Source organism: Mustela putorius, unplaced genomic scaffold (genome assembly GCF_011764305.1).
Source record: "Mustela putorius furo isolate JIRA1106 unplaced genomic scaffold, ASM1176430v1.1 tig00000129_pilon_pilon_pilon, whole genome shotgun sequence".
Lineage (NCBI taxonomy): Eukaryota > Metazoa > Chordata > Mammalia > Carnivora > Mustelidae > Mustela > Mustela putorius.
Window position 1 is genome coordinate 32,423,649 of NW_025421290.1, and position 215,580 is coordinate 32,639,228.

General features: G+C 41.1%; 1 protein-coding gene and 1 long non-coding RNA gene across 11 annotated transcripts; one reads left to right on the forward strand and one right to left on the reverse strand.

Annotated features, from left to right (window-relative positions):
• Positions 1 to 2,661: 2,661 nt before the first annotated feature.
• On the reverse strand, positions 2,662 to 144,305 carry LOC101681947. 10 transcript variants are annotated; one of them, XR_006604264.1, is made up of 9 exons: positions 144,158 to 144,305; positions 139,925 to 140,003; positions 139,514 to 139,655; positions 137,481 to 137,581; positions 136,369 to 136,443; positions 75,237 to 76,172; positions 73,420 to 73,545; positions 17,432 to 17,553; positions 15,107 to 15,224 (listed from the first exon to the last, which is right to left on the reverse strand). It is a non-coding gene; the product is annotated as an uncharacterized LOC101681947 (long non-coding RNA). The 10 variants fall into 10 exon arrangements; XR_001180023.2 differs by lacking the exons at positions 15,107 to 15,224; positions 17,432 to 17,553 and adding an exon at positions 2,662 to 3,039 and having other exon boundaries at positions 75,976 to 76,172; XR_001180025.2 differs by lacking the exons at positions 15,107 to 15,224; positions 17,432 to 17,553 and adding an exon at positions 2,662 to 3,039.
• Positions 144,306 to 144,512: 207 nt separating this feature from the next.
• Positions 144,513 to 198,160, forward strand: SEL1L (SEL1L adaptor subunit of ERAD E3 ubiquitin ligase). Its single transcript, XM_004739121.3, has 21 exons — positions 144,513 to 144,706; positions 150,263 to 150,300; positions 151,128 to 151,359; positions 167,298 to 167,465; positions 169,108 to 169,213; positions 170,140 to 170,302; positions 172,681 to 172,734; positions 172,830 to 172,889; positions 174,432 to 174,513; positions 174,874 to 175,028; positions 178,175 to 178,231; positions 181,221 to 181,289; positions 182,701 to 182,778; positions 184,081 to 184,143; positions 185,405 to 185,492; positions 185,818 to 185,966; positions 186,732 to 186,897; positions 187,473 to 187,547; positions 188,504 to 188,676; positions 192,583 to 192,711; positions 193,949 to 198,160. The coding sequence occupies exons 1-21, from the start codon at positions 144,637 to 144,639 to the stop codon at positions 194,156 to 194,158; spliced, it is 2,385 nt and encodes a 794-aa protein (XP_004739178.1). The 5' UTR covers positions 144,513 to 144,636; the 3' UTR covers positions 194,159 to 198,160.
• The last annotated feature ends 17,420 nt before the right edge of the window (positions 198,161 to 215,580 follow it).

Consider the following 215,580-nt stretch of genomic DNA (forward strand, 5'->3'; position numbering starts at 1 on the left):
TTGCAGATGTTTTTACATAAGAGAACTGCAAGTCTTAGTGAAGCTAAAACAAAAACTTCGCCCTTTTTATATAAGAGAACGTTGTGACTGGTGCCCCTCGGTAAATTAGGAGCTTTGATATGTGCTTCTTGCCCTCTGAATTGTTTTTCCAACAGGAGGAATAGATTTTCACTAAGCCTGCTATATTTTACTCAATCTCTGCTTTTGATCAAGGTCACACATTTTTAAAAACACTGGCTAGGACTCCTTGATGCCTTGTCATTCTAAGCCCAACTCGGACACTGGAGGAGAAATGTTAGTTGTAAAAGTCAGCACTGACTTCTAGAAGTCCATGCCTAAAGCTAAACATTCAGCCTCACAAAGACTCAAACGCCTTTTTACTTTATTCTTGTAAGCGCCCTCATCTTCCCCACTGGAAGTCATAGGAAAGGGGACAATAAAAGATGAATTTCCATGAAAACAATAATTATTGAGGGCCATCATTTGGTGCCTGGACCAGACCCCTGCCAAGAATTTGCTTGGAGTCCGGGAAGAAGGGCTCAGGTAAAAACCACATAGCAGATGATCTAAGAAGGATATTTCCATCTAGTTTTCTAAAGCCAGGTGGAGAGGCACAAAGTTAGACACCACTGTGTGAGACTCCCATTACCTTAGCCTCTTGCCTCAGACTCCAGAGCCCACAAGAGTAGATGCGTTGGGTACTGGGCAGCTGCCAATACTGACAGCAGCAAAATGCACAGCCACTACTACAGAAACCCCTCTGTTTAAGATCTCTGCTGTTGTCTCCCCCACCACCGCGACTCATTTCCCTCCTATTGATGGAGCATACCCTATGCCGCAGCCACTGCTCTTGTCAACGGGAACACAGCTATGAACAAACTACAGGTATGCTCCCTGCCCCCATGGCATTCATGTCCTGGCGGGGAGCACCAGGAAATAAACATCAAAACCGAGAAATTAGATTACTGCAGATCATTCCTATGATGGAAAGGAAACTGCTTTGTTCTTCGAAATGGAGGTGAGGGGATGGGCTACTTTCGACTGGGATGGTGATGGAAAGCCTTTCTCGTGGATGACTAAGCCAAACCCTGAACAATGAGAAAGAGCCAGCCCTTTAAGGACCACATGGATGAGCTCTGTAGGCAGAGGGAACACGGGACAAAGGCAGAGACACTGAGAAGGGGAGAGGTCCAGCGGCTGAAGCTTCCTGGAGATGCTGGGGGCGGGGGTTGCAGTGTGTAGAGCAAGGAGGGGAGGACAGAGAGGTGGGTGGAAGAGAGAACATGCAGGGCCCCAGGGAGGCTGCTTCATTACCACCTACATCCTTTCATTATTATACATATAACAATATATTATAAAAGTTAATTTACTCTTCTCTCTCTTTGAGTAGATGGTGAGTTCCTTAAGTACACCATATCTTATTCATGATAATAATTATAGCTCCCATTTATTGAGGAATAGCAGGCACTAGGCTAGCTACTTTGCATACATTATCTCCAATCTTCACAACAACCCTGCAAGGTAAGTATTATTAGCATAATTTTAACAGATGAAAAAAACCCAGCTAAGTGATTTGCCCAAGGCCAAACAGCTAGCATGGGGCAAAGCAGGCATTTAAATCTCCCTCTTGTCTGGCTCTGAAATCCGGGGTCTTCTTAGTATCTAGCCCACATTGTCTTCACGTCCATGTGCTTATTCATCTTTGTAGCCCTGGATCCTGGCACGTTGCCTGGCACATTCGGAAGACTCAGATAATCCAGAAACGTCTGCGGCACTGAAGGGGAGTGAACTGAACGTAAGCCCGCAGAAGGGGAGGCCGCAGGGCTGGGGAGACGTTACGGGATGGTGCATCTTGGTAAAGGTAGTCTTCTGTCTCGGGACAAATGGGAAAAATGATAGGAAGTGGCAGAGAGGAGACTGCACTTAATAAAACTAAATGAAAGCGAGGGGGTTTCCTGAAAGTGAAATGTATGACACACGGGCACAGCTGCATATCGTGTTCAGAAAAAAATTAATGGGATTTTAAACAGAAAGGCTGCTCAATGTGCTTGCAAAATGGAGATACAGAAGAATGCGCCCCGATGATGAGAACAGAGCAGGGAGAGAGGGGGATGGCACCATTGTAATTGCCTGTAATTCTCACCCCCTCCTCCTCCTGACTTTAATTAGGACACTTGCGAGACACACACATTTGTAAGAGTGACAGAGCTAATTGAAGAAAACCACATGTCTCATCAACAACCAAATCAGGAATAATAATCAAAGCAGCAGAAGCAAAATTGGAAGGCATGGAGCTGTCAAAAGCGGGAGGAACTCAAATACAATGAGGCATGTAATTTAGAAAAAGCGAGAGGGTTCTATGGAAGCATTAAAAATGGGACATGAAATAAAACAGTTAACTTGACTCAAACTGAAACTTTCACTCCCCCAATCTGGTCACAATTAAATCTGGTCAAAATTCATCTAGTCCTTTCAGCCTGTGTTCTGGGGATGGCTGCATTATTCCGTTTCACGGGCTAGCATGGTCCAGGTGAGTGGAAGCACCCACTCTCTCCCTGAGCTACTCACCACTACACTCCGCTCTCCTGTGCTGTCCTGAGGGCAGATGGAAAATGACAGGTCTGTTCAGCCTTGATTTTTAACACTGCTTACACTCAGAGGTCATTATTAAGTCATTCCTCCATCTTTTATTTGCAAACCTATGGTAAAAGTTGAATTAGCAAGTTCAGTCGAGGAGGAAGCCTCCTCACTCATCCCATTTCTTAGCTGGCTGGACATCTGTTGCTTGCCTCCCCGGTATCCATACTCCCCTTTCTCGGCAGTTCGGCCCCTGGGGTTCCATCAGCAGGCATGATTCAGTACATGAGGGCAGTTCAGGGTGGGCAAGTGACCCAAGCCAGCCGATCAGAATCTCAACACATTCCTGATCCTGCTGGGACAATGATGCCTGCTCTTCCTCACGATCTGACTCTTCCAACTGTTCGAACAATTGCAGAGGAGGACACTTCTCCCATACGGTCTTAGGTTCTCCAGCCGAGTCTACAAAATAAACCAAAAGCAGACAGATGAACAGAAGAAAAGGCACACACCTTTATTTGATATTAAAAATGTTGCACTGTGCAAGGGGACTTCATAGAAAGAAGAGAAAATTCCCGAAGAAACAGCTAGGCTCAGAGGCTTTTATACCATTTGGATGAAAAAAAAGACAGATTTAAAGAGCAGTAGCAGGACAAAGGAGAGGGACTTCGAAGCTTCTGGGGGCAGAAAATCGTACAAAGGCAAATATAAGAGAAAACTAATGGTAGATAAGGGCTAACTAGTGGGATTTGTTTGTGTGGACTCCTTCTTGGTGCCATGTCATTGTCAGGGATGAGGTTGGTATCCTCGTCCTGGCACAGGGAAGACAGAGGGAGGCAGAGACACCTTCATGAGGGGAATTTATGATCTGCTTGGGGGCAGATAGAAAGAGCGCAGAAAGGTCACCCTGCATCAGCTCTTCTTCTTATTTGTCTTCAGCTCAAAATAATCCATATGCCAGAGTAGCATATTTTGGGGTGGCATATTCTGCTTCCCTATGAAATCTTACCACCATGTGGAGATTGAGAATGAACTAATTGTATCTCAAGCAAAAGTGGGGAGGCCATCTTTGTTGCATTGTATGAACCCTGGATCAGCCATTCCTGAAGTCCGATCTATCCCTGAATTTCTCAGTTTTATACACATATAAAACCAGGTGCCTATTGGTTTTCATTGCTTGCAGACAAGAAGTCTAAACCTAATTTATTTGTGTACTAGTAAACATGGCAATAAGAGTGATGGAAATAACAGCTGGTACTATCAAGTGCCCTTGAGGTGCCAGACGTGGGGTCCTCAGTTCTCCCAATACATCCAGTATATATCCTTATTCACATTTTACCAGCACAGAAATTGATGTTAGAGAGTTTATGTAATTCTCTAGGGTAAGCGATGACATTAAGACCCAGGATTTTCTTTGGAAGTAAATATTTTCAAAATCCATTGCAATGGCAATAAAAGAAGTGAGCAGGTCATAATGTCAATTCTAAAGTTCTTGTGTTATTCAATGAAAAAATAGAGAAAAGCAGCCTGCCTTTCTTTTTGCTTTTTCTCAGGATACTTCTACATATCCCTGATAAATTCCATCAGGCTTTTCATCATACCTCTTTCCTCACACATATCACAGATTTGCTGATGTTTTCCTTAAGCACAGTTCCACACAAGAGAAGCACACTGCAGAAATTGGAATGTTTGTCACCACTCACGTTCACAACCACCCAAATGGATGTGTATAAGCAAAAGTCACACTCCCAGAGACAGAGCTGCTGAATTTAGAAGCTGCTCAGTAGAAGGAGAGAATTAACCACTGCAGTATATACGAGTTCCCTGGAACTAACCACACAGACATAGCAGAGTGCTATTGTCTAGTTCAGGTACAATATTCTGTCACGTTCCAATTCCATTACTAGAGTCAGAAGTTACCAGGTGGCAGGGCGCCTGGGTGGCTCAGTAGGTTAAAGCTTCTGCCTTCAGCTTGGGTCATGATCCCAGCATCCTAGGATCCTGAGATGGAGCCGTCATGGGGCTCTCTGCTCAGCAGGGAGCCTGCTTCCTCCTCTCTCTCTCTGCCTGCCTCTCTGCCTACTTGTGATCTCTTCCTGTCAAATAAATAAAATCTAAAACAAACAAACAAACAAACAAACAAACAAACTTCCCTGGTAAGGGAAGTTCCTGACTTCCCTTACCACTATATGGCTGTTATCTGTAGATTGCTACTTATACTTCCTTCCAAATCCATCCCACTTTCTTTTCATTTTGTTCCTCGGTGCAGGTGCATCAGCCCTTCTCACATCCAGCCCGCCACTTCTCAAATGTGTGGCGCCAAGGAGGTCAGTCAGCACGTGAGCTAGAACAGCGAGCACGGACCTTATTTTCCTCTTTGCAGTTCTGACCAAAATGTTTGAGTTGATGTAGGAATAACAGATACTTGAAGTCATATAAGAAAATGAACAAGGATATCTTCATGGAGTTTGAGAACATTTTCACATATGCAGCACCAATGGGACATACACTGAAAAGCGTTTGACTTCCATGAACGGTAAGTGAGGAAAATAAATAGGGGAAATCCCAGAACTAACAACATTCCTGATGTGGAAGTTGCTAGAAGGAGACATGGGAACCCATGAAAAAGATGAGGAAAGCTCATGTGGCATTTCTTAAGCCACCATAGCTCAGTATCATTTAGGGTAACTGTAAGGTAGGCTTTACCCAGTTTACTGCCAACAGAAGCATGGAAGCATCATCAGTCTTGCCCTGATGTGGCACGCTCCGCACCAGGAAGGAAACAGAAACATGGAAGTCCTCCTATGTAAGGGAAACTGTGCAGAGAGAAAGTCCCCTCCTTCTTCCTTCGTACCGATGGATCACCAAACTGGTAGCCAACCCTACAGCTTAAAAACAAAAAAGATCTTCACAACATTCTAGTGGAAAATAAATAGTACATCTTAAAAGAAAATGCCAGATCTGAGATAAAACTCTAGTCATTCTATGAATATAAGTATATATATATATATATATATATATATATATATATATATTATATATCAAATAAAAAGATTCTGTAAAATAAAGAAAAGGGAACATGCATTCAAGATAGAGACAAAATGTGTGTTTGAAGAAGCATAAATAAGAATTAACATTTACTTTTTGCTTACAATAAAATAAAATGACATTCTACAAAACAAAAGAAAAAGGGATGAATATCCTCAATAGAAATGAAAACAGAGCTGAATGAGGGGCAGCAGGTAGTAAAATGAGAGCCAAGTGGGATACAATAGAATATTGGTAAATTAAAAATTATAGCAGAATTGAAAGTGGATTCGAAGTAGTAAGTTGACGTTAAGGGAAATAAAATCAGTAAAACAGAAGACAAACGTATTCCTCCAAATCCAAAGAAAAGAACAAAGAAATAAAAATGACAAGAAAGATGATGATAGCTTTGGGCACAGAATAGAGATGCAACTAGGAATTTCCCAGAGAAGAAAACAAATGCACTGAAAGAGAATCAAAAATCAAAGATACATTGGGAGAAAACTGTCCTGAGATAAAATATCTGAATCTGTAGATTTAAAAAGAAAAACCATTAGTATATGGCGTTGAGTTTAAGTAATTGCTATAAATATGGTTACAAAATATAAAGTTAATGTCGTAAAGATTTAAAAGGATATATAATTAATATTTTAATTTAATTCTATGAAACTAAGAAGTGTTGCCACAAATCGAGGTTCAGATTCAGCAACAATTCTGTGGCAGTCTCAAAATGAGTTCCAGCCACTCCTCTTTCCCAACCACAACCCAACCATAGTCTACCTCCTCTGAGAAAAATACCAACCCAGGGTGATCATGGAAAGGGGACTTATGCCTGAGGTTCTGATGCGAGTCCCAGAGGTTAGCTCAGATACAAAACATTTTCCCTCTGAGGTCAAGGGAATCATGCAAACCTGAAGTCAAGAGCCCTGGAACTGAAGAAATCCACAGAATCCAAAGAGGAAAGGGGGTTCCATCTCCTGTGCATGGTCTTGGGAGAACCTGCTGATTTCCCTGTTGTATTAAGGCACCACACAGGTAGACTTGGTTCCTCCTTGACTCTGAGACTTGGAACCATAGCAACCAAAGTTATCAGAGAGCAAAGAAGCTTCTCCTGGCATTCATCAGAAGACTGACAGCTTGCTATTTCCTAAATCCTTGACCCACAGGGAAGAGGCAGGTGCTGCTGTGCCATGCATCACTCGGGGGCTTGTCACCTCTCAAAGTACTCATTAGCTTTACCCATGCACCAAGGATAAATAGAGCACAGGCAAAGGAAATTAACAATGTACCCAAGGGAACCCCACAATTCAAAAGTGGAAGAAAACAAAGAAATTTCCAATTGTACCTTTAAGAGAGATAAAATGACTGGAGGATAGAGCTAAATTTTTAAGAAAAATTCAGTGAAATAGTATTTAAATAAATCAATTTTAGCACAATAAAAATATTCTGCAACTAGAAAACATGGCTTCCCTATTTATAAAGTGAATATATTGAAGAGAGGAAAGGATCGTCATTGCTGGAAACTAAATTAGTGACCTAGAAAAGCAATTGGAAGAAATATCCCACGACCTAGAGGAAAAATACTTAGAGATGGAAGTAATGAAGGAAAAATAAGATTCTTAAAAGATGGACATGTAATGGGAGTTTCGAAAAGAGAGAGAGGAATAGCTAGAGGACAGCCAAAAATAGCAAAGGAAAACAATGTCCCTGGTTAGAACACTTGAGTCTGCAGATTAAAAGGGCTGAGTTCCAGAGTGATGAGGAAGGGAAAGGGGGAAAGGAAGAAAAAGAAATGGACTTCAAGGGAGGGAGGGAGGAAGGGAAGGAGGAAAAGGAAGGAAAAGAATAAAACAGTTAAGGGTTGACTTTAGTTACCCCAAATCCATACGGTGAAATTCTAACCTCCAGCACTCAGAATGGGACAATATTTGGAGATAATATCTTTAAAGAGGGAATTAGGTTAAATGGCATCATTAGCATGGCCCCTAAACCATTATAACTGGTGTCCTTGTGAGAAGAGGAGATGAGGATAGAGGCACACATGGAGAAAAACACATCAAGACACGGGGAGAAGACAGCAATCTACAAGCCAAGGAGGGAAGCATCACACGAAATCAGAGCTGCTGACACCTTATACTGTACTTGTAGCCTCCGGGATTATGGGAAAATAAATGTCTATTACGTCTGCCACCCATTCTGTGGTACTTTAGGCCAGCCCTAGAAAATTAATACAAAAACTAACACTAGGGGCGCCTGGGTGGCTCCGTGGGTTAAAGCCTCTGCCTTCAGCTCAGGTCATGATCCCAGGGTCCTGGGATGGAGCCCCACATCGGGCTCTCTGCTCAGCAGGGAGCCAGCCTCCCCCTCTTTCTCTGCCTGCCTCTCTGCCTACTTGTGATCTCTGTCTGTCAAATAAATAAATAAAATCTTTAAAAAAAATTAACACTAAATTTTTCATCTGTAATTTTAGATGCTAAAAAACAGGAGAATGATATCAACTGGTTAATGAGAGAAAAGGATTACAACAAAAGAATCTTATATCCAGAGAGTGGAAAGGAGTATATTTATAGATATATCAAGGATTTGGAAAGCACATCACCCACAGAACCCAACTGAGGAAAATACTTAGGAAAGGACTCTAATCAAATAAATGAACAGAACAGATGGCAAGATAAGGACGAAGACAAGGAGAGAAGACAGCAGGAGGCAATAAACTTGAATGGCTATAATGATAGAATCATTAGGAATTTGTAATATTAGAATTCTTGAACTAGCTGAAACCCTCAATAGTGTGGAACTGAAAATAATAAAATATCTCAGCAAAACTTTTGACGCGGGAGGGAGCAGATCACAATCAACATTTTTATGGCACACTCACACGCATGGCATAGGCTCTGCTCTAGACCCTTTGATTAAATCCTCACAACAACCCTCTGAGGAAAATGATATTATTATCCCCACTTTATATATGGGAACACTGAGGCAAAGATGCCCAAGCTGACACAGCTAGTCAATCACTCTAGAGTCTGCTTTTTTCACTGCTGGGCCATGATGCAGTAAAGACAGAATTAAAGGCACTCTAGTGGGTGTGTAGATTGAAAGGGAGTAGGGAGGTCACAGTGATCTAAAACATTTAATTTATTATACTAATCACACACATACAACTTACTATACAAACGGGGACAGTGTTAGATTAAAGGGGCACAAATCCTAATTATGCCAGGAAAGTAAGAACAAATCAGGATTAGCACCAGCAATCAGGATATATCATCACCCTGTTACCTTTAATAATCGGTAGCAGTACCTAACCTTGGTTGAGGGGTATGGTTAATATCTTTATTTCATATAATAGTAGAGAAATACAGGGATACCTTGGAGATACTGCAGGTTTGGTTCCAGACCCTGCAATAGAGCAACTATGATAAGAAAGCAAGTCAAATGAATTTCAGGGGTTCCCAGTGCCTACAAAGTGACGTTTACGCTGTATTGTAGTCTATCAAGTGTGCAATAGCATTATGTCTAAAAAACAATATTTGTATCTTAATTTAAAAATAAAATTAAAAAAATTAATAAAAATGCTAACCATCATTGGAGATTTCAGTGAGTCATAACCAATGGTCGCAGATCACCATACAAATATAATAATGAAAAAAGTTGGAAATATTGTGAGAACTGCCAAAATGTGACACAGAGACACACAGTGGGCAAATTCTGTTGGAAAATGGTGCCTACTGACTTGCTCCACGCAGGGCTACCACAGAACTTCAACTTGTAGAAGTATCTGCAAAATGCAATAAAGAGAAGCACAATAAAATGAGGTAAGCCTATATCTATTCAATTAGGTGTATCAGGAATAACAAGATTGCATTTGGTAGAAGACAAAAGTACCAAGAAACTTCTAAAACTAACACGAGTAAAAAAGGAAACACACAAAACTTGATCAAAGGCACAAAAATTAAAAATGAGAAAAAAGAAGAAACAAAGTAAGATGGAAAAGAACAAAGCTAAGGATTTCAATTCTTAAATTAAATGTAAGCCACATACATTTTCTTATCAAAAGACACTGTAAGATTAGGTAAAGAACAGTGAACAAAATACATAAAACAAAGCAGAAAACAGAAATTTTAAATAAAGGTATAGCACTCACAGAGAAAGAAAAATTGATAAAATGATCTCTGTCAAGATTAAAAGCTTCTGCTCAACAAGACATCATTGAGAAAATTTTTTAAAATTTATATATTATTTTAGAGAGTCAGAGGAGGGGCAGAGGCAGAGAAGCAGACTCCCCCGCAGAGACCAACATGGGTCTTGATCCCACCACCATGAGATCATGATCTGAGCCAAAAGTCAAGAGTCCTTTGCTTCACCAACTGCATCACTTAGGCACTCCAACATCACTGAGAAATTAATAAGCAAGCCACAAAGTGGGAGAGAATACTGACAAAGGGCTAATATCTAGAATCATAAATAATTCCTACAATTCAATAAAGACAAAAGTACAGTTTTAATCATGAGAAAAGAATAGGCCTTCCACAAAGGAAGATATCAAATTGTCAATAAGCTCATGAGAAAGTTCTCTTCATAATTAGTCACTAGGAAAAGCTGAAGGAAGTCCACAAAGAGATACTGCCACACACCGATTAGAATGGCTAAGATCAAAAAGACTGACATAGTCCAATGTCAGTAAGGATACATTGGGGGTGGGGAGGATGGTAAAATCACTGTGAGAATCATTCCAGAAGTTTCCCATAAAGTTCAACACACACCTACTCTATGAAGAAGCATTTCCATTTCCACTCTTGGGTATTTACCCAAGAAAGAAAATGAAAGCGTATGTCCAAAAAAAAAAAAAAAAAAAAAAAAGACTTGGACATGAATGTTCACAGGAATTTCATTTATGATAGCCAAAAGCTGGTAACACACCAAATGTCCATCAATAGAGAATTGACAAATCGTGAGTGAGTCACACATGGGATGCTACGTGGGAAAGGAAAGCAATGAATTACTAATTTACTGACACGGGCTACATGGATGAAGCTTCTTTCTGAGAAAGAAACCAGACACATGTTCTAGTTAAGTTCTACAAACAAAACTATCTGTGATTAAAGAAATGAGAACATCGGCTGTCTTTGGAATAAGGGGTAGGGACTGACGGGAAGGGAGCACAAGGTATCTTCCTGAGATGAGGTTCTGCACTTGGTAAGAGCATGGGCACTTGCTAAGCACTTTGAACCATGTACCTACGATCTGTGTGCATTGCACTGTACGTGAATGTTCAAGTTCTGTGAAACTGTACCTTATAAAGTCATAGGCAAAGGGTTCTTAGGAAAAGAAAACAAAGCAGAAGTGGTAATCACTGACATTCAAGGAAGCAAGTTTGAAAGTACTAAACAGAAAACAATTGTACAAAAGTGACTGGGCCTGTTACAGAGCAGAATACAGAGGGTTGAAGGTTGCAGCAGTGAGAGAGAGAAGAGTATGTGACTCACCTTCCCCGGAAGGCAGGAGTTTCATCATTACATTCCTAGGGAAAATATTTTTTGGCTCCATGCATCTTCAGAGAAACTACTAATTGAATGAAACATACTGTTTTCTTATTTATGAAGAAAAGCAACTTAAGTCCAGAAAACAAAGAAGTATCAAGACAGTGTAAAACCACAGGAAGCATGAAATAAGGTGTTTGCACTAAGATTTAGCAGTGGGGATAGGGAATGTATATGAGTTTTGTTTGGTTTTTTGGTTTGGTTTTTTAAAGATTTTACTTATTTATTTGACAGAGAGAGATCACAAGTAGGCAGAGAGGCAGGCAGAGAGAGAAGGGGAAGCAGGCTCCCCACTGAGCAGAGAGCCCGATGCGGGACTCGATCCCAGGACCCTGAGATCATGCCTGAGCGGAGGCAGAGGCATAACCCACTGAGCCATCTAGGTGTCCCGGTACATGGGGTTTTTGATGTGGGGGAAAAAGAGAGGATAGAGGATCAAACTGTCAAACTCTTGTCTAATTGATAAAAAGGGAACAAAGAATCAAGACAAATAAAGAAGGATCTAAAAGATAATGCTTCTCTGTAGAGCTACATGTCAGCTCCATCTTCTCCACTGTTTTGGGGGAGGGGAGCGGATAGCCAGACCCAGAGACAGGGGTGGGGAAAGAGACTGGCTAGCGAGCCAGGGTAGCAACCTCTGCCCAGACCAGGTCACTGTGAGAGGGAGAGGGAGGAATGGAGACGAGCAAGGAGCTGGGTTTACTCCAAGGTCTCAGGTCTGCCTAGGAGGCAATGCTATTCAGCCCCACCACCTTATTAGCAGCAGGGAGTAATTGAGAAGGGGAAGAGGCTTCAGGGAATAGAGAAGAAGCCTAATAGCCTTGTAATCAGATCATCTCAACTCAGTTCTCAATTTTGCTTGAAGAATTACAAATTTCCACATTAGAAATATGCATATTTTAAAATTAAGAAGTCTATACTATTATTCCAAATTGGCTTCTACTCTTCAAAGCCATAAGTAGGCCAACAGTCCTTGTTATTTTAAGTCTAAGCATCAAATTATTACCAAACCCAAATGCTGAATAATTAATTCATATAATTAATACATAATGGAAGACATTCCTGGTTGATCAAAGCTATTAAAAGTCTGGCAAAACATACATTGTTCATATATAGATATGATTTTGTTTTGTACCCAGGGTACATACTATAGAAATGGAAAGGACAGTTTAATGATATAAAATATTTTCCACTATCCTCCACCTGTGGGTCTGGTTCTGAGACACAGCTGACAGCAGTGCAGTCTGTCACTCGGTTTCCTGTTTCAAATCACCTTAAAGGTTTTTATAACTACATGTGTAGCAAACTGTTCATCACAGGACTGATCTATTTTCTGCCCCATTGCCTCTAACTGATGAACTGAATATTTTTAATGAAGCAAATTTCTTTGAAACACAAACTATGAATAAATAAAAATGTTATCCAAGAAAAAAAGTTGGGGGAAAAAAAAAAATACAGTCTGACTTATAGGCCTTCAAGCCATTGTGCTAGGCCAAGATCCAGAATATAATTTGATTCTTAAAATAAGTAATGGGTCAAGGTTATGGTCACCAACTCCAGGCACTACCTCTGAAATACAGATTTTTAAATCTGGCAATGATGGGAAGAAGGTGGCCAAGAGGCTTAATTTTGAGATTTAAAGATGGGATAGGGGATAGGTAAGGATGATTGCTATTCTGGGTTGGCATTACGAATATAGAGAGCTAGCCTAGAAAATAAAAGCTTTATTTCATAAAGAAATTTTGCCAAAGGGGCTTTTGAAGATAACATTCATTAGAATTCCAACTAATAGAGAATGAAAGGAGAGACTATGTGAAAAAGCAAAAGAGAAATCAAACACCATCAACTAAATTTCCATAAATATAACCTATAAGGGATTATATTTTTTGTTCCCTAGAATACCAAAACCACCACACTCAGCCATCAAATAGAGATCTATCCTTGTTTGACTTGAGGTTTGCTATAACTATTAATCTTGGACAGTTGAATAACCCCACCCCATAAGGGCCCAAGATATGAGGGGAGATAAATAAGCAATTACTAAGAACTCACCAGCTCAGTGCATTCACTTCATGATGAAGAGAATCTGCCTGAGGGCAAGAAGTAAAGACGTCCCCATCCAACAAAAAGGACACAAAAAAAAATACAGATAAACTGGATGTGATTATTGGATGCATTTATTATTTGGCAAGAACTCTCAAATTTAATGTTCTTGCCCACATGTGAATATAGACTATCCATTCAAAGCACAGCTACTTCCCAGTTTCATCCCAAATGGAAGTCCTGGGATCCTAGAACTTGCAACTGATTCAAAACCAACATAAGCCGGGCGCGGTGGCGCGCGCCTGTAGTCCCAGCTACTCGGGAGGCTGAGGCAGGAGGATCGCTTGAGCCCAGGAGTTCTGGGCTGTAGTGCGCTATGCCGATCGGGTGTCCGCACTAAGTTCGGCATCAATATGGTGACCTCCCGGGAGCGGGGGACCACCAGGTTGCCTAAGGAGGGGTGAACCGGCCCAGGTCGGAAACGGAGCAGGTCAAAACCAACATAAAAGCAGGAAGACCCTTGTTAAAACTTATTACCAACACTTTGGTGTCTGGATTATTTCCAAATACTAAGATGATAGCTGAAGGTTGATTTTATGTTGGTTTGTTTGTTTTTATATTCGAAAATCCAGATTAGTAACCTACAAAGGGTAACCATATCCCGGTTCCAGACTAGACATTCTAAATATGGCTTAGGTAGGAACATTAAAATCTCAATGCAGTATTTCACTGTTGTCTCAACTCTTTCAAATATAACAAAAAAAAAAAAAAAAAGAAAGAAAGAAAGAAAGAAAGAAAAAAAAGAAAAAGAAAAAAGAAAGACGGAAAAAGAAAAAGGAAAAGAATACAAAAGAAGTTGCCAGTTACCATCTTCTTCATTTTCAAAAAGATATACATTCATCCTGAGAGGTTTCCACGCCCTATTCTACAAGCTCAACATCTTTGATATCTCTGGAATTCTGTGTCAAAAGGCGAAATGAATACAGAAATTGCATAATCTGACTAGAATGTAAATTCCAAGAAGGCAGGGAACATTTCTGTATTTCACACTAATTTCCCAAACCTCATGCATATCAAATGCTCAATAAATTTTTGTGAATCGCATGAATAATCAACTAAAGGAAGTATGAAATCCAAATGGACCAAAGAAGAAGGTTTTCAGGTTATCACTTAGACCTCTGTCTAACTGACAAACCTTCAGTAGGTCAAAGGGAATGCTGCAACATTGGTCAATCATGAAGCATAGTCGGGAAGAAATCTACTCTAGAGAGCTCTGAACACTAGTGCTGCGAAAGCTCCTCTGATTCTCATTAAAGTCACCCTGAATATATAGAAATAAATACCCACAAAATCCTGGTACTGGGCAAACAACAAGATAACCTTTTCATGAGAGCCCCCCTGGACATTGGCAGAGATGCTTTGGATTGCAAGAATAGACTACCAAACCAAGAATGGCTCAAGCAATAAAGACATTTCACTTTCTCACATGATGGAAAGTCTGGAGTTAGGTGGTCTAGGCTTGGGAGAAGTGTTTAGCAGCACTGTCAAGGACCTAGGTTCTTTTCTGTCCTTCTAAAGTCTCTCCTCAGCATATTGGTTCTTCATCTCTAGTCTTTTAGTCTCATGCTTTCAAGATGGCTGCCATAGCTCTAATCATAAAACCCTTTCACACCACTTGATGGCAGAAAAAGAGAACCGGGGCGCCTGGGTGGCTCAGTGGGTTAAGCCGCTGCCTTCGGCTCGGGTCATGATCTCAGGGTCCTGGGATCGAGTCCCGCATCGGGCTCTCTGCTCAGCGGAGAGCCTGCTTCCCTCTCTCTCTCTGCCTGCCTCTCCATCTACTTGTGATTTCTCTCTGTCAAATAAATAAATAAAATCTTAAAAAAAAAAAAAAAAAAAAAGAAAAAGAGAACCGGCCTCACCACCGTCTCTTGTCTTACCTGAGAGCAAAATCTTTCCCACATCGCCACAAGAGATTTTCTTCTGTGCATCATTGCCTGGATTCTGTTTTCCTGTTCACCCCTAAAGCAAGCACTAGCAAAGGGAATTAGATTATGCTTCCTGCCTTACACAAAATATGATTTATCTTCTGAGGTCGTGAAGTTGTCTAGTTTTCATGGGGGAAAAAAAGTGAAGCTTTATAAATAAAGAAGGATGGGGTGAGGATCAAGTTTAGATGAGCCACTAAGAGTAACTGCTTTGATCCTGAATTACTTTTAGAACCTTGGGTGGCCTCTATGTAAACCTTGGCTCCTTTCCTCCGTGAAAGATTTCCATCTCGGGGGCGCCTGGCTGGCTCAGTCAGTGGAGCATGAGACTCTTGATCTCAGGGTTGTAAGTTCAAGCCCCACATCAGGTAAAGAGATTACTTAAAAATAAAATCTTAAAAAAAAAAAAAAAAAAAAAAACATTTCCATCTCTCTCATTCTCACCTTGGTCCTTGAGTTAGGCTGAGTGAGCCTCAGGCTTTTATCATTACCAAATAGCCTAACCTATATTTTAGGGAAAGGGAAAGGAGCTATGTTTTTTAATACATGTATTTATTTTCAATGCACATTTACATATATGGTGGAGGTACCCATACACAGATATGGGGGATGTCTATGTATCTATACACACACATAAAAGTTTACATTGACATCTATCTTTAAAGCTGAGCTTAGAAAATTATGGTGAACCTTCTAACAGAAAAGGTTTCTCTTGTTATATACTTACTCAAATATGTGATGGACGGTGTGATGGCTTCAGTCTATTTGCCCAGGGATTTCCCATCTATCAGAAAATAATTACAATTTCATTTAAATAAATGCTAACTACCCCAAAGCTAACAAAGGGTAGAATTAAATTTGATTTTGACATCCTCTCTTTCAGTTTGCAAAGAGCTGTTTCCACCGATGTCCACCGCCTTGGAGGCTCTCATTTGCTCCGAAAGTCATTAGACTACAGCTATCAGCTAATGAGGCAGTCAGTGTTTGGAAGCAGCCTGAACTACTTTAGCATGTCCAAGTTAAAATAAGGCAAATTAGTAGTGAAATCAAATTGGTTTAAACTGTGAAGTGAGTGTGAAAACTATTCCCTTGAAAAGTAGTATTGGGTCAAATTGCTACACTGGGACATTGAGAATGATTTCAACTTGCAAGAGAAAAAATTGTTACTTTTAATGAATTTCATTTTTTAGAAGGCAGTATATCTTAATTATCCTAGAAGTCCAAAAATTTTATTCACGGAACAAAAATGATGCCCTGAGAGGTAACAGTACATGGTTTCCCCATCAAAGAGACAAAATGTATTAACACTGGGACACACTGATGGATATTAATAATTGCACTGGAAGAGCAGGTGTAAAATCGGGTAAATGTATGGTCGCTCTTAGCATCTGACCCCTTTAGGAAGGGTGCAAAAACATGATGACAGAAGAGAACTTCTACCCCTAATACTCTCAAAAATCGAGAAATTGACTTCTTTGGCACACTTTGAAGGGAGGGAAAGAATGAGGTATTACTAAAGTTACATGGTACTTGCTACAATGTAAGTGTCACATGAGTTACACGGTACTGAGGACGGGGAAACTAAGCTCCCTGCACTTTCTCCTTCCTCACCTACACACAAAACATTCAGTTCTTCTCTTAAGCAAATGGTGGACTTATGTTAACAGATATGCAATATATATATATATATATATATATATATATATATATATATACATATATACATATATGTATGTATATATATTATATGTATTATGTGTGTGTGTATATATATATAATCATATATATAATATATATATATATTATATATATATATTATCAAACTTCAGGGTTGCCTGGGAGGCTCAGTCAGTTAAGCATCTATCTTTGACTCAGGTCATGGTTCCAGGACCTGGAATCAAGCCCCGCATCAGACTCCACGGAGTCAGCTTCTCCCTCCGTTCGGGTCCCCCTCCCCTCCACCCTTCTGCCCTGCTCCTGCTCTCTCTCCTCTCTGTCTCACAAATAAATAAATAAATAAAATCTTAAAAATATATATTCAACTTATTTGAATTTTCAATAAGTTCATGAACTTAATATGTTATTATATATTAATAAGTTATATTATATAGTAATATATACCTGTCTCAAACTTGTGTCCCTTTAGCTAAACCTGGCCCAGAAATGTGTTTTGTCTCACTTCAGAGGTCACTCTTTTCTTAAAAGTGGAATTACTTGCCAATACAGAAAGAAAGATTGGAGTATTTCACTTACACATTTACATTTCCAGCTTGTACACCACATCTAGAGCTGGCTAGTTGCTACCCCTTGTCTTGTCTTGATTGTCTTAGCTTGAGATGGGGTGTTGTGAGCCATGGGTTTCCTGGAGGTACTCACTGAGAAAGTAAGAAAGAAAGAAACTGGCAGAAGGAAAAGTGGCCCATAAGGCATTTGTTTCTGAGGCCTCGGGGCAATCCTATGCAGGATCTCTGGAGTGGAAACAGACCTTTAGGATTGCTGCACCCTGAGGCACAGGAGTCAACCAACTTGTGCTCCCTCATCTGCCAGAATTTGGCCACAAGCCTCCCAGGGACAGCGCATAACCTTGGATGAGGTACTTCCCTGTGGCTGAGGGCAATGCTCAAAGAATGCCGCTGTCAACCATTAAAAGTCAACATTTCCAGGGCGCACTGTCCTTGAGGATGAGGATCTGGGTAGAGCACTACAACATCCGTTATACCCGCCTGAAACTAGCTTGCCCTCTCCAGTTCCCCGAGCCTTCGCGTGTCCCATGCCACTCGTTTCCTGGTACCTTCGGCATTGGTATTTGCAACCCCCTCTCTAAAGGGATCCACCACAGCTTCCATTCTCTGCACATACTTCCATGAGCTCCCCTCACTCCAGCTCTAGAAATGGAAGGTCTCCAAACCACCTCCCACTCACCTGCTTTGCCGTTCCTCAAGTTTAGGTGTTTTCATTCTGACTTTCTTACGCTGTCTCTAAACCTCGATTTTCAGTGTCACTTAGATCTTTGGATGGTCCACGTGATACAGTTGCTATTCCTGTTAACTGACCCTCTGGCTTCATACACCAAGACTGCGATTAAGGCGGCCAGGTGTTTTAGGACCAAATCATAGTTTTCACCTATCTTCCTCTCCCACCTGAGAGGGAAAGAAAATAAACGTTCCTCAAGTAGCTCAAAGCATATTTCTCCAATATTCTAGGTGTTTGTTCCAGAATGAGTGACTTAGAGCATAGATGAACTACAAACCTGGACTATATTTATTATCTATTGCTATGCAACAAATTACTCCAAAAATCAACAGCATAAAACAGCAAACATATTACCTCACAGTTTCTGTTGATCAGAAATTTCATCATGGCTTCCCTGGGCACTTCTGCTTGTAGGCCTCTCACAAGGCTGCCACCAACGTGTCAACCAGGGCTGCCTTCTCATGTGAAGGTTCACATTCTCTCTCTTCTGAGAGAGAAGCTGCTGGTGAGCTCACTCAGGCAATTACTGTTAAAACGCAGTTCCTCACAAGTGGTTAAGCTGAGGGCCCCATTTTTTTCTCTGGCTATTGACCAGAGGCTTGCCTCAGCTCCCGGCCAGAGCACAGCTCACAACATGGCGACTGACTTCCACCACGTGGAACAAGGAAGAATGAGCCAGACAGTGCTAGCGAGACAGGAGTTAGGAACTTTTTGCAACCCAATCTTGGAAGTGACATCCTAATACTTTTGTCTTATTATATTCATTAAAAACAAGGAGAAGGGATTATGCAAGGACATGACTATGGGGATATGAGGCACATTGGAGGTTATCTCAAAAACTGTCCACCACCTGGACCTTAACAAGAAGTGCACAGTCTAGTTAGAGCGATAAAAACAGGCTATGTATTGGTGTTGATATATGTTATATATAACATAACATGTATATGTTAATGATAAAACTAGATGAAAATACAAGTTTCGTTGATGAGGCATTTATAGATGAATGCCAAGTGAGACGTCATGGCAATTGGTACCATCCGAGTGGTTCAGATGAACCACGTGCTGGAAGCTGGGATAGTTGGAAAAGCTGCACGCTCATGATGTGCCTGGATATGAGCCATCAGAGTGGGTGATTACAGTCATGGGGTCCCATAACTAGAAAGTTAGCCATCAAGTACCCTTTAATAACATTAGGGAAGATGAGACATGAACTGTGACACAGACATAAGGTATATGGTTAAATGCCAGAAGTTAGTTTAGATATGCCTCTGATTGCAACCCCCTCTTCTTGACATAAAGCCTATTAAGACTCCTTTAGAGTCCCCCCCCCCCCAATAAGCAAAGGACTGAGGAGTAATGCAAAGAGAAAATGTTATGATAGGGAGAGGATCAAGAAAATGGAATGAGAGTGATTTTCGAGGGCCTTGATTTTATGCACAAAGCATGGTAGCTTCAGAGTGGGGACTCTACAGATTTATCTCCAAAACGGCATAACCAGTCCTGAACCTGCCATAACTTAAAATCAGAATAATAAACATTGAGAGCTTGCTATGCATCAGACACTTAAGTGCTTTCTATCTCATTTCAAAAGTGAACCAACACTTTAATTTCTCTTTCTTCCCATCCAAGCAAAAGGATCTTTCTTCCCTTAATCATTAAATGCAAGCTCAAGAATCCAGACTCCAGGCACTCACACCTCAGTATTTTCTGAAGTCACACCTAAGGTACTTTCATTATGAACCTTATTACAGACTTCTAAATGAAAGGTCTTTTTCCTATAAAAGACATTTCAGGCATCAGTGGGCACACAGGAGCCATATTTCCCTTTTGGAGAATCAAGGGAGTGGTATTTCATTCCCTGAAATGAAACCGTATGAGGAGTTGCCTACTCATCAGGCTGGCCTTGGACTTGACCCATGTAATGGGTATTTGGTTAATAAATAGGGCCTTTCAGTCATATACACACTGACCTCCTGATCCAACCCAAAGGGGCCACTGTTTTCCATTCACTAATGAGGTAGACGTTGGCGTCTTCCTGCGCCAGTTGCAAGTGTGTGATATTTTGTTTCTCTTTAAATCCCTAAAATCTGAGAGAACAAAGTTGTCAGAAACTCCTGCTGCTAAGTATCGAAGACAATCTCAGCCATTAGAGAAAAAATTTGTTTTTTCTCTTCCCAGGGAAGCTGGTGAGGATAGTGTAACAAGCCAGCTAGAGGTCTGGCGCGGGCTGCAGCCGCCACCAGCCTCCTGCCCATGGCTTTCCCTGTCAAACGTGCAGGCTTGCAGCAGGGGCTGACATCAGCTCTCAAAAGCCCCCACTTCTCCTCTCTAGGGAAGAGGGACCCACTCGTCCGGGTCCCCACCAGGAGTGTCCACGGTGCAGCTTTTGTCTTTGAAAGAAGCTTTTCCTAGAAGAGGTTGGAAAGAAAGCCAAAAAGTCTACTTTTTATCAATAGTTATCTCTGAGGCTTTACATTTACACGTATCACCACCTTTAACAATCTTTTATGAACAAAGGATTATTATGTTGAATACTTGTTGTTGAAGCTTTTTGTTTTATCACATTCCTGTTTAAGGCTGTGTAGGTAGCGGACAGAAGTCAGAGTAGCATCTTTAAAATAAGAAACCTGTCCAACCACACACCGTCTCTCTTATGGGCACTCCCAGTGGCACGAAACTTCCATGGATAAGAGCTTCTATGCTTCTTTTAAGTTCTTAAAACCCTGCAAGAGTTGAGGAATTAAGGCCTGGTCTATGCTTTGGCCAGAGCAATGGTCATGATATGCCTGCTTAACTCACAAAATGCTCTTTTAATTGGATTGTGCATTTCCAACTTGGAAAATTTAAAGATCGCTAACTCCAGTCTACATAGAATGCGAAGAAGGAAATCACGCATTGGGTCTTGTGGGGTGGATCACACCATTTTGCCATCTAACATTTTGGATTAATTCCTTTCTGTGGGTTCTCATATCTCCCTGCCAAAATGGTTCTAGAACCTAGACATACACATTCACACCCATAAACTTACACACATGCATCAACGCCGTCATTAATCAGCAAGACTCTTCACCTTGGCTTGTCTAACATTTTCTGGGCTTCCACCCAAGAAAAAAAAAAATCTTACTCCACTTATAACAGCAGGACTTCTTCACACCTCTGCAAAAGCTAAACATCACACAGTTTATGGTATGAGCCTTAAAAAAAAAAAAAAAAAAAAAAAACCTTTGTGTTTTTCTGACTAAAGGGAAAGAAAGGTCGATATAAATATTGAGAAGGAAGAAATTGGTTCTGGCAGCCAAGCAAAGTGAGAAAAAGGAGTTAGCATTTGCTTAGTACCTACTGAGTGCTGAGCTTTATTTTTGTGTCCTCATTTCAAGAGAATTTTTCATTTTGGGTTTTTTCAGTTTTGTTTTATTTTGCTTTGTTTTTGTGTACTATGCTCTGCCTCTGAACACTCAAAGGCCCTTTTCTTAGAGCAATATGGACCTACATGTCCACTCAAACTAATGTTTCTGCCTCAATTGTCTCATTCGGTGGGAAGAATGAATTCAAAATGTTAGTGCAGAATTTATCAGGCTAGGAGATTTGTAACCACATTTTAACCAGAAGGAAAAAGGGAACTGGCAGTATCTTCTCTTCTGTTAATCATAAGGTAATGAGGTCTTCTTTCAGCAGAAGTTCTCATTTCTGGTTCTGTTCTAGCATAAATTAGATTTCTAACATGGGAAACTAGGCCACAGACTAAAAAACATGAACCTGTGAGAAGACTGGATCTCTATAATAGTCTGTTTCAATTCCTCATTTATCAAGAAAGACACAATTCGGAGTGCCTGGGTAGCTCAATGGGTTAAGCCTCTGCCTTCGGCTCAGGTCATGATCCCAGGGTCCTGGGATCAAGCCTCGAATTGGGCTCTCTGCTCAGCGGGGAGCCTGCTTCCCTCCTCTCTCTGCCTGCCTCTCTGTCTACTTGTGATCTCTCTCTCTGTCAAATAAATAAATAAAATATTTTTTAAAAAAGAAAGAAAGAAAAACACAACTCAAAGCAATTATTTGTAATCCAAAGAAGGAATCTAAGAGACACTGTAATACAGAGTAAGACTCTTTTTCTAATTTCTGTATTTATCAAACATAACATGAGGCACCTGGGTGGCTCAAATGGTTAAGCCTCTGCCTTCAGCACAGGCCATGATCCCAGGGTCCAGGGATGGAGTCCCACATTGGGCTCCCTGCTCAGTGGGGAGCCTACATCTCCCTCTCCTTCTGCCGCTCCCGCTGCTTGTGGTCTCTCTCTTTACCTAAATAAGTAAAATCTTAAAAGTAATAGTAATAATATAGTGTCAGACACTGCTTGAAGCATGTCAAAAATAGTATTTTGTGCCTCATCTTATAGATGAGGAAACTGAGGCAGAGATTAAGTAAACTGTCCAATGTGTCACAGCTGCTCGGTGTCTGAGGTGGGATTAGAACCAGGCACTGAGGATAAAGAATCCACACTCTCAATCACTGTGTGATCTGGCCTCTGTTCTAAGATGATTCTAAGATCAAGAGCTGATTGATTAAAAGCCTTTTGTATAATGAGAACAAAGCTCTAGATGTATATAGCTCTGTGTATTTAAACATGAGGCCATGGATTGAAACAGAGACCCGCAGGCCAGGACAACTAGCCAGGACAACCAGTCGGGTGCATGAGAAAGAATCCTGGCAGTCCTGAAAACAAAGACCAAGTAAGTGTCAGATTCCCCCCATGAAATGAACAAAGCACTGTGCAAAGCCACAGAGAGCCTGACTCGAGGACATATTTGCTATTCTGGTTTTCATGCTTCATGAACAATTAAGGACTTGAACAAAGCTTAGAAAGGGTTAAAGAGAATGGTGACTTTATTTCTATAGATGAGCAAGGAAGATAAGACCCCCGTAGGCTAGAGAAATGGAGGGCAGAAATCAAATTCGTGTTACCTGGATGAACACTCCAGACAAGTAAATCAAGGTTGTCGTTTCACAAGAGTTCTAGTTTGTTTGACTTTCTGGCTTAGAGGATGACATAATCTAAAACTCTAACAACAATTTGAAAAAAAATCTAATGAGAGGAGCTAAATTCAGAGGTGATACATTAATGGTGAGTTACTTTCTATATCTCACTTTCATTAACCTTTTATAGTTCTAGAGTTAAAGAGATCTGTCCTGTCATGAATCCATCTGCTGCCTCCTTTAGAACTTCTCTTGTGTTCCATGAGGTCCCACACTGGGCGATAAGCACCCTGAGAGCATTGACCCCATCTCTAACATCCTGGAGCTCCCCCAAGCATGCTCAGGCATATGTACATGAAGTGCTCAGAAATAATTATTTAAAAAAAAGATTGAATGAGAATTCCAACCCAAAGTTAAAGCATTGGACTTATGTTCAGAAATATTAATTTCATTTTTGGGGCACTTGAGTGGCTCAGTAGGTAAATCATCCGACTCTTGATCTCAGCTCAGGTCTTGATCTCAGGGTCATGAGTTCAAACCCTGTATTGGGCTCCATGCTGGGCATGGAGCTTACTTAAGAAAAAAAGAAAGGAAGGAAGGAAGGAAGAAAGAAAGAAATATAAGCTTCATTTTTATTTACCTACTGACTTGCAGGCCTATAGGCCGTTCCCATGATATATGATATTTGATATATTTCCCCTGAAATAAAGCTTATCCTATTTCCTACCAAATATCCAACTCATGCTTATCCATGAGCATGAGAGAGTTGGTGGATTATCCCTAAGAACAGACCAGAAAGATTTGAAATTTTAAAATTCTATAGGAAAAGTAAGAAGGATTTGAACCTGGGTCTGGCAAATCCTAAAATGTCTGCTTTTGAAGTTTCACCATGTTGTCTTTCTTAGAATCCTTACTAAACTGTACCTCCATTTAGAGTTCAAGCCATGCCTTTCACTTCTAAAGATTTTTATTTATTTCTTTGACAGAGAGACAGAGCCCAGGTAGGGGGAGTAGGAGAGGGAGAAGCAGGCTCCCCGCTGAGCAGGGAGCCTAATGCAGGGCTCAATCCCAGGACCCCAGGATCATGACCTGAGCCAAAGGCAGACACTTAACCAACTGAGCCACCCAGGTCCCCCTACCAAACCTTTCACTTTTACCACCTATCAATCCACCTCTTGCCCCTCCCCAGGAGCACCCACAGTGTGCATCAGAGCTCCCTGCAGGTGGATGAGGTAGGAAAGAAATAAGGCTGGAAGGATCAGTCCACAACATAGTCAACTGTGCACGAGCGAGGCTGCTGCCCTTGGAAAGGCCTGCTTCAAGGCTGACCATTGACTGATATCCAGGAAGTCCAATGGGGTAGGATCCCCACAGTTTCCAAGGCTGGTAAGAATGGCTCACTGCACCTGAACAAAGGATCGTTTCTTCTCAACACCTGTTTTTATGCTGGGAGTCTGGAACTTTAACCTGCCAAGCAGAGGATGTCTAGAGGACCTGCCCTCAATTACAAACCTTAGACATAGAGACTCTAAGAAGCTTCCCTGGAAGACAATGTTTCACACGTGTTGTTACGATTTGTTGCTGGGCGGGGGGGGGGGGGGGGGGGCGGGAATTAAGATCCTCCCAAATGACCCCACTGGGAGAGGCTTGCGCCTGGTGTCCTCCAGACTTCGCACCACATGCCTTTTTCCCTTCGCTCATTTTGCTTTGTAACCTTCCACTGCAATAAATCTTAGCTGTGAATGCCGCCATGTGCAGAGTCCTGCGAGTCCTCCTCACAAGTTATTGAAACTGAGGGGCGGGGGTGTTCTTGGGAGACCTTCAATAGTATTCGTTGCAACTCTGCGGAAAATTTTCTTGAGGGGAAGAGAGAAGATAGAAGAATGAGTTGAAGTTTGAAGAATCTGGAGATTCCTAGGTCTGTGCTGCCCCCTTTCCAAGGGTTATTCTGGAAGTCTATTGCCTACACTCTGCTATTTAATATGTTTACGGGGGGAAATCCAATTATCCTCAAAAGCATGACACATTTTCTTAACTATAGAATAAGCAGTTGCTGGCACTGCAACATGGCCAGAAAGCATGGGTACAGAGCAGCCCCCAGGATCTGTCCTTAAGGAGACAGGCAATGTGAATGCTCTAAAAACAGCTTCAGAGTGTTTACAAACCAGGATGTCCTCTGGGATGGAAAAGCTCTCTGTAAACAAAAGGTGACTTGCCCAGGCTTTGTTCTCAAAATAAACATGTTTTTGATGAAAATATGGCCTTTCTTGTCAGCAAAAAAAAAAAAAAAAAAAAAGTTCGGGAAAGTTTCCTTTCTCTCCCTCCCCTCTGATTAAAATAAATACATATCTGGAGTTCTGGTGACAAAAAAGATGCGTGGGGCCACCACCAGTATCTCAGTCCTTGGACCATTTCCTGGGGAGTGAAGCAGGACAAACGTGACTACGTCAGAGAATGCTGTGAAGCATGAAACTATCTTCACAAGGAAGAAACTCTTCACAAACTCTAGAAACTTTTTCCCGGAGAATATTAGATTGGGAGAAGCAAACAGATAGATCAAAGAAAAGTCTATAATCTGAGTTCAATTTTCTTGATGAGTGCTGTTGAGTTCGTTGTTTCATGGAGGCAGGTTGGGTTTTTTTTTTTTTTCTTTTCTTTTAATCGTTTTGCTGCAATGCAATAAGGTTTGCATGGATTTTATCCAAACCAGGCTAGGGAGCTAGGGCTCTCTGCATCTACTGCCAGATTAGATCCTCGCCTAATAAATGAGTTTTGTGAATCTTGACTGCAGCAGTTTACTCCAGAGAATTCCCTGCTGTCAGTTTCTCTGGCGTGGGGAGTTGGGGGAAGGGAGAGGGAGGAAGGTTGGGGGCTGGGTTTATTACTCCCAATATGCTCTGTGCTGTTGTGCCTGGCTGTGCATATGCCTAGGACTCACGGCATATGGCCCAGGGGCTGCCAGTGGCCCGCTTAGCAGCTGTCTCCAGCATATTTTGACATAAAAGCCATTATATTTTTGGCTGGCTAATTGCTTTTTATTAAACAATTGTTGGAGGTTGGCTGATAAGTTTTATGAATTTAAAATGAAAGTCTCGCTGAGAACTTTTGAACGCAAACAGTGCCCAGTCCACCTGGGAAAATTTGAAAAGGCTGGCTTTCCATCTGTCAAAGAGAACTCCTATCAGGCACAGCGACTGAGAGCTAGTGGGTCTCAAAGTACGAGGTTCCCCTGGAAGGCCACTGGATGGCTTTGGGAAAGGACACACAAAACCTTACCCTCTTCAAGGTCTGTGGGGGCAATACGATTTAAAAAACAAAATCTTCCAACCCAGAAATCCTCTCCACAAAGGTAGTAGAAAAGGAAATCACTTCTAATTCTTGAATGAGCATTAAGCCAGAATGGGAAGTAGGTTACAGGCAATTCACCAAGAGATTGCAAAGACAGAAGGAAATCCAACATTTTATAGAGCCAAGCAGACACAACCCATTGTATATGTGTTTTCAAGAGAAATCCTAACTAGACCTCAAGTAAGGGAAGTGGATAGCACACACAAGTTCATCCTGACTTTACCTGGTAATTGGGGTGACAATCTACGTGGCTCAGCGACTTTATCTAAAAGGATCAGGGTTCTTTATGACAGTCTGTAGTTTTACAACTTGGAACAAAACACTCACTGAAGTTCATCCCCTATCCTCCCAGAGACACAGGGAGACAGGGGCTCTATTTCCCTTGGTGCTTACATTTCAAGGAATGGCCATTTCCAGGTCCTTCAGAAAGATAATCCTGGGTCATAAAGTTAACAAAGGCTTATTTCATTTCTAAAAAACAATTTGAAAAATACATTTCAAAGTGACAGAGAAAGTACATTTACAGTTTTCTAAGGTAGATGTTCTGACAAGAAGGGAAGGAAAGTGTTTCTCTTATTTTCTACAGAGCGAGTAAGCCTCTAGTCTTCCCTCCTGTTTGTCCTCACAGGTCTTATTTTCCCATGACATACATTGGGATTTCTCTAGGGACCTATGCTCTTCCTCAGATTTCCAAACCACTGAAGACAAAATTACATGCAGTGAATAATTTTATTAGTTGTATAGCTAAGTCCTCCTTCGGAAAGAAAACAACAGAAGGCAGCGAGGGATAAAAGAAGACTGGGGAAAATATAAAGAAGATAAAAGAGAAAGAGCCCAGTAGTTCACGATCTTTTTTCAAGTTATTGAGTTGTTATTATGTCAATATTTAACGGAGAGAAGCAAACTAGCCTTTAAAAAGAAAAAAAAAAAAAAGAATGAAGAAATAAAGGTTCTGTTGCCATCGGTTTTCTTCTGTTTTCAGGCTATACACGGATTCTGTCCTTAATTGCAGTCTGAGCTCCCCCAAATGTTGAGCACAGGGGGAGGCAGGAACGACTCTGGAGCAATTCATCACAAATCCAAGAAAAACTCTTCAAACCGCAGATCCTCTGGGCTCACCTCTCCAGACATGCTGAACTTTCCACTCCTACAAGACACCAAGTCTTTCTTGTTAGGGCCTCCCTCATGGACCCCTTCACCTGAAACACTCTCACCTCCTTGCCCACTCCATCTCCACCTTGACCCAGTTAACACCTTCTCATCCTTCATGTCTTAGTTTCAACACCATTTCTTCTGAAGTCCCACAGGTTCTGTCCCCCTCTTCCATGTTCCCACGGTCCCTGTGCCTCCCCTTCTGGAACACATCACACGTCTGGAACACATCACGAGTAAGGCAAATTCAAGTGCAACCAGGGGCCAGGCAGTAACGCTGTGGGGCGGGGAGAGGGGGGATCTGAGACCAGAGCAGCAAATGACCACATAGTGGCATTCAATTCACTTTCTTCTAAAACAGGCACCAGCCAAAAAAACCTACCTGCTGGTCCAATTCCACTAAGTGGTTATGGAGCTATGGCCAAGGAGGGAGAGGTCAAACGCCAGATCATATAGCTAGAATTGAGGGATGAACTTTATTGGGGAACTTGCAAGCAGAGGCTCCTCCAAAAGAAGTTCATTGTCATTTTCTCAGCACCTCTCAGAAAGCATGCCCCAGGGAAGGGGAGGCTTGTGGACACAAATATTTCTGTTGTGGAGGGACACGTATGCTCCTGCAACTCTCTGTTCTTACAGTGCAGGCAGGAAAGCAGCCTCACCAGCCAAGAACACAGAGACAGGAAGTTGGTCCCGGGCAGCAGGGAAAGGGAGGGGGCACCTGCAAAGAATTGTCTGAGTGCCAGCTGCCGGCACCTGACCACTTTGGGAGAAGGTAGATGTCGGCTGCTGAGAGTAGGGACGCTGTCCCTCAAGAAATTGTGTTTGGGGGAACTTGCCTGGGTGGCTCAGTCAATTAAGCCTGTGACTCTTGATCTCACTCCAGTCATTATCTCAGGGTTGTGAGATCAAGACCCCTCATGGGGCTCCATGCTCAGTGGGGAGTCTGCTGGAGAGTCTCTCTCTCCCTTTGCCCCTTCCCCTGTTCATGCTCGCCCTCTCTTTCTCTCCCTCTCTCTCTAAAATGAATAAATAAATCGAAAGAAAAAAAGGAAGGAAGGAAGGAAGGAATAGAAATTGTGTTTCGGTCTAGTGCCTCCCACTGGAGGAGGAGAAGCTAGGAGCTTCCGGGATCATTCAGCAGGCATCTTTACATAGCTATCTTCTTGGAGCCCCACGCACTGCCCAGCATGCGCCAGGAAAAAAAAAAAAAAAAAAAAGGTATTTGTGGAAAAAATGAAGAATCAGCTTTATAACAGCACAGCGGCCCGGGACTGCAATCCAGATGTCCTGCTCTCTCAAAAAACGGTAACTTCGGAAGCAGGGAGGAGAGTGTGGGCTGTCAGCGGGCTGTTCTCATTCCCTCCCGCCCTCCTCCTTTTAGTCAAGGCTCCTTTATTCTCCAGGGCTGTGCTATACCTCATTAATGTTAATATCTTATCTAACCTTTCCGCGGCTCACCGCCGTGATGGCACTTCCATTCCACTGCCTAATCGCTCTTACTCTTCATCTTTCAAAATGTCCACCCTAAACTTTCTCCTTTAGCTGCAGGCCATTTCATGCCTCTTGTGAGACTTAATCATCTTTCTCTTTGCCTGGTTTAGCTCAGAGAAGTGGACTGAAAAATACAGAAGGGCTTCAGAAAATAAAGGAGAAATCCCGTAGCGGGCGCATTCCTACAAGCAGTAAAATGTTCGTCCATCACTTATCTCCCTTCCCACTGGGAGCCAAGGTCCTCCTGCAGGAGGATTGGAGGTCCAGGCACGGGCAGGGGAATGAATAGATCTGCCTGCCAACCTGATCCCGGAATAAAATCAGAGCTGAGAGCTTGCAATTTCCTCTAAGTACCTACACTGCCGGCCAAAGACCAGCACTTTCCTATCCAGGCCACCCTCTCTTCAGGTCAATAAGCAGAGGAGATCTCGGATTTTAAGGGTCCTTTTGGGCAGAGTTAAGACCACAAGGGAAGCATAAGAAGGTGAGAGACTTAAGACCTGAAGTTGGCAGGCAGTTAGATCTCAAATGTTTGTAGATAGAATGCAGGAGCATTCAGCTTCCTCGGGCTGCCCCTGGATTCAGGCTATTTGAGTCCACGGAAAACTATGAAGCAAACCATCAAAATAGGACCATGGCCATTACCACAACCCAGGTGCCACCATTACTGAGCACTTTGAGGCACCTGGGGGCGTTGGACAATGGAGCTCTGTAGGGAAAGCAATCAGCTGTGAAAATTTCAGCCTGGGAACAACTTCGGATTGCTCACCCTCTGATTAAGTGCTCAAGAATCAGAGCTCTGACTTTATATTCCATCCCTCATTCTGAGTCATGATTGCCCTGTAAAATGTCCTTATCAAGCATGAGGGGAAAAAAATTAATAAGCTCAAGGAATGACTGGGATCACTTCAGCCAAAGAAAGAAGGTAAGAAAGTAATTTCTCGGATGTAACTATTAAGGTCAAGGTGGGGATTGGAGAGCAGATAGCGACATTCTTAATGATATTCAAAATGCACAGCCTCAGGAAGAGAGGCAAGAAGTCTGGCAAGAAGCAGTAGAAGGGCAGGGAGCAGAGGGAACTGAAGTACTCAGAAAATAAGCAGTGACTCTCAGTTTTGCCTAACAAGTCCATGTCAATAATCTTGATAAACTGCATAGGAGGAGATCGTGGGCATATGCTGTGACTACTACATGTATTCTTGTTTTTCCCTTTCTCAAAGAACACCAATGGCAACCCTCTGAGCTCGCCTTCGAGAAAGGCAACATCAAAAGGCAATTTCAGAACAGCAGGGCAGGGCTGCTGAAGTGTGATAGACAGCCTGAACGCATTTTACCTTATCAGTGCCTCTCATCCCAAGTTCCTCATTTTCCCGACCATCTCTTGCTCTCCCTCAACTCCCTGATTCCTGCCTCGCTCATGGAAGATTTTCACAGAAAAACATGGTTTTTTTTATTAAAGTCTTATACAAAGCATCCCTGTGTCCCTTGACCTTCCAGCAGGTGTATATACCACTTCTCTTAGGTGAGGAAAAGAAATCAGTGGCATTTTGTTCCATATCTAGACACCAAGATAATTAAACCGAGTATCTACCTGTCGTCAATAATCAGCATGGCTTGTTTTTCTTCTTCGGGCTCTTTGAATGAACACAGTTTCAAAATTATATCCCTAGAATATTATCTTCTGTAGAAAGATATTCCAATATGAGCCAAATTCAACAGAGTTGAGAAAAGAAACGAAAACCATGGGCAAGGAGCTTCAAAAGAAATTGAACTCAGGAAATAATGAAATTATCCAAGTAATTCTGGCCCGCCAGCAAATCAGGGTGGGCCAAGAAGCAAGATAATCCTTTGTAGGTTATCTGATTTGGCGACATACATCCATCAAACACAAGGGAGAGAGAAAGAGAGGGAAATAACTGGTAATTGTCAAATTAATAAACTGTGCCTAGAGATTCATGTATTTTCCTACTGTTTCTTCAGACTAAGGGTTAGCTTCATTAATCCCTGCCATGGCCATGACTGAAAGACAACAAAGCAAAGCAATATTTCATTCGGCATGATGAAGATAGATACCATGCTATCGCTTCCTACTTTAGTCTCAGGGATGATGGAAGACAACGGATACATATAAATGTTAAGAGCACAGGTTTTGGAGTCAGACCACTAGGACTCAAATCCCTGCTCTGCCTTTTACTACATGTGTCAGCGTGGACTTTGTAAAGTCACCTTTCCAAGGCTTAGCTCTTCACACATGAGGTTAGATAGTAACAGTTCCCATCTCCTGAGGTGCAGTAAGAATTAAATAATAGATTAACCCATGGAAACCCTTCGCAGAGTCACTGGAGTACACACATGGCCACATACACACATCACCACTCGGGGAGGGCCAGCTGCCGCATCCATCATTATTAGGGCTTCTACTCTTAAAACATCTTGGTGAAAATAACATAACAGCGGGCAAATTGAATAAAGAGATTGCTGTAGAGAGAGCAGAAATGTCTCTCTACACCGAGTGTACACGTTTACTAAAGGTGAATGGCGTTTTTCAAATTTAAGGCATGGATATGTACGTATCACTCTGAGCATTTTTTCCCTCCATAAATGTGTCGAACAAATAATTCCTTCTAACAGATCCTCCACATACAAAAACATCATTTAAGCAAGCAACAGTATCAGGTAATGACCCATTTGTGGCATAAATGAATTTTCCAAGTGTGAAGAGGGGAAACTGTTAGGTAGAGAGGCCGGAGGTAGCAGTAGAGGTCTGGTGTGTGGGGGGGGGGGGGGGTGGGGAGAGGGAACAGCAGGGCCGGATGGAGGAGGATGGTTTTAATGGAAATCATTTTTTAAGGCAATCAATACTCACATGGGTTCTAAACTGTAACCTTTCCTGAATGACATGTCACGAATATCAAAATGAGCTATTGCTCCGTGCTGGCTCCTATTTTCCCTAAATAGAAGTGTTCTCACTGCATGGTACAGTAGAGTTTAAAGAACTCTCTTCCTCTAACTGCTACCCTTTTTTAAATCCTTATTTCAACGCCGTGCGGTTCTCCTAGGTCCCCTCAGCCTCTGAGTCTCGTAGGTTTGTTTATTTATGATGCAGTCGGGTTTTATTGACTATCTAGTGTCAGGGACTGTGCAGAGAATGCAATGATAAATAGGACCCCATTAACTGCCCTAAAGGAGATTTCAGTCTAAAGGAATATACAAACATCGGTTATTATATCTTACTCTACATAATGCGTGTGCTCCCTCCTCATTTCTCTCCCTACCACCCCCGCCTCCCTCCCCCTCCTGCTGAAGGCAAAGAAACCAATTAACCAAGCTGGTTAAAATTATATTTTTTAGGGGAAGCAAGTACATTCTGAGTCGGGGGTTCTCCTTTTTGTAAAATTCATGAAAATTATTTGTAATGACCTTGAAGCATCTAGTTCAGCTGTTTAGAAGCCATTTGTTTTACTTCTTTATTATTTTCTCTAGTGTTCCAAATAGATGAGGTTGCCCAAGTAATGACCTCTGGATAAGTGAGAAATTCATGTATTATAGTGAATAAAAGCCTATACAGTTAGCCAACACTTCCAAATGAGACTATATCATAAAGGGCGAATAAGGAATGTTTGTGGTCTTTCTGTAATAGCTTTAGCAACAAAGACTGTCCTTCAAATTCTCACTTTAAAAATTGGTATCTAAGTTTAGAACAGTCATTCAACGCAGATCATACACACATACATTTTTAAACATTAGCATTTGAGGGAAAATAAAAGGAAGTATTACTTCAAACAACAAGAATATCATATTAACTCATCACCCCAGAGACTATATGGGCTGCACATAAAAATAGGTTAATAAACAACTTGGGGATAGAAGGCAAGATGGCAACGTGTCTAAGGTTTTGGATCTCTCAAAAACAAGCACAAATGAACAAAAACGGACAATGCTAATGAAATACCAAACAAGAAAAACTCCATAAATAAAAAAAAAAAATTTCCCATTTTAAGGATGTTTAAAAAAAATTGGGTCTTTAAAGCAAAAATAGTGATAATAAATTGTAAGGTTTATGAGATAGGTAGAAGTAAAACATAACACAAAAGATAGATGGGAAAATCTAGATATATACTAGCATAAGATTTGTCACATAAACTACTATAATATTTTTGAAGGGAGATTTAATGAGTGGAATGAGTTAAAGATGTATATTGTAAATCGTAGAACAATCACTAAAAATTAAAACTAAAAGGAATACCTAATAAGCCATTAGTAGAGATAAAATGGAAGCAGAGAAAAAGCTCAGTCAATACATCAAAGATAGGAAATGAGGTCACAGGGAACAAAGAATGGGTGGAACAAAGAGAAAACAAATAGCAAATACTAAATTAAATCCAACCAGACCACTACATGAGGTTAAAAAAAAAATCAAGATCCAGCAATATCGCTATATACAAGATATCCACTTTAAATATAAAGATATAGATAGTTTAAAGGTAAACGGATGAAAAAATATATGCCATGCAGATGCTGGGATGGTTCTATTAATACCAGACGAAGCCAACTCCAGAACAAGCAATAAATCAGGATAAAGAGGAAATTTTTATGGGGATGAAAAGAGAACATAAAAATCCTAAATGTACCCATTTCTAATCTACTAAATAACAGAGTTTAATATATATGAAAAAAATCTTATACAACTGAAAAGAGATTCAGACAAGTAATTATACTGGATGCATACTGCTCTGTCTTTGATTCATAAAACATCAACAAAAAAATCTGCAGGTATGCAGAAGATTTGAACAACACTATGAACCAACTTAACCTAATTACAATTTGTAGAAACTCAAGCCAAGGACAGTAAAATACACATTTGTCTCAAATGCACAAGGGAATATCACCATGAGAAACCCCATATAGAGCTGGAAACAAATCTCAATAAATTGAAAGCAAATGAAACCACATAGAGGAGGTTATCTGGCCCCAACAGAATTGAACTAAAATTCAATAACAAAAAGATAACCGGAAAATCCCCAAATATTTGGAAATAAATCAACACATTTCTAAAGAACCATGAGAGAGAGGCGCCTGGGTGGCTCAGTGGGTTGAAGCCTCTGCTTTCGGATCAGGTCATGATCCCAGGGTCCTGGGATCGAGCCCCGCATTGGGCTCTCTGCTCCGCAGGGAGCCTGCTTCCTCCTGCCTCTCTGCCTAGTTGTGATTTCTCTCTGTCAAATGAATAAAATACTTTAAAAAAAAAAAAAAAGAACTATGAGAGAAAGAAGAAAACACAGGGAAAATTAGAATATTTAGAACTGAATGAAAATAAAAACACAGTTTATCAAAATTTCAGGGATACAGTTAAAACAGTTCTTAGAGGAAAATTTATAGCATGAGATGCTTATATTAGAAAAGATAACTAGTATAAAGACAATGAATCAAACTTAGCCATAGGAAACTAGAAGAAGAGCAGATTAAATCCAAATTAAGCAAAGAAGGGAAATAACAAAACATGGACATCAATGAAATAGAATGCACACACACACACACACACACACACACACAAAAACAGAAAATCAATGAATCTAAAAGCTCCTTCCTTGATAAGTTCAATAAGATTGATAAATGCTTAGCATGATTGATCAAGAAAGATAAAGGAGGGTGAGGGGAAAAAAAACACAGGGAATATTCCCTACCCCCAGAGTAAGCATCCTCAAAATGTATATCCAGCAATGTTTTAGAATTGCTAGGAACCAATAACTGCTGGTTGCCACTTATTTTTCTCTCCAAATGAGAATGTTTATTGAAGCTATCCTGTCCCTGTTCTATCAAAATATGCTGGGGGGAGGAGGGCGCGCCTGGGTGGCTCAGTGGGTTAAAGCCTCTGCCTTCAGCTCAGGTCATGATCCCAGGATCCTGGACCCGCATTGGGCTCCCTGCTCAGCGCGGAGCCTGCTTCCTCCTCTCTCTCTGCCTGCTCTCTGCCTACTTGTGATCTCTGTCTGTCAAAAAAATAAATAAATAAATATGCTTGGGGAAGAGGAATAAGCAGATAAATCATCTTTCCATTGTGGTGGTTTAGAGTTATTTATTTCTTATTTGGTATTTGGTTTTGATTATAATTTTCCCAGTGAAGACTCACATCTAGAACTGATAAAACATGATCATGAAATCCTGGACTTTGAGCCAATGACATGATTGAATGTGACTTTGGGGTTATCTATTTTTGGAAAGGTGAGTGCATTTCCATATATGAAGAAAGTGTGGGGCAACTACATAGATTGTATTATCTTCCCCAAATATTTACTATTGGCTGTCTCAGTATATATGATCCTCTGCAGGGAAGTATGCCCATAAGTGATATATAACCTCTTGCCGTGACTTGCAGACCCCTGAAGGAAGGAGGTGTATTTCCCACCAGAACTCAACTTATAATTGACTGGTTCATTACTCAAAGTCACTAAATATGTATGATTCCGACAACTATGGGCATAGCACAGTTCCGCATGGCCCCAAGCCTAAACAATTTGGGAGTCATATCTAAGACAAGAATGTGAAATTATAAAGTTAGAAATAAGTCTTTAAATATTTAAAACTAAAAGACAAGTGAAAAAGTCACAAATGCTAAAGAAGCTAACAAATTCATCAAACATCACAAAATCCAGAAAAAAATTATATTAAAAATTTTATTAAAATACCTGATATATAGCCATGACAATTTTTCCTATATTATTTTGGCTTCAATCTCTGACTGCTTCTTCATGTGACAATGATTTTGTTAAAAAGAAGAAGGAGAAGGGAGAAAAAAGTTTCTTCCTAAAGAGAGAAAAAAATGACTTCATCTTTCCTTAAACACATGGTTGATCAAAATTTGTGTTTTAACTATGGATAGTTTGGAAAAGTTTCTTTCTACATAACAACTCCTTATGACTTATTTTTTACAGTGACTAGTCATTAAAACTTTGGATTTATGACACGAATTTTTCATAATTTGTCATTGATATCTTTGTTGTAACAACCTAGTAAAGGTATTATGTTGGATCCTGAAACCTGGGATCATGGTGATGGTGAATTGGCACATTGGGTAGAAGGAACCCTCCAGAAGAGCATTTCTACACTGAGACATCTAGCAGTAATTTAACTATGCTCAGAATGATGGGAAACTACATTAATATATCCTACTGAACTCAAACTAAATGCATATTAAATTCAGTCTCCCCTTGACTAAAGTGTTCTTACTGATAATATCTTTGAAACAGCAATTCTATTTCTAGACATCTATCCAGAATATATAGAGGAAAAATTGTTAAATAGTTTCTGTACAGATAATAGTCTTTTTAATAAAAAAAGACTGCAAACAATTCAATTGTCATTAACAGGAGATAGGTTTAATAACATATGGTACATCCACAAATGGAATACTAAGTAACTACAATGAGGAATAAAGAAATCTCTAATATACTGCCATGCAGTGGTCTCCCAGATATGTTAAGAGAAGAATGCAAGCTGTAGAAGAGTGCGAAGGGGGGCACCTGGGTGGCTCAGTGGGTTAAGGCCTCTGCCTTCGACTCGGGTCATGATTCCGGGGTCCTGGGATCAAGCCCCGAGTAGGGCTCTCTTCCCAGCAGGGAGCCTGCTTCCTCCTCTCTCTCTCTGCCTGCCTCTCTGCCTGCTTGTGATCTCTGTCTGTCAAATAAATAAATAAATAAATCTTTAAAAAAAAAAGAAGAAGAAGAGTGTGAATGGCATACTCTATTTTATGTAGTGAAGGAGTTGTATCAAAAGAGAGAGAGATTCCATAAACTTACATACACATATCAAAGTCTTTACGGATGTGGGCATCTGGGTGGCTTAGTTGGTTAAGTGACTGCCTTTGGCTTGGGTCATGATCCTGGAGTCCCAGGATAGAGTCCCACATCGGGCTCCCAGCTCCATGGGGAGTCTGCTTCTCCCTCTGACCTTCTCCCCTCTCATGCTCTCTCTCTCTCTCAAATAAATAAATAAAATCTTTAAAAAATAAAAAAAATTAAAATATATAAAGTCTTTACGGATGAAATGATACCAGATCTGCTGTTGGCTTTACAACAATCTTGTATGTGTCTATGGGAAAAGGCCAAGGGAGGGGAAAAAAGAATAACATGGTTGAAAATATAGATGAACATAAACTTTGACCTAGTATTGCCTTAATCCTAGAGATAAGCAAATGTATAAATATATATCAACAAAGATGTACAATGCAACATTGTTTGTAACAACAAAACAAAACTGAAAACAGCCTAAATCTCTCTTAATAGAGGATGAGTTCAATTAATTATGTTACATATACACAGGGTAATTCATTCCCTTATCAGGCATGATGCTCTGGGGCCCGGATGAGTTCTCTGATGAGTTTCATGGGTCATTGCACACAGCAGATATATTCTCAGCTAAAAAACGTCTTCACTTCATACCCTAGAGAGTCACATAGTCTACATGACATTCTCCAGACGGTCATGTCTCATATATTCATGGATTAATAATTTGTTTACCATAAGCAACCCCAATTCAGGGATATCCTACACAAACATTCCGCAGATACTCTCTAGCTAACAAATATTATTAGCCTGTTGCCTGAAGGTCTAGTTATCCTGCTTATAAGGAGATACAGTTAGATCATCTGCTTTAACTTTCTTTTTCCTGGGCATGTCCTTCCCAGTAATGAAGACATAAGTGATCACAGGTCCCTATATATATTCACATACTTAGATATATGTGAAACCATTCTGGCATATGCACAGAAAATTATTATTAACAATGGTTGTATCTGAGAAGTAGCCCTAGGGAATAACATGGGAATAAAAGGAAATTTTTACTTTCTTTCTATCCTCATCTGCACTGTTTGACTTTTTTCAATAGCACCAATATTGCCTTTAATATCTTTCCAATTTATTAATCTTTTAGAGAAATAATTTGGATAAATTAATGGATGAATAAATCCATGATGGGTAGTTTAGAGAAGTTGGAATATATCCGTAGAGAATTCCTAATATTTTAAGGAAAACCAACATCCCTGTCATGATGCGTCTTTGGTACCACCCTCAAGAATACGGCCCTAACCTGTATGACCTCAGGCTGGATCCACTCCAGCACCTCATGCTCTTGAAAATTTCTGAGCCCCACTTTCCTTATATAGAAAAATGTGAAAAAGGTCACCTACCTCATAAAACTGTTGTGAAAATTCAGAGAAATGATATTTGAAACAGAGTAGGTACTCAATAAGTAGTGTTTATATCATTAACTAATATTCCAGCTAAAGCCAGGCAAATTGCTCAGCAGTCATTTTCACATTGCTGTCCTAATTAACATTCTTTCCGCAAACACCGGCAGGCAGGGGAGCCAGCTCTGGCCTCCTCACCTCTGGAATTCAGTAGTGGAATTCCATCTGCAGTCTGGAATAAAATTAAACTTGATGAGTTGTCTCGATTCCCTCTCCTTTAGATCAACTACAGCCAATAGCCCTCATGAGGAGCCCTTCCAAAACACCTCAGAACTGAGCAAGCAAACTCCTGCAGCTAATTGGATGAGGGTGGTACAGACCTGGAGTTCAACCACAGGACTTGTTCCGGGCTGGAGGGGTGGGGGGACCCCTAGGCAGAATCACAATCACTGCCCAAAGGCAGGCAAAACCATCACTGAGGGAACAGACAAGGTTTCTGTCTTCAAGTGCTTCTCTTTTCACTGAGAAAAGATCCATTTTGCCAATCAAGCGGAACTTTTGCTCAACAGAACACTTCAACATGTCTGCCTACAAGTCTCTCTCAGTGCTCTGCACAACCAGAGCAGAAATATTCAGGTGGTGTGGCTGGGCAAGAAGAAAGGAGTGCTGGGGGGAGGGAGGGTGAGCGGGGATTAAGTGCTTTAGCTTACAGTATTTTATTCCTTTGATGAGAATAAATACAAGACTGAGCTGCCTTCAGAGCTGTTGATCCAAAGCCCCTTAACACTTGATTCTTCTCCATTGATAAACAAGGTATTTTAAAACAAAATTCACTTAACAAGCCCTTGGAAGTAAGAATGGAAAGGACTGTTTGGGTGGTTTTTCTTTCAAGTGGAGCCTTGTCTTTTCTCAACGTTACAGACTCACCAGTAATAACGGTCTAAGGCATAAATTGAATAAATTCATGTCTTCCATGTTTTTCTCTAAAGAACCTTCTGGAATCTTACACTCCAGCTGGCCAGGGCATCTCCTCTTTTGCGCTGCAAACCCTTAACATACACACACCACCAGGAGTGCAGGACCAGCTTTCTCATCAGAGATAAATTCTTCCCAACAGGTGATTTTCTGCCAAAAACTTTAATGCTACATACTTTAAATCATACATGAAGCAGAGATTTGAGTTCCAGGGGTTTGGGAGAGGTTATGGGGGGGAGGATGCAGGGAAGGAAGCTGCTGATGGTATAATAAGACTTTAGAAAACAGACCTTCAGTTCACAAAACCATGTGTTCAAGTCTAGGTTCTTCCAATTACTGCCTCTTTGACAGAAACATAAATAAGTTATTGAACCTCAGTAACCTCCATTTCTTCATCTGTAAAATGGACCTTAGAAACGTGCTTAATAAAGACAACTTGTAATGGGGCACCTGGGTGGCTGAGTTGGTTAAGCATCCACCTCTTGGTTTCAGCTTAGGTCATGATCTCAGGGTCGTGAGATGGAGCTCCCATCTGAGCTCTGTGCTCAGCCCCGGGAGTCTGCATGAGATTCTCTCCCTCTGCCCCTCCCCCAAGTCATGTGTGTTCTCTTTCTCTCAAATAAATAAATAAATAAAATCTCTTTCAAAAGGTAACTAGTATTAATAGTTAATATTATTAAAATTTCAAATGAAATATTTAAAATAAAAGGGCTCATAAACATTAAAAACATATGCTCAGCAATCTTAGAGCTTAAGAGATTCTTCTTTCTTTCTAAAGAAGGAAGCAAAAGAAAGAGGGAGGGTGGTAAGGGTAGAAGGCACAGGCGTGGGCAGAAGGGAGCCTCTGGGTATGGGTTCCACTGAGGCTCTGTATGCTCTGCGTCTTGGGGAAAAAAGAAAACAACAACACATACACACACACTCGGGGAAAAAAGGGCATATTTCCTCCAATAAAACCTAAAATGCTGGACTCCTGCCTCTGTCTCTGGATTTATACGTGACAACTAACACCACTTCCCGCCCTTCCTCCAGTCTGACCACTCAACTTTAGTTTCTTCAATTTGGCAGGGTCAAGTTTTCCCTATTTGGGAGAAAATTTAAGCCCCAAATAATATTTCCATTCCTCCCCACTCCTGCTCCATGACCCTAACCCACAATGGTTTGTTTTTGTTTTTTTTTGTTTTTTTTCTCAACCACTATCCCTACTTTGAAGGAAGTTGTGGGGGAAATGACCGACACCACATTTCCCAGACTGGCTGTGAAGAAAAGGGTGCAGTGAGGAAATATGGGTGGGGAGGAGGGGGATGGAGAGGAATTAGAAGTCCTTGCGGAGCTGAGCTGTGCAGGGGACCTTGCCAGGAAGAAGTGATCGAGCAAGTCGGAAATAGCTGCAAGGTACTATGTCCTTTTTGAAGATTAGAGTTCTTTAAATTTAGCATCATTGTTACAGGAGAGCAAAGAGTCTGTGTTGTTTTGTAAGAAATTTCCACTTCCCAAATCATATTTTCTAAACCTGGGAAGAGGAAAGGCAACGTTTTAAGTGGAAAAACACTGAGTCCTTTCCAATCCCGGTTTCCTTTGTTAATGACATTGCATTTCTTTGTCCTGGAATCTCCCAGAATGACACAGGCAATCAGGTTAGCTTTGACAATCATTCCCTCCTTTTCTGTCAAACCCCTTTCCTTAAAGTTTGTATGCCTTGAAACAAACTTTCTCGTTAGATAGACTTCCACCATAAGCAAGAAGCTGGGAAGCTGTTTTATTCTTCAGCAGTTTTATTCTTCCCCAATTGCCCCCTTATTATTCCTACCGAGAATTTTAGTGTTCCCTCTATTAAAACTCAATCTGCCACTTTAGAGGTTAATGATTAACTTTAATACATCTGTGCCTTTAATTATAATCTAGATTCTGGAAATAAATCAAATGTAATAGAAAGAATAGAAATTAAGACAACTGGGCTCTAGTCCCAGTACTCCCAATAACTAGTTGTCTGACCTTGGGAGAGCCTTCGACTTCTTTGGAACTCTGTATAAAACAAGGTGTTTCAAAGAAATGATATCTAAGTATCTTGGGGCTCTGACATTCTATGCTCACATGAATAAGGAGCCCTCAGGCTCAAAAGCAAACTGGTTACTGGTAGTAATTTTCCCAGCTCGTTAATTCAGTTCTAACTGATGAGAACCTTCACACACACAAATGTCCTCTGGAAGAGTGACAACACAGGGGACAGAAGCCCACTCTTGTGTGAGCCATCACCCTCTGAAGAGCCAACAGCCAGGCATAGGAAAATGGGTCAAAAATGGTGAAGAAGACTGAAATTGCTTTCCCCATCCTCTTTCCTCCATAAGAAACATTTCATTGAGAAGGAAATGGATCACATAAGGAGGCCATGTGGAACCGAGCTACACAGAAAAAGCCTTGGGTTGGAAGTGATCTGACAACTTGATGGGTTAATCTATCTCCTTTCACCTGTTCTGTCCTTCCTTTAAGAATAGGGTTTCAGGGGCGCCTGGGTGGCTCAGTGGATTAAAGCCTCTGCCTTCAGCTCAGGTCATGATCCCAATGTCCTGGGATCGAGCCCCCGCATCGGGCTCTCTGCTCAGCAGGGAGCCTGCTTCCTCCTCTCTCTCTGCCTGCCTCTTCACCTACTTGTGATCTCTGTCTGCCAAATAAATAAATAAAATATTTTTAAAAAAAAAAATTTTTTTTTTAAAAAAAGAATAGGGTTTCGGATGGGAGGGAGTTGGGGGGTTAGGTGAGCCTGGTGATGGGTATTAAGGAGATCACATGTTGCATGGAGCACTGGGTGTGGTGCATAAACAACGAATTCTGGAACACTGAAAAGAAATAAAATAAAGTAAAATAAAATAAAATGGAAAAAAAGGAATAGTTTACTAAACTCTCTTTGTCTCTGCCTCATTGCAAAGCAAAAGAGTATTGGCCCTTTCCTTTTCTTCTTTATCAACTCAAAGCAAATGATTCTTCTGGAAAAAAAAAAAAAAAAGGAACTCTAACAGAAAATAAGTTTCCATTGGGGGAAAAGAAATAATTAGTGTGGGTGACTTATCTAAAAGTGACTACAGGGACGGTCTACTTATTTTTTTAAATATAGACATTTTTCCAAATTTTTCAAATCTAATTTTATTTTTTTTTTTACTCAGTGAGGATTTTTTTTTATATAAGCTGAGCCATAGAATGATATGGGGTTTATCCCCAGGGGTTTTGGTCTTTGAATCACCATATTGACAGTCTTCAAGAGCAGAAGCTGGAAAAAAATACCCTCCCCAACCCAACCCCCCGACCCAAAACCCCACACCCCCTTTAGCAAAAAGTCTTTGCCAGTTTTTTTGTGAGATTAGAGTCAATAAAAGGCTGGTCTCCCTCCCAATCCCTCATCTAAGAGCTTATTAAAGCCAGACAGCTTGATTATTTAATCTAAAAAAAAACTACTTTAATCTTCAGAGGAGCCAAAAGGTGGTAAGGAGCTGAGCCATAGAATGAGCCTGGGGTTTGTTTTGGTTTGGGTTTTGGTTTTGAGTCCCCTACAGGAAGATCAGAAGAGAAGCTAATTTTCCTGAGTCCCAACTTTCCGACCCAAAAGCTCACACAGCCTTTAGCCAAAAAGTCTTTGCCACATATTTTTATGGAGGCATAGGTGACAATAAAAGGCTGGTTAAGAAATTGACTCATCTAAGAGCTTGAGTAGAAGTGATTATTTAAGAGCCAATCAGGTGATTTTTATTTGGGGAAAAAAATGTGTAAAATGAAATGGGCTTGAGAATGTGGATTGGTTTTCTACAGGAAGATCAGAATGAATAATTTTCCTGGTCTCAAAACTCACATGTATAGCACAGATGTGAGCTAGAGTCTCTTGCCCCTCAGGAAGAGGAAGGGTTGATGTGAATACTCTGTATGGATTATGAAAGACCAACCTCCTCCATGTACAAGATTTCTGCCAATTATAGGGTAGATATGGGGAAATTACCATATTCATGTACCCAGCTTTGAGTCCTTTTCATACTTAATGATCTCTGTTAAGGATCCCCCAGTGTTGGGGTACCTGGATGGCTCAGTTGTTAAGTGGCTGCCTTCAGCTCAAGTCATGATTCTAAGATCCAGGGATCAAGTCCTGCATTGGGCTCCCTGCTCAGTGGGGAGCCTGCTTCTCTCTCTCTCTCTCTCTGCTGCTCTCCCCGACTTGTGATCTCTCCTCAAATAAACAAATAAATTTAAAAAAAAAAAAAAAAAAAAAAAAAAAAAAAAAAAAAGGCTAACGGATCTCCCAGTGTTGTGTCATCCTGATTCACATTGTGATTGTGGCAACCCGATTTACAATTCATGTCTTCCCTTTATTTTATTAACAAACCTCACCTCAAAACAGTACATATGTGTGGTATATTATGCACAAAGATGAGCTTTCCTGAAGGTTAAAAGTTGCTGGCCCCCAAAATGAAAGCTTTAGGAGTAGACCTGAATTTGACCCACAGCCATGAGCACAGCTACTGCAGCCAACCCCACAGACCCATGAACAAAAAATAAATGTTTGCTTTTGTAAGCCACTGAGATTTGCCTGGGTTTTTGTTTTGTTTTGTTTTGTTATGGTTTGGTTTGGTTTGGGTTTTTTTGTACAACGTTGTTTCAGCCAAAGCTGACCTATACAAAGAATTCTCTAGAAAAGGGGGGTTATATCACAATAGTACAAACAACTTCAAACTTAGCATTAGATATCCTCATTTTTCAAGACCTTTGGATAACTGACTACCAAGGTTTTGTCAATGTCCACTTCAGCCTATAGAATTCCCCTAGCCTGTATCATCACAAGAACTTGTGTTGTTTTCCATCCAATTCCACTCTCTTCCACACTTTGTCTTTGAAAGATTCTCACTTCACACCCTCCAACCCCCAAATCTCCTCAATCTATTATGGAAACAAGTCATAGTTCTTCAACATGTGCCCTCAGACTCAGTGCTCGGCCACTTTTCCATATTCAAATGAACCAAGGAGTCCAGCAGAACAGGGGGGGTTCTCTTATAAGGAAGGGTAGAGATGGTTTTTTTACAATGATTTTTCTCCCTCTTATATACTTATACATGGAAGAGGTAAGTACTGTTAAGCCCTAACTAAAACTAGGCTTCCAGACTTGCAGTCAGCTTATACCCTCCTCTCCTTCACCCCTCCCTTGCTTCTTTCCATACTCTGATTTCTCTTTTCTGCCAAGCCAGTGTCTTTGTCCATGGATGTGGAGAAGACAATGTGTATTACCAATGAACAAATAACAATTCCCTCTTGTTTCCCTTTAAATATCAATTTCCATTAGGTAATGAGAACTTAGCCACCAATAATTAAGAATATCCCTGGGAAATGCTCCCATAGAAACTAACTGCACTGCTTTCTGAATTGTAAGGCAGAATAAGATTTTCTCAACTATAATAATTTTCTTCTTATATTTTCACAATCCCCAAGGAAAGACAAGCAGCCATTTTACCAAGATCCAGTAGCAATTCTGGTGCCCCAGGTAGCATGATTATCACAAAATACTTCAATGGGTGACTCAATTTAGGCTAAGTACTACATAACACGTCAATCTTGAAATAAATGACAAAGTATCTTTGGAAATGTAAAAGGCAAATTGATTTTTATTCTAAAATTAGAAGATTGAGTTTGACCTTCATTTTCTCATCAGTAGGGTAGTTCCGCTTCAGCTACAAATCACCAACCTACTCCCCTCACCAAACAGGGAAATGGCTAGCAGGCAGAGGAAGTAAAGCTTTGACTTCCCTTTTGCATAATAAAAACACAAGAACATAAGAGGAAAGAGTTCTTCCTCCTTCTGATAGGAAGAGGAAACTTCAGTCTATTTGTTTGTCAGATCTCCAAATACCACTTAATTCCTAGGAACACAAGAGAATGTTTCAAATTTAAAAATCACAGTGTAGACAATCATCTCAAACGTTGAAATAGAGCTGCAAAGAAGGGCAACTAGTCCAAGCTAGGAAAACATGTATTAGAAAGCTGAAATGCTTCAGAGTCCCTATGGCAACCAACAAAAAAAGTCACATGAGTAGGAAAAGGTTGAGGGTGGGACAGTGGGAAGAGAAAGAATCTCAGAGAAGACAAAGAAGTTCAGAATCTTTCAGGAACCTGGAAAAATTAGCTTTCTTTTAGTATGTTTTAGTAGGTTACAGTGGTGAATGACTAGATCCAAAGTATATGCATGTGCTGGCTGAGCCACCTTAATCATAAACCAGGTCTGTGACTCTAAACTACTCAACAGCCTTTTTTTCCCGAAGAAACATAGAAACATAAACCAAACTGTGGAAAGAACCAAGATGCCCTTCAACGGATGAATGGATAAGGAAGATGCGGTCCATATACACTATGGAGTATGATGCCTCCATCAGAAAGGACGAATACCCAACTTTTATAGCAACATGGATGGGACTGGAAGAGATTATGCTGAGTGAAATAAGTCAAGCAGAGAGAGTCAATTATCATATGGTTTCACTTATTTGTGGAGCATAACAAAAAGGACATGGGGAGTTAGAGAGAAACGGGTTAGGGTAAATTGGAAGGGGAGATGAATCATGAGAGACTATGGACTCTGAAAAACAATCTGAGGGGTTTGAAGTGGCAGGGGGGTGGGAGGTCGGGGTACCAGGTGGTGGGTATTATAGAGGGCACGGACTGCATGGAGCACTGGGTGTGGTGAAAAAATAATGATACTGTTATGCTGAAAATAAATAAATTTTAAAAAAAAGATGTATGGAATAGATCTTATACTTTCATGATCTGACAGCTTAGAAGATTAGAGTGTAGTAGAGACAATCATCATAATTTCTTTCCAGAACTGTTAAAATTGAAGCGAGAAAGAAGGAAAAGTAAAGGCTTTTCCATTAAGGGTATAGAAAATTGGAACCATGCTTTGGGAAACTCTGTCATGCTGCGGAAATAAGCTCTATAGGAATCTGGATAACTGGGGAGGGTGGCAAGGACAAAAATGTTCTAGAGCTGTAGAGAAGCGAGGGAAAAAAAAAGAACCAACAACAAAAACGAGCAAAATAAAAACAAAAACAAAACTCCAAGAGACTGCCAGGGAAAGTCCCCAGTACTCCTAATATTCCTATATCCAAGGCAATCTGAGCTGAACGGAGACATTGTCTGTACTCCCATGGCTCCTTACTCCCCTTCCCTGGGCTTCTCATACCCAAAGAATGGCTTAGGTGTCTCTCTCTTTCTCTGTCTGTTTTCTCAATATGCAGTCTCTTCTTCCCATCAATCAAGACTAATATTCAATTAGCTATAAGTTTTCCAATACTGACTCATTCTGTTAGTTCAACAAGCATGCATTGAGAAATTAAAATATGCTTGGCTCTGTCCTAGGAACATGGAATACAGAGATAAATAAAACCAGAGGCTTCTCCTCTAAAGGAGAGCAGGGGGAAACTTTCTGGAAACACCAATTTCCAGAAACACCAGGAAACACCAGTGAGTGTTTTAAAGGAGAAACAGAAGTTAGGCACAGAGAATTCATCTGCAAAGGCACTGTAGTAAAAAGTACCCAGCAGGGTGAAGACACTGGCATTTGATAATGACCTCAAGAGAAGGTTTTCTTACTGCCAATTTTCGATAAATTTTCTCCCCAAGAGAAAGGCAATAAAAGGAAAATCAATAAATAGGGGTTGTGTTTTTATGAACTTATAGCTGATTCTTTACCTCACTACTTAATCAACCTCATTTACTGCCTTAACGAACAACTAATTCCATCACTTATGGAACAAAGCCTATGTACAGACAAGCTGCAACCTTCTTCTCAAAGCAACTATAATTATACGGAAAATTCAAAATGTCTTATAAATGTCCCAGGAGAAGCTAACGAAAGAGTAGAGGGGGTAACTATGGCACCAGGAACAGACAAAGTGAGCTGCCCTCCTTCTCTCCCCCTTCAAAAATATCTTTCCCACACATTTTGCCAATGAGTGATTCAACTGTGTCAACACACTTGACTTCTTTAAGGTTGAGGATGAAGTAAATAGCGTAATACAATGAGCCACCCACTCCTTAGTAAGGGTTTTTCTTATTTGAATCAATAGAGGCACCATCCTCTAAGTCAACCAAACTTTTAGAATCATCTTTAAATTCTGGTCTCACTCCACATTTGACTCTATTAGATACCAAGTTTTGGATTATCATACAGGGTTCTGCCGTGGAAAACAACAGAAACTGACGCAGGTGGATTAAAGGAACACCTGCAATTTAAAAAAAAAAAAAAAAGTTTTTTGTTTTTTTTTTTTTTAAAGACACTGGGTAACACACTGTGACCTACAATGTAGACTGGCTGCCCTTTCTCAACTTATTTCCCCATAGCCCATTTCCGTGATAGAAGCTGAACCTTCCAAATACTCATTAAGTACTCATTTCCCTCAATTGCCACAATCCTGTGCAGCTTGTTGGCTGTATTACTGAGCTCGGGACAGTAAGATGGAAGCCTAAGTCTTCAGCTTTGGCTCCCCTGCTAAAATGGAAAAATACAACTGGTGCTAACCTGTCTCCCCTTTTTCCTATCTTAAACATGGAGCCCAGTAAGGGAAAAACCAAGAGGCCAACAAAGAGCCTTGATGCTGTGAACCTATTGAACAAATATCAGTAACTACTCAACTCCAGACTTCTTCTGTTATGGGTGGGGGGAAAGACCCCTAATGTCCTAAGCCACAGCTGGTTGTATTTGCTGTGTATTGCAGCTGAGAGAATGCCTAATCGGCACACTTCCCAACTCACTGGGAGGATACAAGTCTAAACAGCCAGCACCAATGCCCAAAAGCACACCACAGAACTGCTCTACAAGAGCCATCAGTCTACTAGACATTGCTGTTTGTCCTGCTGCCATTTCTGCAACAAAAGTGTGATCTTACTGCAACCATGACCATCATTGTCGATGCTGTTACTTCGGTGTTCAGTACATCATCTTGCAATACCAAATGTCATTTTTGCTGCGGTGACTCCAGATTCAAAGTGCATGTTGGTTGCATCTGGTTTGTGGCATCTGGATCCGGCATGTCTTAGATACAAGTAAAGTTTGAAAGGTGAGTACCTGGCATTTTCAACTATTATGGACTCATAAGGTAGGGAATTCTCCAGTACCTATGAGAATTGTTCCATACATAAGAAAGAGGAACAGATGTTGGGCCAAAAGGAATGTGCACCTCACCTTATAAATCCTGTGACCTCCTTATATCATACTTTGCCCACTATTATGGACTGAATACTTATTTTATCCCAAAATTCATATGTTGAAATTGTAACCCCTGTAATGGTATTAAGCAGTGAGGCCTTCCCTACTGTGAATTTACTTTTATCTATACTATTCAATAATGATTACTGTGAGCTTTTAATCTAAAAACTCATTCCATTCTTTAATTTTATAAAATTATCCATAATAACCTTTTCCAAAACTGATTCTCTGAAGTTGAATTAAATTCTCTCCTTCTGGAACTCCCATCCAAACAAATAATCAAACCAGAACAGAAGGGCCATTGGGAGGTGACAATGTCATGAAGGCAGAGCTCTCCTGAATGGGATTAGAGCACTTATAAATGAGACCCAGAAGTTCCGTCCATCCTTCCGCCACATAAGGACATATAGAGAGAAGACAACCACCATCTATGGACCAGGAAGCAGGCTCTCACCAGAATCTGTCAGCACCTTGGTCTTAGAACTTTCCAACCTTCAGAACTGTAAGAAGTAAATTTTTGTTGTTTAAGCTACCAAGCCTATGCCCTATTTGGTTTAAACAGACTAAGGTACCCATTAATCTCCAGCCACTGCATATGAAATAATTTCCATCTTTTAGAATTGGAATGTCTCTGAATTCTTAAGTTGGAATACAGTTCCTGTCCTGGCAACTCCCTCAGTACCTTCCAATTCCTGTTCTTGTAAATAAAACTGAAAATAATGGGCAAACCAAAGAGATATAAAAGATGCCAAATTGATATAATTGGGGAATAACTAGATGTCAGTCTCACAGGGAGATGAATCAAGAATAATTCCCAAATTTTTGGCATGGGCAACAACAGGGTAGATGGTGTTGTTCACCAAGTAAGAATGAGGAGAGAACTCAGAAATCAAGTCACCATGTAGGTTTGGGACAGGCTGTGTCTGTGGCCCAGATGGGTCCAGTAAAGAGCTGATTGTGTGGGTCTAAAACAGAGGATAAAGATCTGGCTACAAGTATAGATTTGGGTGTCATCAATTTATAGTTGGCAACTGAAATCACGGAATCACCTCATCCACCTGCATTTCCTACCTCAGTGAATGAGACTGGAAGAACCCAACATCTCCCACTCAGCCCAAGGTTCTTCTTCCTTCACAAAATACACCCAACCACCACAAACCAATCATACAAGTCACTAACAGCTACCACCTCAAAACCTGTCCCTCTCCATCTCCATCTCTGCTGCCTGCATTCATCTCTCACCATCCTTCACCTGGAATTAGTCTCTGAACTAATTTCTGACCTGCCCATCATCACAAACAGGTGCATGCGCATGCGCGCACACACACACACACACACACACACATATTGCTATGGCCAGAGTGGCCTTCCTCAAACACAAATATGACTATGGTAATCCTCTGATTAAAAAACTGTAAGAAGCTCCCCATTACCTAACAGATAAATTCCCATCCTCATTTAAGACATATAGGGCTTTCTAGAATCCTATCACTCTCTAAATATTCAGCCTCATTTCCCACCTCTTAATGCTTTCAAATTATGCTAACTTTCATGGAGAGTATGCCTGTCAGAGTCCTGATTGCATCTTATATATATTTTCTTAATAAGGACACTGAATTTTAATTAACAAACAATATATTACATAACAGAGAGAATCTCTTCCCAAACCTAGACAATGAAAATGTTGGACCCAGAATGCAAAATTACCATTTGCCCTCGTATTAACAAAGCACTTAGGCAATTTAGAAGGAAGTAGTATGTTTTTTCAAAATGTGCAAATGTGCTCAAAACCATTTAGGAAAAAACACAGTGGTTCTAATAATGAGATCCTTCACCACACCCTCAGATGCCTCTTGTTTATTATCTATTTCCAAGGCCAAGAATAAGCCCAAACACGATCGCTTCTTTTCATTCCTGTTTGTACAACTCTTCCTTTGCTCAGCAAGGATTCTATATGGTTGGTTCATAAGCTCAGAGATCTATAAAGAACCTTTCTTCACGATTAGGAGCCAGCGGTCAGCCTGAACCAACTCATCCTCAGAGAGACAATGGGAGGTGGGAAGCTAAGTGCTTGAGCTAGAGGCTATGAGAAAGGAATGCAAAGGTTAAGCCCCTTGAATCTGAGACTTGGGTCCCCTATTACCAAAGGCAGCTTGTTTTGATATGCTAGAGAAATACCTACCAACCCCAGAGTTATTTTGTACATTGTATTGAAACCTCTTGCTGCCCTATATAAGATAAAATAAATACAACAAATATTGATCAAAAATTGTGCTGCCTGGTATGAAACATGAGATTGTCTCTGTCCTCAAAAATCTGAATCATAACATTATTCTTTTATTTAATTGTTAATGTGTATTAACCACTTGCCATTGGACAAGTTAAATTATTTAATTCTTGCAGCAATCTTATAAGAAAGATTCTATCACAACCCTCATTTGCAGATAAGGAAATCAAGGCTAGTTTTAATAACTTGCCCAACATCACAAGAATGGTAAATGGCAGCATTAAAATGTCCTTTAGGAAATCAATCAAAAATTAGAAAGAATCTAAAATAGTTTAATAACAAATGTCTTTGAATGAACACATGAATGAGTAAAAACCCTAAAGTATAAAATTTACTGTAGAAAATAAAAGAAGGAAGACTTTGGTCCTGGGTCATAAGAAGGTGTGTTTAGTAATGAGATCATACTTAATTTCTGTGAATGCAAACACTGGAAACTCTTAGACCATGATACCTAAGATGGCACCAGATCCAGTGGACCACAGTTCACCCCATATCTAAGATGGAGGTTCTAAACAGAAGTTTTCTTTCCCATGAACAAAAAGCACTGAATAAAAAGTCTCTGTCTACCATTAAGAGTGTAGCAGTGAGGGCAAAAAGTTGGGATGCAAAACTTTAGATTTTTTTTAAACTGACTATAGTGATGAACTATGTTGAATGGAGAAATTCATTCATTCATTCACCAACTCTGTATCAGGTCCTGGTACATAGTAGAGCCTATGACAGGTATAGGGGAAATAGGGAAACAGGATCTTTGTTCATATAATTTTCTCCATGTATATAACTGTGGCTTTTTACATTTATGGGTAATTTTGAGATTTATCCATATTATTAACCCAGAGAGCAGTATCAAAACAAAACAAAAACAAAAACAAAAAACCTACAGAGAAAAGAGATACCAAAACCTGGCAGGCATCTTCCCAAAAAACCCCCAGATTCCCTCAAACCGGAGCTTGAGAAATATTACCATAGGCAGAGAAACAGAACATTCCTCTTGCTAAGACCACAGGCTGATTTCATCTCAGATATGATACACTGGTGGCTTCTACCACTGTTATTTTCTTCCTCAAATGAGAAAGCTCTCAGAACCAGACAAAACGAGATCTCTCCCTCTAGCTTGAATAAATTCTGGAAAGCCTAGCTGTTCTCAGCGTGTCAGTAAAAGTGGTCGCTGCATTTCTAATTAGCATCTCTGAATTTGCCTCTTATATTTTTCCAAACCATTCTGGGTCTTAAAAGACAAGACCTCTGCGAACAGAGTGTGAGGCCATCTTTCATATTATATTCCTAATCACACGCCTACCAAAGGTTAAGAAAAGTATTTTGTTTTCCTATAAAGTATTATATTGATCTTTCATTATGAGGGAAGACTTGAGGCAAAAATTAGTGCCTACAACAAAAAGCCGCTCAATATTGAGAGCTATTATTTTTTCTTAATTGTGGGGTTTGTTTTATGTGCACATGTGTGTGTGTGTGTGTATAACCAGTTTTCCTTGCATTTTTATACTCTCCCTCTGTGAGGCATTTCTGGAAGATAATGATTGGGTAAGGTCAGAGGTCCCCAACTTCTCCAGCTGTTAAGTATTTGCCAGAAGCAGCTCTTCTGTGCAATTGTCACTGTTATTATTGCTTATTGTTTAGGTCCATTTCCTTTGAAATATGTGCCTCACTCACCTCAGGAGAGTGGAACCCCTTAGGACAGAAGAGGGGCGTGGCACACAACTTCCTTTAGGAACCTTGTTGGCCTCAAGAAGTCAACTGAAATGGTGGCATGCCACTTAGAAACAAAGGCAAAACCGCAGTGGAAAATTTAACTCTACAATGAGATGTGGACCATTTTCTGCCAAGGAATAGCCATAGCACTCAGCCCTCAGGTAATTCCCCTCTCACGAATCCTCACATGTTCCAGAAGTGGAGGTCCTGGCCACTGACCACTGTTGACTCTGCATAGTGAGCCAAGCAGCCATGTGCTCTCCTCTCCCTGAATCCACAGAGGGCAACTTTTCATGAGCACCCATTTTGGAAGATGTTGTGATGCCTTCCAGAGAAGTGGGCATCACATCGACCTTTGGCACATTTGGAGCAAAGTAGCAGGCACATTGGAGAGGCACAATAATGATCTGAGGTGGGGGTCTGAAATAGTTACTATTCTGGCCTATGAAAGGCCAGAATAGTAACTATTTCAGGCTAGCAGACCATGAAGTCTTGGTCGCTATGACTCACCTTTTCTATTAGTCTGTCTTAGAGCCATACGCAATGTATAACCAAGCAAGTGTGGCCTGATTTAGCCCAGACTTTGCTCCCCACCCTCACGACTCCCCCATCTGTGTATTTCCACTTATTGAAAAAAAATCAGATAAATGAATATTCCGGGTAAATGTAACTCTCTGCTCTAAACCCCCAGAGATTTTGTTTTATTTTTGTTTCACTAGTTTAATTGAAATCTTTCATAAGGTAAATTTATATATAGGCTAACCTCCTCAAAAAGCATATTCAAAACATAACTTTCTTGTCCATGTGACCCAGGGTCATCATTAGAATAATTATTTTACAATGCTGCAATTCACTAATGTCCTCTGAGAGGTTTTGGCAGCATTGGGCTGTTTAACCCAAACCCAGAAAACCCCAGACCTCTTTGTTTTTAGACATTGCATCCACCTGTGATTTTTCTGTCTCCCCCCTGTCTAGTGATCACAGAGTACTTTCTTTTCCATTCTGCCAGTATGCCCTGCGGGGGGACTCCATTGGCTTTTTACAACGTAAGTCTAAGGACTATCCAGGGCCCAACTCATACTCCTATTTTATTTCTTCTTTCCACAGAGCCCTGGGACTCAACTGGCTCCTTACTCCTTATCTTGCCTTACTGACCTTATTCACCCATTTATGGTATTTCCCTTCCCCTGATCTCAGCGTTGGCCAAAGAGTACATCACAGTTCCCCAGCACCACTCCTCCTTCTGAAAGTGCTCCAGGAACCTGGGCACTTTAAAGATTCTTATTGCAATTTAAAAGAGATATGGAATGGTAAAAGTAATAAATATAAGGATGCTACAAACAGAATTCTTATAATCATGATCCCAAATGTAGTATTTTATTCTGTTGCTGAAATGTCACTTGCAAGTCCATGTTGGACTTTTGAGTTCTATTTTAATTTAAAAATTTCATATTTATAGAAAATTTAAAATATACTTATTAAACCTCACAGGTCAAAGAACAAATCATTTTTGAAATTCACTTAGAAGTGAAGGCTAATAAAAAAGTGTGAAATGCCACTAAAAAAGTAATTACAGGGATGTTTACAGCTTTATACACTATAATTAAGAAAAAAGAAGTCTCAAGACTACTGGATCTACAACCTTAGCAAATTAGAAATAGGATAACAGAACAATCCAAAAGTAAATAGAAGGAAGAAAATAAAAATGATACAGTGGAAATCAATAAAGTAGAAAATAATGATGACATAGAGACAGAACACAAAAGGGATTCTGAGGGTGCCTGGGTGGCTCAGTCAGTTAAGTGTCCAATTCTTGGTTTTGGCTCAGGTCTTGATCTCAGGGTCCTGAGATGGAGCCCAAAACAGGCTCTGAAATCAGCCCAGAGTCTGTCCCTCTGCATCACCCTCTATCTTTCCCCCAGCTCGTGCTCTCTCTCTCTCCAAAACAAATAAATAATTCTCTCTTTCTTTTTTTTTTTTAAGACAAAAAGGGGATTCTGAAAACTAAAAAAAAAAAAGGAAAAATTCCTGACAAAGTGAACCAAAAGAAAATAGAAGTGTGGCTGGAGGTACGGGAGGGAGTGAGGGTAAGAGAGAAAAGACATAAATAAGTAATCTTAGACATTATAGTGGCAGAATAATGGTCTCCCAAAGTGCCCAGATCCTAGTACCCACAACCAGTGGCTCTGTGACTTCACACGGCAAAAAGGACTTCATAGATGTGATTAAAGCAAGGTCCTTGAGATGGAGACACTATCCTGGATTATTCAAGTGTCCCAATATATCCTCGAATGCCTTTAAAAATGGAAGGGTGAGGAGAAGCATTCAGAGTTAGGTGGTGTGATGAGGACCCTGCCCACGGTCATTGGCTTTAAAGATGGAGGAAGGGGCATCACATCACGGAATGTCAAGGATGACCTCTAAAGCTGCAGAATACAAGGAGGAGATTCTCCCAAAGTTCGACTTTACTCTTGAAATTACAGATTACCAAATTCGACCACTTCTGCAGTTCAAAGGTAAGGAGTATGTTGAACTCACCTCCTAAAAGGTCCTTTCTTCATACTTTGCAATTTTGCTTAGCCAGAATCTCAGTGTTTTTCACAATTGTGAGGGCAACAATAACGATGGTGATTTTGATAATGAAAGTAACTAACATTTATTACACTAACATTTATTCCTTTTTACCAGACAGTATGCCAGTTTACATGCATGTCTTCATATAATGCTCATAATCTTTTTTTTTTAAAGATTTTATTCATTTGACAGAGAGAGATCACAAGTAGGCAGAGAGCAGGCAGAGAGAGAGAGAAAGAGGGAGGAGGAAGTACGCTCCCTGCCTAGCAGAGAACCCAACACGGGACTTGATCCCAGGATCCTGAGATCATGACCTGAGCCGAAGGCAAAGGCTTAACCCACTGAGCCACACAGGCACCCCAATAATGCTCATAATCTTGTGAAATAGGAACTATGCAAAAATTTGAACCTAGAAAAATAAAGTAATTTGCTCATAGTCACAGAGTAAGAGCCAATACTTAACTCCAAACCATCCAGTTATATTATATATTAGCCAGGGTTGTGTGTTATCCTGTAATAACAAAAGCAACAAGACATCAATAGTTTAATACAAAAAAAGTTTCTCATCGTACAAAGTGTGCTATGAGCTAAGGTGGTACTTCAGGACATCTGTCCTTCACATGGTGGCCCAGCCACTGGGCACCTCCATCTCAACAGATACCTACATGAGCACATGCTAGAAGAAAATGCTGGAATGTACCACACCTGCAGTTAAATGCTTTAGCTCATTTACAACCCACCTCAATTCAGCTTCAATCTATTGGTCAGAACAAACCCCATGCTCTTGCATATTGGCTATGGACTTGTAGAAATTTAATTCCCTCGTATGCCGAGAAGTAGAAGAGAAGTAGAAGAGAAGATATGGATGAACACAAAACATTACTATCACAGTCCAGTCCTCTGGTCATCAAATATTTGGTTCATTCTTCAATACCTTGAAAACACTAAATCCAACCCCACAGAGAATCCCTGAAGTTCCAGCCAATCACAGCATTGAGCTTAAAGTCCAGGACACTGGCAGACATCAGTAGTCTCTTCACCAGCAAGGAGGGAGGGATGATATTAATCTATACATCAAGTGCTGTTACACAGCCCACTTTGGACCAGATACATGGGGATCAAAAAATTTAAGCTGAATGAACCACTTCTCCATCTTCCCATTACAACCATTACCACAGACATACACTCGACACACAATGGTGGAACAAAGACCAGATAACCTCAGTAATCATTGCCATTCAGAAAAGAGAATAATGGTCAACTCAGATTTAAGGCAAGGAGAAGTAGCCTCCACCTTTTGACAGAACAATCTATAATGTCATCAAGTAAAGATATGGATGTAATAGGCTGTGGGACCATTTATACAATCTACCACACCCAATGTATTCATTTCCTATTGCTGCTATAACAAATTACCACAAATGTAATGGTTTAAGTTAGCATGAATTTATTATCTCATTGTTCTGTAGTTCAAAAGTCTGCTATAGGTCTCACACGGTTAAAATCAAGATGTAAATAAGGTTGCATTCCTTTCTGGAAGCTCTAGGGAAGTTATTTTCTAGCCTTTTCCCACTTCTAAAGGCTGCCTGCCTCCATTAGTTTATGGCCCCCTTTCTCTATCTTCAAAGCATCTATCCAACCATTCTTTCATTGTCACATCGCTGTCAGACCCAGAGCTATGAAGTTCTCCACCTTTAAGGACTCATGGTTAGATTGCACCCACCCAGATCATCTAAGATAATGTCCACATCTCAAGGTCCATGATCTTAATCACATCTACAAAGTCCTTTTTGCCCCATAAAGGAACATATGCCCAGGTTCCAGGGAATATGCCATGGACATTGTTAGTGGGTGGCTGTTTTGTCAGCCACACTCAGAAACTCAGCTTATTAATGTTCTATCACACTGGAATGATATCCTGTCAAGACACATCTTCAGAGTTCATCAGATCCAAAGGGTGTATTAGTCAGCCTTTGCTACCAGGAAGAAATACTGGGTGTCTTAAGTAGCAGAAATCTATTTTCTCACAGCTCTGAAGACTAGAAATCTGAAATTAGGGTGACAATATTGTCGAATGTGAGGAGAGCTCTCTTTCTAACTTGCAGATGGCCACCTTCTCACTGTGTCCTTACATGGCAGACTGAGAGAAACATCTTCCTCTTTTTAGAAAGCCACAATCCTATTGGATTAGGGCCCCAGCCTCATAACCTCATTTAATCTTAATTACATCTTAAAGACCATGTTTCTAGATACAGTCTCATTAGGGGTTAGGACTTTAACATCTGTATGAATTTTAGGAGGACATAATTCAGTCCACATTGAGAGCTTTCATCAGAAAGTGACTCGTGCTCACGTTTTGAAGGGTAAATGAAATCCCATGGCCATGCCTGAACTCAAGGAAAAAGGAAAAGATATTTCTCCCATAGTCATGGAAGGAGAGGAGAATTAAAAATACTGGTAAGTAATATCTACCCAGAGCCATGCACAGGTTTTAAGCAAGATCCTGACATAATCAGATATGTATAATAGAAAGATCTGCCTGGCATTGTTGTAAAGGACGACTAGAGGGATCCTTGTAATCAGGAAACCTGTCTAGGAGGTTCCTGATATAGTCTAGGGGAAGAAAAGATGAAAATAAGGCTGTGGCATTAAGAATGGAAGGAAATGGAATATAGGAACTTATACAGAACATGTCAGCAATGATTTTCTCCAGCAAAATTAGTATGTAAGAAACACAAGTAATATGTGGTTATTCAAAATTATTAGGGAAATATGCTTTCAGTTACAGATAAGCTTCAGATCACCAGAACTTAACTCTTTGGGTTGCAAGCATGTTTATTTCAACTGTTTGGGGATAAAAATCTTTCTAATCTCCTACATACAGATTATACTGAAATGATTTTGTATGTTATCAGGCTACCATTGTATCAGTTTATATAGTGAACTTTAAACATGAAGGTACTCAAGTGGGCAGATGTGATTTCCCCTACATTTTTTCTCCTTTTTCTGTATATTCCATATTCTCACTTTACCAAAATAAGGCAGGGAAGGGAGGTAAGTTGTCAACAGCACAAGGCAGTTCAATAAAGTGAGTCCCTGAGAACTTTAAATTCAAAATGCAGCCAATAAGACTAAAAGCAGATTTAAATACCAAATTGAACGTTTTCTGTATCCAAGGAAGGAATGTCTTAGTGGAATAGAAGTTATTCACATGAATGTTAGAAAAAGAGGAGTCAAAGAGCAAGAATCTCAGTCTATCATCAACTCTGCCCAGCAGCAAAGTGTGCTCTGTCCAGCATATGAGTATTCTGGTCCACTTGGTGGTACAAGCATCTCCATAAATTAATATTTGTCATTTTGGTTTATACATTAACCTCATGTGAGTTTGGTTAGAGTGAGTTGCTAAGAGATTGATTCCCTTTAGTTGTGCTGAAAATTCTGCTTGGAACCTATGTTAGGTATCTTAATTTGGGTTTAGCCCAAAAGCAAAGCCTGAGGCAAGGATTTGGTGTAAGTAACTTATTGAGGTGGTAATTCCAAGAATCAGAAATGGGAAAATGGGAAAAGTGGGATAAGGTTAGATTTGAACCCAACGTAAGGGTGCATTGTTGAGGTCACTGCTCTTAAGTACACATGGACCTTCTGAGAACCATATAGAAAGCCTCCTAAAATTGCTTGCCAGAAGGACAGGTGGCTGGAACATGTATCTATTGGCTCTCAGCCCCCATGGATTGGAGGTTGCCCCAAGAGTGTCAGACCACATACTTCCCAGCTGTGCTTGTGCATGCTGAGTGGGCTCGTACCCACTAGGACAGAAAGTGAAAACACATGACTGATATTTCAAGCAAAACAAGCACTGTTTGCACAAAGGAAGCTGAGCTCACATAAAGCTACCCACTGCAACTACAGCTGAAAGCAAAGGTGGTCTGTCGAATGGGATATGATCCAGGGCACCAGGGGTATCAGCTGTGCTGGGCAAAGAACAAACCGTGAACTTTACCCAGCACAGCCCTGCCTTCGCGACTTCGCGACCACCTGCTAACATCTCTATCTCATCGCACACTAACTAAATCATTAAGGTATGCCTTGCTCCCCAGTTACAACTTCATCCAAAGCCATGAGGTCATTTTGTCTTGTTTCTCAAAGGGTCGTATTTAATCTTGAGTCTAGAAGTTTCCTTTTCCATCATAAAAATTGGCACTGGACTTATCAAGTTGTCAAGCTGACATTAAGCTGCTTTTGTGCTACAGAAGCAAGTCTGCCAAAGGAGCTGAGCACCACCAAACAAGCCAAGCCTTGGATCTAATTAAGTGGGGGGGAAAAAAAAGATCCTTGAAACTACTTTCTCTTTGGATGGGAACAAAACTAACAAGATGGGGGCATGAAAGTAAAAAATGAATTAAAATAAGATCATCAGAAAAGAATATGCAAAAACACAGAGGACCTGTGTGAGAGGCAGGATTTGGTTCCTAGCTAAGGGCTAGGGCAGGTCATTGCTGAAGACTCCTGGTTCCAGAGGGATCTCGGCAGCTGAACTCTGTCCTTTCATCAGTGCCTCTAGGGGACTCTTCTGTGCTCTTATTAACATGGACTTAGAAGTAAAGCAAATCAGAGTTCAGATCCCACCTTCACGCCCTGTCCCCTGTGTGATCTTGGGCAAGGGATTTTAACTTAAACCTCAGGAGTCCTCATTGGTCAACTGTCGGTAGTAATTTCTAATCTGCAAGACTCTTATGAGAATTAAATTAATAACAGAGGTAAGACACTTTGGACAGTACCAGAGAGACTATAAGTGCTTAATAAATGATAGACAGGGCTGTTCTAATGTTGAAAATGACGAACCATCGATGCACTTGGAAATACCTGATGTGAGATCTTACACAGGGTCAGTGGTTCATAAAGAGTGGTTCCTCTTTCAGTTGTGTTCACAAGAGCTCAGAGCATTACCAAAACTGCAAGTTAAGGCTTGGTTCACTATTCTGAAATAAATGTAGGCAATGGATAACTCAAGGGGTATTAGAAATTCTTTGGAAAATGTACAGTAAATGAGACAAATTACTTCCATGATGAGGTCTTGTTAAAGACCAGAGACATAATATTGGCATTCACACCATCTGTTCTGCCCATCTGAGGCCAACTGACTCCACCATGCACCAGCACCACTGCCACCCCAACACCATACTCCAGCTCCCCATGTAAATATGCCTCCTTTCTGTGGTTCCCCACCCCTCCTTATGAGCATTTGACCCTCTAGACCTGATTTCATTTCTCTGATCTGAGATTTCCCGATCCCTACCCCAGCTCTAGTTCCATTTCTCACTCTTTTCAATACAGCAACTCTAAATTCCTCTTTGAACTTCTTTGGTTCATTTGTTCTTCATTTGCTCATTCCATGAGTATTTATGGAAAGCCTCTATGGACCCACAATGTTCTGGGTATTGGGATACAATGGAAAACAAAATAGACAAGTCCTCTACCCTCATTACTTTCTAGTCTAGTGCATGATAGCCAAGAACAAATTAATACATATCATCAAGTGCCCCACATTTTCTCAGTGGAGAAACTCATTCCTGGCTATCATCCTGCATAACATACAGAAACAGGACTCTCCCTTGAACTCCAGGATGCAGACCCATATTTATGCTGTTCTTGTCATTCACATCATGGACTACTTTTTAAGAAGATCCATGAAAGTCAAGGTTCAAGCGTGCAGAAATTTTACACATCAATGGAAAAAAATTAGAGGAAGGGGGTATGGAATTTTATTTCCAAGGTCTATAGCAAGTGTGAGAATTGTTTCTTTTCCCTAAAGAGAAATTATCGGCAATTAGAATAGTCCATTCAAGATTCAACAGCTGGCTACTAACAATCCAAAATGATGTCCACTGGGGATGTTTTATCTATGACACCGGATGATTTTCTTCTTGCTGTGCTCAGAGGGAAGCACCTGGGATACAGAAAACCTTGCTGTGAGAAATTAGAAAAGAGATCCACTCCTTGAAGTCATGGCTCCTGGCATCCCCCATAACACACAGATCAGTCAAGCTGAGGTTTCCTTTTTGGGTTATGCCCACACTTTTTCAGATTTGTTATATTTCCCTGCTGTCTTCATTGCCAAGGTTTCACTACACCAGTCAACCCAACCCCCACACAGTCCACTATTCTACAAACTATTAACCAATTGGATGAGCCCCTCCCTGCCGGCTCTCTCCAGGTAAAGGAGGGACAACGCCTTCCCAACCTGCAGCCATTTTAAATAACAGCTCCCAAACTCAACAGCTGCTTTAGAATGTATTTGGCATGGTTCAGTTGGAGGACCACATGGGCACCTGACCTCTGCTCCCTTCTCTGGTGGCATTCTGGGAGGACAGACAGACCATACCTGTCAGCCAAATGGTGATGAAACAGAACACTAGGCAGGAAGACTGCCTCGGCCACAGCTGACCGTACATACTCCTCGCCTCTCAGACCGAATACCTGCATTTGTTTCTTTAAGACAGAGAGGTTAGGACTGTTACTTTAATTTTAAACAACTGCAAGGTAGAAAGGCTCACATGAACTAGTGATAAACTAGACCACAGAACTTGGACTTCATTCCTTGGCACAGAACCAGCTCCCAAACCATAAATCTGAAGGTCAACCTCAACTCTTCTTTTCATTTTCTACATCCAGTTAGTGCCCAAATCCTCTTGACTTTAATTCTCAACATCCTCCGTCTGTCCCTCCCCTTCCTTCCCATTTATGTCCCTTACCTCATGGCCTTTTCACCTTCCACCTGGACCATTGCTTTTTATCCAAAATGATCCTCTTACCACTAGGCTCCTTCTCAGTCCCTGACTTGCCAATATTTCCTCCACCTTATCACCAGAGGAAGAGCTACCTTATGCAAAGTTTATCTTATTACTTCTCCTCTTGAAGGAGTTTGGTGACTCTTCAATCCTTACAGAATAAAGCCTAAATTTAATCTGAAACAAGCCCATGATCCCACCCCTAACCAGTTATCTGAACCTTCCAGAAGACCATGCACATGAACTACTTGAGATTTTAAATACACTGCCATGTGTCTACCCTTGAACTGGCCTCCTTCCAAAGCCCCATCTCTTACCTGTAGGGCAAATATCTTCCTCATAACTTACTACTAGACAATAATCTTTAAGACAAGGGTATTGTGTAATTTTTCTCTATCTCAGCACTTTATTCGGCATATGGTAACCACTATGTAAGTAGTATGTGTTGAAAAAAATAACAGGCATGTAAAAGAATAAATTAAATGTCTTGTGGCACTAGAGAGATGTGTTAGCTAAAATGCCTTCCTTCCTCTTACTACTATCACATATTATTTAGACTCCTATGACTACAACCAAATCGTAACCATGGCCACAGGGTCTCATCGCCTTCAGTTCCACATGGGACGTTGGTCTACCCTGCACTCTGTGGCCAGGTTACTAATGCAGGGACAACTCTGACCATAACATTTCACATTTCAAAACCTGTTTCGAGCTCCCTGCTTTCAACCCCATCGCCTGGCATCCAACAGCCTCCATGCTCTGGTTCTAACCCATCTGTTCAACCGTATTACCTCCACTGTGCTGTAAGCCCTCTCCTAAACAACCTACTGAAGTCAATATAGTTTGCCAGTAAGCATACTTTGGTCATGCTGTGACTTTTACTAAGAATTCCTTACTGGTTAAGTATAACCCATCTCCCTACATCTACCTCAAAAATCCTCTCTTTCCAAAACCTTCTATTATCACTCCTGTCAAAAAGAACTCCCCACTTATGAACTTCTGTAGTGTTTTTTTCTATAACTTCTTCCTGGCACCTTTCAAATTGTATCCATCTTGCAGTTATTGATGAATATGCTTCTGTTCAAATACAATGTTGCTAAATCCTTGAAAGCCATAACTCCACCTTATCCACCATATCACCAACAGCAGAGTCCAACACACTCCTTGCATATAGTAAACTAGCAATTAAACATTGCTTAATTATTCAATCATCCAGTCCACTAAGGGCAAGGGTCATTCCGGATAATACTACTTCTGATTCTCTATATGCGTGTATCAACCGGCCAAGTGTTTTCTCAGCTGTTCCCCTTCCCACTTCACTACAACCCTATCTGATCAATTAGATAAATTGTCTTTTTATTTCATAGATAAATCATAGTTCTTTTGCAGTAACTGAACTCTTCAGGGTTATTTAGTTAGCAAAGGGAGGAGCTAGAACTTGAATTCAAGGCCGTAGCTTTATATTCCATGACTTTTCCCCACTATTGGTACCCTGTGCCAAAGTTTGTTACTGCCTAAAAAGATGTTCCTCATTCGGATGGATCCAATAAAAGCAACACTCCCTCACCCCAATCATGTTTCTTTCCTGGGCTTTCTCCAGGGCTTGATTTGCTTTGAAGCAGAAAACAATGTCAACCTCAGTGTTCCTGGCTTTTCCCCAGCCACCCTCTGCCTGGGTTCTGGCCTATTGCTCTGAGCTTATGCCTTACCTAATATTTAAATCATTCCTTTAGGGGAACTGGTCAGCTTGGTAGAATGATGCTATTTACTATACTAGGGGGACCCATTCAGAATCCCACAGTTGGTATGAAGATGATTGTAAGCTGCAAACTTTTGAGATACAACAGATGCAGAAAATAGGCTTTCTCAGAGTTTCCCTTATCTGACTAAAAACATCAGCTTCTGAGAAATGAGGCTGCCATACATTTCCTCTTAGTGGTGGGTGTACTCCCAGGAAGAAGACAGAGAATAAACCTGCCATAAATCCCCTTCCAGAGGAGTTCTGTGGCCATGAAGAAGATGGAAAGACCACTCACACCTGCATAAACAAACATCCTCACAAACTTTCTTATCTTCTATTTGTCCTCCTAAAACCCCATCTGTCTTTCCTAAAGAAACCTATTTGTTTTTTCCCATAAAAGCCTTGTTCATTCCCTCTTCACCCCTACTAAGTTAGTTATATCAGCTTCCGACTTTAATCATTTAGAAAGCTAGCTACTTTTTTTTGTTAGTTCCCATATGTATAAATGTTTTTCCTGTTAATCTGTCTTTGTCCATTCTAATTCACAGGACCCTAGTCATTAAACCAAAAAGGATACAGGATAAGTTGTCCTCCCCAACAATATCACAATGAGGGGCATCTGGGTGGCTCAGTGGGTTAAAACCTCAGGTCATGATCCCAGGGTCCTGGGATCGAGCCCCGCATCGGGCTTTCTGCTCAGCAGGGAGCCTGCTTCCTCCTCTCTCTCTGCCTGCCTCTCTGCCTACTTGTGATCTCTGTCTGTCAAATAAATAAATAAAATCTTTAAAAAAAAAAAAAAAACCCAATACCACAATGAGGACCCAGGGGCCAAAAAGTAAGCAAGTATATATCCAAAGTTGCCAGGAGCCTGAAAGCAGGGTGAAATTTAAGCAAAATTCTCAAGCCAGAAAGAATATTAAGGTAATAGGTAAACTCAGACTGTCAGGTTCATTTCTTAGCTAGCCGCATAACCCTGAGCAGTTAACACAACTTGAGTGTGCCTCAATTTCCTCATCTGTAAAAAATGGGTAATAATTTCTTTCTCAGAGGATCACTGTGAGCTTAAACAAACTCGTCAGTGCATGGTCCAGGACAGTGCCTAGCATATATGTAGCAAGAAGTTTAGCTAAAGTAATAGAACACTGAGTGGTAATTTTTGTGTGTTCCCCAAATCGGCAACAGAGGCCCAAAGCTATGGACAGAGAGGCTCCCCAAACCTCACATTCTAAACAAAACTGTCAACACCAAGGGCCAGATGCCTTCCTCGGGGTTTACTAAGCCTGAGCCTCTCTGCCATCTTCACCACCACTACCCTTACAAATCTCTGCCCCTTCCCAGTCCATAAAAGACAGCCCTGGAAGGGCCAGAGTGGGTGGAGGCAGAACCATCAAGGTCATGGGCCTTATCAAGACATGCAGGGTCTATAATGGGATGCCACTTCCCTATCTTCAAGAAAAGAAATGAAAAGCTTCAAGAGAATCCCTCTGAGAGATTGAGAATGCCTACCAAATAAGAACAAAGGCATCTGACACCCTGGATGGAGCTTGCAGAACTATACAACCCCTCTTCGGCAGCAGTCACAGAGAGCTATCAGGTGATAATGGTGATATTCCTGAACAAGGAGACTAGTGCCCATTTAAAGGTGCAAAGACTGCCAGAAGAGACTGTGTTAACAAGGGTCTATGGCAGACCCTTGAGCAGGGACTGTGGCGCAGGGTACCTAAGGGGGTGAGCCCCACCCTCCTCTCCTGCAGCAAAGATCTCAGCGTCTCCTTTTGGAAGAGCATGGAGGCAAGGCAGAAGCCCTGGGGTCATTCTGGTAGCCACCGAGAGAGAGGAGCTGCCGCCCTAAAAGGTGATTAGGGCATGGACCAATTTCAGGCCCTGGGGAGACCTGGCTGCCCTCTCTGGGGAAAACCTCAGTAAGAGAGAGGACTGGTAGAAACTTACCACTAAAGCATTGGTCATGAAGAGGTCACGAGGAGACACACACAGGTTCCCAGGAAAACCAGGGTCACCTCCACATCGTGCCATGCAGTTGGTTTCTATGACATGCCCCCACTCTCTCCTCCGAAACTCCCAAATCCCACTAATGCAAGCAAAGTTAACCCCAAAAGAGAGGGAAGGAAGAGATGGCATCTTAAGGCTGTCCCCACTCACGCTGAGTCACATGGAAACGCTGGAGAGAAGTGGAAAAACAGATAGAAGAGCCTCGGACCTCAGGCAATGAGGCCAAACCTGTGCCAAGGCGGGGCAGGGAGGGGAGTTGGAGATAAGATTTAAGTCAAAATAAAGACAAAAATTTAAACTGATCTCAACTTTTAACATCTAAAACTGGCCAGGAAATGATAGAATCTGTCATCAAGATTTAAGAAAGAGAATTTTGTCACAGCATAGTTGAAGGTTTATTAAAAAAAAATAAATAAATAAAACTGTTTCATGCTGATGTCCCAAAAGAGCAATTACATTATCAGCATCAGCATCCTAGAGAAGCCAAATCTGCCTGAGCTCAAGGCTACACAAGAGACCAGAGAAGAAAGATGGAGGCTTGAATGTCTGCATATGTGTAGAGCTGTTTGTGTGGCAATTTAGGGAAGATCAAAGGCAGGAACCAACACTGGAAATCCAAGGAAATTACCAAGAATGGAGTTTGGGGCTGATGGTTTTAATTCACCCACACCAGTGAGAGACATTATGGGTTGGCTGAGTTTAAAGGCACAGTGTCAACCCGAAGCCACTGGGGGTTCTGCTGGGTTTTATGTAAATGGGAATAATGGGACAAATGGTATTGCTTCCCAGCAGCTTTCTACTTGCCTGGTCACCCCTGTCTTTCAGAAGAAAAATGGTAAACGGTACCTTTTTTCCTTTCCCTTTGATGGACTCTCATCCCTATGCTGACATTTATGTCGCAGCCAGATTGGCATTTATGAGAAGACTTCAATGCCCCGGAAGGTTCAGGCTGGTCAGACCCCCTGCCCAGCACTGTCTATTCTAAGCGAAGCCAACTCTGTAATTGCCTCTAATCACTCCATAAGTGGTGAGGTTTCTAAAGGAAAAGAAATACAGTGTGCGGATTTTAAACAAACAAGTATGTTACTCTCATCCCTAAGGCAGCTTCTCTCCAGGATCTGCCAAGTGTGATCTGGGGGGGCGTGTCTTCTGGGTGGTCCCGCGCCCTAGCCCAAACTTCCCAGCAAGCTGTGCTGATGTGTGAGACAGTCCAGGCTCGTGGAGAAAGAAGGGCAGGAGCTGGGGCAGCTGCAGCCCTGACCAGGCTGCTAGAAAAATCCTCACACATCCCTAAGGAGCTGCGCCGGAGGGCAGGTCTTCACTGACCTCCCGGGACGGAAGTCTGCAAAGCAACCATCAGTTCCGCCTCCCCTGGGGAAGAGTGCCATGAGGAGGAGTGTATAGCTGAACACAGACTGCCCAAGGCTGCCCTCCGAAAAACATCCCTGCAATAGCAAGTGAGACCCAAAAAACAAAAGTTGATTCAGAGATTCTAGAGTCCCACCAAAAATCGGGAACGCGCTGGGTAAGCTGTCATGTGATTCAATGTGCATTCAGCTAGAGAGCAGCAATTTAGCACATCCATGAAGACATCGGCGCCCAGGGTGCTCGACTTGCCACCTTGTCCCCTAGAATACACTCCTTTAGGGCGGATTCAGCTTCTAAAATATCCTCTTAGCTCACTCTTCCTCTTCCCATCACCTTTGCCATATACATATTTTAAGCACTTCTATATAACTTTCAATAAAAAATAATACTTCATATAGAAAAGTTGAAAAATATTAAAAAGTTTAAAGAAGACCCTCCCCCCCCCCAAAAAAAAATCCACCCCTAAGGCAGCCACCCAGAGAGAGACTGTTAATATTTTGGTATGTCTGCTTCCAGACTTTTATGTTATGTTAGTTATGAATAAATACGTGTGTATGCAATTTAATAGAGTTAAAATAGAATTTGGAAAATTGAGTCCACATTGCCTGGACACAGTGTAAACTCCGGAATCAATTGCTGGGGGGTGATCCTAATTCCACCCCTCCTCCTCTGCACCTCGGCTGCAACACGTCAATAATACAGTACCTGTGTCAGAACGGTGTTACAAAGAATAAAGAAAATGAGACAAGTAAAGCTTTTAAAACAGGACATAGGGCATGTGGGATGAATATACGTGTTGTTATGAGTATTGGTTGTGATTTGCTTTTTTATACGACATAAATACTTGTTTTCTGTGTCTTAGAGGCAGCTTACAGGAACAAACATGGCTACATCCCCTCTTGGCAGTGTCACACCTCAGACACCGTCTGGATTGGTACCATTCTCAGCAAACCCCTTGACCTTGCCGGCATCTTCCTGTGAGAGGCTGATGTGACAAGATAGTTGGGGCCAGCTGAAATGCCTGGAGGGGCAGGGAAAGGTTGCAGAGGCTTCAGCCAAGCCAGCATCACAGCTGTCCTCAATTACCACAAACAGATGTTGGCAGCTCGACTCATTAGAAATGCAATCTGATCACCTTGGCAGTCTAATCCTCTTACTGGAAACTCCAGAGATGAAAAGACTCTGCACTCCTGATTCCTGTGGCCAGGTCAATGAAGGGTACTCTTCCCATCCTTGAGGAAAGCGTCCCCAAGCACAGACTCCATATGGCAAATCTCCATGAAGATTAGAGCAGTGGTTTCCACCTGGGAGATCTTACTCCCCACCAGATAGATGGTAATGACTGGGATGTTTTTGGCTGTCACAGCTCGGAGGAGAGGGCTGCTACAGGCATGCAGTGGTTTGAGTCCAGAGGTGCTACTAAACTTCTATAAGGCACAAGACAGCCCCCCAAAACAGAGGATTCTCAAATCAAGCCCTCCAAAATATCTATAGAGCCAAGGCTGAGAACCCCTGATGAAAGACCTTGAATACATGAATTAAACAAAGATCTTTAAGTTAAAAGTGGGAAAAGGCTGGCCATAGTGAAATAGGCAGTCTTGAGTATCTCTAACATAGATCACAGAGGCCAGCAGATGGGATGTATTTATGACATAAGGTAACTACATTTTCTGTACCTTTTCTCTAGGAAGGGTGGAATGCAATAGGGAGTCAGAGCATATATTCTTTCCTAAATAAGGGATGCCATCCATAAAGCAAACAGCTAACAGTGAGACTCCTGGGAACGTTCGTGTTAGAAAATCTAAGGTCCAATCTCAGTGGGAAAAAAACCACTTCCTTCATGATGGTTAATTTTATGTGTCACCTTGGCTGGGCCATGGGGTGTTACACATTATTTGTTGGTGTGGCTGTGAGGGCCTTTCTGAATGAGACGAACATTTGAATCAGCAGCCTGAGAAAAGCAGATTGTTCTCCCACTGTGGATAGTCTCCTCTAACCCACTGAGGGCCTGACTAGAATACAAAGGTGGAATAAGAGAATTCTCTTTCTCTACCTGCGGTGGCTGTGCCATTGGTGTTCCATTATCTTCAGACTTGGGTTCCAACGGGAACTTACACCACTGGCTCTCCTGAGACTTGCCAAAGGCAAATCTTGGGATTTCTCAGCCTCTGTATTCATACAAGCCAGTTCCTTTTGACAACTCTCCTGGTATATGTATGCGTGCATGTACAGATGCGCCTAGCCCGTTTCTCTGGACAACCAAAACTAATACACTCCTCTTGCTACATGGATGCTTTGTTCTCATCTTCACAACTCAATTCAAACACAGCTTCCTCAGCCAGACTTTTCCCGAGTCCTGACCTCACCTCTGTGTTCTCCTGTCTCAGCTCCCCTTTTGTTCCCTCTCCAGCCACTGTGTCAACTTGTAATGAGGGCAGGGATCTTGACTCTCTTATTCACTCTTCTATCCCCAAAGCCTAGCACAATGCCTCATATGTAGCAGATGGCTGATAAAAATTTGTTTAATGCATGGCTGAATGCCTGAACAGAGTATGCGTTCAGTTCAGGGTTCAGAGACTCTATCAATTCCAGTAGATAAGCTCATGTGGAGCTTGAGATATTAATTTATTTTGATTTATTTAGCTTTCACTATGCTAACGGCAGTCAGCTGAAGGACTCTAACGTGTAATGAGATTCAACCACTTGCCAACTGCTTTTACATCTCACCATATAGCTCTGAGTTAGGTACCACTAGACCCATTTCATAGATAAGAAAACTGAGTTTCAAGGAAGCTAAAGCAACTCTCTGCATCACCATGCCGGTCAGAAACAGAGAGGAAATTCAACTCCAGTCTTGACCATTCTCTGCTTTTATCGTGACACATAGTAGATAAACATTTAGAAAACACACGGAACCCTGTTCCCTGGGAGCTCACCATGAAGAATCGGAAAATACATCATTTAAACCAAAAGACATATTTCCGATCCAACTTGTAAGCAAGTGCTCTGCAGAGTCTCTCAAATACAGCTGACCCTTGAACAGTACAGGGGTTGGGGCGCCAACCCTCTACGTGGTGGAAAATCCATGTATAACTTTGACTCCTCCAAAAGTTAACTGCTAACAACTTACTGTTGACTGAAAGCCTTACCAATAACATAAACCACTGATTAACACATATTTTACACATTACATGTATTAATACTGTATTCTTAACAATAAAGGAAGCTAGAGGAATGAAAATATCACTAAGAAAATTTAAGAAAGAGAAAATACATTTACAGTACTATATTTATTTTTAAAAAATCCATGAATTAAGGGACATGCATGGTTCAAACCTATATTGTTCAAAGTTGACTATGTATCAAAATACTGAGGGAACATAGACAGGGCATTGGAAAGAGAAGTGAGGCTCCTTGGGAAGATGTGCTTAGGCCCCTGGGTGAGGCCACGGGCACTGGCATCAGATGGACAGGAGTTTGAATCCCAGCTGCACCACTGAGCTGTGTGAACCAGTCAAGCCACCCATTTCGTCAAGTCTAGGATGTCATCAATTTAAGACACATCCCTGTTAACTATAGAACTCACAAAGAAACAACAATGTGGAGTAAACACCGTGCAGAGGTCATGGCTTGTAAGACACATCCGGATTTCAGAAACATTAAAATGTAGGGAATATGGGCATATTCAAATCATGAAACATGCTTAATCTCTAACCTCAGTTTCCCCTATAGAGTAGGGAGAGTAACCTTCAAGCCGCAGGATTCTTACAGGTAAGCCCACCATGCAGGAGAGGGAGAGCAGGCCCTGCTTCTCATTGGACCCCAGTTTCGTCTTTCACCGACCAGGGCCACACACACCTGCTAAGGGCGCTCCTCCAGGCCAAGCCCAGTCCGCTTATGTCTCCCGGCTACAAAAAACTGCCCCTCGGGCTCCCTTGGGCCAGCAGGCAGCACAGTCTCACCTCAACAGGAAAGACCTCGAGAAGATGCCCATACAGGATCTGAGAGCAGACTCAGGAAGGATTGAGCAAGGAATTCTAGAGTCCCGATGACAGGGGGTGGAAACAGACTCAGGATGGGGAGGAACACTTAGCCCAAGGACTCTTCAACCTACGGGGAGGGGTGTAGTCAAGAGCAAGCAAGACCCGGACCCCTTCACTAGGTTACAAGGGTAGACCATGATCAGAGACCATAGTTGATGCAACATCCCTTGTTCCTCAACTGGTATCTAGGGGAGGCTCTACAAATGAGCGTTCGGCCACCCTAGCAGAGAGAGTCCTAGACAGTGTCCATAAGGGCGCCACAGGTAGCTCTTACTTGGTACCTACTACGTGCAATATTGTGGGTTATGTGTTTTTTATTCTTTTTTTTTGAAATTTAATTAGGAGAACTGAAGATGAACCTGAAAAGCAAATTGTGATCAGATTGGGGAAGGCCCTAGATGCCAGGCCAAGCCATCGTGTTCACATGAGCACCAGAGTCACGTTATGAAGCGTGTTCCCATCCCAGACTACAGGGAACTCAGGGGACAGATGATTATGAAATGGAGGTCAATGAGAAGAACCCCCAACTATCATTCTCATGGTGGGAACAGAAAGCAAGCAATGGCAGGGAGGGAGACTAGAGAATAAACAATTTGGGAAACTAATAAAGGACAGAGGCAAAGAATCTCGTAGGAACGATGTTTTCCAGAGGACTGGGGGCAGAATAGCATCACTGGCAGGAATGGAGAAGTTTCAAGGGAATCTAGCTTCCAAGGGAGGAGAGAGATTCAGCTAACTTAAAATGACAATTCACCCTCCAGGTTGTTTGGAGAATCTACTGTGTCCTTGGGCTTGTTTATTCTGCCTCTGTCTCTAGCGTATGTCAGAAATTGTCGCCATTGGTGCTGCTACCGAGTTCTCATAACCTGGTGAGGCCATTATTTTGGTCTCATAATACCCATCGAGAGACATTGTTTTTCAGTATGTCCATGGACCCAGCTGTTGCTGTGTTGCCACAAAAACTACAATTTTGCTACAGCCCTAAAGTCTAAATAGGGATTTAGGATCCATACTAATGAAACATATACGAACTATTTGCTTGTCTACCCTGACCTTCTACCCATATCTAAAAACTCTGGAGAGCCCAGCAGCTCTGGTATCACAGTAAATACACTTCTTAAAGTTGTTAACGCAGGACAAGAAAATAGATAAAGTTAATACAACAGTGCCATCTAGTGAGTGACAAGTATTTCAAAAGGTTACGGATCCGTCTTAAATTTAGGATTCATATATTTTACCCAAACAGATCTAACGCAGAAGAGGAAAAGCATGAAATGAAGGTGCTTTGTGTCGGAAAAATCCCTCCATGTGACCTGATATTGCCAAATTTACAGGGAATCTTCATGGAGGCCATATAAATAGAATGAAGAAATCAGTAGAAATCCATGGTTTCCTCTGGAATCCAATGTTAAATAACAAGAATCTAACACTAATCGGTGACAAGAGCTTCAGTAGATTCCCATCCCCGGACACTGAGCTCAGCACCCTCTCAGTGACCCCAAGCTAATAGAAACCATGCAGCCTCAGAACCACCAGGAGCCCCTCCTGCTCTGTGTGCTTCATACCCAGGGGACCTAGGGCAAGTGAAAGCTCCCTGGGCTCTGGTTTCTTCATCCACAAATGGCAGTGATGATATAGTAATGGCCATTCATGGAGAGTACTAGGAGTCTGAAACGAGGTATTTTAGGAAAAGCCTACAACACAATGGTTTAGCCTTTAAATTCAAAGTGAATTGTCGTCCCGTGTGCCCTTTCTCCTGTGTCTGCTCATTTACCAAATGAAAATCAGATATCTATGTGTCTGTTTTTAAAAAAAAAAAAAAAAGATGGCATTCACATTTTTACTCAATACATACTGAGGCCCTACTATGTGCCGTTCTAGGCTCCGAGGACAGACAATTTTCCTCCCTGGTGGAACTAGTCTATAACATGAGAGGATCTTAGAAGAAAATACAGAATCACAGCATAATGAGAGACTGTAGTCTGTTTTAAGGAAGGTGGGGAAGGAGAAAGCCTCTCGGAACAGATTGTGAATGAGTTGACAAGGGGAAGGAGAGGAGACAAACGAAGCTGAAATGAAGTGAACATACCCTATGGTCTCCTAGAACACAGTAGGGGAGCAACAAAGGTTATCCAACCAAGCCTCCCCTAAAAGGAGAGGGTCTGAGAGCATTACCTGAAAGGAAGAGGAGATGTTCATCCCCTAACATGAGTAGCCTCTGCCCTTGACCAAGCCCTCCATTGTATTTTCTCCCAGCAACTTCTCCGTCACCATTCTAGGGACATGATTCCATCTGAAGGCTGGCCCTGAGTTAACCTTGCTGCCAGGTGGAAGAAATAAAAATCAGGACACCCCTCTGGTTTTCTTCCTCCTCTCCCTTTTCCTTCTGGGACAGCTCACCATTTTAGATAAGACAGCAACCAGCGACATATTTGGTGTTCCACTTTATCATCTGGTTAGGGCATTTTGCCATTCAGGAGGGCCAGTCTCCACTGATCTTCAGCTTTGCACACAGCATGGCCAGATCTGCAAGCCAGTAAATCAAAGTTAGCACTTTCCAAGTTATACATTACACTACCAAACATTTTAATTTTTCTCAGAAAACATTCTTTAGAGCTCTAGAATCCCACACTTTGGCTGGAAGATACAAAGTTAAACAGGTTTCTTTTGGAAGGGCTTCTTAGTCCTCAATATCCTAATAAGAATTGTGAATTTCCGATAGAGTGCGTGCTATAGTTCACAAAATTACTTGGCAGTAGAACGCTTTCTGCAGAGTCTCTCTTGGAAATACACTCTGCAAAAGACTAATTTCAGGTCTGTCTGGTTCCCGCTCATACTGCAGACTTTGCTAGAACCTTGCTGTCTCATGAAGCGTTGTCCCAAGTGCATCACAGTCCCAAATCCAAATGACAAATGACACTACTCCTCTTCCCCCATGACTCTCCGTAAATATTAATACCACAGCCTCTCTAACCCTGAGTGTCCTTAATGTATTTTCCATGTGTCTCTTTTTACTTTATTGTAGGTCTCTTTGGGTCAGGAGCTTGTTTTATGTGCAAGGTTCCAAGGAAGCTCATGAAAATCCCTGCTTCCTGCACAATGTATGGCACAAAGAAGTTTCACACAAGCACGGAGGGAAAGAGGAAGGGAGAAGAAGGCAGGCCTGACTCTGATTAAAAAGAGAGTAGACCCAGGACCACAATTTGACTCCTGATCAATCACAACTTTTCTCCGTCTCATTTCCTCCGCAGCCAAACAAGTCTGAAAGCATGTGCCCTCACTTCCTCCTAGGACTGATGGAGAGTTCGCATGAGATCATCAATGCAAACTCAGCTTGGAACTGGAAAGTACTAGGCTGGTGTAAAATAGCAACATAATTAGCACACGACCAAAGCATTCCTTCCGTGTCTTCCCCCAAAGAAGAAAGGGTGTCGTGGCCGCAGTGCAATGGGCTACTCCAGCCTGCACACACGTGTAACTAGAAAGTACCTCCCAGTTCCCAAAATAATGCCTCTTTCTAAGTCCTAATCTTAGAATTTCTATGACACAAGGTATATGTTCCCATTTGCATTAAATACAATTTTAAATATTTAAAATGTGCAGATTATGGAAATCAATTCCCTTCCTGGAAAAAATTTCAAAAGGGGAGAATTCTGCGCCTTGAAAATGAGGCTCAAAGAACTATATGCACAGTTTTTTGTTTTTTGTTTTTTAAACAACTAAGTTGGGAGCCACAATGGGGAATGATACTGTCTTCAGAATTTTATTTCGGGTAATAGTCAGATTAACTTTTGCCAAATACCTACTCAATAGAAAGTATGCCAAACATTTTCAAACAAACGACTAGCATACCTGTTCCTCCCCAGTAACTGAAGGAATCCACGCTATCACATTAGAAAACCAGATAATGGATCTAAGCCTGAATTCAACTAAAAAAACTAAATGAAATCCCTAATAAGTGAGGAAATTTTTATGGGAACAGGACTAGGGTCTCCACTTTGTAAAGCCTCTCCAGAATCACGACTGTGGCTTGTTACCTGATTATCTAAACGCAAGCCATTTTTGTAGTTATCTTTATTGTTTATAAATTCTACCCAGTTTGGAGGAGGCCATCAACATGTTAATGTGAATTTCGATTTTGAAAGAGAAAACCAGACAGCAGTCACAATCAAGGTGCCCGGATTTCTCCCAATTACTGCCCCCAATTATTTCCACACCTATTGCTGACATGTTTAATCTCCTTCTTGTGGCCTAACGGACAGTTTGTGCGGAAGAAGAATGCTAGCTAAGGCATTGCTCAGCAGAGAGTGTAGGTCCAATTTAAATAATTAGAAGCCTATTTCATTTCTTCTCTCCTTCTTGTAAGTGCACTTGAAAGGAATGTTCATGCCAAGCTTCATGCCTTCAACTTGTCCGGGGATGACTTATTGACTTTTCCTTAAGCCTCTTTCTTTACCAGTCCTTCCCTGGGTGTCTCCTAGGACACTGAGGATAATTTAAAGCTATTGGATGATAATCAATAAGAGAGGGTCATCTCTATTGCCTGGCTTAAAGGTCTTTGATCTAGTAAATCATCAATTATGGCCGCCTGTGTTACCCTTCCCGTTAACCGCGTGACCTGGACTGGTCCACTTATTCCTCAAGTAAGATGAGCACAGAGTTTTCTGCTGATGAAGTAGGTCTGCAGTTCACTTGGGCAGGGGGCCTGTCTCCACTTTCTGCAAAGTGCCTGCCCGCCTCTCCGCAAGTGGTTAGAAATCTCTTTTCCCATGGCAAAGGCCATCATTTTGTTGCTTGACTTAGAGACATAATTGTGTTGCTTGACTCAGAGACATTCGTATTTGTCCCCTTCATTGATTACAGGGCCTCTGAGTGCCAGACTTTATGGGGTTATGGAGACTCAGCGTGCTTATCACTGTCCCTGTATCGCTCCAAGTGCGATTCAAAGATCCTCACTGCAGATGAAGATCCTCCGGTCAGAAGTCCTCGTTCCATATGCTTGAAATGGGTCCTGGACATTCTCCTTGTCAATCCCTGAATTCCATTTGGAGCAACGCTGTGAGGGTGACAGGCACGGGGGACTGTGTTCCAGGAATCTGCATTGTTAACCAATTGAGTAATTCTTTCGCACAATGGAGTCTGAGTACCTGAGTCTAGAAGGGATATAAACAAATAAACAACATAATTGTTATTAAGTAAAAATGAAACAGAGGCTGGATAAAGCTACTCGCAGTTTCCTGCAGGAGAACAGGAGAGGGTAAGAAGGGATAGAGATTTGCTGAGACGTCTTGCCTGTAAAGGTGACTAGAAAATAATGGTTGAGAATGGGAAGGCTGATGTTCCAGACAGAAAGAACAGCAGGCCCGAAAAGCTCATGGTAAGAAGACTGTAGAGTTTATTTGGGAATTTGGAAATAGTCTAATAAATAAGAACCTGAGGGGGCGCCTGGGTGGCTCAGTCATTAAGTATCCACCTTTGGCTCAGGTCATGATCCCAGGGTCCTGGGATTGAGCCCCGCATTGGGCTCTCTGCTCATCCGGAAGCCTGCTTCCCTCTGTCCCACTCCCCCCTGCTTGTGTTCCCTCTCTTGCTCTCTCTCTCTTTTAAAATCTAATATTCAAAAACAAAACAAAACAAAAATTAAAAAATAAATAAGAACCGGAAATGCACACTAAGATTGGAAGTATGATAGGAATTTAAATAGACAAGGAAGTAGAAGTCAACCATAAAACTACTTTAATGTAGCTCTTCAGACAGTAAGAGCAGAGAGCTGGTACAATATTTAAAAATGGACTTAAATAATTCAGAAATTACAGAAGGATCGAAAGGTAGCCAAAATTATTCAACATTAAAATACCTTTGCCTGCCTACTTCGTATTTATCCAATCTTATAGTTACTGACTACCTACCATCTGCTGGACACAAGAGTAAGCTCAGGAGAAATAATGCTAAACAACATAAACATGGTCTCCTTTCCATCACAGGGTTTACAGCTTAGCATTTCCTGTGTGGCAGCCACTGGACTAGCAGGTAAGAAACCAAAATGGCACATCAAGAAATTTACAGTATAAAAGAGGATTGAATCTAACACACACACACACACAAATACACACATATACACAAATTTACACGTCATAATAAACCACAAGAAAGACAGGAATAAAATGTTAGAGGACTAAGTGAAGAAAGACTACTTGAGAGGAACCAAAAAGCATAGACAACATTTTTGACCAAGGGAAGATGGGGAAATAGTGCATTTTATTTAGAAGTAAAGAAAACAATAGAAGAGAAATAGAGTGAAGACAATGAGAGTGTAAGAACTACGGTCATGGCGTGGCACCAGACCCTGCACACACCTCTTATCCTTCAAACTCAGAATAACCCCTCAAAGCAGGAGTATCGCCCCCACTTTATATGTATGAAGACAATTCTTCAAGAAGTTGAATAACTTCTGAAGATAACAAAGTGAGTCAAGACTCATTCATATTCATTCATTCAATTTACTCAACAAATATTTATTAAGCAGCTACTATGTAACAGGCTGATCTGTCTTACACCAAAGTTCCTATCATTTTTCTCTACAACACTTTAAAAATTAATAACATAAATAAAATTAACACTGACAGGTAATAGCATGAACAAGAAGAAAATGAGGGCAATAGAAGAAAGGACAGTAATTTATATAGTATGTTTTATGCTTTGCAAAGAATTTTTACATACATACGTTATATCACTTGATCTCCACAAATGCCTAAATACAAGGAAGAAAAAGAGTCTAATGCCTGGTAAATACTATGTATGAAAATGTCTAACCTTTCATCTTGATCCTGAACTCTTAAAATCTTTAATTTTTAAGGGCTTTTTTGTTTTTGTTGCCAAGGGTTTTGTTTTGTTTTGTTTTTTTAATCAAAAACTACTTTTAATCTTTCTAAGAGAAAAAAATAAAATACAAAAATGACCCATACTCTCACTGCCCAAATTTATCTCATTGATTTTTGATTTTTTATTTTAAAATAATTTTAGGCAGAATAAAATAGCAAAAATAAAACAGAGGTCCCATATTACCTTCACTAAGCTTTCCCTAATTTTAACAAATGACATAACCATAATACAATTATTAAACCAGGAAATTACCAGTGCTTCAAGACTAATAACTGAACTACAGATCTTACTCAAATTTTTCTCCTACTGTCTGTTTCCTATTCCTCGTACCTCACACTGAATTCAGTTATTATTGTGTCTTTATTTTTTTTAAGATTTTTACTTATTCATTTGACAGAGAGACAGCAAGAGGGGGATCTCAAGGAGGGGGAGTGGAAGAGGGAGAAGCAGTCTTCCCGCTGAGCAGGGAGCCCAATGTGGGGCTCGATTCCAGGACCCTGGTATCATGACCTGAGCCAAAGGCAGATGCTTAATGAATGAGCCACCCAAGCACCCCTGTTGTTGTGTTTTTAGCTCCCAATCATAGACCGTTCCTCAGTCTACCCTTGTCTTTCACTATTGTTACTTTGGATGGATACCAGTTAGTTATTCGGTAAAATGTCTATCAGTTTGGGTTTGTTTGTTATGTCCAGTTGATTAGTTTGAGGTTATATATTTTAGGAATATTACAGAATACCACAAAAGCAATGCTGTGCCCTTCTCTGGACATCCTATCAGGAGGAACATAACGTCATAATAATAATCAAATATAATAATAATAATCAAATACTATAATAATATCAACCATAATATCACATAATATCAACCAACATATCTTACAATTTGTGATACTAACTTTGATCACATGGTAAAGGCAATGTCTCTTGGGTTTCTCCACTGTAAAGTTTCTATTTCTCCCTTTGTAATTGATGAGGATCTTGGGACAGACACTAATACACTATTTCTCCTCAAACGTTTGCCTCTGACTTTAGCATCAACCCATGCATCTTCCTTGCAACAATTACTGCTGTGATGTTGCTTGCTGGAGACCTACTATTTCCCACATTCCTTCTCCATGTATAGGTTGGAATTCTGTAAAGAAGAGCTGTCTCTTCTCCCATTTATTGATTTCTTTATTCACATCAGGATGAACACATAGATATTTATTTTTAATATTACCGTTAGTTATGATGTTTCTCACATTGACCACTTTAGCCATTCGGTGTCCCATTAGCCGTGCCTCTGTTTTCTTTCAGTATAGTGTCATCACTTTATTTATTTATTTTTTTAGAACTTCTTTACTTTCTGATTTGTAAGATGCTCCAGGCTCATTTTGTACTTCCTTGCCCCAGCCCTAGCATCAGTAATTTCTCCCCAAAGGAGCCCTGATTTTTTCTTTTTCTCATCAAAAAAATGAGATTTAGAAACAGGATCTAGGCTCCATATGTGCTCATTGCTACTGGAATGTCATAGTTCCTTGGCCCTGTAAGCAGACACAGTTTGGAAATACTAGTTTGTATACAAACCCATACTTACACTGTCATTTCTATATATCTCATTATCAGTTTATCTGGGTACATATTTTAAAACACGAGTTTATATAGACACTTCTAATTTCAATCCAACACCAACAGCCTAACTCCGCTCATTCCCCTTTTCTTACTTATAACCTCTTTCTTCAACACTGAGGAGCCTGGCTCTCGTTTTTAACAATGCACTCACTTACTTGTTCCACCACAGTGTAACCAGAAAATGTTTAGCCATACAACTGCGAAGCCATTCATACTCCTGACAAAAAGATAGACTAACTAAAGTATAACATTTGTGTCCAACTCTTTTCACCTTTAGTCTTACAGCATCTAACCAAAATACTGTTTTCCAAAGTTACCTAGATTAGCTCTTATTCCCCCAAGCCCATCAGTATTTTCACTTGTAAGACAATTGGGTTTATTTACTACTACTTGTTTCTTATTTGGGCCCTCACTCCAACATCTTGGTTGATTGTAAGCATGTATTTATTTTGAGAGGTATTTTAAATATTATCCAAAGTTTTGAAGTTGTTTTGTTTTGTTTTGTTTCGTTTTTTCAATCAATTCAAAGACAGACCTCTTTGCTGAGCACCTACCATATGCCAGGAACAATTTTTATTGTATATGACTATAAAAATATAATATGTCACTTTAATGAGGAACACCTAGGTTATAAAACATTATGCTAAGATAAAAAACTAATTTACTTTATCTACCAAAAGGTGGTGTCCCTTTTCTCTCACCCTCTTCTTAACTGCTTGCCAACTTTATGGATCTATAGGTTCTCTTGGTCTAATTATTTCCATAGCCTAAAAATGTATCTGAGATAATGAAACAACTATTTCAGTTTCTCACAAAACACTTATGCAATGCTCCTATTTGGGTTTTTTAACTAGCCATCACTACTGATAATTCACCCTATGAGATGAGAATACTGGCACTATATGCATGAATACCAAGACCCACCAGGCACCCTTGAGGACTCTGAGTAATCTAGATTTGGGCCTTTAGAAGACAGGACTATCCCCCAATGTTTACAAGAACTTTCTGAAAGATGCCCATGGGTAAGTCATCAGTCCCACCTGACACAGGTCTCTGTCCTCACATAGTTGACACGTGAGTTGGAGAACTACATAGTGGATAATAATGCAGTTTTTGCAGTCAAAATTGCTGTGTGTCTTTGGATGAATTTCTTCCTGTCTCCGAGCTGCAATTTCCTCATTTGTAAGGAGGAAATAAACGACACATATAATTTATATATGTGTGTATATACAATTTATATATCTTTTGTATATTATGTATCTACTATTTATCCCTCTTTACAAATGAGAAAATGGAATTGTGAAACTGTGTGTGCAAAACTCTTTAAAGTTTTCCGCATATATACAGCACTCAGAAAATGCCAGCTATTAGAAAAAAAGGAGAGAGGGAAACAAGCTATAAGTCATTTTTTTAAATTTTATTTATTTATTTGACAGAGAGAGATCACAAGTAGGCAGAGAGGCAGGCAGAGAGATGGGGAAGCAGGCTCCCTGCTAAGCAGAGAGCCCGACGCATGGCTCGATCTCAGGACCCCAAGACCATGACCTGAGCCAAAGGCAGAGGCTTAAACCACTGAGCCACCAGGTACCCTACTATAAGTGATTTTTAATGACAGAGAACAAACTGAGGGTTGGTGGAGGGAGGTGTGTGGGGGACAGGCCAGACGGGGGATGAGGATTAAAGAGGGCACTTGTAAGATGAGCACTGGGCACTGTAAGTAAGGGATGAATCACTGAATTCTACTCCAGAAACCAATATTGTACTATATCATAACTAACAAAACTTAAATAAATAAATATTTTAAAAAGAAAGTCAGCTATTAAAACATTGCTATTTAAAAGATAAATAATGGTAGTACATATTGTCCAATAACTGATAGTGTTTATTTTGTTAAAAAAAAAAAAAGGTAATAATCTGAGAAGGACAAGAAGCAGAGAAAGAGACTAACATGTTTTAGACCTTGTAATAATCTAATCCTAACAATAATTTGGTAAGGTCAATATTAATAAATTCATCTGTAAAACAAACATAAGCAACCTTGGATAGGTAATCAAGGTCATATAACTACTAGGTGACAAGGCTGGGCACAGATCCAGATTTCACCATTACAAAGGAATACTGGGAAGGGAGTTAGATCTTTTAGAGAGAGACACTTGAGCTTCAGAAAAGTGTCCTGAATCATTGCCAAGTGGACCCATAACAGAACTCTCGAAAACAATTACTCCAAAGTCTAGGGCATGGAAAAGAGGGCAAAGGAGATCTAAGATACAATAGAAGAGTTTCTAAGAGTTTGTATTGGCAGCCTTTCAAGGCCTGCAAACCCATTTTGTTTGGGAAAAATTGCCAAATCAAATCTGAATGCTTTACAATGCAGCATGGAAGCTCCCTAACCCCCGGATTCCCCATTCCTCCCTCTTACTTTAGATCAACCCTCTTCATCCATGTATCTTACATGCCCAGCCCCTAAGTCAGATTTTTTTACATTGATCAGGCTCCACTCTAGATGGAGTTACTCAGAATAACAGGGTTGCTAGTAAACAAGCAATGTTAAGAATCACTGGTCTAAGCCCCATTCTCAACCTGTCCATCAATCTTATTTCTTATGTTTCTCTCATTCCTTTGTAATGGTTGAATAGTGGTCCCCCAAAATTAGTTCTCACTTGGAACCTCCAGACATGATCTCATCTTTGTAGATTAAATTAGTCGAGAATCTCAAGATGAAATCATCCTGTATTTAGGCTGGACCTTAAACCCAATGACCAGTGTCATTATAGAAGAGAAGACACAGGAAACACACATGGATGAAAGATGTGATGACAGAGTTAGACATCGAAGTGACACAACCACATGCCAAGGAATGGCAAGATTCCCAGGAGTTACCAGTAACTAAGAGGCAAGGAAAGAGTCTTTCCTAGAGCCTTCAAGGGGAGTGTGGCTGTACTAACACCTTGATTTCAGACTTCTAGCCTCCAGAACTGTGAGAGAATAAATTTCTGTGTTTAACCCACCCAGATTATGGCAGCCCTGGGAAAGTAAAACACCCTCCCATTAACTCACCTAATCTCTGTTGAGAATTACTCAAATACCCTAAATGTCTATGGATGTCCATGTGCCTCCAGAAATAAACAGAAACAATCCTAACAATTAGAGGCACCAAAAGGACCATAGAAAGGAAGTGACTGCTCAAAGGAGACACATTCAAATAACGATGAGAATCTAGAACTTTCCAAGGACCTATGGAACCAGTTAGCAGGAAGAAATCCAGGCTTCCTTAATGCATTTTCTCATCACTTCATTTACTCCCTGATAGTGGCAGTGGAGGACATGACTTTTAACTTTAACACTAAAAAAACAGATTCACCATTAAGCTGGTAAAGTCTTACTGCCTTTTCTCAGGTTGTCTCCCCTGTTTCTTGTGGTCTCTCTGTATTTCTCATGCTTCAGTTGTTTTGCCTTTCTTTTACTCCCACTTCTTTTCAGCCAGATGGGGAGGCACCTCAACATCTGGAAAGCTAGTCTTACTATCCCCTCAGGCAAAAGCCATGTTCATAAAACAACCCTGCGAGTGGCAGAATCGATCAGATTGATACACCTTTGAGCAAAATGGGTTCCACGCCGGAAGACATGGCTGAGTCACAGGCATTGATGCAGGGACCCAAGATACACTGGCTGCCCCCTGGCTTTTCCAACCCTTAGTACAACCTGAGCATCTTTGTGACAGGAAAGGAATTGGAGTAGAATTTATGACAGGCTCAGTGGGTTAAGCCTCTGCCTTCGGCTCAGGTCATGATCTCAGGGTCCTGGGATTGAGCCACACATTGGGCTCCATGCTCAGCAGGGAGCCTGCTTCTACCCCCTCTCTCTGCCTACCTCTCTGCCTACTTGTGAGCTCTCTGGCTCTCTCTCAAAAAAATAAATAAATAAATAAATAAATAAATCTTTAAAAAAAAAAAAAAAACCAGTCCACTGATGGGAAAATGATATCTCCCAAATTTTCTACAAATTCAAAGCCATATATAGAATTCCCAAGGGATAAATTTGTTGTTGTCTCCTTTTCAAACTACAGTTATACATTGATTTGTCTTCTCTCTGAATACTCCACCAAAATATAATCCCTGCAGGAGGTTGGTGATCTGAGCTAACCTAATAGTGGTTGGAGACAGGGTAGGGGTCAACCCAAGAATTCTGGAACTGGGCTATATTTCAAATGGCTCTCCTCCTTATTATCAGGGTTGGTCAGGAGTCAAAAACAGAAATAAAGAAGGAAAAGTCAGTGGGGAAGAATAATTCTAACATCTGAAATGCTTTCTACCATTACTACTTCACAGAACAAACACCTCTATGCTTGGGGTCTCCAAGGTTCTCTGCACATTCCAATAACCAGAGAACTTTTAAATATCCTGTTGCCCAGCGAGTCAGTTACCAGAGTTGTTAAAGATCTCTGAATGATGGGGTAAGCGTCCAACTCTTTTTTTTTTTTTAAGATTTTATTTATTTATTTGACAGAGAGAGAGAGATCACAAGTAGGCAGAGAGGCAGGCAGACAGAGAGAGGAGTTGAGTAAAATCTTTGACATGTATGATTTTGAATGAGAGTCATGATTTTACCTTTTTGAAAACTGCTTTAAAATGTTGGAACACTTACATAGAAATTGAATCCCAGGACCCTGGGATCATGACCTGAGCAGAAGGCAGAGGCTTTAACCCACTGAGCCACCCAGGTGCCCCTAAGCATCTACCTCTTGACCTGAGCTCAGGTCTTAATCTCAGGGTTGTGAGTTGAAGCTCTGCATTGCATTGGGCTCCACACTGGGCATGGAGCCTATTTAAAAAAACAAAAACAAAACAAAACAAAAACAAAAAAACTCCAGGTGGTATCAATATGCAGTGAAGTTTGGCATACCATATGGCTGCCAAAATGACCAGACATTTAGGTCATTTCCACAGCTCTAAGACCGTGCAAAATGGAAATAAGATTATCTCTCTCTCCCCATCAAAAAATAGACTTTCAAAGACAAGGGGCTCTGAGAGTCTTAGAGGAAAACATTATGTAAATACAGGCCATTATTATTGCAGGTTGGCAGGTGTCTGGGATATATATTTCATTCTCCTTAATCATCCAGATGAGGCCAAATGTCCCAGGGATGTGGAGTCAGCCCATCATTATGCTTAATGGGTACTGAGGATACAAACACAGGTGTTGCGAGCAGCGGCAGGAGCAATCACTGAGTTCTCGTCTACCACTGGGACAACCTTCAGCTGCAGGTTTATTGGAGGCAAACCCCCACTAAGGTCTAAGATCTGTCGCTTTTCGCTTCTGGTTCAGTATTGTGTACTGCAGAGTGAGTGGTCTTTACCTTGTTGATTACTGGGTATAAAGAGGAATAGACCTTACTGTTTTATCAGAGACACATCTAGCCTCATGCAAAATGAGAGTTTAATACTAACCCAGTCATCTGAGTCTACTTCAACATAAAACATACCCCAATCTAACAGAAAGTCTGGAACTGCTGATATGCCACACAGGGACCTCCTGAGTCTTGTTTTTTCCTTAGCAGTAACTATAGCAATAAAAGGTTGGAGGAAAGTATAAATATTTAAGAGCCAAAATAAATCTTTAAATGTTCAACAACCGGGTTCTGTGATGGGTAAACTGGAGACTGGTCCCGAGATGGCAGCTCATCGAATAATGATAGAGAGAGCCAAACCTTGGCCATCCCCTCTGTATCAGGACAGCATTCGTGTATGTCAGCTTTGTAAGAGCTTAACTGGCTAGAGCCAGCAGATGGTGTTTTTATGACCCTATATAAACAGTATTCAGTCATTTTAACTCTTTCTCCAAACTCGGGTTTCCAAACCAGGAGGCAGTGGTCCACTGCTGTCGTCATCTGAGATGCTCATGAGGAACAGAGCATTTATTAAGCACCCAGTATGCACTAGGCGCTTCTCATAGGGATTTATTAAACCCTATTTACAGAGAACAGCTATGAGGGGCAGAACCAAGATGTGAACTATGTGTGTGATTTCCCAGCTGTGACTCCTACCACTACTGCCTCACGGTCTTCAACCTTTATTTGCATTGATTAAATGCACAGGGAGGGGAAAATCAGCTGAAAACTGTGCGCTGAATGGCTGTCCTCCACAACTGAGTGTGCAAATCAGTATGGCCTGTTCCTATTTGAAATTATTGCTACTTAGAGTTTCTCATGTGTTATTTGATATATTGATTACTCCATTTTACACTTGCAAGAAGTATTGTCTCTTCAGATATGAAATTTTATGGCTTGCCTCTTCAATCGAATTAATTTCTCCATGCATTGATTCAACTTCTATGTAAGTGTTCCAACATTTTAAAGCAGTTTTCAAAAAGGTAAAATCATGACTCTCATTCAAAATCATACATGTCAAAGATTTTACTCAACTCATTAATTAATGAGTGAACCAGTGAGATATATATAGCCAATTTCGTAAATGAATGTTAAGGTTGCCAGGTCACATACAAAATTGACGAACGTCTTATGGGAGCAGTAACCCATGACCTCTCAGGTTATCACTTCCAATAAACAGGTATTATTTGCATCTCTACTGGACAAAAATTGACAGGTTAGCCTATGCACTTCTAGCATTGTAAAATAGACCGGTCAATAGAAAATCAAGCCCAGATCTGAGCTTAAGCACACAATGATACCTTTTTCTTATTTCCAAGTTTTGGATAATTTTTCTGACAGTGTTTAAGGCACTGAGTGGAAGAGGTATGTGTAGACAGTGCCCAGGAAGATCCAATCACAGTCTGCAAAGCCCTATAGTAAAGTTTCAGGGAACAAAACTTGGATACATTCATAACTTGAAAGGCCTGTGAGTAATCAGGTGATACAGTAGTATACATGTGTGCTAAAATAAACCAAAGGAAGATTATTATAAACTGAGTTACTTAAGGAAGGAAGGAAGGTATCTTGGAAAAGGAAGTCAGTTTTTGAGTAGAGCTTGACAATTATAGGATGTTGTTTAATGAAGATGAAAAAGAATAGTGATCCAGATCTCTGGGAGTGTAAAGGTAGACCTAGAGATGAATCTGGTCAATAGTGGTTCACCAACTTGGCAGCACACCGCTTTCCCGTGGGGAGTTTTTTTTTTTTTTTTTAAGATTTTGTGTATTTATTTGTCAGAGAGAGATAGGACAAGCAGGCAAAGCAGCAGGCAGAGGCAGAGGGAGAAGCAGGCTTCCCCCTGAGCAAGGAGCCCAATGTGGGACTCGATCCCAGGACTCTGGGATCCTGACCTGAGCCGAAGGCAGCGGATTAACTGATTGAACCACCCAGGTGTCCCCTGTGGGGAGCTTTTTAAAATCCCAGTGCTCAAGCTGCACCCAGGCTAATTAAAATCATCATCTCTAAGGGTGAATTGTAAGCATCAGTAGTTCCTGAAGCTCCTCCAGTGATTTCAATGGGGAGTCATGGCTACTCAAGTGTGGCAGAACAAACAGCACTGGGACTTTGTTAGACCTCGAGGCTCTCAGTGACCCCTTCCAAATCTTCATATAAACAATATCCCCCAAGTGATTCACTGCACATCAAAACTTGAGATGCTGCAAGATATTCTTCTGCAGATTCCCACGATCCCTGATATAGAAAACTTTGAGGACATTTAATTTATTTCAACATCCCAGGTCCCTCTCTTAGAGAGTTGGTAATTCAGAGACAAAATCAATAGAACACAGGAATTAGAAAGTATCCTTATTATTATCAAGGAGTTTGTGAAGAACTGAAAGTATATCCACATATGTAGGATCATTTTCTTAATAGCCTTCACTACCAGATGGAAATAGTTTGGCTTGATCTGTTGATCTGACAGTGGTTCTCAATCCGAGTTACACATAATATCACCTGGAGTTGCTTTTCAAAAATACAGTTATCTTCATCTCAACCTGAGTCTATTTGGCCTGGTATGAGGCTTAAGTATCAGTGCTCTTGTTTGGTTGTTTGGCTGGTTGTTTTTTAGTACCTTGGCTGATTCATTCTAATGTATAGGTGGGGTTGAAAACTCACTATGTTAGGTAGCTAGCTCCTCTTGAGGAAGGAACAAATGTGATTTTTTTTTTTTAAAGGCATTTTAGGAAGTGCTGTCTTACAATAAAATATAAAATTTAGTTTGGTGTTTTAAAAAAATATCTAAGGGACGCCTGGGTGGCTCAGTTGGTTAAGCAGCTGCCTTCGGCTCAGGTCATGATCCCAGCATCCTGGGATCGAGTCCCACATCGGGCTCCTTGCTCAGCAGGGAGCCTGCTTCTCCCTCTGCCTCTGCCTGCCATTCTGTCTGCCTGCGCTCGCTCTCTCCCCCTTTCTCTCTCTGATAAATAAATAAAAATCTTTTAAAAATATCTAACAATACTACTAGCTAAGTGGTGGCAATCAAATGCTGGGGGTAGTTGTTGAAATGAAGAGGGAAAAAAAGTCTCTAAGAGCAAGGATCAGAGAGGAAGAAAATATGAAGAATTAGTAAAATATGCTGCAAGATTATGGGGAGGGGAAGGAGTTAGAGTACAATCAGCCCCAAACTGGAAATTTGGAAAAAGGAATTAATTTGGTGGGTATAATGGTTAATTTTATGCATCAACCTAACTTGAGCCATGGGGTATCCAGATATTTGGCCAAACATTATTCTGGATGTTTCTGTGAGGGTTTTCAGACATTTAAATTGGTAGACTGAATAAAGCAATTTGCCTTCCCCAATGTGGGTGGGTCTCATCCAATCAGTTGAAAGCCCAAAGAACACCTAAAGCTCACCCTCCCCTGAGAGAGAGGAAATTCTTCTCACCTGACTGCCTTTAAACTGGGACAAGGGGTTTTTATTTCCCTTCTTAACCAAACTGAAGTATCAGATCTTCCTGAGTCTCACGCCTTCTGGCCTTCAGGCTGGAACACCATTGGCTCTCCTGGGTATCCAGTTGGCTGAGTACAGATCTTAGGACTTGTCAGACTCCATAGTCACATGAGCCCAGTCCTTACAATAAATCATACTCACACATACACACACACACACACACACAACATGTATGTATACATATAAAATATATACATATGCTATACCAAGGGAATCAGCCACCATCAGTTGGATTTAATGGAGATTTAAATACAGGGGAACCAAAGAGAAAAGGAAGGCGTACGGTATGCCCTCTCTGGAGACTGTCAGCATTGGGAAGTTGAGGGTCCACTAATTAGAATTTGGGCACCCTCCATGATTGATTCAGGGAACATATTTGTCTTTCTCCCATTGCTCTGAGTTGGGACAGAGGTAAAAATTAGGGAAGCTAGCAGTCATTGACCAAGTCCTGACTCTTCCAGGCCAGCTGCCACAGAGGATGAGTTCTATTGTTATATATGGCCTGACACCCATCTGTTTGTCTATTCACTCTATCATGCTAAATGAATGCCCAACAATATCGGGTTCCCACTTTTCAGATATTTTTAATGATTTTTTTTATCTAGTTTAATTCATTCAATACTATTTGGCCACCTCCACATTTACACTTATACATTTAGATCTTTCTAGACCTTAACCTCATCTGGATTCTACTTTAGAACAGGGGAAGTATTTGACAATTAGGTTCTATTATTATCTTTGACAAGTTCATCAGACCAGGAGACTCTAAACAATGAACACCAATTTATTATACTCACAGATCCCAAGAAAAGGGATCATGCCACTCTATGAGGAGACTACACAGGAAAACAAGGGAATTGGTCAGGAGGTGGGGGTTGAGGGGGACCTGGACAAGAGCCTTTACCCTGTTTCCCACAGGAAGAAACAGACATATGAGGGTAAATGGTTTTGGCTAGTTTGCTTGTCTAGTTTGAGCCAAGTCATGGAGAGCTAACATACGGAGTGGTTCTGGGACACCTGGGTGGCTCAGTTGGTTAAGTGTCTGCCTTAGGCTCAGGTCCTCATCCCAGGGTCCTGGGATCAAGTCCTGTGTCAAGCTCCTTGCCCAGCAGGGGACCTGTTCCTCCCTCTGCCTGATGCTCCCCCTACTTGTGTGTGATCTCTCTCTCTCTCTCTGGCAAATAAATAAACAAAATCCTTAAAAAAAAAAAAAAAAAGTAGTTCTTGAGAGGCTGGGGAAGATTCAGGAAGGGTATGTATGGAAGACTCCAGAATCTATAATGGTGTCAGGACTCTTAGCTGCACGTAGCAGAAGCCAACTCTGGCTAGTGGAAGCAAAAAGGACATTTATTAGAAGGATATTAACATTTCTCAGGTTCAAGAGGAGACTCAAGAAGTGGACTTGGAAAATAGGAGGAAAAGAGTGAGCTCCTGGTCTGGCGGGAAGAACAATCTAGTCTGCTTCCTGCTGCTACTTTTGCCATAAAAAATGACTTCTACTGTTCTGACATCTTTATGAACACTTCCTCCAAGAGTCTACATTTTGGGGGATAGCCCCCAGTTGGTGTAGCCCAAGGCATTCGTCCATGTCAGCTTGTGCAGGCATAGAAAGGAGGAGAATTTGGCTCCTCGGCTTCCCTAGTTGGGGGGAGGGGTAGTACCTACGACAGACTGTGACCTTCTGTGAACTTCCTTCAGGTATACTAGACAGTGAAGACCCTGGAATGTGGACAGCCAGAAAATTTTAAAATGTCCACAAGAGTCCCCCCTCTGCACTTGTCTCATTCTTACTTGGCACCGAAACCCAGACATTTAAAGCATATGGTGCGTCAGGTGTGTAATGCGTGTGGGTACACACACACACTGCTCTGGCAGAGGGACAAATGGATCACTTCCGTCCTGGTACCAGCAGGGGATCCGTCGTGGCACAGGTTTGTGCTTGTACCATGGTTCTTTCCCCACGCTCCCCACCCTCTCCTACTGTCATTACTAAACACCCACCATGGCGGGTCACTCTAACCGGACAAGGTGCACATAGATGTCACCTCTGGCCTTTCCATTTTTCTTTCATAGGACAACGGTGCCCTTGCACAGGGAACAGAACTGAACATATGCCACTTTATTATTTGTACTGATAGAAACATTGGTTAATCTGAAAACTGGACATCAATTTACAAACATCCTACTCTCCTGTCATTCCCGAATCTACAATACCTACCTGTCCTCTCTTCTTCTAAAATCACTATGGCCCAAATATTCCCTATCAGACAACTGAGGATGTTGCTTTCTCCTATTGCTTTGCGAATGTGAGTCTTATTCATTTCTTCTTTCCAGCATTTGAAGAGATCCTGAAACATATTCTTTGAAAAACTGATTTTTGAAGTGACATACAGGAATAAAAACCAAGCAAGTCAGTTACCCAGGTATTTTGATGCCACTATTCTGAGTATGTGGCAATACCGGGTCATTGACTGTAGGTTTCGATGTCCATTTCTTCTTCACATTTGGTGCTGTGAACCATTATTAGTCTGAAAATGGAATTTCTTGATTCTGTCTTCACTCTCCACCACTCAATTCCTTTGATCCTAGATTTGTACTCTTGCAACTGCTTATGCTAGTCCAAGTTTTTCTGCCTGATGTATTTTTAAGTCTACTGGTGTCAGTGTAGCCAAGCTGAGATAGTATGATCCCTCAAAATTGGGATCCAGACTCTGTTCAGTGTCCAGCACGGCATGCAGATGACTTCTGGGTATGAGATGGTGTTAAAGATGGTGATGATGATTTGCAAATAAACAGAGAAAGTCTGTAGCTCTAGTTGGATCCAAATTAAACAGCTTTTATTGCCTCAGAGAGAATGTGGACCACTTAAGTCTCTTGTCAAAAATCAGTTTTCCAATATCTGTCACCCCTTTCCCAAACACTATGTTTCACACCAGCTAAATCTCTAGGTATTGGGAATACGATTGACTGCTTCATGCTGGGCTCTGTCTAAAGGCTACTATTTGCTTCTGCTGACTGAGTTTTTGTATTAGGTTAAAGGATTTTTGTATGTGAGGTTTATTGAACACTGTGGCTGTATGGGGAATTCGGGGGCAAATTTTCAGCTATTAACCTAGTTACTTCTTGTGCCACTGAAATATTCTATTGAGAGTGCCAGCTGGGGTTAGCCATGACACCAGGAGAGGCAGCAAGGGCATCCAGAGACATGAGAATATCTGTCACATTAAATACTTCATACCATGCACCCATTAACCTCCTGATACAGCAGGACTGACGGCATAGGATTTGTAATGGGCTGAATATTTAATGAATCTCACCCCGTGGCACCGACCGAGAAGTAAAGGTGGATACTGGGCTGGAAAGTTTGCATGAAGATTGCATCAGTGTGCAAAGGGACAAATACGAGCCCCTTCCTTCAGATTTACATTGCACTGTATTCAGTACTAAATCTGTGCTTTCCATATTAGGGAGGTTCAAACCCGCTGTAAGACTCCCAGGGCCTGGTTTCTACCTCAGGCACTCAGGCTTAGCCAAAGGCCTTGGCAGAATCATGAGGCTGCCACGAGCTGCTCTGTTTTCCATCTCATTGAGTGGAAAGGACAATTCTATACACTTAACTTTATGATGCTGCCGTAAGGCTGAACCAGGCATAGTCTGCTAAGAACTTTCCTGTTCAGAGCAACGCACTAGAGAGCAGAGCCCTCTACTTCACACAGGCATTGTACTCTTAAATAAGATTGTTTTCCCCCTACCTTGCTATTGTCCAGTTTAGGAATGGAAATAGCATTGATATAGATAATCAGAAGAGCAATGCTGGTTGCTAGTCTAATTGTTGTGATGTTAGCAGTTTACAGAAGACCTTGAATTTCGATTTCTGATTATGCTTCCTGCAGTAACCATACTTTCATTTTTTACATTTGGATGCTTTGATATCTGGAAGGATATGACCCTGGAGGAACTGCCCCTTCCAGAGCCAGCCAGTTGCTAGACACAGTACACTTTTCTCCCTCAACTGTGCATTTTAAATGCAAACCAACCAACCCAAAGCGCACACCCCAACCTCCTCCAACAGGCTTTTGCAGTGAGAGCTACTACTCCCCTGCCTCCATTATCTCAGGGCCACATACACAGAACTATGGAGAGCCCCTATGACCAAGAGCCCACTGAAATTCACCATTTCCTTTAACTAAGTTTCCAGTATGGGGCTGATTCTACCCTAGCTCCTTCCCTCTCCCCTTCTAATAAATGTCCTTTTTGCTCCCACTAGCCAGAGTTGGTTTCTGCAGCTAAGAATCCTGACACCATTACGGATTCTGGAGTCTCCCACACACACCCTTCTTGAACCTTCCCCAGCCCCTCAAGAACCGTTCCTGATAGGAGCTCTCCATGGCCCCCTCCCAGTTACCCACTGGGAGCTACTACACACAAACAACTTGCTCCTAATTTCTTCCTCTGTATTCCTTTGCCTTCGATTCCTTTTCGGATATACTTAATGCCTGAGAAATTTCTCTGAAACCCTACAACTGGCTCCAAATGTTCCAGCAACACAGAAGTCTCAGCAGAATGATCTGGATAATACAGGAGACACTACAGAATTTGCAAGTGGACAAAATGCAAACTTTTTGATACTTTAAATGCAAAGCATTCTTACCATGTACTCAGAGCTATTTTGTTTAGTTAGGTTTTCAGGGGATCTAACTTCTCTTTGTCAGGTTTATGGTGTGGCTGCTTCCCTCTCTCACTGAGGTGTTCAGAGTCTTAATTAAATAGTGAGTGCGAAGGGCTTTGACAGCATCAGATGAAAAGTGCTAGAAAAATCCCTAGGGAGTTTCCTCATTTTGGCTCCAAAGACACAAGAAAATTAGAAAGCTTTAACAAATGAGCTAAGGTTTACCAGTAAACTTCTTGGTTTTTTCCTTGTGTGTCTGTGTGTGGTATGGTACAAAGGTTGAATTTTTTTCTTTTTTAATTCGCCTAACTGTAAATGAAAGAGCCATGTCGAAACTCCCTGCAGGACATGTTAAATTTAAGTTCTCCATGATGGGTTTGCGGGATATACATAACCAAATTATTGTCTATGGACCTTGAATCTTTTCAACAAAGAGGAAACCTGCCTGGACTCACATACTTAGTTAATACTTCCAAGGGGAAATCTGGGATCCAAATTTTAGTAGACTATGAAAGGAAACACTCCCCCCTCCTTAAAATACACATCTCCTGAGTGGGGTGTCCCTTCCCTGAGATTGAGACACAATATTCATTTGTTTCTTAGGGTTTGGATTTGGGGTTAATTTCATGGTGCCTCAGGAAGCCAAGTCCTCTGCTTTGAGGCAGAAAAATGATGGTGAACAGCAATACACATGGCTCAAAAGCCTTTTCATTTAGAATGAAAGGATGTGGGTGGAGTGAGGGACTCTCCACTAAGCCAAACTCCACACACAGGGACTCATGCACCACGCCGGGGAGGGAGGCGGATCGTATGCCAATAGCAGACTTGTGTGTTTCACTGACTGAGGGTGAGACTGGACGAGAGTGAGGAGAAACTCAGCAGTCCTACAGCTCTACCCACACATCTGAGCCTGTTCAATCACCTTTCCACGGAAGCTTTTTTTAAATGCAAAACTCACCCAGTCTCTCTTTACTGCTCAAACAGTTCACAATGTACCCTGTTTCCATTTTATATCTCATAGAAAGTCTGGCTTTAAACAACAAAAAAATCTTTGTTTCGTATTTGAGAACAATTCCAAAGAACTCACCTAGGGAAACGGGAAACACCTATGTGTAGTGTATTTCCAGAAAAGGACATGTCGGTTTCCTTTAAATATCACCATGTATTTTCTTTTCTTTTTTTTTTTTTTCTGAAGTTATTTTTTTATTATGTTCATTTTGCCAACATATAGGATATCAATAGCTTTTGATGTAGTATTCGACAATTCATTAGTTGTGTGTTAACACCCAGCACTCATCACCACACGTGCCCTCCTTAATACCCATCACCCCGTTACCCGACCCCCTCCTTCCTTCTGTAACCCTCAGTGTGTTTTCTGGAGTCTAGAGTCTCTCATGGTTTGTCTCCCTCTCTGATTTCTTCCCATTCAGTCTTCCCTCCCTTCCCCTGTGGTCTTCTGTGCTATTCTTTATGTTCCACATATGAGTGAAACCATGATAATTGTCTTTCTCTGCTTGACTTATTTCACTTAACATAATCCCCTCCAGTTCCATTGACACCCATGCAAATGGTAGGTTTTCATCCTTTCTGATGGCTGAGTAATATTCTATTGTGTGTATGAACCACATCTTCTTTATCCATTCATCTGTTGAAGGGCATCTTGGCTCCTTCCACAGTTTTTGCCATGTATTTTCACAAGAAAAACAAATGTTTATTGTTAATATATAACAAAGCATTATTTCAAATAAGTAAGGGAAGGATAGAGCTAGGACAACAGGCTATCCTTTTGGGTAAAATCAATCTGGATCCCTATAGGAGTCTGTACCAAAATAAATTCCAGATGGATCAAGTATTTAAATATAATAAATAATATATATTGTAAAAAATAAAGCAATAACTTTTTTTTATAATCTTAAATGGCAAAATCCTTTCTAGACATGACATAAAATTCACAAGTATAAAGGAAATGATTGATAAATTTAGCTACATAAAATGTTAAAAATTTTTATGACAAATATGTCATAATCAAAGTCAAAAGAAAAGTGACAGACTTTGACAATTTTTTAACAAATGTGACAAAGAGTTAATGCCATGAATAAGTCAAGATTTTTTTTATAAATCTGTTTTAAAGAGAAAGAGGAAAAACCCAATAAGAAAATCAGTAAAGGATCTGAATAAGCAGTTCACACAAAATAAAATAAAATAGCCCATAAATGCATGAAAGGTTGAAACTTACTCAAAATTACAGAAATAGAAATTTGAGAAAAAAATTGAGTTAGTTTCTCTTATTATCTGGACTGAGAAAAAAGCATTTGCTAATTTTAGGTGTTACCAAGGCATGAAGAAATGGGCACTCACTATTGGCAAGTGTGGACTGGTGCAACTTTTAAAAGCAAACTGGCAATATCCAATAAACTTACACCTCTATAAATTTATTACATATATAAATATGAACATAAATAAATATTTACTAAGCATTATTTATAGTCAGTAAGATTCTGGCAATATCCTGTACATCCATCAATAGGGAATTGGTTAAATAAATAATAGAAAATCTATACAAAACTGTAGCCATTATAAACATTAGGGTAGCTCTGTATGCACTACTATTAAAAAAAATATTCAAGATAGTTAACCATGCAAAGGCTAGTTACAGAAAAGTGGGTGAAGTATGGTTTCATTTGTTAAAAAAAATATACATGCTTGAGATGCAGATTCATTGTACATTTCTGGAAAGAGATACAGAAAACTTCTAAGAGTGATTTTTCTCAACTGGGAATTTCATTTTTATTTTTACCCTTTTGTACTTTTTAAATTTTTACCATAGACCTGCTTTACCTTTACAGTGAAGATCTAGTTTAAAAATAGAGGTGCGGGGCGCCTGGGTGGCTCAGTGGGTTAAGCCGCTGCCTTCAGCTCAGGTCATGATCCCAGCGTCCTGGGATCAAGTCCCACATCGGGCTCCTTGCTCAGCAGGGAGCCTGCTTCTCCCTCTGTCTCTGCCTGCCACTCTGTCTGCCTGTGCTCACTCTCGCTCCCTCTCTCTCTCTGACAAATAAATAAAATCTTTAAAAAAAAAAAAATAGAGGTGCATCTATCACTTATAATTATGAAATCAAAAGTTTTACTCAACAAATATAAAAAAAGGATAGACTAGCAGAGTCTGAAGATATAAAGTTGTCTACTATGCAAGCGCTGCCCTCCAGGAGCTTACCCTATATCTTGAGAGGTGAGGAGAGCCAGAAATATAAATAAGTAATTGCCCCCTGAGTTAAGTGCTGCAGGAAAGACCCCATCTTTCAAGATACCCAACACTTTCCTAAGCAGGACTCCAAACTGGACTCACTCACACAAACCACAGCCTTTCTTGTGATCTCAGACACCAGAATAAAAACCCCACCAGGAGACAGGGTCTTCACAGCTCCCCCTGGAACTGCAATACAGCCATCTTTTGAAAGGCTTTTGTCAGTCACTCAATGAAACATTAACCTTTGGAACTCATCTCTCAGACAGCCTGGGTCAAGGGATCGGGCTCTCAAACATGAGCCCACTCTCCACAGGAACTGCAGGTCTATTAAGCCTTACACACAGAGCAATTACGAGGAAGAGGGAGAGTGAAAGCTTGAGGCTTTCATGATGGGCAGAAGGGTCCCAGCTATAGCTGTGTAACAAGTACTGTCGGCAAAGCTTCATCGCCCCTCCCTCCAACGCCCCGCTTTAATGCTAACATCGGCTTGTCAAAAGAGCTTGTTTGATAGCTGTAAGGAGAACTCAGAGGTAGAGTGATTTCCCACCTCTCATACCTCCAAATGGTGGGACTCCAAAGTCTGCATTCTTCCCACACAGTCCTGCTGTCAGAAGCAAAAATCGAGGTCAAGAAACAAGCCAGCATATAAAGATTAACTGGGGCCCTTCAGAGCTCTGGGCCCCACGTGGTGCTTCCACCTGCAGCTCCTGGTGAGCTCACACGTCGCTGTGAAGATCAGCGAATGGGACTAATGAGGTAGTACAGTGGGATCCCGCTGGGAATAATGGCCTTGTGCAGAGATCTTAATCAAAAGATTTCACAAGCATGGGCAGAAATTAAAGATGAAGAAAGTTCCGCTAGGTTGAGCAGGGGAGAATGTCAGCACCCCTCATCAGTAGCCCCAAGTGAACACAACTTTCATGAACAACTTTGGCCTCTTTTTCTTCATACTATGTGTTCTCTCAACAGGCCTCCAGAGGGGCCCCCTGTATGTGAACAGCATGAAACAGCTCCTCCATCTTCACAACCACATCACAGAAATATTGTGAATGTTACAAATGTGGAAAGGGATGATGGAGAAGTTCTTGCCACTTTCCATTGGCAGCTAAAGCTCCTTGACAGGTCAGGGTAAGGGACTGGAGAGAAAGAGTCAGAGACCCGATCTTCTGGACCAACATGGCCAGACCTTGGACAAATCACAATCTCCCTCAGACATAGCCATCTCGTGTGGAAAACACTTCCTGACTCACAAGCTATCAGGGTAAATGGGGACAACCCGAGTGTATGAGCTTCATAAGTGTAATGTTGCATTTGTAGGGTACCCCTCCCTCACTCCCAGGTAGCTGGGAAAGAGGAACAAACATCTCTGGGATATTATCCCTTCACAGTGAAGATGAAGAGAAATGCAGAATATCTGGGCAATGGGTGCTCACCTTAATTACCTTTTCAGCTTTGGCCAGAGTGGGGAGGGTGCACAGCAGATAATTTTTAAAAAGAGACTTATTTCACATTTATCCTCCAAAAGAGATTAAATAAATTTCACAATTATTGTTTTGTTCTATCACAGAAAATACCAAGGAAAGAGGAAAGAGGAGTGTTAGTGTGGTAGAACACTTTAATAGTGTATTGGTAAGAGCCTCAGGAAGCTATTCTACTGTTTGGGGCCTCACTTTCCTCATTGGTAATAATTCCTACTTCATAGGCCACTGGAAGCGTGTCCTTCATACTGAGTACCTAGGAAGCCCTAGGTAACTGTTCTGTTGTCAACAACCCCATCCTGTGCTGGAGACAATGAGGCAGAGATGATGACTTCTTTCAGGCACCAAAAAGTGGAGCACATTCCAGAAAAAGACTGATCCCCAGACTGTGGCTTTCTCAAACCTACCCCTTTCTTTTATTTCCTACAGCACAGGGACAAAACCTCTTTGCCGGGTCTTCCGGCCTCCTTGTCCTGCTCCAATCCTTCATTATCAATTTTTTCTCATGTCTCCCTACCTCCCAAGGGTCAGGTCAAGCCTTACATTTGGACTTCACTTGCACTCAGCATTTCTAAACTCAGTTTGGGCCCCTCCCCAGGGCCTATTCTACTCTCAGGCTCCACCTGTTCGGAAAGCCCACCGGACCCGTTCTTTTGGGTCCTTCCGTTCATGGGTCCCTCCCACTGTAGGGCTCTATGTGAATAGCTATTCTTCTTTTACCATTGTGAACCAAGACGACTACAAATTTTACCTTAATTTTCCACAACGTTTTGGAGACCAGACTGCAATCTTTAACATGATTGTATTCTAGGTTCAGGATAACAGAAAAAGATTAGATTCAGGGAAGGACTTGTAACTTCTAGATCTGGCTATCTCAAGGACTCCAAGACTGACCCATTCTCAGAAATCCCCCATAGAGGGCACTGTTTCCCCAGGCGGGCCATCTTCCAAATACCATCTATCAAAGGTATTTCTCAAACCTACCCCTTTCTTTGATTTCCTACAACACAGGGACAAAACCTCCTCGCTGGTCTCCTGGCCTCCTTGCCCAGCTCTAATCCTTCATTATCACTTTCTTGTCATGCCTCCCTACTTCCCAAGCGTCAGGTTCCCAGGGTGAACTCCCCCCACTTGGTCCCACTCTCTTCTAACAGCCTCCCTCCGGCGCAAGGTGAAGATCACTCTTGCCATCCTTCCCACCCTCCTCCAGGCTTCATACCAAAACAAAAACAAGTAACACTCTTCAGCCACAGCCCACTCTAAATCAATAGAAGATGGCAATCATGTTAAATAAATCAATACACGGGCTGGGGGGACATTTCTCTAAAAGAAATAGAATCTTGAGAGATGCAAGAAGCCAACCACATAAACATTCACCGTCTAGTTCCTCAGAGTCATAGCCTTTCAAACACATCCTCTGAGTACGGGGTGCATTACATTTACCTAATAAGATTGTATGTTTAGGTTCTTTCGAGAACAAAGAAACAGGATGTTTGCAAAAGTATACTCTAGTCTTTATTTCATGAAAGAGAGAAAATTTGCTTAGAGCTTTGAAATGCAGGTTTGAAATGAGCTTTTGTCACGCCCCTCCAGGTGTTGACAATCACAGGATCAGGCTTAAGCCAAAATTCAGACTCTCTGCACTTGGTGCCTGTGGTCTTACTAGTCTTCTCTGATAAAAGGAAGGAAGCACAGAGCTCAGGAATGGCAATGCAGACCCCACATTACTGCAGCAGAATATCTTATTTCTTTGCCCATACCTTTCCCTTTCCGTCGTCTTTTTCCTCCCAGTGATAACTGAACTTGGTCACAAACCCACACCCCTCTTCTTCAGCCGGGACTTCCTATCTTATCCTCCTTTGAAGCCCAAGAAGGATGTGATGCTACACGGCCTCTGAAGTGTCTAGACAGTGGGAAGGGCAGAGTCTCCCTAGCTCTGAAAGCAAAAGTCTTAAAGAAAAGTCCAAACTCTCTGTAAGGGTAGTCCTTATTTTGACACGAATTACAGAGAAGGAGGAGGGGAAGGCCCTGAAAAACAAATGAGCAACTTTTTAAAAAGCTTTCAGAATCAAATGTAAAATTCATTAAGAAAAGTAATGGAAATTTTATGGCTGGTGCACAGATAAATTCATTGCTGCCTCTTAATTCATCAAGCCCACATACAAGAGTGTATACCAAATTAATTGGAACTAACAGCCTCTCAGAAACTCTAACCAGCTGCACACTCAGGGTAAACTAGTCGGAACAAAATAAAGAACCCCTCCTCCTCCTTCTCCCAGGCCTTGATTGAATTAAAGGCTAAGTTTTCTCCACTCTCAAAATATTAAACAACTTTGTTCTTCCATGACTGCCAAGCCATCATCTACTATTCAGGCCCAAGCTGGGTTACAACTAGATACAAATGGGGTTTCTTTGGCTATTAAGAAGCCCATTTCTAGGGGTGCCTGAGTGGCTCGGTGGGTTAAAGCCTCTGCCTTCGGCTCAGGTCATGATCGCAAGGTCCTAGGATCAAGCCTCACGTCAGGCTCTCTGCTTGGCAGGGAGCCTGCTTCCCCCTCTCGCTCTCTCTGCCTGCCTCTCTGCCTCCTTGTGATCGCTGTCAAATAAATAAATAAATAAAATCTTATTTTAAAAAAGGAGGGGGAGGGGGAAAGTCCAATTCTATTTCACCATAGCTATAAAGACAAGATAAAAAAAATTCTTAAAAAGAAAGATGTTCTAAAGCTGACATTAAATGTTGTCTCACCCAGGTGCATAGATCGGGGGGGAGGGGGGTGAATTTAAGTTATTTACTTCCCATTACTTTCTAGGATAACTTAGAGAGAAGGCTCTTAGTCCTTTTTTCAAGTTAATGCTCTGGTTCTTAGACATGGTTTCCAAGCAGGCTATGCAGTAAATCCAACAAGAGAACCAAAGAAACTCTGTAAGTCACTACAATTATTTGTTTAAAAAAGAACATGGAGGACATGTCCTCTTGAAGACAAATCAGCACTACCCACCTTAATCTAAAATAGATTCTTATCAGACAGTTGTAAATATTATTTTATTAGTAAATATTAATTATTCACTTTGACAATTTAATAACATTAATTTCATGAATAACAAGTAACATTTATCGAGGGCTTCATCTATGTAAGGCACTGTGCTAAGCCTTATACATGCATTATCTAAGAGAACTTTACAACAACCCAATGAGATCCATATTATTATTAATTCCCTTTTTTTAAGATTTTATTTTTTTAAGTAACCCCAACACCCAACATGCGGCTTAAACTTATAATCCTGAATTCAAGAGTCTCGTGCTCTACCAAGTGATATTCAGAGAAGTTAGTTAACTTAACCAAGGTCAGATAACTAGAATATCTGGTCCAACCTTAAGTTAAGTTGTAAAAGCTCAACCATCAGTTGATATTCTGATAGGTAAAAGGTGAAGGTAGAAGCCTGTAGGGTTTTGTCCTCAGAGACACCACAGAGTATTTGGGTGGGCCAATGGAAAAGCTTTAAAACCTCCACATATAGAAGGGGGTTTTAGTCAGAAAGCATGAAGACTGGATTTTGATCCCTGTTTGGGATGCCAAATCTGAACTCAGAGGCTTTCATCCTTCTACAGCGGAGCCCTGAGGTTCACCCACATCAGAGAGGGGAGAAAAGTTCCACATGATTCTACAAAGTACTCATTTGGAGTTACATGTCTAAGAAAGAAGAGATAATATGGAAATTAACCACTGCTCACGTATGGTTAGTAGATGTGCTAGCCAGTTACTGAAGGAAGGAAAGTCTTCTGAGAAAAACAACTCCCTAATTTGAGTTGCCTATTCCTTTTGACCTTCCCACTATGGGAAGGTCTCAGGCAACTTCTAGAAGGCATCTTTAGAGTAGCAACAGCCTGGGTCAGTATTATCCATGGACTGGGACAGCATGATAAAAGTCTGAGGAGTCTTTCTCATAAAGGGACAGAAATGAACAAACCCTAAATGGAAGTTATGTTTACTTGCATGGTGCTATCACAGTTTATCAATATGATAAACATTGCCTGGTCATCTTCAAACACCAGGCTCGAGATAAGATCTGGAGACCCAAAGATGAGTAATCATGTTGTTTTCCCCACTTTAAATGAAGGGAATGGTGATTCAAATAAAAAATTACAGTCATTTTAAATAGGGGCCTTTGGGGCTGGAACACAAAGGTGAATGCTTTGATCCATCTACACCTTTTCAACGATATAACATATCTAATTAGGCCCCTGGAGAACTGATCACTTCAGACTTGCCACATTTTGTGTATTCAGTTGTTTTCATCGTGTTTGGGGATGACTGCTTAATGAGCCACTTGTAGGGGGCAGCAAGAAGGCGAATGCATTTTAAGTTTGTTTCAGTGGTAATTTTGGCAGAATCTCTATATCAAATAGGAACTTTTTTTTCTCAAGTACAAGAAAATCTAATTAATAGCGGCTTAAACACATAAAGTATTTGTCTCACATAACAAGAGTCTGTAAGTACTTCCAGGGCTGGGGAGGCGGGGGAGCCCAAAATCACTTCCAGATACCAAATCCTCTATTTTTTTCTCTGGCGCCCTCAGCATATTGGCCTTCATTGTCATGTTAATTGCCTCCTGGTTGCTAATGGCTGCCATGTTGCCAGCCATCATGACTGAGTTCCAGAGAGGAATAAAGAGACAAGAAGAGACAACAGATTTTGGCTTATATCTCATTGGCCAACACTATCACTGCTGACTTCAAGGAAGACTAGAAAATCAACTTTTGTTTGTTCATTGTTGTTTTAAAGACCTAATAGACAGAAAAGAAAAGAGGTTGGACGTGAAATGTTAGTCAATGAAGAGTATCTGTTACTCCTCTCACCTATATAGAGAGGCATAGACCAGTTTTTACAGTTTCTAGATTTTTTTAAAGGAAGAAATACTAGAAAAAAAAAAAAAGAAAGAAAGAGGCAGTTTCAAGAATGTAGTATAATTTCAAAGTATATAGTGTGCATAGCTACCAAATGGGTTGGTTTTGTTTTTTTTTTTTTTTTTAAATGTAGTAAGTATAGGTAGAGTCTCATTTGCCAATACCAGCCTTTGAAAGAACAGGCCAAATATTGCTCCTGCTTTTTCATTGCTCCCCCACACCGCCGTGGTAAGCCTTGCTTAAGGGACCCATAAGAAATGAGGATAGGAAAGACCTGAAGGCCTTCTCTCATCGGGGTTCTCAAGAGAAATTTATGTGGAAAAGACTAGGACAGTCTTTGGCGCATAAACCAGAAGGGAATCTGGAATCAAAAGGACAGAGAAAGTTCCTGAAAAAAATCCATAAATCATAAAGGGATATCATTGAATCATGTTCACAAAATAAGAAAAGACGACCCAAAAATATTTGCAAAAATTATAACTTAGGTGTTACCTTGAAGGAAATCACAGATTTTTGCTTTATGCCATTTCCAAATGAGTGTCCTTCTTATATGCATCTAAAGCTGCCTGCCCAGGTATATGGTGGCCATGAACCACATGTGGCTATCGGGCACTCAAAATGTGGCTGGTCCAAACTGACGTGTGCTATGAGTATTAAATGCACACGAGATCTCACAGATTTAGTAAGAAAAAAGAATTTATGAAATCTCCTGAGTAATTTTTTATATTGAATACACATTGAAATGACAATATTTAGGACATAGGGAATTAAATAAAACATATTATTAAAGTTAAATTCACCTGTTTCTTCTTTATTTTTTTAAGGTAGCTACTAGAAAAGTAAAATTGCCTCTGTGGCTCGTTATATTTCACTGTATGTGTGGCTTACATTATATTTCTCTTGTACTGAGCTGGTCTAGAAGGACGATTACTTTACAAGAGCCCATCTGTAACAGGGGCTGTGGTGCCCCATCCCATGTCCCACTGGCCCATTTCTGAGTTCACCAGCAGCCTCCAAGGACAGTTACACAGTTACATGCATGCCAACAGCTTCCCCATTCCCTCCTCAGGGAAATATCTCTCCACTTCTCAGCCTGAAGGCCTTTTCTAGCGCCCTAGGAGTCTGCTCAGGGCAGCCCAGGATTTAATGCTCCCAGGAGCAACCTTCAATTAGTAGGGGATGGTGAATCAATGCCCTGTCTTAGCAGTCCCTTGGCAGGACAATTTTCTTAATTTATTACTGAAGTATAGTTGACATACAATGTTATATTAGTTTCAGGTGTACAACATAGTGGTTTGACAATTTTACACATTACTCAGTGCTCACCACGGTGAGTGTAGTCTCTGTTTGTCACCATACAACATTACTGCAATATTATTGATTATATTCCCTATGCTGTACTTTTTATCCCCATGACTTATTTAATTTGTAACTGGAAGCTGGTACCTCTTAGTCTTCTTCACCTGCCCTTTTGCAACCACTGGTTTATTCTCTGTATTTAAGGATCTGTTTGGTTTTTTGTTTGTTTTGTTTTTTAGATTCCACATGTAAGTGAAATTGTATAGTATTTGTCTTTGACTATTTTACTCAGTAGAATACCTTCTAGGTCCATCCATGTTGTCACAAAAGGCAAGATTTTTTTTCTTTTTTATAGCTGAATGATACTCTATCATATTTATATGCCACATCTTCTTTATCCCTTCTTCTATCAGAGGACACTTAGGTTGCTTCCATATCTTGGCTACTGTAAATAATACCACAATAAACATAGGGGTACATCTCTCTCTCTTTTTTTTTTTAAGATTTCATTTATTTATTTGACAGACAGAGAGAGATCACAGGTAGGCAGAGAGGCAGGCAGAAGGGGGCGGGGGGAGGAGGCTCCCTGCTGAGCAGAGAGCCTGATGTGGGACTCGATCCCAGGACCCTGAGATCATGACCTGAGCCGAAGGCAGAGGCCCAACCCACTGAGCCACCCAGGCACCCGGGGTACATATCTTTTTTAATTGGTGCTTTCATTTTCAATTTTGAAGTGTGTTCTACAGAGTCTCTCAGAGGGTCCCCAGCAGGGCTGAGCCCCAGTTGCCCACAGCAACAGGTTTCTCATTAACACAGATGTTTATTGACCCTTGATCCTTCCCTATCTTATCCTCCTCGTGCTTTCTGGGGTCACCTCGCAAATAAACTCCCTGTTCCCCAGTGTTTTCCTCACCTCTGCTTCATGTGACTCAGACTAAAAGAACAGCACAAACATTTCCACAGTCCCTCTTTATAGACCCATGCCAAGTATCCTTTGACTTTACAACTCATGCCCAGGTTTTTTTCTTTGGCTATTATCAGAGAAGATGTCTTTAATTACTATTGTTTTTCATCAATTCATGTGGGACTCCATTGTCAGTGGCCTTAAAAAAGGACAAAAAAGAGATTCTGCTCTAATTAAACAAATAGTGTATCATGTGAAAGGATTTGTGTATTTTTTTCCTTTCCAAGTAATTTGCTTACATTTAAACTGTGCTTATGTAGTGTTGTCTTAATTATTGAGTCATTAAAGACATTGATGTGGCCCTTTAAATCTTTTTTTTCTTTTCCCGCTTTGGAGTGGTGGCAGATTCTTTTAGACAGAATCCAACTCCACAAGATTATTAAACACATTTCTCATCGGATCTGCACAAAGGGGCACAACCAGCAGGATAGCAGTGTTGGTGGGAGACAGCCACCATTCCCTGGACTCTAAACAAGGATCAGAGAGTAAGTACAGCTATGGGGTATGGGTGTTCAAGATGCCCTGACCTAGAACACAGCCCTCGCTCTCTGATCCCGGTTCCTGCCTTAACAGTAATGGCTCAGGGGCGCCTGGGTGGCTTGGTTGGTTGGGCACCTGCCTTCCACGCAGGTCACGATCTCAGGGTCCTGGGATAAGCCGGTAGGTGCAAGCATTCTACCAGAAGGCCAAATGGGCCTTTGCCATCTTCTTAAGCCCAAACCGAAATCTTGGGATCACCCCACCCTCTGGCTAGAAGCATTGTCCAGGGTAGGCACACACCCAGCACGCACAGGAAAACTGGAAGAGAGAGTGAAGGCACCCAGACCCACCAAGGGCTGCCTATCCAATTATTGGTTTCATTTCTAAGGTCACTGAAGGGAGGCAGTACCGATATGTGAAACTTTTCCTACGCAGCTGCCCTGGAGACTACTAGTGAACATGGCCCAAGTTTTTGCCCCTCTTCCTCCTATGCTGATATGAAGCCATGTCTAATTAAGTGACGAGAAAATGGCAGGCAGAAAATGCTATAAAACCCAAGGAGAAGCCAATTCACTTCAGGCCAGAATAATAAAAGAGGTAACAGGATATTATTTGGCAGACTTGTCTTTGCCTTAAACATAGTGGAGTGTGTCCCTACTAAGGGAGGCCAGAAATAAATCTGTTCCTCCGTATCCTTCCCCTGAACCTCCTAGGTATTCTGACAAGGGAGCTTGCTATGTATTACTTCTTCCCTCTACAATCTCAATAAATGCTTGTTCTGGGAACAACCCAATTCTGTAGTCAATTACCAACAACCTGATCCCTCTTCCAAGCATACATAAGACAGGAAAGCTACTTGGTTGTCTAATGATATTCTTTTCACAACTTCTTTCTGGGTATTTTCCATAATTGAATTGTCTGCAAACAAAATAAAGATTGCTGCTTCTAATAGTATGTGGCACTTCGTAGACACCTTTGAATGAAACATAACAAAGCCCTTGAAACAAATGTTCATTAACTGCCTAGTTCTGTTTGAGGACAGGACACTCCACATTTCCTAAATGAAAGAGTTCAAGAAATCTAAACATGTCTAAGAAGTAAGGAGTAACTTTTGTTCACAAAGTATTATGGAAAATAGCATCTTTTTTTTTTTAAAGATTTTATTTATTTATTTGACAGACAGAGATCACAAATAGGCTGAGAGGCAGGCAGAGAGAGAGAGAGAGAGAAGCAGGCTTCCTGCGGAGCAGGGAGCCCGATGCGGGGCTCGATCCCAGGACCCTGAGATCATGACCCGAGCCGAAGGCAGCAGCCCAAACCACTGAGCCACCCAGGCGCCCCGGAAAATAGCATCTTTTGACAAGAATTAATTTTGAAATGGTCTCTTTATTTCACGTAGTTAATATGTGATAGAGAGAGAAATGTCACATTTTCCAATAGCTGGGGGAAATGTCTTAAATATTCTGGGACCCCCAACTCCCTTTATCTATTCTATCCCATTCTTTGACCTGAATATCTCTCTATCTGTCTACAGCCCGAATGGGCTTTGCTCCCTCCTCTCTGTCTTTATGGACCTGGTAACAGTGATAAACGTAATGCAAGTTGTAAACTTATTTTTTCCTCAGTCATTCAGCTTTTTCTTACGTCCTGGGTCACACAGTAAAGAGCCATTCATCTTAAAAATTGGGCCAAAATAGCAAAAACAAATCCATGAAATCAAAGATGCTGCATCTGGCATGCATTTGTTCCTGTCAATATTTTTGCTATCCCATTATACTGTCCCCTGATTTCAAAAGAAATATGGCATATAGGAAATGGGTAGAAGAGTCGTTGGGTGACAGGAAAAAGATGCTCCAGACTGTTCCAGGTTTCCATTCCTACCTTTGGAATTTGGAAATATACCCAAAGCATATTTATATATTTTTGATATTCAAAAGGATCTTAAAGGGTTTGGGAATTTGGATATCTAAAGCATCACATTCTGATGTCCCCCAAGGCTGATAGGAATAGTATACAAACTTCTGCCAGAGATATACTGAAGAGGACTCTAGTCCTCTTAGGTATGCCCATTGGGCTAATAATTGACAAATTGGGGTCTGGGGACGTCTATATGTTTGCTTCAATATTTGACTTTTTGGCTGGTACATTGTACCCCACAGTAGACATTTAAACAGGAGTCCTCATGATTTAAGGAAAATAACACTATGCCACAGAATGGAGGGGGCAAGTGTTGAGGGGAAGAAAATAAATTCAGTGGACTAATCCAGACCATCTAAAGAGAGGAAATCCACTAGATGGTTACTGATCACTTGGCTCGGTTGTTGCCATGATATGCCAAATGGACAAAAGCAACAGCAGGCATGCTGCTAGATTCTAGGATTCAAAGACAAATGAGCTAAGGCACCTGTTTTCCACAAGACCGGAAACAAATGGAGATAGCCATAAAAGAAAGGGAAAAGGGGGAAAAGGGGAAAGGAGGAAAAAAGAAAGAGAAATAAGAGAGAAGGGGAGAGGAAGAGATATAGAGTCTCCTTGAGGAGTTAAGGCAAGAGGGGATGATTATTTAAACAGGCTCTAGGAAGATGTGTCAGCCTTCATTCACTCTAAGGACTAGACGATTAAGGCATCCGGGCCAAGGAATGTGATATTTGCATTTTCTCTTCTATAGAATAGTGCTTGCAGCCTGAATCTACCTATTCGAGGAATACGAGGAAGGATGACTGCCCAATTAGTATCACAGTCCTTGAAAACAGAAAATACATTTTGATAACCTGGAATATTTGTTCCCCAAGTGTGAGCTCTAGACCAGCTGCACGAATATCACCAACTTGGTAGAAATACACATTCTATCAAGAGTCCTCACCCGCTGATTCAGAAACTCCAGGGCCGGGGCACCTGGGTGGCTTAGTCAGTTAAGCGTCTGACTCTTGATTTGGCTCAAGTTATGATCTCAGGGACTTGAGATCAGGCCCCTCATTAGGCTCCTCACTCAGTGGGGAGTCTACTTAGGATTCTCTCTTTCCTCCTTCTGCCCCTCCACACACTCGCACAATTTCTCTCTCTCTCTCCCTCTAAAATAAATAAATAAATCTTTAAAAAGAAAATAAAGGCCTTTTTTGTGAGATTATATTCTTCCTACCTTTTGACTGTTAAATATTCATTCTTTTTAGGGACTAATGATATTAAAAGAACAATGATATTTTTTTCAAATAAACTTAATTCACAAAATAGACTGCCACCCATGTTGGTCCTCAAAAAAATTTTTTTTAATTTATCAGTCCAAAAATCCAAACATCTGGGAACCACTGAAATTAAAAAGGTATGTATAGCTTATAAGAAAAAAATGCCACATGAATGTATTTTTCTACCTGAAGTCAATAATGCTCTACTTTAAAAAAATAAAAATAAAAATAAAATAATGCTCTACTTTTTATCTACTTGTATTCCAAAAATGTCTTAATTAAGTTTCAGGTTCATAAAACCAAGTTTCAGTACTACATAAATTTAATAAATGTCCACCATCTTTAATGATTTTTATTCTAGAATTACCATTTTTTTATGAACTGTCATTTGGAGGATTTCTTATTTGTGAAATACATATGTAGCAATATCTCCTCCAGATAGATGTATGTGGTAGCTTTTTGAGATCCCCAAGCACCTTGCTGAGAGACTAGGAAGGGTGAGTAGAGACAGTATCATAAATAAACTATTATTATTTATAATGTACATTCTTCATTCACATGCACTAATGCACAATGTTATTTATTAGGGTAATCACTGTTGCAAGAATTGTTATTATTATTTCATGACATAAAACTGAAAATGGAAATTGGAAAATAGGAAAGAGAAAAATACATTCTATCTTGAGGACATGTGAGATTTACTATACCTAATCTCACATAGACAAAACATATTTATTTCTATTACAACACCTTATTCATCAATGTATCAAATCGCCTCCTACTCTAGTAGCCGTTGGAGCATCAGACTCCTGGAATACAAACCTCATTCCTTCCCATCATCTCCCACACTCTTCCCCTCATTTCTAGTCTTATTATAAACTTCCTAGTCCCAGATTTCAACCCCTGAAGCCTCAGATTACTGCAGGGCAGAGTCAGACCCAGATGGTTCAGGGGTTTCTGGGGATTAAAAAAATTCTGAGTGCATCAGCTCCAATGTCCCCATGCCAAATTTCAGAGTCCTCTTTCCTCCCAGTCAGGGTCTTGACCTGGTGCAGTAAACCTGCTGGGCTGTGAATTCAACCTTCTTGGGAGATCTACATTTCTTATAATTAAATACAGAGCCTTCTCTTCAGTTTTTTCTGCCCTCCAGCTGCAAGAGTAAAGAGTATTTATATCTATCAAGAAGGACCTCTAGCCTTCACTAGTCAGTGACTTCAACTGGCCATTGATCAGCCTCAGTCCTTCACCAGGGCATCAATAGCCCCCCAGCAAGAGCTATTCAATTATAAGTCCTTATCATTACCACTTCCCCCAAACCTTCCCTGTGCCTGAGCTGCTGAACTACCAGTGTTCTCCCTCCGTCCTGTCCCTTCCCAGCTCACCCGTGGCAGAGTTCTAATGATGACACAATGACAGCAGGCCAACAGCTAGCATGACTCCGCCTGCCACCAGCAATGAGGTTATCATTGTGCAATCAGTTTTCTTAGAGGCTGCTTTCTAGAAACACGTGTGTGTCAACTGGGTTAAGTCAGGTCCCCTAAGAAACAGATGCTAAGACAGTAGATTTCCACGCAGGAAGCTTATGGGAAGTGCTCTGCTGAACCATGCCTGCAAAGGGGTGAGGAGCAGAACTGGGCAGAGGGAGACCTTGAACGGGGACAGAGACCTCAGCCCATCACACAGGAGCCCTGAAGCTGAGATGGCTAAGAGTAGGCCCACTGTGGAGCACCTGGGTGGCTCTGTTGGTTGAGCATCCCGCTCTCCATTTCAGCTCAGGTCACGATCACAGGGTCGTGAGATCAAGCCTAGGGTCAGGCTCCACGCTCAGTGGGGAGTCTGCTTGAGATTCTCTCTCTCTCGCTCTCCCTCTGCCCTCCCCTTGCTCTCTCTCTCTCTCAAATAAAGAAATATATCTTGCCCACCTTGGAGCAAGGGGACTCGGCCTTTGTACCCCCATGTCAACTAGTCATGAACAGAGGGAGCACAACATTGAATGAGGCGGTTCCTTTTCAGGGAGGGACTAAGCTATGGGCACTCAGCCACAGCATTCCAGGCACTGGACACCTGGTCCCGAAGGGGAGCATGTGAGCAGTGCATGCACCCAAGCGCCCACTTCATCCGGAGAATCAACACCCAGGAAGATGCCAACGACAAAGATGGCCAGTGCTTCCCAGCCTGGCCTCTGCTCCCTCCTCCAGCCTCATCGGCCACAGAGCCTCTACTCAGACTTCTTCAGCCAAACTGGTCTCCCAAGCGTTGCCTAAATAATCCATAAACCTTGCTGTCCCTCGGCCTTGGCCCAAACCTTCCCTCCTGCCTGAGACAGCCTGCGCCTCTCCCTCCCACGTTTTCACTGTTTCATTTTCAACCCAAGCCCCGTCTTTTCCGGGAAGTCTGACTGATGGCTTCAGGCCACGTTGCCTGCCCAGTGAGCTGACAACTAACACCCTAGACTAATCACGTGACACGGACAATACTCCGCATCCACTAGTTCACTATTTTTATGTACATTTACCTGACTTCAGCTACTTGTTAGGAGGCAACTTTGGACAGTGAATGAGCAGGTCTCTGAGCCTCAGTCTCACCTAAAACTTATTTACTTATTACTTTAATGACTATCTGAGCACCTACTGTGTGTTGAGCCTAAGAACAGACTGTTTCCTCAAGAGCTAAGAGGTGATCTTGTTTATGGAATCTTCAGCTCAGCATGTAAGAGACGGACAGGCCAGTGGACATAGCACAGCCACAGGAGGAGGACAAAACAGGAATAAGGTAAGAGGGGCGCCTGGGTGGCTCAGTGGGTTAAAGCCTCTGCTTTCAGCTCCGGTCATGATCCCAGGGTCCTGGGATAGAGCCCCACATCAGGCTCTCTGCCTGTCAGGGAGCCTGCTTCCTCCTCTCTCTCTCTCTCTGCCTGCCTCTCTGCCTACTTGTGATCTCTGTCAAATAAATGGGTAAAATCTTAAAAAAAAAGAAGAAGAAGAAGAAGAAGAAGAAGAAGAAGAAGAAGAAGAAGAAGAAGAAGAAGAAGAAAGGAATAAGGTAAGAGAAGCGTGGAATCTGGGGGAAATGGTCTTGAAGGTCAGCAAGATCCCCAACGCCTACTGTGACTCTCTCTAATTCACTACTAATACCCGACGTCCACGGACCCCAGGTCCCCCAACTCCCCAAGAACATTCTCCTCCCTCTCTCCAAATACAAAATGTTCAGGGGGGTAAAAAAAACAGCAAAAATTAAAAAAATTAAAGTCAATGGAGAGGAAAAAGTAACTTTGAGAGTTTGTCTTTAAATCTGGGCTAGCTCCTTCAGACTTTAGAGCCCCGAGGCAAGGACCAAACTTGAGTCCTAATTTATTTTAAGCATCCAGCTTCCCCACAGGTATTTGTCTCATTGGCATTAAAATGGTGCCCTTAGAATGAACTTCTCTGGGGCTGGGGTAAATAAACATCCCTCTTCTATGAGATCATGTCTCTTTTTCATAAAGTATCTTTGTTCTGTTCTCCTGGAGTTGCTAAATGTGTGCTTTCTCGATATTGCAAATGGGAAGACCCTGGAGAAAGGAAGAGTGAGCAGAGAGGAGGCAGGTAGGGGGCTGAACAAAAAATTCAGCAAACCGCAGCCCAGCCCAGTCCAAGCGTCTGCCTGGGGCTCATCTTGGACGAAGCACATACTTCCAAGATACAAACTTTCAATCCCCACAGGAGGAATAAGGTCGGCCAAATCTACTGACTTCGGGCTAAAGACCTGTGTCTCAGGAGGAGAATAGGCAATAACCGCAAAGCCCGACCTGTTCCCAGGTCTCTGTGGACCTGTGTCTTCTGTGCACTACTTCATCACCAAGCTGTTCCTTCCCAGGGTCTGCAAGAAAACCTCTCCAGGTTAGACCACAACAACCAGGAGCAGTGACCTCCCTCATCCCTGACCGCACTGCCCCCAGCTCCTTCACTTCCTACCAGTGCCCAGCCCGTGGCCCTTCACTTCTGGATCCAGGAGCACTCCTGGGTCCAGACCTGACTTTGTCCCTCAACACAGTCTTCTTTGCAATCCAAGAATGTCCAGGTGTCTTCTGTGAACACATCACAGGTAACAGCTATTGACTAGTGAGGCTTCTAGAATTAGACAGTGTGCTCACCCGGAGAGGAACCAAGGAGAGGCGAGAAGACAGCAAGGCTTCCCTAGTGACAAGGAGGGACCGTGTTCTCCCAATGGCACACATGCAGCTGGAATCAAAGCACCCCAATAAATGGCCCGTGGGCTCTGCCAGGGGTGTTTCAGAGTCAACTCTTTTTCCCCAGTCTATTTTCTGACCTCATGTGCTTCTCCCTAAGCTAGTCCTTTCACTCAAACTCCTGCAAGCGGAGGTATGAGCCTCAGCCAGCCTTCACCCCTCTGGATCTCAGTGTATTTACCCGGAAAATGGGAATACTGGACCAGCTCCTCTCTGTGGTCCCTCCAGCTCTCTGCGCACGAGAGTAACACACAGGCCTCACACACAGGCTCTTCTCTTACGGTTTCAGAGCCATCAGCGACAATGTCCCCTCTCTCCCTCTGAATCAAGTTCAATTCATGTTTCATTTGCAGCGGACTCCCGGTACAGGTTGATAGCTGGTCAAGTTGGAAATAAAGGCAGCACCTTTCAGGGAGCAGCTAGTCGATGGTCACTCCAGAGAAGAGGTTTGCTCTGCTCACCCACACGCTCCAGGAGTAAATACCTCCACTCCACCATTCATCGTGCTTTACACACACATCATCTGAACCAAACCCAACAACGTCCATCTTAGGCTCTCCACCTCCTGGAGAAGGAATCTACTTCCTGGGGAAGAAAATTGGAGGTGGAGGAGCAGGAACTTGATGTTAAACTTCATGCTCTTTTGCCTTTGCCATACCTGCGGTCTAGAGCGCCATGAAAGCATCGGTCCAGCCTGGTTAGGACACCATGCAGCCACCTCTTAGCCATGCCTCTTTCATGTTTTACCTATTGTTTAGATATCATATCCTCTTCCTATTACTGTAGCAGAACCTGCTCTTATTTTTGGTATAAAACTTTTATTGTCTCACTGGCTCTCACGAATGTATTTCTCTCTGTGTCAAATGCTTAATAAGTAAAATAAAATTCCATTATAAAGTCAATGAAAAAATTAACACCTATAAGTGTTCCCAGACTTTACTAGGTGTTATGCTTCAGGGGGAAAATTGAGTCATGGCACATTTAAGTATATGCCATGATGAATAGGTCTGACTGTTCTCTTGAAACTTCTGCAATTTTCCTAGTCCCTCAAAAGAGACTCCCAGTACCCAGACCCTGTCACTTTTCTCCGAGACCACCCAAGAGTGGCTGTGTGCCACACCAGCTTGTCATCCTGCAGCTTATTTTGACAGATCCTACAATCCATTCTGGCCAGCCAGTCCTTCTATCAACCTGTCCCTGAATTTCTTAGGCAGACCATAAATGAGGCCAGCAGATTGCTATTGAGTTGACATGACGCAGATCTTCTCGACTTCTCCTTCTTTTCATTTTCCTCTCTACAAACTTTTTGAAAAATAAAAAATTAAAAATCCAGAAAAGTACAAATCAAAAATGATACAATCACCCAATTTCCACCCCCCCTAGAGTTGACCACTATTAATAGATCCTGTTGACCTCCCCTTTTCCTTTGGTTTTTAAATTTAAGAATCACTCCGTTTGGTCAAAATGCTACATGTCTATTATAAAAATGTAAAGAATATAGAAAACACGAAGCCAAAGGTTAGAAAAAAAATCAAAATCCCACAGCCAGGAATAACTGTTCATATTAAGTTAAAATGATCACACATGTCTTTCGATGCCTAAATGTACAAAGAAGAAAAGACAGATAAATAGAGGAAAAATGCATTTATTAAAATGGGGCTATTCTTATATGTGCATTTTTTATTAAAAAGTATTAATTTGAAATTTACTTTTAGTTTACAAAAGTAAAAAAAAAAAAAAACTACAGTGAAACAGCAGAAACTGTTGAATAGCAAATAAATGTTTCTTTACTTTAAAAAAAAAAATGTTTTTTAAAAAGCTATCTCCAGGGGTGCCTGAGTGGCTCAGTCGGTTAAGCGTCCAACACTTAGTTTCAGCTCAGGTCATAACCTCAGGGTCATGGGATTGAGCTCCACATCAAGTAATCTGCACCCATCAGGGAAACCGCTTGAGATTCTCTCTCCCTTTGCCCCTCCCCCACTCTCTCTCTCTCCCCCTCTCTCCCTAGTGCATGCACTCTTAAAAAAAAAAAAGATATCTCTCAGGTAAGAAATTAGTTCATTAAAAGACATCTGAGGATTGCAAGTCTTTTTTAAAGCTACTTATTTTGGTTCAAGTGTCTCTTCATTCCCTGCTATTTGCTATGAGAGATGAAGACTTCCGTCTTCTCACACACTTCCCATCCCCCCGCTTCCTGATGTTTGCTAGTTATAGTATCATTTTTACATTGTCCATGCTTCCGGCCTTCACTTTGTTTTTTACCCATATTTCTCCAGCGGTTTTTCCACGAATTCTACATTTATCTGAATTCAGTGCCCCACACATGCTGGCTTTACCTGCATGTATTTTTTCCCCCAAGAAGTTCACACAGGTGCTGCATTCTTTAAATTCTTCTGTGCTTCAACATCCCTTTACACCTGGACATCATCTTAGACAGGTAAAAGGATCCAAGATCAAATGTTTCCCCAACAAGACTTTAGAGTTCTAGTTCCATTGTCTTCTGCCATTAAATACTGTGGGGAAACCCGAGACCAGTCTGTTTTGTTGTTTTGTTTTGTTTTGTTTTCCTCCTTGTAGAGGACTTGTTCTTTCTCTCTAGATTCCTAAAGAATGGCTTCTTAACTAAAACATGTCTTAGTGTTGAGCTTTACGCTTCTAATTTTTCTAGCACATAATATGTGCCCTTTGGATTTGCAGACTTGGTTTTGTCTTAACACAGACAACAGTTCCTTCATTATTTCTTTGACGTTATCTTCAGAGACACCCCTACACTTATGGTTATTATTGTTTTTCTGCATTTTACATCTATTAGCTTCCATTTGATTGCTTTAATTTTTGTCTTTTTAATTACACTTACCAAGACTGTCTCAAGCCTTTCTATATTAATAATTCAACTTTCAGCAAGTTTAAATGTTGTTCCTTGCTGTTCCTAAGTATTAGTTACATAATGACCTCTTTAGTTCTTGAGTTGAATTCCACAGTCCTCCATAAAACTCTTTGAGTGTACTCTATTGTTTTATTATCTTTGAGTTATTGATTTATTATATCTGTTCTCTTATAAGGTCAAATCGTTCTATAACATAAAGCAATTGCAAAGAATTTTCTTCTGTTCTTTTTTTTTTTTTTCTAGAATAGATTCTGTGTAATATACTTCTTGCTTACTCACTTTGGTTTGTGGTTTGTTGCATCTTTTGCTGGAGCAGGTGTGCACTGCTGCCCTGCCTTTATATATTGTTCATGCTCAACAGTCCTGAATAGACTTCCTAGCTGGTCTGAAGTAGCAAGCTGACTTCTTGACTCTCTTCCCACTGTCTCCAAAAGGAGCTTAGTTTTAAGTCTAAGACACAGATGGACAGCTCACTGGAGATCGTGGTGGGTAGAACAGCTCTGGTTAAGAAACTGAATCCTGCTCTCTCTTTCACATCTCTTGGTATCTGTACTGTCCAAAGGGTCACCCTTTGGCAACACGTGTATCTCATTCACATCGCAAGACACCTTGCACTTCAATGGGTTCCTCCAGTTTCCTGCCAAACCTGGAGATACCCTGCCCTTTCTTTCAGGTTCCATTCCCACCATCTCTCAGTGGGATGAAATAAAACACAAGGTCAGTTTACTCAGTTTCCTTTTCTTACTGGGTGATTCATAAGACTTCTCAAAATTTTACAGCCTCTGGCTTATCTTATCTTCTGGATGGTCTAGCTTCTAGAGAGTGTCCAGGCCAACCTGGAATTCTACTCTGTTCCAGTATCTTCTCTTGTGTTTCCACAGTGGCTAGGGGGTTTGTTTGTTTGTTTGTTTGTTTTTGTTTTGTTTTGTTTTAAGTTTATTGATCTACATTAGGTCTCTTTCCTCCTTCAGTGACTTTTTTGCTTGTGTTTGCTTTTACAATTTTTCCTTATTTCATTGGGTTTTGGGGAAATGATGCAATGTGAGTCTACCATGTTAACCCCAAATTTCTCCAGATGTTGTTAAATTGTACAACATATTCCCACATGCACCCAGGATTGTGAAAAGTTCCTGGCACACCAGCTGTACCTATTTCCTTTCTCTCCTACTCAAGAATGCATATAAGGGAAAGCAAGTGAGAACCACCCCTTCCTTCAGTAAGTACTGGATGAGCAATCACTCTCTGGGACACACTGTGCCAGACATTATAGTGACGAGGAGAACAGAGCACAGTCTGAACCATCATAGAGCCTAGATTCTCATGCAGCAGGCAAACATTCATCCAAGAATCACACAAATAAAGTTAAACCGATTTGGGGTTTGTAAGATGAAAAGAATTCTGTGGATAGATTGGTGGTCACAGGGGCACAGTGATGTGAATGTATTTAATGCCACTGAACTGTAGCTTAAATATGGCAAATTTTGTAATTTGTACTTTACCACAATTTTTAAAAATGAGAGTAAGTGTTAGTAGAAGGAGAAAAAGAGTGCTATGAAAACATAAAAGAGGGTTAAGTCAGGAGACCCTTCCCTGAGGAAGCAATGATCAAACTGAAAATCCAAAGGAACAAGGGGATGAAAGTTATTATAGGGATAACCTTGAAACCACTCCAATTTATAAAAAAGATAAATCATTCACAAATGTTGGTACTTTATTATTGGTATGGCAGGGTAATGTGTTTGAAATGTTAACCAATGTGTTTTCTCTATATCCCTTTTCACCTTTCTATCCTTTTCCCCCTACCCACCCCCGAGCAGCAAGGTTAGCCTGGATTTGTTTTGTGGGGAGAAGGGAGGCACTGAGACACAGCAAGGGGAAAATCAAACAGCCTTCAAGATTCATCCTAGATTTTGGTGTTTCCAAAAGACCAGGCATTAGGTGAAACAAAGAGAATTGGGGGTACAGCTGTTTAGAGAGAAATCGTGAAGAAAAAGCAAGGATCCCTCCCATTCCTCAATTTAAAAGACTTTCCCAAGCTTGAGAGAGAAAGCCTCAGGGGAGGCAATAAGATCATAGAAGCTGGGGACACAGAGGAAGGGCCACTTGGGGCCAATCCCAGGGAAGCACTGAAATCCCCAGGAAGGCTTCAGGTGAGGCATCAGAGAGCAGGAAATAGGCTCCCCACTCTTAGGGAAGAACCCTGAGAGGCAGCAAGGTTCAGAGAAGGAAGAGTCGCCCGGTTCTTCTGGAACAACTAGACAGGGCTACAGCAGCCTCACAGAGTGAAATAAAGCAATCTATGTGCTTGTAAAGGCACAGGAGGTAGGTGTATGAGCTAATGAATCTGAAACTTACGGGAGAGAGGATGGATGTCTCCTTGGCAACCTTATTGAACTGATAACCAGGGACGATATAAGTAATGGACTTCTCAAGAGATGCCCACAGCCCAGATGACATCCAGGACTTAAAGGATTGCCTCTGTGCTCATACTAGTGTCTTCACACCACCCTCTCTCCCCTGCTGCACCACCCATCCCAGAATTAGAGACACAAAATGACTAAATGAAGTTTCTGCCCTCCTAACAGACGGAGGGGCAAAATGAAATGAGACTGACTCACAGAAGGATAAAAGCAGGCTACAGTCTGGGCTGCCTGATTTCCATGCTGAGATCCACAGTAATAGCAAATGTCCCCTTATTTACTCCTTATAGTTCCCAGTAATACACCTGTCTGTCATGGCATGAAGATTTAGAATCACTAATGCACATGTTCACACGGCTGGGATGTCACATCGGTTCAGGGCATCAGCCATGAGCAAGGGCCAGTGCTAGGTCTCTCCGACAAAGGGATCTGCAGTCGTCAGTTACAGGCCCTGATACAAGAACCAGCAGCCCTTCCCTATTGTTTCAGCACATTGGCTGTTGCTTTCATGATACTCTCCATTTAGGAATTTGATACAATTTATATATTCCTTTACGACAGTGATAATGCCTTAACTTGTCTTTTTTCAATCTCCTTCTGAATGTAACTTGTCTTTTTTCAATCTCCTTCTGAATGCTCAGCACCTAGAACATTGCCTGGTGCATAGTTTGTCCACCGTAAGTATTTGTGGAATGAAAGATGGCATCTTTGTGTCTTCTATGTGGTAGAATGTCTCATACAGGGTGTAGAATTAATCCAAATCTCAAATGGCAGCCAGGAGGCCTAAGTCTAACACTTGGCCAATTCCATAAAATACTGGATATAAGCAAAGACAGCCTGATGCTTTCATGCAACGTGGCCTAATTTTTAAGACTCAAAAATTCAGATCCAGCTGAGTCCTAATTGCAAAAATATTCTCAACATCTGGAGTGTAGAATACTTAATTGATTGTTCCTATCAATACCAAGTTGAATAGAAGCCTGGAGGTTAGAACCTGCCACTTCTAAAATATTATTCTAAGCTATTTAGGCCTGTAAGTGTTCCGTTAAACTCACAATAGGAAAGTAACACTGTGTTGAGTACTGAGAGCCATCTGTGTGGGAAGCAAAGCAGGTTCCAAATAGTGTGGTTATGCCGCCCTCTCGTGGGGAAAAGCCATAGCATCTGAAACATTCCTGGGAAAACCCTACACTGCGAATACTGCTAGTAAACTATGTGAACTGACCACTTTCAGTGACTTTGTAAATATCACAGATGTTATTTATTTTATTTAATCTACCATAACAACCCAACTTTCAGTGATACATTAATATCCCCACATTACAGATGAGAAAAGTGAGCCTAGAGTAGTTAGTAGTAAGAGCATATCCAGACCCAGGTATGTCCGATTTCAAAGCCCATACACTTTCCTATAGGATTATTATCAAGCATAATTTGTTCCAAGCTGTATCTCTAGTGTTTTATAAGTAGTGGATACTCACTAAATGTCAGTTCAATGGATGAATGAGAGAAGTAGCAGTTGCAGCTTTGCAACAATGTATGTATCATGCGTTGAGTGCCCCCCCCCCCCGCTCCGCCCCGCAGAAGTATTTTTAGATGGTGCTCAAGCAGGGCCAAGTTAAGACTTGTTCTGATACAGTTTTTAGTTCATTATTTAAAAGCACCCTCTTTTTATAGATTTATGCATTCATCACTTAACAAGTATTTATTAAGAACCTACTGTGTGCCAAACATGGTTCAGGCTACGGGGAAGCTTCCACAGCTTGAATGATGGGACTAAAGCTTTGTGGCCTCTTGTTGCCTTTCCTTTCACTTCTCCAAGAGCTGGAACTACACTGCTATCCTGCATCTATTTGCCTGGTGGTGTTTTGCAGCACAGGTCTTGGTTATTAACATTCTAGATTATCTAAATTACTTAATAGCTAGTAGTATGTAATAGCTTAAAAAGGGGGGGAGGCTGTTTGTGGGTTTTTTTAAACTGTATTCCTCAAAACAGCCCTGGCAACAACATTGTCAGGATTTATGAATCTGAACCTCGGGCAGTTTTTGTAAACGTCAAGGGGCCCACTTAGGAACGGCAAGATTTAGGATTAAGGCATTAAGACCCCAAAGCTACCACTTGTTTCGCAGCTTAATGAGCTACTCCACAAGCAAACATTCAGGAAACATGAGCAGGGAATGGGCTATTTGAGGGAAGACCAGTCTGGCTATCTATCCAGTATATATTACAGTCAATTCAAAAAATGAAAATATTTGAGTATATGTTATTGAACCAAGGTTAGGACAGCGAGAAATGCAAGTCTTTAAATTCCTATTTGTAAAACAACAAAGAAACCAAATAATCACTAAGATCCCTTTCGACTCCAGAATATTCTGATTGAAATTAGATGAAAATTACTTTTCTGTTTTCTTTTCCCCAAGATCAGAGAATCAATGTTAAACATACCCCACCGTGTTCTGAAATCGCAATCTTCTCTTTGTTACTGAAAATGTATTCGTTCAATCAACAAAGATCTGTTGAATAATGCTATGTGCAGTAGCTTAATATAGCTTTGGGGCTGGCTCTGAAATGGAAGGAAAGCTGACATCATCGCTTTATATTCTCCCTTCAGCCATCAGCTCTTTGACATCCCTGGATGTTACTTTCTCTCTTACAGGAGGGAAGCACCTTTCCGAAAGACCTCCAAAATATGGCAGAAAGGGACAGAGGAGGTGGCTTTGATGGTGAGTTAAAGCCTAAAGAAGATGTTCCCGCCTAAAAAGAGGCCAGGAGAAGGGGAGAGGCAGGAGATCAGTCTTGCAGACTTAGCTGATCAACGGCAGGAGGCACTGACCTCTCCTTCTCAAATCTGATGTTTGAGTATCCAAAGCTGAGTCTCCCCCCATCCCCAAATGTCAGGGGCCTATGTATCAGCTCTCTTCCTGAGAAATTTCTAAGGTAAGAAAATAGCACAAAAGCCTCTGCTGTGCTCCTAGCCCGCGGGCCACTACAGGTAGCCAGAGACCATGTGGTGGTGTTGGTGGTGGTGGTGGTGGTGATGGTAAGCTCGTTCATGAAGGAAACTATTCACGCAGGACTCACTGATGGTCCTGGGGCTCTTTCAAGTCAACCCCATGGCTGTCCAGAGAGCCAGAGGTTCCCACAAGACCTATGCATGGGGACAAGTGGACTGAGGGAACCCTCAGGCACCCTCAGGAGACCTTGCTGACCAGCTTGTCAAACATACCCCTCAAACATAAATTCCCCATATCCCTGTCTTATCAGAGCACACCTCCGAGTTACCAGAATCCCGACTGACCACTAACAAGGTGTCATCATTAGCAAAAACTGTGACCTCTGTGGGTCTGTTACCTTTTCTAAAATGAGAGTGTAGGATTAGAAGATATCAAAGGACCAATCTAGCCCTAAACTTTCCTTTTTAAAAAGTCAAAGTAAAATTGCCATCCTAGGTAAGCCCCTTAGCCTTCAAAATCAATGGCTTTAGAAGCTACGGGTCTACAAACTCAGCTCTGTCTCCCCAGCTACCTGCTCACAAAATTGCCCAAGGCAGGTAATTGGCTTGAGTGCTGCCTACATGTTTAAAGGCCGCTCTGTCCTAAGGTTGGACTTACTACGTTTCCTACTACAGTCCTAGCAAAAACTGGGATCTAAAGCAAAATGACATAAACAAGGAACAGCCGGCATGCCCCATGTGGACAGAGTGGCTTACTTAGCTGCTGCCGCTGTCAGAGCTTCGGAGCTTGTACTTGCCTTATTTGGGTCATTAGGCTGTGTGTAAAGATGCTCTTTTAGAGTCAACCCCACTGAGCAATCACCGCACATAACCTTGAATTTGAACCTTTGTTTCTTTAGCTTCCAACACAGGAAATGCTCTTCTGTGCCTGGCTGCCTGGCCTTCAGGTCTAAGGGGCAGTTTTTGTTTACATGCCTTCTAGCAATGGCTTTTGCTCAACTCCCATTTGAGTATAAGCTGTTAGTTTGTTCCACTAACAGCAGCCCTTCAGGGCTGCTGCGGGATCTGAGCTTCTCCTTTAGAGGTAACAGTGTTTTTATTTCCTTGCCTCTGATCTATATGCCAGGCAAGCCCTCTCACGTCTTCCTACAGCTCCTCCCTCTAATTTACCTCCTGCAAGTGCACCTGGCAGGCTCACCTCCACCTGGTCACTTCCTGGGCCCAGCAAGGGCTGACATGTCCCAGCCCACAGTCTCACTGCAAACATTAATGTGGCTTTCTTTACTTAACTCTCAATGAACATACAAAGTTTCTACTCCGTCTGGGGAATATTCGAGTTACCCTGACTTATTTCTCACCACTCCGTTCTTATCTCTCCCAGTTCATGGGCCCTGGCAAGCTCACACAATCTCTCTCTTACAAAGTATCCTTTCAGAAGGAGTGGAAAATTGGGGTTTTCCTTTTAAGCCAGAGATTCTAGGGGGCCTATAGGCTCAGGACTCTGGGATGTTGGGTGATTTTCCCCCTAAATATCCGTTTCCATCACCCCCAGCCACAACATTCTGAGAAAGACCCACCCCTGTCCTGCTGGGTGTCCAGACCCTCATGGCCTCTCTCTTGCAATTCTACTCTCCACATTCCACTTGGCAACTGCTTTCATTAAAAGAGATTGCAATTCGAGTGCCTGGGTGGCTCAGTGGGTTGATCTCAGCTCAGGTGATGATCTCGGGGTCGTGAGATTAAGCCCTGTGGGCAGGCTCCGCACTAGGTGTGGAGCCTGCTGAAGATTCTCTCTCTCCCTCTGCCCCTCCCCACCCACACCCCCAATCCGTACTCCACTCACACTCTCTAAATAAAAAATAAATATAAAGAGAGTGTGATGATTTTTTTAATCCCCAGAAATGTTTACAATATCTCCTGAAAAAAGTGGGGGAGTGGGGGGTTCTGAGTATTGTATATGTCCTCCAAGGGTCCAGGCAAACTCACAAAAACTTAAGCTACCTCCCTTTGAATGAGTCATAAACACCAGCAAGGAGCAAAGTTGTCGGAGTAGTGTCATTACCAGTAATGTGTTATTTCTGTCTGACTCCTGTGTCTTATTTCTTAATTGACTCTGAACCCAAAGAAAGAAGAAAGTGAGATTTATTATCCTCCTCAAATCTCGATAAAGGAAACAAATACTAAACAGATAATATATAAATTTAAAACTTTACTGCAAACTGCGATAAATGTCATGGAGTATAACCAAGTGAGTAAGAAACACCTCAGTCCTGCTGGGTTTCTCCTCTACTTCCTACCACACTTCCTGTGCTTCTGACACAGGGAGGTCCCCACCCAAGTAATACTGTGACCAGGGCTACAGTGTTCTACAATTTAACTCAACTCTGACACTCTCTACCTGGAGACACCATCAGGTGAAGGACTCATTCCCACAATACTACCCCCCCCCACACACGCACTCTGCTTCAGATGCCTGTAGCAAGCCCAGGTTGTTCCCTGTACTTCTAACCCATCAGCTATAACCCACTATAGCCTCCTCCAGTTCTAAGATATGTTAAAAAATATATAGTCTAAATAGATATGAAAGTGGGCAGGGAAGCTTCCCTCGGCGATGCCGAGTGCCATGCTTGTGTTCCTCCACTAATGGACACCAACGGACACATCCGCCTGGCCTGCCTCTAGTATTTCAGGGTTCAGGGCACGAGGACGAATGGAGGCCCATAAATCATGTCTCTAACAAACTAAAAGTTATAAATTAAGCAAAATATGTTCTATTCTCCTGTCAAAACAAATACATCTTCACAAGAAGTGTGCAAAGCTATAATCATCTAAATGCAAGTGGGCAAATATCAGACAGCTGAATTTAATTATTATTGCACATGCCTGGGTGTTCTGTTGTGGTCATATATGGGTGAGTCATAAAGACATACGTAATTTACAAATTACACAGTAATTCCAAAATATTTATTTTTCTTGCCTAATTTCAGCAATATATCTAATTATGTTGTTTAATCAGATTTTCCACAAAATTTCTTTTCTATTGACAGTAGTGCCCAATTATGTGATTTTTTTTTTCTTGAGTCATTGAAGTTCTTAGATGCTTTTTTAATTCCAGTTTTGGGAAGCTACTGTGCTGGGGCTATAACAATTTGAATTGCCAGGAAGTTCTTAAAGCATTTTTGATTAATATTTTCTAATTTTTAATGTGCCTCATACCACAAATAATAAATTGCTTATGGACTGGCTTTGAGAAAGACAGCAACTGCTGGAGACATGGGCTCTCTCTCACTGGGATTCAAAAGTGACAGAACAGGGCTGTATAAGAGAATAGCATGGAAGGGGTGGAGAGAACTTTATTGCAGAGAAACCTGATAAACGCTACCCCTTAGCCAAGTGATCAAGGTCAACATCAACAGTGATGAGTCATATCAGTCATATATACCCTTGATATGACCCAATGGAGAGGGCCTTTCCCTTCTGTGGTCTTCCTCACAAAACCTATCACCTCCATCAAGTTAAGTCCCAATTGAGGGGCATTCAGCAAAATACCCCCGCAGTATCCCTCAAAATTGTCAATCTTATCAAGAGCAAGAAAGACCTGAGAAGGTGTCCCAGGCCAGAGGTGCCTAAGGAGATACGATTAAATGCAATGTGGTACCTTGGGTGGGATCCTGGAACAGAAAAAGGAAGGTGAAAAGGGAAGGCTGGATAAAGTATGGACTTTAATTAACAAAAGTGTATCAATGCTGGCTCATCCATTGTGACAAATGTCCCTTGGGAACATAATATGTTGGGGCACCTGGGTGGCTCAGTCGGTTGGGTGTCTGCCTTCGGCTCTGGTCATGATCCCAGGGTCCTGGGTCAGCATTGGACTTCCTACTCAGCCCAGAGTCTGCTTCTCTCTCTCCCTCTGCCCCTCCTCTCCCCAAACCCGGTTCATCTCTCCTTTTCTCAATTGCATTCTCTCTCTCTCTCTCTGATAAATAAAATCTTAAAAAAAAAAAAAAGGATTATAAGATGTTATCAACAGGGGAAAGTGGGTATAGAATATACAGGAATGCAGCTATCATCACAAACTTTTCTGTAAATCTAAAACTGTCCTAAGATTAAAAGTTTATACATTTTTTAATGTAATGGAATATGTCAGAAGGACAACATGGCCTCAGATGAGACCTCCCAGCAGGATAGGAGAAGCTAAGAAGACACCATAGAGAAGGAAAAGGTGGTTTTGTGATACAATCATACCAGGGCTGAGACTGTCCTAGGAGAGACCTGTCTGGGCACAGTAGGCGCTGATTCATCTTGCCTCAGCCGTCCTAATGCTATTAGGACATACTTTTCAGGAAATAGCCACATGTATGTCGCCAAGAGCCATCCATAAACTTGGGAACCTCAGGCCATTTTTCCTATAGGCCACCAGAACGGAATCAGACTGGGTGAATGAAGGAGCAGGGAACCCTATCAAACAATGGCCACCAGGGGGCGAACGAGGCCATCAAGAGCACCAGGCCGAGCTCCGCGCGGTCTGGGACAGGGACCTAGAAGGGTGTGTCTGAGATCCGGCTCCCCGGGAAAGTGGCAGGCAACAAGAGAACGATGCTTTTCATTTTCAGGTCATGGTAACGACCGTCAGGCCGACTGAAGGAATACCAGGTGTGCACGTCCAGCGTCACAGCCCCGAATAATCTGCAATACGGCTCATTTCGATTTCTCAGCTCCGTGCCAGCCCCTTCAATAATAGCAGGCAATTTAATTTCATCTATTAGGGGTTACGTTCTCTTTACTCTAATAAAGCAAATGCTTCTGGTTGCTTTGGTTTTGTTTTGATCACCTCCACTGGGAAACTGAACCAGTCCAAGATCTAGTCACACCCCATCCCAGGGGACATCTTAAATCCAGGGGAAGTTGACATCACAAAGCGGCAGGATTAGGGGGTGGAGGGTGGGGAGGCATTCCCGGCCCCTGATCTCCTGCACTGTTCTCTGAGCCCAGCGGTGGCTCCCCCTGCTGACCTGGCTCACAGGTTGGTCCTGTGACACACAAGATTCTGTGTCTTCAGCCACGTATTTTATGGCTATCCACCCTCTCTGTTCCCGGCAACCAGCCGGCCGGTTCTCAGGTTCCACGTTCCCTCTCCCTGAGCACATAAGAACATTCAGATCCTCTCCACATTCCAAGCCGCACTCTGGATCCTCCTGTGACTAGACGGTCCATGTCCCCATTTTCACAGCTTCCCTAGGCCTCGTGTTAGGAGAATCTATGGGTTCTATAACCTCCCAGAACTCACATATAAAGCCCTCCCCCACCGATACGATGGCATTAGGAGGTGGGACATTTAGGACAGGATTAGTTTTGGACGGGGTCAGTATGGAGCCCTCCTAAAGGGGACTGGCACCCCACGAGGGTCCCCTGAGAGGCTTCTCCCTCTCTGTGCTCTGCCCTGCACGGATACAGTGAGAAGTCTGCAAGCTGCACCCTGGGAAGGGGCTCTCACCCTGGGAAAGAACCCACCTGTCAGTATGCTGGTCTCAGACTTCCAGCCTCCTGAACTGTGAGAAATAATAAATTCCTATTGTTGATGCATCTCCCAGTTTACGGTATTTTGTCAGAGCAGCTCAGACAGACTAAGACAATTTCTCAAAAGGCTCAAGCAAAAAACAAGGCACAAAAACGTCTGTATTTCAAACCCTTCGATTCAAGGAAGGAATTTTTCTCCTGTCCTGGACATCGCTCATGACTGCCAGCAACCCACCCCGCACAGGCACAGATGGTACCAGGACACGTCTGGGTGGGGAGAGGCAGAGTGGGGTCACGGGGAGCACTCTTCCTCCTCTGCTCATGGCCACTCACCAGTTCTGCTGCAGCAATTAGGGGCTCCTGTTACCTCTCTCTTCTTTCCTATTCCGGAATAGGAAAATAAATTCTTTTCTCCGTGCCGCATCAAAACCCATCCTGCCTTAGAAATCATGACCTTGGCATCTTTGTCTCACCCTATAAATTGTTGCCACAGCTACAGATGCGCTTCCCTTTAGCTACCAAATGAAGAAGAAAGACAGCTGTTCTTAGCAGGTGAAAAAATACTGCATCAACTCATACTGTAAAAGACTATACCCCCCCACACTCTAAGTAAAAAAAGGGGGGGGGGGGTACCTTGATTTTGGCTCAAGTCATGATCTCAGGGTTGTGAGATCAAGTCCCATGTTGGGCTCCCTGCTGAGTTTGGAGCCTGCTTAAGATTCTTTCCTTCTCCCTCTGCCCCTTCCCCTGCTCTTGCTCTCTCTCTCTCTCTAACAATAACAACAACAAAAAATAATAATAATGTCTATGACCCCTCTAATTATCAACCCTGGGGCAGTGTGTAGTTTCCCCCCATGTTCAAGAAGAAACACGAGAGGTGGCAGGTGGAGATGGATCCGCATTTAGGTCCCTTTGGCTTCCCCACCCCTCAGGTTCTTCCCCCTGGTGTTCTGCCTCTGTCCGGCTCTATCAGTCCAGGTTCAATCAGAGAAGCAGATTTCAAATTGGGTACTTACATACATTGTAGGTATTTGTTACAGAGGTCTGATCTTACACAGTCGTGGGAGTTGATTAAATATTCTGTCTTTGCACCTGATATTAGAACTTGCCGTCCAAAGGGCAGAAAGGCAGGAAGGGAATATGGGGTAAAATGGGGAAAGAAGGAGGGGCTGGAGCCCACACACATGAGCCGGGGTCCACAATGACAGGCTAAACCCGCCTCAGTTCTTATGGCCTCTGACTCTGATCACTGCTATGGGCTGGACTGTGTTACCCCCAAATTCATACGGTGAAAGTCTCACTCCCAATTGACAGTTAATTTTATGTATCAACTTGACTGGGTCACAGGTTGCCCAGATTAAACATTATTCATGAATGGGTCTGTGTGGTTGTTTCAGGACAGGGTTAGCACTTGAATGGGTCAACTCAGCAAAGTAAATGGACACCCCCCGCCCTCCGCCGCCACCAGATTGGGTGGGTACATCCAATCTGCTGAGGGCCTGAACAGAACGAAAAGTGGAAGAGAGAATTCTCTTCCTGCCTGTCTTCCTGAGCTGGAACATCAGTCTTCTCCTGCACTTGAACTGAGATTTAGCCCATGGAGCAGCTCCCCTAGTTCTCGGGCCTTTAGACTTAGACTATAATTACGCTCTTGCCTTTCCTGATCTCTAGCTTCCAGGGGTCACATTCTGGGACTTTTCAAACTCCGTAACTGGATGAGCTGATTCCTAATAATAAATCTCCTTTTATTATATACAAATTATCCTACATAAAATATAGATAATATAATATTTTATTATAATGTAATTATATCATAACCAATATAAATAGGAAATATCTATAAGTATATATAGGTATGCATACACTTGTATCTATAAATATACACACTTATATCCTACTTATACATTATACTATATATTTTATATATGTTGTGTGTCTCTTATCGTTTGTTTTTCCATTTCCAGAGAACCCCAACTAATACATCTTAGCATCTCAGCATATGACCATATTTGGAGATAATGTCTTTAACAAGATAATTAAGTTAAAATTACTCATTAGGGTGGGCCCTAATCCCATACGTCTGGTAGCTCTATGAGAAGAAGAAATTAGAATCCTTACACACACACTAAGGGAAGATGATGTGGAGACACAGAGAAAAGATGCCATGCACCAGGCAAGGAGAGGAGCTCGGAAGAAAGCAACCCCACCTTGACTCCAGACTTCTCCCTTCAGAACTATGAGAAAAATCCATCTCTGTTGCTGAAGCCACCCAGTCTGGTATTTTGCTATGGTGGCCCTGGCAAACTAATATAATGATAGTGGCATCCTCCAGAAACCAGAGCCCTTCTCCATGAAGCTCAAGGCGCCTACTGGTGGAAATGTTGAAAGATTTGAGGGGAGTCGAACCCTTGCGAGTCCAGCTGCCTCTTTGCACCAGGAGGGTGACCAGAAACACACCAGGACCAGAAACATCCAGGAAAGAGACTCAGGAGAATGCAGTTCAGCCTAGACAGAATTGCCTAACACAACATGTAGCCCTTTCTACCATTCCCATTACAACAGCGGCTTTTAACCGGGGCTGATTTTGCTCCCCAGGGATGGTTGGCAATGTCTAGAGATACTTTCAGTTGTCGCAGCTGAAGAGCGGGCTGCCATCCACATCTGCCAGTAGAGGTCAGGGATGCTGCTGACACTCTCCAGTGCAACAAAGGATTATCCAGCCCCACATGTCAATGGTTCCAAGGCTGAGAAACCCTGCATTGCATCAACAAATCCTTCACACTAAGAATTTAAAATTTTAGCAGTTTGTAGTAAAAGCTGAGCCGGGGAAAGGGCCACTGGCAGTCACATCACAGTGTCCAGCAGCGTATAATCACCTCTCTGCCTCTCCTCCCTTCCTACCCTGGCCCTTCGCTCCCACCTCCCCTGTCTCCTGGGAGCTCCGGATTCTGCCCTCTCCTTCAGAGAAGCTTCCTCCTTCTCTGAAATCCTGACACCATCCAATATCCTGAAACTCAGGATCTCATCTTAAGCCCCGAGGAATTATCAGAGTATTTTTCCTTTTTTTTTTTTTTTTTCCAGAATATCTTTCTTAAATCATGGGACATCACCCCCCACCAAAGGGAAATTTGAGTGCTGAGACATAAGGCAAAAAAATTTTCTCCACCTTAAAACATATAGGAGTATACTCATATATTCAGACCCAGACCAAAAAATCTAGAAGTATTAACATAAAATGTTACTAAGGTTTAATTCTGAATATTATAATTTGAGTTGATTTGCTTTCCCTTTTTGCTTATCTACATTTTCCATTCCCTGCCCCCCCACACTGAAAAGACATGGTTAGTAAAGGGAAAAAGTATGTCCGTAGGGGTGATATATAACCACATGTAGATTCTTACAAAATAAAACTAAATGAATAAAGTATCAAATTTAGTTATATACACTGTATGACTCTATTTTTAAAGTATGGAAAAAAAAAAACCCAAGGGAAGTATGGAACAGCAACAAGAACAAATGCCTAGAAAGAAATATGTCGTGGTGTTTTATTCAGAAAGCCAAACTAGAAATGACTTTGTTTTTCCTGTTTCTGCTTTCCTTAATTTTTAAAAAATTAACACAATGCACATACCCAGTATAACCATCTGACCTACAGTGTGGGTGAGAACTTCAAATATGATCTCTGTCCCTTCCATGATTAGGTTACATTATAGGACAAAAGTAAAGCGATTCTTTCAAATATAAGGTCCCTAATCAGTCTCCTCTGAGTTAATGAAAACGGAGATTATCCCGGAAGGACCTGACCTCATCAGGTAAGCCTTTTAAAAGAAGGTTTACCGTCCAGAGATTTGAAACAACATCCTCCCTCTCTCTTGTGGGCCGTGAAGAAGCAATGAGTTTGCTGCCATGAGTTTTACAGCTTCAAGGAAACGTATTCTGCCAATATTCACATGAGCTTGGAGGAGGACCCCCAGCTCTCAAACACCTTAGCTGCAGCCTTGGGAGACCCTAAGCGAGGACTCGTTTCCACCGCGCTGAGACGCCTGACACATGGAAGCTATGGGATAATAAATGTGTATTTTAAGCTGCTACATTTGTCATAGTTTGTTAAACAGCAACAGAAAACTAACAGATCCAACTTGGTCGCCTTTGAAAAATTACATTTGAATTCACAAACTGTAGAATGGAAACCAAGAGACCTGGGTCTATATCACCATTACCTACCTATATGATCTTAAACAAGTCCCTTCTCAAGGCATGAAGTCTTCAAACACGTAATATGACAAATAAAAGCTTGAAAATCCTATGATTCTAAATCTTGCCACAATCAACTCTCAGTTACTGTGCTTTCTCCCCTGTCTTGCTTATAATGGAGTCTTATAGTTGCTATAGATAGGTAGCCCACCAGTTAGACTGTCAGAATCTTTTCATAATAAAGAGATTCTCTTTATAGCAGAACTCATTCTTCAAAACATGGCACTTGCCTCACTGCAACCCAATTGTAATTTTAGAATAAAAATATATAGCAAAAACGCTAAGATCAAACATATATAAACTAAAATGGCACAAAGGAATATTTTATGAAAAGGGAGAAAGTCCAACAAAAGAAGGATTAAACTAAAACTGTGCTTCTTAGAATTCAGGATTGGGTTTTGAAAAGGAAGATTATCGGACCATAAAAGCAAGCAGTCCAACTAGAGGGAATGAACCAGTGGGATTAAAGCAAATAATATGAGCATGTGAAACGGAATAAATATTTCTACAGACTGAATTGTGCCCCCCCCCAAATTCCCATGTGGAAGCCCCATCTCCCATGGGATGGTATTTGGAGATGGTACTCTCCTCCCCAATGGGGTCATGAGGATGGAGCCCTTTGGTGGGGTTACCAGAACTCAACAGCATGCCCACTCTCTCTCTCACTGCCATGGACACAGGACCCAGCAAAAGGTAGCTGTCTGCAAGAAAGCTGTCACTGGAGTTTGACCACACTGGCACCCAGATCTCAGGCTTCTAGCTTTCAGAACTGAAAGAAATAAACTCCTGTTGTCCGAGTCACCCCGTCTGTGATGTTTGGTTAAGGCAGCCTGAGTTGACTCATATGTATGTTTTAGGGGGAAAGGAAAAAATAGGATTGGAGATGGAGAGGAGAGGAGGGGGAAAGATGCTTGGTGGCCACGCAAGGGAGCTTGATTTCACCGCCCAAGGTTATAGCAAATCCTTGTGACTTCTTGAGCCAGAGAGATTGAGGGAAATGAGTCTGATGATAATCTCATCAACAAGTTTATAGGACATGGAGTTATGAGGGCTATGACCAGGACAGTGACCACAGAAATAGAATGGTAGCAAAACTTCTAGGAAACATTAAGTGACATGAATTGCCAGGACTTCAAAATAAATTCAATTGTTATTAAATAATGAACTCAGTCCTTAAGCCTGACAAATGAGAAATTCTGTTAAGAGGGAAATGGTGAGGATCCCTGGCCAATGAATGAGGAGGAACTGACAAAGGAAATCTGGCCTTCTTTAATGGGGGCACCTGTCTCTCATGCTGGCCAGATAATCTCCCAAAGTTCTATGGAGAATCAATAAAAAATGGGAAAAGTTGTTTGACCTTTAGAAGGACCGCTCAAGAACAAAATACCCAGGTTGACCTTCTTAGTTGCCAGCTAATCAGTGTTTAAAAAAAACTGCTAAAAATGCTCACTGTTTCCAGTCTTCAGCTTCTTTTTCCCTTCTCTTTCTTTGTCATAAATCCTGTTTTGCCTTTATTTCCTGACTCAGCGTAAGAATCCCTCCCTCGGGTGTATGCATGCACTTTCCCCTGCATGCACATTGTGTGAAATAATAGAAATGTCTCTGAGTTATTCTGTGATGCAAGGATGGACTTCCTCCTACATTTCTGTGCTTGGCCCTGCAGTCAGGTGCCAGGCTGAAATACTGGACCCACATTCTGAGCTGCAGACCGGGGTAACTTTCTGAACATGTCTATGCCTTGGATTCTTCGCCCACAAAAATAGGAATAACTAAAACATCTCCTTTGTGTTATTACTGATCGAGGCTTACACGACAAGGACATATATGAAGTGCTGACACAGTGCTAGGTACCTTGTGAGCGCACACAGAGCTGAGTTCTTACCATTAGAACTCAGTAAATCAAAGAAAGTTCCAGAACACCAGGCAGAGTGCAATAAATAGAAAGAACTAGGCTGCCAACTCTTTGAAAAGAACGGGAACACATTTTTGCAACTTCTGAGTCTTAGACTATTTCAAAATAAAGTTATTTTTAAAATAATGAACAAGGACAATCTGATAAGCTCTGCAGATGACCTTCACCCCTCTCCTGGAGTTATCTTTCCCACGAGGGGCAGTATTCAAGCTGCCCTACCAACTCGGTCATATACGCACTGATGCTGGATAAAAGTCCAGCATCATAATGAGGTTTTACCGTGCAGTCTTTGGTTGGTAGACTGCTTTCTTACTTTATTGCTTTTAATCTTCATGACAGTTCTGAGAGGTGAGCCAGGTTTAACGATCCTGATTTTGTAGATTAAGAAACTGAGCCTCAGGGATGTTACAAACTTGCCAACGTTTCTATGGCTGCTGAACCGCTAAATAGGCAGAGGGCACAATCCACAGTAGGGCCCAGGTCTGTTGCACCACACGGCCTTTTTTTTTTTTTTTTAACATTTTTTAATTGTTCGCTTATTTATTTTTGTAGCCCGTGGGACTGCTCACTTAAGTGCATTTTTAAATACTTTTTTTCAAAAATGAAGTCCAGGCATATTGCAGTTTTGGTTCCAAAACACTGCAATGAAGGGAGTATCACAATAAAGCAAACACTGCAATAAAGGGAGTCAAATGAATTTTTTTGATTTCGCAGTGCCTATAAATTCTATTTACACTGTACTGTAATCTACTAAGGGTGCAATGGCCTATGTTGTGGAAAAAAATGTACAAACCTTAATTTTAAAATCTTTTCTTGTTAAAGATGCCGGCCAGCCCTGAGGTTTGGTGAGCCGTGGTCACTGATGAGAGACCACTGTAACAAATACAAGAGGCACACTGTGATTGCACAATGAAAAAGTTTGAAATATTGTGAGAATTACTAAAATGGGACACGGAGACCCAAAGTGAGCAAATGCTGTTGGGAAAATGGTGCCAATAAACTCGATCCATGCTGGACTGCCAGAAGCCTTCACCTTGCAAAAAACACAGTACCTGTGAAATGCAATAAAATGAAGTATATTATGCTGATATATCTTAGTTCCCTATCGCTGCTTATTACAAACTTAGTGGCTTAAAACCACACAAATGTATCATCTTATAGTTTGAATGTCAGAAGTCCAAAAATGGACCTTACAGGACTAAAATCAAGAAGTTGGCAGGGCTGTGTTCCTCCTGGAGGCTCCAGGGGAAAATCCATTCTTTGCGGTTCCTAGCTTCTAGAGGCTGTCTTCATTGGCTCATGGTCCCCTTTTAGTAACAGCATCACTCCAAGCCCTGCCTCCATCATCAAATCTTCTCTTTCTCACTTTGACCTTCGGGCCTTCCTCTTGCAAGATTGCATATGATTACATCTAGGACTCCTTTGGATAATGCCAGAGAATAATGAGATGAGAATCTTCCCACCTCAAGACCGATGTGGGGGTGGGGGGACATTTTTCTGCCTGCCACAAGATAGCATTTACAGACACAAAAATGCATGGATCTTGAGGGCATGTTTCTATGAGTTTGGACAGAAATGCATCTGTCACCCATGTGATGCACATGCTAATTGGACTATAGAAGAATTCCGTTACCCAAAAGTTCCCTCCTGCCTCTTTCCAGTCAATTTTCCCCTTCCCACTCTCACCCCCAAGCAACTGCTTGTCTGAATGCTATCACGACAGGTTAGTTGCAACTGTCCTTGAGCTCCATGGAATGGAATCATAAGAGATGTGCTCTTTGGGGTCTGGTTTCTTTCACTCAGCATAATGTTTTGGAGAATCATGCATGATATGCACATATCAGTAACTCTTTTCTTTTTGTGGCCAAGTGGTGCTCCATTGTTTGTTTATCCATTCACCGCAAAGTAAACACTTCAAGTTTTTCTAAGATCTTCCCTATTTTGAATTTAGCTACTGTGAACGTTATAACTGAAGACATTGTGTGTACACGATTTCATGCCCTCTCCTGAGCAAGTACTTAAGAATGAGAACATTAGGTTAGAGGGTAGGTAAGAGTTTACATGTATAAGAACTATGGCTAAGAATTCTATTCAGCAATTATACCTTTTTGTACCCTACCAACTGCTCTACATCCTCACCAACATCTGTCAAAGTTTAGCCATTATGGCGGGAGTAAGGGACATTTTGTGGTGATTTTAATTTACAGTTTCTTGGTGACTAAAGATGTTAAACACCTTTTCATGTGCTTATTTTCTACTTACCTATATTCCTTGCAAAGGGTAGGTTCAAATCTTTTCCATTTTTTTGGTATTTTTATTATTGTGTTTCATCGTATTTGTATATTTATTATAGTTTTTTATATTTCTATTTACTACATTAATATATATTAAATCATATTTGTTATTCATGTTACTTAATTCATCTTTATTTTATGTCTATACTGATAGCCTGCATAGTTTTAAATAACACATTATGTGTTTATTATTGAGTTCTTCATAAGTTTTGGACACAAGTTCCCTTTAAAATATATGGATTGCAAATATTTTCTCTGTGGCTCATTCATTCCTTTTCTCAGCGATTTTGATATACAGAAAGAGATAATTAGATTTTGAAATGGATATAGATATGTATAGTTAAGTATATGTGTATTATGAATGTGTATGCATTTATATACATATACAAACATATGCCCACATATACATACACACACACACACACATTTCCTAGCTCCGTCTCCTAAGAGATTTCAGAAACATTAATACCTCAGTAGTAATGAGTACTCCTGGAAAACAAACACCATTCTCCACTGAAAGAAAGCAGACCTACTTGGAGAAATGGCTGATTCAGGATCAGATCAGGGAAAGTAGAAAAAATATACGTAGTACAAAAGTGTTAAGGATGTGCTCAAGAAGATATAGGAGTCAGTTTGAAGAGGCACCCCCTGGCTACATCTGAGATAATCTGAGCATCAAAATAATAATGATAGTAATGGATTTTTATAAGCTATCCAGTAAAGAACACCTGAGTCTATAACAATGTAAATTAATCAATTAAATGCGTAAATAAATAAGAAAAAGCTCTGCCTGCATTAGAAAGCTAATTAATAAACGTAGAAGGAATGATAAGAATTAGAAAATCACCAATTGGCAGCTGTCATAGTAATTACTGATTCAGGCAAGAATCATGAATATACATGGTAAAACTAGTGGGTGAATGTTTAAGGAATAATGAGATATTTACATAATATCAAAGTACCTTTTTCATATAATTATTATATTAACATATATTAATTAACATAATTAACATTTTAATTACAAAAGTCAATGCAGTGGAAACTCCTCGTTAGCCAACTGACCAACATTATCATCGCCAGGATTTGGAATAACCAATAGCATTTGGCTCCTGACATGATCCCCTTAGAAGAATTCAGCATCGTTTCTGTGATGGTCTCACCATAGGTGCAAACCCCAAAACTAATCATGACACAAACCGACATTAGGGTACATTCTATGAAATAACTTGTTGATACACTTAAAAATTATTGGTGTCAAGAAGTTGGGAAACGCAAACACACACACACCTTCAGGAACTATTCCAAATCAAAGGACACTAATGAGATGAGACAGACTGTAGGGACCCGATGGTCTTGGATTTTCTGCTGGGAAAAAGGACATCATTGTAGCAAATTGGCACGATATGAATAAAGTCTATAGATGACAGTACTGAATCAGAGTTAACTTTCTAACTTTGATAACAGTTCTGTGCCTACGTTAGAGAATTCCTTGTTTTCAGGAAATACTAACACATGTAGGGATAAAGAAGCGTCATGCCTACAAATTTTCTCAGTTGTTTTAATTCACGTGTGCCAGTATATACGCAAACTTTTCATGCATATATGAAATATGTACTTATTAATGTATATTTTAATAGATATGTAACACATATATTTCTTTTTTGTCAATGCAGCCCTTCAAGTTGGATTTATGTGAAATCAACATGGCATAGATGGGAGCCTATTCAAGAATAGGAAATGATCAACACCCCCATTTTGCATCAAAATGTTTGCATCAAACTTACTTCCAAGTGACTTGTATTCACGGTAATATTGTTTGAATATTTTGAGGATCCTTCTCTTAGGATCTTACCGACTCAACTTTGCACTTAACCATCTGAATTTCTAACCAGTGGTGTGAAATTCCACTGAATCAAACTTTTGAGTAAAATTGTTTTAACTGGTTACTTTATCATTATATCCAAACGATTAATAAAGAGGTTTATGCAATTATTTGCTCATTCTCATGCAGGTGAAGGGAAGGCTCTGGGCAATTATCTAAGCCACACTTCAAGATAGTCAGTCTCAGGGGCGCCTGGGTGGCTCAGTGGGTTAAAGCCTCTGCCTTCGGCTCAGGTCATGATCCCAGGGTCCTGGGATCGAGCCCCGCATCGGGCTCTCTGCTCAGCAGGGAGCCTGCTTCCTCCTCTCTCTCTACCTGCTTCTCTGCCTACTTGTGATCTCTATCTGTCAAATAAATAAATAAAATGTTTAAAAAAAAAAAAAAAGATAGTCTCAGAGTCATAAGAAGTAGCATTCTGACTACCCCTAAATATTGACCTAAAATTCCCTAAACCATCTGCCCCCAGATACTTCTCCGACATGCCCTGTGCCCTCTCTCCCGTCATCCCCTCTCTCACCTGCTTCAGCATCCACAGGGCTCCTTGCCGTTCCTGGAGCATAACAGACCTGCTCTTGCCTTGGAACCTTCACTGGGGCTGCTCGTTATTCCTGGAAGGCTCTTCACACCCACATTTTTTTATTTTTTAATTGAAGTGTAATTAACGTACAGTGTTATACTTCTTTCAGATCTTATGCAAATCAAAACCCCAAAGAGATATCACCCTACACCTGTCACAAAGACTAGATCCACTCCCACATCTTCACAGCTCATTCCTCATCACTGTAAGTCTCTGCTCAAATATGAGCTCTCCCTGCTTCAGATTGAAATGATGGTCCCCACTCACCCCCCATTACCCTATTCCCCTTCCTTGATAGTTTTTTCTCTCGAGTACTTGTCACTTTCCAATAAAGTATCATTTACTTATTTATTTTATTCTCTTTCTCCCCTGGCTAGAATGAATGTGATTTTTGTCTGTTTTATTGATTGCTAAATCCCCAGCACCAAGAACCTAGTGTGCCTCCCAGTTGTTTGCGGAGACAGAAAAACAAAGAGTAGCCCCTGACAGTTGGGAGCTGGTTTGGCACTCATAACTAGGCCATGTGATTCCCCTCTTGGACTTAAATAATCTCAGAATACCAACCACATACAGGTTACTCTGAGACAAAGCAAACCATTTCACAATTTTATTTAAGCACAAATAGAAACAAGTTCCCTGTGCCATTCACGAAATACCAAACACTTCCTCTCTTGGCTAAAATAAGTAGCTACTAGGGCGCTTGGGTGGCTCAGTGGGTTAAAGCCTCTGCCTTCAGCTTGGGTCATGATTCCAGGGTCCTGGGATCGAGCCCCACATCGGGCTCTCTGATCATCAGGGAGCCTGCTTCCTCTTCTTTCTCTGTCTGCCTCTCTGCCTACTTGTGATCTCTGTCAAATAAATAAATAAAATCTTTTTTAAAAATTAAAAAAAAAATAAGTAGCTACTGTTTCTTCACCAATGATGGCTTTATCTTCATTGTAGTCTCCTTTCCTTTGAGGTGAGGTTTACTGATGGATTTCTATGAAAATCACAGAAATCAGGGGTACTTCTAAGAGCATCCAATCTAAAGCAAACCCAGCTTCCCTGGATCCTCCCACCAATTACCAACCAAAAGTCCAAATTCTACACTCGGTTCTTTCTAAAGCTCCCTTCCTGACACATGAAATGTGGTGTTCTTCATCCTTGCAGAAAGTACAAAACCTAATGTGTTCAACTACAGGTGTGTCCTTGGTGGCCTTTGGCTGAAGGGCATTAACAGTGCCCAGAAAATATTTGTTGAAGGAAGGAAAAAATAATGGCTAATCTATGATTATAATGGTTTTTTTTTTAATTTATTTATTTGACAGAGAGAGAGAGAGAGAGAGAAAAAACATACAAGTAGACAGAGCAGAGGCAGAGGGAGAGGGAGAAGCAGGTTCCCCACTGAGCAGGGAACCCAATGTGGGGCTTGATCCCAGACCTGGGATCTTGATCTGAGCTAAAGGCAGACACTTAACTGACTGAGCCACCCAGGCGCCCCAGACTGTACTGTTCTTAACTGTTCTTAACCCAACATTCACTGATTGAATACATTGCCATCTACTCAAGAGTTAAATATTCTGAATTTAATGGGAGCTCTAAACTGTTTATCTCCACCTTACAAGGTTCACTTAAGTTCTTACTTAAATCCAGTTTTAATTCAGTCTTTCTCCAGAAGTGGCAGTTAACAAATCTATGAAAAAATTAAACCTGTCCATTTATTCATGGTATAAATGTATCCTGGCCTTTCCTTTTACTTGGCAAGAGTCCACTCTGTTTAGAAAGGATATACACCTCCAAAGTAAATGTCATTTCTACCACTGAAACTTGGTAGAGCCTGAACACACACACCACACCTATTCCACCAGCTTCCAAGCTTAGGTATTTTGAATCCTGTGCTCTGCAGTTGGGATCTGTACTCTGACCTTTATGACAATTATAATTATGCAAAGTTGCATGTACATTCAAAGCTTATTTGATTACTAATTATATACCTGCTCTTTACAATCCTGGAATTATACTTAATACAATGAAGTATAAAGCCATGGTCCATTTCCTTGAGGAACAGAGAATATGCATGAAGAGATGCCAGGTTCTATCTCACAATATAGTGCAAGGCTTTCAATTTTCATTTATCTGTGAGATATAAACACAAAAATAAGTACTTTAATGTACCTCATCTACATCAAAGAAAGTACATTCTTCTCTAAGTTCTAAAGGGGGAAATATCCTGCTCCTTGTCTATCCTTAATCCTGCCCTGGCAGATACATTGGTACAAGTGCTGACAGCCTGTGCACATGGCCAACCAAATAGATGCCTAACAATAGCACAGGAAAGGATATACTTGACTAGAGTTAGTGACAATCACTGCATTCTCAGGAAAAGACTCTGGGGGTTGTCTTACCATCTTAAGCAAAAAGCAGACTGGATTTGTGTCCTCAACATGTTCGGGAGGTTCTCAATATGTGCTGGTTGCTCGATTCCTGTCAATGGAATAAGGTGACCTCAGTGTCATCTGCATGAAGAAGCGCTTATAATCTACTTCCATGGAGGCCTACTCTGTGTTGTAATGCAGAGCAAACAGGTTTTCTGCAACTTGGAAGTCTATGACAGTGACCCAGAACACTGATATGGACAAGTTAAACAGAATACAGACAGCTGAGCAAATATTAAAGAAGCCTATGAATTAATGAATAATATTAACATTTTGTACAAGTACAGTGAGTACAGAAGTTAAACTGGGAATGTTGGCAGGAAATCATGAGGAATGTACACCTGGACTAGATAAGGCCATGCAGAACTCACAACCTTTTCGCTATTTAATCATCATGCAACCTAGCAGGCTGAAAAAATAAATCTGGTTTTCCCACACCATATTCTAGACCAGCTTTGGAGACTTGGAATTTCCCTAAAAAGTCAAGGTCCTATGAATATTCTCATAAGATACCAATTACTCGTTTTTGGTTAAAGACAATAACTCTAGCAGCTCTAAAACCTTTTCATAATAAGGAAATAAAACTAATTGTATTAGTCTCTATACAAACTACTATTTTGATTTCTGTCTTTGCTTCGACCAAGCAATCAATAATAATATTTGTAGAACATTCTATAATTAAAGAAGTACTTTTTTTCTTCCTTATCTCTTCTGCGATATGAACCTCAGAACACACTTGGTGAAGAGAATATTATTAATATACTTATTTTACAGAGGCACAGAAGAGTGAAGTAAATTTCCTGTATACTAGGGATGCAAATGTTCCTTAATATTTCCCTATACAATATCTTAAGATTAAACTTATAACTTGGGGTACCTGAGTGACCCAGGCGGTTAAGTGTCTTTTTTTTTTAAGATTTTATTTATTTATTGGACAGAGGGGGGCAGAGAGCAAAAGCAGGGGGAGCAACAGGCAAAGGGAGAAGCAGGCTCCCCGTGGAGCAAGGAACCCAATGCAGGGCTCAACCCCGGGACCCCAGGATCATGACCTGAGCTGAAGGCAGACACCCAAGAGACTGAGCCACCCAGGTGCCTCCAAGCATCTGACTCTTGATTTTTCCTCAGGTTGTGATCTCAGGATCATGAGATCAAGCTCCACATTGGGCTTCATGCTCAGCAGAGAGTCTGCTTGTGATTCTCCCTCTCCCTCTTTCCTCTGTTTTCACTCTCTCTCTCAATAAATAAAAAATTTTTTTTTAAAAAGGACTAAACTTATAACAGATAGCAAGTGCTTTCAAAATCTTATTATTAAAATACTTCATAAGTAAGGCATATCTATCAAATGCCAGAAAAATTATCTAGTGCTAATAGATGGCAAGTCCAATGTTATACACCTGTATATTGAATTATATAATCGTCTCTAGCCACTGAAAGTTTGCATCCCACCTAAAAGGGAAGTTTGGGGGTGCCTGGGTGGCTCAGTGGGTTAAAGCCTCTGCTTTGAGCTCAGGTCATGATCCTAGGGTCCTGGGATCGAGCCCCACATCAGGCTCTCTGCTCAGCAGGGAGCCTGCTTCCCTCCCCCCTCTGCCTGCCTCTATGCCTACTTGTGATCTCTCTCTCTCTCTCTCTCTCTCTATTTATAAATAAATAAATAATTTTAAAAGGCAAGTTTGCGAATGTCCTGTAAATACTTAAAGAAATAAAGAGTAATGAGAACCCGCCTAGTCAGAGAAGAGCCTGAGCCAAGATGAAACACAAGTGAAAGCGGGAATGATGCCATGGTTGTGGTTCAAAAGAAGCAAGGGCAGTAGGGAGAGGATAAAGGAGCCTATGACAAGAGTTTGTTCATGTGGAAATCAGAACTGTGTTCATGCAGCACTTAGCATGGGGCCTTAAATTTAAGAAGCACTTAGGAAAGAAAAGGATGAAAAGGGAAGCTAAGTCCCAAGCAGTGAACATTCCCTAGTCTATCAATCAGATCATAACTGCTTTTCTTGTGGAAGGCAGAAATTTCCCCAAGAAAGTATAACTGCCAGCCCAAGTTCCTGTTTTGTCAGTAGGGTTTCAAACATTTTTTGATTCTATGACAAAGGCAGTCATTGAAAATTTTTAAATAGGAATTTTAATTTAATTTGAATTGAATTTTACTTTTAAAAGCAAAATTAATCTGGCTCTATGTGGTTGCCTTGAAAGTGAAAAGAGAGTGATGTGGGTGAATATTGCTAGAACTCAGGTGCACCAAGCAGGTAAGGGAAAGTGAGACCCCCAGTAGGGAAGTTTTCAGTGAGAAAGACAAAAATGGTCACAATGACAAGGGCAGCTGGCTGGCTCAGCCAGAAGAGCATGTAACTCTTTTTTTGTTTGTTTGTTTTTCTTTTTCTTTGTTAAGATTTTACCTACTTATGTGACAGAGAGAGAGAATATAAGCAGGAGTGGCAGAGGGAGAGGGAGAAACAGACTCCCCGCTGAGTAGAGAGCCTGACTTGAGGCTCCATCCCAGGACCCCATGATCATGATCTAAGCCCAAGGCAGACACTTAACCGATGAGCCATCCAGGTGCCCCGAACATGCAGCTCTTAATCTCGGGGTTGTGAATTTGGGCCCCATGCTGGATGTAGAGATGGCTTAAAAAACAAAATCTTTAAAAAATAATAATAATAATAAAACAGTAATTACATAGCTCACATTGTTAGGATGTGATGATTGATAAGATGAAAAGGGGAGGAAAATATACCAGAATTTACTCTATGATTTAAAATCAGAGGAACTCTGAGGAAACATTGTTAGTAACAGAAACAGAGATTAGTACCAAGGAGGTAGCAAGAGAGTAACAGGACAATAATTTCCTTCATCTCCTCTGATGTGAATGTGGAACAGCAGTTAGTATTTTCTTTTTTTTTTTTTTTTTGGGGGGGGGGTCTGGTTTAACAGTTTTTTTATCCTTATCCTAGAAAAGAGGATTTTTATTAAAAAAAAAAAAAAAAATGGAAGGGCGCCTCGGTGGCTCAGTAGGTTAGGGCCTCTACCTTGGGCTCAGGTCATGACCCCAGAGTCCTGGAATCAAGCCCGGCATCAGCAGGGAGCCTGCTCCCCCAGCCCTCACCTGCCTCTCTGCCCACTTGTGATCTCTGTCTGTCAAATAAAAAAATAATAATAAAATAAAAGTAAAAAAATAAAAAATAGGGTGCCTGGGTGGCTCAGTGGGTTAAGCCCCTGCCTTCGTCTCAGGTCATGATCTCGGGGTCCGGGGATGGAGTTCCGCATCCAGTTCTCTCCTCAGCGGGGAGCCTGCTTCCCTCTCTCTCTCTCTCTCTCTGCCTACTTGTGATCTCTACCTGCCAAATAAATAAATAAATAAAATATTTAAAATTTTTAAAATAGGATAATAAATAAATAATTGGGAAAAAAAATGCCTGGAGGTATTAAGATATGTGGCTAGGGTGGACTTGTCCAGAAACCTGACCTCAAGGGAGCTGAGGACTGAGTTCCGCTCGGTTCCAGGACCAGGCTGATGGTGGGTGGATTCTAGGGAAAACAGAATGACACAATTTGATGAAGGGGCAGGAACACAAACCACTGCCCTGCTACCCAGTGGGAACATGCCTGGAGTTGGTACTTGATACACCAGACTATTTCGTCGTCTGCAATGCGATCACCCTCACCTTTGTCTCCAAATACACCACTCCAGCCTCCGGAACTCAGGAGGAAGAAAACAGTATAACTCACAAAAAAGAGAGGGATAAGGACCAGGGTTTGAAAGCCTTTTTGCAAAGGCTGTTAGCACGTTTTCCAGATGATTATTACCCGGTGGCCCCCCTAAAAATGAATACGAACATTGACATGATCTGCACTGAACGGGGTTTCTTTCCATTTGTTTTGTCAGGGAAAGGAAGAGGGGTAGTGAGTGCCATCTATATATGGCACTGTTTTATCTAAGTTCAACAAAATATTTCGAACTCGGTCTAGCTGTTGTCCTTTTCCTAAGTTAACTCTCAGATGTGTCCAATTCAAATTTTCTAAATAAAACAAAGAGGAAGAACAGCTTAACACATTACAAACGCTTAACCTTATAACGTGGGTTTCTTGTTACATATGCTGGCTCAAACAAACAAACAAACAAAACACCCTGTGGGCTCGTGGCCTTGAGCAAACGTCTAGCACAGATGTTACTCAGTAAGTTCTCTTAGTTTCAACACCCACCTGCACTTTTAAATCTTGCTCCATAATGGGATACGTTTTTCCGAGCGCACACTTCGAAAAAAGCCCATGAAATGTATTGTGGGAATTGTAGTCCTGGGTGACTTTCTTTTCTTCCCGGCCCTGGACTCACGCCCTGATTCCGGGATGGTTGAACTCAGGATCTACCAATTAGCTGGGGCCATGTCGTGAGGCTGTGGTCCAATCAGGAAAGCCGGTGTGGGAATCTCGCAAAATTATTGGTCAATGTATGACCCCGGGGGCGGGGCAATAGGGTGGGCGGGAAGACTGCGGCGATTGGGCACAGAGCCCGAGGCGGCGGGCGGGGATTGGCTCCGCTCTAGGGCAGGGAGGCCTGGGAAGGGGCGGAGGAAGGAGACCAGAGCAGGAAGAGCAGCGGCGAGGCGGCGGCGGTAGCTGAGTCGGTGGTGGCAGAGGCGAAAGCGACAGCTCCAGGGGGTGGCAGCGGCCGCGGGAGCAGGATGCGGGTCCGAGTTGGGCTGACGCTGCTGCTCTGTGCGGTGCTGCTGGGCTCGGCCTCGGCGTCCTCGGGTCAGTATCCGCCCCCTCGGACTGGAGGCCGGGAGCCACCGCCCCCCCGGCCTCCATCCCGGGGCAGGGCCGTGGGGGCTCAAGCTGGAGACTCCACTCTCTCTGGTCACACTTCGCACGAGCCTCTTGCTGTCCTTCCTCGGGCTTTGGCTGGCCTGGGAGAGAGGGGGTGTTTAGGGAGCTAGAGAGGGGAGGAAGGGAAGGGGCGGTCCCCCTGCCCACACCTCTCCTCCCTTGACAAACTTTACGCGACTCCTCGCGAGTGAGGAATTGACTCTTGGGGAATAAATCCCGAGCGCTGGCTTAGCGCCACAGTGACACCTGAGCCTTCCTGGAACTTCCTCAACTCTCGGACAGATTATGTGCTTGGGATTTGTAAGTTAAGTAGTTGACCCACCTGGGGTTATCACTGAGCAGAGCCGGGTCCATCAAAACCAGGATGTTGACAGTGGTTTTGGTGGATTGCTGAGCACCTGAGGTGCCCCTTATCTCCTGGTCTGTTTTAAAATGAAGACTTTTGATGGAACTGTGTCCACGCTCAATCCCTTTTTAGGAGATATTCCCGAGAAAGTGGTGTTGATCTCTGTCACCGTGTTTCTGAGTTGCCCCGTGTTTGTTGACAGTAACTTTGTGATTTTTTTTTTTTAAGGAAATCTTGGTCCCTGTAAATTTAAAATGTATATAGCACCTGATTTTCATGTTTTGTGTAGATATAAAAATTCATGCGCTTTTGAGTTGATTTTCCAGTTAGCGGCTTAATACTAGGGTTCTGAGATGTTTTTTTTTTCTTAATAGTTCGGTCTGCCTACATCTGAAAACTTCTGTTTTGGGAGTGTTGATAAAGAAGCACTTAGTGTTTCTAAATGTTGGTAAAGCAACAAATTAGTACAATAAAGCTTTTGGATTTTAATCAGTTTAGTTAACAAAACAGCTGTTCTGTGGCTTTAAATTTTTTTGGAACAAGGCAGGGTATAAATGTCAACTTTTTTTTTTTTTTTCCCAACAGAAAATTTCCCAGATGGTTATTTGAATCCCCAAATTATCTGTCCTAGTTGTAAGTCAATGCCATAACGTCATTCTGTTTCTAAAATAAGACGTCTAAACCTAAAATTCTATCCATATTGTGGTTTGAGATACCACTTCAAAAGCAACAAGCATATGCTAGTTACTTTACTGCCAACATCATGCCTTGAGGTCTGCCTTCCCCCTTTTTAGTAATGGTTTGTATTCATGACCAAATCTCCAAAACTACCTGACTCTTGAAGCCCTGCTAACAATTATTTGACCACAGGAAATATGAAATAAACTGTTGAGTATAATCGATAGAGTACCTGATGGGCCATAGACCCCTTGGCATCAGAAGTCCTCGTAGGAGTTTGTTAAACATGCAGTTTTAGGTATGGAGCAGGTTGGGGTATCTGTAGTTAAACAAGCTTCACAAATAATTCTTCACACTAACGCGTAAGGACGACTAGTGAAAGAACACGGTGAGTATTCCTCTGAATTAAGTTTGCAGAATTTAAAGGAAATGAAAGCCCTACAAACATTTTCCTGCATATTCTGTTAACTAGATTTCATATGCGTTAAGAGCTTCACGTCAGTGGAAATGGTACTTGAAGAAGTCATTTAATCAACAGTAGGGATTCTCGGGATGTTATAATAGATTACTCATACTGAAGTGTTAAATCTTTGGATTGTGTTGATGTAAGCAGAGAACTGGGTTCAAAAATGTCTGCTCGGATTTCCATCGTAGTTCACCTGTGCCAGGGCATTTCTCTGGCGGAGCCAGAATCCATACTTAGCCAGAACTAAAGCAACAGAGATGTGCTGACAGGTAATAAAGGCACTACTGCGCTCAAGTGCAATTATAGTAAAACACTTGTGTGAGGTGAAGTTTTAGAAATTGAGTACATGGATTTTCAGTTGACTTTCTTATTCATTAAATTGCTTATGTATATAGGAAGTCAGCCTCATTATTAAAGATTTGTTCCTATTTAAAAATCAAGCCTTGGGCCATAATTCTGTGTGGATTTAAAGTTTGAATGTTACTGGTTACCAAAGCAAGTTGCATATTTACCAGTATAAGCAGCCAACAAAGGAAATCTTGATCCTATCACTGTTAGTAGCTGTTATTTCATATCTTGTTTTAAAGACATATAAAAATATGACATTTTTATTCAAAATACTTTTTTCCTGTGAATAAATAAAGGAGAAGGTTAAAAAGATATTTCTCCATTTTCTCAGTATTAGAAAATGCTATATGTTTTCTCACTTAGAAATACTTGTTTTCTTATTTTCAGCAGGAAAAGATAAATGGTTCGCTTTTTCTTTTTTCTCCCTTTGTGCCAGTGTTACAGAATCTTTTAAATCAGGTTCACCACTAAGTATTCCAGGTAATAGTTCTATTAGATATTCAAAGAGTAAATTTCAGATTGCAGACGTTGTTTAATTTCATTATTCTTTTCTTCCCTAAAACATTATTGTGAGTCAACAGGACAGATGGTATTATTCTCTTTTGACAGGTTGAGAAAGAGGCTGACCAAGCTTGCTATTTTGAACCACGTGTATAAAATTAATATGTAATGAAGTGAGGTTTTGAACTTAGCTCTCCAGGCCTCTATTTTGGAGTAGTTAAAAATCAGGAGTATTGTAGGATCTGCACAGATTCAGTGGTAAAGCAGAGAGCAGATGTCTGCTCTCTTTTCACCAAACTCTTAGGACTTCTGTGTTTGAAGATCTATCAGTCTGTTTAGTTTACATGACAAGTTGGAAAATGAATTTATGATAATTACTTTTCCCTGAAAGAATATCCCCAGTACTTTTTGCAGTTTGGTTGGCGGATATAATAAAGATGAAAATTGGTCTTTTTCAAAGGAAAGTGTACAATTCTAAAGTAATGTAAACCTTTATATTCTGGATGTGATACTGTTGAATGAGAAATCTGTAACTCTTCATTGAACTCTTTTGCTTTTTTTTCTTGATGTTTGTGTTCTGCTAAAAGTGTTATTATTTTTGTTTATGCATAACTTAAGTGTCTTTGTTACCTTACTAATACATATCAGAAGTTTCTAGATTATAAGCAACTTCTATAAAAGTGTTATGTGAATAGATACATCACTTTGAGAGAGAAAATAGCTTATGCTTTAAGACTACCATCTGGAGTAGACTTTCCCATTTAGTAAATGAGAAAGAATTCTCTTATTTACTAGTAACCTTAGTACATATTGCTAGTTTGAAGAGAAGAGAGACAGAAGCATGATGCAATTCATGTGAAATAACCCTGATGTCACAGGTTTCAATGACTCTCGGAGTTTAAAAACATATTTTGCTACTTCAATGTGTAATAGCTTGTAGTATCTCAAATGTACATGTCTTCAAGTTTACTTATAGGTATCTGTATTATATACTTATTTGCTGCATATGTGACCTGTTGTGAGAAGGCACTAAATTTCATGATTTAGTGATTAGTAATTTAAGAGCTCTGGCTTATTTAAAGTTTGGGGATATATACATTTACACAATTAATGTCTGCTCTTGATACATTAACTAGTTAATGTTTGTGATTACTTAAACATATCCACTCATACAACTTTGATATATGGTAGAGATAAATTTTTTTTCTTTTATCCAAATGTTGCTGAGAATGGAATTTGAACCATGTGTTAGAATTCGGGCTTTGGGTAAAACCTGTGAAGAAGTTAGCATGAAGGATGATTGTTAATTAAGTACCATCACTACCTAAATGTTATAGGTACTGTGGGATAATGCATGCTATACCCTTCTCTTCCCCACCCATAAGAAATAAAACATTTGGAAAGTAGTCTAAAAGTAGTAAATGTGAAAGTATCTATAGTTTAAGTGTTCTTTGAATTGACAGCACTTTTCTTATATGGCAAACCTCACTAGTAGACTAGTTTTCTCAAATATTCAAAAGAAACAAATACTATGAAATCGTGTTGTATATTATGCACATAATGAATTGGTTATACTTCTTTTTTTAAGAGTTTATTTATTTGATAGAGATGGCAAGCAGGCAGAGAGGCAGGCAGAGAGAGAGGAGGAAGCAGGCTCCCTGCTGAGCAGAGCCCAATGCAGGGCTCCATCCCAGGACCCTGGGATCATGACCTGAACTGAAGGCAGAGGCTTTAACCCGCTGAGCCACCCATGCACCTCAGCTTATACTTCTTAAAGTTAGCTCACTACTTTGATAATACAAACTCCAAAGCATATTTTTGTTATGCTTGAAAGAGTTACAAGTTATAAATAATATTTAAGATATAACCATATGGGGCGCCTGGGTGGCTCAGTGAGTTATGCCTCTGCCTCAGGTCATGGTCTCAGGGTCCTGGGATTGAGTCCCCCATCAGGCTCTCTGCTCAGCAGGGAGCCTGCTTCCTTCTCTGTCTCTCTGCCTGCCTCTCTGCCTACTTGTGATCTCTCTCTGTCAAATAAACAAATAAAATCTTAAAAAAAAAAAGATATAACTATATGAAGTAAAGATGAATGGCAACTGTAACACTGAACTTTCTAGTAAAAAGCACTTGGTTTTATAGCATTTTGTCTACTGGTCAATTTCTTATATAGCTTATGAGCTTATAACTGAGGTTGACTCCTAGATAAAATCAGATTATTTTAAGAAGAAGAAGGAAACCTAGAGACCATCTAACAGTTGTTTTTTGTAAACTGACCAGGAATACAATGACCAAACATAAGCATATGGGCATTTGTGCTCAATGTGTTTGTATAAGATCAGGAAAAAGAGTAGCAAGTAGCCAGAATAGAAGTAATAGCACAAAAACACAGAATAATAGACAGAAAATTAACATAATTGGACAAAGCCAAAGCAGTAGATATGAATTTGGAAGAAAGATGTAACCAGGGGCTGGATTCATTGTTTATTTAATTTAAGATACTGATTTCTTAATAAATAGATCTCACATGAGTAAGTACATGATGGTATGCTGCTAGTTTTTGCTTTTATCTGGTTAACTCTTCAGTGAAGTAGAATACAAATCCTAAATATCTTAGTCTGGCAACTCTTCCGTCGCATAATAGTAATTGTTAGTGTCCATCTTTAGTAGTCTCAGTGAACAATAAAATGCTAATCAGCACCAGCACTAAAATAAGCTCTATAACTCCGGATTCTGAGCAGAGGAGAGTACTAGGTGGAACCCTGAACCACAGATTCAGAGATTTATTTTTTAAGTTTAGCAACTCAGTAGTAGAATAAAATACGAACAAAAGAATTGGATGGTGTCTGAGGAAGTGTGTTTGGTGGTAAGGGTGGTGGTGGTAATTGGGCTTCTTACCTGAATAAGGCACTAGATGAAAGCAGTGCCTTCCCGGGCAAAGAGGAAGAACTGTTCCATCTAACCCCTTGCTTTCCTTTTACCTAATCTTTTCTGCATAGTTGTTGAATACAACCGATTTTTAGATAATTCTAGGTATATTTATCAAGTGTCTGATTATTATTTGTTGTATTTATCAAGAGCTTTAACAATACCTGTAATTTCCCAACAAGAAGGATGATGAAATTGTCTTAAAATTTCTTTACAGATGAAGAAGGCAATCAAGATGAATCCTTAGATTCCAAGGTATGTACTATAATCTCCATTGACCAGTATTTGATGCCCAATTTAAAAGCATGAATTACGTGTCTTAGAAAGGATATGAAATCTGTCTTTTGAGCAACAGAATGGGATTAAGAAAAAAAAAGAAAAAAACTATAGCTGGTATCAATACACTAGTTCTTCTGGGGAGAAAAAATCACTGACCTGTAGGAGAGAGAATAATATTTTCATTCAGAGTGTTGGTTATTAGGTTTAATTTTAATTTGAATGTGCTGTGTGTGTAGAGCCTAAAGGCAGTAATATTCTACTGCCTACTGAGAGATTGATTTTATTCCTTTTTTTTCGTTTTTAGGGTTTTTTTTTTTTTTATTTTGAAGACTTAACTGCCATTTGTTTCCACTTCTATCAGGTTTTATAAATCTGTAGAGTTAATACATTTAAATTGGTTGGTTGAGTGAATAAGGCTGATTATGTATCCAAGGAGACCGTTCAGTTATGATCTCTATCTCTAGATTTGAGGGAATATAGATGAGAAACAGAAAGTTGTACAGGGCTATCATAAGGGCAAGTATAAGCTATATTGGGAGTTTGTAGGGGTCCCTACTCCAGGCTTCAGGAGTTAAGGAATGCTTCCTGTAAGAAATAACATCTAAGTTGAAATCAGAAGAAAGAGTCAGGTTAGGCAAGTGAGAAAGGCATGTAATGAACACATACCAAAGTTTAGAGAGATGAGCATGTATGGTATGTTCACAATTGAAGGAGATGTATCTGGATTAGTAAAAGTAATGGTCAAGTTGGGTTGGAGACAGTCCTGATACTATTTGAAAACTAAAAATCTCTTATATTCCCAGACTTCTTTGTCATCAGATGAGCCTGTAAAGGACCACAACACAGCTGGCAGAGTAGTCGCTGGTCAGATATTTCTTGATTCAGAGGAATCAGAATTAGAATCACCTATTCAAGAAGAGGAAGACAGCGTCAGGAGCCAAGAAGGGGAAAGTGTCGCAGAGGAAATCCGCTTTCTAGAATCTCCAAATCCAGAAAACAAGGACTACGAAGAACCAACGAAAGTACGGAAACAAGGTAGTCTAGACATTTTTCTTGCTTTTGCCTAATTTAGGAAGGAGATAAGTGAAATTTTTAACTAGTGTAGAAAGATGCAGAAGTCTGGTTTTATTCATTATGAGCCACGTATAATGTGTAGAGTGTAGTAGTTAATGATTTTCTAGGTTTTTACATATCAGAGTTATTCACCTAACAGATTTGACCTAAGGTACATAAGCTGAATTTGATAATCAAAATTGGATTTGTATTATATTAATATCCTAACATCCTCTTTTTGTACTTCAGTATGTAATTATCTGTCCAAGTGGGACACAGAATAGAAACTCAGGAGAAATCATCTAATATGCTGCTCTGGTTATTTTCAGAATTGTGTTAGGTTTTTTACTACAATAACCTTCCCAATCACCTAGGAAATTGATATAGGTGTTTATCTAACTGAAGCTTATGTAAACTTCGATCCCTTCTAATTTTTACCTTCTTGACACCCTCTATTTTTAAATTTAAAATTTGCTCTTTCTCATAGTAGAGTGTGCTGAATACTTCTAAGAATTAATTATTAATCCACTCCACCCTGTCCTGCCAACCTTTTGTCATTATTATTTATTATTTCAAAGATCACAATGATACCCACTTATTACTTTGTTACTAGCCACTTTTGGAAATTGATCCAGATTTTATCTTTCGAAATACAACTTTTTTTCAAAACTAGAATTTTTTTATTACAAATATTCATACCCATGAATAGAAAAACCTTGTCTAAAAATATTAAAATTACTTTAATCCCATGAGCTAGACACAGCTGTTAACATCATGGAGAAAACTCTTCAAGCTCTTTTCTAAATGTATAGTTCTAAGAACACTAAATTGGGTCAAAATGTATATACTGTTTTACAGCCTGCATTTTGTGCTTAACAGTTTGTCTTGAACGTTTTCCCCTATCATTTAGTATTCTTTTAAAATTTGATGGTTAATGGCTATAAAAAATTTTACAGGTAGGAGCACCTGGCTGACTTATTTGGAGGAGCACGTGACTCTTGATCTTGGGGTCATGAGTCCAAGCTCCACGGTGGACATAGAGATTACTTAAGTAAATAAAACTTTAAAAATTTACATGTAAATATACCATAAATTAGAAACAGATTGTTTTTAAATTTTTTTGCTGGGAGATCATTTTAGATGTATCTTTGTGCACATCTATGAAAATTTTCTGAGAATTAGTTTTTTAAAAGTAAATTTGCTGGACTGAATGTAAAATTTTAAAAGATATTTGATCCCATACTGTTAAAATGTAAAAAAAAGTAATTCTGTTCACTTCCTTTTAAATGACTCCTTTTCATGTGCCTCAGCCAAAAATATGTATTACCATTTTTAAATTCTTGCCAAATATTATAGTTTAATTCATTCATTTTTATTTTTTTATGAGGGAGGATTCAAAATATGCACAAAAGTGGAGGGTGGTCGTGACCCCCTTGCCCATCATCTGGGGTCAGCAGCCCTCCACATTCTTATTCTTGCTTCATCTCTGCCACCGCATATGCATCTACTCTCTTCTTTCCTAGAGTATTTACAGCAGATTCCATGTTATATCACCTGTGTATGTATCTCTGAAAATATGCCCTTTTTCCCCTAGCAAACCACAGTGGTACTATAATGTCCACAAAATTAACGATTATTCTTGAATCACCCAATCCCCAGTCCCTGTGCAGTTTTCCCTGTTGGTTCAGATATCTTTTTAGAACTGGTTGGTTTGAATCAGTATCCACACCAAGATCTTAGTTTTCTCTTAATCTATAACAGGTCTTTCTCCCTTGTTTTTTATTTCATTTTGTTTGGTAAAGAAATAATGTCCTTTGTGTTATACAGTTTCCCACATTCTGGATCTAGCTGGTTGTATCCTTGTAATGTCATTGAACTTACTCACTCCCGGCTATGTAGTCTGTAAATTGGACGTTAACTGTAGACGCTGAGGTAGATTTAGCTCTGGTGTTTTCCTGAGACTATCTCATAGTAGAGTATTGTGTACTTCCTAATATAATGCATCCGGAGGCACAGAGTATTTGATTGTTCCACTTCTAGAAATTGATCAGTGAAGCTGGGTGATGTCAGCCTGATCCAGCCATTCAGAAGTTCCTCACTGACCTTTTACCCAGAGGCTTCCACAACCATTTTGTTTGTCTGGATCCATTATTTCACTAGGAATTGCAAAATGATGTCTTTCTGATGTATAATACCTCCTGCATTTGTTAACTGGGATTCTTTTATAAAGAAAAACTTGCCCTCACAACTCTTTGTTTACCCTGAAACACAGTCCTCACATGCAGGTTAGATGCTTGGTTCTTTCCCTTGAAATATTTTCAAATAATAATTTGGTGCTCTAGCAACCTCCAAAGGAGGCCAGTAAGTACGTTTTTGTCTGTTTGTTTCTGTTTGCTTTGCTTCTGAGCATCATTCCAGATCTGTGGGTTTCACATATGTTTGCTTCACAGGATTGCAGTCCTTTTTCATTGCTCACATTATCCTATTTTTGCATACTGAGAGTCCCTTTAAGTTCATTCTTGTGGACTAATCATAACCGACTTTTAAACTTGTTTTTATTTTTCAGGCAAGATGGGATATCTTAAATTCATCTTACACATTTCCTAACCCTGAAATGAATCAGCCATTTCTCAAGAAAAAAAAAAATTCCTTTTCGTAGGAAATTGCATTTAGACACTACAATCTAGGCACCAGGAACACACACTGCAACTAAGTTGTCATACTGGTCACTCTGGTGAATACGGTTAGGAAATGTATCATTCATCCTGGTTCTTCCAGGTTGAATTAAACACTGTAAAAAAAAAAAAAAACCTGACAAATTTTGAACTCAAAAGAATAAAGAGATCTTACCCAGTACCAAACTTGACTAATATTTTCAGAGAGAATAATTATCACAAGACACAGGTGAAGTGTCAAGAAGTTCAGACTGCCAGGGCTACTCCTAGGTTCTGCTTGCCTCGATTAGGGTGCACCCTGGCCCAGATTTTAACATACGAGGCCTCTAAATGGTGTATATGGAATGTCACTTCCATGAAAGGGAGCTATTTCCATTATAAAACATCTCCAGTTTAGTCTATGATAATTGCATAGCTTATGTGATGTTTTCTAGGAGGTCATTCCTCAAAATATATACATCCCAGATTTATGTCTGGACATACCACGTCCATCCTGCTAAAGCATTCCGTAGGTAAGGAGAACCCTCCTGGGAGTAAGTACCTTTAGTGTGCATCAGCATGTTTCTAACATGATTTGATCATGTCATCTTTCTCTCTGTTTATATATAACATAAGTTATGTGCATGGCTTTGAGTGTGTGCAGTCCCAGCTACATTAGAACTGAGTAATATGACATTTATTTATAGACTTGCTTCCTTTATTGGCCTCTCATCCTTATCTCTGCCATATTGATCTTCCTAAAATTCAAATTTGATCCATAACTCCTCTATTTACAACCCTTCATTATTTCCCCATTTGCCTTTGAGATGCAGCACAAACTCCTTAACATGATTCCCAAAGCCTTCCATGTGCAGCATGGCCTCTGTGGCTTCATCTCCCACAACTCTGCCCAAGACCCTCTTACAGCAATATCAGACCCTTCACCAATCTTCAAATACACCATGCAGTTTATGCTTCTAATAAGGTCATAACTTGTACAAGTTCTTCCTACTGTTTGGAACACTTTCCTCACCCCCTTGCCCAAGTTTATCATATTTCTACTCATCCTTAAAAACGAATGTAAGTTTCTCCTTTCTGAACCACCAGGGGCCGAACTGAACCACCAAGGGCAGTTGAAGAGTCTCATGTCTTTAAGAACTTCCTGCTTGGTATCCCTGCTTTCTCTTCTTCTGCTTATTTCAGTTCTCTTAGCAGCAGCCAGAGCAGTTTTCCTTCCTGTTCAGAGCCTCCAGTGGCTTCCGATCACATTCAGAATAAAGTCCAATCAAGGCCTTACATGATCTAGTACTTCCTCTCCCTGTGACTTCATCTTCTGCCACGTCCCTTCACTCACATGACTCCAGCCATTTTTGCCTTCTTGCTATTTGTTGACTATTTCACACTTATTTCCAACTGTGTCTGGTATCCCCAGGACCATACCTTCAGCTTAGTGATTCTCCATGAGATTCACAGGATTGAGCATATAGTCATATTTAGGGCTATGATTTATTACAGCAAAAGAACACAAAGCAAAATCAATAAAGAGAAAGATACATGGGTGAAATCTGGGGAAAACAGATGCAGCTTCCAAAGGTCCTCTCCCTGGGGAGTCACACAGAATGTATTTAATTTCCCCAGTAACAAGTTGTGACAACACATGTGATATGCTGTCTGCCAGAGAAACTGATTAGAGACCTAATACCTTTTTTTTTTTTTAAGATTTTACTTATTTATTTGACAGAGAGATAGCAAGAGAGGAGGCAAAAGCAGGGGGAGTAGGAGAGAGAGAAGCAGGCTTTCTACTGAGCAAGTAGCCCAATGTGGGACTCGATCCTGGGATCCTGGGATCATGACCTGAGCCAAAGGCAAATGCGTAAAGACTGAGCCACCCAGGTGCCCCGAGACCTAATACCTGGAGTCATTTTAGGGTGCTGGCCATGTAGGCAGTCTGTGCCCAGCACATACCAAAATTACAGACTTGCACAAGGAAAGCAGGTGTTCACCAGAAACCATATTGTTTGTGCACTTGGGATGAGTCACTCATAACAGGGTAGTAGGCACTCTTCCAGAATCTTAAGTTCCTAGACACCAGCCAAGGGCTAACCTTATAAACCTTTTCAAGGACAGAGGTTTAAGCCTGGTCTATGAACTCTTCTCTACACATCCTTGGTCCCTGGTCATCTTGTCTTTATGGCAAAGTTACTCTCAGTAAGACCTGGACAGTAGAGTGAGACCAGTCTGCCGTACTGATTTCAGTTATGCCCTTCATGAGTCCTACACCCAGCTAATTAACAAGCTCCATTAACCATAGAGGCCAGATGGTTTCCTTCTTAAATATCTATATTAACTTTTTTTAACCTAGTCTTAAGCCATCAATTCAGGCCCAGCAGAACTGGCCAGTAAGTTGAAGCTGAGGCAGTGTCGTGATAGGGTGCACAAACAGAATTGTAGACCCAGAGGGCACGTATGGTAACCCTGGAAACAGAGTTTACCATCACTGAGGCAGCCCAACCCAGACATATGTTAGGCAGGATGATGTGGCCTCCTGGCATGGGCATCTTCTAGGTATCCAGTCCAAGTACTTTAGTTCCATTTTTTAGTTTCAGAGCAACTGCCAGTCAGTCCCAAACAGTTTTGTTGTCCATGATACTGTTCATCCACCTCACGAGTGTGGACAATATCTGGAGGTTTTCTGCATGGCAGGTGTAGGGACTGGGCCACCTCCTGCTGCCTCACAGTCAGCCCTGTCTGGTATGAGGGGCTCCACGGTCTGAATGCAGAGCACTCTCAACAGCTCAGAAGAGTGCATGGAGAGTCTTCCTTTAGGAAGGGGAAGAAGCTTCCAGAAATAGTTGCAGAAAACACCATTATTCTCCCCTCACTCATGCCTCTCCAGGTGCAGGGGTTTTAGTTTATTTTCCTTGGTTGTTACAAAATCAGAGTTTCCATTCAGTAGTCATATGATTTTTTTATTTTCTCAGTCATCCCCTACTCTCATCCAGACATTTTACTTGGAGGGGTTCTGTGTAAGAAAGGCAAGACATCTTCACAGAAAAGCATTTTTATACATCTGAACCAGAAAAACATCATGTTCAAAACTTGGCAGGACAAAAGTCCTGAATTTTCAAAAAATTTCAAAATAGGTTTATATCACGTCCCACCTCTTTCACCCTGATCACTTAACCCGTAAAGCAACCTAGGAAAGATCACCCCCTCTCTGAGGACAGCTGCACTGGAACAGTCAGATCGCACTAAGGTGTGCACCAGAGAGAAGGGGAGAGAGAGAGGCGTGAAGTGAAGAGAGAAGCAGTCAGGTAATTAGTCCCTTGTTGGAGATGGCGGCTTATCAGGAGAGCCAGGCACAAGTTAAGGCCTATTCCACAGGGGCTGGAAATCCCTCGGTAACTCGACCTTTCAGGAGCAAATAGAGGGTCCCACTCCCTGTGATGTCTCCTCCCCCAAAGGATAGCTCTGGACAACAGTCACAAGTTAGGACTGTGGTCAGTCTCTGTATCAGAAATAACACACCAGTCAGCAGCTTGATTTCAGATGGTCCCATCAGAGAACAAACCCTTTCCTATGAACATTTGTCTGTGACCCAGACAGTCTAGCCGGGCATCCACGATTTTCATCACAATATGAGGCCCCACAGAGAGGTGGCCTAATGTCCAGTAGGCCACAGCATCTGATTTCTGTTTATTGAGCCTGTGGCTGCTCTTGGTTCTGTCCAGCTCACACCGAGGCTGGAAGCCTGTCCCAAATAGCATCAGGTTTTAGCTTTGAATCAAGTTCAAGCAAATAGGATTTGTGAATTCAGGATTTTTTAAAAGCCAGAGGCTTTTTTCAGCAGCAGAGTCAAGATGCTACAGGGCCAAAAAGTCCAGGTGGCATGCAAGGCTGGGCCGCAGCTTTGTCTTGTTGGTCTTTGGGCGTGCACAAGCTCTCTCTCACTTTCTGTGTCCTCCTCTCCCATCTCCCTCCCCACACACAAACATACACAGGCACGCAGGCATCAGGCCCTAAGGTCAGACCTCTACCTTCGGAAGCACTCACTTAGCCAACCAAAACCTGCTCTTTAGGACTCCAAAAGTGTGTTTCCACCTGCAGATCACCTCTTTCTTATTGTCTCCCTTTTAACAAGGGCTCCACTAAACGTCCATATCTTCCATAGCAAAACCCAGCAATTATAGAGACTTGTTCTGTTTCCAATACTCAAGAGTTTTAATTCCAGCCCGCCTACTGGCGGCAAAAAAGCAAGGAAGTTTGTCCCACTAACACATTTCTTTTTTGCCGCTTCTGCTGATCAGGGTGATTGGAATTATGGATGGAATTATAAGCATTTAACATCGTGTATCAATTTTTCTCATCCATCCAGTTGTGGTAGCCACGAAATACAAAGCCACTAAAAGAATCCCTTCTTTTTTTCTTATTGCAAATTTACTTGAACTGCCAGGAAGTAAATTCATCATTTGCATGTTAACGTGATAGCTGCCAGGGAAGATCCTGGCTGGAATGCAGGGGAGGAAGGGGAGTGGAGGAGGCCAGTGCAGCAGAAGCTAGACTGAAAAAAAAACTGCTAGAGTGCAGCCTTCCCTTTTCTTTCTGCCTTATCTAAAATTTTGCTTTAGTGATTTGGAGAACAAAGGCAAAAGAAAAATTAAATTTCTTTACTACTTACAGCCCATTCATAAGTCCTTAAAAGGCAGAGTGACATTCCTCTAGGAACTCAGCTGCCTCAATATTAACACTTTGCTAAGGGCAAAAGGCAATCTTAATCTTAGCCCGACCCTCCAGGATCCTGTAAGTCTATTTTAGTATTTTAAAATTGCTTTGGAAACTTCCTTTATCTCTGTCAAGATAGGTGTTGGCAATCATTTCCCAAGCATATGACCCACCGATATACATCTGAAGAGTCTCATGACTAAGGTTTAATGAGTCAGTAGTAAAAGATCTTTTCCCAACAATAGCTAGTCCCCTCAAGGTCCTGGAAACCATGCTTCCCAAATTCCTTAGAGACTTGGCTATCCCCAACCCTATCCCCAACTCAACTTGAAAGGTGGGAAATAATCAGCCACTCCTCATAATGCCAGCACAGCTCTTTCCTGTCATGTCCCTGTGCTTTAATAAAATGACCTTTTTGCACCAACGACGTCTCAAGAATTCTTTCTTGGCCGTCATCTCCGAATCCCAGCATCATTCCTACATCATTGGGCCTAGTTCTACTCCCTCTTCCCATCCTGCCCCTCTAACCCACTTGGAGGAGAGAGCACTGTAAACTTTTAACATTTTTGGCCTGTTCACTTTGGGGATTTGGGGGTCCTTTCTCCAATCTGGAGGAGAAAATAAAACCCAATGGCATTGTTTTAGCCACCATGGCCAAAAGCAACTAGCCTGCTCTCCCAGAGTTGGATCTGTCATTTTCAAGTTCCACGGGTAACTTTTACTTCTCACAACAGATAATCACTCAGCTGAGGCTGCATACCATGGCTGGCCGCCAAAGATTCATTATACCCTGTCCCCTCCCCTTCCTTTCCCTAACGGTGCTTTCACCATGTTTCAGTGGGTTAGGGTCATCCTGCTCATCTGACCTGTCTAGGTCATCCTAGCCAATCCTACTTGTGATGCCCCTGACTTCAGGGGTCCCCAGACCTCCGTGATTTGCTGGGAGGATGCAGCATGCAGTTGTACTCACAGCTTTGAGTTCTTGTAGCAAAAGGATACAAAGTAAAATCAGCCTGGGGTGAAGTGCAAAGGACACAAAACACAAGTTTCCAACTGTCCTCTTCCAGGGGAGTTACAAAGGATGTCCTTAATTCCCCTGGCACATGGGACAACATATGTGAAATATTATCTTCTAGGGAAGCTCATTAGAGACCCAGTGCTTAGAGTTTTTAATGGAGACTAGTCATGTAATCATTTCTGGCCTGGCGCATACCAAAATTGCAGGTTCCCAGAAGGAAAACACATGTTGAGCATAAACCACATTGTACAGACAGTTTAGGCACAATAAGTCACTTCTATCAGGGTCGTGGGAACCCTCTCAAAGTAGAACTTTCCAGATTCTAGCCAAGGGCCCACTTTTTCAAAGGCAATTTGCAAAATGCCCATGGCAATTGTTTTCTGCACATCATCCCAGTAAGCTTTTTTTTGTTGTTTAAATGAATAAATAAATGGTCATCAAGAAGGGAAGTTATTACATTGTGTTATTTCTTATTGTAGAATACTCAGTTGTTGGGGTTTTTTTTAGATTTTATTTATTTATTTGACAGAGAGAGTCACAATGAGAGAAGGAACAGAAGCAGGAGGAGTGGGAGAGGGAGAAGCAGGCTTCCTGCTGAGCAGAGAGCCCGATGTGGGGCTTGATCCCTGAACCCTGGGATCATGACCTGAGCCCAAGGCAGGTGCTCAATGCCTGAGCCACCCAGGTGCCCTCATAGTTATTTTTAAGATTTTATTTATTTATTTTGACAGAGAAGGAGAAATCACAAGTAGGCAGAGAGGCAGACAGAGAGAGTGGGAAGCAGGCTCCCTGGGCTCAATCCTAGGACCCTGAGATCATGACCTGACCTGAAGGCAGAGGCTTAACCCACTGAGCCACCCAGGTGCCCCCCTCATAGTTATTTTAAAAGGAACATTATTATTGCAGGTAACAAAATCCATCAAATAGTGGCAAAAGCAGAGGTTTATTTTGGTTCCATAGTTAGGGCTTTTGCCATCAAGGACTCCAGCTCCTTTCTCTCCTATTCAGGCTCCTTAATAAATTAGCTTTATCTTCATGTTTGTTCCATATGGTCACACTTGGTGATGGCTGTATCTCCAGGTCCTGGGTCCTCAGGAAGAATTGATACCTGCACCAGGAGTCACTGGTAGAACTACCAAGACAGGGCACCTGGGTGGCTCAGTGGATTAAAGCCTCTGCCTTCAGCTCAGGTCATGATCCTAGGGTTCTGGGTATGATCCCAGTGTTCTGGGATCGAGCCCTAAGCCCCGCATTGTACTCTCTGCTCAGCAGGGAGCCTGCTTACCCATCTCTCTCTGCCTGCTTATGATCTCTGTCTGTCAAATAAATAAATAAAATCTTAAAAAAAAAAAAAAAACCTACCAAGACAATCACTTGACCATCCCTAGCTCCATAGACAGTGAGGAAAGGGTTAAGAATTGACAGCCAATCTGCAGTCTGCCACCTGAACAATGCTAGTGTTTAGTGAAATGTCACATTATAAATAATTCAATTAGTATGATCCTTGTATTGGTCAGGGTTCTCCAGAGAAAGAGAACCAAAGTCTGTCCACTGGCAGAATTACTTTTGGTCAAGGGAGGTCAGTCTTTGTTCTGTTAGGCCTTCAACTAATTGAATGGGGCATACCCATGTTATGGAGGCTAATCTGCTTTACTCAAAAGTCCATTGATTTAAATGCTAATCTCTTCCACAAACACCTTTACAGAAACATCTGGAATAATGTTTGACCAACTATCTGGGCACAAGTTGACACACACAATTAACCATCACAGGTCCCTTTTGTAAAAGAAAGTCCCTCCCCCCTTTTTTTTTTCATATATTTGCAAGTGAGAAGAAAAATTAACAGTAACATCAGTAAGAGTCATTACCTCAGGAGAAAAAAGGGACTTCATGGTGGTAGCTAAAGATGACTTTGATTTTTCTTTAATTTTGTACACTTTCCTGTTGCTTGGATTGTCTTTGCTATAATAAACATGTTATCCAGATGGTCGTAAAAAATTAGAAGTAAAATCAAGTCAAATAATGAGCCTCTTGCTCTATTTCAAGTAGCACAAAAGGAACAGAGTTTAAACTTCACTAAATCATGCTTAAATTGGGTTCTGGAATAAGCAAGTTGGTTAAGTAATAAGATGGCATTGCTACCCCATTGTCACTCTCATGGGGGTGGCTAGGAATAAACAAACCTTAATTTAGTGATCAGATTTAACAAGATAAATGGCTAAGGGAACAGGCCATTCTCTACAACAGGTGCTAACTTTAATGAAAAGATTTTGTTGTTTCTTTCATTTTGTATGGTTGTACGGAAAATTATCTGTGCAAGAAAACTCCTTTAGGAGACCATCTTTGTGTTTGAAACTCTAAGAACTGTCTTTAAAGCCATTTTTCAGAGATGCTCACTCTTAAATAGTTTTCCTGAGCATCTGTATGATTTCTGATAGTGCCTGTCACTTAAGTGTCATGAACTTGTCACTTTCTTCTGGGCACAGGGGCCAGTGCTTGCTTCTGTTTCTACTTTAAAATGATTAGTTATTTCTCACAAAACTGAGCTTGTCAACTCTGATCTTAATGTTTTGTTCATTCTCCTATTACTACATTTCATTCTTCTTCTGAAGGGTTTTATTCCTTAAAGCACAGCTTCCCTGCATATAGTCTGCTTGTCTTTCGTTCCTTCCTACTTCATTAACATAAGTAATTTCTCAATCGTAGTTAGTAATTCTCAGCATTGAGTGAAAGCAATCTCTTGGAGCAGATTATATAACGTTGCTATTTTCCCTCAGAGATTACTATCCCATTCTTCCGCAGTAAATACCTCCTTATTTGGCCTTATTTGGCCATCTCAGGTATGGTTTACTTTGAATCATCTGTTCCTATGTTTTGTTCTTAAATCTTTGGGGGTTTTTGCTGATGGTTGGTTCATTGAGTTTTTACCTTGGTGTTGACTAAAACTGATGAGCATTTTATGACAAATGTATTGAGGTTGATAGCTTTTGAACATTAAATGATTGTATTTCAACTATTTACTACTACAAATACATTCTACTAAAATGTTATTTACTGTTGTATGTTTAGAAATAAAAAATTACTTCAAACAAGCAGCATGATTAAGTAGTTTTCTTATAAACAGAACACTCATGTAAACTTATAGGTACAATATCAGACTTAATTGGCAGTGTTAAAGCTCCTAAGATGAGAAATTTGCAAAGCTAAATCATTTGCCTTTGTTTTTATGGATCTAGAGGTTGACTTTTGGGGGTTTTTTGATCTTACCATTAGAAAATGAGGAAAAAATAATGTCGCAATTCCCAGGACATTTAATTTAGTTCATATGGCAACATTGTGGCCACACTTTCACTGCTCCCTCTCTCTTGGATTCTTTCCATCAGCATCAGACATGCTGTAATAGCTTATATTTTAAAAACCAAAACCCCCTCCAGCGACCACCCTGCTTCCCTGCTCCCCTTTATTTATTTTTAAGATTTTATTTATTTATTTGACAGAGATCATAAGTTGGCAGAGAGACAGGCAGAGAGAGAGAGGGAGGAAGCAGGCTCCCTGCTAAGCAGAGAGCTGGAAGCTGCATGACCTGACCTGAAGGCAGAGGCTTTAACCCACTGAGCCACCCAGGTGCCCCTCCTTACTCCCCTTTAATAGCATCATTCTTTGAAACAAGAGTTTTCTGTGTTCACTGATTACACTTCTCTTCCCATTCTCTCATCCAACTCTCGGGATGCTCTGGTCCCCTCGAGACCTCTAAATCCGCTCTGCTCCAGTCACATTCTCTTTTCTGAATACCTGGTCAGTTCTTGGTCCTCATCTTTCTGATCTCTCACATATTTTTTCCTACTCTGAAGAAGCTTTCATCACTTAGCTGTTGGTTTTCTGAAATCTGTCAGATCTTGAAATATAAGGTTGCCCTGACACCTAGCCTTTGACCCTCTACTTCTGTCTGTACCAGGTTTTTGTGTAATGACTACACTGTAGCTAATTTAACCAGTCTCCTGTTGACAGACCTTTGAATTCTTACTGGTTTTCTATCTTTATACACAAATACTGTCATATACATATCTCTTTGAATACTTATGGGAGCATTTCTACAAGTTAAACATTCTCGAAGTGGAAAAATGTGATCCCAAGTATGAACTTTATGAATTCTAATAGGTATTTCTGAAGGTCCCTCTTGAAGAGGTACTAACTGATAATCCCACTAGTAGTATGAAAGTCCCCATTTACCTGTAATCTGGCCAGCACTGAAAGACCCAGGTTTGGGGTTGTTGTTTGGGCTGTCCTTTTTTTTTTTTTTTTTTTTTAACTTTATCTAGCTTTCTTGATTGATTTTTACTCACTTTGCAAGAGCAGTTCTTTACCAGTTTAAATATAAAGCAGTCCATTATTTATTATAAATTCTCTTCTAACATAAGTTATAGAAATCTTACCATCAGGGTTTAAATAGATTTGTGGTATTCTGCCATTACTGTATAGTCAAAATATGATACCTTATTGAGAACTGTGATTTTTTTTTTTAAAGGAAGGTGCTAAATTGACTTAATGACACATTTTTCCCTCTTTCATTTTTAGAGTCAGGTTTGACTACTGGCTATCATTAACTTAAATTGCATAATCAGTCAGCTTCATTGTGCCAGAGCCATGATTACCATAGTTTTTAAAGCTAGTAGGTACCATTTTTGTGGCAGTTTTTAAAATGACAGCTTTGAAATTCTTGCAGAATTTCTTCACGGAAAGAAAATTAACTGAAATTAATGCTATTGTGAGGACTATCTACTTGAGATAATTGACTTGGAACTGGCAAGTCCCAGTCAGTAACTTTTAGAAGACTTTAAACCAAGTGTAAAAGGTAGTAAAAGTAGCAATTTCCATGTTGTCATATTGCTTGGAAAAGATACCTGAGAGATACAGATTTTCTTTCTAGTTACTTACTAATAAACACATTACTTAGATCAAGATTCACTCTCACTAAATTGGTGAAACCCAGGCACCCTGGGGATTCTTCCTACTTAAGTAAGTGCTGAATGAGCAGTAGGTTAGAACCTTTTGTTGCCAAAATCTCTTGCGTTCTTTCCAGTTTCTTTGCTGGTGTACAGTTCCATCACATGAAAGAGAATCCTTTCATACATTGGTACCACTTAGAAAGTGTTGGCAAACTGGGATTCTTAAGGCAAGCTATTTGTTTTTAAAACAAATTTCTATTATCAGAAAAATATATATTCTTTTAAACTATTGTATTTTAATTTGAAATTCACATTGACAAACTGCTATTTTACAGATACTATTTTTCTCAAGCAAATTTGAATCTAGTAGCAGTACATAGGAGTGCCTTTTTTCAAACTGTGTAGTTAAAATGGTCCCTCTGAGGTCGTTGCTAAAGGGTGCTTTGCTTATACATTGTACTAAAGATCATTTCTTGTAGACACAGGTGGATCAAAGTATTTGCCTTTGGTCAGTGATTACCAGGATGGTGAAAGACGTTTGCCTGATGGCAAACAGTTTGAAATTAATTTTGCCTTTCATAACTTACTGAAAATAGTTTTCAAGTAAGTATGAATTCTTCTTTGCACAGGTGAGAAGGAGCATCCATTTCATGTGCTTTCAGAGCAGGAGTGCCTATGAGAGTAGCAGTGTTATCTCTTTAAGGCTATTACCTTAAGTGGCAGGCACGTGGTGGGTCCCTTACGTGTATTATTTCAGTTCATCTTTGTGAGTAACTCTATGCAGCTAGGACTCTTATTCCTATTTGTAGATAAAGAAGTTACCTGCAGATAATTTTACAGATAAGGGGAGAGATTAGTGAATTTGCTCAAAGTGTACAACTAGTGAGTGGTAGGATTTGAGTCAGGCATTCTGACTCCAGAATCTGTACTCCTAATTACATTCTCCATGTTAAAGCAATCCGTGGAAGTTGACTTGTACTCACTTAACCGTGTATGGTTCTGGGGTCAACCCTGTCCCTCTGCTCTTCTTTTTTACTTCTCACTGGTATTCTTATGTGTACTCTTAGCTTCCAGTCTGTCTATGAACTGGAGAACTTCCTCTTTGACTATAGCTGAAAAGATGTCTACGACATCTTGTTTTTGGTTTTGTTTGTTATAGCCACTTTGAATATAGCAGGATTAAAGCTTAACTTGTTTCTGCCCTGAGCCTTTCATCCCTACCCAGTAACATACACCTCCTTTAGTGTTCTAGTGAAGACAGCCATCCCCTCACTTCCTGAAGTCTAATACCTGGGAGCCTTCCATGACTCCTCCCCTCACATCTGCACATCTAGTCAATCAGGAAGCGGGGCCACATCTGCTTCTTAGCATCACTTGAGTACATCCACTCCTTTCATTCCATTATCTTCTTCAGGCTCCCATTACCTCTCAGCCTAATGTCACAACTTGTAAACTGGTTGTCTTAATCCAGTGTTGCTTTTCTCCATTCCGTTGTCCACTCTCTTAATAAAAATGTGTAAGTATGAGCATGTCACTTCTGTTTAAAGCTCTTTAAGTGAGTTTCCATTGTTCTCAGGATAAAGGCCAAACTCCTTAATCAGATTTATCAGGACCTTAGTCTAGCTTCTTTGTGCTGCTCTAGCTTTAACCTCTTCTCTTGTCTACTTGGGCACTCACACTACATGTTGTCACATACTGAACTTTGTATTTTTTCTAAAGTGCCATGCTGTCTTTCATTTAATTCTTAGTGCACATGGGCCCTTCTGTCTACAGTACTTCTACCCCACCCTAAAGCAATTCATCCACCCTCTACTCCTGCACAGCTGTGAAGTTCAGTGGTAAACCTCAGTACCTGACAGGGGAGGTTTTCCTTTCCATAACATCAGTCACACTTAGCATTTAATGTCTCTCTTCCTTGCTAGGCAGTAAGTTGTGGAGAGCAGAGACCTCTGTTCCACCTTGTTTTCAGCACCTGACATAATTCCCAGCAACTAGAAGATAGACCAAAGAGCTTATGAACAATAGAGATATGGTCTCTACTTTTAACAAGCTCAGGGTCTAGTGGGAGCAAGAGTATGGTAAAGAAAGAACCTCAGGTTATATCATACATGCTCTGATTAAAGTGCTGTGGGATCACAGAGGCGTGAATGATGAACTTGACCTAAGGGAGCATTTTCCCTGTATAGCTTCATACTATTAAGCTGACTTAGAAAGAAAAGAGGGGAATTGTGCTGAGCGGTGAAATTGATCTGGTTGTATTTGCCTTATTTTTTGCTTGCTAGTTAGCCAGGAATTTTACAGTAGACTTATAACATTCTGAGGCTATCAGATCTCAAGATCTTCAGAAATTCTAAGTTAGATACAGAGCTGCCATGTACACTAAGCCAGCCATGTTCACTAAGTTGACCCACCCTTAAGTCCATGTTAAAGAAAATTTGATGCTGACCTTTTCATGTTCCCCATTTCAAATCATGTTATTTTGTCTTCAAATTCTAATCCTTGGAATTGACAGTATTAAATGCATGGATACCAGAATGCTATTTATATTTAGAGGTTTTTTTTTTTTTTTTATCTTTTCAGCTCTGACTGCCATTGAAGGCACAGCCCATGGGGAGCCCTGCCACTTCCCTTTTCTGTTCCTGGATAAGGAATATGACGAATGTACATCAGATGGGAGAGAAGATGGCAGATTGTGGTGTGCTACAACCTATGACTACAAGGCAGATGAAAAGTGGGGCTTTTGTGAAAGTAAGTATTGCTCAGTAGGAGGCATGTCCACATTGTTTTATGTCTCAGACAACATTTTTAAGGCCTTTTTTCTAGTCTTCCTTTCCCCACCTTGGTCAAAAGTGGTCAGTGTCAGTGACACAGGTAAGTCTTAAAGAATGGACTTAAGGGCGCCTGGGTGGCTCAGTGGTTAAGCCGCTGCCTTCGGCTCAGGTCATGATCTCGGGGTCCTGGGATCGAGTCCCGCATCGGGCTCTCTGCTCGGCAGGGAGCCTGCTTCCTCCTCTCTCTCTCTCTGCCTGCCTCTCTGCCTACTTGTGATTTCTCTCTGTCAAATAAATAAATAAAAATCTTTGGAAAAAAAAAAAAAAAAAGAATGGACTTAAGAGCAGGAAGCATGCCGTATACTCACTTCTGGGCTCTCAGTTGGGCAGCTTATCACACTTGTGTTTTATTTAGAGATGATCTTCCGTTGCTGTGCACAGCTTGTTCTGTAAACCCTCAAGAAGGCTGCTAAATTAATTACTATAAAACGTTTTTTGGCAGTAAAGAAAAACAGCACATTATGCTGAGGTTAATTAATAGTGCTTAGAAGAAAAATAGATAATACCTTTTTTAAATACTTTGAGTGAAATGTGCTGTGCTGAGGTAGTATTTGATAGATACAGTATATTTAACTGCCCTAAATGTTACTGTCAGTATTGTCTCTAAAGGCAAGCTGTGTTTTCAGGAGGAACTTTCTGTTAAGGAACAAAGAAAACCTTGAACGTAGCTCTTTTGATACCAGATGATATTTTCAAAATGATGGCTCTGATAGAATACTTAGGTATTCCTTAGAGAAAACATCAAATATAGTCCATCTTTGGATGTGGGCCAGTATGATTAGGTACTCCTGTTTAATACATCAAGTTTTGTTTTTATATTACAAAAAGAAGTTGCTTCTATTTCTGTAAATACTCCTAATGAAATATTCAAATGTCTCTTGATAAGTTTTAGATTTCTGTTAAAATGCTTTCTTAAAGAACAAAATAATTTTGGGGAAATCTAATGCTATAATTTTCAGTGTTGCATCAGTACATAGGAAAAAGCAAAACTTGACTATTAAATCAGAATCTGTATTTAATAAAAATCCATTTTTTTTTTAACTAATTCTTTGTTAGGTAATTAGTCACATATTTTCTCCCTGTAAAGATACAGCCTTTCAGGTGAGGCTAAAGTGTCCTTTGACTATAGCAGTATTTTTTCTAACTATTGTTTTCTTGTCCTTCAATTTTAGCTCACCTTGATTATAATCATAAGCCTCTACTAGAGTTTTAGTTGACTTTTATGAAAAGTTTTAGAATTATTAGTAGGAAAGCACTTTCCAAAACCAAGTTGATATAACTTTCTCTACAAGGAAGTGATTTTATTGAATGTTGGAGGTTTTTTTTTGGTTTGGTTTGGTTTGGTTTGGTTTGGTTTGGTTTGGTTTTTTGTTTTTAAGTCTTAACTTTAGTCAGATAAAGGCCGCACATAAAAGCATATGTCCTTACAATCAGATTGGGAAAGAGTGAAAGATCACTGTAGTGGTAACTGCCTAGAAGAAAGAACATATACTGATGTTTAATAAATAATTGGTTTAAAAGTAAAATCAGTTTAAAAGCATCTGATATTTTGTTTTTAGCTGAAGAAGAGGCTGCTAAACGGCGGCAAATGCAGGAAGCGGAAATGATGTACCAGACAGGAATGAAAATCCTCAACGGAAGCAACAAGAAAAGCCAGAAAAGAGAGTAGGTAGCATTGCCCGGTCTTTTCTTTCCCTGATATAGTCCGTTACTGAGCTAGAAAGCGCTAAGTGCTTGTTTTTTAACTGCACTGCTGAAGACAGAGGATTACTTAGGCTGTATTTTAAGAAAACCTGATACGACCTATAGACATCAAGGGTATTACTTATATCACATTTCAGCGCTTTGGGCTAAAAAGATTATAAATGTGCATCACAAAAATGAACAATAAGCAAAATGGAAAGAATTAAAATTATAACAGTTTCCAAGAGCCAAGAATATGTATATTGTTTAGAATTCAAAATGACATAAAACAAAAGGAATTCTTGTCTGGTGTTTTTTTTTTATTTTTGCTTTGTAATTATCTTGCAGACAAACACTAGAATTTAGGAATTTGGAAAGAACATAAAGTTAAGTTGGAAAGAACATAAAGTTAACATTTTATGTCTCTTAATTTCAGCTGACTTTTGTTATAGTCTGCAAAGATTTTAAAAGAAAATTACAATGATTATTTATTGGGTACTACAGTATTATAATTCTTTCTCATTCTTAGACTATTCTAAAATATTGAAATAGCAGAACTGGTACCTTATGTAAAAGACAAAAGTAGCCCAGAATGTTTTCTGTATATATAAGTAACATAGCTTAGTGCAAATCAAATTATCAGAGGGATTCTATAGAATAAGGAAATTATTTATTCTGTATCTGCATAGATTTTGTAAAGCAAAAAACAACAAAAATTTTTTAAAGTTCTTTTTTTAATTTAAGTAATCTCTACACCCAAAGTGGGGTTCAGACTCACAACCCCAAGATCAAAAGTTATATGCTCGTCTAGCTGAGCCAGCAAGTGCCCCCAGATTCTGTAAAAATTGTAATGGCAGTTCCAAAATATTGCTAATTTGTTTGTCTTTTTTAATTGCTTATGTTTAAAGAGCATATCGGTATCTTCAAAAGGCAGCAGGCATGAATCATACCAAGGCCTTGGAGAGAGTGTCATATGCTCTTTTGTTCGGTGATTACCTGACACAGAATATCCAGACAGCTAAAGAGATGTTTGAAAAACTGACTGAAGAAGGCTCTCCTAAGGGACAAACTGTAAGTGTACTTTCACTGCAGAATCTCTTGGCACATAGCATTTGTTAATTTTCACAGCAGTTTATTCTTTATGCTCTGCCCTCACTGAACAAGTAAGGCTGGAAGGTAAAATACCTTTAGATACTAATCCTGTGGCGGATCATTTTACCAGTTCTTGGACAGACAATCTTCTTGTCCAAGAACACTTGTGGTCACCTGAGGGATTTTGCAGCTGCATCTTACCACAATTACATTTGTAGTTTTCCAAATTAAATCTGTACAGAATGAAACATAAAAGTAATTATTTTTTTATCTGAAATCACTACCCATTACCTTTTTTCCAAAGCTCAGATGCTCCAGCTTTTGGTAATCTTCATGTTTTTTTAAAAGATATATTTTACTACAGAAGCAGTCAAAAAAAAAACAAAAAACAAAAATAAGAAAACATCATATCTGTACCACCCAGACCTGAACATTGGTAACATGTTAATGCATGCATACCCTTCTTGACCTTTCTCTTTGTGTATTTATACATGTGAACTTACTACGAGATGTCACTGTCTACTGTTCCCTTCCTTGCTCTTTCAGTAAGTAGCCCTCACCGTTCCCGTCCAGTAAATATAACACCCAGAGAGTCTTCATAGGGCAGTGAACCAAAACATTTCCTTTATCCCTGTTTTTGTCCTAAGCAGTATCCAGTCCAGGACTACATCTTCTGCTCGATTGTTAATGAATGTTAGCAGAGTCCCTGCCTCTCTTTCTTGTCTGTATTCAAGATAGGGCCAGTTGTTCTGCAGATTGGCCTTCTTCAGTTTGTCTGTTTGTTTCTTCCTTTCGGCCTTTATTTTCGTCTTCATCATCTCTATTTCCCATAGAGCTAAAGGCTGATGAACTCAAACCAAGTATTTTTGGCCAAGCCTACCTCATAGAGGGATGTTCTGTATCCCATGTCACATCACACCATTTGGTAAAAAATCTCTGCTTGATTTCTCATGGGTAATAGTAAGATTGACACCTGGATTTAGGAAGCCACCACATTGATTTTAAGTGCTCTCAGTAATTCAGGCTTACTGGAGGTGTGGGATTTGCGTAAATGTAAAGTTTCTAGTCACGGTTAGCAGGAGTCTATTTTCAGACTATTTAAATAATAACAGAAATTGTGACCATTGTTTTCTTTAGGTCTGAATACCTACCCACTCTGCAACTCTCACACGGTTTTGGTTTAATTTATGAACAGGTTACATCTTCATTACTCCCCATTTGTTTTCAAAGATTTTTTTCCCTTCTTTGTATAAGTCAGTTTATCTAAATTCACACATACATTCTTTATTCTACAGACATTTGGTTCTGAAGAATGATTATAATTCTGAAGCTTCTTTCCCCTCTAATAATAGCACCCCATAATGCCACAATGCTTTATATTGCATACTGCAAAGCACTCTTCCATGGTAATTAATTTTAGATGATGTAACAGACACAGCCCCAAAATCACAGTGGCCCAACACTACAAAGAGGTATTCCTTGTTCACGTTAGGGCCAGGGTCAATGTGGTTCCCTTGCTTTTGTCACTCTCTTCCCAATACTGACTCAGTCAAGGGCCGCTTCTGCCATAATAGCTGCACCATCTGAAACATGGGCAGGCCTCCTGAAGGGAGAAGGGAGGGCTGGAGGATTTTCTGGAAAGTTTTTAATGGCCAGACCTAAAACTGTCTTGAATTTCTCTTTGCTGCATCCTAGCCACATGGCCTTACCCAAGTGCAAGGGCAATGGGGGCTGGGAAATGGAAGAGCTCATGGATTTGACGAACACTGGCACATGACACACCTGCCTTTCTGACTTTAGCTTTTACTTTCATGGTCCTCAGTGGGCAAAGGTAGAACCTTATCAATGCATTGTTTGGTTGGTTGGAGTTTTTTTGTTTGGGTTTTTGTAATGAAAAATTGTGTGTGCTTCAGCATTGTAAAGTGACAAGTTTCTCTGTTACCCCTTCAACATGACCCCAGCCACCCCTTTTTATTGCTAGGATGTTTATTGTGGTAGCCTCTTACTGTTTTCATTGTGTATTCTCCTTTGATAGGTAGTGTGTCAGTGTGATGATACAGCTGTTGATCAAGATAAAGTAAAAGCCATGTTTGTGTTTACCTTTGGTTTTGAAGTATTTTTTTAAACTGTCTTTAATCTTCAAGCTAAACTTAGTCATTTGTTTAGCTGTATTTCATTGTGTAATTTGTAAAACCTTGAATATATTTCTGAGGCTCTTTAATTAACCATAGTTGTACATACTTGGACTGTTCAAGTCTTTCAGGCTCTAAAGATTCTTGCTGCTTTTCATCGTTCATAAGACTATGTGTATAAACTATTACTAGGGAAGAATTCTTACTTTAATCATTTTATTTCAGGCTCTTGGCTTTCTCTATGCCTCCGGACTTGGTGTTAATTCAAGTCAGGCAAAGGTAATGTTATTAAAGCTTTATTGTATACTACCATTTGAATTGGGTCAGTGTGTGTGTGTTGGTGTTCAGTTAAGGATATTTTTTTTCTTTCCCAGGCCCTTGTATATTATACTTTTGGAGCTCTTGGGGGCAACCTAATAGCGCACATGGTTTTGGTAAGTAAGACTTTAGTAACATTGAGGAGCAGAATTTTTGGTTCATGAGGGGCCACAGCTTTTCTAGCTTTCATGAATGAGATGTACTTATATTCATCAAGATCAAATATTCAGTTGAACATTCTTCAAATTCTTGTTAATGGGTACAATACTTGCATCTACACATGGATGAAAATTGGCACAGTCCACAATTTTTCTTTGAAATTATGACTTTGGCTATTGCCCTTGTGATAAATGTCTCTCTTATTTTCGTAAATTGGAAAGATTTGTCAAAATCCTTTCTTCAGTTGAATTATCAGAGATTTTACATTTGAATTTATTTTACAATGAAAATTGATTTATATTTTATATTTAAATTTACACAAGTAAGAAGATCATTATAGGAATCAGCTAGAAAAGCTCTTAACTCACACTGGTGTTGGAAAGAAAGGTAGAAGGAGATACTTCTGAGCAAGGAAGTAACTAAAGTAATTCTTGAGGGATAAATAGCAGTGAATGAATAGAAGTGGAAGGGCATTTAGACAACAGGAGCAATACATGCAGAGGGACAGTGATGAGGAAATGTGATGCTTGCACAAAAATACAGGCTGTTTAGTGTGGCTGGAAGGTAGAACGTCAGGAAATTCATCAAGGAGCTTGGATGTCATCTGTGACAGATGTAAACTGCTGAAGTAATTTAAGCCAGTGAGAAACAAGGATGTTGCTCCCAACTTTCTGAAACATTCTCACTAATTTTGAAGGTTTTTTTTTTTTTTTTTCCATTGGCTTTTATCATTGGTGGAAACATTTATTCCTCAAACAGTAATTGAAAAGTTCCTTTTAGATGAATTTTCCAGAAATTTGAAGTATATTTTTATATGGCAAAAGTATGTTAAATATTTCTGACCTATATCTTTTTTTTAATTATTTACCAATCTTCTTAAACAGTGGCTACAGAATAAGAACATCAAATATTATACACATTATTATACAATAGTGCCCAAAGGATTGTTAAAGTTTGTAAAGTTATTTGAGTCTGTGCTGAATGATTCAAGAGAGCTCTACTTTTTTTTTTTTTCCCCTGTTTTTTATAATTAGCTATCCTCCTCAAGCTGAAACCATTTTTTGCTCATGTTACTGTGCCTGCTCCTAGTAGTCTCTCATCTTCCCTATTTTACTGATTTGTTGCTTCTTTGCTGGTTTGGTAGATCAACCCATTTTCGTTAAAATCAGGTTTACAATAAGATTAGAATGTGTTCTAAGCAAGAACCTAAGTAATTTTCTCTTACACGTGAGATACACACACTTCATCCATAAAGTTCACAGCATCTGTTCTGATTTCTGTGGGAACTTCATTACTTCCTAGTTCTCAACTATATTCTGGTTTTTGGAGTTGCTGAATAAATTACCTCAGAACCTAAAAGAGGATAAATGAGGTGGTAATGTGCTGGGATCAAGGGACTGCGGAAGTATGTTCTGAGCGCGGGTGGCTTTATTCATTCCATCAAGAATGCCAGTGGAGCGTGTGAGCCTGCAGTCTTCTCACTAGAGCTTATCTCACAGGGTTATCGGTACTGGGCTGGCATCGGAGTCCTCCAGAGCTGTGAATCGGCACTGACTCACTATCGTCTTGTTGCCAATCACGGTATCTATTTTTTTTTTGCCTTTCACCTTATCAAAAGAAACAAAAAACAGAATGGAATTAACTTCAAATACATCTGCTTTTGTTGTACTACTTGAAATAATCATGATCGACTCTCTTACGTGGAATGATCTTTACACTAGTTGATGAAGATCTCCTTTCCGTGTGTGCGCACGCGCACGCATGCTCTGGGTACCACTTATTTAATATTATTTAATATTTTGTGGAAAAGACTTGCTATTTTGTATAATCTATAGATTACTGTTAGCATAGTGTCTGTCAGTGTTGCGCAGCTGAAATTCTACTCTGTGGAACAATCCTTCTGACCTTCCTCCATGTTATTACTTCATCCCCCTGTTTCAGTTGCTAGTGATATCTCGCTGACAGGAGGCTCAGTAGTACAGAGAATACGGCTGCCTGACGAGGTGGAAAATCCAGGAATGAATAGTGGAATGCTGGAAGAAGATTTGATTCAATACTATCAGTTCCTAGCAGAAAAAGGGGATGTACAAGCACAGGTATGTGTTTAAACATCTCATGGCGTATGTCACTGTATTATATATTACAGTCTTGGGGCAAACACTTGCATGCATAAAAACATTTCCATTGCTCTGAGCCATTATTAACTACATGTTAGAATCACCTGACGAGTACCATTTTTGAAAGTACCAAGAGTCTCAGACTGTCAAGACGTCCCCACTTAGATTCATCTAGGATGTAGCCTAGGCATTGATAGTTCATAGAAGCTGTCCAGGAAGTTGCACCATGGTTGAAAGCTGCCGCTTGAACAGAACAGTGTCTTACTGATGATGAAGGCTCTTATTGGAGTCACCAAGGGTGAAAACTGCCACTCTCTAAAAGTTTCTGGAACTTTTGGAATTTCAGATGCCCTTCAGAGCCATTTACTCTTCATGTTTCTTTTGTTCATTAATTTTCTCAAGATCAAGGACAGAAGTCGTCTTTTTCAATGTAAATTGAATGTTATATCCGTCAAAGGACCATGTATAATTTGTTATTTCATGGGCTGATAATCCTGATATAAAAAGGAGGACTGCCTTTTTTTCTGTGCAGTTTAGAAGTCTTTTCTGGTTTAGATATATAGAGAGATGATACTTTCTGAGAACAATTGATTTTAAAACTTAGCAGAAGGGAATCCTATGTTAAAAAAAATTGTAGTGAAAAATAAAAATTTTAGTTCATGGAAATTATAATATAATATAATATATAATTATAAATTATATAATTATAATATAATCTTGTCTAACTAAACATCTTTCTTTTATATCAGAAGCCAGTTAAAATTCAAAACCATCTAAATGCCCCAAAATAGGGAATTATTTAGCTCAACTATGACACTTCCATGTAGTGGAATTTTATGCAACCATTAAAAATTATGTAGAATACTACTTAACTGTGGAAAGCTGACTTCAGTGTATTCAGTGGAAAACTCAAGCTAAAAAACTCCATGTGTGGTATAGTATATAATTCTGTTCTTTTTACTACTGGAACTACAGCTTGAATACAAAAAAGTACATAAATCTGAGGCATACAGCCCCCTGCTTGATCACAAGTGAGCCTCCTATGAAGCACAGCTAGCATCCCAGCAGTCCCTTCTGACCTGACCTCTAACACTGTGGACCATTTTGGCTTGGTTTTGAATTTTATGTTTAAAAAAATTGAATTTTATGTTTAAAAAAAAATCATACAGCATTTTTTGGTATCAGCTTCTTTTGCTCAGCATTATGTTTATGAAATTAACCCATGTGTTTTCATGTAGCTGAAATTATTAATTTACATTGCTCCATGGTATTTCATTATATAAAAATCCCACAACTTTTTTACCCATTTTACTCTTCCCAGATTTGGGTGATTGCAAATAATGCCCTGTTCATATTCTCTTGCATGTCTTGTGCATCAGTACTGTCTTAAACTCCTATAACTTGATAGATCTTGATACGTGGTTGAATACATTTTCTTGCTATTATAGTTTTCATTACATTCAGCTCAATTTTCATTGTTATTTCTTCTGATCCATGTGCAATTTTAGAAGTGAATTGCTTAGTTTTCATATAAAGGGAAGATTTATTACTTAAACCTTTCTGTTGATTTCTAGCTTAATACACTGTGGTCAGAATACACTGTACGGGGGCGCCTGGGTGACACAGTCAGTTAAGCATCTGACTCCTAGTTTTGGCTCAGGTTGTGAGATGGAGTGCCATGTCAGGCTGCACACCCATTGCGGAGTCTGCTTAAGATTCTCCCTCCCGAGAGTGCCTGGGTGGCTCAGTCAGTTAAGCGTCTGCCTTTGGCTCAGCACATGATCCCTGGGTCCTGGGACCGAGCCCCACATCAGGCTCGCTGCTCAGTGGGGAGCCTACATCTAAATTAAAAACAAAAAAAGAAGAAGAAGAAGAATATGCCATGTATGATTTTATTTGTTTTGGATTTGCTGAGACTTGCTTTATGGTCCATTCTTTGGGCAAATATTGTTTACTAAAGAGAATGTAAATTTTATAGTCTTTGGTTGTATCATTCTTTCTGTGTCAGTTGAGTTATGTTTCTTAATCCTGTTGTTCAGATCTTGTGAATCCTTACTAAATTTGCCTCCTTTTTCTATCCAGCAATGAGACAGCATTGTCTAAATTGCCCACTTTGGTGTGAATTTGTCTCTGTCTTCTATTTCTGTCAATTTTGATTTATGCATTTTAGGCCATGTGGAGTGCATATAGACTTAATACTGTTATCTTTTTGTTAAACTAGCTTGTATATCATGAAATGTCCTCTTTTATCTCCAGAAATGTTTTTTGCTTTAAATTGTACTTTGTCTGATACTAGCTAGCTATGCCACTTTCTTTTGGTTAATATTCATATGGAGGATCTTTTCTATCTTTTGTACTCAACCTCTTATGTTTAAGGTACGTCTCTTAGAAGCATATTGGACTATTATTTTTTAATCCATTCTGACAGTCTTTTAATTAAAAGTAATGAATAATATATTTTTGTTTACATTTTCTGTGTTGCTTGCTTTCTTTCATTTTGCTTTTCCATGCTGCTTCATATCTCTTTCCTTACATTCTCTTGGTTTCATTGTTTTTGCTATTATACCTCCTCCCCTCTCCTAAGGTGATAGTTGGACTTTGTTTTACTATTTTATCAAAGTCTAATATAAATGAACACTTTTGCCATTTCTTGGACTTTAGACAACTCTGTATGGTTTTAATTTTATATATTTTTGAATCGTGCAAGATATTCTTACATACAGTGCATATAATTTAGATACATTCATAAGTTTAACTTTCCATTGCTCTTTATTTCTTACTGTATCTTCAGGCTTCCCGGGATAATTTGCCTTCCTCCTACAAAACATCCTTTAGTATTTCCTTCAGAGTGGGTTCACTGGTGACAAATTTAGTTTTAGTTTGCCTGAAGTCGCCTTCATTTCATCTTTATTTCAGAAAGATACCTTGTAATTAAAAGCAGGCATTTTCAGTTTTTAAAAAATGTAGGTTAAAATAGAGTAATATCTTCAGGAATTAAGACTAAGTCTTCACTTTTTTGAATTCTAAAAAGAAACCTTTTTATGACCAAATGTTTTCTTATTGGTCTAATTTAATGACACACCAGTTGCTTCCATTTACTTTTGCTCATTTTTGTTAATTTTCAGGTTGGTCTGGGGCAACTGCATCTGCATGGAGGGCGTGGAGTAGAACAAAATCATCAGGTAACTTTCTTGTTCCCAGGGCTTTGTACTTCACGGTGTAGAAGGAAACAATGCTCTAGATATATTTCCTATCAATGACAGTATCAAGTTTGTTACTTAGACAGTCATCACAAATGATCTTTCAAGATCCAACTAACCCTTGAAAAAACTGAAGACTAAAAATGTGACTATTGGGGCACCTGGGTGGCTCAGTGGATTAAGCCTCTGTCTTAGACTTAGATCATGATCTCAGGGTCCTGGGATCAAGCTCCGCATCAGGCTCTCTGCTCAACAAGGAGCTGCTTCTCCCTCTCTCTTCCTGCCGCTCTGCCTACTTTGATCTCTCTCTCTCTCTGTCAAATAAATAAAATCTTAAAATTAAAAAATAAATTGATTGATTAATAAATAAGAAAAATGTGATTATATCCACCTCATAATGGTGGGAAGGGTTTTTTAAATTCTGAAGTCTAGTTCTCAATATTGCCAACAATACATACACAGTAACTTGGTTTCCTATAGGTATGTGGTAGAAGTTTGTCTTAAAATTTCTATTAGAAAATATTTCAAGGGTGGGATGCCTGTGTGGCTCAGTTGGTTAAGCGGCTGGCTTCAGCTCAGGTCATGATCCCAGTGTCCTGGAATCAAGTCCCACATCGGGCTCCTTGCTCGGCAGGGAGCCTGCTTCTCCCTTTGCCTCTGCCAGTGCTCGCACTCTCTCTCTCTCTCTGACAAATAAATAAAATCTTTTAAAAAATAAATAAATAAAAAAGAAAATATTTCAGGGGTGCCTGGGTGGCTCAGTCAGTTAAGCATCTGACTTCAGCTCAGGTCATGATCCCAAGGTCCTGGGATTGAGTACTGCCTTGGGCTGCATGCTCCGCAGGGAGCCTGCTTCTCCCTCTGCTTATCTCTCTCTCTCTCTGTCTCTTATGAATAAATAAATAAAATCGTTAAAAAAGAAAATATTTCATAGAACTGAGGAAAATCATTGTTGAGTTTGTGAGAAATTAGGAGTATACAACTATAGCAATCAGATCTGTATCCAGCTTTTGTGCACTTTATGCCCTAAATCTTGCTCATCTCTTCACTTGTATCCATCGGTACACCTTGTGTGAGTCATCTCCTGCTTGCATTTCAAAAGCAGTAGCCTGTGTTTGTAAACCACACACCTTGTGGTTCCCTTGCTTTAAATTCTTGAGTGGTCCTGGGTGCCTGGGTGGCTCAGTCGCTAAGCGTCTGCCTTTGGCTCAGGCCAGGGTCCTGGGATCGAGTCCCACATCAGGCTTCCAGCTCCACGGGAAACCTGTTTCTCCCTCTCCCAGTCCCCCTGCTTGTGTTCCCTCTCTCGCTGCGTCTCTGTCATTCATAAATCAATCTTTCTATAAATCTTTTAAAAAAATAAAATAAACTCTTGAATGGTCCATAATTGCCAGTCGCTTGAAAACCAAAACCTTTATTTAACATGATTTCCAGGATTTGTACCAGTCTGCTTAGCTCACCAGTTCCTTGCTTTCTGAGTCACAAGCACATGGACCTTTTCTCGGGTCTTTGAAAAGGTGAAGAAACTACCTTGGGATTTCTGGAATGCTAGTCCTTCTGTCTAGAGTGAATATTATCCTGCCTCCTTTCTTTACGTAGCTAATTCCTACTCATCCTCTAGAATTCAACTCCAGTATCTCTTCCCATAATGTTTCTCTAGACTCCTAACCCCACTCCAGAATAGGTCATGTACCACAGTTACGATTTCCGAAAATCTGTATTTGTGGCCGTTACCCATTGTAAATTTGCTAATTATGTAATTAAGGCTTTTCCTCTGCTAGAACGTAAGTTACAGAAGAGCAAGACTTTGCCACTTTATTCCCAGCACCTGACAATGCCTAGCACATAATGAGTTATTGGTAAATGTTTGTCAGACTAATAAAACTATTACTCTGCCATAACAGTTAAATATTCTAATTAAGGTTATTTCATTTCCATATCCCATCAACTTTAAGACGTAGATGATAACAAAATACACTTATCACTTAAAACTATACCAAATATCCATGCTTGGTTTGTTTGTTTTAAGTCAGGAGGCATTTTGACTACTTTCATTGTCTTTAGGTCATTCAAATATATGTCATTAGGCCAGATGAACTGGCTAATAAAAATGTCAGGTGAGAGAACAATCTGCTGCATGCCTTTTATACAAGTTTTGGGATATCCTTGGTATGTGCTGCCTACTTGCAAAACACCTCCACTACAATAAATTTTTTCACCAGCTTCTCAGAAGGATAAAAGGAGTTCCCAGTACAGAACTGCATTAATTCATTAATGCGCCTGCTATGTGCCTGTTCACTGCTAGGCATTCAGAATACAATGCTAGATAAAATAGCTTTGGTCTTTTTGTCTTTGCAGAGCTTCAAGTTTAATAGAACTAGAATATTGGATTTTTTTTTTAAATGATCACACCAACAAACGTGTAATAAATTGTGATTGTTGTTATTAAGGAGAATGAAAGGGTCCAGTAAGGTTAATAAGCAGGAGGTGGCGGGTCCTGAGGCAGGAAGGACCAGAGTGCAGAGAGCAAGCTGAACAGTACTGAAGTAAGCAGTGTCTGTTCATGCCAGTAGACCCCCTGCAAAATATCAAGGGACTGTAAGGACCAGCATGTTAAGTGTTTTGAACTGTTGCTTTGGGTGACTGAAGACTAAAGGCAAGGAGACCAAGGAGGGGAGTTCCAGAAGGTCAGATGTGAGATAATATAGCTTAGCCTAGGAGTGTAGTGGAAGGAAGATCATGGGTTGATTCAAGAGGAGTTGGGTGGTGAAAGTTTACAGAATTCAGTGATGGATTGGGCATGAAGAGGGATGGGTACCTGGAGCACCCAAGAGATGTCATAATGCAGTTTAAACTGAGATGCTGCCATATTAGAAGATTTTTTTGAATGTTCCTGAAATGATTATTTTGGTTAAAAGCGAAAGGCAGATTCTATAAAAACTAATTATTTTCATAAATTCTTTTCTTACAGAGAGCATTCGACTACTTCAATTTAGCAGCTAATGCTGGCAATTCACATGCCATGGCCTTCTTGGGAAAGGTACTGTATACCCTGTGAACTCTTACATAATAACAAGAGGTATTTACATAATAAGCAGATGTTGTAGTTACAATCTACAGTTTACCAAAAGTAAACTGGAAATAAAATTTCCAATATAAGGATATTGTGTCTTATGGTATGGTAAGTGCGACTTCCAGGCATTTTCTTAGGTAACGTAAAGAAATAACATTTCCTCATCGGTATGTTAATTTCCTTTTGAAGTTAACTATCATTGAGGTGTGTGTATCATATGCAATAATGAGGACTTTTTTTCTTTATGCCGTGGGGGTTTGTTTGCTGAGTCTGTCATAATTGCCTGTCTTCCAAATGAGTAGAGGCAACAAACAAAGAGTTTGTTGGAATCTGTCCATAGGCTTTAATTATCTTCAGTGTGATGGCCATCACCCAGCCGTCAATGCAATTCTTTTCTAAGCAAGGAAAACACTCAAGTCTAGAGACCTAACAAATAGATTCCATGTAACATGCCACAGTTTCAAAACTTCCTTTTTCATTATTTTGAAAGCAAATACTATATAAATCAGTGGATATTTTCATCCATAACTAAATCCTAAGGTTAGGGTGCTCAGGTAGAATAAATCTGTCACAAAGGTTCTTACAAATAGAAAAATCTTATCAGTATTTGCCTCATAATCACAACCAGTTATTTGGGGCCTGAGAACCAGACATGTGGACGTCCCCGCTATTATTGCATCAGAATCGGGATTCCCCATCTATTTTTGTTAAGCCTTTAAGAGCTTTCCATTCTAGCCCTTTCAGTTCTTGTTCTGAATTCCTAATTAACCCCATCTCAGAAAAAGATTTTCATTGCCCTTTTCTAAATGTATACGTGGATGAAAACAGCCTCAGTCATTCTGTTCTTTTTTCTCTTGGACCTTTTATCATGTTCTGTACCTGGTATTCTAGTCATTTAGTGCTTGAAACCTTAAGATAACTTTTCAGTTATTTCTTTTCCTGAACCTAAGGCCTACCCTAGTTCTTACCCTGAGGGAAGTCGTGGTGGAAGAGAGAGGGAAGCGGGCACTGTCAGTAGCACCCTTTCTCTCGTGTGATCACTGACCCCAAGCAACTCTCCAGCCATTTGACTGCCCTGGGATAGAGTGAGAGAAAAGATTCTCCTTGAATAAAAGGTTTTCTCCTCCTGAGATTGATCTGTGAACTGACTTTAATATATTCATGTTTATAGAAAAGTAACAAATTTGTTATGACAAAGAGGATATAATAATATTGTTTACTTTAAAGGTTTTACTTTTAAATTTAAAATATCTGATGGGGAATTTTAAACTGTTCCAAGATTTCATGATACTTAACAAAAACCAGAATGAGATGATATAGAAATACATTATAGGTGAGAAGGGTATAATTTTTAATAAAATTAGGTTCTGTTTTTCAGATGTATTCAGAGGGAAGTGATATTGTACCACAAAGTAATGAGACAGCTCTTCACTACTTTAAGAAAGCTGCTGACATGGTAAGACCTCATGACTCAGTGTATTGAAATGTGTGCCATATTATTATTATTTTAATAAGTAAGTTTATTACACTGAAGGATTAGTCATAACCAACTCGTGCCTGAAATGACTGCAAGCACTTATGTAGATGAGATTAATGGGAATGGACTGGCTAGAAAAAAAATATTTCCAATAAACAGCAATTTATTTGGAGGGTGCAAATGATTGAATATTAAACCTCTGTTTCAATTTCATTGAGAAGTTTCCTCATTGGAGAAATACTGATTTTACTAATGCAAAGAGAGATATTATGATTTTGCCATATTTGTATGGCAACTTGAGCTTTCCTTTTGGAAAGTACTGGGTACTTTTGATAATCATAAATATACAACTTGGGCTTTCTTTGCCCCAGAGAAAACTATATATGAATTTATTTTTATTTTTTTTTAATTTATTTGACAGACAGAGATCATAAGTAGGCACAGAAGCAGCCAGAGAGAGAGAGAGAGAGAGAGGGAAGCAGGCTCCCGCTGAGCAGAGAGCCTGATGTGGGGCTTGATCCCAGGACCCTGAGATTGTGACCTGAGCTGAAGGCAGAGGCTTAACCCGCTGAGCCACCCAGGCGCCCCTATATATGAATTTTTAAGACTCTATGCCTCCAGTGTGTACGTTTATTTCCTCACCGGCTATGTATTACTTTAGTTCCAAATGTCAGTTGAGTATTTCCCAAGGGGATGCTGTGACACTTTTTAAAAGATGCCTCTACCCGTCTGAGTTTAGTTTGAATTTTAGATTTTTCTCTTTCAGGTCTTAAAACAATTGATTATCTTTGTTTTGTGGCACTCCAGTAATCTTAAGTGTTATCTTTGCCACCTGATCCCAATATTGTTGTTTTACCTGGTGGTTGACTTTACACAATGGCATCCTCCTTCTTTATTGGGGAGGGAGGTTACCAATGAAAAACTACCCAAAAAGTGACCTACTTTTAATTTTAAGAAGAAGAAATACAGTAGTCATGTTTTCTCTCGTAAACTCGTGGAACAGGTGGTCATAAGGTAAGTCACCAAAATTTAATTTTAGATAAATGTACTATTTCCTCTTTTTCAGCAAATTACTGAAGACCCCCTCCCCCCCAAATCTCTGAAAGTCAGTATTTCATTTAGCCTGATGGAAAGGAGAATTTTGAATTGAAAAACGCAAAGACATTTCTTGAATATGCTTGTAAATTACTACTTTGGTAGTTATTTAATCTTGCCTGTTATTTGTTCTTTGTTTTGTTTTGTTTTCTAATGAATCCTTTCACTCTTGTCTCTGGTTTGCAGGGCAACCCAGTTGGACAGAGTGGACTTGGAATGGCTTACCTCTATGGAAGAGGAGTTCAAGTTGTAAGTTTAACATTCTGACTTAGGCAGGCAGTCAGCTGGTGAGGTAGGGAAGTATCTACTGAAATAGGAAAAGCTGAAACTTTTACTGTTCTCTGAGTACCCAGTACCCACCATACTAACTGCCGTCTTCGAATGGCTCTGTGTCTTGCACTTTTACTGAAGATGTGAAGCTGTCTCTCATGCTGTCTATGCTCTCTACCCCACCTATGCTTCCATCTCTCCAAGACTTCTCCCTCCCGGCTTCTTCACTTGAGCCTAAGAAAATGCTTGTTTCTCCCATTTCAAGGGAGAAAATCTTTCTGTTTTGTTCCTTTTCTTCTAGTTACTACTTCTCTTCTCTCCAGTCCTTCACTACAAAGCCAGGTTTCTCCAAAGAGTGAACTGTATTAGTGACTACCACTCACTTTTTAGCTCTTAGCAGTCAGACTTCTGCCCCAGGTAACCGCTCTCTGCAGGTCACCAGTAACCTCCCAAATGTCAACTCCTGTTGACTTTTTGATTCTATGTCACTTAAACTCTTTCTGCCCTGGAATTCTGCAGGTTCTCTTGGTTTTCCTAGGCCATTGCTTCTCATCCTTCTGTACTACTTCCTCATGTCGTACGCCCCGAGATTCTCCTTGCTGCCCTCTTCTCTGTATGATCTTTCCAAGTCAAATGTATTTAATGGGCCTGTAGTTAAGTTTAGGATTCTAATCTATAGGTGTTCCTTAGCAGAGAAAACAGTAGTGTGTTCTCATTTTGATTCCTTCTATCATTTTAGGACACAAAAATTCAGTACTGATCTTTGTTTTAATTTTTCTCCATGGATAGGTATAATATTTGAAATCTAATAATCATACAGTATTTGATAAGCTACACAGGGAAAGAATGAATGAGGAGAGAATAATTTTCCTTATTGAATGTTAGAAAAATTGACGTTTCAAAAAGATTTTTTGGTTAATAGGAAAGATAGAAGTGTTTCTCAAGTTCTAGTCTTGTGTTCCAAGGTTTTTCCAAAGAACCAGAATGAGCATTATGTAGGCTTTTTGAGAGTGAACAAATGAATTGTTCACAGTCTTAAATATATTAACTCCTCTGTGATATAGACTACTATCTGTATATTATAAAAACTATAAAAAGAAGGTAGTCTTTTTAATGGCTCTTTGAGAAAATCTTGTATGTGTTTTGTTAACTCTTTTTAATGAATGACTCTTCTAACTTCTGAGTAGATCAGCCTTTTGAGTTTTCTCATCGTGTGGTCATGTGACCTGTTTTCCTGCAGAATTATGATCTCGCACTAAAGTATTTCCAGAAAGCTGCTGAGCAAGGCTGGGTGGATGGGCAACTGCAGCTCGGCTCTATGTACTATAGTAAGTAACATTGGCATCAAACGCTGGATATCCCAAGACCCGCATTACTCATTACCCACTAGATGCCACTGTGATATGGAAATGAGAGCTATCGCATTCTGGCTGATGAATATTCTCCCAATTCAGTGATTTGTGCATCTCGTTTTTCATTGTAAATTATGCTAATCTGTATTAATATACTAATCTGCATTAGTAAGATTCACATCTTTCCTGAGTAAGAATTCTGAATTTCATTTAATTTTACTCATTATGTAAGGCTTCTCTGGTGCTTCAGCTAAATCTTTTTTAAGACTATTTCTGACCTTTCGTGTGATTTTCGTTACAGATGGCATTGGAGTCAAGAGGGATTATAAACAGGCCTTGAAGTATTTTAATTTAGCTTCTCAGGGAGGCCATATCTTGGCTTTCTATAACCTAGCACAGATGCACGCCAGTGGCACAGGTGTGATGCGATCGTGTCACACTGCAGTGGAGGTAAGGGCTTTTCCACAGACTCATACACAGGACATCAGTTCTCTCCAGTGGAAAGTCTGTCATTTGAATTCTGGTTTTCTTTGCCATGATTTCGTCTCAAGTAGAAACAAACTCAACCCATTATTAGCTTTGATACACTGAGGGAAGACTCAGGGCCGGTGTGTCACTGTCATGCTTGTTGATCTCATGTGGTTCTCCTCACTAGAATCCGTTTATAAGGACCGGGGGTGTTGTGTGCACTCTCTAGCACCTGGAAAGCATCTGAAGCAGCACCAAAAAAGTCTGTGTTGAATGATTGTGGTAGAGGGGAATGCTGTTGTCTCCCAAAAGGAACGTCTCTTTAGCTCTCTCATAAGTGGCACTTCAGGTTGGCATTTGATGAATGCTTGGTGCAATTTCCAGACCACCCTGTGCTTCAGTTTCCTTGGTTGTGAAATGGGGCCGTTAATAGGACTTACCTCATGGAATGTTCCCCATGACCTCATGGGAGCTTTAAGGCGAATTCTGTACATACTGTACTTAAAGCGAGCACTAGAACAGTGCCTGGCGAGAGTAATGGATATAATTGTTTACTGTTATTTTTATAAGCCTCTTCTAAAGACAAACTGAAAGCTTCAAATAAAATCCCAGACTTCTGTATATATTTAATTAAGCTGCCAGAGATTCAGAGGTAGCCTAACGGTCACTGGAAGCCAAAGTGCAAAACTGATTTTCTGGCATATGTTCCTTATTTTCTTACGGGTTTTTCTTCTCCTCTTCTCACAGTTGTTCAAGAATGTATGTGAACGAGGCCGCTGGTCCGAGAGGCTTATGACGGCCTATAACAGCTATAAAGACGGCGACTATAATGCCGCCGTGATCCAGTACCTCCTGCTGGCCGAACAGGGCTACGAGGTAGCGCAGAGCAATGCAGCCTTCATTCTCGATCAGAGTAAGGCTCACCGCCGCCCCACCTTGGCTCACATCCCATCATCTGTTCATGCTTAAAGCGGAAAGCCACAAAGAAACTTCTTTATTGTTGTAAATAGACATGAATAACATACATGCTTGAGTCATTTCCCTCAGCTCCCGAAGCCAGCCAAGTTTAGTTTTATATGTTAGAGTTGACAATAGAAATCGATTTGCCATTCATCACAGAGTTAACTTCTTCTAGTAAATCCATCTTTCAAAATACAGCACATATAACAATATTGTTTTTCCAGCGATACATAGGTCCTTAGAAGCAGCTCAGTAGTTAGTCTCCTTATTAGTTCTGTGGAACTAATTATTTCCTCCAGCGTGCTGCAGGAAATAATGCGTCCTGGATTGAGGCAGTGAGTCCTTTGAACTCCGTATTTTATTCTAATACAGGTTTGATGTCAATACAATGATTTTTTCGTTCAGTCTTTGCCATATCCCAATTCTTATTTAAGTAATGTTTACACCCTGGCTTGTAAATGAAACCTAAAAGTCCAGTGCCTGTCCTTCTTAAGTGCCTGATTTGTATTTATATCGTCTGCCCCGTAGGGGAAGCCACCATTGTGGGGGAGAACGAGACTTACCCCAGAGCTCTGCTGCACTGGAACAGGGCCGCCTCGCAAGGTGAGTGGCCGCTCCGCTCTGGGTAAGAGCATCCCCCGGGGACCTTTCTCCGTGGTCTCCAATTTGCTTTATCTCCCGCAAAAAACTGAGTAATGTCATTCGCCAACTTGAAGTTAAGCAGACAGACCCAATATGGCTTACCTTGTTTGTATCACGAGTTAGTTATTCTTAAAACGGAAGTTCTAGGGGCGCCTGGGTGGCTCAGTGGGTTAAACCTCTGCCTTCGGCTCAGGTCATGATCCCAGGGTTCTGGGATGGAGCCCCACATCAGGCTCTCTGCTCAGCAGAGGGCCTACTTCCACCCCTGCCTGCCTCTCTGCCTACTTGTGATCTCTGTCAAAATAAAATAAAATAAATAAATAAATAAGTAAACTCTTAAAAAAAAAAAAAACAGAAGTTTTAGTGCCCAGGTTCCTGTATAGGACTGTGAGGTCTTTGTACTGGACATTTATATCGTGTTATGGCTTACTCTTTGGTTTTTAGTTTGAGGCCAGTGTGCTGCGTAAAATGAGAATTGAGTAGAATATATAATAAAATACTGGTCTAAAACCCCAAAAGATTTTAACCTTTCCCCTTTTTTCTGTTTGAATATTTTTTCTGTATACTTCTTTCAACATTGCCTGGTCATCCCTTCTTCAAACCTGAACAGTGGGCCAGGAGAACTACCTTACAGTGTACATGCGTGATAGACAAGAACATGCTCATGTGAAGAGCAGGCTGATGAAACAGGGACTACCGCCCAGCTTGTTTTACCTCCTATTGACTATTAAAAAGCCTTTTTCTAGTTTAAGTCATTAATGAATTTATAGCTTGGCTAAAGGATTAGTTGTAAAGTTTATGTGCTAAAAATTAAAAGTCTATTTTATGTAAACATGTTAATAGGAGGAGAAATAACACTTTGTCTATTTAAAACACACTTTATTTATTGGCACTTTTGCATTTAATTTTTGTTTAAGGCTATACCGTGGCTAGAATTAAGCTTGGAGACTACCATTTCTATGGCTTTGGCACTGACGTAGACTACGAGACTGCATTTATTCATTATCGTCTAGCATCGGAGCAGCAACACAGTGCACAAGCTATGTTTAATCTGGGATATATGCATGAGAAAGGACTAGGCATTAAGCAGGTGAGTGTTGCTTCAAAACAAATGTTTGAATGGTGTGATTGTGATTTGGGGGAATCGTCTGCATTTTTATGGAAAATAGGCTTTCTTTGGAATGTGCTCAGATTTTAGGTTCTAAGTTATGAGACAGTTTTATAATATTTCAGAAGCCCATCTCTCATCATCAAACACACACTGCTATGTTTAGGACAGTGAGCCAAAAACAGACTGATTAAAACAGAAAAACAGAGCTGCCTCCATCGGTAACTCATTATTTGAGTAACCATCTGTCCGTATTCAACCGTGTTCTATTGTTTCTCATTTTGAAACAAGACATTTGCTACTGATTAATGTATTTCTGAGTCTTCTGCCTTTCTAATATAGTCTAACATTCTTTAGAACCATTCTTATGTTCTTGCCTTTATGCCCTTAATGGGATTTTGAAAAACTGTGTTTTCTCCTACACATTTTTAATTTGGCATTAAAAATTTTCATCAGGGACTGCTGGGTGGCTCAGCTGGTTGAGCAGCTGCCTTTCGGATCAGGTCATGATCCCAGCGTCCTGGGATCGAGTCCCACATCGGGCTCCTTGCTCGGCAGGGAGCCTGCTTCTCCCTCTGTCTCTGCCTGCCATTCTGTCTGCCTGTGCTCGCTCTCTCTCCCTCTCTCTCCCTGACAAATAAAAATAAAATCTTTAAAAAAAAAAAAATTTTTTTTTCATCATAAGCTCCAAAGGATCTAAATTTTAGCTATATGAAGCACCAACACTTTTTAAAAAAATGATTGAATTACTCTAAATACCAAAATTTTAATGTCTTCATTATTGATTTTTTAATACACAGCAAACTTACTAAATGAAAATGATATCTTTTCCTTTTCTTCCTGAATTTATATTTTACTGATCAGTCGATCATAATTAATCTGAAACAAAGTATGTTGAACTCAAATTTTAAATTTTATTTCCTGTGATCATAGGCTTAAGTGTTAAGAAAAATTCACGAGATTGGGACGCCTGGGTGGCTCAGTTGGTTAAGCAGCTGCCTTCGGCTCAGGTCATGATCCCAGTGTCCTGGGATCGAGTCCCACATCGGGCTCCTTGCTCAGCAGGGAGTCTGCTTCTCCCTCTGACTCTGCCTGCCATTCTGTCTGCCTGTGCTCGCTCTCTCCCCCCCCCTCTCTCTGATAAATAAATAAAATCATAAAAAAAAAAAAATTCACGAGATATTATTAGTCATAGTTGGTTAGTTATCAATACAGTATTGAATAAATCAACATAATACTATAAATTTCACAAAAATTTTAATTTTGTGGTAATTACTGAACTTGTATCTTTTGATGAGATGAATGGAGACTCTTTTAAAAATTAGTTTAAAGATTATTGAGTAGATTTAGCATGAATTTCATTTTTCATTTTTATAAATATATGCCTGGAATCTTGTTCACATCAACAAGTATATACAAATGGGAGGAATCTTATAGCAAAGTCACTTAATTCCTTAAACTGCTTTAGAGCTACATGCTGTCTTCTTCAGGAGGCTTAAATAACAGGATTTCTCACAGTTCTGGGGGCTGAGAAGTTACAGTGTGGGGTGGCAGCAGATTTGTGCCTGGGGAGGCGCTACTTCTTGGGCCAGAGACGGCTATCTTCTGGCTTTGGTCCTTACCTGAGGAGAGAGCGGTAAAGCAGCAGCAAGCACTTAAAAGACTCTTTGAAGGATGCTAATCCCATTTATGAGAGTTCTGCCCTCATTACCTCATCTAATCCTGATAACGTGCCAGAGACTCACTTCCTAATCCCAACCATCACATAAGGGAGTAGAGGTTCCACATAGAAATTTAGGTTGGACACAAACATTTAGTCCGTAACATATGCTGGAAATCAGAGTGATCTGTCATTAAGATCATTTCCAGCGATCTATCACTGACAACTTGGTTAGGTCCCCCTTCAATCTTGTTGAAAGCAAAGAGTTGGAAACGAGAGACTTGCAAAAGATGTACTTATTCCCTGGTCACTGGAACCATTCACTTTCTCAGCTTCTAGGTGGAGTACTAAAAAGTTTTACCAAGATTTATCAAATAACTAATTATATTCCTCCCTCTATCACTTAGAGATACTTGATTGACCTAATATGCTTAAAAGCAAGTTGTTCATTTTCATTTTGCTAATGCACTATTTTTTGATCAAGTGCCTTTTATTTTACCACATTTGAATATTCAATTTTTAAATTGCAGTATGTAGATTTTTATATTTTACATTTATATTAATGTTAGAAACTTAAATATTAGTTTTTATCAAGACTGTGGAACTGCAGGCCGAGTGCATTCAGCTTGAGGAAGAGTCTGCCATGTTACCAAGTTACTGAAGCCTCTCTTAGTTGACAGACCAGTCAGCCAGACCAGACTTTGTCTCTGTCAGCAAGTCTGACTTCGTTTTTTCATTTTTTTAATTCTATTTTCTTGACTTCATTTTTAAAATTCAAATAAAATTAATATGTGCTTGGCGACTAATATAAAGATTGCACATAAGTTACAGTTTTTATGGAATACAGTCCATAATAATTTACCTAAAGCAATCAGACTTAAAATAATGGAACTCTAACAGTCTGTTTTTGTAATAGATTAGAAGCCAAGAAAATTAATCAATGTGTATTCTCATAATTTAATTTGTAATATAATGTATAGCTTATATAAATTCTTGTGAATAAAGACTATGATATGATAATAAGCACAGAATTTCATAGATAAGAATTGGGGGAGGGAACTCTGGGATGCAGCTTTAAAGAGTAATTAATCATATATAAAAATCAAAATGATTCCATTAATTTTTGTAAGACATTATGGTCACCTTTTTTTAGAGAAAGAAGCACTCACTCATACTACTAAAAACTATTCAGTCCAGCATCTAGTACAGCTAGAAAAATATTGAGGGTTAAATGAAGATTGGTTACATGGAGTAAATCAGAATGTAATTGATAAGATTTAATTACTAAATCACCCACACAGAAGTCGATGTTACCACATAAAGTTTGGTCCATGATCTTGAAAAATGTGGCAGTCCAAAAAAAACTTGTTATATTTTTTTTAAAAAAATCAAGTTGTACTATTACTGTTAGTAACAGAAGAGAACCTTCTTTTTAACTAATGACACACCCTAGTGACAGTTTAGGGAACAGCTGAATGTAAATGCTTATATTGAACTATGTGGAAAAAGTCCTTTTTAATGTTTAGCCTCTCTTTCCCATGCCTCATGGAATTCTTTCCTTGGAGTTTGGTCTTTGACAATAGTCAGGGCATGGAAAAGGTGAGGTTGTAAAACGAAAATTTCACAGCATCCCACTGTGCAGTTTGGCTTTTATCTGCATGCAGAACACTCCAGTCTGGACCAGAATTCATAATGACTTGTTTCACCTTTTACAGAAATATGTCTAAGGCAGGGAAATGCAGAATGGGAATCCCTTATTAACACTATATATGCAAGCAAGCTCTGAAAAATCGTGAGCATGTTACCAGGTTTGAAGATCACCGCTCCAAACTGAAACCAGAAACTGATTATACTGACTGAAGTTTTAAGTAAGAAAAATTAACTTGAGACCTACAGGTGACCCCTGGAAATCTTGAGCCTGACCTGTGTTATGCATAGGAAAGCAGCTGTAGACAGCACATCTGCATGGCAAGTAGGACATGAGGCAGGAGGAACATGAGCTAAATCTTAAAATTTTTCAGTTAAATTTTTTGAAATGAAGCAGATAATTAAATATTACCCAGTTACAGGTTGGGTTTTTCCTTTAGGTACGGGAAATCTTAAAATGAAAATTTGAAAGGTAAAATAAATGTTCTAAGTATATAAACTGATTTCCAAATATATAAACTAAATAATATTTTTACTTACTTTGACAAGAGTTGAATTCTGATTTATTGCCTATATTCTAGGACATTCACCTTGCAAAACGTTTTTATGACATGGCAGCTGAAGCCAGCCCAGATGCACAAGTACCAGTCTTCTTAGCACTCTGCAAATTGGGTGTGGTGTATTTCTTGCAGTACATACGGGAAACAAATGTAAGTGTTCCATGTCTCTCTCCCTTTTTTTTAAGATTTATTTATTTTAGGTCACCTGGGTGGCTCAGTGGATTAAAGCCTCTGCCTTCAGGTCAGGTCATGATCCCAGGGTCCTGGGATTGGGTCCCACATCAGGCTCTCTGCTCAGCAGGGAGTCTGCTTCCTCCTCTCTCTCTGCCTGCCTCTGACTACTTATGATCGCTGTCTGTCAAATAAATAAATAAAATCTTTTTTTAGAGAGCGATAGAGTATGCATGAATGGGGGGAGGAACAGAGGGGAGGGAATCGTCAAGCGGACTCCCTGCTGACTGTGGGTCCTGAGCTGGGTTCCATCCTAAATTCAGAAGTATAAAGAAGAGGGTAAAGTGCTCCATAATCCTACCATCCTACACTCCAACTAAAAAAAAGAGAGTAATAAGCAAGATAAGAATGAGAAAGTCAGACAATACAGAAAACACAAAATCTCCTATCACAGGTCCCACCCCAGGAAACGGTTAAGAGTTTCTTATAATCTTTTTCCAGAAAAATTTAGCACCTGCACCTACAAATATATATATGATGGGGACATTTTTAAATATAACTTCATTTCATCTAAAGGATTATGCCCCATGTTTATTTCCTTTGTAGGTAGGTAGCAGTCAAAAAATACCAGTGATGATTTCTCTTAAGTGACACTTAAAACAAAACAAAGTATCATAGACGTAGAACATAACTTTTAAGTTCAAATTCAGGTGTTAAAGACTTAGTTAAATCCTCTCTAAAAAGTACTAGTCATTCAGCTGTTGAACACTGGGATTCCTACCATCGTCAGTTACATGAGAGAAGATGTGAAGTCTCCTGCGGTCAGGAGAACAGGGTGCTCAGCTGGGTGACGGGCGTGTCAGGATACTGATCATTCCCCCCTTGGCTCTCCCTATCCCCAGTATTCCTTGCAAATATTTTCCGTGAAAAATGGTAGGAAACGAATGGGTTGGATTACTGATGGAAAGGAACCCTGTTAGATACTTGTATTACCTACTATTAAAAAATAATAACTCCGTTCCTGAGACAGCATTATTTTTTGTTTCAGTTGAAGGCTTTTAAAGCCATTTTTTTTAAACTGCATTGCAAAGTGTTCCTAAAACCAATGATTTTAATAAGTTCTGTATTCATCTCTTAATTTGTGATGTAACTTTTTTCCTAGTTCTTTCTCTGCCATCTTAGTGATCATAATGATTTTTATATTATTCTCATTAAGATTCGAGATATGTTCACCCAGCTTGACATGGACCAGCTTTTGGGACCTGAGTGGGACCTTTACCTCATGACCATCATCGCGTTGCTCTTGGGAACAGTTATAGCATACAGGCAGAGGCAGCACCAAGACATGCCTCTGCCCAGGCCCCCGGGGCCCCGGCCGGTGCCAGCACAGCAGGAGGGGCCGCCAGAGCAGCAGCCGCCTCAGTAACAGCCGCCATGTCCAGCCATGAGCAGTGACAACCAAGGAAGTTGTTTACCGAGAACACTTGCATTTGATACCGGACTTCGGATCAGCGGTCACCTCCTGGAAGAGGCACAAGGAAGCATTGAATTCCTAAAGCTGCTTAGAATCTGATGCCTTTATTTTCAGGGATAAGTAACTCTCACCTAAACTGAGTTGAATGTTTGTTTCAGTGCCGTTCGGAATAACAGCTCTCAGTGGGCCCCCCATTTTTTTCTGGAAACATATGAGACACTCAATGTCTGCTGTACCCAGCTGTCTTTCTTGGGTCCTTTCGGTCATTCTCTCAATGTGCATAAGTTCTTCTGTCAACCACCTTTAAGGTCTTATGCATCAACACTAAAAACTGATCACTGTAAAAAGGACAAACCAGTTAGTCGCAAGTTTAACCTTAACATGTTTGAAAGTCTGAAAACAGAACTTGGCCTTTTAAGTAAAAAAACAAAAACAAAAACAAAGTCTTCAGATCGTTTCAGAACTGCAATAACTGAGAAACTTTTACCAATCCACATTCAAATATACATACTCAACATATTGGTTATTTTAAAAGGGAAGGCTGGGGAGGTTTCTTATTATTGGTGATTGTCCTACTTTCTACCATACTGCTCTCCTTCAGAGACTGAAAGGCGTGTTAAAGAGTTTTATGTGAACTCACTTCTCTGGAATGGAATATATAAAACATTGTGAACTGACTCCTTAAGCTAACATGTGAATTTGCCCCCACTTACTCAGTGTAATTTGCTTGTTTGTTTTGAGTATACAGAGCCTTGATCCAGAAGCCAGAGGATGGACTAAGTGGGAGAAATTAGAAAACCATATGAAAGTACTCTGGGTGGGGTACCAAGAAGATAGACACACTTGCCCGAAAGATGAAGCATTTGTTCCATTTTCCTTTGCATTTCTTACTGCAAAAGAACAGATCTCACCCTCCTGAATTCTCTAGATTTGAAACACGATTGCCAGGATGTGGCCTACAGTGACTACCATTATCAAACTGAAACTCAGAGAATCTAAGATGCATTAAACTCAGTGGTTGAGGAAAGCCAAAGCCTGTTTATGCTGTTCAGGTCGATTTTTACTTCTGCAGTTTTCTATTTTAGTAGAAAGTCAGCCACTTCCTTAGCTATCCTATGCACCACCCGCCCACCGGTAACTGTAGGAAAATCAAGGCTATGACACTTGAAAATTGCCTGGTCAAATAGTGTGGAGCACAGCAACAACAACGAAAATCGAGGACCTCACATATCCTCCAAATGAAGAAATTTAAACTTACACCGAATTTGTATTTCTTTTTATTGTCAGATGGTGGTATTCACCAGCCTATGTCTAGTCTGAGACTACATTAGTACCTGAGCAGGCTTTCTCTGCCTCCTGACCTCAGTCTGTTTATAGTAACCTTTCTACTCTTTTGTTCCATAATCCCTCATCTGCCAGAAAACTTGAAGAGTTTACCTGTAGAGTTGTAAGACTTTGGTTTTTGAAGTTGGGGTTGTACTTGGAACTAGATTTAATGAGTCTGTAATGAACATGAAGGCTTTCAATGTGAAGTCATACACTCTTTGTGTGTGTTTAGAGTATTATGAGAAACCTGGTAAGCAAACTTGACTCCCACATAATTGCTTCCAAATTTGAAGAGGTGGCCACAGAACCATGTGTCTAGGAGCATATCCGAGAGGTAGGAGGTTAGACCCTCCAGAGGGTCCTGTTGCTCTGGGCAGGCTCTTTAAATAGTAAGACAGGTTTGACCTCTTAAGCTGAGAGAGATTGAGGGCAGTTGGTGCAGTGTGTTGGTGTCTTCACCACTGCCTCTTCCCACCCTTCAAAGATGAGTAGAGTTCACGGGAGCAGCCACGTTTCATTTCAAAGGAACTGTTTTAATGTATTTAAATGTTTGCAAAGCCTCCGAGATGACCGAGCTTCCCTTTCTCCCCCTCCACCGTCCATCCACCTGATTTCTTTAGCCACATTTTTTATCTCTAGCTTTACCTCCCTCCACTCGTGCTTTGAAGAGACATTTCCGAAAGCAGCGCGCGCTACCTAATGGAAGGCACGGTCATGTTCTTCATGCAATAACAAACCTCCTGCGAGTTGACCACTACCTGCCCTGTCCTTTGTATACTCTACCTAGCCTCTTCCTGGCTTGTTTCCTTGCTCCCTGGGTCATTTGCTCCGGGAAATTTGAACAGTATGTTTAGAATAACTTCATTCTGTGGCTTTATGACTCCAGTCCTTACAACTGTCTCAAAATACTTTGCTCCCTTTTTCTTCTCTGTTCGTGGGACATAATACCTAGGCAAGTAGGAACTGGGTTTGGTGTTTCTCCTAAAATAATGCTCAATACTTACCTAATCAAATGGCATCCATTTGAATAAAATGACAGTAACTAAAGCTAGTTAATGTCAGTGACATTAAACTAACTCCGGGATTCAGGAGTTTTAATGTTAGAATTTAGAGTTAGCAGATTGAGTGCAGTTTCATTTCTCTGTGGCGGCCTGTCTCCTGCCTTTAGCCTGTCTTCCTGCCTTTGAAGGTGACTACAGTAGTACTTAGCTTATATTCTCCTCTGCGTTTGGTTTGTGGTTAGTCAACTGTTTCAGAGACTTGAGACCATCCATTTGCTTCTGTTTTATGTTACAAAGGTAGCATTGGTGTTTGGGTTTTTTGTTTTTCTTTCTGTAGTTGAAATTTTTGTTTCTGTTTTCAGAGTAAGGCTTATCTTATTTTTGGTTAATATTCAGTGGCACAGAAAAAGTAAATGCCCTTTTTCCCCAAGATTCATTATTTTAGCACGTGAATGAGATTAACTTTGGAATCATTTACCTTAATACACTTGAGGTTTTGTTACCCTTGTGCATATAAGGTTAATTTGCGAAAGTTTTACTGCTAAGCTGTTCTAGCTCCGTACCATTGGGAAGCTGTAGAAACTTCTACCCTGATCTGACCATGATCTGATGCTTTATTTAATTAAAGAGCTGCTGTTGCCTCCAAGAAACTTAAGTATTTTGCATAGGATTTTTGTTTGTTTGTTTCATTTTCCCCTCCTTTCTTTGCTCCTTCTATTTGTTCTTCAAACCAGCATTTTGGATGTATGCATGCAAGCCTGTGAATGGAGACCACAACCCTTCGTGTGTGGAGCATGTGTATTAGTGTCTAGCTCCATCACAGAACACTTCCTATACAGAGGTTTGGACTAATGTTTCACATGCACATTTCAAAACAAACAGCGTCCGATAAACAGCCCCTTTACCTGCCAAGAAAAGCAATGCAGGCTACTTTTGCCCCAATGACAGCTAGTATTTGTTCTGGAAGTGAATTTAACATGTATTGCACAATATTATGACTAGAAGAATGCAAGAAATAAAGCAAAAGAAACTTCTGTTTTCATGAAAATCTTTTTCCTCAGTCATTGCTCTCCAGCATAAAAGAAGATAGAAAATTTCTGAACACCGTATTGTCTGAGCCACTACCTGATTTTTGAATGTGTAGTAGTCCTTGAAGCTAAAATTCTCCTTTCACTTGGTATTTCAAGAAGATCTAAAATATCCCAAGTAAAAATGATTTGTGTTTTCAAATGACTGTTTGCAAAAGCAAAACTCCCAATTCTGTGTGCATGAGAAGGATATCCTGGCCATGTGCAGGAAGTCATCTCACATGCACGGTTTTTCCTGTCTGGAATGACAACAAGGTGACACTAGTCTCTGATTAAAAAAAAGAAATCATAATGTCGATATGATCAAGGTATAACCACTATCAATATTTAGGAAAAGTTTAAAAAGACCATAAGCTGGCATTGGAAGGAACACCATGGTAGACTTTTTTGTAAATTTTTTTTGTATTTAATTAAATACGGTATAAAGGCTGGTGAAGTGTAATATAATTGTGTAAACAAATCCTGTTAATAGAGAGATGTACAGATTCGTTTTGTACTGTATCTTGAAACTTGTGAAATAAAGAATCCACCTCTGGTTATCCTGTATGCCATAATGTGCCATGACCAAGCACCCTTCCAGTCAGACTCTTTTTTTAAATCCGAGTGACTCCATTTTTGATGAACCTTTCCGAAATTTTAGAAGCTTCTGGGAACATTCATTTGGGGCAGATTGAATCCATCTTTCATTTACTTTTCACTCTCCAAATTGATTTTTGTAAGTTGAATTTTGCCCTGGGGACAACATGAATTTGCTAAAAAATGCTACTTCTTTTCAACATTATAAAATCCCCACAATGTCTAGTTACCGTATGTCATTATACAAAGTTATTGGCTATATTCCCTATGCTGTACATTATATCCTCGTGACTTACTTATTTTATCACTGGAAGTTTGTACCTCTTAATTCCCTTACCTGTTTGACTGTATTGCCACTTTTTAAGTAATCTCGACACACACATGGGTCTCAAACTCATGGCCCTGCGATCAAGAGTCCTGCTCTACTGGCAAAGCCAATCAGATGTCCCTCTATTACCACTTCTTAAATCTCTGAGGTCTTTGACTTGAATTAGCCTGTGATATATAGTGAAATGTATCTAAAGTGTGCTTTATTCATTGCCTCATCCCAAAAAGTTCTTAAGAGAGGGCTTAAAGAGCCACACACAATGATAAAGTTTACATGGGTTAAGTAAGACGACCTAGGTAAAGGGGAAGTGAAAAACAACATTAAACCAAGAGTGAGTTTGGCGCACAAAATGCATGTAAGAAATGGGCTACAAATCTGGCCCAACTTCCTAGCAGCCAACTCAAAAAGTAAATTGAGCTAAAATGTTCCAGCTTTGAAGCATCAGATCCTTGGATAAAATGTCTGGATGATGCAAATTGAGGCAAGTGAGAAACTGGATCTCAAATTTTGCTTCTGAGAGTACAATCAGCCACCCCACTTGACCTTGACTGACCTTGGTTGTAATTAATGTGGGGAAATTGGACATCAGAGCTGCAACGGTTTGACCATTCAGCTTGGGGTTGATATGATGCCCATTTATCACTTAGCCTCTTTCAGAGAAGTCATTAAAAGGAGTCCTCGGGGGACACCTGGGTGGCTCAGTTGGTTAAGCAGCTGCCTTCCGCTCAGGTCATGATCCCAGCATCCTGGGATCGAGTCCCACATCGGGCTCCTTGCTCAGCAGGGAGCCTGCTTCTCCCTCTGCCTCTGCCTCCCATTCTGTCTGCCTGTGCTCGCTCTCTCCCCCCCTCTCTCTCTGATAAATAAATAAAATCTTAAAAAAAAAAAAAAAAAAGGAGTCCTCGGTCTGCAACCGGTTGAGAAACAGCCTCTCTCCTATAACTTCTTTATGATAATAATTTTGATTAGTTATACTAACCCGGACATTGCTAATACTATGGAACACACAGTAATACTATGTAGCTATACTAACCCGGACATTGCTAATACTATGGAACACACAGTAATACTATGTAGCATTCATATATGTGAATACATGCAAGGAAATAATTGGAAGTAATTCTGTACTAGAAACAAATTTAACAATTTAAAACAATTTAACAATTTAAAACAAAAAAACCTTTTTTTAGGCAAGGAAAAATGAGCTTTAGAATCTGCCAGTTCAAAAGAAGGTGCTGTTGTGTTATGGGTCTTACATATTTCTTCCCATGTCATGTCTGCCACCACTTAGTCATCGGCTTACTCTTATGACTGGATCTTGAAAATTCTACCAACTTTGTTAGTATTACATTTTGAGCCAGACTCTTGATTTTCCTAGTGCCCAAATATTTTTGGTCTGAATTAATTTCTTTTAAAGATGACCTAGTGTTAATGCTGAATTGTGTATTAAACTCTTAAAACTCCACAATTTTTTTTCTTGTAGAATGTGGTCAGCTAGTTGACTTCAGAACATTCATACAATTATATTCTGTTGCTGCTCAGTGCAGTTTCCCTTTGATTTCTCCCTATAGAAATAGCCTGTCAGGATTGAAAAGAATATCTCATAAGTCTTGTAAGTGCTAGGTGTGAGTTTCAAGTATCCTAAAGAGGAATTGAACTTGGAACATAAAGATGTCATTTATGTTTTGCATGATTGAAAATTTAAATATGAACAACAGAAACCTCAATTTTTGGAAACAGATTTATTTCAAGATCTGCAAGCACAGCTGTGGGTTTCAGAGTTGGCACATCTGGGCTTCTCTACTCATTCCCCAGGCCTTTTGGGTTTTTGTTTTTGTTTTTTTCTTAGAAATATTTCATTAATTGAATTTTCTTTTTGTTCTAAATGAAATCTTTTACAACAAATAGAAACTAATCCTGATTGTGCAAGAGAGGAGGACGGAGGAGGTAGAAGAATCACCCAGCTGGTCTTATTACCCTTATGTCCTAGTAAAGAATTTACTGGAATTTTTTCAACCAACACAAATATATTATTTTCTTTTCCATACTATTTGGACAGTGTTCTCTGGCTAGTGACATCTTAAACAATGCGCAGAAATTCGCTGCCAGAACACGGAGATGAAAAGAGTGCAAGGTTTCCCTACAGTCCCTATTTTGACTCTAAATTTTTAAAAAGTGCCGTAAGTGGGACTGTCCACACTGGAGCTGTGAACGGCAGTCTCTATGAATTCAAAGTCAAGAAAAAAAGCAATTGAAGAAGGATTAAGTTTATTTCGTTGGTTTCTGCATTTTCTTGCTCACTTGAAATCTAAAAGCAATTAAACTACGTAACTACTTAACTGATACTTTGTGTCCTCGTGTTGGCTAAACCAAAGAAGGATCTATTAGGTCTCACCAGACACAGTAAAAGAAGTTAGGAACAAGGCATTTATGCCTGAAAGCACTGAAATAGAAGAAAGCCCCAAGAAACAGGATGAAACCCCAACCATAACTAAAGAAAAATTAAATTGCATCCCAGCAGACTTATCACTACAAATAAAAGGGGCTTTTTACTGATGAGTCATTGTTCCGGTATAAGAGTCATGATGACAAGTGGGACAGATGCATAAAGGAAGGGTTCCCACACCATCTGCCTGGCCTGAAGATGGTTCTTGCTTTCCCATTGTCTCTCCAAAGGTGCGCCATCCCTTCGTAGAAGAAATTAGTGATCAGTCCCGACCACACCAAATGGCCCTGCAGTGCAAAGGAAGAGGGTAAGGACTCCGTCACCTCCACCATCAGGAGGGGAGAGGAGTTCTGCCCTGGGCTCTTGTCCCCGCAGCAGGTGGGTGGCATATGCAAATATACTTTACATATGCACTGTGAGACCCGTTCCAAGGGATTGTCATTAAGGTTTTGTGCAGCCATTGGAGGTCACGAATGCCAAAAGCAATGGCATTGAGTTATTTTTCCACTGGCACCCAGTTCTTACAGGACTTCGTGGTAGAAATGACATATTCCATTGACCAAAAGTGCTTAGCTCCAAAGAATTTACAGGCAGAGTTATTTTATGTTTAAAAAAAAAAAAAAAGTCAGTCTTAAAGCTTATAACACAGGGTTTCACTTGCTTTAGAAGTTATCTAAATACACGTCCTGCTATTAATGATGGGGAAAGAGGGTGACACGGCGAATCAGACACGGGGCTCATCCCCGGGGACTTCGTTTAAAAATGGCCCTCAAGAGCTCACAACCAAAGCTGATTTCAATTTTTAAGAGCTTCTAATGTAACTGTAGATGCTTCTACCTGATTTGTCTACAGGTTTTGCAGGAGACCTCCCACATCCGCTTTCCTGAAACAGCTGAGCTGGCAAAAAAGAGGAGTGACTCCAACAGGGAGTGTGTGCCTGCGCGGTGTTCGCCCCTGGCTTTGTTGGATTCCTTGCCCATCCCCACATTAAGACTGGCTCACCTGTTGTGCCTCCCCCTATGTTTCCCTTTACAGCACTTCTTAATCATTGATGACTCACAGCAGGTGTTTCGGTCTTAGTCTCCCTGTCGGTAAATCCACGTTAGACAGACACCATCTCCGTCGGACTCACCCAGAGCTTGGCATGATGCCTGACACACAAGTCAATTCGGTTAGTGTTTGAATTTGTGGGCGGACTTACCCCAAGTCCCTTCTGCTGTTGTTTGGTATTCTATGGCTCTCCGAGTGGATCATTTAAAATCTGAATCTTTTCCTTGGAAAATTGAAGCTGTGTAGTTACCACAGGATCCACGAGAGGGCACCAAAGGGCTACACCTGAGGAAGAGGGCGGAAGAGGAAAAATGAGGCCTTTTCTGGGGTTGGGGGAAATCTGAAGGTCCTGTCCTCCCTGGCTTCCCCCCAAAAAATCCTTATAACTGCTAGCAGCCCCGCAGGACCTGAATGACCACACCGGACCAGCACTGTGAGCTGTGAAACGTTCCTAGAGCTTTTTTGCTTATCTCACTGACACAAGGCTAGAGTCCCCTAAAAATATTTTAGCCACTGTGGCAGGTTCGATGGTGGCTGGCTCCAAGAAGACATTTATTTTTTTTTAAGCTTGTATTTATTTATTTGACAGAGAGAGATCACAAGCAGGCAGAGAGGCAGGCAGAGAGGGGCGGGGGGGGAGCAGGCTCCTCGCTGAGCAGAGAGCCCGATGCGGGGCTCGATCCCAGGACCCCAGGACCATGACCTGAGCCAAAGGCTTCAACCCACTGAGCCACCCAGGCACCCCTCCCAGAAGACATTTTCATGTCTTAATCCTAGCAACTGTGAATGTGACCTCTTTCTAGAAAAGATTAAGAATCTCCACATGATATATTCTAGGTCATCTGGGCAGGCCCTAAATCCCATGACAGGTTGTCCTTCTGAGAGAAAGACAGGAGACTTGGCATTGATAGAAAAGAAGAAGACAGAGAAAAGAGTCCATGTGAAGACGGACAGAGATTGGAGTGACACAGACACAAGCCAGCACGTACCCAGAGTCACCAGAAGCTAGAAGAGGTCAAGGAACAATTCCCTCCTAGGGCCTGGGGGAAGCCCTCCCATGCTGACACCTTGATTTTGGACCTCCAGGCTCCAGAACTGTCAAACGATAAACTTCGGCTATTTTAAGCCACCGTGTTTGTCTTTACAACAGTCTGTTGTTCCAAAGAAACAAATACAGACACCTCACACCATGTATTCTCAATAGGGGAGACTTGGTCCCCAAAGGGGGGAAATTTCTGTTGTTGTGGGGGGACGGAGTATGTAAAAAGTCTTCGATATTACAGTGGGCTGTCACCCTCCAGAGGACCCCAGCACAGACAAGATACACAATGGATGTGTAGCATTAAGATTTTATTCATGGGGAGCTGGGGAAAATCTTCCAATCCTACCATTTAGCATCTCCGTGTGATCTCTGCTGCCCTCCCCTTCGGTCTCCCCTGTAGACCAGACTCATCTTCCTCAAAGAGTTTGCAGGAGACACACATTTGCTCTGCTCAAGAGCTCTCCGTAGCTCACCACAATAGGCTAAAGCCCTCCCTGAGCTTGCTGCCAAAATCCCAACGACCTGGCCCTTCTTACTCCACGGTCTCCTCTCGAACCAAACCTGGGTTCTCACAGATCCTGTCGCCCCCGAGGGAAAAAGATCATCACACGGACTCTGATTTCTTTGGCTCCGGGCACCACCCTCTGTGTGCGAACGTTGCTCCATCTCAAACTCCTTCCATTTAGTTGCTGAGAGTCTCCGAGCAGACTCAGACACAGTCTTGGGACCTCCTGTTAACTCGCGTAGTGTCTCCTGTCTTCTCCGGTGGGTGATATTCCTCTGGGATGATGTGGGCCCCTGCCCCAAAGTGCACAGAGTTACTCCCCACGGGGGGATGTGTCCCTCAGCCCCATTCCATTCATTGGCTCCAAATCAGCAACACGGTGGGCTCCTGCCCTGAAGAGACACATTCGTGAAGCAGTTCCTTCAGTGTTGTAGCTGCCCCTCAGGCTCTCACAGGAAGCTGGCACCCAGGGACAGACTAAGGTCCAGACCCCAGGCTATACTTAAATGTGTTCCCTCATCCATCTCTAGTCCATTGTCTCACCTTGATGCTTTGACTGCTCTCAGTGAGCTCTTCCCTCTGAAGATGCTGAGACAAAGCTGGATGCTCCTCAAATACAGCTTGGATCGTCAAATGAAGGCGCCCCTGCCTCTCGTACAGGGCCCTCGAGACGCGCTGAACGTGTCCCTTCACCCCCAACCGCACTCCTCTGCCCCCCCTTCCACTTCACTGTTTATCATCTGGGCCTCGACTTGGCATCATCGATGCAGTCTCTTTGCTCCCTTGTGCTCTTTTGTTTTTTAAAACACTGAGGTAGGGGCGCCTGGGTGGCTCAGTGGGTTAAAGCCTCTGCCTTCAGCTCAGGTCATGGTCTCAGGGTCCTGGGATCGAGTCCCGCATCGGGCTCTCTGCTCAGCAGGGAGCCTGCTTCCTCCTCTCTCTCTGCCTGCCTCTCTGCCTACTTGTGATCTCTGTCTGTCAAATAAATAAATAAAATCTTTTTGAAAAAATAAAACACCGAGGTAGAAGGCAGAGGCTGTCTGACGACAACCCCATGTGCCGCCCCGTCTGCCCTGCTGTTGGACGCGAGGACATGGGAGGCAAAGACGCGCCCCCGGGGGTCCACCCGCAGGCACCCGCCTCCCGAGCCTCCTCGCCCTCCGTCTTCCCGTCTTCTTCCTTCCACACCCACAAGAAGCTGAGAAACAGACCGAAGCAGCCCGCGTTGTGGGTGTGAAGCGATTTCGATCGGGAATAGAACTGGAAGAAACGACATGGAAAATCTCACGCACGTGCCCTCAGGAAGACCAGACTTGAGGACTAAGAGACAAATTTCCCAGAAGTGTCTGATTTACGGAAAAGTGATAATGTTGGAATTTTCTTGGATGAGAAGTTGACCCGATTTTGCCTCCTATCGACCCTGGGAAGTTTTACCAGAGGCGTGAGCGGGAGATGACGAGGTTGGGTTGGTCCCACAAAGGGGGCTGACTTAAGCTTTGTTTGTGTGACTGACTAGTTTTGTCTGCTCGGGAAGCTTTCAAAGCTGGTCTCCATTTTTTTTTTTTTTTTTAATTTTAATGGTCTTTAACGGACACCCCCCCCTTTCCATTCCCTGCCCACACACAGAGCTACCCCAAACCCTCCGCAGACTCAGCTGCAGCTTGCTACACTTCACTTGTCCTGATTTCCAATTCCTCTGCTATCCGCAAATGAACTCATCTTTTTAAGCTTACCTCAGTTTACCTCTTTGTGCACAGGAAGTGTCTCTCACTACAGTTAACTCAGAATGGGCAGGGAGAATGTCTGCCATATAAGGTGATCTCATTTTCCCAGTAAGACTCTCCAGAGCCAGGGTGCCTGGGTGGCTCAGTGGGTTAAAGCTCCTGCCTTCGGCTCAGGTCATGATCTCAGGGTCCTGGAATCGAGCCCCACATCGGGCTCTCTGCTCGGCGGAGAGCCTGCTTCCTCCTCTCTCTCTGCCTGCCTCTCTGCCTACTTGTGATCTCTCTCTCTGTCAAATAAGTAAATAAAATCTTTAAAAAAAAAAAAAAAATCTCCAGAGCCTCTCACTGTGGTTAGCTTGCATTTCTTTTGTGCGCAGATGACCATCTCGAACACCAGAAGTCACGCGATTCTTTCCCTGTGGACCATTCATTGGGTCCCTTGCTCACCTTTCCAGTTGGGATTGTTGAACCTTATTGATTTTTTATGAGTGTTCCATATATGAAAGAAATTAGCCTCTTGCTGTAAAATGAATCACAGTCTATTCCCACTTTGAAACTTGTCGACTGTGGCTGTGGTGGTTTTGGTCATCACACTTTTGGTTGTGGAGTCAAATGTATCAACCTTTTCCTTTATGGCTTCGGGGGCTTGAGTGATTATGAGAAAACTTCTTTTTCTTTTTAAATATATGTTTCCAACAAACAGAGAAAGGCTGTCTTCGAAAATACGAACACTGATTGGGACTCGACCAAGCCCCCTGGGGTCCCCAGATTGGTTAATCATGGACACAGATCAAACTCACAGTCTTTAAATGTTTGCTCACATTCATTTAGGGAACAGGGTGGAAAGTGGAGAGGGCAAAGGTGGGAAACAGCTGGGAAGCCCCCACCGCCGTGAGGTGTCCAGTTCACCCTGAATGTGCACAATTCATGCAGGAAAGGCGCTCTAGTCAAAGAGCCTTCTTCCCTGGAAGGCAGATGGTGGCCACCAGGACTCCCAGAGCAGGTGCCGTGGGTGGCTGAGGGGTCCTGCCCCTCCCTCCAGACACTCCCTGATGCAGCCCCAGGGTGCGCCTCCCTGTGAGGAATTCTTAGAAACACAGTGTTCTTCATCTGGTTGCGTTTCATGGGTGGGTTTTGGCATTCTGGTGACATTTTCTTGCCCCTTGTGACTTGAGGGATCCCACTGGCCAACCCTCCATCCTGGCTTTGCTCCTGACGAACAAAAAGAATAGACGCGGGTCAGAAGCAGGAAGCGATGCAGCCCCAGGAAGGCCGGGCAAGGGTTGGCAATCGTTTGTGAGGAGGAAAACAAGTCTGACAGACTGAGAAAGGAAACAGCCGGGTGTGGTGAGGGAAATGGCTCCCTCATCTCTGCGTGTGCCTCCGAAAGGGGATCCAAGAGAAACAAGGAGGCTCGCCTGTGTGTGAGCCCCATATGTCTTCAGGGCATAAATGCTCTCCTGTGTTAACCAGCCCTGAAATGGAGAAGGACCCACAATGGGTTGGTTTTGTTTTGTTTCTTTTTTTTTTTTTTTCAATTTCAGCTTTGTTGACATGTAATTGCCATATAAAATTCTAAGATACATCAAGTGTACACGGTGGTGGTTTGATATTCATATTTGTTGGGAATGGATCCCCCCACCTAGTTAATTAATACATTCATCGCCTCACAAATGGATCGATCTTTCTCTCTTCTTTTGTGCAAGAGAACATTTAAGTTCTACTCTCTTAGCAAATTCCTTACCCCTTCTTGCCTCTTTTCCTCAAAGAACGTCAAAGGAAGGTTAAGAGTTATCCTAAACTGGGGCGCCTGGGTGGCTCAGTGGGTTAAAGCCTCTGCCTTCGGCTCAGGTCATGATCCCAGGGTCCTGGGATCGAGCCCCACATCGGGCTCTCTGCTCAGCAGGGAGCCTGCTTCCCTTCCTCTCTCTCTGCCTCTCTCTCTGCCTGTCTCTCTGCCTACTTGTGATCTCTGCCTGTCAAATAAATAAATAAAATCTTAAAAAAAAACAAAAAAAAACCAGAGTTATCCTAAATTGTTACTGGTGCTGAATGAGTAAATCAGCAGGGAAGAATAAATGTTGTTGAGTAACAACATTTGTGAGAGAAACTATGTTAATATTTCAAATATTTGAATAAGTCAAGAAAGAGGCAAGATTGTCACGGGAAAGCTGTGTTCATTCATTCGTCCCATGTCTTAGGCGACACACGGATGGTAGAGCCAAAGGGAGGCTCCCCGGGCTCCTCATGCTCTGAGTAGGATGTGCCTGGTCCAGATGCCAGCAGCCTCAAGACTAAAGTCAGACAGTCACCCTCGTCCTCCTGCCGCTGGCATCCCAAATTTGCTCTGACATCAATGTGCTCAGTTCCAGAAGATGTGCTGTGCAAGGTCTAACTAAGCCAGTTGACATAATCCTGTGTCCGGCTGACAGCAGGGACTGGACGAAGACAGTGTTAGTGTTTCTCCACTTTGTTTCACTGTTGGTATCCTAAGGAACCATTGTAGATTTGTTCTCCCCCCCATCACCTGCCTCCACCCACATAAAATTTTAATACCACACATATACTGAATAGGTGTTTATGTATGCTATGCATATCTGTGCTTTATGAATACAGGAAGATTTTTTTGCTCCTGTCAAGAACACACTAGCACCCCTTTAGGGGTGATATGGTCCCGGTTGAAAATGTGTGGTGTAAGGGATTGCACCCCTGAAGACAAGAAATCATTTAAATGACCATCAGTAAGAACTGGTTGGTCAAATTATGCCACACCCAAGGAATAAGATACTATGGAGCTACAAAAAAACTAGAAGCCCTTCTGCATATTAATGTCAAGATCTCCAGAATATATTAAGTGAGAAATGCAAGGAGCAGAATGTTTACAAAATGGGGGTATTCTTGGGGCGCCTGGGTGGCTCAGTGGGTTAAGCCGCTGCCTTCGGCTCAGGTCATGATCTCAGGGTCCTGGGATCGAGTCCCACATCGGGCTCTCTGCTCAGCAGGGATCCTGCTTCCTCCTCTCTCTCTGCCTGCCTCTCTGCCTACTTGTGATCTCTGTCTGTCAAATAAATAAATAAAATCTTAAAAAAAAAATGGGGGTATTCTTGTAAAAACGGAGAGGAAGAATGCATAGTTATGCCTCAGTTACCACAGAAAAAAATACATGTGGTACTGGTGACATTGGTGTGCTTAGGGGAAGAAAACTGAGTGTTGACAGGACAGAGATGGGAGATAAACTTTGGACTGTATACCCTGAACCATGTGATTATGTTGCCTATACAAGCATTCCATTAAAAGTAAAACAAAACAAAACAAAAAACAGGGGGCGCCTGAAGCGTCAGGCTCTTGCTTTCTGCTTGGATTATGATCTCATGGGTCCTGGGATGGATGCCCTGGGCAGGGACTCTGCCTGAGATTCTCTCCTCTGCCCCTCCCCCAACTCATGCTCCCAGGCACATGCACCCACACTCTCCCTCCCACTCTCAAATAAATAAATAAACCTTTTTTTAAAAATCAAAGAATCTGGGGCACCTGGGTGGCTCAGTGGGTTGAGCCTCTGCCTTCGGCTCCGGTCATGATCTCAGGGTCCTGGGATCGAGCCCCGCTTAGGGCTCTCTGTTCAGTGGGAAGTCTGTTCCCCGACCCCCTCTCTGCCTGCCTCTCTGCCTACTTGTGATCTCTGTCTGTCAAATAAATAAAGAAAAATCTTAGTAAATAAATAAATAAATAGCAAAAAATCTGAATGTAACAGCAGTTACACTTTTGGTACATCTTCTTTAAACAGTGCTAGCGAAGCTAGTAGTGTCCCCCTTTTACACCACCAATCGAGGGACCATGGCAGTAGCGGGGTTTAAGGACCTGCTAGAACCTCCAGGTTCTGCGTCTACAACACAGGAGTCAGATTTTATCCCCATGGGGTTTTCCCTAACACCTCCACACCTGGAAGAAAACCCTGGGAGCAGCTGGAAAATGGAGCTTCCTGGACTTCCCAATTTCATCTCTCTGCTCAGGCACGCAGGTAACTGCTGCATGGCCAGATGTGAATCCCCCTGTGGTTTTACACAATGACTTTTCACACATGCCACACTAACTTCTATTGTTGGTCAAAAAGACCCTGCCTGATTTGGGGAATACTCTGCAGCTAAAATTTCCCCCAACATTCTTGCCTTCAATGACTCATTTCCTAGGCATGGAATAGCATAAACCGTGAGTGCTCAGTGTTCTGGATCCTTCCCCCTTCTGCCATTAAGGTTGCCACCCAATTGGATGAAGCCTCAGTAAGCGCTTGTCTAAATTTAGCCAGCAGGTTGCCATCAACAGGTATTAAGGCAGTGTTAAGCATGGATTCATGCACTCAGCGGTGATTCCACTCTTGATAACACCTATCGCTGGGTCCAAAAGCCACTGCTTGGGCATTTTGTTGATAATTAACTTGTATAAAGTCATGACCGAAATCCTAAAAACCATGGAGGTCACTGACATTCTTTTCATAGGCTGTGGAATCATTGTGAATACGGTAGCATGTCTATAGTCCACATCATTGTGTTGGTATTTTTGTCATATCACTTTGAATTTGTCAAATTTGATTTTTTAAAGATCTCTAAAAAATTTTTTAGAGAGAGAAGGCTTGAGGTGGAGGCTGGAGGCAGAAGGAGAGGGAGAGAGAGAAGCTCCAGCAGACTCCTTGCTAATGGAGGAACCCAATCCGAGGCTTGATCCCATGACCCTGAGATCACGACCTGAGCTGAAATCAAGAGTCAAACAGTTAACCGACTGAGCCACCCAGGTGCCCCAATATTTGATTTTTTAGTGCTTGCAAATATGGTGTTCAAAAATAACTCAGTGCTGCCACCTTAGCTTTGGTGGAAGGACCCAGATCTTTCTCTAGTCAGTGTAGCCTGGCTAAGAGTGGAGACACAGTGTGAGGATCTGTGGGTGACAGTCAGTATGCGGCCCCTCCTGTTGAGGTGTTGGGGTCAGGGAAGGGTTGTGATGGCTCAGAACCGTGGGACTGGTAGGGAGGGAGCGGTCATAAGGGGTAAGGACCCGTAGGTTTAGTGGGGCAGCTGACCTCATCTGGTCTCTCTGAGTGACAGAGGACCACTTCATGTCAGGCTGCTGCAGTCATGGTTGATGACTAAAGGGGGTGCAGTGTGGTTCCAGCACAGGAGCCTGAAGTTCTAGTCTTCCAGCTTCAATAAGCACCAGTCTGAAGACAACCCACTTTCTTCACAAAAGGTTTCTCTTTGTCCTCACCCAGCAGCTCTTGCTGGGTCCAAAACCCTTGGGGATTACCAAATTTATATATATATATATATATATATATATATATATATATATATATATATATATATATTATACTATATATAAATAGTATAACATTTTTTAAAAAGACAATTCTTATCAATTTAGTTGTTAGTCATCATTTTGACCTCTGGAGGAAAATAGCTAGTTGTACATTTGACAGCTAGAAGCCTCCCATTCCTTTGATGCTTATGAGAACTTGTTCAAATTCCCAAATGGAAGCAGAATTAAATAGGAAATAGAATATAGTATATTTTAGACTTATTCTGGAAATAATGGAAAAGGAATTTATCATTAGGCAGGGTGGGGGAAGGGAGGTCTCAGAATCATACTAGAAAAAGCTGAAGCATTAGAGATCCTGAAGGTCTAGCTAATTGAAATTGTTAGCCCCGCTGTTAAAGATGAAGCAAGGTACTTGATTGGCAGCCTCACTGGGGCTGTATGGTTTGAGGGGAAAATAAAAGGATTCAAAGCAGGCAAAATCAATAGATTCCATTACAAACACCCTATTTATTTTGTGCTCTTAACCCATTTTTCCCCCAGCATTCAATAATATTTATTCAAGTGACCAGAATGTTGAGAGCCTTAAATTAGGGGTTCAAGTGTTTCCCCCTTGAGGGCCTGACAACCTAGCGGGATAATAGACACACGAACACACCCACAAGTAAACTTAGAAACTGAGATATGACCAAGTACATACACACTTTAAAAGTCAAAGAAAAAAACAAACCACATCTGAAGCAGAACCTGCAAATATTGTTTGTGACCGCCCCTCTGACAGCCTGAGGCAAAGACATCTACCTCAGTGATTCCCAAGCTTTCCCAGTGTGAGGAATCCATTTTTCTATTTCAGTGACCTTTATGTAATAGTTGTTATATTTCTGCATATTCAGTTCATGAACTACCAAGGCCCAGACGCCATTTACCAGTGGCTTGCAATAACTCTGATCTCCACCAGAGGGCGTCAGCATACATGTTTTTAACCACCAGTTAAAAGGGCACACGACTTAGACAGATGATACTTCTAAATCTCTTCATTTGTTGCCAGGTCTCTCTTCACCATTAACGTAAGAACGGACTTTGAACAACTGTCGTGGAGAGATCTGTGGGATTTAAAAAAAAAAAAAAAAAGGCATAGGCTCTGAAATCTAAAGGCATGATTCTTGTTCTTCCTCTGTGTTTGTGGCTCGGGGATGCCCACAAATTATCAACCTCGAGTTGAAACAAAGGGCATCGTAATAACCCATGGCTCGCCTTTTTCATAGGGTTTCTCTGAAGAGACAATTCTTTACCTGAAATATTCTTCAGCTTAATCCTCTGCAAAAATCTCACCCCTCAGTTAACAATAATGAATGTTTAAGTGCCCCTTCAGGGACAAGTACATTGTAGACGCTCCATAACTGTTTCCTGTCCCCTCTAATTATATCCCAGGAAAATGAAAGATCTAGATCTGCACTGTTCAGTACAATAGCCTTTTGCCCCATGTGACTGCTGAACACTTGAAATGTGGTGAGTTTGAGGTGAGGTGTGCTGTCAAGGGAAAAATCCACACCAATTTTCAGATTTTACATGGAAAATAGATGTAAAATGTTTTATTAATAATTTTCATTTGAGGGGCGCCTGGGTGGCTCAGTGGATTAAATCTCTGCCTTCGGCTCAGGTCATGGATCCCAGGGTCCTGGGATAGAGCCCCACATGGAGCTCTCTGCTTGGCAGGGAGCCTGCTTCCCCCTCTCTCTCTGCCTGTCTCTCTGCCTACTTGTGATCTCTCTGTGCTACATAAATAAAATCTTTGAAAATTTTTTTCATTTGATTATATGTTGAGATGATATCTTTGATGTGTCAGCTTAAATAAAATATATGATTAAAATGAATGTGGTTACTGCAAATTTTAAATGATGTAGGTGACTCACATTGTATACACATTGGGAGGTACTGATCTTGACTGTGCAGGTTTTCAGCTTCTGTCCTGCTATGAGGTTCCATGTTTCAGATGTAAACACTCTAAGATGGGAAAATAGTTTAGGGAAGCTTGGGATTTAGCTGTTCTTCTCCTTGAAAACTATCCTTGAGAAACACACTCCTGGGTACCTGTACAGTGCATGTTATTGGGGATAGTTTGAAGGAAATATTGGAAACAGCCTAAATGTTCAACAACTGGGGACTGATAACTAAACAATGGTACGTCCTCACATTGGATGTGTACAACTATTAAAAAGGCAAGACATTTTCCTTAAGAACCACCTGAAATGTTGTAGCTAAAACTAATACAATGATATGTCAATTATATCTCAACTTTAAAAAAAATTTTTCTATGATGCTTCTTTTTTTTTTTTTTTAAGATTTTATTTATTTGACAGAGATCACAAGTAGGCATAGAGGCAGGCAGAGAGAGAGGAGGAAGCAGGCTCCCTGAGGAGCAGAGAGCCTGATGTGGGGCTCAATCCCAGGACCCTGAGATCATGACCTGAGCGGAAGGCAGAGGCTTTAACTCACTGAGCCACCCAGGCGCCCCTATATCTCAGCTTTTAAAAATTTAAAAATCAAGTATTCTGCATACCCAACATGGGGCTCAAACTCATGTCCCTGAGATCAAGAGTTTCATGCTCTTCCAACTGAGCCAGCAACGTGCCCCTAAAGTTTAAAAATTAAAAGACGGAGCAGGAGGAGGGGAACTACCAAAGACACTTATTAAAATACAAATACAAATCCCCCCAAACTTCTCAGGCCTCTCGCTGAGAAATTCTGACTCAGAGGGTCTGGGGTAAGACCAGTCTATTTAAAAAGTGCCCCCAGGAGATTCAGATTCCCAGACAAGTTTGAGACACACGAAGATAATGTGTGTGTGTGTGTGTGTGTGTGTGTGTGTGTGTGTGTGTGTATGGAAAAGCTATCCGAGATAGTGTCTGGGAAAATATTACATGGTGACTTTTGTTTACAAAACAGTAATTACGGATGTGTGTAAATACAGATACGTATGCGCAGCAGAAGGCTTGGACCGCTACGAGCCCCACCGAAACCTGTGGCTGCCTCTGGAAAGCGTTAAGGGGAAGAGGAGACCTCCTTTCCGTTTTTGCTTGTGCATCCAACGTTTGTTTATACGTCCCTGAAAGGGAGGAGAACGCGTGACTTCATCAGTTCCCAAGTGTTGGGGAGGGAGGCGGGGGGAGGCGGAGGGGGGGGGGGGGGGCGGGGCTGCCAGCGCGCTCTCAGCCCGGCCGCCCTGGGTCCCCGCGTGCGGGTGCGGGTGCGGGTGCGGGTGCGGCCCCGTCCTCCGCGGCAGCTCCGGCCTCGCCGGGGGCTCTACTCCCCGCGCTGCCCGGCCGCGCGGGGGAGCCCGAAGCGGACTTGAACTAAGGACGGGGGAAGAGGGCCTTCCAGATCTCAGCTTGGCGCGAGGCAGAGCCAGGGCGGTGAGGTCACCAGCACAGCTGCGGACTATTTCAAGGAAACAGGTGGCGCCTCTGGCCTGTCCTAGGCTGGGAGTTTGCTGAGAGAGGCCATTGCAAGGGCGACCTCAGAGCCCAGTCCTAGAGCCTCTGTGTCTGGGAAAGGGGAGCGTAGGGTGACCCGGGAGCCTCAGGAGCCTACAGATGCCTACAGATAGTCCCCATCCCGCCCCCATCTCCACCCCCCCCCCCCAAGGGCGGTCTCAACCCCGCAGGCCTGAGCAGTTACCCAGGAGTTTCCGCAATCCAGTGCAGAGCTGTCCTCTATCAGATCGGAATCTCTTGGATGAGGCCCAGGTGTCAGCATTTCGAAAGCTCCCAGTTGATTCCAGGGTGCGGCCAAGGTGGGAGACCTCTGGTCTTAGCCTTGCAGTTAAAGTCCTCGGATCTGTAGCATCTCCTAGAAGACTGTTAGAGATGCGGCATCTCGGGCCTTCTCCTGGACCTAGTGGTTCAGAACTTGGTTTCCCTAAGATCCCAGGAGAGTCCTGTGTCCTTTAGGGTTTGGTGAGGCCAGGAGACAACGCACAGGGCCTTGTAAAAGGTGTGGAACGCTAGCCAAGCTCCGGATCCTTGCGTGCTCCTCAGAGGTACTTAAGGAAGATAAGGACCCACTCCTTTTAGAGTGTTGTGATGATTAAATTTGACACCACCTGTAAAGTGCCTGGTCCTCCGCACTCAGGAAATAGGAGCTCCTCGTTAGAATTGAAAACTGTTTTTGATCCTGAGGCAGAACCTGTTCAGTCGGCCAGCCTGATATGAACCTGTGCTGCCCGAGCTTCTTGTCCAGTTCATCCCTGGTCCCCACCAGCCTCCGATGGCTTTTCTCTCCAGGGACTCAGACATGGAGACCAGAAAGTCTGTGGCTCAAGCCAGACAGTCTCTGATTCCAGAGACTGTTTTGTCTGTTCTGTCCAGAGACTGTTTTTCCCGCTGAAATCATGTGATTGCTCCATCACTGAGAAAAGGAAAACAATAACAGGGAGTGGGTTCTTGTAATTGCCAAGAGAGCTGCAGGTGGGAAGCTCTCCTGAGCCAGCTGGAGAGAAGGGTTTGGGGAAGGGGTCTGCCGATCTCTGCCCACCTGGGCTTCTTGATTGCAGATTAAACCCAGATTATGGGTCTGAGAAGCTGTGCGAAGGTGCACCTGGACAATGTGGGGAACAATATGCTGAGAAGGACAAGTTCTGGATAACGTTAAGCATCGCTGTGCTTTTAAGGGTCCTGCAGCTTCAGCCAACAATGGTACAGTTTTGCTTTGTTTTTGTTTTAAAGCACTGTTCATTCACTTAACAATTCATTAAGCATTTTCTATGTGCCAGGCATTGCGTTATCTCATTTCATCATCAAAGTTACGCCTTGAGGCTGGTATTACACTTATTTTATATGTAAGAAAATAGGCTCAGGGGCTTGGTTCAAAAGCCCACCAGCCACTGAAATTCGGATGAAAACTTGGCCAGACCTACCACCCACTCTGGTTCAACTCACCTGACTGTTGCAGCTGTGCGAGCCGGAGCTCTTGCTAGTTGAAGGTC

What these genes read in the sequence shown, in the direction of transcription:
- SEL1L (XM_004739121.3), top strand. Translation starts at nt 144,637, where the DNA reads ATGCGGGTCCGAGTTGGGCTGACGCTGCTGCTCTGTGCGGTGCTGCTG. An exon ending in GCTCGGCTCTATGTACTATA is followed by an intron (nt 185,493 to 185,817) that starts GTAAGTAACATT and finishes TTTTCGTTACAG; the next exon opens with ATGGCATTGGAGTCAAGAGG. An exon ending in AGCCTTCATTCTCGATCAGA is followed by an intron (nt 186,898 to 187,472) that starts GTAAGGCTCACC and finishes TCTGCCCCGTAG; the next exon opens with GGGAAGCCACCATTGTGGGG.